Here is a 288358-nt window from a genome sequence, read left to right as displayed (position 1 = left end):
TCATTTGATAAGTACTGGGGTTGTGCCTTGCTAGTGGATGGTGTTCTGTCAGGCCCTGGTGAAGCACTGCCCATCTTCTCAGAGGCTGAGACTTTAGATCTCTTTCGAGGTGTCCAGAGAAACTTGGTCTGGGCTCTGTTTCTTATATAGCTTTAAACTTCCAAGATTCTGGGCAGGAGGTACTATCTCTGCACATTTGGTGCCTCAGGCAAACTTCCATCTTTATCCTCAAATTAGAATGACTGGATGGGTTATAACCCAGGAATTACTGACCAAGGCATAGCCCCTTCCTGTAAGCCACTCACCTAAGGTTTAGGGGAGTCACCATCCTCAAAGGTACCATATTATAACATGCAGTAGCTAAGAGCATAAACATTAGGGTCAAACCTACCTACGCATGAACCCACTCTCTGCCAGTTATGAGCTTTATCACCTTTGTCAGGTTAATTAACCTCCCTGCAAGCTCAGTTTCCTTCTTTGTAAAATAGGCTCACTATGAATTTCCCTCTGAGCACTGCTTCTGCAGCATCCCATAAATTTTGAGTGGTTGTGTCTTCATTATCATTTGTATCAAGGTATTTTTTAAATTTCCTTCTTGATTTCCTCATTGACCCATTGGTTTTTTAGTAGCATGTTGTTTAGTCTCCATGTAGTCAGTTTTCATTATATAAAAAATAAAATAAAAGATTCAGTAATAGCCCAAAGGGCTGTTGAACATTCAATAAGATACAAACATCAGTAGCTTAGCCTCAGTGTCCAGAATATAGTCAGTGCTCAATACATGTTTATTATTAACCACATAATTGTATGTTGAGTCTTTATTTTCCAGTCTCAGAAGAGTGCACAATCAAATGATAGAACCAGGACAAAAAATTCACCTAAGAAATATCCACCACCTGATCTAAATCAAAGATTGTAAGCTGTGGTCCAAGAGCCATTTCTGGAAAATGCAGTACTTTTTAAAATTTCAAATTCAGATCCCTTTAAGGCAAAGGGCCCATGTGCTCCAGTTAACTCCTGTCTTCAGTATTTCCATTGGCTTTTACTTCTCTGCCTGTCCAGCTATGACAGAAGTTTGAATTTGCCACCTCAGGCTGAATGGTTAGTTCTATAAAGTTAAATTGGTTTCCCCTAAGTTTCCTTAAATGTCCTCTCTCTCTCTTTCTCTATTATTTTTTTTGGGGGGCTGTGCCCACAGAATGAGGCCATCTCTGCTCCCAGGTCAGAAATTTCCAGGCCAGGGATCAAACCCTTGTCACAGCAGTGACCCAGGCCACTATAGTGACAATGCTGGATCCTTAACCTACTGAGCCACAGGGGTGTTTTAATTTAACTTGGGGCATCTGATTGCTATCCAGCCATAACAGAGATAGAGAAAAAAAAATTTTTTTGGCCCAACTGAATAATTCTGATAAAATTAAAGGCAAAACAGACCAACAGATAGGCCAGCTGTTTACTTTGTTGTTATTCCAAAGTGATATTTACCTAACACCCATGTAGGCATTATATTGCCCTTCTCACAATTCAGAAACTGATTATCCATATAATTGCATCCATTTATGGTTGATATCTGAAAACACACATGCTTATCATCAAAAGTTCAAGTACAAAACAGTGGTGCACCAGACAGCAGGAAACTGAGGACTCACTGTAGGTATTGAAATCATGGATGCCAATGTGCTGATGCTTCTCCCAGTAGGAGTGGGTCTGTGTGTCCCCTTCCTTTGATTCTGGTGGGGGAAGGGATCATGACTACTTTGACCAAGAGAGTAGGACAGAAGTGACTCCATGAGACTTTCAAGACTAGGTCATAAAAGGCCATACTTCTGCCTTGTTCATTGGGAATGCTTGATTTTGAGCCACCAAGCAGGAAGTCTAGCTAGATGCTGGGAGGCCAGGTGTAAGTGTTGTGGTCAACAGTCTTGGATGAGTCCATCCTTTAGCCTCCCCAGCCTGACATCAGTTATAAATGAAGAAACCATCATGGAAGTGGATTCTCCAGCCCCAGACTTCTAGCCCCCAGTTTATCAGTGATCCCAGCTAAGGCCACAGATGTTATGGAACAGAGAAGAGTTGTCTCCATCATGACCTTTCTGAATTCCTGACCTGCAAAATCCATGAGGATAATGAAATGGTTGTTTCACGAAGCTGAGTTTTGGGCTCATTTGTTACATGGCATTAGATAACTGGAGCACTCATCCAACAAGGTGGCCTGGCTATAGAGCTTGGGTAGTTACCATATCACATCATTGTGTTTGTAAAAATTTGACTGTAAGAAGCACCTGGTCCCATCAAAATATACCATATCATCATAGCTAGGTTTTTTTCCCCATGTAAGATAAACCTGGGAGAGTTAATCAGTTAACAGGTATATATTGAACTGAAACCCAGTAATAGGCAACAAACCAAGCTCTTCTGCAATTTTATGGTTTGTTCGGAAGAGTATATTACTGTTGTTTTTCATTTAGCAGTAAATCCATGTCACCACCTCTAAAGTAGAAATAACAGCTTTCCTCAAAGATGATAAATTAGGCAATGCATTAAAAAAGCACTTAGGGTTTTAAAAAAAAGATAACACTGTAGATACAGATAAACACTTACACCATAATTATTTTAGGTTAATGGATAATACTAATAGTTTGTGCTATTAAGGGAATTTACAAAGCAATCTGAGCAGATACAGGAAAATTAGTCTGTTAGGACCTGAGGTAGCTAGTGCTTCAGGAGCAGCTGAACTGTAATAACAGTCTCAGAAGTTGCATTTGGCATTAGTTTAGTGGTCTTTTTATGAAGCAATAATTCAGTCTGAACTTTGAAAACCAGGCCATGACAGATCACAGGGCAGATCCTTTCTGAGAGGCTGTGTGGAGAAATCTTTATTCTTTCCAATCTACCTTTTCAGCCCAGCCAGCAACAGAGAAAGCTAGCTTCTCGTGGGTCAAAAGTCATATGCCTAGGTCAGGGGTAGCACATCCACAGCACATGTGATACCAGTCAGTTAGGCTGTCTCCGTGCACATATAAGTTTGCCATGATGGCCAGCATGCATGAGCTCTCATGGAAGACACCTGTTTGGCCATTTCTTATTGCCCATCCTTCCGAAGAGAGCCCATGGGCACAAGGAACCACGACAAAGATCACTGGTACAGGTATGACTAAAGATAGATTGGTTGTTTTCTACTTGTCAGAGATTTTTCTGTCTTGTCTGGACACCTTTCTCTCTGTTAAGAATATTGTCAGGAGGTGTCCTGTTTATGTTTAATCCTAGAAAGAAAACTGAAAAGCTAAGGAGATTTCACCCCTTTTGAAAAGAGCTGTCGTGATGGCGTTATGATTCAGTGAAAGTAGAAGGTCCAAGAAGCACTAGTACAGAAGATCGTAGAAGGAAGGACAGAGGGAGTTTCACATCCAGTTTCACCTTAACATCTATAAATTAGTAGGCAGGTTAACTTAGAATCAGCATTTTTTATTTTGAAGTTCTGATTTTTTGTGCACACATGGAGTGGACTCTATGAAACGTGAACTGGACTGTGGATTTGAGAATGAGAGATTCCTCTGTTCTTTGTCGTTGCGAGGCAGTCATCTATCATTCATGCAGTAAACACCTGTGAAGTGCCAGGCCCCTCGCTCGACCGCCCCCCCCCCCCCCCCCGCCCCAACCTGCCCCCACCAACCCACACAGATGGGCTGGTGCGGAGCTGTGTAGCCAATGACTGGTCCAGTGGAGTGAGGGGGTGTGGCTCTGCTGGGAGGGTCTGGAAAGAGGAGGCTGACCCTGAACCAAGGCCAAGGTTGGCATTACAGGAGACAGAACACCTCTCTCTGAAGTGCTTACTGCCCTAAGTGTCAACCTTTACTTCAGAGACATACTGAGAGATGGGAAGTAATTTGTTTTGCTACATATTGTTCCAGATTTTTTTTTTAAGGGATGATAAAGCTGACTGTGTCATTAGCACATCCTCATGTGTTAAGATAGTCACTCACCCCTGGGTGTGTCTACCCACTTCTCCTTTCCTTTAAAAGGACCAATAATGTTCCCGACTTCCTGTCTCCTTTAGAGAGACAAGAAACTGTCACAGGTGCTGGACAACCATCAAAGGGTTCGCTGTTCGTTTTTATTTTTAACCTGTCTCAAATCTTTGCTTCATCAACTCAGCACAAGGAGAACACGAGGGTGGGACTGCCCAGAAGCAATCGTGGTTTATATCTGAGCCTTCGAATCGCCGCAGCAGTTTCTAAGCTACTGTTATCAGGAGAGGAGGAGCCATGTTGAGATGAAGATGTATGTGAAAAGAAAACATAAAGAATAAATAAATGCATAAATAAATTGGAGTGACCCACCAGTTAAGGATTCGGCATTGCTGTGGCACAGGTTTGATGCCTGCCCAGGAACGTCTTCATGTCGTGAGCGCCGCTCAGGGAAATTAGGGTTCACCATGGTGGCTAATGTAGAAATTCCCTCTATTGAGAATTACCCTTCATCACTCTTTCCTTGGTTGAGCTCCCTATGAAGTGGCTGGCTGCCGTTTATGAGCCATTTTCATGTTTTATGTGAAAAATGTGTGTTTTAAAGACTGGCATCACACCACACTGGTGTGGCATGCCGGTGACATCACGGATTCTTGTCTCTCATCTCGGGAGACTCTGGGGTGCACTTACCGTACGGAATGGCGAGTGAGGTGCCTGTCCCTGTGTATATTATTTTCTCTACCTTTCTCCTTCAAGCATAAAGTTGGATTTGTGGAAGTAAAATAGGCCTGTTACGCAACTGCATACATGAGAAACCTAATTCCAAGATGTGTCAATGTGCAGTTAGCACAGTTTGGTTGTAGGTTCCTGTTTTGGTTTTTTTGTTTTGTTTTTTTACATTTGGATAGCAAATTAGGAGGCAAGACAGCTTATCATAAATGACAACCCAGGATGGTGGTGATGTTGCATTGCTTTGTTTGCTTTTGTTTTTGTAACCTTAAATCCTTGCCTTTAGTCAAGCTAGGTGAATTATTTTTAAGTTGAATTTATACATTAAGTTGTATCTGACTTGTTATAACTTCTCTTCCCCCTGCATATTTCTTAATACTTAGGAAGGCTTCATACTTGTAAAGTCTAGTTACTAAAAATTTCAACATATTTTGATGAATATTATAGGTCATGGGGGTAATTTTCCAATAAAAAGAGAAATATAATTTTTTAAAGCAAAAACCGTAATCAGCTCATTGTAATGGTCCCTTAACCCCTATTCTGCCTCCACTTCGATCATTGTCATTAATGACGCACAGGGTCCCTAAAGTTAAAATGCAATTTATATAAAATGTTCAGGGGAGTTCCAATCATGGCTCTGCAGAAATGAATCTGACTAGTATCCATGAGGATGCAGGTTTGATCCTTGGCGTTGCTCAGTGGGTTAAGCATCTGGCATTGCGGTGAGCCATGGTGTAGTTTGCAGATGTGGCTCGGTTCTGGTGTTGCTGTGGCTGTGGGGTAGGCCAATGGCTGCAGCTCCTATTTGACCCCTAGCCTGGGAATCTATACCATGGGTGTGGCCCTAAAAAGAAAAAACAAACAAAATGTTCAGGAACCATATTTCAATAAACACACTTATGTCTAGATGCTGAGATGTTGGATTATTTTTTGTGCATCCTTGGAAGTTAATTGGTGGATGCTATGTTGCTTTCCGTGTAGTAAGTGTAAGAGAGTGTGAGAGACGTGCGGCAGATATTTAGCAAATCACACCCTGTTTTATTTTAGGTACCTCCCAGGGCACCAACTTTATTTCTAGAAGTTACTTGAAAGCAAAGAAAATAATAGGTAATGACATATAAAATGTAGTGTTACTCCTTCAGAATCACTGTAATTAATAAAATCTTGAGAGAGATTTATCTTTTGAAAGTTTACCTCATTTATAGAATCATGTAGCTCAGCCCGTCTGTAGCCACTTTGAAATCAAAGTCGTAATCCAGAAAATATGTGATAAATACATGTGGTTGAGTTTGCTATTGCTCAGCTGAATATGACCCACATTCTAATCGTAACCTGAATAAATCCTGAAACCCCACATGGTCCAGATTCTGCTCAGAGTGTCATTCAAAGAAAACATCAGAAAGCCAGAAAGCCACGAAGAGTAACCTACCTCTCTCATCTAAGTTTTTCTAAAAGGCATGACTTTAAGGCATTACACTTCATGCCACGTAAACAGTTTCTCCAAAATTCTGTGTTGCCATCTGCCCCTCTCCCTGCACTCATGGCCACTGCTACACCTGTCTGTCTTTCTCATCCACATAGTTTTTCACTGGCTGTGAAACTTTAATCTTTTGAAAAAGAATGGAGATATAATTCACAAAGCATTTTCCTCATTTTCTGATCAGACATAAATACATCAACTCTTCCAAATTTAGAAACATAAATACTACATCACTTCCCGGCTTAAAGTATCTGTATGGACTTCCTATTTTATTTCCTGGATGGACTTTGCCCCTCTAGGATGACTGGGGGACCTGTAGCTCCACTGCCCCTGATTTCTGAATATCTTTGATTCCCTGCATGCCCAGCACCCTCAGAAAAAAAGCTCATTGCTTGACTCTGATTACATGTCTTATGATATAATTAAAATTATAATAAAATTTCCACCTACAAACATCAACAGTAGCCACGATTTATGTAGTGCCCTGGCTAAAATCTTTGAATGCAGTGTCATACTCAGTATTCAGAAGATTATCTCCATGTTACAGATGAGTAAACTGGGACCCAAAGAATAAAGTAATTCACTGCAATTAGGAAGTAATGGATCTGGGATTTGAACCCAGGTAGTTTGATTCCAGAATCCTTCCTTTAAGGAGCGACATGGGTTTGTTTACCAGTTCTGCCCTATTTTATATGCTGTTTAATGTAGAAGGGAGGGGTGCATCTGAGTAGGAAGATTGTGCAGATAGGCAATTAATTAGCTGTTCTCTTGGTCCCATGGTATGTATGCGTGTGAGGAAAACACAAATCCTGAATCAGGGCTACAAATCTGCATAATACCCACTCACGACCTCTTCCAACACCAGTGGCTGGCTTTTGAATTGTTTATATTGCCTTGTATTCTTCTTTTCTCTATTCAGCCTAAAAGAAAGGAGCAATAAATATGTGAGAGACTCTTGGTCCTCAATACTCTTTGCTACCTCCTGAGTTCTGTACCTATGAGGCTTCTTAAAACTCATCCTGGGTGAATGGCAAAGCTTTCTGTGTGTCCCTAGGCAGTCTTTGTATGAACAAAGGAATTTGCTCTATCCTTTCAATGTTTTGATTAACCACAAAGATGAATGAGGGCCCTAGTTATTTAGGATTAAACTGCATGGGATTGGAAAGGGCCAGTTTGGTTGTTGGCATCAGGCCCCATAGTATGTTGGGGAAGACTGCCTCTGCGAGGTAGGGCTCTGGCTTTGAAGACGGCTGGCCAGAAGGCTTGGTGATTCTGGCTTAGATTACCTTACAGTGGCATAAACAACTGTACCAGAGTGCGGTGCATCCACAAGAGAACTTTCTTGACCTTTCATCTTCTTTTTAGATGTTCCAAAAGCTCGGGAATGTGGTGCCTGGTATCTTTTTGCATGATTGCTAATGAGGAAGGCCTTTGGCATGACATCATGCTCCAAAAATCTCCCAGGGTCAGTGTAGAAACAATTGCTCTGGGGTCCGGCTGGACTGTTTGACCTACATTGTGAAGGACTGACTGCCAAGGGTGTGTCTCACTGCAGTTCCTCTCTGCATGGCTGCCTGTGCTGTGCATGGGTTTAGCTTTCTCTGATGCAGAAGTTTTAGTGCATATTAGAAATGACAGTGGACTTATAGTCAGAAGCTTTGGGTTTAAATCCCAGTTCTATCACTTATTTACTTGTTGGAAAAATCCCTTTGACTATTGGAATCCCTTAGTCTTACCTTTTGTATTATGAGAATGATTTTTTTTTAATTACATCATAAAACTGTTTATGTGATTAATTTTTAAAATACGTTAAAACAAGCACTCCTTAAGGTATTTTATCCCTTCTTTGTGGTCCAAATTAGGATCTCAGTCTAGGAAATAGTGAGTTAACAGCAGGTTTTCAAACAGTTGCTGTACCTTTATTCCTATTCTTTCCCTCCCACCACCCTGGAATTCTCCATGACAAATTAAACACAGAATTTGGTTAACCTTTATTCAAAGACACACACAGAAACACATACAAACAATACTTCCTCAGGTATTTTATGGCCAGAATTTCTCCTATCACTCCTGCACTGATATCAAAGCTTTAAAAAAGTGGAAACCATCTCATTTTTAGGGGAAAAGAAAAAGAATGGATTCTTGTGAATTACTGTACTTTCTTAACTAGATATTAAGAAATTCAGGGAGTTCCCATCGTGGCACAGTGGTTAACAAATCTGACTAGGAACCATGAAGTTGCAGGTTCGATCCCTGGCTTTGCTCAGTGGGTTAAGGATCCGGTGTTTCTGTAAGCTGTGGTGTAGGTCACAGATGCAGCTCGGATCCCTCGTTGTTGTGGCTGTGGTATAGGCCGGTGGCTACAGCTCTGATTCGACCCCTAGCCTGGGAACCTCCATATGTCTCGGGAGCGGCTCAAGAAAAGGCAAAAAGACCAAAAAAAAAAAAAAAAAAACCCCAAAAAACCCCCAAAAACCCAGAAATTAAGAATTCTAGCCTCTGAGCAGGTCTAAACAACATCATTTTCTCATTTGGATTCCACACGTCTTTAGAGGGTATGTTTACATTCTTGTGATCTTACTGTTGTACTCTTACCTAATTTTAGCTTAGATTTCTCAACTGATGATGACTTCCAGTGACTAGAAGTGAGGTAGCAGGAAATTTACCCTAACAGCCTCCCTTCTACAGATAGCTTCTGCCTATCTCTGAAGTGCCTGCATGTCTTAGAGTCAAAAACTTGCAGAAATATTCTTCAGGATGTTCCTGGCTATACCCCAGCCACTAGGTTCTTGACTGCCGGTCTACACCACACTTAACCCCATGATTTGTGAGAGCTATAGCCAGTCCTCATTGTAGGAAAGAAGTGAATGGAGACCTCGCCACATACTCTTTTAGAAAGGTTTCTAATGTGTACAATGGCATTCCCCCGCAACACACACAATTTATTATTGTTGTTAACGTGAACCTACCATTAAATTTCCCCAAACAGTGGATTGACCTTACTAATTAACAGGGTCCTGCTGTGCAGTCCTCTGATGTACACCAGGAAAGGTCACATGTATTTGATCTTGAGAAAAATGTGTAGGTAGGATTTCTAAACCATTAGATATTAAAACACACACAGAGCTGGGGTAGAGGGTACTGCAGCAATAAAAACCATGATCAACCAGCAAAGGTCAAGAAAAGGGGGAAAAACAGGAATAAAACCTATAACAGAATACATGTGATAAAATAGCAGGAATAAGATAAACATATAACAATAAATGTGATTAGGTTAAATTCCTCTATTAAAACTAGTGACTCTCAGATTAAATAAAAAGATAATATAACCAAAAGCTATCTTTAGGAGTCTTTGTATACCAAAATTACACAGAAAGGAAGAAAATAAAAGAATAGGCTGGTGATAGACTAGTTCTAAAAAGCATAGCATTAAATGTGAAGAGAAATTATGGATGAGACATAAAATAATATATACATAAGCCAAACAAGAAGATTCAATAATGATGAAACTGTATTTACTGAACTTTTAGTGTTGAATTAAAGGAAAATCTGTTAAGAATATAAGAAAAAGAAATCAATTAAAAAATTTAAAAAACAAAATTTTCCATAATTATAGTGGGAGAGATTAACAAAATGCTTTGAGAATTTTATCAAGAAGGTGAAATTAAGTAGGAACAGAAGATTTTGAATAACATCGTTATCATTATTAACCTAACTCAACAAATAAATCTACATTTATTTTTTAAAAAAGACCATGGGTCATTTACAAAAACTGATGAAACACTAGACCACAAAGAAACTTTTAATCTCAAAAGCAGATGCACTGGCTATTGTAAGAACATAGCATTGAAAGTTAGCATGAGAGGGCTCATTCCCCCACCTCCATTCAAGTACTTGGAAACTAAACTGCAATCCTTTTAAATAATTCTTGGATGAAAAAGGAAATCGCTGCTGTAACCATAGATGATTATTATTATTATTATTGTCTTTTTAGGGTCACATTTGTGGCATATGGAAGTTCCCAGCCTAGGGGTTGAATCAGAGCTGCAGCTGCCAGCCTAACATCACAGCTACAGCAAGACCGGATCCTTAACCCACTGAGCAAGGCCAGGGATCGAACCCATGTCCTCATGGATACTAGTTGGGTTCTTAACCTGCTGAGCCACAATAGGAACTCCCCATAAACTGTTTTTAAATGAACAATGAGAATATATTGCATTGAACTGTGTGGGATTGGACCAAAAATATAGTTAGATTTAAAGGACTAAAAAGAAATAAAATAAGTTTGTAATTTAATTTTTATTTTTATTTTTAAAATTTTATTGAAGTGCAGTTGATTTCCAATGTGTTAATTTTTGCTGTACAGCAAAGTGATTCAATTATATATATTTCCTTTTTCATATTCTTTTCCATTACGGTTTATCACAGGATATTTAATATAGTTTCCTGTGCTATACAGTAGGACCATCCTATATATAATGGTTTGCATCTACTAATCTCAAACTCTTAATCCTTCCCAGCTTGGCATCCACAAGTCTATTGATGAGTCTGATTCTATTTCCTAGTTATGCTCATTTGTATTGTATTTTAGATTCCACATATCACATATCATATGATATTTGTTTTTTTCAAACTGACTGACTTCTCATAGTATGATAATTTCCAGGCCCATCTGTTTTGCTGCAAATGGCATTATTTCATTCTTTTTTTTTTTTTTTATGCCTGAGTGGTATTCCTTTATATATATACATACCACATCTTCTTTATCCATTCATTTGTTGGTGGACATTTAGGTTGCTTCCATGTCTTGACTATTGTAAATAGCAGTGTTATGAATGTAGGGCTATATGTATCTTCTCAAATTAAAGTTCTTTTTTTTTCTTTTTAGGGCCACATCTGCGGCACATGGAAGTTCCCAGGCTAGGGGTCAAATTGGAGCTTCAGCTGCCAGCCTCTGCCACAGCCAAAGCAATGCCAAGTATGAGCCGCATCTATGACCTACTCCACAGCTTGCAGCAACGCCAGATCTGTAACCCACTGAGCGTGGCCAGGGATCAAACCCACATCCTCATGGATACTAGTCAGGTTCTTAACCTGCTGAGCCACAGCGGGAGCTCCAATTTATAGTTTTATCTATATATATGCCCAGGAGTGGGATTGCTGAATCATATGGCAACTCTATTTTTGTTTTTTTGAGGAACCTCCATACTGTTTTCCATAGTGGCTGTACCAATTTGCATTCCTACCAACAGTGTAGGAAGGTTCCCTTTTCTTCACACCCTCTCCAGCACTCATTTGTAGACTTTTTAATGACCAGTCTGAGGTTGTATCTCATTGTAGTTTTGATTTACATTTTTCTAATAATTAGCAATGACGAGCATCTTTTCATGTACCTACTGGCTATCCATGTGCTTTCTTTGGAGAAATGTCTAGGTATCTTCTGCCCATTTTTTGATTTGGTTGTTTGTTTTTCTGTTAATGAGCTTTATGAGCTATTTGTATGCTTTGGAAATTATAACCTTGTAATTTAAGAAGCTAATAAGTGAAAAAACAAAATAAAGCATCAAAATAGGGGAGGGAAATTATGAAGTTAAATTATTTACCATTATTAGAAAAATTATGAATTTTTCCTAAGAAGAAAAAAAAAATGGCAGTAAGGCAAGTGCAGAGTTAATAGGAAAGTTGCTGGAATGAGGCTGGAAAACTGAGTCGATGGGATAAAAGACACTGTCCCTGTCCTCATTGTCACTTAGGTTAGGTTGAGGTGAAAAGTATGTGCAAAATATAATTAGGGAATAGGACTGTAGTCCATAAAGTGAGTTATAGATGCTAAACCATCTACAGCAAAGAGTAGCATTAGGCTCTGAGTCTTTGGCTTCAAACTCATCAAGGGGTCCTGGACAGACTATAGTCTTTCCAACCTGGCTACTTACCTGTGAAGTGGGGATCACAGTATCTACCTCACAGCATTTCTGTGAGAATTAAATCGAAGTACACTGGGCCTTCTGTATTCACTGATGCAGAGCCTCAGATATGCAGGGCTGACTGAGCATCTGCAGATTTCAGGGTCTCTGGCGGGGTTGAGGGGGCTGTCCTAGAACCAGTCCCTTGCAGATACCAAGGGACAGCTCAGTGCACACGTAAGGGCTGCCTGAAAAGTCAGTGCGCCATTTCTTGAGGTCTCCTCTGGATGCTTGTGCGATGATTAGGGCTCTATCCATATGTGGGACAGAAAATAGTGTTTAGAGTACCCAAGTTCCACTTGCCTGGATGAAAAGATTGGGCATTTCACCTGTGACTTTTCATGAAATATGCCCATGCTGATTGGGTGAACTTGTCTCTGTCCATTAAAAGAAAAAAATCTATAAAGCATGACACTCCCAAAGCAGCAGCCATTCATGAGTGCCCTGCCACGGAGAAGGGAATGGCCAGTTTGCCATTCTGTCATCAGATGGCTTCCCCAGGTAGGAAAGATGGGGCCAAGGAGTCCTTCCTGATCTGCTTCTGATCCATAAGCACTTTTATTCCTCCTCAGTAAGAGTGAAACATCATTCTTACAACCATGGGGTGTCAGCCTTAGGCTCTTCAGGCATGATGATGGGTTCTGAGATCTTGAAAAACTGGCATGGTTGGAGTTCCCATCGTGGCTCAGTGGTTAACAAATCAGACTAGGAACCATGAGGTGGCGGGTTTGATCCCTGGCGTCGCTCAGTGGTTTAAGGGCGCAGTGCCGTGAGCTGTGGTGTAGGCTGCAGACGAGGCTCGGATCCTGTGTTGTTGTGGCTCTGGCGTAGGCCGGCGGCTACAGCTCTGATTCGACCCCTAGCCTGGGAACCTCCATATGCCTAGGGAATGGCCCAAGAAATGGCAAAAAGACAAAACAAAACAAAACAAAAAAACTGACATGGTAAACATAAAGGGAATCAATTGGTAAACCCATAATAAACTGAAAAGAACTTAACACTTGATGAGAATTTGGGGTTTGAGGTAAAGTTAGAATGTTTCAGGGAGTAGGTGCTGCTCATCAAACCACTTTAATCAAATTATTTCTGTTCAGTGGGGGAAAAATCAGTGAAAATAGTTAAATGATGTCTATGGTCCAAACAAGAACTAACTGACTGCTCTACTTCCTTTGTTCCCAAGACCCCATCCCCTGTAAAGTGTACCATCAAATTTATGACAGGTCAGGAGGTGTGGGAAAGGACATGATAGTAAATGTATGCTTTGGTTCCACAAGTGTTAAAATATCAAGGAAAAAAAGCACTGTGAACACAAACATACATCTTGGAATTAAGGAAATGCAGAATTTCAGTGGTGCTGGTGTTTTGGTGTTTCCTTGCTGGCAGAGGATAGAACTAATTTTATAAAAGCAATTTTTAAAATGTTGATTAATACACAGGGCAGCCTTAATGAAAATTAAAGGCAAATAGAAGTTTTCTTGGGCCCATAGATTTGCTTTCTTTCACTCTCTTGTTAAGACAAAAAAAAAAAAAAGTTTAGGCAGTTGGGGAGGCAGTACACATGATGAGCCTGGAGCATATTGTAGGGCCAGCTAATAATGGAAAGCTCAAAAACCAACACCAAAAAAAAAAGAGGAAAATATCAAAGGAGCACAGGAAGCAACTGAAAGAACTCCCGACAGCCAAAGGGAGAACAATTTGAGCAACAAAATCAGTAAAATAGTGTTGAATTATAACCCAGAGTGTAAAATAAATGAGTCCATACGGATATAAATGATTGAAAAAATTGCTAAATGGGGAGAAGAGACAAATCTTGCATGCAGAAGAATTCAAAAGAATTTATATAGATGCTCCACCCTCAAGCTTTTCCTTCCGAAGTATATGGTGTGGAAGGGACGAGGAGCAGCCTTCCAGTAGAGAAACCTGTCAGACACTGCCTAAGGAGATCAAGGATTAAATTACCTTGAAAGTATATCTGCTTGATAGGATGTGATTAAAATGGCACTTGACCTCTGCAGTCTTCCTCCAAATAACCCATCACCCTGTCTTATCATGAGTAAAACATCAGACAAATCCCAGTTGTGGAACATTCCAGAAAATACCTGACCGGTGGTACTTATAACTGTCAAGGTCATCAAAACCAAGCTAAGTCTGCGAAACTGTCAAAGCCAAGAGCAGCCAAAGGAGGAGACTTGATGACAAAATGTAGTATGGTGTCCTGGATGGAATCCTGGAACAGAAGCAGAACATCAGGGAAAAACTAAGCAAATCTAAATAACCTCTGGTCTTTAGTTAATAATAATGTATCAGTATTGGTTTCTTAATTGTTAAGTGCCTGTAAGCTTTTAATAGCGGGGAGATTGGGTACAGAATGGGTAGGAACCCCACTATCTTCTTGATGTTTCTATAAATCTACAACGGTTCTAAAAGATAAAGTCTATTGAAATTATTTTGGAGTTCCCATTGTGGCACAGAGAAAACAAATCTGACTAGTACCCATGAGGAGGCAGGTTTGATTCCTGGCCTCGCTCAGTGGGTGGGGGATCTGGTGTTGCTGTGAGCTGTGGTGTAGGTTGCAGACGAGGCTCGGATCCTGCATTGCTGTGGCTGTGGTGTAGGCTGGTGGCTACAGCTCCGATTTGACCCCTAGCCTGGGAACTTCCATAACTTCCATATGCTGTGGGTGTGACCCTAAAAAAAAAAAAAGAAGAAGAAGAAGAAATTATTTTAATGCCTAAACAGAAAAAAACATTTCATGGGCAGCAGGCCAAGTTAAGGATTTTAAAGGAAAATTATAAAGCATTTTGTGGAGACCTTTAAAAATTCCACATGGCTGAAGTAGAACATATGTAACTGCTTAGTTGAAAAAAAAATGGAACTGGCAGCTTAGCCCAGAATGTGACACTTCTAAACACATTCAAATGGATTCATTATTTATCATCGATAGAGCATTTTGTTTTTTCAAGAGGGCACAGTTTTACCATTATTCCTATTTTAAAGCAATGCCATGCTTTTAGCCGTCTTGACTCAACTGGCTAATCTAACTGTACAGTTCAGTCAGAAAACCAGGCATCAGCTGTCAAAATGGTAAAACAGTTATGCATGTTTTCAAAGCCAGAAAAGCAATCATGTGGTGAGACTTCAGAGTTTTAGTGTTGTCCAGAGTCCTGACTCCCAGGATTCGTTTCCTTACCCAGTGTTCTCACATGGAAAACTTCTTTGGGGAATTATAGGGTAATATTTTCAAGACTTGGAACCGTGAGCTTGTCTACAGTTACCTTTTTGAAAACAACAACAACCAAAAAATCCCTTTAAAAGCATTTTTTAAAAAAAGAACTATGCGGGCATTGCCAAACAGAAACAACTTTGGGGTTTCTGCTCTGAGGCAAGTGGTGCAAATTGCAGAATGTTCCTCTCTGTCCAGGACATCGTTTTTCTCCCACACACCACTTCCTACATCCACAGATCCCAAAGTGTTGGACCTCCAGAAAGCAAGAGGAATTCTAAGAGGAGAGGGGAGGGCGTTGACCACAGAACTAGCTAGAAATGGCACCCCTGGGCTTCTTGTTTGGTCCTGCCTCAGCTGTTCTCCAGGCCTCCCCTGTGTTGGGGGCACACAGGGGCACTCTCCCTGTGCTCTTGCCAGGCCAGCACCCGCCCCCTGCCAGGCATTCCCCCATCATCCTGCAGGGAAACCAGAAAGCTGGCAGATTTGGGAGAGCAGGAGAGGGAAATTATCTGCTGTTTGTTTGTATCTGCCATTTGGCCTTGGGAGGCAGAGAGCGCTGTGGCTTTGTTTGCTCCAGAGTTAGGGTACACCGTCTGACAGCAGGACGAACCAGACTGGACGTGAACCAGACTGTGCTAGGAAACTCAGGGTGAGGTGCGCAAACGTGCTCGTTGGTGGTGCTGGCGCCCTCCAGAGAGGATCCTGGGGACACCCTGGGTGCAGCGCCATGGCTGCCCTTGCTCTGCAGTCCTCAGGGCGGTAGCACCCTGGCCTGTCTTGGGGACAGGACAGTGCCCAAGCCCCAGGCTCCTCAGTGAGCCATCCACCCTTCTCAGCTGCTGCCCCAACCCCAACCCCAACCCCAAGACGGGTGGCCTGGAGCTCAAGAGTCTCTGTCTTCCTCCCACCACCCCCGCTTCGTGGAATCAAGACCCGGAGCCCAGACATTCCTGCTCCCCCCACCCCACCCCCCACCCATGCTTCTCTCCTCTTTACCTGCGCCCTAAGGATGCCTGAAGCCGGCGGGGGACCTCTGTGGGGACACAGCTATTTCTTCAGGCGCAGGGTTAGCCCAGCGTGAAGCAGGCAGGGAGACGATCTTATCACATGCTTTGACCGCTCCTTGAACGAGTCGGAGAAGGTGCAGTGAGGAAGTATAATGTCACATGCAACGCTCACAGGAAACTGGCTAGAAGACAGCAGGGGAACTTGAGAACTTGGTCCTTTTCAGCGGATTAAAACTACACAGGTTAGTGCTTTTTCTTCCCCCCCCCCCCCCGAAAAATCTTTGATAGCCGCTCTAAATTACCTCCCTGGTGCTCTTTCCTTAAACTATCTTTAACTCTTTTTGTAATGAGAAGAAACTGCTCTGGCTTTGGAGAGCCAGGGCATAGCCGGTAGCCACGCCGCCGTTGTTAGAGGAACAAACATCGAGCCATTATTATGAAAATGAAATTGTCAGAGCCTCTTGCTTCCCTGTTTGGAACTTCTGGGCCCTAAAAGATAGTCATTAAATTGCATATTTCATGAAATTCAGCTAAGCCTGTCCTTCTGTCTACCTGTAGATCCTGACACATCAGCTTGTGTTCGCCGGCAGACGCTGGGTGTTCAAAGGGCGGTAGAAACTGCAGCAGGATTGTGGGGACAAACGTGCTGCAAGGGCGCTTGCAAAAGTTGATTGTTTTTATGCACTTTTTGTCTGGCTCAGTGAATCTTTTGGCTCGTATTTCCTGTTAAAGTAACTGATCGTATCTTTATAAATTCCTAAGTCCCCTTTTTATATTTTTTTGCTGTCCTCTTCCTTCTTCTCTTCTTCTATTTTTTATTTTATTTTATTTTATTTTTCTTTCTTTTACTAACAAAAAAAACCAGGGGTGGATGGGTGTGGGCAGTTTGCCTGTGCAATGAGGAAGTCCCTAGCCCCTGCCCGGGGGGTTAAGAAGGCAGCACTGCCTAGGGCTGTCATGCGCAGGGCAGCCATGAGGTCTGACTGTCACTGGAGCTTTGTGTCTTCAGCCTGTGCTTCCCCTAGAAAGGGAGATTTGAAGAATCTAGAGAAGAGCCCGAAAGATGGTTAGAGTGTGGGAAATTAGAGGCCAGAAACCACTACAGGGCCCAAGATCATTCATCCTGGGGCCCAGAGAGACAAAAGGACTTCAATAAAAGGCTCTTACACAACGACCTGCCGCTCTCAGACCTGTGTGAAAAAGGAAAATGTCTCAAATCGGAGTTAGAAGAAGGAAGTTACTACATCCTTGCACTGTTATTAAATAGCGCTGGAACGGGTTAGGCAGAGAGGTTGCCCAGCTTTTTTCTGGACGATTTGATAACAAACTAGCATTCATCTGTGGCTGTGTTCATGGGTTAATAGAGGCAGGGAGAGAAAGGCAAAGAAGAGCCCAGGTTTGGGAGCTTCTTGTTTCCTCTCTTCATTCCAGCTGAGGGTGTTCTACAAAGGGTCTGTGCTGAGAACCAGGACGACAACAGGGTGATGGGTTAGTGGACTCACATGTTGTTTAAGTCCCAGTCATGCAAAATAATCAAAACTGTGAGGCAAGAGAAAAATCATTGTTGATGATGTCCTCAGATTGCCACATTTTCTTCGTGGTTTTTTTTTTTTTTTTTGCTACCATGTTGTGCAAGAAGATGGTCAGGAAACTGATGGAATATAGGAGGATTCCAAATTGGAGAACTCAGCCCAAGTGGTTTCAGAAATCCTGCACTAACTCTGACCTAGGCAGCCCCCCTTTTCCATCAGGGTGGTGGCTGGAGGGGAAATGGGACTTGATTGGTATTGGGAGTCCTTAGCATAAAGAAAGAGGACACACGAGAGGGGGAGCTGCAGTGGGAAGGTCTCTAGCACATGGCACAGGAGCGCCCCTGAGCACCAGAGAGAGGCTTAGAGCCTGGCAGTGGCTGGATATCCCTAGAAGGAGCTCTTCTTTCAGTTTTGTTTTGATTTTTTAATTGGTCCTAGAGGTTTGTTGTTCAGGGAGTTTTGTATTCTGCTAATCTGTTGCTCAGAGTAGGAAAGGGCTTTTTATTTTGTTAAATACTTTCCAGGAGGACCTGAATGCCTTTTGGGAATGCATCCTTCCAAAAGCTCTTTGCTAGTCTCCCGGGTGCGTCTTTTCTCTTCTGGGGCATTTCTCCAGCTTTCCACTTTCGCCATCTTTGTGTTTGAGATGCAAGAAAAGGTTTATAAGGCAGTGTTGTTATGCAGCGCTTCTGATCCCCATACCTGGAAGTGGTGCTTTAAAAAAAAAAAAAAAAAAAGTACTCAGAATGGCAGAAGGTGGTGTATCGTATTGAATGGTGGGGAACACCTGGGATATTTGTCTCACGTGTAATCCTTTGACTGACTGGAATTGCTGCTAGTTCAGCATGGAAGTCAAAAGTAGAAAGAGGTAACTAGTTACCTTTTATCTGGAGAGAAAATACTGAATTTTATAGGGAGGGGCTGACTGCATGGGCATGTTACTGAATTGTCTAAATAAGAAGAAAAGGGGGCTGACTTCACAAATCCCTCTTCTCTTGGACCCTGACATCTAGGGAGGCCTTTTCCCTGGAATCCCAGATAATACAGGGTAACTCTTCCTGTATTAGAACCAGCACCCACAGATGTGTTGGTGACCTGGCTTTCAGAGGGATGAACTGATGAGATATACAAAATATTCATGCTAGTAGGGAAAAATAAAAAATAAAACTCCAGGGACTGCAGCCTTTGCAGCTGAATTCATCCTTGGCCATCTTTTCGAGTGGGCATCAGCAAGTCTGTAGGCCAGCTCTCTGGGCTTCTCAGAAGGAAGTTCCTGGGCGTGTCGCTATTATCATCACCAGCATACTGGGAAATACTGGGAGCCATAGATTTGTTTCTCTGGTTTTTTTCTTTCCCTTTATCTTTTTGGGCCATGCCTACGGCATGTGGAAGTTCTCCGGCCAGGGATCGAACCTGTGGCACAGCAGTGACAACACTGAGTCCTTAACCCACCCCATCACCAGGGAACTCCTAGATGTGTTTTTTCTTAACTGTGGTAAAATACACATGAAATTTACCATCTTAATAAGTGTGTAGGTTCAGTAGTGTGTAATATATTCATATTACTGTGCATGAGTTGCACAGTAGAACTTTTTCATTTTGCAAAATGGAAACTCTGTAGCCATGAAACAACAACTCTCTGTGTGCCCCACCCCCTCGCAACCACATTCTACTTTCTGTTTCTGTGAGTTTCATTCCTCCAAGTACCTCATGTAAGTGGAATCAAATAGTTTTTGTCTTCTCTCGACTGCTTTATTTCACTTAGCACAATGTCCTCAAGGTTCTCCATGTTGTAGCATGTGTCAGGATTTCCTTCCTTTTTAGGGCTGAATAATAGTCCATTGTATGTATATACTACATTTGCTATCCATTCATCTGTGGATGACATCCAGATTGCTTCCACCTTTGGCTGTTGTCAATAACGCTGCTTGAACATGGGTTACAAGTATCTCTTTGGGATCCTGCTTTCAGTTCTTTTGTATATCTACTCAAAAGTGGTATTGGTGGATCATATGGTACTTGTATTTTTAATTTTTTGAGAAATGGCTATACTATTTTCCACAGCAGCTGCACCATTTTACATTCCCACTAAGTGCCCAGAGTTTTCAGTTTCTCTACAACCTCACTAATACTTGATATTTTCTCCCTGTTTTTTTTGTTTTTTTTTTGTTTTTTTCATAGCAGCCATCCTAATGGATATAAGATGGTATCTCAAGTTTTGATTTGCATTTTTCCAACAATTAGTGATATTGAGCATCTTTTTACATGCATGTTGGTGTTTCTATGTCTTCTTTTGGAGAAATGTCAGTTCAGGTTCCTTATCCATTTTTTAAGCATGTTATTTGGGTTTTGTTGTTGTTGAGTTCTTTATATATTCTAGATGCTTAGGGAACTGTAGATTTTTTTTTTAAGTGTTGTATGTATAATATTCACATCATCTACTAGGACCCAGCTGCCTCTTGTGATCTATACCTTTGGGAAGGAGCATAAGTGTTCATAATGTGTTTTTTGTTCAACAAAGTGATTTTTATCTTGACTCTGAAGTGCTACACAAAATCTGTCATTTTTGGCTTATAAGCAGTTCAGTTTTTGAGAACTGACAGGTGAAGGGAAGGAAAAGAAAAGGAAGAGCTTGGGGGTAATGCTTTGTATTCCTTCCATAGTTTATACTGTTTGGACTGTGTAAACTTCAGGGAAAAGCCTTATCCTCAATTCTGTTGACTAAATCTAGACTCCATGCAGGAATAAACATACTTTCTGAGAATCATCTAGTAATTATGTCTTCTTACAGCACTCTCCCTCCAAACCCACAGACTTGACCATACTTCAGATTACATGAATGAGTCAGACAAAATGTTATAAATATGTATGGGGTACACATATATTTTATGGCCACACTGGTGGCATATGGAAGGGCCTGGGCCAGAGATTGAATCTGGCCACCGCTATGACCTACACTGTAGCTGCAGCAATGCTGGTTCCTTTAACCCACTGCGCCGGGCCGGGGAGCGAACCTGCACCATTGCAGCCACCCAAGCCACTGCAGTTGGATTTTTTTTTTTTTTTTTAGGGCCACACCCTTGGCATATGGAGGTTCCCAGGCTAGGGGTCGAATTGGAGCTGCAGATGCAGGCCTACATCACAGCCACAGCAACACAGAATCCGAGCTGCATCTGCAACCTACACCACAGCTCACAGCAACGCCAGATCCTTAGCCCCCTACGTGAGGCCAGGAATCAAACCTGTGTCCTCATGGATGCAAGTCTGGTTTGTTAACCACTGAGCCACAATGGGAACTCCCTGCAGTCAGATTCTTAACCCACTGCGCCACAGCGGGAACTCCCAAAATGTTGTATTTTGCTTCTGGGTGGTAAGACCCTATAGAGGACTTGGGCTGTTGTCCCAGGAAAAGGAGCAAGAACAGTGGGACTCTTCTGGAGGTATGGCCATGGTGTTTGTTTAGATTTCAGATTTTCAGGAGGTAACTGGTAGCGAAGATGTGACGGGCTGGCTGACACAGTATTATGCAGGGTGACTTTTGCTGGAGGTGCTGCCTTTTTTATTTTTAATTGGGGGATAGTTGATTTACAATGTTGTTTTAGTTTCAGGTGTACAGCTAAGAGATTCAGTTATACATATATATTCATTCTTTTTTCAGATTCTTTTCCCATATAGGTTATTACTGAGTGGAGGTCTCTGTGCTATTCAGTAGGTCTTTGTTGGTTATCTGTTTTATATAGAGAGCAGTGTGTATATGTTGATCCCAAACTCCTCATTTATCCCTCCCCCCAACATGTTTCCCCTTCGGTAACCATAAGTTTGTTTTTGAAAGCTGTAAATCTATTTCTGTTTTGTAAATAAGTTCATTTGTATCACTTTTTTTTTTTCAGACTCACATATAAGTGAGATCCTATGGTATTTGTCTTTCTCTGTCTAACTTTCTTAGTATGATCATTTCTAGGCCCATCCATGCTCCTGTAAATGGCATTATTTCATTCCTTTTTATGGCTAATATTCCATTTGTATATATGTGCCACATCTTCTTTGTCCATTCCTCATGTCTTGGCTGTTGTAAATAGTGCTTCTGTGAACATTGGGGTGCATGGATCTTTTCGAATTATGGTTTTCTCTGGATAGATGCCCAGGAGTGGGATTGTGGAGGTACTGACTTCTCAGTGAAGTATCATTATGATTAGGGAAGGGTTTGCCTGTGTGCCTGGCTGGTTTTTCACTCCATTATTTCAATTTCCCTCTATTTCTTCATCACTTAGAAGCTTGGTGCTGTTCCCCACTCCCAAAAAAGCCCTAGTGTCTCCCCACTGCCCAAAAAAAAAAAAAAAAAGATATCAGCAAATGACAAGAAGAGTTTCATTTATTTGTTGTTTTTGAAAGGGTAGGGAAAGCTTTTCCTTGAAAAGAGTAAAGGAAAAAACTGGGAAAAGATGAGTCCTAGAGATAGAACCCTGTTACGGTGCAAGAAGCCGAGGCACTCCAGGGCCTCCTCTTGCCAGTTTACATGACGTCCTGCCCAATCCCAGGTCTTCATATGGCACCAACATTGTAATTTCTCAGTACGAGTTAGAAGTTACTGCTGTAAGACTGTACCCCTAGCTAGCTACTTACCAGAGTGTCTATTTTGATACTTTCTGGTGTGGGCTAGGCTTGCTTTCTTCTTTTGTTTGGGTCTGGATTTTAATAATATGTCCTATTTTAGATTCGCTCATTGTATTGCTTTGTAATCCTAGCGTGACTTATAAAGCAAAGAGTCTTTTAAATGGGATACGTGTTTGTGCACACACATACCAACAAATGTCTATATTTTAATAGAGGAAAAATTCTTTAGGGCATACCCTTCCTCATTAAAAGTCATTCAATGATATCTTAGAACCTGCAGTTATGCAGACTATGCTGCTAACTTCCGGCTAGGAAGTTATTCAGGTATTAACCTATGGATTCATTTGGAGAGTTTGCTTGTGACTATTTCAATAAATCATCGATTTACTAAATGGTGGTTTGGAGCATCTGCTTTGATTTCCGGCTGGCTATGGAAAGATTTGGTTTGCCTTAAAGGCTTTTTTGAGACCTGTAGAATGATCCTGACTCCTGGAAACTGGGTGTGGGCCCAGGAGAGGGGCTGCCCAACACCTCCCCAACTGGCTACACAGCCGGCTGCACAGAGCGAGCTGTTGAAGGATGGGACCTGTGTTCCAGCCCCACCTTCTCTTTGTGGTGTGACTTCTCAGGAAGGTCCCAGTTCCAGAAGTTGTTGAATTAACTGAACCGTCATGACAAGGTGCCACCAGGGCTTCACCAAAAACCTCCTTCAAGGCACACAGCCTGTGCCTTCACTCCTTGTCTCCTTCCCTCTGCCTTCCCCCTCCTTTCTGCTCTGAGCTCTCACTCCTGCCTGAAGTGCCCAGCACCTCATGAAAATTCAGGTCAGAGCTCACCTGCCAGGGCAGCATGCTTCCTCCCCCAGCCCTGCCCCTAAGCATTATGTGCCACCTCCTCGGAGCGTTAACAACCTTGCCTGCAGAACAGGGACAAAGCAAGGCTGGTGAGCACAGTTGCCAGAATGAAAGCATGTGAGCGGCTCTATCTAGGGAAAATAAGTGGAGGGAAAACCATGTGAGAAGATAGAGTCTGTTGAATCTGGAAGGGTGGACAGTTTACTTTGCAGAAACTTCTTTTAAGGAGGGAGCAGTAGGGGGAAAAGGACCTGAAAAAGCCAGAGGATAATTTGCTCTAGAAGACAAAAATATTAGGTTATTCAAAAACTATTTTTTTTTCTCCTATTTCAGTGCCAGGAACATCTGGCCTTGGGAAAAGTGCAGGAAAGAGGGTTTCAGATGCTGTTGTCATTATTTAAAACTTAAAGAGGTAGGTAAAAAATGGAACCTTGGATTTTTAGAAATAAAAGGGACCTTCGGGGTTCAATCCCTTCATTTTTAGATTTGGAAACAGAGGCTCAGAAAGGTAGGTGTTTTGGAGTTCCCATCGTGGTGCAGTGGTTAACCAATTTGACTAGGAACCATGCGGTTGCGGGTTCGATCCCTGCCCTTGCTCAGTGTGTTAAGGATCCGGCATTGCCGTGAGCTGTGCTGTAGGTTGAAGAAGCGGCTCAGATCCCGTGTTGTTGTGGCTGTGGTGTAGGCCGGCAGCTACAGCTCCGATTCGACCCCTAGCTGGGAACCTCCATATGCCTAGGGAGTGGCCCAAGAAATAGCAAAAAGACAAGAAAAAAAAAAAAAAGAAAGGTAGGTGTTTTGTCTCGGTCAAAAGAGCTAATTAGTGAGATGGTGAATTCCCAGGGCCCTAGAGTCTGGAGGTTGCTGCCCCTCTGGGGTCTACAGAGACCAGCCCCTGCCCCAGGGGAGTGGGTCAGGAGACTGAGGAGTTTATGAACTCACAAAACATCAGTGAAGTGACCCCAATACTTAATTCCTGGAAGGTGGCATAACCATATGGGTGTCATCTTATCAGTAGACACCTAATCCATCCTACCTGGAGAGGGTTTGTGTGCAGTGAATAGGAATGGGCCCCACAGAATAAAGAGGACAGCCCAGAACGGGAAAATTCCTGGTGGTTTCCCAGGATTGGCCAAGAGTGACCCTCAATCTTGTGGACACGAATGTGCGTTGAGAGGGGTTGTCCATTGTCAAGTGTGGATGAAGATCAGGGCTCTCCATGGCTCAGATTAAGTAGTCTTCAAGAGGCTCGCTCATCCTGAGCTCTGATTCCAAGATCCTTGAACCACCTTCTGAACATTCAGTCAGCTTCCTGGGTACCAGTATATTCTAGACAGTGGACAAGGTCAGTGGAAAGAAATGCCATCATTTGTGAATTCTGGTGTGCCCAAGAGCGTCTCATGAATTTATGAGATGGGTCAGTCATTCCGAGTCAGATCTTTCCAGCTTCCAGGTAAAGGGGAGGTTTTAGGACTTCTTTGTCGAAGTCCCAGTGTTTGAAGTGTGGTGATCTCTGCCTCCCTGTGTGGAAAGTAACATAATGTCTTTTCTATCAAAGGAAATCTTGGTGATTCCATTTTGCTCCGGTTTAGGCTGAAATGCCCTCTGCGACCCCCCTTCCTCTTTATCTCTTTTCCCAGCAACAATTTGTTTCAATTAGCCAACCGGGAAGAATGTGCGCCCTGACCGGACCCATGGGAAGGGGACAGGTCCATCACCTGCGTTAGGGATAAATAGGGAGGGTCCTTTGTTTGGTGTGCACGCTTTTTGGAGTACCCTCGCCCTTCTGCAGAAGTAAAGAGCCTTGTGGAGATTGCTCCTTGTCCACGTGTCTCACTTTCTGACACTGGCGACCCGAGCCAGAGTTATCTTAATTTCCAACACCTGCAATGCCACGCTGCAGGTCTTTCCTGGGCAAGGAGCAGCCTCTCTTCAGTGTCAGTCCCGCTTCTCTGGTCACTCCTCTTCAAAACACCACAAGCCTTATAAACAGAAGAGAGTGAAATAGAATATGGGTCCTACAATTGGACATTGCAAGGCTCTTTTTGGACTCCATATGTTTCATGGTTTTGTTTTGGGTTTTTTGGCTTTGGGGGCAGGGTGGATTTTCCCCTTAATTCAGAAATATTTATTGAGCACCTTCCATGTGGATCTTTCATTCTAGGTGGGGGTGTAGACACTAACAAGAAACCTAATAAAAGAGTGTGTACATGACAAGGTTAGAAAGTAACAAGGGGAGATCCTGTCATGGCTCAGTGGTTAACAAACCCCACTAGTATCCATGAGGACGTGGGTTCCATGCCTGGCCTTGCTTGGTGGGTTAAGGATTGGTGTTGCCATGACCTCTGGTGCAGGTTGAAGGCCCAGCTCAGACTGTGCGTTGCTGTGGCTGTGGTGTAGGCCGGCAGCTACAGCTCCAATTCGACCCCTGGCCTAGGAACATCCATATGCTGGGGGTACAGCCCTAAAAAAAAAAGACAAAGGACAAAAAAAAAAAAAAAGGAAGAAAGTAATAAGGAGCTTGGAAGGAGAAGTGCAGGGGTAGGGAGAAGGGGAGGGTGGAGTGGGTGTGTGGACTTGAGTGGGGTGGGAGGGCTGATAGACAGCAAGAAGGTGGCATGTGAGCAAAGACTGGAAGAGGTGAGAAAATTCACCTTGCAGATACCTGGGGGAAAGTGCAGGGGCCTTGGGGCAGGAGTAAGCCTGGGTATTCAAGGATAACAAGGAGCTGGTGTGAAAGGGCAGAGTAAGCCAGGAGGAGGGAAGTGGAGGTGAGATCCTGGAGGGCCTTAGAGGCCTGGCCTTCCTTCAACAGCCAGAGGGAGCTTTGGGAAGATGTTAAAGAGAGGCGATGATCTGGCTTTGCATTTTAGAGGATGCCTCTGGCTAAGGTATGGAGAACACAGTGCATAGTGCAAGAGAACAGGTGTTGAAGAGAGAGACTCCTGAGTATTCAGGTGCAGATGAGGGTGCCTTGGACCAGGGTGGCAGCACTGGAGGTGAGGAGTAATCACAGCCTGGTTTGGTTTGGTTTGGTTTGGTTTTGCTTTTTAGGGGGCCACACCCATGGCATGTGGAGGTTCCCAGGCTAGGGTTTGAATTGGAGCTATAGCTGCTGGCCTACACCACAGCCACAGCAATGTGGGATTCGAGCTACACCTGCAGCCTACACCACAGCTCATGGCAACACCAGATCCTTAACCCACTGAGTGAGGCCAGGGATCAGACCTACAACCTCATGGGTACTAGTTGGATTCGTTTCCGCTGCGCCACAGCAGGAACTCCTGTTTTGTTTAATTGAAGTATATTGATTTACAATGTTGTTTTAGTTTCTGCTGTACAGCAAAGTGATTCAGTCTGTATGTATACAGACTATATATCTGTACAGCAAAGTGATTCAAATATATGGACTTTTTCATATTCTTTTCCATTATGGTTTATTACAGGATTTTGAATATAGTTCCCTATGCTGTACAGTAGGAATTAAGAACTTGTTGTTAATCCATCCTATATATAATAGTTTGCATTTGTTAGTCCCAAACTCCCAATCCAACCCTCCTCCACTGCCTCAACCCCTTTGGCAACCACAAGTCTGTACTATATGTCTATGGGTCTGTTTCTGTTCTATAGATAGGTTCATTTGTGTCTGTTTTAGATTCTGTATATAAGTGATATCATATGATATTTGTCTTTCTCTGTCTGATTTACTTTACTTAGTATGAGAATTTCTAGGTCTGTCCATGTTGCTGCAGATGGCATTATTTCATTCATTTTCATGGCTGAGTAGTATTCCATTCTCTGTATGTGTCTGTGTCTGTGTGTGTGTGTGTGTGTGTCTGTGTGTCACGTCTTCTTTATCCATTCATTTGCCAATGGACATTTAGGGTGTTTCCATGTCTTTGCTATTGTGAATAATACAGAACCTGGTTATTTCAAAGGTAGAACCAACAAGCTTAACTGCTGTAGTGAACAATGACAAGCGGAAGAGAGGAGTCAAGGAAGACTCCAGGGATTTTTGGCCCAAGCAAAGGAAGAATGGAAATGCTATCAACCTGAGATGGGGAAGCTGTAATAGAGCAGGTGGGAGTGGAGAAGAGATTTACGGAGTTTAAGTTTGGGATGTGGTGAGTACGAGAGGCCTGTTAGACAGACATGGCATGGTGATACTGAGTAGGCAATTGGAGGTGTATCTGCACATAGGACTTAGAATCCTAGAAGGAATTAATCTTTCTTAATGCTTTAATATTACTCTAGAAAAGCATCTGTAACTTCTAAAATGCCTATAAAAAACAGAATGGGACTCTGCATAAGGACTTAATTCATTGATTGATTTCTGGGACTGATATCAGAGAGAGTAAGTAAATAAAGCTGAAGTAAACAAACAAGAATGCAAGAGTCAGGATTTTTGTTTTAGGCCTTGCCTTTTCACTGCTTAAGCCTCAGGGATTCCATAATTCTGATTTTAAGGAAAAAACTTTTAGCAAAGTGAGCAAAAGCAAGGTTTATTTTTTTCATGTGCGCAATCCCTAAACAAAGCAAGCTTTTCCTTGCATATGTCAAGGCAGTTGAAGAAAATATTACGAGGTTCTTTTCCTCTGTTAATGTTTATATATATATTGTTTTGATAATTATAATTGCATTTATTGTAATTGAACCAAATATTTGCTAGTTATAGACATATTAATGAATTAACCTAAGCCAGCTATTTTCCTGGAAAAAAAGGATTGATGTTAACTTCATTCAGTAGGGGGAACTCCCACGTTCTCATGGGTTGGATCTGTGTCTGTGCAAACCTATATTTTGACCTCTGAATTCACTCTTTGTCTGCTTTTTAGTCAGCTTGAGTGAACAAAAAGGACCTATTTTATTTTATTTTATTTATTTTGGTCTCTTGTCCTTTTTAGAGCTGCGCCTGGGGCATAGGGAGGTTCCCAGGCTAGGGGTCAAATCGGAGCTGTAGCCACCGGCCTACACCACAGCCATAGCAATGCCAGATCCAAGCTGCATCTGCAAGCTACACCACAGCTCACGGCAATGCCAGATCCTTAACCCACTGAGCGAGGTCAGGGAACGAACCTGCAGCCTCATGGTTCCTAGTCAGATTCGTTTCCGCTGTGCCACAACTGAAACTCCAAAAAGGACCTATTTTAAAACTACCTAAATTGGTATACTGGAATAACACTGGCAGTTCCTACCCCAAACAGAGACTCAATGGCTTTATTCTCAATCTTGTGCTCCGTTTCTAAGAGCGTCTATCAATTTTGTCTGTATCTCATTAGGCCCTTGACCAGGCCATGAAGCAGGCACTGTATGAGTCCCATTTACAGAGGTTTTTACATCGTCCTAGAGGGTGAAGTGACTGAACTGCAGTCTAGATCCAGAACTCAGACCCAGGACTGCATGTATCCAAAGCCTTCCCTACTCTACTTTCTAGAAGCATGAGCAAAGTCAACCAACCAGAGCATTTCAATAAAATAATGATAATGTAGAGCAAGAGGCACTGCAGGATGACCTCTTTTACGGTAAACTAAAACATGGGGCTCCATTCAGAAGTTTCAGGTAGTTGCTAAACCAGTTCTTCAAATGAGAGGGGACATGAAAAAAAGTCTCTCTTTGCATCTCTACCTTGTGCAATATTGGGGTTACTTCAGTGGTTTGATGCTTGGGGACTAAGAACCTGTGCCTCCATCAGACTTACAGGAAACACCCAACCCTCTCTTGCATAGAAGTCCATTGGTGCCTGCTGACAGCAGGTGCCTGGGCTGCTTCTAGAAGGCACCTGGGTGCTGGGAGACTGCAGCCAGCTAGACCTGAGGAGACCTGAGTGGGGAGGCTCTGAGAGCTTGGAAGTGGTCCAAGACCTCAGCTGGAATTGAAGCACTGACCTCAACTCCAGGCCCAGAAAGTAGGGCTGGGCACTGTCCCCACAGTACAAGCCAGACAGCGTGCTGAAGGGCAACGGGTCAGCTCCCACAGTGGGACCTCCATAGTGGCTCTTGGGAGGGGAGGCTCCCGCCTCAGCATTTGATGTTCAGACTGTTCCCCCTGGTGCAGCCATGCTGGTTACTAAAATATTGAGATGCTTTAAACCCTGTTGGTGACTCATCACCAACCCCAGTCATCTGAATACACCCCTCAGACCTCGGCCATAATTCAGCAGCTAAGGATCAGTACCTGGCCCCGCACAGGCTGCACCAGGACCCTGCTCAGCATCAGACATTGTTTGGATTGGTTTGTGTCTGTGCCTTATTGAATATAATTCCTGTCTCACCCTTCATGGGACACTGAAGGCATTTCTGTGAACTGGTGATAACGCATTTTGATTGGGGCCCAGAAGGGCAAAAGTTAAACTATAATCATGTCCCAAGATCACTGGTCCTCTGCTTTCGGCCTGTTGGTAGCATTCCGGGCTGTTCTTCATATGGAAAGAAAATGTCTTCAGTGGCCGTGCCTGGAAGGGTAATAAGTCAAGCAGTGCCCCTAGAAACATAACTGACTCATGTTTGTAGAGGACCCCACATGTAAGAAGATTGGATTTTTAGGAATACAGCATCTCTCCGCTACTTGCTTTCTACCGCAATCCTACCTGTCCTTAGAAAAATGGTTGTTCCTGCGAAACAGGGCTTGTTTGCTCCAGTAGATCAGTTGGTGACCACCTGCCCAGAAGAGGTGAAAGCTTCATTATAAGCTGAGCTCCTCTAATCCTGATTTATTAGTGCCAGACACTTGCAGCTTTTTGCAGCTGTGGGAACAGTGTTCAAAGTTGATTTATTTCCGCGTTGGACTAGCTGCACCACAAGATTTAATAAAAGAAAAGGAATCTTTCAGAGACGCAGTAAATGCCCACACATGGTGGTTCCAGGGGTGTGTGAGGAGGCTTTGTGTCCACCCACAAAACCTCGGGCTGATTTTTGGGTGCAAGATATGCCGAGTCCTTCAGCACAGGACTCGGCATATCTTCGTTTTAACCTGAAGTCTATGGACATAATATATCCTTATTTTCACTAGCCTCGAATTGAAGATTGGCATTTCCTTCAAGTACGAATGTAGCCCACAAACTGCAGTCATTTTAGTGGCGCTAGAGGCGTCATCACCAATGGAAGTCAGTGATATTTTCCACCATTATATGATGGGCCCAATGATCCCCACCTCCTGGAATTCACACCCTGTTTAAATCTCTCCCCATAATGTGAGCTGGGTTTAATGATTCATTTACAGTGATCCCGATGCAGCAGAGACGGGATATCACTTCTGAGATTTAATTATAAAAGACTGGTTTCCATCGTGGGAGCTTCCTGTCACTCTCTTGCTCACTGGGAGGGAAGCCAGCTAGCATGTTCTGACAGAACCGAGACAGGCCTTTGACCAACAGCCAGGGAGAAACTGAATCCTGCCAGCGTGTGAGTGAGCTCAGAAGTCAATTCTCCCCTGGTTAGCATGTGTGCTAGAAAAAATATGTAACAACATATGAAATTCATGTTTTCGTGGACAGGGTCATTTAGGATGACACTAAATAATGTGTTTGGATTTTTTTAAAGGCTAGTTAAATTAAATTAAAAAAAGTAAGTGATGCAGTTTGGGTGGTAAGCAGCCATCCCCATATTAGGAAGTCAGTTTGCAAATGTTTGAAATTTGGGAACCACGGCCTTGGGAAACTTACTGGGAGATCAGATGCAGATACAGATTAAGACATAACCAGTTCAAGTGAGTCTAAGTGCAATCAGATTGCTTCCAGGGAATTGACAACCTAATAAGTAAGGTTGAGAGGGAGAGTCTCTATCTCTCACCCCTCCCAAACTTCCAATAACTTGTAACACTGCCCTTTGCCACTCCCAGAGCATGAGAATAGAGGTTGATAGGTAGGTAGGTAGATAGGTAGGTAGATAGATAGATAGATAGATAAATCTTTTCTAAAACCGGAATATTCAGTGTTGGCCAGAGTATGGTGAATGAGGCCTTCCTTTTTGATGCCAGGAGTCTGAGCCTGCCCAGTGGGCCCTTTGCACTGTGTACTGAGAAAGTTAAGACTGTTCAAACTGTTTGATCCAATACTTGTGTTTCTATAATTTATTGTATCACATACTCCTAGCTGAGCACAAAAATTTACTTATTAGGATATTGATATTGGCACATTTATAAAAGCAAAGTGAGAGATAACTAGATGACCAGTAATAGAAGAATGTTAAATACATTTTGGTGTAGAAATCATGCAGTCAGTAAAAATCAAAGAACACTGAGAATATTTCAAAGAATTTTAGGGTTCGTGAAAGGACAACAAAAACTGGATTAAAAACTTACATACCTTACAATCCTAATTTTAGAACATTTTGTATATAGAGTGACCAGAAGAAGATACTCTAAAAAGTTAATGTAGATTTCTACCCAGTAGTATCATAGGTAATTTATCTTATTTAAACTTATTTGTGTTCACCATTTGCCACAGTAGACTTGTGCTGTTGTCATAATGTGGGGAAAACATTTAAAATGTATTAAATGCCTATCAGTGCAGAGCAGGGCCATGGTGCTGCAGGGCTGGAACAATGAGGTGACATGACGCCCGTGTCTGGGAGCACTGTCTCGCAGGTGCTGCAGACCTACACCGTTTGGTGGTGATGGGGATCCGGACTGGGAACAGGTGGCTGACAGTCAGCTCTAGTGGGCAGAGGAGAGGCTGTGGTTCATACCTCTGAGACGGGCAGAGAAGAGGCCATTGACAGCTCTGATGGGCAGAGAAGAGGCCGTGGTTCATACCTCTGAGATACCAGAGCTCACCGCTGCCCTGCAGTGTCTGAGGAGCGTTGCAGCACCACCTGCAGGCGTGTACTCTGTCCCAGCTACTCCCAGCCAGCGAGCATAAGCTTAGCTTGCTGCCCTCCCCATGGCCTCCCTCTGACCCGGAATCCTAGGAAGGAAGACCTCCAAAACTTGGGAAGTTTGAAATCCTAGGAGGGAAGTCGCCTTCACCACATCTCGTTTTGGTTTTGGTGATTTTTTTTGCGGGGGGGGGGGGTACACCCACAGCAATGTGGAAGTTCCGGGGCCAGGGATAAACCCGGGTCACAGCAGTGACCCGAGCCCCTGCAGTGGCAACGCCAGATCCTTAACCTGCTGCACCACAAAGGAACTCCGTTTTGATGTTTTTCTGAAATGTGCTTTTTAGAGATTATTTTATCAGTGAGGATACAATACATGATTATGCAAAAATAAAACACGGTGTGTACAAAGATAGGATATAACCATATATATCACGCGCAGGGGTTTGGAAGAGTGACCTTACAGTTTAGACACTGGAAGTACATTCTGATGTGGTGGTCTCTGCAGACCATGTCTCTCTCTACCAAGAATAAGGTTCCTGAGAGCGGGAACGGCTTCCAAAGCTCACAGCAGTTCCTGGCACATCGTAAGCGTTAAATGGTTCCTGAATCAGTAGATATATTTTTAAGTTACTGAGAGTCATAATGTGTGCCACCAAGAAAAATGCCAGTTGTCAGACAGTGGGGGAGTAAGAAATAGACCTTCTGTCAGGCCTCTTCAATAGAAAGACCTGACTGTAGGAAGGGCGATAAGGAAGCAGGCCACCCAGGACTGACCCCACCGGGAGGCACATATTTGGTCAGAAGTCTGGACTCCGGGGCCAGGCCATTTGAGTTCAGGTTGTGTCCCTTCCCCTTAAGAGCTGCATAGCCTTGGTCAGGCTACTTAAATGTCTGTGCTCAGTGCCATCATCACATCATCATCACCTCCGTCATAGAACTATTGAGGAAAGTGATTGCATTAATACTTGCAAAAGTGCCTGGAATGCCCCAGAGCACATAGGAAGGGTGCACTGAATCTTCGCTCTTATTACTGTTATTGTTAGTATTACTACTATTAAAATGAATGAAGACCAGGATACAGTTTAGGTACCTCAAACACCATGGTGTGCTAGGAGGTGGATCGTCTCCTCTGTCTCTGTGTCCATCAGTTAACTGGCTCAGCTGCTCCTTTCTACCTCGTCTGGTGCCGTCAGCTGACTGCCCCTCCGGCGCCGTGATCCCCAGTTCATGCTTTGGAGACCGGGAGGAACCTGACAGCCTAGTTGGAGTAGAGTTTCTCATGCCAGGCCAGCAGAGTGTGCAGTGCACCCTGAAGACTGGCCACGCCTGGCCAGGGGCCTGCTCATGTCCAGTTGGCCATGGCTAGGATGGGTCTAACTGCAGCTGATCTCAGAAGGGGAACATGGGCACAAAGGCAATTCTTTTTTTTTTTTTTTGGTCTTTTTGCCTTTTCTAGGGCTGCTCCTGCGGCATGTGGAGGTTCTCAAGCTAGGGGTCTAATCAGAGCTATAGCCGCTGGCCTACACCAGAGCCACAGCAACTCAGGATCCGAGCCGTGTCTGCGACCTGCACCACAGCTCACAGCATTGCTGGATCCTTAACCCACTGAGCAAGGCCAGGGATCGAACCTACAACCTCATGGTTCCTAGTCGGATTTGTTAACCGCTGAGCCACGATGGGAACTCCACAAAGGCAATTCTGATAATTATGAAATTCTAAATTATTCTGAAAAGAGGACCTACAGAATAAAGAAAGGGTTTAAAAAAAATTAATGCTGTGAAAGAGATCTGATGACTTTTGGCCTTTTCCACCTAGCACACTGATTCATTTTCTAAGGCCCGTTAGTCACTGTTAAGGTCCAGAAAGGAAATTCTGTGACTAAGAACTGCGGAAATGAAAGGAAACCTCAGAGACCTTTTTTGAACCCTTGCCTTTCTAGGCCATTCCCTTTCCACCTCTGCATGAGTTCATGCCATAGCTTGTCTACTTTCTCGTGTCTTCTTCAATTCTCTCCATGCCGTGAACCAGCGAAGAAAACAGCGTATGATATGTTGCACTACACATAGAGCTGCCCATGGGCCTTCTGATTATTTTCTACAGCTGAATGATACCTTGGGGAAACCCACAGGGAGGATGCTAACATCACGTGATCACGTGATGTGCACTCCCGTGGACCACACTTCCCTCTCTCACTGTCACAGCCATAGACCCACATCTTTTGGCCGTTCCCTGGGAGCTCAAGGTGATCAGAACAACACTTCACCCTCTAGAAGTTGACCACTGCCCCGTTAGGTCCCTCCTAGCACTCGAGTCAAATCTGATAGAAATGGCTCTTTGCTCCCATGCCTGTAGCTCCAAAGGAAGCAGCCGGCAGGAAACGGGGAGCGGAACCTTTGGGGGTCAGTGCTCACAGACTCTGGAAGACCATTGTTCTTTCTGGGCCATCTCTCTTTTCCAGATGCCTATGATTTGGTATTTCTTCTGGCCAGAGAATAGCCCTGGAAACATTGAGCAGAAAGCACTCTATCCCTTATTACTCAATGTGTTTTTTCCAGAGAAGCCCAAAAGCTTAGGCTGGGTTTTATGAGCTGCAGAGGAGTGCTGACTGGTGTTCCGTCTAGAGGGACAGATGGCAAAAACTGCAGCTTGGAGCTGCCCTTGTGGGTGGGCTCCTGAGTTGAGACAAAATCTCGGCTTCCTGTGCCCAGCCTGAATATTATGAAGGGGAAGGGAAAGCGTCCTTTAAAATATTTCAATTGACCCCACATGTGATCTGGGTACTAAATATTTTAAACTAAAAAGATCTCACTCCCCGGTTGATGGGCAATGGCACATGTTTCTGATATTACAAGTCAATCACTCTTCCCGGTCTTCCTCTCACAAAAATGAAAATCCCATAAAATATATAGGTCTTCAGCTCTGAGATGAATTTCCTCAAACGATCAAAACCAAAGGGCTTTTGGAACTTCCTCAGCCCTATTAGCAACAAAGATGTCAAAAGAGTGACACAAAACCAGGATTGAGGAAGCTATTTAAAGACTCTCGCTGAGAGAGCTAATAATCTTCTCAATGGAAGTTATCAGAAAATAAAAATAGGGATATTTTAAAGATTTTGGTAGCAATTGCCACCTATTCTGTCAGAAAAGAACTGCTTTTACAGAAAATCCCAAATGGTTTTCAAAACCAAATATAACGTGATCTTTGTTGCTGATGAGGCAACAGCAACATTCATTGAAGAATTTTTTTTTTTCTTTTTACAGTCATACCTACGCCATATGGAAGTTCCTGAGCTCGGGGTCAAATTGGAGCTGTAGCTGCCAGGCTATGCCACAGCCACAGCCTGTGCCACAGCCGCAGCTTGCAGCAACTCCGGATCCTTAATCCTCTGAGCGAGGCCAAGGAGCTAACCCGCATCCTCAGAGACACCATGTCAGGTTCTTAACCTGCTGAGCCACAATGGGAACTCCCATTGAAGAATATTTTTAAATGCTTAAAAGTTGTCAATTCAGTATTGGCCATTGGAAAGGCTTCAGGATGGAGAGACCATGTGTTAGAGGCTCAGAATGGCTTCTGATATACTACTGGCTTAGGAGGGGACCTCAGACTCTCAGGCCCTTCAATCTCAAGGAGAGAAAGGTGCGAAGTCCACTTACTTACATGTGCCTTGGTGTGAGAAGCCATATGGGGTGGGGTATCTTCTCTTATTCCATCCTGGCCTCCTTCCCTTTGGCTTGGGACAAAATCACTGGAGAATTGCTGACCCTTAGTTTTCCTGCGTGTATGTGTGGTTATGGCCAAGGTAAACTGGTCTCTTGGGTTTATTTTGAGTTGAAATTAGCTGAACTGTTTGTTTCCTCTGAGCCATATACAGAGATGCTTTTTGAACTATCTTTGTGTTTGAGGGATTTCTTTTTTTCATGATATCAGCATACCACTTCCTCCAAGTCATTACTTTGAAACAGTTTTGCAGAGGGAGATATTCCTGCTGGCACCCAGCCTAGCCAAGCAAGGCCATGATTAAGGGATGGCAGCAGCCCTTTACGGTGTGTTTTATGTGTGTGCCTGACTTCATGAAATGATTCCTCACCCACTAAGTTTGGCAGCTAGGTGGGTTGTCATCTGACCTTACCAGGAGAAAACTGCGTTTTGTTAATATCAGGCATTGGCTCCCCGGTTTGGATGATAGTCAAAGTTTAGGCTCACATGATGTCCTCACATGACCCTTTGTCTGCTCTCTTACAGAGAATTCCACAGAACTCTCTTGAAGGTGGATTTCTACTTAATCTTTGATACTTCCAGGCTCTCTGGTTCTAATAAATTTTTAGAAGCTGCAAGTTTGTGTAACACCATTCTTAACTTTTCTTCTATTATACTTTAAATGTTGTACTACATATTTATTATACTTTAAATATTTTCAAATAAATGATCCTTGAATACTTTTAAATGTTGATGTGCAAACATATACAGTGCTTTTACTAACTTGTATAAATATTATTCCCTTTTGCATAAATTCATAGGTTTCTTTTGTTATGAAGATGGTAATGTTTTACAGGATGTTACAAGTACATACTAAACCTTTCAGTACTTATATAGTTATGCCAAGGAAAACAGAGCTAGAGTTTTAAAACACAGAGCCATAGTAAGTTTACAGTTATTTAATTTTCCCGAATTTATAGATGGAAAAAAACCTGATTGGACTTTCATCCAATTCTGATTTTATATATATATTGTTTTAATTTTTTATTTTATTATTTTTTTTTTTGGTCTTTTCTAGGGCCACACCCACGGCATATGAAGGTTCACAGGCTAGGGGTCCAATTGGAGCTATAGCCGCCAGTCTATGCCATAGCCTTAGCAACGAGGGATCCGAGCCGCATCTGTGACCTACACCACAGCTCACAGAAACACCAGATCCTTGACCCGCTGAGTTGAGGCCAGGGATCAAACCCGCAACCTCATGGTTCTTAGTTGGATTCATTAACCACTGAGCCACAACGGGAACTCCCTGATTTTATATTTTTTTAAATGTGATTACTTTCTTAGGTAGGGGAGGAAGTGGGAGGTGTTACATTTAAGGAAAATCACTGCTGAGTTGACACAATCCTTCTGTGCACTTTATTTTTGTAAACGCCCGAAATCTAGCAAAGAGTAACAGGTCCCAGGTCCTTCCCCGAGTAATATATATTGTACACTGCCTTTTATATTGTTTTTGAGCATTTTAGAGTCGAGTCATATTATAATTTTAAAACTTTGTTAAAAGCTGCATTTTGTTTAGTTTTGTCTTTTTATGGCTGCACCTGCAGCACGTGGAAGTCCCAGGCTAGGGGCTGAATCAGAGCTGTAGCTGCCAGCCTTTGTCACAGCCACTGTCACAGCAACTGGGATCCAAGCTGTGTCTGCAACCTACGCCATAGCTCACAGCAACGCTGGATCTGTAACCCACTGAGTGAGGCCAGGGATGGAACCCTCATCCTCATGGATACTAGTTGGGTTCGTTACCACTAAGCCCCGATGGGAGCTCCAAAAGTTGCATTTTCAAGACATGACATTCACGTCACAGATAGTAATCATTAATGAATCCAGAGGAGAATATGTGTTGTTGCTCTCTATTGCTTAACCTTCTACATCTTGCTTATGCTCATAAAGACTCTGAGATATCTCAACTCTGTGTATCTCTAAGCATTTTTGAGAAACTCTCATCCATATTTATTTACAAGATATGGGGGGCGGGGCAAAGGGAAGAAAACCTTATCTCCACATTTGTGCAGTTAGAGGTTGAAGAGAATTTAGTAGACACCACTAGTGAAGAATATTAGAGGCGTTCCCTCTTGGTGCAGCAGGTTGAGGATCTGGCATTGTCACTGCAGCAGCTTGTGTAGAGGCTGTAGTGTGGGTTCTGTCCCTGCCCTGGGAACTTCCACATGCCAGAGGCGTGCCAAAAAAAAAAAAAAAAAAAGAATATTAGAAATGTGTCTCCACAGTGTATTTCGCATAAGGCAGGAGTCAATCTTGGATGAATAGAAAGTTCTGTGTTCAGAAGCCTTTGTACTTTGGAAAATAACATTTCACATCGGTGATCTTCATATTGGTTTTCCATGAATTCCTTGCCAACGAGACTTGGATCCTCAAAGCGTTTTTCTGTGTGGGATTCAGTTTTGCTGAAGCTTTTCTCGACTCTTGGCACCACTGTCTTTCACGTCAGAGTCCCTCATCTTGCGGTGGCTGAACTTGGGCATGGTGGTGGGAATCATGCGTTTGTTTTCTCACTTGCTCAGAGAAATCAGATCTTGTCTCAGGACCTGTTTTCTTTCAGTGCATTATGTGCCGCCTCTGAAAACACTCACTGACCTTTAGTGTTCTTTCTGTCCTCCTCAACTACTAGAATAAAGCAGCCTTGAAAAGAAGCTCTGCCTTCTACTCTCCAGTTGAGTGAGACAATCCCAAGGGGCTTTTTGGACATTTTCTTAGTGCATAGCCCTCCGTGGTAGAAGATTTGGGTCCTCCTCCTCCTCCTGGAACTTTAGCCCACGGATTGGCAGGGAGCCTGTCCAGGTGAAATGAAAACACCACAGTGAACATTAAGTCAGTGTATGGATCCCTTTTTCTCCTGAACTTTTAGGAGCAACTGTATTTTTAGGAAGTTCCTGGGGCATTTTTTTGTTTTCTGAATTTGTATTCGTTAAGTCTAGGGATATTTGAAATTGAACAGAAATGCAGAGGCATTCATACACGAGACTGGGACCAGTACACATGGTGTAAAATCAATGCCAGGTTTTTGAAATAGGCCTAAGTACATTTTAAAACTGATATAAAATGGAGAGTCTGAAACTGTGGGTGCCAGAATTCCTGTCGTGGTGCAGCGGAAACGAATCCGACTGGGAACCATGAGGTTGTGGTTTCGATCCCTGGCCTTGCTCAGTGGGTTAAGGATCCAGCATTGCCGTGAGCTGTGGTGTCATGGCAGACATGGCTTGGATCTGGCGTTGCCGTGGCTGCGGTGTCGGCCGGCAGCTGTAGCTCCAATTTGATCCCTACCCTGGGAACTTCCATATGCCGCGAGTGTGGCCCTAAAAAGACAAAAAAAAAAAAGGAAAAAAGAAAAAAAGAAACTGCAGGTGCCCAGGTTTTCTCAACTATCACATGGAGTAAATTCTATATTCTTACAGCACATTGAATTAACCCTCTGTGAACAAAAAGGGCCACTTCACCTGCTGTCTTTCCTCTTTTACCAACTAACACTAACTGGGGAGCAGTTTAACTCAATAATTGTAATCATAGCTGATGTTTTGGTTTTCTTTCTTTCTTTCTTTCTTTTTTTCGTTTATTAGGGCTGCACCCACGGCACATGGAGATTCCCGGCTAGGGGTCGAATTGGCACTGCAGCTGCCAGCCTACGCCACAGCCATGACAACATTGGATCTGAACTGCATCTGCAACCTACACTGCAGCTTGCAGCAACACGGGATCCTTCACCCACTGAGTGAGGCCAGGGATCAAATCCATATCCTCATGGATACTAGTTGGGTTCTTAACCCACCAAGCCACAACAGGAACTCCTGATAGCTGACGTTGTTAAATGTTTAGGATGTGCCACTTCACCCCAGAGCATCTACCTTTCTCATTTAGATACGGTGAGCATCTTCTAAGTTCAGGAGCACAAACTGTGGAAAGTGAGGCATAATTCTTGACTTGGGAAGGCATGGGTGGATAGGAGACCAGAGGCTGTCATTCCAGCCCAGATCCTCCACTGAATCAAGTAGATAACTGTGGTGACTTTGAATGACCTAAGCTCAGAAAGGATGTTATTGCCAAGTTTTCAATCAGAAAAATTCTAAATTAGATTTTACTTCTCCCAGAATCTTTGCAGAATGGCTAATGAGGATGGTCAAAGATAAAGGAAGCCAGGATGCTCCTTAGGTCAGCCTAAATTACTCCTTAGTTCCTGGGAACTGTGGTCTTGTGAAGAATGGAATAAAGTGACTCAGGGTCATAATGGCTGTTTCCTGTACTCAGACGTTGAAGCTTCACGCATGTCTGCACGTGCATAACATAAATCAGGGCATTCCTACTTCCGCCTTTGAGGCAGGAGGAACAGTGGTCAGATGGGCCTGGATGCCCAGCTCCTTCCTCCCAATATGGGATGGAAACATTTGCTAGAGGGTGAACATTCTCAGAAGCTGCACACAGCCACAATCTAAGGGGATTCTCTTGTAAGCATATATCTGTTGGGAGTAGAGGCAATTCTGGATTCATGAAATTTTCTTTATAAACACACAGAAGTGATCGCTGCTTTCCACCCAGACCCCCAGTGGTTAGAACATTTTATTTTATCTATGAAAGGTCGTGGAGCTTTTAGGTGATCTTTAAATCCAAATGTGGGAGAAATAAGTGGGTTAAGGATCCGACATTGCCGTGAGCTGTGGTGTAGATCACAGACTCGGCTCGGATCTGATATTGCTGTGTCTGTGGCGTAGGCTGGCAGCTGTAGCTCTGATTCTAGCCTGGGAACCTGCATATACCATGGGCGTGGCCCTAAAAAGCAAAATAATAATAATAAAAATATAAAACAAAAGTGGGAGAAATAAAGGGAAAGATTAAAACCATGCCGTTAAAAAAAAAATCCAGGAGTTCCCGTCGTGGCGCAGTGGTTAACGAATCCAACTAGGAAGCATGAGGTTGCGGGTTCAGTCCCTGCCCTTGCTCAGTGGGTTAACGATCCGGCGTTGCCGTGAGCTGTGGTGGAGGTTGCAGATGCGGCTCGGATCCCACGTTGCTGTGGCTCTGGCATAGGCCGGTGGCCTACAGCTCCGATTCAACCCCTAGCCTGGGAACCTCCATATGCCGTGGGAGTGGCCCAAGAAATAGCAACAACAACAATAACAACAACAACAAAAGACAAAAAAAAAAAAATCCAGGGAGTTCCCATTGTGGCTCAGTGCATTAAGAACCTGACACAGTGTCCTTGAGGATGCAGATTCGACCCCTGGCCTTACTCTGTGGGTTAAGGATCTGGCGTTGCTGCAGGCTTCAGTGTAGGTCTCAGATATGACTCAGATCTGGCATTGCTCTGGCTGTGGTATAAGCTGGCAGCTGTAGCTCCAATTCAACCCTTAGCGCAGGAACTTCCCTCTGCCTCAGGTGCAGCCGTCAAAAGAAAAAAAATCCAGGCAATCCATAACTAATGGAGAAGACAGTAAATATATGAAAACATTGTCAACCTCGCTAATAATCAAAAATTGAACATTGAAATGGCTCATACCTACAATCTTTTGTCTATCAAATCGGTAGATTTTGAAAAGTGATAAAAGCATAAGTTGAAACGAAATGAAATGGAGTGAGAATATGAATGCTAAAGCTGAGAAAACAGCATAGTGATATGTATCAAGATCTTTAAAAGGAAAACCTTCCTATCTTCTAGTCATTGTACTCTAATAAATTTATCCTAAGGAAAAATCTGAAAAGACCACAGACATTTATACAAGTATATTAATAGAATAGGATTTTTAATAATGAAATTGGCTGCAATTTAAATGTCTAGCAACAAAAAATATTTACTTAGCGAACAGAACACCCATAAAATGAAATATGCAACTATTAAAATTGTGTTAGGATAATATTCTATAATATGGGAAAATGTGGAAAAAGAAGAGTATAAAACTGTATATGTGTATAAATAACACACACATACACACATAAACAGATAGATAGGGAGTATGATCCCATTTCAGATACACATACAGAGAGAAAAAAAGACTGGAAGGAAATTCCAAAATGGTAACTGGATTTCTCTGAGTACCAATTGGTCATTTTAAAAATTATATTATTCGTATTTTCAAAACATTTCATTATGACTTTTTAATAAATGTGTATGTATATATTTATTTTAAGTGAAGGAAGAAAACTACACAACGTGGGAAAAACTCAAGGAAGTTTATCCCAGACAGTATGACTGTTCTGTAGGGCATCTCCCTCCAACCAAAATGTCTTCCTTTCTCTCAATAAAATCAAATCGTTTGAGTTGACAACTCCTCTGTCTTTAAAAGTAAAAGGCTGGGGAGTTCCTGTCATGGCTCAGCGGAAACAAATCCGACTAGGAACCATGAGGTTGCGGGTTCGATCCCTGGCCTCGCTCACTGGGCTAAGGATCTGGTGTTGCTGTGGCTGTGGTGTCAGGCTGGCAGCTGTGGCTCCGATTAGACCCCTAGGCTGGGAACCTCCATATGCCGCAGGTGCAGCCCTAAAAAGACAAAAAGACAAAAATAAAAAATAAAATAAAAGGCTACAAGTCGATTTCCTCCTGACATCTTGATGAGCTGATCTTACCCTGTGGAGGGGAGTTATAACCTCTGGGTAGGAAGTATGTGGGGACCGGAGCCCCTTATGCCCTGAATGGGGTCAAGGGAAAGTGTGGGGCTGGTGGGGGGACGGGGTCAGAGGCTGAGGCTGGTGCAGCAGAGAGTGATGCAGCCCTCTTCCCTCCATCACCCTCAGGTCCTCTCCCTGAAGACTTGGAACCAAAGTTTCAATTTGATCACATTGTGAATTAAATAGACTCTCGTGGGCTGGCCTTGGCAGCATGCCCTCAAGTATGTTTGCATGCAGATGGTTCTCAGATTGAAATGATTATGCCAGGACTTTGGTGCCCTGTACGTTTACATGAGAGTCTGCCCGAATTAGCCCTTCCCCTGGCAGTGACCTTGGTGAGGCTGCTCTGTGTTAACACTTGCACTGCACAAAATGGGAGAGAAATTGTTTTCCTTCAGTCGCTTCAGCAGCTCAGCTATGAATGTGAGCTCTGCGAGGGTGGAGAATCTCGTCCGTCTGATCACTGTAGCATCTCCGACCCCCAACACAGCACTTGGCACACAGTAGACACGAAGTCGTTGTTGAGTGACTGCGTGGGAGCTCTCATAGGGTCCCTGCTCCCTAGTCAGCCGCATAGTCAGAGACAGGTACATAGGGTGAGCAGATAAAAGATCAGAGAAGATATTTTTATTTCTAGAAAGTAATCTTTGTTTTTCTTTTTGGTTGGAGAAGATGGGCCAGGAGGTTGAGTGTGGGGCCAGAGGAGAAGCGAATCTGGAAAGAGGCAGCTATGGTGATGGAGAGGGGTGGTGGCCGGGGTGAGGCTTGTGCTTTTATAACAGGTTGTGCTTGACCTTAGCCATGGAACCCAGACAGCTATTTATTTGCCTTGCTAGGACACAGCTGCCACCCCAAAGCCAAGAGTAACTCCTGGGTTGGCTTCTGTTTCATTGCTGTTTAGTCTTAGTTTATTTCTTATTTAATGATGGTGGGTAGGGGTGAGGCAGGGAGAAACTATTTAGATTTTTTGTAATTATGTCCATTTACCTTCCCGAGGGTGTCCTACAAAACACAAACCACATGTGGTTTTTACACATCACGTCTTTGTGGTTTGCTCTTCTGAGACTAGTCAATATTTAAATGTAGTCATGGAGTTGCTTTTTTTACGTAAGCTACCAGCTGATCATTTTGTCCATTCAGTCGGAACGGTTCTGAAACAGAATGAAATGATCCAAGAGTGAATTAAGCAGCTTCCATGCACCAGGAAAAGGAGTCATTTGGTCAGCACCCGGCAAAAGCAAAAACAGAAAACAAAACCCCAAAGAAGCGGGAACCAAACCAAACCCACACACAAAATGGCAGAGCTGATCCCCTTGTGGTTGCCCCTCTTCTGATCCATCGCCCCCGCACCTCTATTCAGAGTTAAGGGAACAATGTCTGTGCGTTTGGTCCAGGACGAGGCTCTTTCCGTTGCCTTCCCCGTGGCCTGGCAGGGCAGCCATCCCATTAGACAACCTGAAAGTGTTTTTCCGACAGTCTGTTTTCCCAGTCAATCATTCGGAGATTCCAGAGCAGCCAAATGGGAGGCGGACAGTCCTTGAAGTGGCAAAATCAGATGGAATCTGGGGTTATTTGAGTAGAACAAATTGTTTCAGCCAAGCCACTGAGAGAAGCAGGGCCTGCTAGGAAACCAGGGAAGAAGCACTGCCCGCAGCTGTGAGCGCTGGGAAGCAAAGTGAGAGATTCCCTCCCAGGACAGCAGGTGAGCCCGTGTCCCCATGGGCTCCTTCCTGACTTTTTGGGGAGCTGGGTCAGGCATGCACAGAAGCAGCGGCTCTCAGCCCCATCTGACCCTGTGCTCACTGTGAATAACTGTACTTTCTCATGCCTCCTTCACAAGCTTCACTGAACCTTCATCAGTGAAACAGTCTGGCCTCACACATCATTTCCCCCCAAATCCCTATAATCTTTGTCCATAATTAAAAAGAGAAATAAGAGGAATGCAATTTATTATAAAATAACTTTAATTTGTAAGTGATCAGGTACAACTCATTAGCAAACAAAATGAAGCGGTCAGGGGCTTGCATATACACTGAACATCACCATGAGCTGGGCTGTTGCAGCCGCAGGCTGGTTTGGGTAAGAGAGACTTAACTACAGCAAGTGGCAATGCCTTTGGGCACATTCTCCACCAGAGGTGAACAACGCTTGGTAAAAAACGTGAGTAAAACAAGTATTTCATTTATATGACAGTTGCATTACTGGAAAACTCGGAGGCTAAAACAATAATGCAATAATTACTTTGAATTACAGGGAAAACAGTTAAGTTCTAGGCTCAGATAACTAAACAGTTTTTCACCTACATCAGTGTCCAGCAGGACCTTTAAAAGGCCGTGTGGGTTAGTTCTTTATTGAGTGGGACCGTCTGGTACAATGCAGGTTGTCTAACATCCTTGGTCTGAATCTCAGGAGGGCCCTCCCCATTTTGACACCCACAAACACCCCCATTTCCTGTCCACATGCAGAGGGGCTGAGGCTGCATCTTCCAGGTAGCAGCTGCATCAGCCAGGCCTGGTGTCTCTGCAGTCAGGGGGCCCCAGGGGAAGTCTCGAGTCACTGAGCCCTTCCTTCAGGGTTCAGATGTAGTATCAGGCCCAGAGGTGCAGAGCTGGATAAACCCTTGCTTCCTGAGAAGCCCACATAAAGGCTTGCTTGCTTTTGAGGGGGTGGGGTCCTTGCCTGCGGCACATGGAATTTCCTGGGTCAGAGATCGAACCTGCACCACAGCAGTCACCCAGGCCGCTGCAGTGACACCAGATCCTTAACCCACTGTGCCACCAGTTAAGTCCAAGAAAGGCTTTCTGGTCCACACGGTTCTGCCCTCCAGCAGGAGACATTGAGTAACCAACCATGTGGCTAGAGAGAGGGCTGAGTAGGGAACAATATGGCTGTTGTTCCCACCCCAGAAATCACTGTAGAGACTCCATCCTGGGCTTCGTACCTAATGATTAGTGGCCATAGTGGCAGCCAGGAAGCACAGCAGCTATCCATATGCCAGCAGCTTCTCCCTGGGTGTGTGCCAGTAGCGGATACATGGCAGGATATGAAAACGGGGCTTTCCACACTTTGGTCCCTTGAGTTGTAAGAAACTTCTCTCTATACCTCATGTGGGTTTTCCCCTGAGGACCACTTGTATTGGATGTTGGTGACCCCCAGGGAAATTTTTTGCCTTTTAATTAAATGATCTAGGATAAGACAGGGTTCCTTCCCACCAGGCTACTTGAATTGTCACCCGTAGTAAAATACACACCTGTTCTTGAAGACTTAATAGGGAAAAAAAAGAGCGCAAAATACCCAATTAAGATGTTTTTTATGATGAGTATGTGTTGTGATGATATTTTTGAAATAGGGTGTTAAATAAAGTATATCACTACCATTTCACTTTTTTCTTTCTAATGTGGCTGGTAGAAAACATAGAACTGCTTCATATGGCTCAAAGTGTCTTTCTCCTGGACAGCCCTAATCCAGAAGGAAGGTTGTTTTCTTTTGTTCTTTGGTTGGCTGGTTGGTTAGAATTCAGAATTTTGCTTTTTGTTGCCATGATTCTGAGAGTTGATTGCTTTTCTAGAGAGAACTACTTGGGTTCTGAAGCAGTACTGGAAAGCCCTCTTGTCCTACTTTATCCATCGACCAAAGAGATCATTTTGAGGAGAAAAAGATAACTTCTATAACTCGCAGGTCTGGGCAAGATTATCACAGAGCGAGCAAACCCCTTCAACAGCCTCTAGTGGCTGAAGAAGGGACTGAGCCACGAGTCATTTTTATTTCACTGTTTAAACTTTTATAACGGAAACATTGCAAATGTGTGAAAAGTAGTCAGAACATTATAATGAGCTGCCACATATGCCTCACCCAACTTCAGGAATGACTCTCTTAGTTCAGTTTTGTTTTCTTTAGACCTCTACCTCTTTCCCCCATTTTCATTTCATGGCAAACCCAGACACCAGGTCTTTCCATCCAAATATTTCGGTATGTGTCTCTAAATAATGTAAGGACTCTTTGTAAAAAACAGCATAACCTGAACAATATTATCACACCTAAAATTAGTAATAATATTATTAAATATCAGTCAGTATTCAGATTTCCAGGGGCCTCATATTTTTATTTATTAAAGTATAGTTGATTTTAATGCTGTGTTAGTTTCAGATGCACAGCAGAGTTTTTCAGTTTTATGTATATATTCTTTTTCATATTCTTTTCCATTATGGTTTATTACAAGATATTGAATACAGTTCCCTGTACTGTACAGTAGGACCTTGTTGTATGTATACTGCTAGTGTGTATCTGTTAATCCCAGACTCCTAATTTATCCCTCCCCTCCCTTCCCCTTTGGTAACCATAAATTTGTTTTCTGTGTCCGTAAGTTTGTTTCTGTTTTGTAAATAAGTTCATTTGTATCTTTTTTTTTTCGGATTCCACATATAAGTGATAGCATGTGATAGCTGTCTTTCTCTAACTTACTTCATTTGGTATGATAACCTCTAGGTCCATCCACATTGCTACAAATGGTATTTCATTCTTCTTTATGGCTGGGTAGTATTCCATTGTGTATATATACCACATCTTCTTTATCTATTCATCTTTGTGTGTATACCACATATTCTTTATGCAAACATTTGCATTGTTTCCATGTCTTGGCTATTGTAAATAATGCTGCTATGAACATAAGGGTGCATGTGTCTTTTCAAATTAGAGTTCTCTCTGGATAAATGCCTAGGAAAGGGACATAGTAGTGTGTTATCTGTTAATCTCAAACACCTAATTTATCCCTTGAATCAATATCCAAATAACATCCACACTTTGTTTCTGATTATGTTTCCGTCAGTCTCAGGCTCCTCTCACAGCTCATTCACTTCACTGCTTCATTCTCAGTCTCCATGTATATACAGCCTGGCATCATACCACCGCTCCCAGCTCCACTTAGAAAAAGTATTGATGCATCTCCTTGGTACAGAGCAGTCACATTCTCATCTCTGATCCAATCTCTACAGCCAGGAAACCATAGGTTCCTACTAGCCAGGGCTGGCCGCTTTCAATTCCTGGAACCTGGATAGAGTTAGCCCCACTGAAGCCAGAAGAGCAGGAGTGGAAGATCAGTGGATCTTTCTCTCCCCAAATTTAAGACTCTGTTGAAATTCAGGGGAATGGATGCTGGGCAGCCCCAAAGCACCAAATGTATCCTCTATTTATATATCCGGCATGCGTGCGTGTGCACACAAACACACACAGTTTCAAGAATGCCCCCCTGGAGTTCCCGTCGTGGCACAGTGGTTAACGAATCCGACTAGGAACCATGAGGTTGCGGGTTCGATCCCTGGCCTTGCTCAATGGGTTGACGATCTGGCGTTGCCGTGAGCTGTGGTGTAGGTCGCAGACGCGGCTCGGATCCCGAGTTGCTGTGGCTGTGGCGTAGGCTGGTGGATACTGTGCTAAATTGTAAGTTTAACACGCAGTACACAATGGTGGAGGGAGGACAGTAGAAGGATTTCTCAATTAAACTTCCACTTGGGAAAGGAGATGAGCCATTGGTCACTGGTCTCTGACATATTTTATAGCTCACTGGACAGATGCTACCTGTGCTGGCAATGGAATGAGAACTTTGTCAGCCAGTGGCTTACCCTCCTTCTGCTCTCTGGAAAGTCTTCCTTATTTGTTGTCTTCCAGAACTGTCTCTAAGAGCAGAGCTGCACCTGTTCCACCACCTATATCCTGTTCTCCCAGCTTCACGGATCTAGTGATTGCCTTAGGGTTGGAGCAATCATAAACTGTTTTCCACCATTCTGGAACTTTATCCTCTAGTACTTAAAAACATGGTAGGATTTTCTGATCCCTGAACTCCATGGACTAGTAGCCAAAACTCAAGATTGTGTTGAACTCTCTTTGAATGTGGAACCAAGACTGGGCACTTCTTTCTCCCAGCAAATGAACTGTCCTCCATGCTCAAATTTTGTGGTCTCTGATCTTCTTCTCTGATGAGGTACAGCTTGAAACAGTGCCCTCAGGTGGTGGAGCCACTGATGATTTACTCCTTGTTTCTTAGAAAGATCCCACTATATCACAAGGAAAGTAACTGGCCTTGGGCTCAGACAAGAGACCACAATGTCTTTGGAGGGACAATGGGGAGTCGGGCTTCTCCTATTTTTCAGACTTCCTTTCTGATATTGTTCTTACCTTCTTACTCTGCTCTATCTAATGTTAGCATAGTATAGAGAATTGGGTTTTTCTCAACCCACAAGCCTCCGGATTATTTGACTCTCAGCAGTCTTGGTTGCAGATCCCAGGAAGAAAAAGGGGGGAGGGCTGTATTAACAAAGCCTTTTCTCCCCTCTCTGTGCTTCCAGTCAGTTTCATCCTAAGCTTATCTCTTTCCTGTGGACCTTACTGAAGGCTGTAAGCAGCCGACATACTCCAACATTCTAAATTTTTTCTCCAAATCTTTTAATGGTACACCCTCAGTAGGCTCAGGGTCTTAGACTCAGGGTTCCATAGGTGGCAGCATAACCAGTAGTGTTGCCATCATGGAAGGCAGGATGGCTGACTTCCAAGCCTGAGCCTGCACTAGCCATCACCCAGCCTTAAATCAGCCAGTTGCACATTTCAGGGTTATTCACATTCTGTATTCACTTCTAGTACTGATTTCTGCATCACTGAAGAGAATTTGTATTGCCAGTAGTAAAAAAACAAAAAAAAAACCTGACCACACTAGCTTAAACAAAATAGAGAATTTATTTGCTATTTATAAGTTAAAAGTCTGGAAGTAGCGCTAGCATCAGGTATAGATGGATTCGGCCAACAATGTCACCAGCTGGGTTTTCTCCACCCCCAGTTCCCCACCTTGTCAGTGTCATTTTTGGACCCCACATGGTCTGAAGATGAGTGGGGCAGTCCCTGCCCTGACCCTGGGGAAGAGCCCTCTCCCCTGGCCACAAGTTCCCTTGGTTCTGATGAGGTCCCCGGCCAGTGCCAAAAAAGTCTCTGGGGCGGAATGAATGCAAGGCCTCTATGAGACAGCCTCAACCATGTGCTCTTCGAGTATCTGGCATGGAAGTGAATTCCCTGAACCCACTGAGTCTGGGAGGGAGGGAGGGAGGGATGTCTCCAAACAAAAACAGAAGAACACGAGTTCCCGTCCTGCTTCAGTGGAAATGAATCTGACTAGGATCCATGAGGACGCAGGTTCAATGCCTGGTCTCGCTCAGTGGGTTAAGGATCCAGCGTTGCCGTAAACTAGTATAGGTCACAGAAGTGGCTTGGATCCGGCATTGCTGTGGCATAGGCTGGTGGCTACAGCTCCGATTCAACCCTTAGCCTGGGAACTTCCATATGCCACGGGAGCGGCCCTAAAAAGACAAAAAACAAAATGAAAAACAAAACAAGCAAACAAACAGAACATCATTGTAAGTAGGGTAAGCAGACACTAGCTGCCATAACACAAAGACATATAATGCAAATGTTTCCCCAAGTAAGATTATACCAGTTTATATTAGCAGGACACAGACTCGTACAAAATGAGTCTTTATGATCTCTGTTTATGAGATTATTTTTAAATGATCAGCCCTCTAGGTAACTACTGGTAAATTTATGGGGAAGAGGGTAATTCCTTTGTTTCTGCTCTTTTAGATCACATAATACCCATATTTTAACACTTCGAAAGTAGAATTCTTCTTACAATAAATGCATACATTTAATCTGGTACAGATTCTTCTTCCCTCTAAAAAGCTCTAAGGGGCGGGGGGTGCGTTTTGCTGTTGAAGAAGGCGGTGTTTGAGAATGGAGGGAATACGCTATTCTGAAACATGCTTCCCATACCAGGGAAATACTACACCATAACAGGTAGTCATGGAAACACAACTTGAAAAGCCAGAATTATAAAAAACAAATGTTCATATATTTTATATATGTCACTGTTACCCTTATTTAGTCTCTGTTGACTTGGGTCACCATAGGAGGGTCATGGGCTGGGATTCTTTACTGCTTTTCTGAGACTGTGGGAACCATGCGGATGTGCTGTCATCTCCGTCTGCTCTGCTTTCTGTTTCTGTAGATTATGTGGAGGAGTCTTTACCTGATGGATGCAGAGACTGTTGATTATTGTTCTATTGTCATTAAGCTGGGACTGATCTATGTGTTGAATGACGTGATGTATGCATTTAAAATTCTCTTTGAAGTCCAGAATCATAACTGTCTTTATTTGCATCAGGTTCTCATTTCCACTTTTTTCGGCCTTTGATTATAATAACATCCCCAACAGCAATATAAATACTAGCCTCAACCGCTCTCCTCTACATCACAGCCCTCTCCCTGCCCCTCTTCCTTCTGCCTTTTCTTAGGCTTATAGAAAGGAATTAAGTGAAATCTCCTCAGAATTTAAAAGAAGCCTTAAGGCCGTCATGACATTGGACCACAGGGAGGGAGACGGGCTTTCTGGCATCAGCCCTGCCACCGCCTGCTCTGTGACACAGGCAGGTCACTTAACCTCTCTGGATCCCTGATTCCTCATCTGTAAATGGTAGTGTGGACTCATCCATTCTTAGAATTCCTTTACTCTAAGAAACTGATGCTGCTCTGGGAACACCTGGGCACAGAGGGAGGGCAGAAAGCACTTTCACGTCCAACCCTACCTGTGGGCATCCCTGGGGAGTGTGGCATCCAAGGCCACCACGTCAGCCACATGATTAGAACCCTCCCCCCGCCACACTGATCTCTCCTTGTCTCCATCGTTTCCTAACTTGTTTCCTTTATCTTGTCACTGCCTTACCTTCTTTTCTGATGGGATTGTTTATGCATGTATTTGTTTGCAACTTCCTCAACCCATTTTTCTCTCCCCACTGCCCAATAACGAGCGCACCATTTGCACAGCTCAAGGGCTTACCTGCTGATCTTTCCCTGGAAGACCGTCAGGTAGGCTTTCCCTGGTGTCCTTTCCCTGGGAGAGTTCCATTAACCTAAGCCTTCCCCAAAGAAGGCTCAAGTCAAGACTTGACATTGCTTAGTCACTGCTTTAGGGGGAACAGTGTTAAACCCTTAAAGGAATGTATGTTACAGTAGATTTTTTTTCTTTTTTTAGGGCCACATTTGTGGCATATGGAGGTTCCCAGGCCAGGGGTCGAATTGGAGCTGCAGCTGCCAGCCTACGCCACAGCCACACCAGATCCGAGCCATGTCTGTGACCCACACCACAGCTCATGGCAACACCACATCCTTAACCCACTGAGCAAGGCCAGGGATTGAGCCCACAACCTCATAGTTCCTAGTCAGATTCATTTCTGCTGCACCATGATGGGAACTCCTGATTTTCTTTTTCATTCAACAAATAATATTTATGGAGCACCTGCCAGGTATCAGACACTGTTCTAGATGCTGAGGAGACAGCAGGAAACAAGGTCCCATGGCGCTCGAATTCTTGTGGGGAGAGGTGAGCAAGTAAATCAACAGTTAAATAAGTGAAAACATGCCAGGTGGTGACATGTGCTGTGCATGAGAGAAAGCAGGAGCAGAGATGGGACATGAGAGAGGGCATTTTTGCTGACAACTGGAGAATAGGAAGGAACCAGGAAGCGAGTGAACCAGGGGAGAGGGCTTGCAAGTGTCATGGCCCAGCATGCACATGAGCTGGTGCATTTAAGAAACAGAAAGAGCTGGAGTTCCCATCGTGGCACAGCAGAGACGAATCTGACTAGGAACCACGAGGTTGTGGGTTCGATCCCTGGTCTCACTCAGTGGGTTAAGGATCCGGTGTTGCCATGAGCTGTGGTGTAGGCTGCAGATATGGCTTGGATCCCCCGTTGCTGTGGCTGTGGTGTAGGCCCGCAGCTGCAGTTCCGATTGGACCCCTCGCCTGGGAACCTCCATATGCCACGTGTGGCCCTAAAAAGCAAAAAAAGAAAAGAAAAGAAACAGAAAGGGTTGGAAGGTAATTAGCAAGAGGGAGTTCACTTGAGATGAGGTCAGAGAGCAGAGGTGGGGCTGAGGGTTCGGATCTTGTGGGCGGAGGCAGAGAGCTTGGATTTTTAAAGCGAAAGAAGAAACCACTGGAGGGCTTTAAGCAGAGGGAGGACCATTGTGTGATTTATGTCCTGTGGTGCCTCACCGACACGTCATAAATGTGTCCAAAGTTGACTGCGCTTACACGTTGTCACTAAAGATGAAATAGACCCAAACTCTGCACAACTGCTCCCTCACGTGTCTCGTGGGCTCCAGACTTCTACGTGACATGCTCTCCTCTCATTGAGTTTCTTCTAATGGATGCGAATAGCCACGAACTGCAGTGTCCTCTGTGTGTGGGGGAGGGGGGAAGGAAGGGCCCCTTACTTAGAGAGCTTCACAATAATTCTATAAATACATAGAGGAATCATCCCATTGCCCACGTACTCTTTTTAGACCCAACCATGGTTAGACTTCCCCAAAGAGCCACTCGGGGACTTCCTTGGCAGTTGATCAAGTTTCCTGCTTTCCTGAGGTTCGTGCAGGGGCAGGGAGATAATAGCTGCAGGCCTGCACCTCTGTCCAGCCCCAGGCCTCCAGGTATTGACTCCTGTATTGAATGTCCCTTGGACTTGAGGCCCTGCGTTAGGTGAAAAGAAGTGAGTCTGTGCCTTCAGGTGGCAGCAGGCAGAGCAGAGGACTCTCGGTATTAATCCTTGGAAGCTCCACTTCCAGGAATTCTGCCATGGCTTGGCATCATGAAACTCCTTGTGCGGCTGGATCCATACCCCAAAGAATTTAAAAGCATATTAGACGCCACCTATCCCAGCACTCCTCAGTGGGAGCACTTCTGGCATTTTGGGTGAGACAGTCCTAAGCATCATGGGAAACTTCACATTTCTGGTTCCACCCATGAATCCCCCGACCTCCCCCCCAGTTCAAACCCAACTGAAATACCTCCACACACTTCCAACAGCTCCCTGAGTGGAGAACTACTGGTCTACGCGGTCCTGTCATTTTACGGGTAAGGGAATATTAGGCACCCTATGGTCTTGTCATGCGTTTTTCCTCTGAACCCAGTAGAATCAGGACCCAACGTTCAAATTTTACAATGATAATAGTTTCTGAAATATGCCCGTTTTTCATTCTCTCAGCGGATACCATTTTCTCAGAGTTAAATGGTGTGTGTCACAAATAATGTCTGAACCTTTCCGTTAGGTCAAAGAAAAATTATGAGCATTTCCAGATGTTTTATACCTTTCTCAAGGTTTTGGTATAATATTTTCTACATAGATTCCATGGCCTACGCAACACTTAAGAGTCCTTTGACAGTGGGGAATCTGATTTTCCTCCTTCCGCACTCATCATCTCTGTGCTTTTTTTCAAGCATCTTCTGGGAGAGTTATTGTTACCCCATTAAGTATGGGGCACAGAAACAAGACATTTCGCCATAGACAGCTCTGACCTGCAGCTGACTTGAGCTATACAGGCATGCCTCAGAGATATCACGGATTCCCTTCCAGGCCACCACAAAAAAAGCACACACCGCGACACAGCGAGTTGTTTTGGTTTCCCACTGCATATAAAGTTATGCCTCAGGAGTTCCCATCATGGCGCAGCGGAAACAAATCCGACTAGGAACCATGAGGTTGTGGGTTCGATCCCTGGCCTCGCTCAGTGGGTTAAGGATCTGGCGTTGCCGTGAGCTGTGGTGTAGGTCGCAGATGCAGTTCAGATCCCATCTTGCTGTGGCAGTGGCTCCGATTCGACCCCTAGCCTGGGAACCTCCATATGCCACAGGGGCAGCTGTAAAAAGCAGAAAAAAAAAAGTCATACTTTAAAAAATTTTTGCTTATACTACACTGTAATCTTTGTATTTTGTCTTTTTAGGGCCGACTCCACGGCCTATGGAGGTTCCCAGACTAGGGGTCCAGTTGGAGCTATAGCTGCCGGCCTACGCCACAGTCAGAGCAACGTGGGATCCAAGCCATGTCTTCGACCTACACTGCAGCTCACGGCAATGCCGGATCCTTAACCCATTGAGCCAGGCCAGGGATTGAACCTGCGTCCTCGTGGATACCAGTCAGGTTCCTTAACCACTGAGCCACTTCGGGAACTCCTACACGCTAATCTATTAAGTGTGCAGTAGCAACATGTCCAAAAACCAATGTGCATACTTTAATTAAAAACTTTTATTACTGTTTTAAATCAAATATACCTTTATTTAAAAAAAAAAAACAACACACTCCATTCAAGTGGAGCCATCCCCAGGTCCCAGTAGCAGTAACATCAAAGATTGGTAATCACAGATCACCATAGCAGATACAATAATAATGAAAAAGTTTGAAATATTGAGAGAATTATCAAAATGTGATACTGAGACACAAGGTGAGCAAATGTGGTTGGAAAAATGGTGCTGATAGACTTGAGGTGGCCACGGACCTTCCATGTGTTAAAAACAAACAAATAGAAACTGACATCTGTGAAGCACCAAAAGGCGAGGTGTGTCTATACATCATTTATCCTGACTTGGGCACCCAAATCAGGTTTCACAACTCATTTGCCTTCCTATACCTGACCAGCTCTCTTCACCTGCATTTGTAACTTACTCCTTACATACTTGGATGCTCTGTAGATGAGGAAGAATCCCTTACCTTACTTATTTGTGTAGTTTAGAGCTTTCAGTTCTTGAGTGATTCTTCCTTAATCCTAAATGTTACCTACCACCAAGACGGAGAATGATGCTCTAAAATGGAATTTTCCTGGGAATTCCCTAAGTGGCTCAGTGGTTAACAAACCGGACTAGTATCCATGAGGACACAGGTTCGATCCCTGGCCTCGCTCAGTGGGTTAAGGATCTGGCGATGCCATGAGCTGTGGTGTAGGTCACACACATGGCTCGGATCCGGCGTTGCTATGGCTGTGGCCTAGGCCCGAGGTTGGAGTTCCGATTGGACCCCTAGCCTGAGAACTTCTATTTGCTGTGGGTGCGGTCCTACAAAGACAAAAATTAATAGTAATAAAAAAATGAAATGGAATTTTCTGGAAGGACTCTCAGGGTCCGTGAACAGTTATTTTGGTGGAGGTGTCTGGAGTGCAGTTGGGCTGTGCACCAGCTGGAGGGGTCAATCTCCTCTTGTCGCTGTACAAAAAGGTATGTTCCACCTGATGGGAAGAAGAAACATTTCAGTGTTCAAATGTAGGGCTTTTTCTTGCTTCTTAAGTAAAGCCCATCTAGCTTCTTTTTCTGCAGAAAAGGAGGAAGAAACGAGCAACAAATTAATCAGACAGGAAGCGAATAACCACAGAAGGACGTCTGCCTCTGACTCAGTATGTCACATTTAACAAGAGGCCAGAGCTGGTCCAAAATGGCTGTCCCCAAACCATCCCACGTTTGCGTTAGAAGATGATGCCTTTCTCGGGGACGGTTTTTCTCTCATGTCTCGCTTGCTCTCTGTCTGCCTGTGTCCCTGATTCATGCCTTCCTGCAGTCTCCTTTAACGGTAAGGAACATTATATTCAAACTAAATGTCTTTCCTTTATCAGCCAGCGGGAAGGACTCAATGGCTTTTAAGCGGCAAGTGTGTTGAGATGAGGTTGTATGATTTTTCAGTAGAGGACCGAGTGGTTGCGTTCTGTTGCACATGGTGCTGGCTGTACTTCTCTGGTGATTGTGGGTGATTTAGAACTTGTGTTTTAAACCGAAATATAAAGCAGGATTTTTTTGGGGGTAGACTTTTTCCTGACCCCTGGACAAGGTTGGATCCACAGGAATTTTTTGCTCCCAGTTAAAATGGGGCTTTAGGTCTGTAGCTGTATCCTTTTGGTGGATGGTGCCGTCGTCCACATGACTGCCTCTGAATTGTCACTTTGGCCAGCATTGCCACTTTGGCCAGCAGCAGTAAATGCTTTTAAAGCAAAAGGAGTCACCGGAAGCTTCAAAGGAAAGTACTGTGAGGCTAAGCTCCTGCTGGTTTGTTGCTATAGACGTATTACCTAAACTCAGATCCCAAACCATTTCTAAGCAGTCTTTTAGGAAAAAGGCAGTTTTGTCTTTTAGAATCATTCTGTTCAACATCCTAACAGTGCTGTGTGCAACTGCTGTTGCTGATCAAATTCTGCAGCACTCATTATAAATATTTACATTTAATGTGATGAATATTTTGACATAAAATATAATTTTCATATTTTAAGCTATGTACCCGGAGATCTAAAAGCAGTATTAAGGAAACGTTTTTGTAACAAAAACATTTTTTTTCTTTAAGGCAACTTGACTTATCTGCCTTTTACCCCATAAAGAAATATAAAATAAAGCTTTAAAAAGTTAAGAGGGTATGTACAATTTTGGTCAATAAGTACAAGTTCTCTTAACTAAATTATTTTAAATTCAATGGCATACCTAGCGTATACAGTAGCAAATGGACAAGTGGTAAAATGAAGAAAAGGCTGCAGGAAGATTCTAATTAAGAGAAGGACAGCTTGGTAAAGAGAAAGAAAGTGGAAAAACAGGAGAAAGAATAAAACAGGATAGTAAGAGAGAAAAATGAGAAGCCTGAAAGATTTTGAGTCCATTAACGTAGAAACCATACCATTAGTCGTCACTTGGATTGTGGGTCTGGTATTAGGCGTTTAGTTCACAAAGTTATCTTGCTTCTGAACTGGAACATCATGTAGTCAACTTCTCCTATGGACTGTACGTTTACAGAGGTGAATGATTTATCTAAAATCACAGTCAGGTTTTCTAATGCTCTTTGAAAAGTTCATTCATTGGGTTATTGTCCACAGCTTTTCAGTGACTTTAATAGCTAAACTTTTAAGGATTATACATCTGGTGGATGAACTGCAATGTTCAGAGAACTCCCCATAGTGAAGAATTTCCCCTGGGGTCCAGCAGCAATTTCACTCTGATCATTGATGAAATCAATTTCTAGATCTGCCCCGTAGGCTGCAAGTTCCCCAAGCCATGCTAAAATGGAAGAGGAAGTAAGCTACCTCATTCCTGGACCTTTCAAGTTTTATGCCCTTTTGAAGTCTGCTTAGCGTTGCAGGAACACGTCATTTTCGTTGGGGGTTTCTGGCTGTTTAAACTGTGATTCGTTCCTGCTTTAAGGTTTTTGACTCATTTTTGTGTTTCCAAATTATCATGCACCTACTTCTTGTCGAAAAGAGTGTTTCCCCTGCCTTGTCCTAAATGCGTCTGTCTTTGCCACCCTCTGGAAAAAAGAATACTAGAATAAGGAATACCTTAATTAGTATTTAGTAAATTCTGAGAAATTTAAAATGCACTTTGCACAGAACGCCCCTCACCATTCTTTTGTAATGCAGGAGTGTTCCGGGTGCACATGTAAGCCAAGGTTTAAATCAGCTTGTGGTTTCTCTTTTCTCATGGTTAAATAGAGGAAAAGGCAATATTGACTGAGCACTTACTGTATGGTGGGCTGTTTACTTTTGCTTGTTTTATTTTATTTTTTTATGGCTAATAGTTAATTTAGTACTAGCCTCGTTTAACTCTTGAATAATCCTACTGAGTAGGTACCATTTTCTGCATTTTACTTTGGGAACTGCTCTTGGGCTAAGTAGTTCGCCCAAGGCACCTAACAACTAAGTGTAATTTCAAGAGCTTTTTGCATAAGTGCAGTGCCATGAGATGTTCTCTGCCAGTTCTGAGACTCTGGTATTGTACAAATGCTTTGTTTTAAATGCCACAGCAACAGTAAATATCTTTAAGCGAATAATCTCAAGTAAGACCGTTTCCTTTCTAAGTCATTTGACCTTTTCAGAAGTAAGTTTGGCGACACTTCTACTTATATTACAAGGCTGTACTTTCAATGATAAAATGAATAAAATATGTTGAGTATGCTGACATATATGCTGTGTGTATGTGTGTGTGTGTGTGAGTGAGTGTGTGAGTGTGTGGTGGGGGACAGGGAGGGGTAGATCTTAATCCTTTGGTAAAACTCAATGTGGTGCTGAGGGCTTAGGGAAACTTTGGCTCTGAGATTTGAGCCCCTTACAGAGAGTATTTGTTAGAGATTGGTAATCGTGAGAGGAAAATCGGTACTTTTTAGTGAAGTGGATAAAGTAGAAAAGATTTCCCTTCTTTTCCCCACAGTTAACCAAGGACAGGTAGGTGGGTCATTGACCTTGCCTTCATTTTCTCACTTTCTAAGAGGGTTTAGCCACCTATGCATTTGTACCAATTTTTCAATTAAACATATATGACAGTGTATTAAAAAATAATGTTACTTCATAGCAACCTTGATTTCTCCAGCAGCTACTTGGTCAGCAAATGGTGAGTTTGTGTCCAAGCTCCCAGCTGATCGTAATGACATTGGAGATGCTCCCAAGTGTCTTCTCTGAAAAATGCTTTACCCAACCCCCCAAATTATCCAACTCTTTTATCTGCAAGAACTCTGTTTCTGAAATAGCCAAGGACCCTCCAAGCACAGCAGAGACACAAGCCCTTACCATTGAGAAGACAACTCATAAGCAGAATTTGCTTAAGCTGTCGCCTTAAATGATGACCACCCGAGAAAAGAGCAAGGACTTTTTGAGAAAGCTGTGCAGCACACCTGTTTTACATGTAGCTCAGACTGAGAGTGACAATGATCACAGACTAGGTGAGGCTGCTGCTTTGCTTATAAAGAAAAGCTTGTTTCTCCTCTCTCTGCTTGGCTTCCTCTTGGGTTGAGCAGCCTTTTCTGTTTCTTCTGTTGATTGCCTCATTGCCTGCAGCTCTCTGAGCTTGGACCAGAGGAGAGAAAGAAGCACAATAATAGAAACAAACTTTATGCAAAGGTATGAAAAGTTTCTAAAATGGACATGCTTGGCTTACAGGGGGGTGGGGCACAGAGATGCTGCGTTGTGCCTCGTATCATAAAATAGAAACTATGGGCAACTGCAGCTGTGAAAAGATTGTGCTAAAGAAACAGGATGGCTGTGGTTTGCTGTGAGCATCAATTTTCCTGTTGAGCATATTTACAGGAAGTTGAAGAACAAAGCCAACTTCATCTTAATTCTAATGGTGTTCAGATCTTAAATACATCCAACGAAGTTTGCCTCTTGGAGGAATCTCTAAAGAACAGAACCCAAAATAAGCATGAGTAGGAACCCCTAGACTACTGATGTTAGCGGCAATTTGAGTTTTTGCTAAATGGTTTTATTTTTAACAGTGTAACTTGCATTAGAGTCACTACCTTTACAATGAATGCCTTTACAATCATTTTTTTATGGTTGCAATAATTCAGTATGAATTTAAGGGTCTTTTCTTATTAAAGCAGTGTTGAATTATACATATTATAAATTTCCTTCCGTTAATATTTATTGGTCAAACACTTGTAAATGCACATGCGTGCGCACGCGCGCACACACACACGTGTGTGTGTGTGTGTGTGTGTGTGTGTGTGTGTGTAAAAGCTGGAAATACCATCAACATGTTAACAAGAGCTATGTCTAGGTATTCTTAACCTCATCCCTTTTTCACCTAAAATTTAATTATTATCAAATGCTTCCTTCAGTGGTAAAATACAGTTATCATGTTTTCTTTTCATCTTCTTCTTCTTCTTTTTTTTTTTTTTTTGTCTTTTTGCCATTTCTTGGGCCACTCTCTTGGCATATGGAGGTTCCCAGGCTAGGGGTCTAATCGGAGCTGTAGCCACTGGCCTTCGCCACAGCCACAACGTGGGATCCGAGCCATGTCTGCGACCCACACCACAGCTTATGGCAATGCCAGATCCTTAACCCACTGAGCAAGGCCAGGGATCGAACCCGCAACCTCATGGTTCCTAGTCGGATTCGTTAACCACTGAGCCACGACGGGAACTCCTCTTTTCATCTTTGTATTTTTATATTGACTATTGTTTTTTAGATGCTACTTTTGGAAGCAGGAAAAAAAAATCTCTAAATAATATAATCTGAAGAAACCAAGAGCACATAAGAAATACGTACACGAAAATGACTTAAGAACATTATATATGAAGTAAAATATCAATGAATGTAAATAAAAAGAAGATAGAAATGAGGGCAAGAGAGTATTTGGATCTTAGGATATTTTCAATTGTATTATTTCTGTTAAACCCACTCCTCATCCCCCCCACACAATACACAGTGAGTGAATTCAACCTTTTTGGAAAAAAGTTTACTATCCTCCCATTTATTTTAATTAGAATAGTATTTAAGGGTGACTTTTGGCAGTATTTATGTAGCAATATGCTTTATATTTTTGAATAGATCAAAGTGGTGATACTACTTAACAGGATAAGCCTGCTTCTTATCTTCTCTACTAGAACTTGCCCGATTCACCCCCACCCCCACTCAGGACTGGGGGCTGGCCTTCTGAGAGTGTCAGATGTTTTCATTGGACAGCGCTGGAAATTTCATCCCTCCCCCTGTCCTTCTGTCGTGTGGGCCTCACACAGCATAATGTAGGATGAATTTTAAATTGGCTGTAAGAAGCTAAGAAACAGTTTACTTAACTCACCAGTTCTTTTGATTGTCTTCCATTCGGAGGTATTTTTGCTTTCTTACACGAGTACATGGAAGAAGAAAGCCTAAGTTTCCCGAGGCCACTCTGGACTGACAGATGAGCTCTGGTTGAGTGTCTAGTTGGCCATGCTATTGGGAAGATATGTCCGCTGCAGGGTGGGGAGCAATTCACTCTCTCACACAAGGTTATCCCTCATAACCAGTATCATACATTTAGCAAATGGCTCCAGGCCACGAGCTGCCCTGCTTGGTCTAATGTGTGGTGCTGCCTACTGTGAATTTAAACCATGATGCTGACCTAGTAAAACAGTGGTAAAACCAACAAAGCCATCCATTTCTCTGGGAAATTCCAGACTTTCTAAATATTGATGTAGTATGTGTGTGTATGTGTGTGTGTGTGTGTGTGTGTGTGTGTGTGTGTGTGTGTTACAAAAAAGAACCAATCAGTGGATTTTTGAAGTCATTTATGCAAAATATTCTACTCTGTTCTCTCAACCTGTAGAGTCAGTTCCTTTATAAAAGGTTGGTTGGTGGATCCTTCACTTCAACAGTTTTCACCTAAACTGTGTTGATTTTTCTAGTAATTCATACAGTTATTAGATAAAATTTTGGCAGTGGCTCACATATCCTAGAGTTCAGAGTGATTTTGAATTTCTTGAATGTAGGACAATCCGGAGAGAGTTTGGGTGAGAAAGCAATTGATGGATTTTATTTGAAAGCCATTATCTTATCATTTCAGCAGTGACTAACAGACTTGATAGATCACATGCTTTATTAGAAATGGGTTTATTCACTTGCTAGGGCTGCCAAGACAAAGGACCACAGGCTGCGTGGCTCAAACTGCAGCATTTTGGTATTTCACAGTCTGGAGGCTGGAGGGCCCAGATCAAGGTGTCGGCCGGCCCCAGGCCTCTCTCCTTGGCTGGCAGGTGGCCGCCTTCTCCCAAGTCCTCAGGTGGCCTTTTCTCTGTGCTCAGCCATCCCTGGTGTCTCTTCCTTGTCTTATAAGGACCCCAGTCATATTGGATCAGGTCTCCACCCTAATGGCCTCAATTCAACTTAATCACCTCTTTAAAGGCCCTCTCTCCAAATTCAGTTACCTTCTGAGGCACTAGGGGTTAAACTTCAACATATAAATTCAACCCCTAACAGTGTGTGTGTGAAAACAGAAGACCCATTTCCATCTGTGGTTTTCTTTGTGCTCATAAAATTCACCACACAAGGTGAACATTTTAGAAAAGTCTGGCTTTCCTCTCCCTATGATGCAAGTTATTTAAACATTGATTCTCCAAAAGGAATTAACACTCAAAAATGTATATTGTTAGAAGGTTGATGCCTGGGGCAGGGGAGGGATCAGTGAATGGGTAGAGCCCTGGTCCTCCACCTTCGGGGGGCCTGAGTCCCTACAAAAGTTGACAGCGCACACCTTGGGAGCCCCTGGTCTGGTCATCCTTCCCCCTATTCTAGGGCCTCTCCAGCCTGGTGCAGAGCTGCCTTTCCTGCCCTGCTGCCTGGAAGGACCAGACGGACGCAGGAGGCCAAGCCTCAGGTTGTCTCATTCACTCAGAAATGAGTCCCCCCCACACAGGACAAAGCCAGGGCCACAGCTCAGCCATCAGGACTGGCCAGGTGCTCGAGCGACACTCACACCAGCAAGACCCGTGCTCGCCTCGAGGATCGCAGTTCTGGACCCATCTGTTGACTGCTTATTCAGTGGCCCTCCCTCACCCCTAATTAACAGACAGGCAGGGGGTGCTCAGAGAGCTTAGTCTCATCCCAGGGTGTTCGGCAGCAGAGCAGAGATTCAAAATCACATTCTTCTGGGAGTTCCCGTCATGGCTCAGTGATTAATAAACCCGACTAGTGTCCATGAGGACACGGGTTCGATCCCTGGCTTCACACATCCCTGGCTAAGGATCCCCTGTTGCTGTGGCTGTGGATAGGTCACAGACGAGACTTGGATCTGGTGTTGCTGTGGCTGTGGTGTAGACCGGCAGCTGTAGCTCTGATTAGACCCCTAGCCTGGGAACCTCCATATGCCGTGGGTGCGGCCCTAAAAAGACCAAAATCAATCAATCAATCAATCAATCAATCATGTTCTCCTGACCCAGGTCTCACCTTCTTACAGGGATTCTAACCCTCTTCACTCACAGACCCCACTAGGGTCTGGTCAAGCCCAAAGGGCTCCATCTCTGACTGTTGTTAAATGCATAAACAAAATACAGCGATTACCAAGGAAACTAGTTATAGTGAAACAGGTACAACCAGATCTAACAGCAGATCTAAACATGGCCACAATTTCAAAAAAGGTCTGTAGCAATTATGATGTGAAAATACCATATGAAAAACTGTTGGTGAAAGGTTTCAGGTGTGGTTTGTGGCCTGCAGTCATAATCTAAGGAAATGCCTAAATTAGAGTTGGGGAAATAAATGTCCTTTTTTTCAGCCAAGCTCATGAAGCTCTGGATTCTGTCCCGAGACCCTGTGGACGTGAAGATCCAGGCTAGGAAGGCCTGGCCTGTTAGGATCTGTGCTGCCATGGAGGCCCTTCTGTCAGGCCCAGTCCCGATTCTGACGTGGGCTGTCAACTCCAGGGGCCAAGGGAAGCCCTGGCCCCCCCCAAGGCTCAGGCCCAGGCCTTCCTTCATGGGCAAAGTCAGGGAAGCAGCCACCCGGCCTTCCCGCTGGCAAGCCCCTCTGCCAGGGACTGGTTCTTTGCCCGGGATGTAGAGCCGAGCTGGGAGCCATTCCAAGGCCGGCACGTGGCTTGTTTGTGTGTCCCCTCCCCCTCTCACCCCCACATATTTAGTGAGAACCCTGCTTGGTACCCAGTATGGGGGAGACTGCATGGAGTTCACAGTGTGGTGGGAAAACAGCCAGGAAGGGGGCCTGGTGGGGGGACATGAGGTTGGTCTTCTTTGACCCACATGCTGAGATGGAGGGTTGGAGCCTGGGGTTCCTCACAAACTTCCCTCAGGGCCCAGCCTGGACAAGTCCAGACCAGCAGCTCTTCAGCTCGCAGGGAGCCAAGAGACCATCGAAGCTTCTGGAATCAACTTCCAGCATGAAGCGGGGAGGGAAGTCCTTTATGTGGAGGAGAGTGGGGACGGGGGGTGTTGGCAGGGGAGCAGCAGCGGTGGAGAGAAAGGAGAACTTGGCCTCAGAAAGGTGAGAGCGCTCACCCGCAGATCCTCCACCCTCCGCCCCCGGCCACCCCTGTTGTTTATCGGAGGTGGCCAGTGGGGGGAGGCCTGGCCTCTGTGGTCCAGAGGTTTATTTATAAGTCAGTTCATGCACAGAGAGAAGTGTAATAGCAGCAACAGAAAATTATAAAACAATGAAAGGGGCTTTGCAGGGTCTCATCCCCCTGAAAGCCTCTCTGTTCCATAGTCTGACCCCTGAGGTGCCCAGGACAGAAGTTCATTTTGATTTTGCAGCCATAGAGTAGCTCATGAGAACCAAACCCCTAGGAGGTTCCTGGTAGCTGATCAGAATCCACTTCTTCCTCAGTATAAGAGGGTGACCGGTTAGGTGGTGGGCGCAGATCTGACACAGTGAATTAGAGTCTTGAGGGGCCTTTCATCATCCACTGAGCTCGTGGGTGATCCAGTCCCTGGAGCTTCTATCCTGGGCTCTCTGGGTGGACCTGGCCACCTCCTTCCTTGATAAGCTGCCTCCTCCAGCTCTGTTCACCCCATTGCTTTGCCTGCAGCACCTTTGATAGTTGGACCTGAACCTTTTCCTTCCTCCTGGTCCTGGGACCTGAGTCTGAGGCGGCTGGAGCAACGCCCCCTTCATAGGGCTCCAAACACAGGCCCCCAAACACAGGCCCCCAACCCTGCCTGCCCAGCCCCACGGGCGACTGACTGGTGCCCCCCCGAAAAGACCAGAGTCAGGAACACATTTGATAAGAATCTCTGTCTGCGACAGGCTCTTTTGGAAAACCCGATTCTGATCTACTTTACAGGTGAGCTGCAGTGCTAGTTAGCTCTTTACTTGCTCAAAAATGCTTATCTAAAAAGAACAGGGTTCAAAAGGACCTGAGGTGAATGACTTCCATGAGTTACTTAGTTTCTCTGAGTCCTAGCATCGTCCTCTGTAAAATGAGCGAATCGTGCTGGTTTGCAGTGTGGTCATAGGCGTTTGAGACAATGGACATAAAACACCCTTTCTTATCCAATATACAGTCACCTGTCAATCAATGAGGGCAGCTGTTCCTGCTCTAATGTTGTTAAAATTTCGTTTTCTCAATGGTCCTTGGAATAGAACTGTCCCAAATTGTCTTAATTCCTGCCTTCCAGCAGCTTTGACAAGTCCAACCGTGTCCTCGCAGCTTTTCCCTTCCATTTCTGTTCACAGAAAGCAAGCCATCCAGCCAGACTTCAGTAGAGAGTGCAGCTGACCCTTGAACAGTGTGGGGACGAGGGATGTGGACCCTCCCTACAGTCAGCAGTGCGTGTCCGTGGTTCCTCTATATCTGGCTTATGCATCCTCAGAATCAACCACCCACTGATGTGCCACACACTGGGATAGTTACTGTTGAAAATAATCCCCATCTCAGAGTTCCCACTGTGGCTCAGTGGTTAACACATCCTACTAGGAACCATGAGGCTGCGGGTTCCATCCCTGGCCTCGCTTAGCGGGTTGAGGATCCGGCATTGCCGTGAGCTGTGGTGTAGGTTGCAGATGTGACTCGGATCCCGCGTTGCTGTGGCTCTGGCCTAGGCCGGTGGCTACAGCTCCGATTCGACCCCTAGCCTGAGAACCTCCATATGCCGCGGGAGTGGCCCAAGAAATCGCAGAGAGACAAAAAAAAAAAAAAAAAAAAATCATCCACATCTGAGTGAACCTGTGCAGTTCAGACTCGTTGTTCAAGGGTCAACTGTGTTTGCTTTGAGGTGTAAGTTTCCCACATTAACTTTTTGTGGTTGAACTAAATGAATAAATTCTGAGAAATTGTTTTCTGCAATTAAGAGACTATTGAAAATAAAAGGTAATTCTGCTGTTTGATAGCCATAGAAACAGTGTGATTCACGTGGTCAGTGTCCCAGGCTGCTCACCGGCTTTAAGGCTCAGACTTTCACCAGGCTTCTCAAATACGAGTGCATAGGGATCTGGTTAAAAGTCTGCAACAAAGTCAGTGCAGGTGGAAGGGCTGAGATTTGATGCTTCTCACAGCTCTGGTTGAGGCCCTCCTGCTCATTCGGGACCCCTGCTGATCCAGGACCAACAAGGTCTGGGTGGAAGAAGCCAGGACACTTAGGGGTGAGAAAGTGGGTACAGGCTAGGGCCTGGGTCTTCTGCTGAGACCCAGATATGGGACCCCAAGGACAGGGGTAAGGAAGATGGGGTTCGTGGCTGGCATAACTCCCAGGGCATGTCCTCTGTCCTCGCCATCACTTCTTCAGTCCCTGACATTTGCCAGGCTGCCCCCTCTGCCACTGCGATGCACCAGGGCTACTCTGCCCTGTCCTGCAGCCTTGGAGTCTGGCCTTCCCTTTGTCCCCAGAGTCAGAGGTTTGACTCCTTGTCTCCCCCGCCCGCCTTTTGTCCACTTGGATCCTGTAAGAAAATGCCGAGTAGCACAGAGGTAGAAATCCAACTTCCTCCTCCATCCTACCGCCTTCCTCACCTTGGCCCTCTCCTCTCCCCAGAGACGGGGAGAGCTTTGAGGGCGAGGGCAGAGGTAGGTTCATCTCTGCATTCCTGCTGTGCGCCCAGAGAAAGGTCAGGGATCCCGGACAGAGAAGTACAGCAGCGGCCGGGAGCAGGAGGGGACTGGAGATGAGGGAGAAAGAGGAGCCACCTGAATGGTTGACGTGGCCGGGATACATTTCTAGCAGCTTCCTGATAACCTCCCAGCTTAATCGGGCCAAGGGCCAGGGTCTTCCCCGCGTCCTGCTTTGGCGGTGGTGGAATTGAGCGGTGCGAGGTGCTGGGTTTTGCTTCCCGTATCTCCAGGCACTTTGGCCGAGAAGCCTCCTCCGCTAGGGTCCATCCAGAACCGTAACATCCTAGCCATGTTATAAAGGACTTCCACCTCTTATAAAAGTTGGCCCACATGAGTAACTGTCACTTGGATGGGAAAGGGAAAGGACGATTAGGACAGAGTGTTACTAATACTGCAAGTCTAATACCATGCTTTCTTTTTTGTCCCTTTTTTTTAAATTACTCAAATGAATTTATCACATCTGTAGTTGTATAATGATCAGCACAATCCAGTTTCACAGGATTTCCATCCCACAGCCCAAGTACATCCCCCCACCCCCCCAAACTGTCTCCTCTAGAGACCATAAGTTTTTCAATGTCTGTGAGTCAGCATCTGTTCTGCAAAGAAGTTCAGTCTGTCCTTTTTTTCAGATTCCACATGTCAGTGAAAGTTGGTGTCCATGCTTTGTTTCTTCTTCTTATTTTATTTTATTTTATTTTTTTTACAGATTCATCAGCCAGACTGTTGAAAGCCTAACTGTCCAGGATGCCCGTCCCACCCCCTCCAGCACCCCCGCCGCCGCCCACGTTTGCTCTGGTGAGTGGCTCTCCCCATCCGTGGTCCCTGCATGAAGCACGTGGAACAAACTCGAAGCCAGCACACATGTATTTGTTTTCAGTGTATTTGCATTCTGGCTTGACCGTGATACTACAGTAAGCTTTCTAGGTGCCAGAGGAAGCCAGACCCTGAGATGCAGCAGAAAGAACACAGAAGCATTTTGTAGTCTAAGGTTTCATGTGATGCAGAGAACACGCATGGAATGTGGATTCGTTAGGTTTCCTCTGCCATGTCCATCAAGGGAGACGCATCCTGTTCATTCGAACACGCTGGCCCAAGACAGATTCACAGGAGTGGTTCTGCCCACCTTGCACTTTTTCCATTCTAATCGACTCAGGTTCTAGCCTTTAACCTCCGGGCAGGATATCCAGAAACCTGGGTCTCTCTGTCTGATGGCGCATCCATCAAAGTGTCCTCCAGACTCACTCCTTTTTCTCTGCCTTTCCCCCCCTTTCTTCTCTCTGTTTTTGACAAATATCCCCCATCTTTCACCCCCACACACTTAAACTCCCCCTTTAAATCTATCTCTGCCTCTCCATGGCTACTTTCCAAAGGCGTATTTTCTCAGGGCTCTCCTGGCCCCTGACAGTCTGTCCTCAGAAGTTAGTGCACCCTCTTCCAGGAAGCCAGCAGCTCTCTGCGTGGTGATCCGGAAAGGCTCCCAGACACAGCCCAGGGCGAAGATGTCCCCCAGCATGTGAAGCCTTCTCTGCTAAAGAGCCTCCCAGTGATAGGCCCTTCACTTTTCACTTGAGGAAACTGATGCTCAGAGGGGAACAGTCTCTTGCCCAGGCTTCCATGGGACACATTGATATAGCCCATCTCAGGTCTAGATGGAGGAACACACCATTAATTAGCTCATTGCTATTCCAAGTGTGATCCTCCAACTCCTGGTTAGAGTCCTCAAAACGCTAAGTACAAACATTCAGAGTAAGCACTAAGAAACACAGCAATCTGGGAGCTCCCGTCGTGGCTCAGGGGTTAACAAACCTGACTAGGGTCCATGAGGACGTGGGTTCAATCCCTGGCCTAGCTCAGTGGGTTAAGGATCCAGCGTTGCTGTGAGCTTTGGGTGTAGGTCGAAGACAGGCTGGGATCTGGCGCTGCTATGGCCATCGCATAGGCTGGCGGCTACAGCTCTGGTTTGACCCCTAGCCTGGGAACCTCCATATGCCACAGGTATGGCCCTAAAAAGAGAAAAAGAAAAAAAAAAAAAAGAAAGAAAGAAAAACACAGCGATCTGATGGTGGGGTTAAGTCTTTTGTTTCTAAGATTTTATTTTGTGTGTCTTTTAACTAATTCATTTTTCCAGTAATTCATTGTTCTTTTACAAAATATTGATCCATGATGGGTTGGAAAATTTTTTTCTTTTTTCTTTCTTTTTTTTTTTGCCTTTTTGCTTTTTCTAGGGCTGCTTCTGCGGCAAATGGAGGTTCCCAGGCTAGGGGTCGAATCAGAGCAGTAGCTGCTGGCCTACACCACAGCTCACAGCAATGCCGGATCCTTAACCCACTTAGCAAGCCCAGGGATCGAACCCACAACCTCATGTTTCCTAGTCAGATTTGTTAACCACAACGGGAACTCCAGAAAATTTTTTTCTTAAAAAATTGGTCCTTCCCTTAAATAAGTTTGAGAAGCTCTGATCTGGCTAACTCAGAAGGATTAGTTTATACTCCCCAGAAGTATAGGTTGTGTAGCACTGCTGGGTTGTAACATGCTTTGATCTTTTTTTAAATGTGCGTGTGTTTAATGTATAGTCTAAAAATTAAGACTAGCACCTCCTGGGTTTAATAGTGAGTTAATTTAAAAGAAAATATCCACTAAAAAATAGTGTAGCAAATAGTATAGTAAATTGACTTAATGAAAAATGTTAAATAGGAACGCAGGTTTCATGAGAAGGTGACAAAAATCATGAAAGTTGTACCAGAATGACTGAACTTTGGGAAACCCTGGCTTGTCCTGTCACCTGGTTTCTATCCATCATTACCTGACTACAAGCAAAGTCCTAGAAAGACGGGATGTAGAGATGAGGAAAAAAGGAGGTTGGAGGCTGTGGTAGGAGAGCATCCAGTGGAACAGTGCAGGCGAGGGTCCTGCCTCCTGAGAGAAGTCAACACCCAAGAGGGTCAGATGTCAAAATAAATTTTGAGACAGAACAGGAGGGCAGGGAGGGTTGCTGACCCAAAACCATGAAGAGAACCAGTGTGAACATGTCACGTAACATCTTGGAGCCTCAGGTTTTTTTCATCCTTAAAAGGAAGACAGTAGGTTAATTCGAAAAGCTTTTTCCCTGATGTCCAAGTCATGTTAGAGACATAAAGGATGATCCCATTAGCCAAAGCAATCTGTCTGTGCAAAGAGCCTTTCTGGAAATGACTGCGAGAAGCTCTTAAGAGGCTTGCTTCAGAGGAGGCGAGGGCAGATGGGCGTTTTATCTATTAATTTTTTCAACCGAGATATAATTGGCATGTAACATTGTACAAGCTTCAGGTGTACACCGTGTTTCTATTTTACAATGTAATTATCACTGTAGTTTTAGCTAAGCCCCTATCACATCATGAAATTAGCATTTCTTTTTTGGTGGTGGGCACAGTTCATTTCTGGTCTCTTGATGACTTTGAAGTGTGTCCCACAGCCTTGTTCATCAGAGTCACTATGCTGTGTGTTAGATCTCCAGAACTTGCTCATCTTGTAGTTGCAGGTTTATATATATATATATTTTTTTTTTGTCTTTTTGCCATTTCTTGAGCCGTTCCCACAGCAAATGGAGGTTCCCAGGCTAGAGGTTGAATCGTAGCTGTAGCCGCCGGCCTTCACCACAGCCACAGCAACTCAGGATCCGAGCCGCATCTGCGACCTACACCACAGCTCACGGCAACGCCGGATCGTTAACCCACTGAGCAAGGCCAGGGATCGAACCTGCAACCTCATGGTTCCTATTTGGATTTGTTAACCACTGAGCCACCACAGGAACTCCGGCAGGTTATATTCTTTACCAGCATCTCCCCAGTCCAGGGAAGGGGCATTCTAGACCCCACATTTTCCATCCATCAGGTTATAGGGAAGGCTCTGGGGTCAGACTGCAAGACTTTGAATCTAAGCTCCTCTTATTAGCTGGAGCCCAGTGTGATGGTTTAACTTGTGCCTTAGTTTCCCTGACTCTAAAATGGAAATCATGACTCCCAGGATTGATGATAATGAATTAATATAAATAAAATGCTTAAAATGGTGCCCGACCCATAGTAAGAGCTATATAAATGTTAGCTATTATTTTTGTGAGCAAGTAATACTTTATAATTTAAGACCCTTTCAGCTTCACACACAGAGATTCTATTTCACCTGCTTCAGGGTTTGTCTTAACTCTTCCTCTGCCTCTAACTATAAGGAATAGCTGGGTCAGGTATCAAGCTAAAACCTGCCCAGGTTTATTCCTTGTGGCTTTCATCGGCACCTCTGAAATCAGAGCCGTTCAGAAGGGCTGGGGCCAACCAGGACTCACATCTGCCAGAAGCACCTCTGGGTTTGGGGAAGGTGGCGGTCCCTGGGGCCAAGCTGGACCAAGCCCGTGTCCAAGAGCGACAGCCACAGGCATGCGCCTACTTCTGAGTTCATTCGCTGGGCTCCTAGTGTCCCCACTCCCAAAAATAACCCTGAGAAAATAAAATCTCAATTTCACAGTAAGCTCTTTCCCAGGAATTCTAAATTCTAAAATTACTGAACATACTCAAAGGCTTTAAAATAGCCCACCGTTGTCTGCTATGCAGTTTCCGTGGGCTAAGCTTTCAAAAGGATTAAACATCAGGAACACCTTAGGCCAGAGGGACGTGAAGAGAGTTTGGGTGGGTAGTGGGAATGCTGTACTTTCTGACTGCGGCGGTGGCTACACAGTTGTACTTGTTTGTCAAAACTCACAGGACTATACACTAAAAGGATGATCTTACTATATGTATATTATACCTCTGGTATGCCTCAAATTAAAAAGGAAAAAAAAATCTCTGACAATGTAAAGAGGGAATTATTTTCTAAAATTTTGATGGATTTAAAAAAATAGAGCTGACCCTTTTTGCTAAAGACAGTTTTCCTCTTGCACCAGTTCCAAAAGACAGGAAAGAGAAGCTGTTCTTCAGAGAACATTCTAGAGAATGAAGCTTCATAGTATCCTTGCAGATTCCTCTCAGACTTAAAATCACCTTCTCAATTCCAGCCATCCAACCCTGGCTCTGTGGGTTACAGCCAATTGTGGTTTGAATTTTCAGAGACTTTTTTTTTTTTTTTAATCAGGGACACACTCTTCCTGCATTAAAAATGAATGTAATTTATTGCTGCATCTGCTCCCAAACGTCTGGGTCTTAAAAAGAATGACATCAGATCTAAAACTTGTGGAGAATTTACAGCCTCTTGCCAAGAACCTTAATGACAAGCTTCCAATACTCTAACTGTCCCCACTGAGTGTTATAGCACATGATTTTAATTCAAAAGATGAATACGCGTTTGCATGGCTTCCTTTCAGGCCAATACAGAAAAGCCTACCTTGAATAAGTCGGAGCAGGCTGGGAGAAATGCTCTTCTCTCTGACATCAGCAAAGGGAAGAAATTAAAGAAGACGGTCACCAATGACAGAAGTGCACCGATACTGGACAGTAAGTGAGAAGAATTCTTTCCATGGAGATAAATGGTTTATGACCTAATAATCAACCCTACCCTTGGTTAACAACAGCTGCAAAGCTAGCAGAATAAGGGACTGTATCTCTCATTGTAGGCCATGGCTCTGGCTTGGGTTCCCTCTAATGCTGCAGGAAGCCAGTATAATAATTCTTTGTCCAAGACACACACAGCAGCGATTCTCTGAATTATTCACACCACTTTACAGCACTTTCTGGAAATTAACTCCTTGCTTGTCTTAGTGCAGAGCAAAAGGCAGCATGAAATATAGCAAGAGCCCTGGTCTTGCAATCAGAGGGTGGGGATTTGAGCCTTGACCGTCTCCAGGCCTTTGTCTTTATTTGTAAAATGGTAGATAATAACCTGATCTACTGCCCTCACAAGTTTGCCGTGCACATCAAATGAGATAATGCTTCTGAAAGTGTTTTGTGGAATATGGAGTAATTCAAGTGTTAGATATGATTATTAGGAATTTGGACTGTACAGTAGAAAATGGACAGAACACTGTAAACCAGCTATAATGGAAAATATAAAAATACAAATGTCATTAAAATAAAAAAAGGAATTTGGAAAGAGAGGAAATGAGATCACAGCTTTGCTTATCTGCTCACTGTAAATCTGAGAGCCTTTCTAGAACAAGGCAGGGTGTATATAAACAAGGACCCACCATACAGGGCTACTTATTATGAAGCATTGTAGATGACTGAATCTACCAGAAGTTAAGCATCAGGCCTCAAGACTATCGGCTGACACTCCTGGACATTTCCACTGGCAGCCAGATGTCCCAGAGTTCATGCTAGACCATAGATCACATGCGGACTCGACAGGAAATAGGCTGACCCTCCAAAATCACCAGAGGGACTTTGCAGACAAGTGAATAATGATGCAGGATTTTAGCTAAGTGGAGGATTAGAAGTGCTTAGGAGGAATTTCTAGGAAGAATGCCTGATGAGTCAAAGAGAAGGAGTTAGGTGAGAACACTGGTGTGGGAGGAAGGTGGAAGAGCGGAAGACCAGGACAAAGACCTTTGACTGTTGCTCTGCACCCCCTTGTTACCCAGGCAAGGGGGTGCAGAGGAGAAAGCACCACACTTCAGTGGAACGAAGGGCTTCACTCTCGACAAAGTCTTACCTCTGGTCGAAATGCCCACAAAACTGACATGGTTATGGTACTATCAATCCCTTAGTCCTGATCTGTGTCACAAGATTCTCCCTGGGGGGAGCCCAGCACAGTTACGTCTATCTGGGGAGTCTTTGTCCAACAACCATGGAGCTGTGGTGCCTGGTATGGGGCCAGAGGAGCTCCACAAACTGCCAGCCTCTAGAACAGAGCCTAGCAGTTCTCTTCCCTATGAGAGGGAGCCTAGGCTCTGGAGAGGTGGATGTGAATTCCCTAGATGTTGAAGGAGAATGGACAGTCTGGGGCCTAATCCTGAATCCACTAGCAGAAATTCATTATGTTGTTCAAGATCCACTCCTCCTCCCATTAAATGGAAATAAGTGTTGGCTCTCCCTTCCAGCTCCTCGGTGATGTTTAAGAATGCACTTTGCTTGGTAGACACAAGATGCAATTCAGTGCATGCCCTTCTTGTCCATGCACTTAATTAGACACCAATGCTATTGTCACAAGCTCTTTGCAAGTGGCCAAGTCCATCCATGGTTTTGTATTTGTTTGCCGGTGAAACCTCCCTGGCTGCTATATTAAAATGTCGACCACGGTTATACATTATAACTCTTGAGGTCAGTTTTGTCCTGCAATTTAATTGCTAACAAAGTGACCTAGAACCAGTTATCTATGCTCCACTACTTTAGCTTCTCTATCTGAAAGATACACAGATGTTCCAAGAACACTAAAGGATGACGTCTGATAGAAGAGTACTTCAATCTCTTTGAATGTTCAATACCATGAAGTATTCAGAATGTATCATTTATCGATGAATAATGTTTGGATGGCAAGGGCATTTTAATATTACTGGCAATAATTAAAATTAGCAACAATTTAATTTTGTATGGAAGCAATTTTGCATAGACTTCCAGAAATTGTTATTCTAATCTGATATATCTTATTAGGTGAGGTAATTCTTGTGAGCTCATTCTCAGATTGTTTCTTCCATCAACAGAGCTCCCATAAGTATCCCAGAAAGTTCCACACCTAGAAAAGAGAGCTGACACAGACTTATCATAAATCTAATCCAGAAAAAAGGAAAGCACAAATGAACAAACTAGATCTCAGAAAGATTGAATAAAAGATCTAAAGCAGATTTTTTAAATTAAGTCTGCTACAATGAAGTTACATGCTAAAACATTTTGAAATCTTAAAGAAATTAAGGACAAATTTACCAAAACTTACTCATGAAGCCTCAATGATCAAGGAAAAAGTTGAAAACTTTATCAAATTACTTTTTATCTAAAGCTTTAAAGCCAGGTAATTTTATCAATAAATTATTTCAAATTTTAAGAAACTGCTAATTCAGGAGTTTCCCTTGTGGCTGAGAGGGTTAAGAACCCAACTATGAGGATGCGGGTTCAGTCCCTGGCCTGGCTCAGTGGTTTAAGGATCCAGCATTGCCACAAGCTGCAGAGTAGGTCGTGGATGTGGCTTGGATCCAGTGTTGCTGTCGATGTGCGATAGGCCAGCAGTTGCAGCTCCAATGCGACCCCTTGCCCAGGAATTTCCTTATGCCACAGTGTGGCCCTAAAAACAAAAAGAGCCAATTCAAATGCTGTATAAATCATTCCTAAATATAGGAACATATGGAAAGCTATCTAATAGGTATAATGAGACTGGCAATGATGCTAATATCAAAACCTGACAAAGGAAAGCACATGTACACAAAGAAAGCTTGACATGTGGCAACACCCAAGGCGTTTTTAACCTATCACTTGGTGACAGAGGGATTCCTACTGACACCTAGTGGGAAGAGGCCAGGGATGCTGTCAGCATTCTACAACAAAGAATTATCTGACCCAGAATAGCAGTATGACCACTTACGATCATAGATGCGAGGATACTAACAAACCAAAAACTCTAATTCAAAAAAATAATGCACCAAGACCAGAGTATATCTCATTTTAATGTTATTTCTGTTTAATGTAAGACATAAATACTTAATAAATAAACATAATAATAAATAATAATAAACATCATAATAAGGAAAACCATATAATGATCTCAGTAGATCCTGAATAGGCATTTGATAAAATCCCATGCTATAAGGTCTTAAAACCCAGAGAATAAGGATCCTGGCTAACCACAGATAATAATAAGAAAAAAAAAAAATGATCTCAAACCAATAGTTGACATGTAACTTTGAAACATTAGAGGTATTCTCATTGAAATCAAAATATAATTTTATTGTTAAATACTGGTAACATTATTAATAATGTACTTAAATATATGTGTATTTTTAAATATTTTAAAATAATCTTCATTAAAACATTAATAACTTACAGCTATGGAAGGTCAATCATCAAAGTAATTTCTTACATAAAATAGAAATAAGGTACACAACCCTTAGAAAAGAGGGAGCAAAACATCGATTTATTGGATATCAAATGAAATTTCCTGATGCCAATAATAACCAAATCCAAAATATAGTAAGAAAAACATTCCTTTCATAATTTCAACAAAAATGTATTGACCCTAAAAGAAGCATAAGTGACCTGTATGATGAAAATTATGAAACTTTACTGGATAAATCAGAAGACATGGGAAAATATAGCATGTTTCTATAAAGTCTAGATATCATAAAATGTCAATTTCCCCAAATTTGTAGATCTCATGTAATATTTATCAAAGACGCAACTAAGTTTTCAGGGATAGAACTTTATAAACAACACTTAACCTCATAAGACATACATAAATTGTTAAGAGACAATTTTTAAAAGAGGGCATAGGAGTTCCCGTCGTGGCACAGTGGTTAACGAATCCGACTAGGAAACATGAGGTTGCGGGTTCGGTCCCTGCCCTTGCTCAGTGGGTTAACGATCCGGCGTTGCCGTGAGCTGTGGTGTGGGTTGCAGACGTGGCTCGGATCGCGCGTTGCTGTGGCTCTGGCGTAGGCCGGCGGCTGCAGCTCCAATTCGACCCCTAGCCTGGGAACCTCCATATGCCGCAGAAGCGGCCCAAAGAAATAGCAAAAAAAAAAAAAAAAAAAAAAAAGAGGGCATAATCATGGCTCTAATACAGATATAAAATGAACATATCAGAGTTCCTGTTGTGGTTCAGTGGAAATGAATCTGACCAGCATCCACGAGGATGCAAGTTCAATCCCTGGCCTCCATCAGTGGGCTAAGGATCCAGTGTTGCCATGAGCTGTGGTGTATGTCGCAGATGCGGCTCAGATCCTGCATTGCTGTGGCTGTGGTGTAGGCCAGCAGCTGCATCTCCGACTCAACTCCTAGCCTGGGATCCTCTATATGCTGTGGGTGCAGCCCTAAAAAGACAAAATTAATTAAACAAACAAACATACTAAGGATTTTATTTAGCTCATTAATGAGGGAACCAATGAGATGTTATCAGAGGAGAATTCAAAGTACCAGACATATGTAGGCAGGTAAGTGTTGAAATGAGCTTGCAAATAGGTATAAAATGGGTCAATTATCAATTGAATGACACTGAACATAACCAGTTTGCATTTCTGTGGACGAATGTCATTTGATTATAAGTTTTCTACAACTTAGAGAGTTGCAAATTAGCTCAAAGGCAATGGGATATACCCCAGAAGGCTAGCCTGGATAGTTAGTAATCTTTTTCTTTCTTCTTCCTTTTTTTGTTTGCTTGTTTCCTCATTTTAAAACCTCCTTTTCACAATTTTTTGGCAACAAATACAAAATAAAACAAGCATTATCTCAAGTTGCACAGAATCTTTTAAATGTTGAAGTCTACTGCTTTATGATATTAAAAAACTGAAATCACCTGAAAGGCCATCAAATAAAATATATTTGTGTTCTGTCAACAATGCAGTCCTTTAAACTCATGTTTTCAAGAATATTTGATGACATGAGAAATGCTAACAATAAAATGTTGAGTGGAAAAAAGCAGGATTATAAACTATGTAGTGAATCTGGGGGTTCCGGAGTTCCCGTTGTGGCACATCAGAAACAAATTCGACTAGGAACCACGACGTTTTGGGTTCCATCCCTGGCCTTGCTCAGGGGGTTAAGGATCTGGTGTTGCCATGAGCTGTGGTGTGGGTCACAGACGTGGCTCAGATCCTGTGTTGCTGTGGCTCTGCCGTGGGCTGGCACCAATTGGACCCCTAATCTGGGAACCTCCATATGCCACGGGTGCAGCCCTAAAAAGCAAAAAAAAAAAAAAAAAAGTTGGGGGGCTCCCATTGTGGCTCAAGAAGTTAAGAGCCTGATGTTGTCTCTGTGAGGGTGCGGGTTCCATCCCTGGCTTCACTCGGTGGGTTAAGGTTCTGGCGTTGCTGCGAGCTGCAGTGAAGGTCACAGTGCTCAGATCTGCTTGTGGCATAGGCCGCACCTGCAGATCCAATTTGACCCCTAGTCTGGGAACTTCCACATGCCACAGTGCAGCCGTAAACAAGCAAACAAAAGTAGGTAGTAAATTTGGTCTGAATTTTAAGAAAAAATATAAAATGAAAAAAACCTACAGGGAAAAAATGTACCAAAACAGTAGGTTTTTCCATGGAGCAAAATTATGGGATATTTTATTTTCTTCTCTTTATGTTGACTCTTTCCTTTCTTCTCACCTTTTATTACATCTCCTCCTCCCTTAAGACTTTCTTTCTTTGAAGATACTTTAATTTGCCAAATCTGCTGATATAGAACAGGTATTACTTCATATGGCAGCTAGCCAAGCGGGGGGGAAAGTCATTACCTGTTACTGATTCTTCTACCACTGGCTTTACCACTGGTCTGGAGTGGACAGACCCTCCTGCTTCTCTGGCTGGGGTCAGAGTGACTCCTTAAAATCCTGCACTTTTAATGAAATCCCGGTTGTCCACCATGGGCCTAGATTCAGCCAGCGCCCCGCTGGACTGCTGTTTCCCTGGACAGGGACCTTCGCTGATGCTGTCTTCACATACGTGAAAGGACTGTGTTTTCTTCCTTCTGCAGAACCTAAAGGAGCTGGTGCTGGTGGTGGCTTTGGCGGAGGTGGCGGAATTGGTGGTGGAGGTGGCAGTGGCGGTGGCGGTGGAAGTTTTGGAGGGGGTGGACCACCCGGTTTGGGAGGACTGTTCCAGGCTGGCATGCCGAAGCTGAGATCCACAGCCAACAGGGAGGGTGGTAAGGAGAGTTTCCTTCTCTCTCAGTAACCAAAGACGAGGCAGAATCTGGTGGTTTTGAGGCTTGGCATCCCTTTGAAGGCACTATGCCCTTGAAAACATTTTAGATTGCTTGACGTGTTAACGCTTTTTTATAAGGGGAACTCTACTTTGCATCTTTAAAAAAAATCAGAATTAGCTCCGTCAAGCTAAAATGTGTCCAGTGTCCTTGGGGACACCTTGCATTTTTTCGTGCTTTTCTAAAGGGTGAGCTAGAATGGGAAGACAAGGAAGGAGCAATGGAACTTGCCACTCCTGGAAACTCTGCCTGGGGACCTGGCAGATTCCGCATTCTTTATGAGGTGGTCTGACCCAGCTGTCTAGTGTCATAAACACTTGTGAGTCTCTTTTCAAACACTTGATGGACCGTGTCATATGGAATAGAATTACATATCTCACAAAGTCTAAAAAGTTATTCTGCATGACAGACATTTGGCATTTCAGACCAGTGACTCTGCAGGAAGCCATAGAAATGAGTCCTACAGGATTGTCTATGACACGATGGCAGAGAGAAAAGTTGAACCTGGTCATGCCTAAAAAAAAACCTTACAGTGTGTGAGGCTCTCCTCTGATTATGATAGAAGTTCAAGAAATTTTACCATGAAACTTTATTTTTTTTAACATTTACTGAGTTAGAAGAATTTTATTTCTAATCCTGTGATCTTTTAAAATGTCCACTGGGAGAGTGTGAAATTCTCACATTCATATGAAGATAAAGCACTGAATCCTCTGGGTTAGCTGACTATTTTACTTTGGGATTGTCAAAATCTAGAAAGAGACTCAATGGTAAAAGTGATTCTCTCTTGCCAGATCTGCATTTAAATTTAAATTTAGGAGTTCCCGTCCTAGCTCAGAGGTTAACAAACCCAACTAGGACCCATGAGGACACAGAATCGATCCCTGGCCTTGCTCAGTGGGTTAAAGATCTGGCATTGCTGTGGCTATGGAGTAGGCTGGCAGCTACAGCTCCAATTAGACCCCTAGCCTGGGAACCTCCATATGCTGCAGGTGTGGCCCTAAAAAGCAAAGAACAAAAAAAACACCTTGGAGTTCCTGTCGTGGCTCAGTGGTTAATGAATCTGACTAGGAACCAAGAGGTTGTGGGTTCGATCCCTGGCCTCGCTCAGTGGGTTAAGGATCTGGTGTTGCCATGAGCTGTGGTGTAGGTCGCAGACATGGCTCGGATCCCATGTTGCTGTGGCTGTGATGAAGGCCGGTGGCTACAGCTCCAGTTAGACCCCTAGCCTGGAAACATCCAGAGGCCATGGGTGTGGCCCTAGAAAAGACGAAAAAGAAAAAAAAAATTAACCAAAAAAATAAACCAATTAAATTTATCTATTTAAAATCCACCAAAAGGATTTGAGGCAGCTGACAAATGCATACATTCTGTACTTTAACAACAGGTGAAGAAGTACAAACAAAAGACAAATGGAAGTAAAACAATAAAATGAAGATGGAATTTAAGTTAGTGCACAAAATGGTACACCAGAAGCATATGCATTCATAGGAAACTATCCACATAATGGATGCCATCCATATAATGGATGTGGATAGAACCTGCACCTTTGATCCAAACTGGGAAGATAAAACTTATCACAAGGGGTGACATAGAAATATAGCACACAGTCAAGGAAAACACAGCTTTTTTTTTTTTTTTTTTTTAGTGCTAAAGTCAAAATAAAAAATTCTCTCTAGAGTTCACATTACTTCACTATATATATCCAGCCAAATGTCTCTCATGGTGCCTTGGATAAAACCTGAACTCCCTCTGGCCTACAAGGCTCTTTATGACCCAGCCCCTGCAGGCCACTCAGGCTACATTCCATAGGGTTCTCCTCCATGCTCACTATGCCCCAGGCATGTCAGCCTTGGTTTTAACTGGAAGCTCATTTCCACCTCAAGACCTTTGTACCTGCTGGCCCTGAGACTGAAGCACCTCTCTCTCCCTTCTCTTTTACATGGCTCAAATCTCCAAAGAGCCATCCCCAGCCACCCCATCTATCCTGGCCTTTCTGGGTACTCTCCATCTCAGCAGCCTATTTTATTTGTGTTTGTGGGAGAGGGCGAGCGTATCCCCCTACTCGTCCACCATCTTGTCTCCCTCTCAGCAGCCTATTTTAGTTTCTTTTTAGTACTTATAATAATTTGAAAACATTTATGTTCACTCGCTGTTTTTCTTTTAATCTCCCCCACAAGAACGTAACCTCAAGGCAGCTGGATCTTTTCTATTTTGTTTACTCCTCAGCCTCTAGCATCTAGAATAATGGCTAGTGTCTAGTATAGCAGGTGCTTAATTAATATCTGGTACATTAACTAACTCATGATTGAACTGGTAGAAGTTTTCAGACTAAGCATTTTTTGAGAATTAGCTTGGGTTCCGAGAGATTCTGGGGCAGTGGTGCCTCTTTAGTTCTTCCCTTTGTTGAACCAAAGCAGCTGAATATTAATTACATAGTAGGACTGTTCTGTCAATATTGAAGTTGACCTAGTGGGGAAAAATTAAACTATAAAAGTATAGCTGACTACTTGTTTACAGATTCACCGTCCACTGCTGTCAACTCTTTCAATTAAACTTTGACAGTTTGTTTTTTCTTTGACAGTTTATTTCAATCATAACTCTTCCATTATATTTTTCCATCCTCTCTTGGAAATTTCTCCTCAAAGGGACTAGGTAAGCCCTCCCATATAGAAACTTGTATTGGGATAATTATTTTTTTCACCTAAGATGGCTACATTATTTTTCAAACCTGAAAGGTACAGGGTGGGAGGACAGAGATAGTGATGGGGGGAAAAAAATCATTAGCAGAAATCCCACCTATCAATCCCACCCACCATCCTGTTCTTGTCTTCTGTTGAATAGGGGTCCCTCCAGAACGCTTACGTACTTCATCCCTGTTCTTGTCCACACATAAATGCCTAGAGATCGCTCCAAAATCCCTTTGAAAGCTTTTAAAAGCCCATGGGTTGTAGAATCTGGGACTAAAAGAGAAACAGAAAGCTGTGATCTAGTCCTCTGCCTCTAGGAAGGACCACACAAAACCCAATTTATGTAAATCATAGTCACCTGTAGATTACAGCATCCAGGAAAGGGCTTCCGATGCCGGCAATATGCCTTAGTTGTCTGATTTCCTTTAAGGTTCCTAGTTTTCTAACTGATTTTTGTGGTGGTTGTTGTTCAGATTCTGGAGGAAGCCGACCCCCAGTTTTGCCACCGGGAGGAAGATCCACATCTGCCAAACCGTTCTCACCCCCAAGTGGCCCAGGGAGGTTCCCTGTGCCTTCTCCAGGCCACAGAAGCGGACCCCCAGAGCCTCAGAGGAGCCGAATGCCGCCCCCGAGGCCCGACGTGGGTGCAAAGCCCGATAACATTCCCCCTCCGGTGCCTAACACGCCGAGACCCGTCCCGTCAAGTCTGCACAACCGGGGGAGCCCCCTCGCGCCCGGGGCCCCCAGGCAGCCCAGCCCGGGGCCGACCCCTCCCCCTTTCCCAGGAAACCGAGGTGCTGCTTTCGGGGGAGGCTCCATCCGCCAGAGCCCCTCTGCCTCCTCCTCGCCTTTCTCCAACAGGCCTCCCCTACCGCCTACTCCGAGCAGGGCCTTGGATGACAAGCCCCCACCGCCGCCGCCCCCGGTGGGCAACAGGCCCTCGCTGCACAGGGAGGCCGTCCCTCCGCCTCCGCCGCAGAACAGCAAGCCCCCCGTGCCTTCAACGCCGCGGCCGTCGGCCTCCTCGCAGGCCCCGCCGCCGCCCCCGCCCAGCAGGCCCGGCCCTCCCCCGCTGCCTCCGGGCTCGGGCTCGGGCTCGGGCGGCGGCAGCGATGAAATCCCGAGGCTCCCGCAACGGAATCTGTCCCTCTCATCATCGTCCTCGGCGGCGCCTCCCTTACCTTCACCGGGACGGTCGGGCCCTCTTCCGCCCCCGCCCACTGAGAGACCCCCTCCTCCGGTGAGGGACCCACCGGGCAGATCAGGTAAGTTAGGACCTGCGGCCAGTGGTCTCTCTGCAGCCCAGCCAGGCCCGGGGTCCCTAATAACCACGCGGAGAGAGCCCAGCAAAAGCTTAGGTACTCTCTCAGGCGGCTCAGACCTTTTAGGTGACACATAAGCCGCCTGTTTCCTCTCGACCTCACCTAAACCTCTGAGGAGACTGGGACCAGTATTTCTGTCCATGTTTCCGAGGTGAGGAGACTGAGAAACCAAGGAAGTTAAACGAGCCCAAGCAGGTGAATGAAGGGGCTAGCACTTGCACCGTCCACCTCGCCCGCTCTGCTCCTCTGTCTCCCTAGAGGGAATTTCTGCTGCCTTAACCGGGGACTAAATTCCCACCTCCTGTAGGAGGGCCTATTATTCCAGGAAGGGAGTTAAGAGTTACTGCATCCTGTATTTCTCAAGCTTTGCGGCCACTTCCCTTTTCATTAAAGACACCTACTAGGGTACATTTTGCTGTCTATTCACATCTCTAGATCCCTAGGAGAATCAGATAAAGGTAGAAGGCCTTCTCTCGATAAAAATGTTCATAAGCATAACCTTAACATTTACCTGCTGTTTCATGGATTGAAGGACCTGCTCAAGCCCATCTGTGTCCCCTCTCAGAGCTGAGAAACCTGAATCTAAGGGCAGAACCTTCAGAGTATGAAATGAAACGTGAGGAGTTTGTACTCTCTCTCCTGCTTATCATAGGTGCCTTTTTGTTTTCTGTTGGTTATTGACGGAGTCAGAACTACTTTTTTTTTTTTTTGGCTTTTTGCCTTTTCTAGGGCCGCTCCCTCGGCATATGGAGCTTCCCAGGCTAGGGGTCAAATCGGCGCTGTAGCCACCGGCCTACGCCAGAGCCACAACAACGTGGGATCCGAGCCGCATCTGCATCCTACACCACAGCTCGAGGCAACGCCGGATCGTTAACCCACTGAGCAAGGCCAGGGATCGAACCCGCAGCCTCACGGTTCCTAGTCGGATTCGTTAACCACTGAGCCACGACGGGAACTCCAGAACTACTTTTTATATTTAAGCTTACCATACATACAAGATGTCTGGAAACAGGTCATTAGTTGGTCTATGAAAAGCTATATGACCTTTGACCCCATGACCTCAGGAACCTAATAAACACCATTTTTTTAAACCAGCAGTCCTCAAACTTGACCACATACTGGAATCACTCGGGGGGTTTTCAAAACCATGATGTCTGGGTCCCTAGCCCAGGGTTTTTGGTTTCATTGGGGCCTGGGCTGCAACCCGGGCATCAGGATATTTGGAAGCTCCCCAGTGACTGTAATGTGTAGCAGAGTTTGAGAACCACTCCTTCAAACCACTCTGCCAGGGAGAGTCAGCTACAAATATAAGAAGTTGCTAGTCTATTCAATTCAATCGCTAGATACTGTGGCATCTCATTAAGTATGCGTCAATGAACAAATGAGAACAAGCAGTCAGATGAAAGAAATGCAGTGTTTTCTTCTTACCCAACAGTTACAGATTTTCCCCCAAAGTGGTTGAGATGCTGTTTGCATGGCTCTTCAAAATGGATGAATCAACAGATTAAATGTTCCCCAAAATAGGATAGGCAGAGATATATAATTATAATGTTTGTTGTTTCTTTCAATTACATAAGTCATACTTGTTTTATAGAAAATACAGAAAAGTATAAAGAAAAAAATCATCTATAAGTCCTGCCTCCACCACCATCCAGATATAACATTGTTTACATACCCTTTCCATCTTTTAAAAATGCATATATGGGGCATTCCTTGGTGGCCTGGTGGTTAGGATTTGATGCTTTCATTGCTGTGGCCCAGTTTCAACCCCTGGTCTGGAACTGAGAGCCCACATGAAGCCACCTCACACAGTGCCCCCCCCCCCAAAAAAAAGTGCATATATATATATATATGTGTGTCTGCAGTATCAGTATCACACTACATATATGGTTTGGTGATTTATTTTTTAATTCAACAATATCTTGCTAACGTTTCCTGATGTGATTGACTATTCTTTTACAACCTGACTTTTTTTGCCACATCTGCAGCACACAGAGGTTCCCAGGCCAGGGATCGAACCAGTACTACAGCAGTGACCCAAGCCACTGTAGTGACGACTCCAGGTCCTTACCCTACTATGCCACAAAGGAACTCCACAACCTGACTTTTAATGGCTACATAATATTAAATCCCCTGTTCTTACGGGCCATCTCTAGCGTTGTGCCATTGCAGATTATGCAGGGGTACATTCTTGTAGCTAATTATTTGTGCACATCTCCATGTATTTCTTTTAGATGAATTCCTAGAAATGTAATTTCTAGGACAGTGGGCGTACATGGTAAATTATGGATTTCATAGGTACTACCAAGTTTGCCTCTAGAAGATTCCCACTAATTTATATTTCCACAAGGAACATATGAGAGGTCATCAGGCACCATCTGTATTTTGAGAGGTGGCTTGGCTTCATTGTTAGGGGAGTGCTTTAGAATTTGACAAAACTGAGTCAGTTCTTCCACTCATTAGCCTCCCGACTTGGACTCTTTAAGCTCCAATACCTCTGAGGCCTCACCTCCTGTCCCTACATTCCTTAGGGTTGTTATAAGAATTAAACGAAACAGGTGTATATGGTGGTTATCTCATGTCCCCACATGTAGTAAGTCACATTCAATAAATGAACATTTTTATTATTATGCTACCAATAGGAAAAAAGAAATCTTTTTTATTATGCTTACCTAGGTTAGGAGCAGAGGGCTGGAAAAGAGAGAGATCAGGTTGATCAGGTCGCAGAGTACCCGGCCCCATCGTACTGGAAGTCTAGTCTGCATTTAGTGCCAGTTATGTGGTGGTTAAACCCATAGCATGTGAGCCACTTCTGCCCCCAATAAATCTACTCGTATTGACTGGGACAGACTCCAGCAATGAGAAGCAGGTGGGGCAATGAATAAACCCTACCGGGTAAAGCACTAAAGACTCCTGAGAGACAAACCAGGGCTGGGTATGCCTCCACCTCCATCAAGGATCTGAACCAAACTTCCAGGCAGGAAGACCTTTGATGGGTGGGTCGTTCAGTTTAAGGTCCTCTAGTTGGATTCTGAATCTGTGGTTAACAAGAGATACTTATATTTATAGCACCGTAAGATGTTGTATTTACATAAAATGTCAGTGTCTTGCTAGTGGCGCACACCACTGAAGGTTAGGAATAATTACTAAGGCCATTTTAATTTGCATCGAAATATTCAAGTTCCTTTTTTTTTTTTGTCTTTTTGCTATTTCTTGGGCCGCCCCTGCGGCATGTGGAGGTTTCCCAGGCTAGGGGTTGAATCGGAGCCATAGCCACCGGCCGACGCCAGAGCCACAGCAACGCGGGATCCAAGCCGTGTCTGCAACCTACACCACAGCTCACGGCAACGCCGGATCGTTAACCCACTGAGCAAGGGCAGGGACCGAACCCGCAACCTCATGGTTCCTAGTCGGATTCGTTAACCACTGTGCCACGACGGGAACTCCTCAAGTTCCTTTTTTTTGTTGTGGTTGTTTGTCTTTTGTTTTTTAGGGCCACACCCAAGACATATGGAAGTACCCAGGCTAGGGGCTGAATCGGAGGTGCAGGTGCCAGCCCACACCATAGCTCACTGCAGTGCCAGATCCTTAATCCAATGAGGGAGGCCAGGGATTGAACCTGCATCCTCATGGATACTAGGTTGGGTTCCTTTCCTCTGAGCCACAACGGGAACTCCAAGTTTGTTTTTGTTTTTTTAGGGCTGCAGGTGCAGCATATGGAAGTTCCCAGGCTAGGGGTGGAATTGCAGCTACCGCTGCCAGCCTACACCACAGCTCACGGCAACGCCGGATTTTTTAACCCAATGAGCAAAGCCAGGATTGAACCCGAATCCTCATGGATCCTAGTTGGGTTTGTCACCCCTGAGCTACAGTGGGAACTCCCCATTTGTTTTTTTTTTAATTTACTCGTGACCCAAATAGCTGCTGGGAGGATGGGAAAAGCAAGACATGTTCCTTTCTGCTGTCAAAAAGAAGAATGTATTTTGAATTATTTCCTAGAAACTTAAACTTGACTGGTTATACCATGGCAATGCAATTTTTAAAAAATGGTTTCAGATAATTAGATAGTACCTTTTACCTGATTTTTGACTAATTATTTTTGGCAACAGTGTTATGAAAAAAGTGCTCTTTTGTAGACAAGAAGTCAAATTCCATAGGATAACCAGCCTGCTCAGGGTCGGGGTCCAGCACCAGCATTTATAGCCATGCACACTGATTAGCACAGAGATTAACTCCCTATGTTAACCTGCCTCCTCAAAGAGAAGAACCAAGAAGGAACTCCCACTATTCTCAGAATGACTGATATTTGGCCTCCTGGTTCTGCTTCTGCCTAGAAACAGTTCATATGCATCACAGAAACATTATTATTAGCAATAATACCATGCATTTAAAGAACTCAGTCCTGGAGTTCCCGTTGTAGCGCAGAGGTTAACAAATCTGACTAGGAACCATGAGGTTGCGGGTTCAATCCCTGACCTTGCTCAGTGGGTTAAGGATCCGGTGTAGCCGTGAGCTGTGGTGTAGACCGCAGATGCGACTCAGATCCCGTGTTGCTGTGGCTGTGGTGTAGGCCGGCATCTACAGTTCTGATTCGACCCCTAGCCTGGGAACCTCCATATACCGCGGGAGTGGCCCAAGAAAAGGCAAAAAAATAAATAAATAGGTAAAGAACTCAGTCCCCCTGGAGCCCTAAAATAACTTCATAATTATCTTATTTTTAAAAATAGCATTTACTGGAGTTCCCTTGTGGTGCAGCAGGTTAAGGATCCAGCATTGTCACTGCAAAGGCTCAGGTCACTGCTATGGCATAGGTTTGATCCCTGGCCTGAGAACTTCCACACGCTGCAGGCATGGCCAAAAAAAGAAGGAAAATAGCATTTACTTAATAAGTAACATGTCACAGTAATTAGTTCAATAGCTATTTAAAAGGTATTTTAGATATTTTTAAAAGTATACAGTTGTCAATGTGAATAGATGACTCCCTGTTCAGCTGTATCATCTCCAATCTCAGTAACAGCTCAACACCAAATAGCCATTTAGCTTTCAGTGTGTACTTGTTACACATATGTGTGTACATTGGTGCATTTCTGTGCCTACTCCTTTCTTGGCTAAATCTCCTAGGAAGTCTTCGCCATTTCTCCATATTCTCTAGTAAAAGGACGTGTATCCAGCAGGCAGAAAGCATAGCACTAAATGTCATGTTTCTTTTGCTCCAAGGCCCTCTCCCACCACCTCCTCCAATGAACAGAAATGGCAGCACATCTCGAGCTCTGCCTGCCACCCCTCAGTTGCCGTCCAGGAGTGGAATAGATAGCCCCAGAAGTGGGCCCAGGCCTCCTCTTCCTCCCGACAGACCTGGCGCAGGGGCACCTCCCCCACCTCCACCATCCACATCAATCAGAAATGGCTTCCAAGACTCTTCATGTGAAGGTGAGGTGTGGTCCCAGCTCCTCGGAAATGTACAAGCGATAAAAGGGAAGCAACAGAATGGCAGGTGTATCTGCTGTGGGGACGTGGCCCAGTGGCCTGCAGATATTAAGCAGCGTACCTCTGCCATCATTATCAGAGGTTTCTAGCTATTCCTTCCACTTGTGGAGGAATGATTAAGTATCCCAAACCTCAGCCCCCAGCTCTTGAGAAGGACTGGTTGGGTCCTAATCACTCTAGTTAAAATCATCTGCATCTGTCTTTGGTTTGATTTGCAGACCAGTATTTTATCAGTGTGCTAGTCAGTGACATTTGCAGCCCTTTTACCTTTTCTCGAAACTTCTAGACACAAAACTAGAAGCAGTCCCTGCCGTTCTATTTCACTCTGTGCCTTTCATTACATAAGTCTTCAGAGCAGATTGTGCACTGAAGATACTGTTTGTTTTTCTCCTTCAGATGAGTGGGAAAGCAGATTCTACTTCCATCCCATTTCTGATTTGCCACCTCCAGAGCCATATGTACCAACAACCAAGAGTTATCCCAGTAAATTGGCAAGAAATGAAAGCCGGAGTGAGTATTTCTACCAGGGCTTTTGGGTGGCTTCACACTTGAGTAGCCTGAATTATACACAACTCAGGGTTGTGCAGGAAATCCAGGCCTCTTGCGTGGAGTGGGGAGATTTCAGAGAAACCACTCCTGGATTGGGAGCCATCTCAATTCTGGTGAACTCCCCTTCTGTACTCATTAAGGAAGATGGAGACATCCAGGGTGCATATAAGAAATGGTTATTTTGGTTTTTGGCCACTCACATGTGGCATGTATAAGTTCCTAGGCCAGGGATCGAACCTGTGCCATAGCAGTGACCAGAGCCACTGCAGTGACCTTAACACATCACACCAAAAGGGAACTCCAGAAATGATTAATGTGTCATTACAAGCTTAAAATACCTTTAGCTGGCTAGTAGGTTACATTTTATTATTTTACTTGTTTGGACAATCTTTCCCCATTTTGATCTTCCTAAGATGGCACATCTTCCATTTCTACTAGTTTTGAGACTGGCAGAATGTCTCATTACTTAAAAACTCCCTATAACTGCTTGGATCTTTTAAACATTAGTGTAGCTTTACAGACCACTACATGAAAATTTTAAGTATACCCATAATCTTTCCACATAATGTAACATATTTTCATCTTACCAGGTTTTTTTCTAGTTTTTATCCATCTAATTCTGATTTATATACTTTTTGGTAGTGAGGTTTATAGAACATTGCTTCGTAAACACTCCCCTATTTTATCATGTGGTTTTTATTTACATGACTCTATCAATCAGCATATAATAATTTAGTTTATTATTGGACATATGGATTATTTTTCTTTAAATAGTTGTAATGCTACCATAAAGAAATGAATCACTTTTTCCTTATTGAAAAAAAAATGTGAACATGAAGAGAAAATAGCAAAACTGATGTTTCCCAACAATAAATGTATAGAAGAAAGAATTAGCATGTCATATACATGTATCACGGATGAGGCTCTGTTTTGTACAACCTTGGCTTTAGAACCAAACTCCCAAGCCAAAAATGTGTGGAGAAGCTGTGTTTTGAGCATGTCAAACAACTGTCACAGTGTCCCAGGCCTTGTCCTCCTTCACATACCCTGAGCCTATTCATCTTTTTTTACATTGTTTTTATTAGAGTTGATTTACAAGGTTCTGTCAATTTCTGCTCTACAGTAAAGTGACCCAGTTATACATGTTATTGACTCTTTCTTAATACGCAATTCTTAATTTGTGGTTGGTTGGTTCCCAGCCTTAGAACAGATTAATATCATCTAAAGTCAAGGTTGGTTAGAAGCTAAATCACTGACTACAGGGAGAAGTGATAGGTGGCAGTCTTGGGTCGAAGGAGGAGCTAGGGACACAGAGTTGTGCTAGGGATTACAGCACAGGATAATACCAGCTATTTCTGTTGGGTTATTAAGAACAGGTCATGGAGTTCCCGTCATGGCTCAGTGATTTAACGAATCCGACTAGGAACCATGAGGTTGTAGGTTCAATCCCTGGCCTCACTCAGTGAGTTAAGGATCCAGCATGGCCGTGAGCTGTGGTGTAGGTTGCAGATGAGGCTCGGATCCCGCATTGCTGTGGCTGTGGTGTAGGCCAGAGGCAACAGCTCCGGTTAGACCCCTAGCCTGGGAACCTCCATATGCTGTGGGTGCGGTCCTAGAAAAGACAAAAAAAAAAAAAAAAAGAACAGTTCAAATTATGCTTTGTGCCTCTGTGAAGAATTCAAAGAATTAGAAAATATTTTAGGAAAATTTCTCTGAAGAAAATGCTGGAAGTAAACAGAATACTGCTGCTTGAAAAGACAAGTTTAGTTCCTAGGTAAACTTACTTATGTGGAATACTGCATTCCTAGATGAGCTTAAGAAAAGAGGCGTAACTATAATAAAATTATCATACAGGAGTTGCTGGTTGGAAATTTTTGGTTAAAAAGTCAGTCTTCACATGGACAGATATCCTTGAGTTCTCTGCCCCCAACCCTGTGCTCTTTGTGTATTTAAGTCAGTAACAGACTTATCCTGCCAGCTCCTCTAGATTTTTAATAGTTGACCACATTACACTGTCCACAGCTTGAGGACTGGAACCATCCTGTTAACTACTGCATCTTAAGTAGCACAGAGCTTGAAATATAGTAGGCATTTAAAAATTTTCTTAAATCAGTAATTTCCACTGCCAATAAAAATATATTTCTAGCATTAGGCATATTTAATATTTTAATGATAATGGATCATCTCATACCAATAAAGTACTATGGAGTGGTTTTATCCTGCTCCTGTACCTGCCTCGGCCTCAAGGCCCAGTGCCTCCTGAACGGTACCACCTCATTGCAGCTTTGCACAAGTGTTTTCCTACCCATGTGTGATGTGTCAAATTCTGGTCAAGGCTCCATGACAGATGGCTGATTTACTTCCAGATGAGACATTCTTTAGGCCTCTGCCCCCAGAAAAGACTTGGTTGGGATGAAAAGAGGAAAAGGCGAGGTAATGGACTGCCAGTGGTTTCCTCTAGCTCCTCCTCTTGCTCAGAGATTTGTTTCACCTCAGAAATCCTAAGTAGGCTACTTCGGTTGCCATCAGTGAAGTGGCTGCCTGCTGAGGAGTCTGTCAGTGCCAGCCCTCCTGAGTCTCAGAGCAGTGGCCGTAGCAGACCCACTCAACTGAGGAGTCCTTCACAGACTGGCACACAGCATCTGAGCACCTGGCTTCCTGCCTAACACCTATTAGATCCTCAAAACAATGTGCGTGGGACAAATGAGTGTTTACACTATGAATGGATTGTACCCCTGGTTATGGTATGCTGATAGCCCACAAATATGCATAGTTTTTAAAAGAACATGTCAGTAGAAGTGAAGTGAAAACCTATGAAATGGGATAAAATAGTTGCAGAGCATATGTCTGATAAAAGGTTAATATCTGCAATATATAAAGAATTCCTACAATTCAACAAAAAAAAAAAACCCAGTTTTTAAAATGGATCGAATATTTCTTGGAATAAGATATACAGATTGTCAGTAAGCACACGAAAAGATGGTCAACATCACTAATAATTAGGAAAATGCAAATAAAACTATGGTGAAATACCGCTTTACTCCCATTAGGATGGCTACTATCAAAAAAGCATTGTTTAGAAATTAGAAGATGTCTGACTACACAACAAAAGGGGGCTGGTTTAAACTGTAGTATACTAACATAATAGAATGCAGTGTGTGATTAATAATATTTGTAAATAGTGACTTTAAAAATACATTCAGGGAGTTCCCGTCATGGCGCAGTGGTTAACGAATCCGACTAGGAACCATGAGGTTGCAGGTTCGATCCCTGCCCTTGTTCAGTGGGTTAATGATCCGGCGTTGCCTCGAGCTGTGGTGTAGGTCGCAGATGCGGCTCAGATCCAGCGTTGCTGTGGCTCTGGCATAGGCTGGCAGCTACAGCTCCCATTAGACCCCTAGCCTGGGAACCTCCCATATGCCTTGGGAGCGGCCCAAGCAATGGCAAAAAAAGACAAAAATATTCAAATGGACTATAAAATCCTATTTTTGGAAGACATAGGGGAACTGTTTTTAGAAAACATACACGTATTATTGGTTATCTCTGGGTGGTACAAGCACTGGTGAAATTTTATTTATTTATTTTGTCTTTTCTAGGGCCGAACCCGCGCGGCATATGGAGGTTCCCAGGCTAGGGGTCCAGTCAGAGCTGTAACTGCCGGCCTATTCCACAGCCACAGCCACACCAGGTCCAAGACACGTCTGTGACCCATACCACAGCTCAAGACAACGCCGGATCCTTAACCCACTGAGCAAGGCCAGGGATTGAATCCGAAACCTTATGGTTCCTAGTCAGATTTGTTTCCACCGCGCCACGACGGGAACTCCTGCAGTGGTGAATTTTTGTTTCTTTTTGCTCATCCATATTTTCTCAATCTAAAATAAACAATACTGTGTTTGTGATGAGGAAAAAAATAATTTTTTAAAAACTCCAACTTTGTGCAGGTGCTCAACGTAGCCAGTGTGGGTCATCTTTGCCCAGTGAAGACAAAGTTTGAGCAAACCCTTACTTGCTTCTTCCCCTCCTTTGTCACAGGCACATGTGCTGGTTATTTACAGCCTCGATTCTGGCTGTGTTGGCGGGGGGGGGGGGGGGGGGGGGGGGGGGGGGGCGAGCGGGTTCGTAGGTACTTGTGCAACCATCCTTGAGTTTTTGCAGAGAGAACGTAAGCTTTCTAACCAAGATGTCTATTTTGTCTATTTTTTCATCAAGGTGGATCCAACCGAAGAGAAAGGGGTGCCCCACCCCTTCCTCCCATCCCGAGGTGATCCTTGCCTGCTCTTCTCCACCCAAGCCCAAGCGCTCCTTCTGTTGTTGCTGTCCAAGAGTCACACACCTCCTCCTCCTTTTTTCCCTTGTCCCCTTCACATCAGCAGTAGGGAAGAAGGGAGATGACACGGAAATCTATGTGTGCAGGGTGGGAATGCAGTAAAGAAACGCACCTCGCTTTTCATATTGTATATATTCTTAAAGCTATTGCTTACTTCAGCTACAACCTGCCAGTGTTGGCTGCTTTAGGGATGCCATAGGCTTTTGTGGCAGGTAGGCAGAAATGAATTCTGTCTGAGCTTTCAACCAGCCAAATTCAAACATTCACTGCTTCTTTGCTACAGACTACAATATTAAAGTCCCTAAGAGCTGTCTGCCCCCATGCCTTTTTTTGCATGCTTGGCCCCCTGTCTGTTTCCATGAACCATAGACCACCTAAGGAAGTTGCTCACATAAAATGTTTGTGATTATAGGATGTTCAGTCTTTGGCAGACTGAGGTAAGCTCTAGGACAGAGCTGTCCAACAGAAATACGAGCCATATATACAATTTAAAATTTTCTAGTAGCCATGTTAAAAAAGGGAAAGAAATAGGTGAAATCAAATTTAATATATTTATTTAACCCCAACATCCAAAACATGATCATTTCAACTTGCAATCACTCTAACAATTTTAATGAGATAATTTTGTATTTTGGGGGGTACTAAGTCTTACACATCTCCATTTGGACTTGTCACATTTCAAGTGTTCAGTAGCCACCCATGGTTGGTGGCTACCATACTGGACAGCACAGGTCCAGCAGGTAGAGACTAGTGTAAAAACCTCTTGTTTAAAAACCAAAAAAAGGTAAGATGAGATTTATCAATTTAAGAGGTAACTAAATATAAATTTAGGACCCAAATACCTTGTTCGGCAGGTAGCTTGACCTTCAATATTGCTCCCTGATTTTCCCTCTTCCCTTGAAATTTATATGCAAATGTTGCTTCACATTATCAAGGTCAGAAGTTGATCTACTAGGGTTTACAGTTACTTGGAATAAAGCCATGGGAAAGAAAATAAAAGCCCTGTCAGGGCTCCAGGGCTCAGAACCAGCTGCCTTGAGCTCACCTGTCGGTTGGCCTCCTGCCTTTGCATCTGAAGTGGCTTCATTCCTCTCCAGCCCAGCTTGCTCATAAGCTCCATAGTTGTGGAGGAAAGTCAAGGAAAGATAGCAAGTCAGAAATGTGGAAGAAGGAACAGATTTGAGTTGAGGGGCAAAACTCTAAAAATGTAAACGTGATGCTTATGGAGTTGAGAGAAAGAGATTGCTGCTGGAAATTGGAGGGAACTTGTTTTGAATCTGTCTGGGAGAATCATTTGCCTTGGATCTATGCAAATAAAGCTCCCCCAAAGGACCATAGGGATGAGCCAGCCTTGCCTTTTTTGTATGGTTTTGTTTATACAACATTACTGGGACTTTTAAATTTAGGTAGAGTTGGGAAAAAAGATTTCCATTTAGATGTTTTATATGGTTGATTATGTTTAAAATTACCATTACTTATTTTTTAAAAGCACACAGCTATATATGTTTATGTATATCTACCTAAACTTTGTATCATGGTTTCAGTGTATTGTTCATGTATTACTGGGACATGCTAACAAGAAATCAATCCAAAGAAAAATTTGAAAGCATTCCTATTTATAGAATAAGTAATTGTTTCATTTATATAAAAGCAAAAGAACTTAGAGTTCTAATAAAATGGGATATCTAATAAATTATGAAGTTACCCATTTGAATATATTATATTTTTATAACTTTCCTTGCCAAAGTCCTGGGCTTATTAGTACATTAGAGAACTTGGCTTTTCCCCCTCTCCTCTACCATCCATTTGTCTCATTCATTCATTTGGGACCTTTCACCTAAAGAGAATCAAGAAATATAAAGGTGCAACAAGATTGGCAAAATGTTCTCCAAAAAATGTTTTAATCACTAACATTTTGCTAATATTGAAGCATCATTTTGTGTTGAATTCTTTGACTAGATGTCAACAGTTGATAAATATCCCTATAATAAAGCCTAATGACCCATTTCAGAAAAGATGGAGCTGGGCCTTCCTAGCAAATACAGCAGAGAAAAATCTGACCCAAAGAAGAGTCTGAATTTTGTATGGGGTAGTAAGAATGGCCAATTCCTTGTATATTCCAGCTTTGCAGGTACCATCCTAAAGTGTGAAACAGGGTTGCAGCTCAAAGTTGCTATTCTTCCAGGATAGAAATGTTTTAGAATAGAATGTATTTTTTAAGTGAATATTCCATTAATTCATGTACACCCTTTCTTTTAAAGTTAGAAACCTAACTGTATCCTAAACCTTGAATAAGCTTTGTGCTAAACTTCAAATATGGAAGATCACAAAAATTAATATTTTCTTCCCTGAAACCAGAGTTTACATGTGTGTTTTTCCCATAAAATGTCCAGATAAATGTATTCAAGATGCAATACAGTATTTTAACATTCACATATCATTTTATATTGAAATATATTACAGTATTAAAATTCAGTGTTCCGTATTTATTTCAGTATGCATTTTATTTAGTAAAAACCGAGAAAAACATTTAATCCAATGGTGCCTTACTTAGTAATTTGAAAGAAATTGACTTTTTATGTCTAAGTAGCAGATGATTTGCATATTTGTAAAAACCGTTAGGCCTTTATATTTTAACTTGTAATACCAATTTTGTTCTTTTAGTAGCAGAAATGTGATGACTGTTAAAGTGCCCCAAATTTTGTGGCATGAAATTAATTTTTCCCTGTTTATAGTCAGAAACTGTAAAGGAAGAAAAATGTTTTCATCCCACTGCATTATGTAAACATGCACATTTCGGTACTTATGTCATCAGGATAGTTTAAATGATGGGGTAGGGTCTACCCTAGACATCTGTGTCTTTGTAAGTTAGTCAGACAATAAATAAAAGCAGAATGGTCAGTGTCATCTGGTGGGTTTTATTTTAAGTACTATGTAAATATAAATGAAAAAGCAAGTATATGTTTTCTGCTTTATACTCTGGTAGAGAAAGACAAACTCAAAAAGCAGCAGCCCATAGAGTCAGTAAACATTCATCACTCTGTAATCTTGTTTTGTCCTGAGAACTTGCATCGTAGTCAAAATCTGTTGTCTATTGCGGCAAATGGTTCTACTCTGAGGTAAAAGATGAACGGTGGCAGCAGTGGAAGGTGTAACTACAAAAATTATCCCTGACAATGAAAAATATAACAAAGGCCAATGGGAATTTAGGAGGCCTGATAGTCTTTTTACATTATCTGCTCGGTATGTGTGTATACATATCTTAATATAATAGTTAAGAAATTAGGAAGACCTGCCTTCATCTCTTTGATGGACTCCACTTAACTGTTCTAAGCCTCAGTTTCCTTATCTAGAAAGTGAGAAACTACCTTATGGTATTAGGTGCATTAAATAAGATAATGCATTAGGCCTGACTGTAAACACTAAGTGGTAGCCACTACTAGTAGAAATAAATATTTACATAATGATCCCAAATTAACTGGAACCAAACAGACCAGAAGAGGGCTGACTAGTGTATATTTACAGTAAAGGGGCAACAGCAGAAAAAAAAAAAAATCTGTGTCAGAAATGCAAAGCAACTCTAGACCAGAGGTATGTTCTGTCAGTTCCTTGTACCTCACAGGCCTGGAAAATGAAAATTCCTGTTGCTTCAATAATCAAATGATTAGATTCAATTTGAAATCACACAAATCAAGACTTGGAAATAACCTCACTTATAGGGCAGCCTTAGAATTTATGATCCACAGTGGAACACTTTGGAAAGTGGAAGAGGGTGCTAATAGTATTTGCTTTGGTACAAGAGATACAAACCGGAGCTGCCCTGGCACACTGGGCCACATGGTCACCCCACTCAGAGGTCGACTCCAACCCTCTGATCTTACAGATGAGTAATTTAAGACCCCAAATCACATTCTAGCGATGGCCAAGCAGTGTGACTGCACCACACCACACTCCCTTTTTGAAATTCCTTCCTGCCTCTAAGTCTCTGTTTCGTGTGTCTTTCACATTTGCTGGAAAGAAAAGGTCAAATGACAAATTACAGAGTCAGAGAATGAAGCCTGGACACACAAACCTCGATCTGAATCCCAGCTCTGCCACTTGCTCCCTTAGAAGGCCACGGACAAGTTATTTAAGCCCTGAGCTCTAGCTCCTCCACTACAAAATGGTTACAAAGCTTAAATAAATATATAAACATCAGCAAAATATCTGCCATACATCAGGCAATCTGTGAAAGTTCCATTCCCTTTCCTGATCCTTTTGCTGTCAAACATAGGCCATTTTCTGTGCATTCAAAAGAGTCTGATAAAACTTAATTACAGAATACTTAGAAATTAAGAAAATGCTCTCAGGCATTCCCGTTGTGGCTCAGCAGTAATGAACCCAACTAGTATCCACGAGGACACGGGTTCAATCCCTGGCTTCGCTCAGTGGGTTAAGGGTCTGATATTGCTGTGAGCTGTGGCTCCAATTCCACCCCAGCCTGGGAACTTCCATATGCCATGGGTGCAACCCTAAAAACACAAAAGGAAAAACGCTCTCAAAACTGGAATCATTCATTTGGTTCATTCATTCATTCAATAAATTTTTATTGAGCACTTAGAGCTTCACCACAATGAAACCACTGTCCCCACCTTGTAATCACATCACCACTCAAGTAATAATCTGAGTGGCAGTTAAGGAGGCCAGCACCCCTGTTCCTACCAAGCCTGAGCGTTATTTCAATCACCCAAGCAACAGAAGGCTTTCTATTAAGGAGGGAAGCGAATACTTTATTATTTCCCCCCTCTAAATAATTACTTGGTTTTGTTTCTCTTCAAACTCAATGGGTCAATTACATTGATTGATTTTAAAAACAATTTTTAAGCCTACAGAAAATAGGAAAGAAGAAAAGGACTGCATTTGGAAAACGTTTTGACGGCTAACAAATGGGGGGCTGTTTTTGATTAATCTGAGAAATTAATTCAAGTATTCCCAGTTTTCTAAGCATTCTAATTAACTGAAGGCTCCCTGGACACATAATTCAAGTGGCCCCTCTAAAGGCTGTCTTCCCTGCAGCCCTGCTTCTGCCACACTGAGCACCTGGCGCTTCGCGTCTATCTCTGGAACTACATTTAGCATATGTATGTTTCTCTTACTGTTAAATGTTTGGAAATGTCCTGCCCATCAACATTCTATCACAAATTCCTTTATCTTAAAGTGCTACTTCTAGTATAACAGAGGCACATCTATAGGAGCTAATGAAACAGCTTTGAGACTTCCACTTGCAAGGACCCCTTCTAATTACTCAGTTTTATATCAAATGTTTAAATTTATGATTTTAAGTTGGTTTTTAAATAAAGCACCCTAAATTGCCTAAAGCTTCGCCCCCACAAAACCTGGTTCTGTCCTTGCATTATGTTCCTCCCCAGCTTCTGATGCAGAACTTGAACAAAGTGGATGTCCTAAGAACATTGTGAAGACATCAGCTTTCCATAAGAGTGACTTGAGAGTTCCCATCATGGCTCAATGGAAATAAATCTGACTATTACCCATGAGGACTAGGGTCCAGTCCCTGGCCTTGCTCTGTGGGTTAAGGATCCGGTGTTGCCTTGAGTTGTGGTATAGGTTGCAGACTTGGCTCAGACCCTGTGTTGCAATGGCAGAGGCCATTGGCTGCAACTCTGATTCGATCCGTAGCCTGGGAACTTCCATATGCCACAGGTTCATCCCTAAAAAGACCAAAAAAAAAGTGACTTGAAAATCCCAGACAAATACAAGACAGCAAAAGTGTTGGCCTCCTCTGTATTTATAGACTGGACTGTAGCTATTTCTAAAAGAATTCAGATTTTCCACAACTGCCCCACCACATGTTTCATCCCAAGCCAAGAAAACAAACACTCCAGCCCTGCTCACACCACACTATAGCAGGGCACTCAATCTGGGGCAGTTAAGACCAGGGGAAAGATGCAACCATGGGCTGCATGTGAGCAGAATTGCAGACTTCTACATAGGCAATGCATTGGACCTCTATAAGTATACAGGCTCCACTTGCTTCAGCAATCTCCTCCTTCTGGGGAAAGCCCCAGTGCATGGAAAAGGAAAACACACACTTAAAGGGAACAGAACCAGCTCAAGCACAACCCTCAGGGCTTCTGCTCCTGCAAACAGGGATCAGACCCCACCCCTAACAGGATGATGCCAGCGACTGAGCAGAGAGAAAATCCCACCTCAAACCCTTCATAGGCTCTAGCTCCTCCACCACCAGCCACACTCCCTCCCAAGGTAATAGCAGCCAGGATGCCCTGAGGAAAGACATGACTGGCATCCACATTAAACCCAGCCCTCTCACTAAAGGCTCTAGGCACATGTAGTCTACATAGGGATGCTCCCCCATAAGAATACCTCTTCAAAGCCCACAATAAGCAACTGTTTCACCTAAATTCATAGAGACAGAGAAAGTTAAGTAAAATGAAAAGACAGAGGCACCACTCTCAATTGAAAGACCAAGAGAAAATCACTAAAAAACAATGAAGCAGAAACAAACAATTTACCAAATAAAGAATTCACAACATTGGTGATAAAAATGCTAACTGAATTAGAGAAGAGAATTGGTCTAAACACCAGTCACTTTAACAAGGAACTAGAAAATATAAAAGATCCAATCAAAAATAGGTAATTCAATATCTGAGACAGAAAACACTCTAGGAGCAATGAATAGCAGACTAAATAACACAGAACACATAGGTGATTTGGATGATAAAAAAAAATGGAAATCACCCAATCAGAACTGCAGACAGAAAGACAAAGGAAAAAAAAATTAAAGCATCATATGAGATCTCTGGGACATTAAATGTGCCAAATTTTGTATTATAAGGTTCCAAAAGGAGAAGGGAGAGAAGGGTATTTGAAGAAATTATGGCTGAAAACTTCTGAAACCTAAAGAAGGAAACATATATCCAGGTATAAGAAGCACGGAAGGTCCCAAACAAGATGATAGCAAACAGACCCACACCAAGACATATCATAATCAAAATGGCAAAACTTAAAGAGAGAATTCTAAAGGCAGCAAGAAAAAAACCAAAAAGTCACAAAAGAGGGAATTCCCACAAAATTATCTGATTTCTCTACAGAAATTTTGCAGGCCAGAAGGGAGTGGCCTGATATATTCAAGGTCCTGAAAGGGGAAAGCCCTGCAAACCCAGGTAGGATACTCTACCCAGTAAGATTATCATTAAGAATAGAAGAGAGATAAATTTCTCAGACAAGCAAAAACTAAAAGAATTCAGCAATACTAAACCTACCCTCTAAAAGAAATTTACCCAATAGGAAAGAGTAAATACCACTAGGAAAGGCAGATATACAGTAAGGATTGAAGATACTTAAATAAGCCAACATGTAGATAAAAAGAAAAAAAATCGAAAAAGCAACTACACCTACAATAAATAGTTAAAGGATAAGCATAAAAATGTAAAACATGGCATCAAAACCACAAAATGTGGGGAAGAAGCGTAAAAAATGTAGATCTTTCAGGATGTGTTTGAATTTTGAACTTAAATGACATCAGTTTAAAACAAGTAAATATAATTATGGATCAATATATATGAACTACATGGTAACCATAAATTAAAAACCTACAAATAGATACACAAAAAAGAGAAAGGAATACAAGCATACTACTAAGGAAAACCATCTAACCACAAGGGAAGAAACAAAAAGAAGAGGAAATGAACAGTGAAGAACTACAAAAACCATTGGAAAACAAGTAATAAAACTACAATAAAAACATATTAATAATTACTTTTGGAGGGAGTTCCCATTGTGGCTCAGTGGTTGACAGATCCAACTAGGAACCATGAGGTTGCAGGTTCGATCCCTGGCCTTGCTCAGTGGGTTAAGGATCCAGCGTTGCCGTGAGCTGTGGTGTGGGTCACAGACGTGGCTTGGATCCTGTGTTGCTGTGGCTCTGGCATAGGCCAGTGGCAACAGCTCTGATTGGACCCCTAGCCTGGGAGCCTCCATGTGCCTTGAGAGCGGCCCTAGAAAAGGCACACACACACAAAAAGACAAAACACATTAATAATTACTTTCAATATCAATGGACTAAATGCTCCAGTCAAAAGACATATGGTGGCTGATTGGGGGAAAAAAACAAAGAACAAGACTCTTTAATATGCTGCCTATGAGAGACTAGCTTCAGTGCTAACTCCAGACTGAAAGTGAGGGGATGGAGGATGGGATCAAATTGGCCAAGGAGTAAGACACCACCTTCTCCCACAAACACATCAAACAAACAAACAAACAAACAAACAAACTACATGTAGAATAGTTCACAGAGAACATCTACTGAATCCTGGCAGGAGACCTCAGACTTCCAAAAAGGGCAAGAAATCCTCCACGTAAGTGGGTAGAACCAAAGGGGGAAAAAGACAGAAGGGAAAAAAAAAAAAAAAAAAAAAAGGAATCAGGACAGGACTAGTACTCCTAAGAGATTCACACCCTGGGAGGCCACCTAACCGAGAGGGAGATCAGCTGGCATGGAGGGGGAGCCTCGTAGTCTGGGAGAAAAGCACAGCAGCTGGTCAGAGGAGGGCAAAGCAGAGCCACACATACCATCGGTACCACAGCCCAGTGCACCACAACCTGAAACACTCTGCACAGGCTGGGCACTGAAACTTGAGCTACAGAGGTCATTTCTGGAAAAAAGACTAGGGTTGGCTATGCAGAAACAGCCTGAGGTGGTTAGGGAGCAGTGAGCCACAGCAGAGGAAACGTGGGAAGAGCCCTAGGCCCACAGGAGAAGCAAGGTGTTACCAATGAGAAGGGCAAGAGGAGAAGGGGCTGGACCACCATAGAAACATCTTTGCCATAGGAACATCTGTGCACATGCAGGATTGCAGGTGGAGGGTTGGGGGCGCTCTTGCATGGGCTATGGAGGTGGGTGCAAACCACTGCAGCCATCTTGGACTCCAGAGGTGGGTGCAGCCCGCCACCACTAAGGGTCCTGTGAAGAGAGAGGTGCCCCTGTCACCACCAGAGGGCCCTGCAACTGAACACAGCCCATTGCCCTCACCCACCCTGGGAATGCACATGCCCTGGCACTGCCACTGCCAAAGGCTCTGGGCACTACCCCCACCTCTCTGAGGGTCACTGCCACTACTCAGGGCCCTGCGACCAGGAGCAACCTGCCCCTCCCACCTCCCCATGATCCTTGCCACTGCCACCTACACGCACTGCCCATTGCCCCCACCTCCAAGGAAGCACATGAAGGTCATACACCTGCACACCCCCTATTAAGGGGATAATGGCCTGCACACACTGAGGAAGGAGACAGCAAGCATCCAAACCAAAAGCAGCCCTCGTGCCAAAAAAATAGTAACCCTTTACAAGCTACCCAGGGGTACTCCCGAATATAAATAGCCCTCCAAGACTACAGTAAAAATTGTTTTCCCTAAACTCAGAGAATAAGAAAAACATAAACAAAATGAAAAAGCATAGGAACGATTCCCAGTTAAAAAAACACTTCCCCTGAAGAAGCCAAAAATGAAACCTCTGCAGTCTAACAGACACCGAGTTCAAAAAGGAGATAATAAAAATACTAAAGGAATTTAAGAACATATATCAACAGTAATGCAGATTACCTTAAAAAGGAACTGGGAAATATAAGGAGGAGCCAATAAAAATTACAAAATTCATTTGCAGAGATGCATGCTGAGTTAAAAGCATTGGACAGCAGAATGAATAAAGCAGAGGAATGAATAAGTACCTAAGAAGAGAGAATAACGGAAATCACCCAATGCGGACAACAGACAGAAAACCAAATGAAGAAAAATGAAAAGCAATATAAGAGCTCTCTGGGATAATACAAAGTGTGCCAATCTATGCATAATAGGGATTCCAGGAGGAAAAGAAAAAGAAAAAGGATTGAAAATATATTTGAAGAAACTATAGCTGAAAATTTTCCAAGTCTAAAGAAGGAAACAGATATCCTGATAGAGGAAGCACAGAGGGCCCCAAACAGACCTACACCAAAGACATATTACAGTAAAAATAGCAAAAGTTAAAAATAAGGAGAGTATTCTGAAGGCAGCGAGAAAAAGAATGTATATATGTACGTGTGACTGGGTCACTTTGCTGTACAGGAGAAAATTGACAAAACGCTATAAACCAGCTATAATGAAAAAAAGAAAAATCATTTAAAATAAATAAATACTCTGTCTACAGAGTATACATGAATTTCCATATGAATTTCATGGAAAAGAAATATGGACCAGACAAAACTACAGGGGTGGAAAACAAATCAGTGGTTGTCAGGGATCACAAGTGGAATGAGGTGTTAACCACAAGAAGAATATATTAGGCAACTAGGGGGGAAATGGAACTGTTCTGTGATAGACATCTGGCTACTTGTGTTTGCCAAAACCCAAAAGACATATCTATCAATTATTACCTTAAATGTCAATGGACTTGATGTTCCCACTGTGGCTCAGCAGATTAAGAATCTGATTAGTATCCATGAGGATGTGGGTTTAATCCCTGGACTCACTCAATGGGTTAAGGATCCAGCATTGCTGCAAGCTGCAGGGTAGGTCACAGATGCAGCTCGGATCCAGTGCTGCTGTGGCATAGGCCAGCAGCTGCAGCTCTGATTCTACCCCTAGCCTAGGAACCTCCATATGCCACAGGAGCAGCCCTAATAAGGAAAAAAAAAAAATGTCAGTGGATTGAATACTCCAACCAAAAGACAAAGAGGGGCAGACTGTATTTTTAAAAAAAGAGCTTACAATATGCTGCCTACAAGAGACCTACCTTAGGGCAAAGGACACATATAAATTAAAAGTAAGGGGATGGAAAAAGAGATTTCATTCAAAGAGAAATGACAGGAAATCAGCAGTTGCAGTACTCATATCAGACAGAATAGACTTTAAAACAAAGGCCATATCAGAATGGCTATCATTAATAGGTCTACGAATAACAAAAACTAGAGAGGGTGTGGAGAAAAGGGAACCCTCCTACACTGTTGTTGGGAATGTAAATTGGTACAACCACTACGGAGAACAGTGTGGAGGTTTCTCAGCTACAGTAACCCAAAAAGTGTGGCACTGGCACAGAAACAGGTATGTGGATCAATGGAACAGAAGAGAGAGTCCAGAAAGAAACCCATGCACCTATGGCCAATCATTCTACAACAAAGGAGGCAAGAATATGTAAGGAAGAAAAGACAACAAGTGGTGCTGGGAAAAGTGGACAGACACCGATGAGATTAAAATAGTAAGATTAGAATATCCCCTCTCATCATACACAAAAATAAACTCAAAAACGGTTTAAAGACCTAAATATAAGAATGGAAACCATACAACTCCCAAAAGAGAACATAGGCAGAACACTCTTTGACATAGATTGCAGCAATGTTTTTTTGAACCGGTCTCCTAAGGCAAAAGAAGTAAAAGCAAAAATAAACAAATGCTAAAAATAAATAAATAAATAAAATTTTAAAATGCTGAAATCTTCAGTTCCTTCCTGGAACATAGCCATAGCCAAATAAGTGTGAGCTTTTTACTCTACTAAGATTATTTCCAATGTCTATCAAAATGATTTCTTCTTTAGAATGCTTCTGACCCATAGTGGTCCTTATCTTTAAGACATGTATTGGGAATAATATTTGGAAAAAGTAGTTTTGCAAAACAACAAAACACAAATGGGACCTAATTAAACTTAAAAGCTTTTGCACAACAAAGGAAACCATAAACAAAATGAAAAAGCAACCTACAGAATAGGAAAAAAATATTTGCAAATCTTATGACCAACAAGGGATTAATATCCAAAAATACATGGGCAGAAGATATACATTTTCTCAAAGAAGACATATGGATAGCTACTAGGCACAGAGAAAGATGTTCGACATCGCTAATTGTCAGAGAAATGCAATTCAAAACCACAATGAGGTATCATTTCACACCTGTCAGAATGTCTAACATCAGGAGTTCCTGTGGTAAGTCAGTGGTTAACAAACCTAACTAGTATCCATGAGGACACGGGTTCAATCCCTGGCCTTGCTCGGTGGGTTAGGGATCCAGCATTGCTGTGGCTGTGGTGTAGGCCAGCAGCTACAGCTCCAATTTGACCCCTAGCCTGGGAACCTCCATATGCCACGGGTGCAGCCCTAAAAATAAATATACACACACAAATAAATAAATAAAAAGAATGTCTAATATCAGAGAGTCTACAAATACCAAATGTTGGAGAAAATGTGGAGAAAAGAGAACTCTTGTAACACTGTTGGTGGGAATGTAAATTGGTCCAACAACTATGGAAAACTGTATGGGGGTTCTTCAAAACACTAAAAATAGAACTACCATACCAATTCTACTCCTGGGTATTTATTCAGAAAAAAACAAAAATACTAATTCAAAAATATACATGCACCCCAATGCTCCTAGCAGTACTATTTACAATAGCCAAGGCAGGGAAGCAACCCAAATGCCCATTAACAAATGACTGGCTTAAGAAGATGTGCTATAGACACACACACACACACAGTGGAATTTTACTCACCCATAAAAAAGAAGAAAATTTTGCCATTTGCAGCAATGTGGATGGACCTAGAGAATATTATACTTTTTTTTTTTTTCAGTCTTTTTCTAGGACCGCTCCCTCGGCATATGGAGGTTCCCAGACTGGGGGTCTAATCGGAGCTGTAGCCACAGGCCTACGCCAGAGCCACAGCAACGCGGGATCCGAGCCACGTCTTCAACCTACACCACAGCTCACGGCAACACCAGATCCTCAACCCACTGAGCGAGGCCAGGGATCGAACCCACAACCTCATGGTTCCTAGTTGGATTTGTTAAACACTGCGCCACGACAGGAACTCCTAGAAAATATTATACTTAGTAAATCAGACAAAGAAAAACAATTACTGTCTGGTATCACTTATATGGAAAGTGGAATCTAAAAATAATACAAGTGAATATATATGCAAAACAGAAACAGACTCACAGACAATTAAAACAAACTTGTGGTTACCAAATGGGAGAGGTAGGAGGGAGGGAAAAAATCAGGAGTATGGGATTAACAGATACAAACTATTTATAAAATAAGTAAGAAGAATTTCCTGTATAACACATGGAATTACAGACATCATCTTGTAATAACCTATAATGGACTATCATCTGCAAAAATAATCACTATGTTGTACACCTGGAACTAATATCGTAAATCAACCATACTTAAATTTTTAAAAATTATTAAAATAATACAGACATGCATAAGACAGGAGGTTCACTTGAATAAATATAGCTTCGTGGAAAACTCATTACATTGCCCTTATTTTCCTCAATGGGCTATGGACTGGCTCTTGTCCTAGACCAGCATTTATCATCCAGGGCACACTACCCTGTGACCTAGTTTCTTCTTCTTTTTAGGGCCACACTGGCACCTTATGGAAGTTCCTGGTCTAGGGGTTGAATTGGAGCTACAGCTGCTGGCCTACACCATAGCCACAGCAACACAGGATAGGAGCCACATCTGCGACCTACACCACAGCTCACAGCGATGCTGGATCCTTAACCCACTGAGCAAGGCCAGAGATCAAACCTATATCCTCATGGATACTACTCAGATTCACTTCCATTGGCCCACAATGAGGACTCCCCTTAAGGTTTATTAAAGGGATGTTATATACGTGTACTTTTCAGCTCATCCTATCAGATACCTGCTACCTTTTAAGGTGATCTTAGGGGAGCCACTAAAATCCAGGCATTTCATTAAACACAGATATCTGAAAGTCCCATCTCTGAGTCACACATCAATGTAAACAGATAATTTGCCCCCTGTGCATTTCCCTTCCTTTGTACTGCCCATTATCTGTGGAGTATTTATTCCATTCGCAGTATAAATTTTTAGTATTGAATTTATTTTTTACTCTCCTTGAAGTTGGCAAAGTCATGTGATTCTTTTAAGTTCCAGATAATAGGATTCACTTTCCCATAATGGCAAGAAATGAATGTTGTGTTTTTCACCTCAGTCATGCAACCTTGCACTCATTCACAGGAAAAATGAAGTTCAGGGTTAAAAAAATTGAAACAAGTGGCTCTATAATTTCAAAGAATTTTCACACACATCACATATTTACCCCACAGCAGCCCTATGAAGGAGGAAGAAACTGATCTCCACATAACAGATGCAGGGCTGAGACAGAGATGAAGTGACTCTAAGCTCTCCCAGCTGGTGGGTGAAAGGGAGCCAAAACAAAACTTTTCGCTGACTGTTTCAATCACCATCTTTGAATTGCATTTGTATTCTTGTTGTCTTCATTCATTTGACAAACATTATCGAGCACCTTCTCAATAAGGAGAAGGCAGAGGAATGAGTCCAGCTGAAGATACAAATGTCGGTACACCACACAATTCCTGTGTTTCAGGGAGCTTAGAATCTTTTGGGGGGTGGAGGCAAGTATGCAAATAACTTGAGAACACATGCTATTCAAAACCTTGATTTAATGCATCATGGGATCCAAAGAAGGTACAGCTCCTATGAAACTGGTTGAGGCTTACTGCCTCACATTCACATATGTCTCTCTCCTTTTCTGAGTGAAATTTGCGGTGTTTCTCAAAATGAAAGTCTCTAAGCCATGCATTCATATATTACACAGTAGTCTGCTTAGGCTTTACTATGTATTAGCCTTTTGTTGGATGTGTATTTTACCATATGGGTTTTAATAATAGCATATAACTGCTTTGCATTTGAGTTCTTATGCATTCAGATGTTAAAAATGAAGTGGAGGAGTTCCCATTGTGGCTCAATGGGTTAAGAACCTGACTAGTATCCACAAGGATGCAGGGTTGATCCCTGGCCTCACTCAGTGGGTTAAGGATCTTGTGTTGCCTCTTGTGGAAGAGATCACAGATGTGGCTCAGATCCAGTGTTGTTGTGGCTGTGGCATAGGCCGGCAGCTGCATCTCCAATTTGACTCCTAGCCTGGGATCAAATGCCAGGGATCATATGCCACAGGAACAGCCCTTAAAAAAAAAGAAAAGAAAAAATTTAAAAATAAAGTGCAATGATCTCTTGAAAAGAAAAAAAAAAGCAATGACCAAAAAAAGGACCATCTGCACCAAAATCACCTGAAGTGGTTATTATATACAGATTCCTGGGATCCACCTCAGATCTATCAAAATAAGTATCTCCTGGGACCCAAGCAAAAAAATTTTAATAGGTAATGTTTCAGGAATTTTCATGACATCCTTGCACAGGAACCATGGTATCAGTCATTCTGATGCACATTCAGTATTCAGAATCACTGTTCTAAGGTTTTGCGTTTGAATTTAAGCCTTTAAAATAATATTTATATGAATATACTTTTATATAGAATATGTGAGGATTAAATCATAAGATGGCATTAACTTTTTGTCATATTCATTAACTCCATTTAATGCTGCCCCACACATGCTGATTTATCAGAATGCTATTTGTCTCAAATACTTTCATTAAAAAGTCTCTCTCAGGAGTTCCCATTGTGGCAAAGCGGAAGTGAATCCAACTACTATCCAAGAGGATGCAGGTTTGACCCCTAGCCTCACTTGGAGGGTTGGGGATCCGGCATTGCCATGAGTTGTGGTGTAGGTCGCAAACGCAGCTCGCTGTGGGTATGGTGTGGGCCAGCAACTGTAGCTCCAATTTGACCTCTAGCCTGGGAACTTTCACATACCAAGGATGCGGCCCTAAAAAGCAAAAAACACAAAACAAAACCAAACCTCTCTCAAGCTCTCTCTCCCTCCCTCCCCCTTCTTCATGTCTTATTACCAAACTCTGTGATTTATTTCCCTCACACCAAGAGCTACCTTAAACTTTCAACCAAAGAAAAATTGTGTTACTGACAGTGCCACACGGTGCTGCCCAGTGAGCATCAAGCATTCGTACTAAGTATGTTCTACAGTGTTTTTCTTTAATTGAGTGTGCTTGCAGTTTGTGGCCTCTACCCATGCCATTTTCTGGTGAGTTCTGGTGAATAACTTTGACACATAGTGCCATCAAGAGATTTTTTTATGGTACGTGCCTGCCATAAGAAACATAAAGAGCTAGAGTTCCCATCATGGCTCAGTGGTTAACGAATCCGACTAGAAACCATGAGGTTGTGGGTTCGATCCCTGGCCTTGCTCAGTGGGTTAAGGATCCGGCGTTGCCGTGAGCTGTGGTGTAGGTCGCAGATGCGGCTGGGATCCCACGTTGCTGTGGCTCTGGTGTAGGCTGACCCCTACAGCTTCGATTAGACCCCTAGCCTGGGAACCTCCATATGCCATGGGAGTGGCCCTAGAAAAGGCAAAAAGATAATCAGTCAATCAATCAATCAACCAATAAAAATATAAAGAGCATGATGTTGGACATTAAAACTTTTTAAGCAATTCAAGATGACTTTAGGGAAATGGTTGTAACAAAGGCAAAGGATCAGCGGAGGTTCAGGGTGGTGGAGATCTGACATTAGAAAGGGTATCACAAACATCCCTTTACCAGGGAGGAGGACCTAACAATTATGAGCGGTAGTGGGAAGAAACTACAGTTTGTAATATCTAGGGATTTAAAGAAAAGAAACCACTTAAGAGGAACCTCTGGAGTCAAGGATTTGACCAAAAGAGTCTGTTCACTTCAGCTCCCCTGGAATGCAGGGGCCTGCAGTGAACACAGAACACCTACAGTGTTGCCGAGATTGCTGCCTCCACACCGAGCAATGTTTCACCGCAGTTAATGGAAATCGATGCTAGAGCAGCAGTTCTTAAGCCTCAGAGAATCACCTGGAGGACGTGTTAAGACAGAGTCCTAGGAGTTCCTGCCATGGTGCAGGGGAAACGAATCTGACTAGGAACCATGAGGTTGCAGGTTCCATCCCTGGCCTCACTCAGTGAGTTAAGGATCCAGCATTGCCATGAGCTATGGTGTACGTCACAGATGCAGCTTGGATCTAATGTGGCTGTGGCTGGCAGCTTTAGCTCCGCTTGGACCCCTAGCCTAGGACCCGCCATATGCTGCAGGTGGGGCCCTAAAAAGCAAAAAAAAAAAAAGAAGAAGATGACGACGACAGAGTCCTATGCCCCACTGCTAGAGATTCTGACTCAGCAAGGCTGGGGGTGGGGCCTGAGAATGTGCATTTCTAACAGGCTTTTTAGTGCTGCTTGATGCTACTGGTTCTCAGAGCATACTTTTCAACTATCTATAATAATGGAGCCATTCTCTTTCCATTAAATTAATATGTATTCACAGCATCAAATCTAAATACTGTGTCCATTATTCACATCATGACTGAAGAAATTTCACCACGTAGAAAGCCAGTTGGCATGACATTGTTGTACCTGAAACATAATTATGTCTTCTAATTACCTAATCTTCTCTCTTTGACCATTAATCACATCTATCAATCTTCTGTAACTGTTGTTGCCTTGCCCCCATATCATGGGGTGGGGGGGGAGTAGGATGGAATCCAAATGTTAATAAGTGTTAATTACGGAGTTTTAAAAAATCAAATCAAAACAGCAAAAATCATGAAAAAAATAATTAATGAAAGCTGACAAGCCTTCACCCTTAATCACAATCTCAAGGTTAAATAATGATCAGAATTCTTTCAGTTGAAGTACTTAAGCTGCATCTTGATGTTTGACTATCATATAACTGAGCTATTAGGCTCTATTTTTCATTGCAGATGAAATTGATGCATCTTTGTGCAGTGTAGTCTGACACAGTAAAATTGTTACTCTCTAGATAGGATATTCATAAAAATGTAATTATCATAATCAGAACAGTCTTTAAGCTCATGAGAGGGGATTGCCAGATTCATGATTGGCAGTTTTCAATCACTTCACATATAATAAAGAAACTTCTGAGAGCAGACCTGGGAATCATTAATATCTTACAGAGGGAAACTATTCTGATCAAACAACAAAGGGTGTTGGGAGATAATGGTGAGAACTCAAGTTGGCCCCCTCTGCCTGGCTTTGGGCAGGACTGGATGGAGCCCTTAATGCGTTTCATTTGATTTACTCACCAACAGGTTTATTAATTAGCAGTGCTATTTGCTGGGTGAGTGCTTTAAAAAGAAAGATCATGGAAAGGCCACTGCCACGTATAGAAAGCATTTATCATTTTCCTTCTTGAGTTTATAACTTTCTGGAGAAGTTATGGAGGGTTGTTATGCATGCCATTGCCACCTGGGGCAAATGCAGCAAATGCCATCAGTGGGATAGGGCCCTTGGTCAGCTGGAGTTTCCAGGGTTCTTAATGCTCCAAATGCTGGTTTAGGCAGCATGCTTAATACATGTAGAACTATCACAAACCACCCCATGTTGATCTGCTAGAGAAATAAAAACCAACAAAATAAGATTGACAGGCTGCTCAATGCGAAGAAGAAACTAATCTACTCAAATCAGAAAGCAACTTTTTGATTCCCACCATCTCTTTTTTTCCCCCAAGGCTGTACCTGTGACACATGGAAGCCCCTAGAGCTAAGGGTCAAACCCAAGGTGCAGCTGAGGCCTATGCCACAGCAACACTGGATCCAAGCCGTGTCTGTGACCTACGCCACATCTTGCAGCAATGCCAGATCCTGAACCCACTGAGCAAGGCCAGGGATCAAACCTGAATCCTCAGAGACAACGCTGGGTGCTTAACCCACTGAGCCATAATGGAACTCCCCACTGTCTCTTTTAAATTATCTGGTGAGGGAATATTCTTTCATCTGCCCCTGGATGAAGACCTCCATAATCCTATGGAGGATTATAACCACTCCTCAGTTATAAAAGGTCCTACAGCCACTTTAAGTCTCCAACAGTCTCAATAAATGAGAAAAAAACAATCTTGTGTAATAATCAACCTCTGGAATTGGACTTAAAGAGGAAAATTTCCCCTTTATCCTCAGGGGCCCTGTGCAGCCAAGAAGCCAGAGAACGAGGCAAGGTCCATCTTTTCCTGTCCTCCCCCTACTGTTTCCAACCATCTGCCATTTCACTCAACATGGTTGTTCCAGGGTCAAAATGGGAAGAGGCAGAAGCAAGCAGGAAAAGAGGGAGAGAAGTTCTTAACTGACTGGCATCTCTCTGGGCTGAGCTAGTATGTTGAAAGCTGCCTCCTCCTGGTGTGGGATGCCCTCACCATTCTCACACACCCACCACCCCCATCGCTGGGAACCTCTCCTTGGATCAGCTGAAACTTCCTAAGCTCTGGGTCAAAACTCCAGCTCCTCCCTTCAAAAGCCTAAGAACCCTTGCAGATGGCCTGCTGGACAGGAATGAAGTGTCTTGTCTCAACCTCTCCCTCTCTCCCCTCCTCCTTTCTCTTCTCTCCCCCCATTTGCTGCCCCCAACTTCTTTTTCCTCTCCCAGCACTACCCACCCCATCCAGACACCTCTTGTTCAGTCTCATTGTTGGAACCCTTTCCTTTTAGTTTTCAAGCATGAGCCACATTCAGTCACCAGCACCCTCCAAGCTGCAGAAGGTGTGTGTGAACCCTTTTCCATGAGAAAGCAACTTTGGGGTAAGAAGGGCTTTCACATTATCTTCCTCCGGGGAGAAACTCTCTTCATAAATCTTGCCTCCCAATCTTCAACTCCCTTTTTGTTATGGGAGTGGCTGTTCCCTGCTCTTGTAGAGAATCCTGCACTAGCTCCAACACTGGAATTTTTTTGCCGTCAGTGGCCGACACTAGTCACTCACTGGGAAAGCTTAGCCTGGTCCCTCTTCTTTCTCTCAGCAGTGGTCCTGCCTTCAGGCATGTTCTACTCAGAAGGTCATGCTAAATTTGGGGTTCAGTTAACAGCCTACTTGGCTGCCATTCTAAGTCCTGCTCTCCACTCAGCCTCTTTCAGTAACGAAGGTGATCTTTTGACCTTCATCTGCTACCTTTTGTGTTGTTTCTCAGTCTTTTCAGAACCTGGGTGGGAAGACAGGTGTTATTTATTGAGCCCTCATCAAGGCCTAATATCTTTTTATCTTGAATGTGTCCAAAGGAATGGAGTCATGTTACCTTTTTTTTTGGATAACCCCTTTGAAGATTTCTCTTTTTATGGCTTTTCTCTTTGGCTTGTCATGGATTTTATCTTGATGTCTCAGTGAGAACTTATTTGACATTCTGAAGTGAGTCAAATGGGAAATAATTAGCTAAAAGCTTTTAGAGTTTCCTTGAGGAGTAACAGATTATAACAAGTATTTGAGGGCATATATATATAGCCACAAAATGAAGGTCTTTCACATTAAACTAAAAAATATTTCACAAAGAAAAATGACTTTCAAGGAGACTTGGATTCGTTCTTGGTTTTGTCAGAGACTATCTATATACAATCTTGGGTAAGTCACTCCATCTCTCCAGACCTAATTTTTTTTTCATTTATAAAATGAAGAGTTTGACTTAAAAGTCTCCCTGGGAGTCCCTTTTGTGGCTCAGTGGGTAAGCCCAACTAGTATCCATGAGGATGCGGGTTCGATCCCTGGCCTCACTCAGGGGGTTAAGGATCCAGCGTTGCCAAGAGCTGAAGCATAGATCTAGATCAAGATGGAGCTCAGATCTGGCATTGCTGTGGCTGTGGCGTGGGCTGGTGGCCACAGCCCTGATTCAGCCCCTAGCCTGGGAACTTCCATAGGCCCCAGATGTGGCCCTAAAAACACTAAAAAAAAAAAAAAAAAAAAAAAAAAAAAGAGTCTCTCTGGTCCCTTCCCACCTGTTACCATGAATCTGTGAGACCTTGAAAGGAAGAGGGAGAACATTCTGCTGCTCAGCAGGCAGCACTGGTGATACTGGGAAAAGTCAACAAAACAGGCTCCCATGGAAATCATGAATGTGGCCCTTGCTCTGCTCACTGAGACACAAACACTGAGTGCCTACATTTGTATACTAAGAAGCACCTGAGTGTGGAAGATTAAAAAATCCTTGACCCAAGGAACTTATGAACATGAAGGAAAAGCCACACTGTTCACCAGCATTGCTAAACAACGCCTGATGTATTATTTACCCAACAAATCTTTACTGAGCACCTACCATTCAGTCTATAAAACTGTAGGATTGTGCTGGGGGTGCAGTGGGTTCAGAGTTTCCTCTCAGCACCCCGTTACATATGAGGGACAAATCTATAGGAAGCCCATGATCAGGATGGGTTGAAAATGGAGTGGGTGCGATGGTCTACACCCGTAGTCCTGGGCTTCCAAAGACAGATTATTTCCATTAGAGGAATGGCGGTAGTACTTCCCCCACCCCTCTTCTCTCTCTCTTTTAAGACATGACTGTCAGAGTTCAGTCTGTTTACAGCTTGACTACTTCATAGAAAAATGTGTCTATAAAACACACGGTAGTTGTTAAAAGGCTTGGGAGGGCCCACAGAACCAAATAAATATATTTACTCAGCTGTCCTAAACCATTACTAATCTCCTTAATACCCCAGGATTGTCTTCCTCTCCTAGGTTTTATTTGTAATATTCTGGCTACCTGAATCAAAGTCCTACATCCATGAAAAACTATCCTTAAGTGCCAACATCCTTGAAGACATTTCAGACCAGCTTTGACACTCTGAACCAGAAAGATGGTTGCAAATGCATTTATCTGGTGAAGCAAACACCATAGATCCAAGTAAAAGTTACTTGTCAATACAGTTCAGCAAGTATCTCCTGAGCACCTTTCCTGTACTAGGCTCACTACATAAAGTGCACAAAAGACAGAGATTCTGGTGTTTTCCAAGCCACAGTGTTAAAGTCAACAGTGAGCCCACTGCCTGACCCACCACTTGGAGACAGTAAGCCTGCCCCCAGGGGGCTCTGAAGTTACTCTTCACTCTCACCTCATCTCCGCAGCTGAACCCTAACTCTGCCGTCTTCCTTTCATTGATTTTTCCAAGATAAACTATGCTCACCTGCTCAAATGCCTCACCTTATGCATTGTTGAAGGCTTTGAATTTTATTGTGATAATGAACATTTAACTCAGGATTCTGATCAGGTAGCTTTTCACAGAGAGGAAGGCTCTGCCTTACCGTGTCTAATACAAGTATTGGCTATGTTGAAATCTCTGCTAGGCAGGATCCATAAAGGAGAATATTTCCACTGAACATGTGGGTAATTTTGCTTATTTAGCAAAGGAGAAAGAGTACCACTTCATGAGGTATCCAAAACAATGACACACATAGGGAAAACCTCCAAGTAGGCAGAGACGCTGGAAAGGGTTGTGCCATATTTAAGGTGACCATATTTTCCTTATCAGACACAAGGGCAGATGGCCTGACACATGGTCTGACAACAGGACAGATTATTTGAAATCTGGGATGTACGACTGCCATGTTCATAGTGAATGAAGCCAGTGAGAGCCAGCAGCTGTTCAGAGTAAAAGTCATTAACAATGAGTCTCTGTATGTGAGGGGATCCAGAGGAGTGGGTGGGAAGCCACTGATGTCATCCATTTACAAGCCAGGGCTTCCTCACACAACACAAAGAAGAGTTATTACAAAGGGTTTCCTGGAACCACTTGCTGTCATCACCTTATCTGCAAGGACAAAGGTGCAATCTATTGATCGAAAAACAATGAAACTTTGCTTGCACATAACACAGTCTGGGAATGCGAAATACAAGCAGGAACGTAATGTTATATGTCAATTATATTTCAAAAAACAAAACAAAACAAAAAACAGAGGCAGGAGCAAGCACAGGACAAATCCTCAGCTACCCTTTACTTTTTCAGTTCCATAGCTGCTGCTTAGATTTCAAACATCATAGTATTTTTTTATGTTAAATCCTCAGCACTCTGCCTATTAATCTTGTGCATTCAATTTGAACCTTGGGAATTGTTTTGCTACAAAGGAGGAGATTTAAAAATTCCAATTCCCCTACTTAATATGAATGTTACGTCCAGCATAATGTAACAGGAGAAAAGTTTCCCTTTGTTGCCAACACTCTAAGTCAACTCTTAGTTATGTGCTTTGAGAATGATCTTTGGGAAATAGTTCAACTCCAATTCCTACCACCAACATGGACGTTTTAGGACTCTAAAACTTTTAAGTGTGCTTTTTCAACTTATATCTTATCAAAAACTGCTTTTATTTAAAACATGGCGTAAAAATAAGTTAATTTGGAGGGGTTGGTTTTTTCATCTTTCTGCTGTTTCTTGGGCTGCTCCCGCAGCATATGGAGGTTCCCAGGCTAGGGGTCTAATTGGAGCTATAGCCGCCAGCCTAAGCCAGAGCCACAGCAACGCGGGATCCGAGCCGCGTCTACAACGTACACCACAGCTCAGGGCAACACCGGATCGTTAACCCACTGAGCAAAGGGCAGGGACCGAACCCGCGACCTCATGGTTCCTAGTCGGATTCGTTAACCACTGCGCCATGACAGGAACTCCAGTTTTTTCATTTTTAAAGTTGTATTGAAGTACAGCTGATTTACAAGGTTGTGATCGTTTCTGCTGTACAACAAAGTGATTCAGTTATACATTACAAATATTCATTCTCTTTTATATTCTTTCCCCACATAGATTATCACAAAATATCTGGATAGAGTTCTCTGTACTATACAGTAGGTCCCCACTGGCCAATCATTCCATATACCTCAGTGTACATATACCAATCCCAAAACCCCAGTTCAAAAATAAGTTAATTTTGATGATTCAATGGCTTATGCCATCTATATCATCATTTTAGTTCTATTAGAGGGATTAAGAAAGATTTGTTTTTTTTCTTTTTAAGGCCGCACATGCAGCATACGGAAGTTCCCAGGCTAGGGGTCGAATCAGAGCTGCAGCTACCAGCCTATACCACAGCCACAGCAACTCGGCATCCAAGCCTTGTCTTCGACCTATGTCACAGCTCACAGCAACACCAGATGCTTAACCCACTGGGCAATGCCAGGGATCGAACATGGATACTAGTCGGGTTTGCTATGGCTGAGCCAGGATGGCAGCTCCGAAAGATTCTGATTAGGTAGGAAACTCAAGGTCAATAGGGTTTCTTCCCCTTTTATCAAGGCTTTAAATAGTGGAAACATAAAAGTGTTTTTGAATGTACCTAGTGTATTGGTTGGGTTGTTTATAACTGCAAATGATCAACTAAAAGTGAGCTAGTGGGTTTTTACAATCACACCTAAGTCCGGGGGCAGGGCATTTGCAAGGTGAGCTACTTCAATGGCTCAGTGACTTACTGAGGATCTAGACTTTTCCCACATTTTCACCCCATCGTCCTAGGCACACTGGTGTTAATCCTCAAGGCTGCTCCCTGTAGTCGGAAGATGGCCACTGCAGCTCCAAATAACAACCTCGAACCTCATGTAAAGAGCCAAGGATGACAGTATCCTCATTAAGAGGTAAAGAAAGGGTTTCCCAGAAACCAGGCACTTTGGAAAGTGAACAGCTGGTCAGCCTCTTAGGTGGGAGGTGGGCTCTGTCAGTACTTAAAAAGGGTGAGAGTAATGGCAGTTGAATAAATAACCAACAATATCACCATAGGTGGGAATGGAGAAAATTTTTATTTACATATATTGAAGGTTAATGGAACCTTCTGATTATTTTCCAAGGAGATTACGTCTGTGAGATGAGCTTACAACCAGGTAATCATTTTCTGGTCAGTTAAAACAGTACAAAAGAGAGGGTATATATGAGGTTTGTCCAAGTGGTGTATAGCTTGATGGGCCAAAAATGAAAAATTTTCTAGATAATGATAATTAATGCCTGCTAACATCATCTGCTTTCCTATGGAATTACACAATACTACTTATGAAGTGTTCTTGCCAAAAAAATATCCAAGCCAAGTCAGATTAAACTTCTAGACCCAACACTCAGTTTACAGGAAGTATAAGGAATAGAGGAACTTGTTAAGCAACATCTCAGTGAAGTAACCAGCAAAATCCAAAATATGATGGAAGGAGTTCCCGTCGTGGCACAGGGGTTAACGAATCCAACTAGGAACCATGAGGTTGCGGGTTCGATCCCTGGCCTTGCTCAGGGGGTTAAGGATCCGGCGTTGCCATGAGCTGTGGTGTAGGTTGCAGACATGGCTTGGATCCCATGTTGCTGTGGCTGTGGTGTAGGCTGGCAGCTACAGCTCCGATTAGACCCCTAGCCTGGGAACCTCCATGTGCCTCGGGAGTAGCCCTAGAAAAGTCAGTAAGACCAAAAAAAAAAAAGGAAGAAATTTAATTCTGACTGGATATTTGATGATATTAAGGAGTTTTTGTCAATATTTTTGGGAGTTATAAAGGTATTATAGTTATGTTTTGAGAATACACCTCTATTATTTTGCTAGTCAATTCAAATACGCGGTTGTGTTTTTTAAAAGAGTCCATATCTTTTAGAGACACATGCTTTAATATCTACAGCAGAAATGATGGGGCATCTGAGATTTACCCCAAAAGCACCAAAATAACCCAGTGGAAATAGGAGCGGAGTTAAGGTGGGAGAAATGACAGGCAATGAAGATTTAGAGTCATTTATTCATTTTTAGTAAAGCCTCTGTTCATTTTGAGAAGGTATAAATCTGGGGCACTTAGAGCCAAGAATCTTAATTTTTAGACTTCATTTGATGCTATAAATTCAGCAAAACCAAAAACCAAACCTCTTAACACCAATAAGCCAGTTTTATAGGATTTCATTACCCCAATCCTCAAAAAAAAAAAAGACCCAAAATCAAAAAAACAAATGCAACACACACATAAACAGCCTAGACAGAGAGTATCCAAATTTTCTCAAATATGAGTGATGAAGAAACACTCCAGGCTCCACATGGCTTGCAAAAAGTTCCACACAGGTCAAAACTGTGGTCTGATACATCTAAGTTTTTCCTGGCTATGTCTGAGCAGCTCCTAGACTTTTCTTTAATCATCTTGAGACTACTCAAGAAGCTAGTTTTGGTCCTCCCTTTTACCAGGATGAAAGAGGTACAAGAGGTAGAGAAAAGTTGGAGTGGGAACTGCCCAATAAGAACCACAAAGCACTGAAAGAAATAACATTTTTAGGTTTTGTTCTAACTCCACGATCTTCTTTCTGGCTCCATCACACTCCATCCACCACCTGGGCTTATACTGTGCTCAGGTCCTTTGATTTCCCTGAGCCTTTCTCATTTCTGCCCTCTAAATTTCCAGTCCTCCCAAATTCATATTCCCAAATTAAAGTTTCAATCACAGCACCATGTAATAAAATGTGACTAGAATTTTAGATTTGTTCAGTCCTCCCAATCCGTATTCCATCAGAATTCTAATTCCCATTCTTTTCATGTGCTGACCTAGTCTAGCAGTGAGGATTCTAACTACTTCTAACAGACATCCTCAGCTACCAGCTCAGTTCTAAGGGCCTGTCATCCTCATATTCTCTCTCTAGTGAGGCAGGTATTAATATGCCTTCAGTAGCAGAAGCTAAGAAGCATTCTAATTTAATAAACATTCCCAATTAAAGGTATAGTCTGGTTAATGTTTGGAAATGAAGGATTGTACTTATTACTTGAACAAGGCACTGGTAGGTTTTGTTCTACCTTGATGAAAACTTTGTCATAGAAATCAAGGCTTAGGCTTTACAATGTGTGTGATAAGGTTTGTGTAATCCAGGCAGTTTTAGAAAGGTTTTTTCCTTCGGAGTGGTCAGGGTGACTCATGACTGCCCCAGGGCTATTTTGTATACCCTCCACTGAGATAACATGGAAAAATTTCAAACGATTGCACTTTCAGGTGAGAATATATTTGAGAAAAAGTCTCAAAACCTTTCTAATCATCAGAATCACTGGGGGATTGCTTCCCCCACCCCCCTACCTCCCAAAGCCCCACTGAATCACCTCCTCAGCCAGAGTGGGAGAAAGTAAGCAGCTGGGGTAGGAGTGTTTTCAAATGCTCCATGAAATTCTAACAACCAGTCAGGTTTGAGCACCATGATGAGAGCACAGGGCCACCTCCCAGCACCTCTTAAGTCATACCACTCACCTGCTCAGAAGAAAAGCCTCTGTGAGGCCCAGCATGCTTCCCACCTACCTGTCAAAGTGCATGGCTTCTCTGTTCTCAGAGTCCTGTAATCCAGGCCACCCAACTCAGATACTCCTACTTCCAATGCAAGGAGATGATTCCTTCTGTAGAAAAAAAAGAAAAGAAAATACACTTATTAGGACTCTAAATATGGAGGTTTATGAATAGCTAATTTCATTTACCAATGACAACGTCTTTGTAAGGCTGGTCATCAGCACCATTTTGTAGTTGAAAAAACTGGGGCTGAGACGATTAGAATGTGATTTTGCCAGGTTTTCCCCATGGTTCGGCGTGGAGGGCAGATTTGGAACCAGTGCTATGAGACGGAGAGATTCCTGAAGCAGTCATTCGTGCCCTAGTCTTAGTTCTGTTGGAGATTTATTTGCTAGAAGGGAAAGGTGATTTTCCCCTTCCTTTCCTCTCTGGAAGGAAACCTGGCTTTTTATTCTGAGGCTCAGGGCCCTCGTACATTCAGGTGTAAGAGTTTTAAGAGCTTCTTAGTGTTGAAGAAGTGGAAAGCGCTCCAAACAGGACTTTGAGAATTCTTAGCTCTTCAAGAAAAGCTGGAATTATCCTTAAAAGGGAGGAAATGGAAGGCAACATTTCACAGAGAACACAGATATGTCCCCACCCAAGTAGATGGGTTCCCAGAGGCTGGAGGGACGTGTGGACATTTCTCAAATCCCAGGTTTCCACTGCACCACAGCTCAAAAGGGCAAAGAATGTCCACCCTCAAACCAAACTCAGTCATCTGTCCTATCTTAACAACTGACTCACGGGGCAGCCCAGACAGAGAAAAGGATCTAACATTCCACACCTGAAGCGTACCTAGAACGGTTACCACCAGGCCCAGGGCCTCCCAAGAGCCTTCAGGTGTGGAGCCGATGATGGCAGCCCTGCCTGGGCAAGTTTTCCTTCTCTTTCCATCCCCCAGAGCTGGCTACTGAGATACACAAAAGGCTGCACATGTGTACAGAGCCCTTGGGGCCATGCTCAGACACCGTAGCTCTCTGCTCATGAAGTGGAATGCTCAGAGATCCACAGCATTCAGCTCTTTATCAAAATAAACAGGAGGAGTGAAAGAAACCAGACACAAGAGAGCACCAACTGTATGTCCATTATATGAAATTCAAAAACAGACTAACATGATGACAGAGGTTAGTACAACAGTTACTTGGGCCCAGGTATTGACTGGGAGGGGACATAAGGGAGCCTTCTAGGGCACTAGAGCTAGAAACATTCTATGGCTTGATCTGGATGGTGATTACACAGGTATAAACACATTGACGGAAATTCACTGAGGAGTTCCCGTTGTGGCGCAGTGGTTAACGAATCTGACTAGGAACCATGAGGTTGTGGGTTCGATCCCTGGCCTTGCTCAGTGGGTTAAGGATCTGGCGTTGCCGTGAACTGTGGTGTTGGTTGCAGACACAGCTCGGATCCCGCGTTGCTGTGGCTCTGGAGTAGGCTGGCGGCTACAGCGCCAATTAGACCCCTAGCCTGGGAACCTCCATATGCCGAGGGAGCGGCCCTAAAGGCAAAAAAAGACCAAAAAAAAAATTTTCATTGAGCTGTGCCTTTAGGGTATGGTCATTTTACTATTACATAAACGTTTCTGCCACAAGATAAATACATAATAAAATCAAATAAGCCAACAAACACAGATACTGAACAATAACCTACAGTCATCTACCAGCTCCAGCTTGCCTATTACTGCGGACACTTAGTCCTCTCTTGTTGACTCAATCCCTTCCCAATTCTTACAATCAGTCTGGCTCCCTCCACCAAAACCACACAGGAAATTTCAAAAGCCAGAAAAGAGCACTCTGCCCTTCTGGAGTAGAGTGGGGTAATCTGTAGCATGATGTGTGTGCAGAGATGACAGCCAGACCGCCAAGGTTCAAATTCTCTCTCCCACTAATAACTTCAGCCTTAAGCCGCTTAAGTTCTCTATTCCTCAGTTTCCTGATCTGTGTAATAGGCTTAAAAATCAGGATTAAACAAGATTAATCCATGCAAAAGCACTCAGTAAATACCCAATATTAATACATGCCAAGCCGATGATAAGCACTTTACCAATATTGTCTCATTTAATCCTTACAGCAACCTTATCTGATAAATGGTAGTTATATCCATTTTAAAGTGAAAAAAACTGAAGATCACAGAGGCTGAACTTGCCTAGTTTACATAGTTGGCAAGGGCAAAACTGGGACTGCCCCCAAACTCAGGTCTGTCCTGTCTTTTCCTCCTAAGGGACTTCCCTGATGCTCACCTGGGTCTCCCAACCCCGGGGTCCCATCTGCTTCCTTCTGAACCTCCCTAGTGCTCACCCACTGTGATCAGCCTGCTACTGAGACCTGACCCCGGGGGCCTACTCTTTAGGAAACTTTGTAGTCCTTCAGATTCTACCTGAGCCCCAGGTTCAGAATAATCAGCTTAAGTAACAGGCAACAGTTGGATCAAGACAGTCAACTGAGCTCAAAAGATCATTGTCCCCTTCCACCCAAATTTTCATACAATGACAAATGGAAGGCATTGTTTTTGAAGAAGAAATCCACATGACACTCATAAACCAGAAAAGGTACTATTATCAGAAAATTCTGAAATATTTGAAAGATAGAAGTTAACCAACATGGACAAGAGTGAAGAAAAAATCACAGCCCCAAACTGGCTGCAGAAAACAAACCAAAGAAATGATTCAAACAGAGCAAATCGAGACAGATGCTACACTCAGAGGAACATTCACAATAATACAGAAGAAGGCTCTGAATACAGTTTATTAAAAACTATATTCAGAACATGGGGTCCATTGGCTTCCCCTACCCCTAAACTAGCAGAAAGAAACCATCCGTAGCCTTTTCAGAGGGACGGAGGAGATGGGAGGTGAGCAGACAGGAGGACGTGTAGGAGAGGACAAGGCAGCTCTGCAGGGAATGAAACATCCACAGCCAGCCGCCCACAGGCAGCCGCCAGAGTGAAGCCCTCCATACTTTAGCACCAGGACAGAGAAAAACTGCAAACTTGTGGTGCACTGGTTTTTCTACCGCTGCCATAACAAACTTCCACAAACGCAGTGGCTTGAAACAGCACGAATTTATTACTTTACCATTCTGTAAGTCGGAAGTGCAGGGCTAAAATCAACGTGTCAGCATTCCTTTCTGAAGACTAGGGGAAATTTTGCTTTTTGCAAGTTTTCCAGTGACCAATGGCCACTACATACCTCAGCTCCCTTCCTCCATCTTCAAAGATAGCGATGGTGCATCTCTGGGATCCTTCTTCGTTAGTCGAGTCTCATTCTGATAACAGCTGGGAACGCTTCTCTACTTTTAAGGAATTGTGTCATTGGGCCCACCTGGGTGATCCAGGATACTCACCCTTTCTCAAATTAACTTAATCATAGTTGCAAGGTCCCTTTTGCCATTTAAGGGAACATGTTCACAGATTGCACAGATTAGGCCATGAACCTTCCTGTGGTTATTGAGTGCCTGGCAGATAACTCTGCTTTCAGGGTTGGCAATTAGAGTATTATGTCGGGTGCTCCACCCCGGAACTTATTCTGGATTGACACCCACAAAGGCTGGCAGCAATGACCTAACCAGACTATTCCTACAGAGTATCCTTGGTTGTGGCCCCTTTGGTTCCTGCTGGTTTTCCAAGCCTTAATTTCAGCTTTCTGCGCAATTCTGTGAGCTACCCAATAGCCTACCAATAGCTTTTTTGTTTGTTTGTTTGGGTTTTTTTTTTTTTTTTTTTTTTGCAGAAATTAGCCAGAGCCAGTTTTTGTTACTTATAATCAAGAATTGTGACTGGGAGTTCCCGTCATGGCTCAGTGGTTAATGAATCCGACTAGGAACCACGAGGTTGCAGGTTCGATCCCTGGCCTCACTCTGGGTTAAGGATCTGGCATTGCCGTGAGCTGTGGTGTAGGTAGCAGACACAGCTAAAGGAACAAAAATCAGATTAGCATCAGACTTCTCATTAGCAATCCTGGGTGCAAAAGACACCAGTTATGTCTTCCAAATTCTGAAAGAAAAGTGATTTTGTACCTAAAGATCTATTCCAAGGCAAACTTACAATCAAGGCTGAGAGAAAACTGGAGACATTTTTAATATACAAGGACTCAGAAGGTTTGCCACAATCACACTAACTCTAAAATAATTACAGTATTCAAAAATTCACTTGAACAGAACAATGGCAAATGGTAACCCAAAGAAAAAGATAATGTGGGATAAAAGAAAAAACCTGAGTCAAAACAAACAGTAGAAACTTAACTAGAAGGAGTTCCCACTGTGACTCAGTGGGTTAAGAATCTGACTGCAGTGGCTGGGTTTGCAGTGGAGGTGCAGGCTGGATCCCTGGCCCAAGGCAGTGGGTTAAAGGATCTGGCATTGCCTCAGCTGTGGCTTGGATTCAATCCCTGGCCTGGGAACTTCCATATGCCTCAGGTGCAGCCACAAAATAAAATGAAAAAAATAAACTTAACTAGAATAAAACTAATTTGATAAAATTGCTTATACTTGTAGAGGTAGCAGTGGCAGAATGAGAAAGAGTAAAAATTTCCTGTTTAATGGGAAAATATAAAGATGGATTAATTCTAGACACTGATAAAAAGCATGTATAACCATGAGAGTTTAAATTTCATGTTAACTATCGAAATAACTGAAACTGAATACATAATTTTGCCAACCCTTGAAGGGAAACAAACAGAATAAAGAAACCATGATCAGTGTAACAAAAGACAGCAAGAAGAAATAGCCAAAAACAACCTGAATAGAAAACACAAGCCAAGGCACTCAGGGGCGGCCACTGCATAGACCGGATTCTTCTCACTCGCACCTCGCTCTGCTTCCTCTGCAACCATGTCTGACAAACCCAATATGGCTGAGATTGAGAAATTCGACAAGTCAAAACTGAAGAAGACAGAAATGCAAGAGAAAAATCCACTGCCTTAAAAGAAACAACTGAACAGGAGAAGCAAGCAGGCGAGTCATAATGAGGCGTGTGCCGCCAATAGGCACTGTACATTGTACAAGGATTGCCTTCTTATTTTACTTCTTTTAGCTGTTTAACTTGGTAACATGAAAAGAGGCTGGATCAAGTTTAAATGACTGTGTTGCCCCTTTTCACATCAAAGAATAGAGAACTACCAACACCAAGGCCGCACCTGCCTCTCCCATCTGCCTATGTGGATGGCGGGGAAGGAAAAGAACTTGCATGTTGGTGAAGGAGAAAGCTGGGTGGAATTTAGAGTAAAAACTGAGCTGGTCCAAGGTGTCCTGTGGGCTGTAAAATGCTGTTTAATCAGAGTGCCATTTTTTTTTTGTTGTTCAAATGATTTTAATTATTGGAATGCACAATTTTTTAAAATATGCAAATAAAAAGTTTTAAAACGTGAAAAAAAAGAAAACACAAGCCAAGATAACATGACTATATTTAAACATATTAACAATCAAAAATGTGAATGAGGGGGTCCCTGTTGTGGCTCAGCGGGTTATGAACCAAACTAGTATCCATGAGGATGTGGGTTTGATCCCTGGCTTTGCTCAGTGTGCTGAGGATCTGGCATTGCTGTGAGCTATGGTATAGGCTGCAGACACAGCTCAGATCTGGCCTTGCTGTGGCTGTAGTGTAGGCCAGCAGCTGCAGTTCCGATTGGGCCCCTAGCCTGGGAACTTCCATATGCTGCAGGTATGGCCCTAAAAAAAAAAAAAAAAAGTGAATGAGTTAAGTGCTCATATTAAAAAAACAAGTTTTGTTTGGAGTAAAAAGAAGTCCAGCTATATGTCATTACAGTTAAAAGGAAAAAACACTATTTCCAAATCATAAAAATCACAGCTTCAAGACATCAGAGTCAAGAACCTTTAATCTCTTCAGGAACAAGACAAAGATGTCCGCTCTCACCACTACCATTCAACATAGTTTTGGAAGTCCTTGCCACAGCAATCAGAGAAGAAAAAGAAATAAAAGAAATCCAAATTGGAAAGGAAGAAGTAAAACTATCACTATTTGCAAATGTCGTGATACTATACCTAGAGAATCCTAAAGACTCTATCAGAAAACTGTTAGAGCTCATCCATGAATTTGGCAAAGTTGCAGGATACAAAATCAATACACAGAAACACTAACAACAAAAGATCAGAAAGAGAAATCAGGGAAGCAATCCTGTTTACCACTGCATCAAAAAGAATAAAGTACTTAGGATTAACCCTACCTAAAGAGACAAAAGACCTGTATTCTGAAAACTATAAGATGCTGATGAAAGAAATCAAAGATGACACAAACAGATGGAAAGACATACCATGCTCTTGGACTGGAAGAGTCAATATTACCAAAATGACTATACTACCCAAGGCAATCTACAGATCCATTGCAATCCCTAGGACCAAGTACATTTTTCACAGAACTAGAAAAAAATATTTTAAAGTTTATTTGGAAGCACAAAAGACCCAGAATAGCCAAAGATATCCTGAAAAAGAAAAACAGAGCTGGAAGAATCAGCTCCCTGAATTCAGACCATACTACAAAGCTACAGTCATCAAAACCATATGGTACTGGCACAAAGACAGAATCAGTGGAACAGGATAGAAAGCCCAGAATTAAACCCACACACCTACAGCCAACTAATCTATGACAAAGGAGGCAAGAATATACAATAAGCAGTGCTGGGAAAACTGGACAACCACATGTAAAAGAATGAAATTAGAACAATTCCTAACACCATACACAGAAATAAACTCAAAATGGATTAAAGACCTAGATATAAGACCAGATACTATACAACTCTTAGAGGAAAACACAGGCCAAACACTCTCTGACATAAATGACAGCAACATCTTCTCAGATCCACCTCTTAAGAGTCATGACAATAAAAACAAAAATAAACAAATGGAACCTAATTAAACTTAGAAGTTTCTGCACAGCAAAGGAAACCCTAGACAAAACGAAAAGACAACCCACAGAATGGGAGGAAATATTTGCAAATGAAGCAACTGACAAGGGATTAATCTCCAAAATTTATAAACACCTTCTGTAGCTCAATACTCAAAAAATGAACAACCCCATCAAAAAATGGGCAGAAGATCTAAACAGACAATTCTCCAAAGAAGACATATGGATGTCCAAAACACACATGAAAAGATGTTCAACATCACTCATTATTGGAGAAATGCAAATCAAAACCACTCTGAGGTACCACCTTACACCAGCCAGAATGGCCATCATCAAAAGGTCTACAAACAATATGTGCTGGAGAGGGTATGGAGAAAAAGGAACCCTACTACACTGTTGGTGGGAATGTAAATTGGTGCAACCACTGTGGAAACAGTATGGAGAATCCTCAGAAAACTAAAAATAGAATTATCATTTGATCCAGCAATCCCACTCCTGGGCATCTATCCAGAGAAAACCATGGCTCACAAAGACACGTGTACTCCAATGTTCATTGCAGCACTCTATACAATAGCCAAGACATGGAAGCAATCTAAATGTCCACTGACAGAGGAGTGGATAAAGAAGATATGGTAGGTATACACAATGGAATATTACTCAGCCATTAAAAGGAAAGAAATAACGGCATTTGCAGCAACATGGATGGACCTAGAAATTATCATGCTAAGTGAAGTCAGTCAGACAATGAGACACCAACTTCAAATGCTATCACTTACATATGGAAACTAAAAAAAGGACACCATGAACTTCTTTGCAGAACAGATACTGACTCATAGACTTTGAAAAACTTATGGTCTCCAAATGAGACAGGTTGTGGAGTGGGGAGATGCACTGAGGGTTTGGGATGGAAATGCTATAAAATTTGGTTGTGATGATCATTGTACAACTATATATGAAATAAAATTCATTGAGTAATTAAAAAAGAACCTTTAATTTCTTAATACGGAACTTAAAATTTCAATAAGCAAAAGGCATTATAAATACAAGAAGAAATAAAAATTATCAATCTATAATGATCATAGAAATTTTTATTTTATTTTTAATTTTTTTGGCTTCTCCTGCAGCATACAGAAGTTCCTAGATGATCAAACACTTGCCAGAGCAGTGACCTGAGCCACAACAGTGACAAGGCCAGATGCTTAATCTGCTTTGCTGAGCCTAATCGAAAATTCCTATGAAAACTTTTCATACATCTATTTAAGAAATCAATAAACCAAAAAAAAAAATTTAAGTATATCTGAATGATGCATTTAACCACTTGGAACTACAAACAGGAACCTCCATCACACAAAATCCAATTGTCTTCATCTTACTCTACCTCTCAACAGTAATTGACACTTCTGGTGCCCCGCCTCCAAAATGTTTCCTACCTGAGCTCCAGAAATGCCATGCTCTCCTAACCTTCCTGCTGCTTTGTGGAGCCAGTGTGCCCACTCTGCTTTGCTGGCTCTTCCTACTATTCCTGACAGGTATCAAGGTAGCCCAAGACTCAGTTTTCCCTTTCTTCTCTCTACACTGCCTTCCTAGATGGTCTCATCCAATTCTCAGTCTCTAAATGCCATCCCTATGCTAATGACTCCCAAATTTATTCCTCCAGTTCTGAACTTTCCCCTGAGCTCCCAATTCCTTTATTCAATTCTACCTGAATACCTAATGGGCATCTCAAATTTAACACGTCCCACACTAAACTCTTGAGTTTCCCTGCATACCTCCTAAAATTGTTGTTGTCTTAGATTTTTTTACTGTTGTAAAATACATATGACATTTACCACTGGAACCATTTTAAAGTATATAATTGCATGGCATTTAGTACATTCACGATGTTATGCACCACCTCTACTGTCTGGCTCCAGAACATTTTCCTCATTCCAAATGAAAACCTTCATTAAGCAGTCACTCTCCATTTCCTCCTCCCCACCCTAAGCCCCTGGAAAACACTAATCTATTTTTCTGACTCTTTAGATTTGCTTATTCTCTATATTTCATATAAATGTAACTATACAACATGCAGCCTGGATTACCACTGTGGCTCAGTGGATTAAGAACTCAACATAGGGTCCGTGAGGATGCAGGTTCGATCCCCGGCCTTGCTCAGTGGGTTAAGGATCCAGCATTGCTGGCTTGGATCTGGTGTAGCTGTGGATCTGGCGTAGGCCTCAGATCCAGCTCTGATTTGACCCCTAGCCTGGGAGCTTCCATATACCACAGATGCAGCCATAAAAAGCAAAAACAAAAACATGTGGCCTTTTGTGTCCAGCTCCTTTTCACTTATCGTAATGTTTTCAAGGCCCAGCCATGCTTAAGCATGCATCAGTATGCCATTTCTTTTCATAGCTGAATAATATTTCATTGTATGGATATGTTTTGTTTACCCATTCATCTACTGAAGGACATTGTGTTGTTCCACTCATATACACCTAAGTTTTTCTTCCAATGCCCCCCGCCGCGGTCTCCCTCCACAATCATCTCTCTTTCAGTTGGCAGTCCTGCCACAGACCCAGTGATTTAGGTCCAAAACCTAGGAGTCATCCATGATTCCTCTTCTCCCCCAGCACCACCCCACCCCTGACATCCAAACCATCAGCAAGTCCTAACTGTTCTAATATCCTAACTGTTAACATCCAGATATGTCCCAGTTTGGGTCACATTTCACCATTCCTCAGCTACCACCTAGTCCAAGCTACAGTTGCTCTGGCCACAACTAAAGGTCTTCTTGCTTCCTTTCTTTCCCCTACAATTCACTGCCCCCTAGCAATCAAAATTATCTTCTACGGAGTTCCCGTTGTGGCTCAGAGGTTAATGAATGTGACTAGGAACCATGAGGTTGCGGGTTCAATTCCTGCCCTTGCTCAGTGGGTTCAGGATCCGGCGTTGCCGTGAGCTGTGGTGTAGGTCGCAGATGCGGCTTGTATACCATGTTGCTGTGGCTCTCGCGTAGGCTGGCAGCTGTAGCTCCGATTAGATCCCTAGCCTAGGAACCCCCATATGCTGTGGGAGCGGCCCTAGAAAAGGCAAAAAAAAAAAAAAATATATATATATATATATATACACACATCTTCTATCTATAGGTATAATCAGATCACACCACATCAGTGCTGAAGACCTTTCAGTGGCTCTCCATTACACTGGAATAAAATCTAAATGTCTTGCTATGGCCAATAAGGTCAGCACAGTCTAGCCGCTGGCTCCCTCTGCGAGCATCTCTCCTATACTCTCTGGCTACAACGGCCTCTCTCGGAGTCTCCCCCACACCAAGCACTTTCCTGATCTAGGGCCTCATACTCCCCAAACTTCTGCCTGGACACACACCTTCCTCTTCAGCTTTGCTTGGCCTCCTCCTTTTTATCATGCAGGCCACCTCTACAGAGAGGCATTCCCTGACTCCATCTCCCTGATAGGAATCTGAACTAGAGCCCTCCAGCCTCTCTAAACCCTTGCCCTGTTGGGTTTTTCCCTCATACAACTTAGAAGCCTATAAAATTATATATATATACACACACATATATTTCTATCAGTTTAGTATCTGTCTGCCCCACACAAGAATGTGAACTCCAAGAAAGTAGGTACTTTGCCTTTAGCTAAATCCCCAGGGCCTAGAGTGGTATCTAGAACATATGAGGCATCCAGTAAATACTTTTGGCTTGAATAATGAATGCACTGCATTATATGCACACATAGAAAGAGTACTTTGTAGTCAATAAACAGAATATCCATTCTTTGCAAACATCCATGAACACTGACACGAACAGGTCATGAAGCAATCTTTAACCGTGTTGGTGAGAGTATAAATTAGTGTTAGCTTTCTGGTGAATAATTTGATTATATATATATTGAATTTTAAAATGCAAATATCCTTTGAACTAGTACCACATATGAAAAAGCTTCTCCTTTCCCCATGTATTTCGCTGGCCCCTCTGTGATCCTCCATGTGTGTGGGCAAATTTCTGGACTCTCTTCTGTTCTGTTTATCTCTATTTGATCACTGTCAGTGATGATATAGAGGTTCACATGGATCTGAGGAAAGTTTATTTTCCACAATATAACTTTTTTCTATCGTTCTAAGTCCTAGAACTTATTTCTCTGTAGAACAATAGATTTAGTAAAAATGTAATACTATGGTAATACAGAAAATACTTTTGGTTTTGGTAGAAGGATTTTTTACCATATTTAGAAGAATATTCTAGGACGTTGTTCTGTTGGACCTTGGTGTATGTCTGGAGGGGGGAGTGAAGTTTTTTTTAATTAAAGGAACTGCCAGGAGTTCCTGTTGTGGCACATTAGGCTAAGAATCCAGGTAGTATCCATGAGGATGTGGGTTCAATCCCTGACCTTGCTCAGTAGGTTGGGGATCTGGCATTGCTGTGAGCTATGGTGTAGGTCACAGATGTGGCTCAGATCTGGCATGGCTGTGGCTGTGATGTTGGCTGGCAGCTATAGCTCCAATTCAATCCCCAGCCTAGGAACTTCCAGATACCACAAGAGCTGCCCTAAAATGAAAACAAAACAAAACAAAACAAAAAACAGGAACTACAACTGCGCCTTTTTATTTTGTTATTCAATATTTCTCTCCCCTCCCAAAGTTCCCGAAGGACACTGAAATGATACAAATATGTTGCAAATAATACTGAAAAGGTGACATTTTGAGTAGTGCTCTGGTATTAGAAGTGAAATATCTTATCTCAACTCTTGGTTTGAGAAACTGTCACTGTGTTCCATGGTGCCAAAGCAACTGAATACATATCCCTGTGGAAATGGAAATGACAAGACTCAAACTCTTTGTCATGCAAAGGACTCTAGCAGAGTAGATGTATTTGGCCATTACACAGATGGGAAGAGGAAAGACTCAAGGATCCTCTTCAGACTTAACACAGAACCTCTGAGAATGTTTATACTTGAGGACATAGGTGTCAGCTACAACATTATTACCAGGGCAACAAATAAGACTGTCTTAACAAGTCTTAACTAGTAAGACTAAATTACAGGTGTCACTGAAAGTTATGTTCACATAACATGGCAATAATTTCTAAAATCTCTAGCATCTACAAGAGTCCTTTGTTCACATAATAATTCTAATGATAGATTTATATTAGAACAGAATGAGCTGGTAGCAGTAACGAATATTTTGTGCAAGACTTCATATCACATAGGAAACAAGACTGGTGTCCTTGTGAGATTCACATGTAACACCAGACCTGGTCAGATCCTTTGACCAAGTTTTAAGATGAGGAAGAATGCCTCTTCCTTTGTAGCTGTAGCAGAGAAGAAACATCTTTTTCATCTCTTTACTAGACTTTCGTTAAATTATGAAGTTCTGTATTTTCAAAGTCAGGCTCTAAAATATCATAAGTTAGCATTAAAAGCAGAACACAGACCTGTGGGGCTCAGGTTTAAAGTGGAAAAAATAGATTGTTAGGATCTGACTTGATAGTAGCAAAATAAGAACAATTCATCTTCCACATTACAGAAGAACAAGGTTCAAAATGACATCAGCCTTCTTGTCAGAACACAGGTACTAACACACAATGAGGAAACAGCTACCAAGCTCTTTGGCAACATGATTACAAACTAGAATACTGTACTCAAACAAACAGGATTAAGTGTGAAGGCAGAATGAAGACAGTTTCAGCCAAGCAAGAACTTGGAACATTTACTTCTGAACACACTCATTTAGGGGAAGTTCCTTGAAAATATTTTGCAGCAAAACAAGGAGGAAAAAAAGGGGAAGACCAATGACTCAAGAAATGGCAAAACAAGTCCAAAGAGCTGATTTGCTGGGGAGCAAGATAAAAGAGCAACCAGGAGAGACTGGAGGAGAAAGAGGGAAGGCACTAGGAGGAACAAAAGGTGTGTGGAGGAGGGGAATGGCAATAAGTGATAGAATAACAATACCGGAAAATAACTGGAAAAGCTGCAGCTATGCAAACGGCACAAGAGGCAAACAAACAAACAAGCAAACAAAAAACAAAAAAAACCCCAAGGAGTTACCATTATGGTACAGCAGTGATGAACCTGATTAGTATCCATGAAGATGGGGGTTCAATCCCTAGCTTTGCTCAGTGGGCTAAGGGTCTGACATTGCCATGAGCTGTGGTGTAGTTCGCTGACACAGCTTGGATCCCATGTTGCTGTGGCTGCAGTGTAGGCTGGCAGCTGCAGCTCCGATTCGACCTCTAGTCTGGGAACTTCCATATGTCGCAAGTGCAGCCCTAAAAAGCAAAAAAACAAAAAAACAAAAAACCAAACCCGCACACCATTTAAAAAAGGAAATGAAAGCATAGTGTGGCCCTCAGTTCCAACTCAAAGAGAGACCTGCCCTCCGGGGATAAAAATTGAGTGTTGGAGCCTATCACATTGAATGGATAAAGTTTGTGTAAATTACAGAAGATCTTCAAAGCTGGACTTAGAGATTTGTGCCCACAGTCTGATAAGCACAGAAAGTCATCCTAGTTCTTGAGGAAGATGGATGAAAAGTTAAAGGCAGTACTGTAGGGATTTAGCCTGGCAGGAGAAGAGCCAGAGCCAAAGGATAAATCTGTTGCAATTTTCCAGGCATGAGATGGAGGAATAAATGAACAATATTAAAGAAAAGAACACAGCAGAAAGGCATTTTACATGAGGACTGCAGGACTCAGGTACCAGAAATGGGTAAGGGTTGGGGTGGTTCCGGTGATTTTGGGTCTGTGAACTCGTATTGTTTTATCAGAATGCACATACTTCTCCCCTCCTCTTCCTTTCTTCTACTCCTCTCCCAGAGTTGACATTAAGCTCCTTGATCTTAGAAACTAAAGCTTATGTTTGTTTCCTTGACACCAGCACTACATTCTATAACAAGAGTCACTTCAGAGTTCCCGTCATGGCTCAGCAGTAACGAATCTGACTAGCATCCATGAGGACACAGGTTCGATCCCGGGCCTTGCTCAGTGGGTTAAGGATCCGGCGTTGCGGTGAGCTGTGGTGTAGGTGGCAGACTCGGCTCGGATTTGACGTTGCTGTGGCTGGCACAGGCCAGAAGCTACAGCTCTGATTCAACCCCTAGCCTGGGAACCTCCATATGCCACCAGATGTGGCCCTAAAAAGACCAAAAAGAAAAAAAGAAAAAAAGTCACTTGGCTGATGCTTGTGATTGTGACTGTAGGTGGTGGTGACAGTGATGACAATGATGGTAATGATGATAATGACATTTCAATGCCTTAAAATAGGAAAACTGAGAAGAAGAGTGAGTGACCTGGGCATAAAATAATGATAGAATTACAGCTTTTGTGAGATAGCAGCTCCTGTTGGGAGATGAAAGAAAATACTTTTTAAACTATTGAAAATATCACCTCTTCTGTAGTGAAACACTTTAACTTTTCATTTTAGTATACTTAACTCCAGCATGGATCCCCTGTTTTTTCAAAGTTTGTTCTATGCCTCCACTTTTACAAAAGTCCTACTTTAGTATTCGTTTTCACTAACTGAAAGAAATCTGAAAACAATGTCCGCTTTTACAAAATAAGGCAAAAAACTGAAAATAGCGTTCAGCCCTTGTTTTGCATGAACTATTCCTGAGGCAACACACACCCTGAGCAGTGGGGTGGCACTACCAACCTCCTCGCCTGGGAACCACACTCAGTGTCAAGCCTCCGTCCAGAATTTGAACTGTGTCTGTGAGCATCTGTGCTTTATCTCAATTTATTCTGTGCATACTTCAGCAAGACGTGTCCTAAGAGGATTGCTCTTTGCTTTAGGTCATTTCCGCTTGGGAAAGGTCTCTTGGGAACGCTTAACTTTAAGCTGGTGGGGAAACATGTATCTATGCAGAAATAAAACCAAGCAGTATTGGAAGATCTGACTATAATCAAACTTACTTCCAAATTCTTCTTTCAGATCCTATTTTGGCTGAAAACAGATTCTTTTCTAAGAAGCAGTGTAATTTAAACAGGCTCTGCCCTGGAAGGATGGAGCTTTCAGATCTTGTTTCCTCCATGTTTCTGAAGATTAAAAAAAAAATGTTATTTTCAAAGAAAGCACTAGGTGGCACTTGTGATGTATTCTATAGTAGCCTCAGATCCTTTCCAGAAAAGGGTTGGTAGAAAAAATTTGCAATAAATATTAAAATGGGAAAATCTTCATTACAATAATGAAGATCAGTATCTTATGATTATGTTTACTATGTTACTACATAGGAGCAATCTCTTTATGCAGTGTTTGCATTTAAAAATCTGGGCTTTGCTTCTTTTATAAAAACTATGAGAAGGGAACTAGCATTTCTGCAGTATGTGAAAATCCCACATTGGTAAAATTATAAGTAAGCGAATAACATTTGATTTCAAAAAGGCTGACTATACATGTACTTTCAGTTTCTCTATTGTTTCAAATGTTTTAATTTAAACAATGATTATAAAATAAGTTTTCTAAGATCCATGTATTGTGTAAATCAAAATAAATTATCATCAATTTAAAATAAGGCACTACAACTATTCTCAATAGCCAAGACACAGAAACAACCAAAATGTCCACTGACAGATGAATGGGTAAAGAAAATGTAGTACATATACAATGGAATACTAGTCAGCCATAAAAAAGAACAAGATGATGCCATTTGCAGCAACAATGGTTGGAACTGGAGATTATCATACTAAGTAGGTCAGAAGAGAAGATTTACAAATACCAGAATCTAAAAAATGACACAAAAGAACCTATTTATGAAATAGAAACACACTCACAGATATAGAGGACAGACTTGTGGTTGCCAAAGGGGAGGGGTTGGGGGAGGGAAGGAATAGGAGGTTAGGGTTAGTAGGTGTAAGCTATTATACATGAAGGGGATAACCAACAAGATCCTACTGTATAGCACAGAGAAATCTATTGAATGTCCTCTGATAAACCAAAATAGAAAAGATTATTTTTAAAGAATGTGTATATATAAATATATAAATGAATCACTTTGCTGTGCAGCAGAAATTAACACAACATTGTAAATCAACTATACTTCAATTAAAAAAAATAGGGCACTACAGCTTAAAGTTTTTTTTGAGTAATATTAACCAAAACTAAATAAATAAACTTAAAGCTGATGTTTTTGGACTTGTTTCTCTTAACTATATTTAAAGGGATAACATAATGACTTTAAGCAAATTCATTGTCTTTTCTGGTATTTGGTTTGGCAGTTCTCTTTGGCAAGTTGCTTAACTGTCTCATGGTCCCACTTTTACTGTAAAGAAATTGTAAGTTCTTTTAACAGAAATGTGGGTTGAGAAGAAATTATTTCAAGCAGAGAGTACTGTTGCCAAATACCATGGCAACAATAGTAGCCTATAGACCCTCTCACGTTATTGCATCTTTTTCTCTACTTATTGTCTAGGCCTTCACCGTAGCCATTTTATAGATTAGGTTCACTTGTGGCTCCATTTCACTTTTATATCCTTATTCTCCCCTTGTCTCATTTTTGTTTCCTATTTTAAATGTACTTTTTCTTGCTGTACCTTTGTAGGATAATTTAACACAATGCAATCCTTTTGGAACAAGATGGGTTATAAATAAATTAATAATAATGCTAATATGCTGTCTTATAATTACACTAATTTGCAGGTCTGAGATGAAATTGACATTTTGAAGGTAGTATCTCATGTGGTAGTAAACTCAGCATGTCAGAACTCAGAGCTAAATATGCAAAACTGCACCAATACTGAACAAATCTCGGATCTCAGTATAAAAGTTGAGTTTCTGTGGTTGCAAATGATAGGAATGGATTGTGGCTTACAAGCAAAAAGGGCCTTTAACAAATACTAGCCAGAAACTCACGAGAGCCAGGCCTGGTCACAACAGGAATGAGAACAGTTCCTGGATTCCAGGTAGCAAGAACAGATTACAAATCTTGTTAATGCACACTTATTCTTTATTTCCCACCCTTGTGTGTCCCTACTTAAGATGAAAAGTTCTGGAGTTCCTATCGTGGGTGGCGCAGCGGAAACAAATCCAACTAGGAACCATGAGGTTGCAGGTTCAATCCCTGGCCTTGCTCAGTGGGTTAAGGATCCAGCGTTGCTGTGAGCTGTGGTGCAGACGCAGCACAGATCTGACGTTACTGTGATTGTGGCTGTGGCTGGCAACTAGAACCCTAGCCTGGGAACCTCCATATGCTGTGGGTGCGGCCCTAAAACACACACACACACATACACACACACGCATTTACTCAGCACCTACTTTCCACGGTGTTACCACTTAGGGCCTTGCGCAAAGAAACTGTTCTTAGGGAGTATGCTAGTTTCTTAGGGATGCCATAGCAAATTACCACAAACAGAATGGCTTGAATTACAGAACTTTATTCTCTTATCATTCAGGAGACCAGAAGTGTTGACAAGGTTGATTCCCTCTAGAAGCTTTGAGGGAGAAACCATCCCATGCCTCTTTCCTAGCTTCTGGTGGTTGCTGGCAATGCTTGGTGTCCTGTGCTTCGTAGGTGCAACACTCCATTCTCTCATTCCATCTTCACATCATCTCTTCTCTGTGTCTCCCAGTATCCTCTTCTGTCTCTTGTAAGGACACTCCCACTGGATTTAGGGCTCATGCTAATCCAGTAAGATTTCATCTTGATCTTTAACTAATTACATCTGCAATAACCCTATTTCCAAATAAGATCCTTAACCCACTGATTGAGGCCAGGGATCGAACCTGTAACCTCACGTTCCTAGTCGAATTCGTTCCACTGCGCCACGATGGGAAGTCCGAGTAAATGCATTTTAATGAAAGTGAATAGAAGTTCTCTTCTCCTATTTCAAAAGAAAATAAATCTGGGGGGAGAGAGTAGGACGGCCGGGAGTTTGAGGGGAATAGATGCAAACATCCTAAATATTACATTTAGACTAGATAAGCAATGAGGCCCTACCATATAGCACAGAAAATTATATGCAATCTCTTGGGATAGAACATGATGGAAGATAATATGAGAAAAAGAATGTATATATATGTATGACTGGGTCACTTTGCTGTACAGCAGAAATTGGCACACACTGTAAACCAACCACACTTTAACTAAAAAAAAAAAATGGATCTTAGAAAAAAGAAATCTATGAATGGTTTTGTTTATTTATTCCACAGGGAGCTACTGAATACCTCTTATGCACCAGGCAGTGTTCTAGGGGCTGGAAATACAGCAGTGAACAGATTAGCAGTGAACAAAAGAGATAAATTCATGGAACTGCAGTTAGAGGGAAACACTTAAAAAGTAAACAAGACATATTTGTCAAGATCAGGGCAATGAAGACAGTGAACTGGATGCTGTGAACCAGAGTGACATTCAGAAAGTGCAGAGTCAGTGCAGATCGGGGTGGGTGGGGGAGGGAGGGGGGGAGCTCAGGTAGGGAGGAGAGAGCTGACACCTGAGTTATGAAAAGCCAGACATTCATGACCTGAAGGAAATATTCCAGGCAGAGGAGATGGAGAGAATCCAGAGTGCCCACTGACAAGTGAAAGGAGATGAGTGGGGAGATTTAGGCAGAGACAGATCTCAACTTCTCCTCTAAGATACGTCATGGAAGTGGATGGTTTGAAGTAGGAGAGTAACATCAGCTGCCTTACATATTAAAGTCCGTCTGTTTGCTGTGTGGGAAGAAGACTGTAGGGGCCAGGAGGAACAGGGGGCACTTGGGAGACTGTAGCATCAGCCCAGATGAGAGGAAGTGAAGCTCAGATTAGGGTGGAAGGGGGGTTATAGAGAAGTGGACTGTCTCGGACATGTGGGAGATAGAGTTTGACACGACCATTACATACTAAGTGTCTTCATGGTCCCATATTGCTTGAACTTCTATAAAAGATGCAAAAATAGTATATTACTGAGACTCTAATACCAGGAGTTTTGCATTTAATTGGGCAGATAAGAATGTTTATTTACATGACGTATTTATAAAACATATACTGATTCAAAATGCCTCCATGGGTAATATAGGGAATAAAGTAAGCAAGAAGGCTCCAGTGTGGGTAAAAGTCACAAGGGGAATTTCATGAACTTGAGATGGGCCTTCAAAGACACATAAGACTGAAGGAGAGCAAGGAGAGCATTCTGCATCCCAAGTTGGACAAGCCAGAAACAAAGAGAAAACTGGAGAATGAACATGCGCTATTTAGGGTGGGTGAATACTAATCTGATTGGATTCGAGAGCTTACATACAGTGAATAATGCCAATTAAATTATATCAGTAAAATGACAATAGATGATGAAAAGGCTCTGAAATCCAGGATGAGTTCAGATTTAATCTTCAAGGCCAAGGGTCAGCATTTTATAAATGCTTTGGATTTTGCAGGTCATAAAGTCTCTGCCATAACTACTCAATTCTCCACTGTGGTATGAATGCTTTGGATTTTGCAGGTCATAAAGTCTCTGCCATAACTACTCAATTCTCCACTGTCATATGAAAACAGCCATAGACAATGGTTTTTAAATGAGCGTAGCTGTGTTTCAAAAAATCTTTATAAAAATAGATAGCAGGCCAGATTGCGTTCTTGGACCAGAGCAACAGAACAATAAAATAAAAGGGGCATTTTATCAATTTTTGAAGTAATCATCTAAGGGTTCAGGACATTTCTTAGTTGCCCAACATCCATTTGCAAACTTTCTGCCTCAGAATTTGCAAACTTCAGTCAGATGTCAACTTCTCTCTCATGTTTAGAGAGAAGCTGACTGAACTCCCAGTTCTAGGAGTGGTCTCAGATTGGTCTAAATGCGCTAGGCTATATCATCCCTTTTCCACAATGGCTGATTCATGTAAACCACACCTAAGCTACACACTGCATGCCAGTTCTCAGGTACAGATGTCAGCATCTGGATTAATTGTGTCCACTAACACACAAAGTATCCTTTACATTGTGGGCTTCTAGGAAAGAAGTTCTCTCACTTCTCTGGAAGAAAAGAGAAGAACTACCATAAGGGACACTCTTTCCCTTTCTGGGCAGAGTGGTATATAGATAGGAAATTTTAATTTCTGGATTCACTTTGCCACTCTGAGAGAAGCCAGGTTTGAAATGATGCTGACAAGACTGAAGAGAGAGGAGAGAAAGGTAAAGAGTCCAGGTCTTTGAGGACATGGTTCAACTATTAAATCAAACCAACTCTGATGCCTAGCCAATCTTGGGCTTTTTTAGTTCTATTACCAAGTGACAGGATGACTCCTGCATCCCCAGACTCCAAGCTTGCCTAGTACCAGCTGGCCCCTTTAGCCCCAGCCTCTAGGCTGACTGCTATGAACGTGGGTTCCCAGACTCTCCCAGTACCTGATCAGCCCTCCACAGATTCAGATGATGGGCCCACCCCACTGGTCCCGGGCACCTGGTTGGCTTGTGGCCCCAAAATCCAGGTATGTCCACAGAGACCCAGGTCCTAGGCCCATTGGTGCAGACTCAAGCATGAGGCCTGCCCTGGCAGCCACGAGGGACCCAGGCACCAAGCTGATCTTTATTGACCCAAACACCAAGCCTTCCTGTCTGCTGACCCAGGCACCAAACCTGCCTGCCCAAGCAAGCCAGCAGCAGGCCTGCACATAGACACACCAGTCAATCCACCTGGAATTTCTGGACAGGCTGACTGGTGAATGGCTCTGCTTGCAAAGGCAGTCTGTAAAAACTGGAAGAGATGACTACTTCCTCAAACGCCCAGGTATCAGCACAAGACTAGAGGGACTGTCTAGTCCCTCTAGAGGGACTGTGAATAATCAAAGAAGCATGACTCCACCAAAGGAAGCTCTTAAAATGCCAATGGTTAACCCTAAATAAATGAAGCTCTATCAACTGACAAAGAATTCATAATAATCCTCTTAAAGAAATTCAGTGCACAACAAGAAAATACAATCAAATGAAATTAGAAATCATATGCATGAAGAAAATGAGAAGTTCAAAAAAGAAAGAGAAACCATTAAAAAAAAAAAAGCATAAATTCCCTTGTGACATAGAGGATTAAGGATCCAACATTGTCACTGCAGCAGCTAGGGTCACTGCTGTGGCACAAATTTTGATCCCTGGCCGGGCAACTTCCACAGGCTGCAAGTGCAGCCAAAAAATAAATAAATAAAATTAAATAAATAAATAGATAAATAAAATAAAAACAAATCTTAGAGTCAAAGACTACACTGTCTGAAGAATTCAACAGTTTCTACTGAGTTGAAACAGACTCAATTAAGCAGAAGAAAGAACTAGTTAACAAAAGGACAGGTCATTTAAAATCATCTAATCAAAGGAGCAAAAAGAAAAAAGCAGTTCCCCTCGTGGCACAGCGGAAACAATCTGACTAGGAACCATGAGGTGGTGGGTTTGATCCCTGGCCTCACTCGGTGAGCTAAGGATCTGGTGTTGCTGTGAGCCGTGGTGTAGGTCAAAGATGCAGCTTGGATCTGGCATTGCTGTGGCTCTGGCATAGGCCGGCAGCCGTAGCTCCGATTAGACCCCTAGCCTGGGAACCTCCATAAGTCTCAGGTGCAGTCCTAAACAGCAAAAAAAAAAAAAAAAAAAAAAAAAATGAAGACAGCCTATGTGAATTATACGATACCATTAAAAGAAACAATCTACACATAATTGGAGTCCCAGAAGGAGAAGGGAGGAAAAAAAAGAACAGAAAGCTTATTTACATAAATAATGATTGAGAAACTTCCCAAAACTGAGGAGAGGTTTGGACATTCAAGTTCATAAAGCTAATAGGTCATGCCAAAATTTCAATCCCAAAGGATTTTCTCCAAGGTACATTATAACTACCTATAATCAAAGACAGAGAGAATTTTAAAAGCAGCAAGAGAAAAAAAATTTCATATATATATATACATTTTTTTTTTTTTTTGTCAGTCAGGTCTGTGGCATGTGAAAGTTTCCAGGCCACGGATTGAACCCAGACCACAACCAGAGTCACTGCAGTGACAACGCCAGATCATTACTGTGCCACAAGAGTACTCTCAACTTTCTCATATATAAAAGGAACTTGTACAAGACCTTCACTATCAGATTTCTCAGTAGAAACCTTGCAGGCCAGTAAAGAATGGGATGATATATTCAGAGCACAGGAACTAAAAATTCTGCCAACCAAGAATCCTTTACCTGGCAAAGTTGTCTTTTAGGAATGAAGGAGAAAAAGAAAATGAAAAAAAAAAAAAAAAAAAGAAAAAAGAAAGAGGAATGAAGGAGAGAGAAAGATTTTCCCCAAACAAAAACTGACAGCGTTTACCACCATTAGATCTGTGTCATGAGAAATGCTGAAAGGAGTTCTTCAAAGCTAAAATGAAAGGATGCTAATTAGTCACATGAAAACATATAAAAATAAAATATAGTAAAGGTAAATTTGTAACTGAAAGACACTCAGTGGAAAGAACTTACTATAGGAAAACTATAACAATAGTAGCAAATATTTATTGACCACTTACTAGTGCAAAGGTACTATTCAAAGGCAATAATATGTTTAATTCTCACAGAAATTTTATGAGGTGGTTACTGTAATTACCCTGATTTTATAGATGAGAAAACTGAAGCACAGAAAAGTTAAGTCATGTATCCAAAGTCAGAAAGCTTTCAAGTGGCAGAACCGAGGGTCTGATCCCAGCAGTCTGGCTTTGGAGCCTGTGCACCATACCTGCTACCTCCAGAGCCTAGGTGGGGAAGAATCAGATTCAGGAAAGACTAGAGAATACAGAAATTAGTACTAATGTATGGGTAATATGTTTTCTAAATTTGAATGAATTGAATTATTCTATGTTTTTTCAAAGAGGCAAAGTTAAAATTCTAGGCAAAACTAACAAGGGAGGTGAGGTGGTAGGGTGACAGGTGAAGGTGAGCCATGTTCAATAGTAAACTGTTTTAAATTTCTTTTCTTGTCCAGGAAGGGATCTGAGGTTAATTTTAAACTCTGGGGGCCTCTGGGGGGTTGTTCGCTTACTTAAACATAGCTTACTTAAACATATAAACTGATAATTTAATGGTTAACTACTAAAAAAAATAAAGAAAAATAGGAGTTTCCATTTTGGCTCAGCAGTAACAAACACAACTAGTATCCATGAGGATGCGGGTTCAATCCCTGGCCTTGCCCAGAGGGCTAAGGATCCAGCATTGCCGTGAGCTGTGCTATAGGTCACAGCCCGAGTTGCTATGGCTGTGACGTAGGTGGGCAGCTACAGCCCTGATCGCCCCCAGCCTGGGAACTTCCACATGCCATGGGTGCGACCCTAAAAAAGCCAAAAAAAAAAAAGGGAAAGAGAAAGAAAATATTATGATTTGGTATTTGGGGTGGGGGTGGAGGGAGAAAATGTCATGTTTTGCTCTGTCTGGCCATTCTATTTTATCTCGATTGACCTCAAACAGCAGTTTATATGAAATAATCTTTGTAGATCAGGATTCTCTGTGTTACTAACACTTACAGCCCTAAACATCACTAAAAGGAAATAAATAAAAGCACAGTTGAGGGAGGAGAAATAAGACAAAAATGCACGCACATCCTGCCATGCAGTCCACCCCCGGTGCCTGGATCAAGAGGAGGCGGGACCGAAGCCCCACGCACACAGGCTGAGATCCTGCTCCCGCAAGGAGGGCTCCATTTTTTCCTCAAATGACAACACCAATGGTCATGGCTGGGAAGGAAAACTACTTTCTTTGAGGACAACTCCCTAGGACTAGAAGTTTGACCAGTGTGGCAGTCTCACTCAACAAGCTGGCCTTAATGGCACAATTGCTCTCACTGAGCGTGTTAGCCAAATCTTCAGCTTTCCTTCATACTCCATTTGTTTGCTGACTTGAGCACACTGGCTCATTATATCCTCTACCAGATGCCATGTCCAATCAGGCCAGCTTACCCAACGATAACTCTGAGAACTGACACAGCCTGTACTATCATGTCTGTTACCAGAGAGGGAACCCTGAGACTGGCCATTCACACCAGAGACTGTGAGGAAATGCAAGAGAACTCCAGGCCTCCAGTTCTTAAAACAGAGCTAAGCAGGGCCACAGGCTGCCACAGGGAACTTGGTAACAGATGAGATCTGTGGCCTGCTTCTGTGTAGAGTGCTAACCAGTGGGGATGTCACCGCACAAAGGAGAGCCCAAAGGCAATGACGGTAGGACAGAAGGGTATTTGGGGGAATCCAAGATGACAAGGCCTCAGATTTTTGGGCTCTCCAGGGAAGAGAGAATTTTGAAGTGGCAGAAACGAAAAGATGTCAGGTTGTGCCTTTTTACCGAGAAGACAGACTGGGAAAAAGTACACAAAGTAGTGAGGAAGGAAAGAGCCATCTGCCTAGCCAGCTGAGGCAGCTGAACCAACCCTGTCAGTTCTCTCTCACATCCAGAGGCCCATCCTGTCCTAGGCAAGGTCATGGTGACAGCAGCAACGCTTCCTACATGGACAGTAGGGAACCCTGATGCTGGTGAGAAGCAGGATCATCCCTTGCCGCCCCCCCCCCCCCATCTATCCAATTCCCTTGTTAAGAGGGGAACAGTTTGGAGTTCCTGTCTTGGCTCAGCAGGTTACAGACCCAACTAGTATCCATGAGGATGCAGGTTTGATCCCTAGCCTCACTCAGTGGGTTAAGGATCCAGTGTTGCCGTGAGCTGCCGTGAAGGTCTCAGATGTGGCTAGAATCTGGCATTGTTGTGGCTGTGGCGTAGGCTGGCAGTTGCAGCTCTGATTCAACCCCTAGCCTGGGAACTTCCACATGAGGCACATGCCGCCCTGAAAAGAAAAAAAAGAAGAGGGAAATAGGTCCTCCCACAAAGGGTGGTGCTATGCTGCACAGGGAAGCCTAATACATGTCATGCCTTTGAAAAGACTATTTTTTTTATCAGTACAGATGCCTCCAAAGGACGACTGTCGATTAGGCCATCTGAGTACATGGCTTTGCTGATGCAGGTCATAGTCCCCACCAGGTAACAGCTGGAAAGTTGGGGCCGGAAGCTTATTCTCATCGGCTTGACGTGGTATTAAGGATCCTCACGGTGGCCCTATGATTCTGGTTTGAAGGGCAGAGCATAAGAGTAAGCCAAGTCAATCAAAGGGGGGCAAGACTGGGTGTCACAGCTGTTAATAGACATCCAGAAAGCAGTGCAAGAGCTGGAGCCTCAAATCCAGCAGCCAGTTCCAAAGTTAAGCCAAGAACCTGAGGGAGGAGGTGGGTATGGGATTTCAGAGCAGGGGTTCAGATGTGGGATGCCTTCTAGGAACTTTATCAAAAGATTACTTTCTTCGAGGTAGTTGGCTTTTTACTAGAGCTGACATGGAGCTGTACAGTGACTTTTACTCAAGGACATCCTTAAAGGCCCTGCCAGACATTTAACAAACATATGACAAGTATATCTATGCCAGACATTCGACAAACACATAATAAGTATAATACTGCTGCTAGACATTAGATAAACATGTAATAAGCATAACCACAGCATGATTACCAGCCATTAGTCCACGTGCCCTGCATTTGCTCACTCTTATCAAGGCGTAAGGTCTCATCTCTTCGGTATCTCTGGGGGAAATACACATTGACTTTAAGATAATTTATATTGCCATTAGCTGATACTACTCTGCTATCTTCCCTTAGCACATTAAAAAATTTTTATCTCTGTATATTCCTATTTCATTTTACTCTGCATTGAGGAGTTCTGGATTTCAACTCTGTAGCAGGAGCTACAGAACTATTCTCTGCATTGGGCAGGAACTTTGTGCACTTTGAACCTAGGGTGGAGCTCTAATAAAATAAACGAACGAATTTGGAAAACGGTACAAAGAATAACAACTTTAAAAGACATTTAACTTTCAGAAGAAAATACAGGGGAATAGCATTATGACCTTGATGCATGTGAGGATTTCTTAAAAAAGGCACCAAAGGCACAAACTATAAAAGATTAGTAAAAAGTCATATTTTAGAAAATAACATCTCTGAGGAAAGATAAGAGGAATTATGATTGTTTCTCTAAAACTGAAGCTTTAAGAAGAGAAGGTGAAGTGACTGCACTGGGGTTTTGCTACAGGATCCACAATACAGTAAATGTGTATCAGCTTTAATTATTGAACGTGCTATAAAATTATTTCACCCGCTGTACCCATAACATGAACTTTCTGATAGGAATTTGATAATGGCACTATAGTGAGGACATAATGTACATATACAAAAAGTGAAGACAGTGATCAGTTTTATTTTGCTTTGCTTTTGTCCACAAACCAAAAAGAAATGGGTTTCAATGGAGGAGATATGTCGTGATAGGAAAAAAGCTATTGAGGAGGATTTCCAAAGGAAATTCATCAGACTCAATGTGTCTTTTTTCCTATAATAAAAATACATTTCCCCATAGAATACTGAGACTCTGGAAAGGTTTTCTGCCCTCCTCTAAAACAAATATTCCTATTGACCTTGAAACAGATTTATAATTTCTAGCTTATTCCCTAAATGAGTGGCTCTCAATTAGGAATTTGCATTAGAATCAACTGCAGACTCTGGAAAAAAATATGGACCGTGAACCCCATCCCAGTGATGTTGATTTAATAAGTCTGACTGAGGCCCTGGCATCTAGATTTTCAAAATTTTTATTCCTCAAGTGATCATTTTACAATGAGTACAAATGGTGAATCATTATGTTATACATCTGAAATTAATATAATGTGTATGTCAATTACACCTAAAAAACAAAACAAAACAAAACATCTGGTGAGAAGCTGATTGAGCACTGAGTCAGACCTTTGGACTCCTGACTATGATTAGGCATTCTGCTTTTTACCCCTCTGTACCTCAGTCCCTATGAAGGATCCTCCCCCTATGTTCTTGCACCAATTTGCCTACATGACCCTCCTAGGTCCTTGATGAGTAACCTATGCGTGCAAATCATACTGAACAAATAATGTATGGAAAGAGCTGGCAGACTGTTAGCACCAAATCTCTAGCATGTACACACATACCTTGTTTTATTGCACTTAGCTTTATTGAACTTCACAGATAAACTGAAGGTTTGTGGCAACCCTGTGTTGTCAGTAGATGGTTGGCATCTTTTAGCAGTAAAGTATGTTTTATTTAAACATGTACATTGTTTTTTAGACATACCATTATTGCACACTTAACAGACTACCTGCAATGTTAAACATCACTTTTATAGGCACGAGGAAATTCAAAAATTCACGTGACTCACTTTATTGCAAGATTTGCTCTATTGTGGTGGCCTGGAACCGAACCTACAATATCTCCAAAGTGTGCCTGTAATAATCATGAAATGAGAAGATGACAATGGGCTGAGGAGAAAGAATGATAGAAAAGCTTGAAAGCACATCAAGATTGAAGCCTAAAAGAGAAAACAATGAAACAGCTCTTGTCAAACTGGAAGAAATGCCTAAACTCGAACCCTCCTCCCTCTCTCCTTTTATAGAACGTCACCTACAGCATAATCCCTGCACCACCTGGCTCCTTAGCAACAGCTTCTCATTGGTGGCCTCCGCTCAGAAGGACTAATACAAAGCTTCTCTTACTTCCCTTCCCAAGAGTGGAGGAGACAAATTTCTCTTCTTTAGGTTACTCTGTAATTACTTCCATGAACCCTTTACATTTTTTGAACCAGCTACTAGGAAAAGCCTTTAGGGCTTTTTCCTGTCCAACTTCTTCACACAGGTTAAACTCTCTGTAATAGAGGCTATGCACCTTTCTTACTTACCACCTTCCACAATTAGCAAAGGAATTTTGAACAAACAAGAAAAATAGTCATTTCCATCCTACTCTAATTTTTGACATACATGGTTGGATGAGTGAGATTAAAGGGGTTGAGAAGAAAGATTCAGTACAGTAGGAAAAAATATACACATAAATAAAAGATAAAAAAAGAAAAAATAGAAAGATTCAGGAAGATACTTCTGAATTTCACTGGGGTCACTGTCTGGGTTTGAAGAGTCCTAAAAACTGTTTCAGATGCCCTCAGGGATAATTTCCTTTTGAAATAAACAATTGCATTCACTATGGCAAATACTGGGTTCAAACTTTTTAAAAATTTTTTAAATTTTTTTTATTTAGGTGATTTACAATGTTAGGGCTTTAACTTTTAATACTAGTTCTTGGTTTGACAAAGACTATTACATTAAAAAAAATCTCTGACCAGTTACTGAGGCAATATATGAAATGAAATTTTTAAGGATCTTCTAGGAATTTGATCAAATGTTAGCATTACTTTAGCATTACCATAAACATTTTCTCTCCAAAATATTTATACACACCCATGTGAGAGGGCTTGAATTAGGCCATTAGAAATAATAATAAAGCAGACAAGGATATAGGATGTACATTGCATAGAAGTTAAGGAAAAAGGAAAGTCTAAATAACTTTTGGAATTCTGGGGACATCTAAACATTTGTAGAATTGACTCTTGGGACATTATTTTATTACATTTAGTCTATGTCATGACGAATGATAATTCCTATGATTTTGCTTGTCCCGTTACTGCCAGTCACAAAATGATCTGGTTCCTCTGCAGCCACACAGAGACAAATTCTGATACTTTTCCTCCTTCAGTTACTTTTGTTGATAGTTGAAAGAAGTAGCATAAGAGCAGGTGTTTCCATTCTAAGTTCTCTATATACAGAAACTTCATAAATGCATTTAGCTAGCATTCCAAGAGTTACTAGGTCAACAAATATTTATCAAGTGTCTCCTATGTGCCAAGCGCTGTTCCAGGTACTGAGGACACTACGGAAGTCAACACAGAGTGCCTGCCCTTCAAGGAGGGAAGGGGAGTGAAACTCCTGAAATACATACTCTACTGGAAGAATGCTTCTGAGGTCTGTGCTTAAATGTTGTGCTGAGAATATGATAGATAACCTTTTTTTTTTTTGAACTAGCTATTTACTCAAAAGTTCAACCCAGGTTTTAACTAGAATCAGTTAAAGACCTTATTCCAAAGTCAAAATTGCATCTGAGGTTTTTGCCACTTCCTCTTTATATTATACAAAGTTGGTTAGTTTTAGTTTTTCATCTTAGAGATTATTCAAATTACAAAATGTTCCACACATTTATAAGACTCTTTGTTGAATAACTGCCTATTACATAAATTTGTCTGTAAAAACATTTTTAAGTGAAAAAACCAGTAGCAAAAAAATTTCCATTTTCCTGATCTCTAACCCCTTTCCAAAAAAAGACCAAAAAAAAAAAGTCGAAACAAAACCACAAGTCTCAAGAAGCTAAATCCTGAGACAAAGTGGATGGGCTCCAAAGTCACCACACTGCTGCTGTATGGTTTCTGCACCCGACCTTATCTAAACCATTGATTTAACTTTCAGTTTCATAATCTAATTCTGGTTTATCTTATTTTTCTGCTTAAAATTGCCTAAGTGCTGGCCCAGACACAAGCCCTTGCCTATTTAATTATATTTGAGCCTTACCTAAGGTCAATAAGATAAACAACAAGGTGAGATGTTTAGATTCTACTTTCCTTCATTGCTTTTGTAAGACCATATACATATACACACACTGGTTTATTACAAAAGGATATGATAAAGGATATAGATGAACATCCAGATGGAAGAGATACGTAGGACAGAGTATGTAGGAAGGGGCCCAGAGCTTCCATGCTCCTCTGGACGAGCCACTCTCCAGGCACCTCCATGTGCCCACCAACCCAGAAGTCCTGTAAGAATATTTTAATAGCAAATTTAAAAGGGGAAAAAAAGGCTATCAGTTTTTTGGGGTTTTTTGTTTTTTTTTTTCTTTTTAGGGCCAAATCTGTGGCATATGGAAGTTCCTGAGCCAGGGGTTGAATTGGAGCTGCAGCTGCAGGTCTACGCCACAGCCACGGCAATACCAGATCCGAATCTCATCTGCAACCTACACCGTGACTCACGGCAATGCCAGATCCCTAACCCACTTGGTGAGGCCAGCGTTCAAACCTGTGTCCTCACAGACACTATGTCAGGTTCTTTACCTGCTGAGCCACAACAGGAACTCCTATCAAGTATTTATGATAACATACTATTAAATTAAAAGATAATTTTCAGGGTTTTATCTTGACAGATCAGAAATTTATTTATAGTATTTAAAATAACAAAAAGAAGCCATAATTTGGAAGAATGTTTATATACAGCTATAAACCTGGGTCCAGTAAAAAGCTGGAAAAAATAAGAAACCCAGCTACTATAAAAGAACTATTCCATAGTTGCTTGTATCAATAGCTCCTTATGAGGAAAGAAAAATTTTCCCTCATCCTTCTAGGTTCCTTTGGTTGGTCTAATAATCAAATTAACATAAAACATACTAACAAGAGACAAATTTAACTTCATACATACCTGAGACCAAAGCAAGCTGTTTATATACCTTTTTAAACAAAGAATCATTTGTGAAGATTTGACAAAACAAAGGCGTTTTTGCTGGGGGTAGCAAATGAATGAAAAAGTAGCAAAGTTTGTTTATACAGTTTTCTCAGCTTCAAATTCCCTATCTCAATAGTCTCTATCCTCATGGCATAGGGAAGACACCTTCCTATGAGAGCTTTGTTTCCCGCTTTGTTCAGGGGAACAAAGGAGGGTCAGAGTGTTCTCATATCACCTGTTTCTCAAGTCACTTTAAATCTAAATAATCAATATGCCACCTTGGCATATTTGGGAAGGGCCTGCCCCAAGTCCCATCATTCCCATTGAAGAGAAAGAAGTATACATTATTGTCTTGGATAGCTGGTAGGTAATTATGTTTTTATTCAATCATTCAAAAGCCATTTTTATGAAACACCTACCATACGTTAAGGAAAGCACTACTATAAATGCCAGGCATACAGAGATGAACAAAAACAAGGGTTTAGCTTTGTATAAATTCATATATTGCACTGTAACAGTGCTCTCAAACTGTTCTATTTTATAGGTGGATTTTTGTGTACCTCCTTGGTTTGAACTTAGTGGTGAATTTTAAATTTGTTTTAGAAAAATGTTTACTATTATATATTTGTTCACCATTTCCATATAGCCAAAATATACACTTTATGACTTATTTCAGACTTTTTCCTATAAAATTATTGCACATTTTTGGTAGAAATTATGGGAACTTTCCTACATGGGAAAAAATTAATATTATGTGCATTTTATCACTCAAAGATAATTATTGTTGTCATTTTCTTCCAGAATTTTTTTCTATACATTTGATTTCAAGTAACAGAAAACCCAATGCAAACTTGTTTAAACAATAGAGAAAATTGGTTGGCTCACATAAATAAGTCCACAGGCTGACTGGCTTGAGCTGAGGCTTAATTCTACAACTCAATATGTCCTCAAGGACTCACTTATTTCATTTTTTTCTGCTGTGCTTTCCTTGGTGTCTGCATCCTTCTAAGACTGATTCCTGTTATGGTCCCTAGATGACTGCCAGCATCCTCCTCTTGTCCAGCAGGAAAGAGAATGTCAGCATTCTCAGCAAATGTTCTAAGAGTCATTCTATCAAACCATCTTAATGCCAATGCCCATCCTGACTCTATCATTGAGTCCAAAGGGATAGAACATACTGATTGAATAGCATGGGTCAGTTACATCACCTTTAAAGGTGGAGTGAGATCAGCTTCTCTGGAATCATATGATTCTCTAAGGGGTGCTCCCACAACGGGGGTTTTAAAGAAACTAAATATTTTTAAAGAAATTTGAAATCATATTAGACATATTCAAACAACACAATTTAAGTCACTCTAAACACTTGTACTACATTGTCTTCCTTTTTTTAACTCATCTTTAATTAGACTCTATGGATGTCCCAGAGTCCAAATTTTTCAAGGGAGATCATCCTCAAAATTTCAATAGGGAACATTAAGTAGGTTTGAAAATTATGATATAGATCTATATTTATCAATCAAAATGTTATATATTAAATGAAGTGTTTCTAAAAATCATGTGTATAAAAAATAATGTGTATTGTATGCACCTATTTTTCTTAACTGACTTACACATGCATGGGAAAAAATGACATATAGTAAAATGTTAACAGAAGTTAATATCTCAGGTATTGTGCTTTTTACTTCCTTTTTTCAGTTAATAGTATATATAGGTCAGCATCTCACAGAATGATTAGCAGACATGATGAGTGGGATTAAATTATTACCTTATGACATTAATCAATAATTGCTTATCTAAGAAAGACCTTTTTTTGTTCATCTTTTTAGGGTTGCACCATCGGCATATGGAAATTCCCAGGCTAGGGGTCAAATCGGAGCTGCTCCAGCTGGCCTACATCACAGCCACAGCAACAAGGGATCTGAGCCAACACCAGATCCTTAACCCACTGAGCAAGGCAAGGGATTGAACCCATGTCCTCATGGATCCTCAGGTTCATTACTGCTGAGCCTGATGGGAACCCCTGAGGATGACTTTTTAATGAAGTTCTTCATCTTTGCATACACTCTGTCCCTAGAGTGCTCCCCACCACCCCAAGCTGTTCTTACCAGAAAACTCATCCACTCCATTCAGATATCTCCAAACCACAACTTTGGCTCTGTTCTTTCTCTTCTTGAGCTTCTGTTTTCCCTCTAGGTGTCTACCAGAAATCTCTCCTTGCACATGCTGATACCTTCATGAGCAGTTAGTTCACAGGACAGCGAGGACTTAGACTCACATTCTCTTGCTGGCTGTTCTTAGACCAATGACAATCTTCCCCAGTTAAAATGTTTCTTCCTTTCATCTTCAAATAATAGAATGAAAGGAAAGAGTAGAACTTTAGAACTAGTAAGGATGTTAAGAATCTCGCTAGCTCAATTCCTTTTCTTTACTGTAATGGATGAGCAAATACACAGGTTCATTATTTCCTTCCCCTTCTTAGCCCTATCAGTATTCCGGGCCCGTCAGTTCTCCTTTTGCAATGCCTCTCAGGCCTCTTCCATTCTTTCCATTATCATCACCCCAGAGTATATCTTTATTTCCTCTTGTCTTGGTTTTTCCCAAAGTTATGTTTTTCTTGCTTTCAGTCTTTCAACTAATCCTGGGAAAGCTTCCAGACTGCATATCCAAAAATAATGTGATCACTAAGACATGTTCTCATGAAAAAAATATTCAATGGTTTTACTGTGGTCAGAGGATAAAGTCCAAACTCTAAGGCTAACCTAAAGAACCTTCTGGAGGTTCACCCTAACTTACCTTTCCAGGCCTATCTTCCAGTATTCTGCCAAGAGTCAAAGCTCAATAAATATTTATTGAATTAATCTCCAAACTTTCTAAACACAAATTCTTTTAGCTTTGAGATAACAGTCGGGAGGGGAAAAAAAAAAAAAAAAAAGGAGCCAGGTTCAAGGGAAACTAGGAAGGCTGTTAAAAATTAAGAAGATAGAGAACCAGAGTGAAGTGAGAACAGGGTAATTCACAACTTTTCTATAGTTTCAGTTTCTGCTCATTTTTCCACTAATACATTTTCCTCTCAGTATCCTGAGGGATATGCATGTAGTTTCTACCACAAGAGAAAGACAAGCAGTCAGAGGCTGGGTGCTTATTCTAAAACAAGCACAGCGCTAAAGCTTTACAGATATTTTAATCTCTGATTTAGGAAGGTCAAGGTCACACAGCCTAGAGAAAGGCAGGATTCTGATCCACTATTCCGACTCTAAGACGCTGCTTTTCAACTGCGCTATAAAAACTACTGGGCTAATCCAGGCAGGAACTGGCGGACCACATGAGCCTGGGATCAGGCGGAGAGACAAGAGGCTTCTGCATCTGATTTTAGGATGAGGAAAATGAAACCGCAAATGCCCCACGGCGGCCGCCATTTTGCGGGAGTAGAGCAACCGGAAATCCCGCCGCGGGTGTCTAGCTAGTGGGCTGCCCGCAGATGGCGGGGCGGGGCTGCGGACTGTGGGCCTTCGCAGCTCTGCGATCGGGGCGGAGCCTGCGGGCGGGGCCAAGGCCTCGCCGCTCGGAGTCTTGCGGCGGGAGGCGGAGTCTGAAGGTGGGGCAGCGGGAGCGCGGCTCAAGGGGTTCCCCGAACGGGGCGGGGCCTGAAGGCGGGGCGGGGCGGCGCGGGGCGGCGCGGGGAGGAGCTGACCGAGTCCCAGCTTACCAGCACCCCGCTAGCTCCGAACGTGACTGAGCTGCTGCAGCCGGCAGCCAGCAGCTGGCAACTCTCGGCTAGGAAGACTGGGGGTGGGAGATGACGGTGATTTCCTCCCTGCTTGGCCCACCTCGAGCATCGACTCCCTTCTCCCGCGGCCCCGGGGCTGCAGACGTAGCAGGTGAGATGGGCCCCCGGGTCGCTGACCTGCCTGGTCCTGGCTCGGCCTTACAGGCCCCTCATGCCCCCGCCTTCGCCCCTCAAGTCTGGGCAGGAGGGCAGCGCCCCGCCCTTGGCGCCCAGGCCCGCCATCCGCTGCCTGCGCCTGCCCTCCTCTGCCCCACGGCACTCGCCTTTAGGACATGCGGGGGAGAGGCTTGTCTCCTTTGGTGACAGAGCTGCCATCCCCCAGTTTGAGGAGCACCTCACTGTACGTGCGTCCACCTTGTCATTCTCAGACTCTTCTCTTTATCCCGAGAGGTGGCCTTAGTGAATGCCATCCAGAGAGGTTCTCCCGAGGTACCTGGAGCCTTGCACCAAATTTTCTCCCTCACCCCTTTTTGGAACATTTCACTCACCATGCGTTGTGACTCCTGTCCTCTTGGGAAGCGGAGCAACCAACTTTTTTTTTAATCCCAGGCACAGAACCCAGGTTGCCTTCTCACTTCCACTGTTGCCTGCCTAGGCATTGGGTGGCAGCTGTTCTCTCGGCGGCCTGTTTGGTTAAGGACTCTCCACATCCTTATCTTAGAGGGCCAAAGTCTGTCCCTAGCGACCAGGGAAGAGACAGTGATCACTTCTCACCCCGGGTCTCTGGAGAGGACATTTGGTCCGCTGCAGCTAGATGGGAGTGGGTGGATGGTGAGCCCGGCGATGCTGAAGAGTGCTTTCACAGTACCTACCATATGCGCTATTACGCTTTTCCCACGGGTTGGAGGATATTGGGTGTCAGAGAAATAGCCTGAGTTTAAAGCTTTCTCTTTGAAACCAACCAAAACCCTCCTCTGCATTTTCACCTAACAGCTGTTGTTTGCAGATTCAGTGGTTCTTCCATGTTATCTAAACCAAATATGTGTGGCCAGAAGTGGCCAGTGTAGAGCATTTCTCCGCTCCTGCCCCAGTGAGTAGTTTTTTACTGTGACATGCCAACTTTTTTGTTCTTTAACAAGCCTTGTTTTGAATGAGGTGAAAAGGTTGAGTGCACTTTTTTTTAAAAAAAACTTACCTTGCTGTGGCTCCTGTTTATTATAAAAGAATGCTCTAGGAAGTATATTCTCTTCTCAGTGGAAACAAAATTAGGATGAGATAAAACATTGTAAGTGCTTTTTGGCTATTCTGTCCCTTAATTAGCAGGTATTGCTTTTATAACATCAAGGAACTTCATGGAAAGGGGCAGATTACTTCCCTAAGTTTTTCTCAGTTTTCAACTAACTGAAAGTTAAACCTGGGCATTGCTGTAGCTATTTGACCATCACTTTGAGGGAAATAAAGAGCTCTCCCTTTCCTGCTAACAACTAAAATCAAAATAAATTAAACTGGGGAGTTCCGGTCGTGGCACAGCAGAAACAAATCCGACTGGGAACCAAGAGGTTGAAGGTTCGATCCCTGGCCTCGCTCAGTGGGTTAAGGATCCAGTGTTGCCGTGAGCTGTGGTATAGGTCGCAGACGCGGCTTGGATCGGGTGTTGCTATGGCTCTGGCATAGGCCAGCAGCGGTAGCTCTCATAAGACCCCCTACCCTAGGAACCTCTATATGCTCCAGGTGTGGCCCTAAAAAGACAAAAAAAAGAACATCAACAAAAAAAAGTAAATTAAATGAATTCCTTAGTTTTTTGGTATAAAACAAAAACTGATAACCTTACAACCTATCCCATCCCTCTGTTTTAGTTGGAGGCTCTTTACTACCAAGTATGTTTGAAGAATGGCAAAGGACAATGGATTATATTTAATTTACTACCATTCTTTTATTATTGCTACCATGTCTTAAAGGCCTACTTTGTGATAAGCTACTGTGATATGTTGTACATAAAATCTCCAGTCCTGACAATATCTCTCTAAGGAGGTTTTAACTCTAATTTTACAGGTGAAGAAGCTAAGGTGCAGAGAGGCTAAGTAAATTGCCCAAAGAGTTGATAAGTCCAAAGTTGGGTTCAGGTCCATTTGACTCTTCACTGACCAACTCCAAATTTAGTTAAAACTGTTGGTTTAAAAATTATTGGAATACATTTATATGCTGGTGTAGTACAAATAAGGGGTAGTGAGCAGTGTAAGTTATAATACTCTAGGCAAAGAAATATAGGAACTTTAAAAGAATAAGAGAAGACTGGACTAGTTTATCACCTTAATCTTTAGCACGGCCTTTTCAAGTCCACATCTCTTTGGATCTCCAAATGTTTCACACCTTTGTTCACTTGTTTACCAGCTCCTTACTTCAATTATCGGTACCTGTACCAACCAGCAGCTTTCCCAGGATATAATTTGATACTTACTTGGTAAACTTCAAGTGTGTGAGTGTTACAGGTTTTGTGTATATTGACCACTCCTGTCTAATCCTAATAGGAAAATACTTGTCCTGATCCAGATTAAATGTAATGTTTTTTAAAGGTTCAGTTTATTCCAGGGCAGCACAGAGAAAATTATCTCATCCACACACATACCCTCCCCCCACATATCAGTTGTTGTTGGTCTCTGGCTGGCCTTAATGTGATGTGAGTATGTGAGAACTTAACCTGGGCATTGTACATTTCAGGAAGCACAAGCTTTTTTACTTTCTACCTTATATAAGGCCACTTTAGATGGTTAACCCAGAATAATCACTTAGGAATTGGCAATTGTCACCATGTTAATTTCCAGTTACTAATACAAGCTGATTAGTTGCAGAGTTGCTCAAACCTAATGTTCATTGTGTCCCTGGCAGCAAGAAAGTCTGATAATTATTGTCATAGTCACATAAACTTTTCCTTGCTTTAGCATTTTCTAAACATCTTTAGAACTTTTTACAAGACATTTTGTCTTTAACATTTTATGAACAGCTTTAGAATCTTTTAGAACATTTTGTGGTCTTGGGCCTGTTGTTAGAGTGAAAAGCTTAGAATACTTAACATTTGGAAAAAAAAATTCTATCCATGAAGTAGATAGTTCCTAAAAGAGAACATCGATCTGCTTAAAGGGTAAAGGTTCTATTTAAGAGCAGGTAATTATTTTAATCTCCTAAATCTTCTGTGTGCCCTAGGCATTACAGACACAAAAGTGAGCAAAAACATGCACAGTTCTGGCTTCTGTGGCACTTAAAGTCTAGTGAGGGAGACAGACATAAATCACATAGTCACGCTAATGCATAGTATAATTATACACTGAGAAAAATGACCTAAAGCTAAGGAGTATGACTCCTGGCCTGGCTGTGGTATTAAAGAAGCTTTTCCTCATAAAATGACTCCTGAATTGATTTAGATATGATTTGGTGGTTGGGTAGGGAAGAGAACATTTTAGGGTTTTTTTTATTTTTTTATTTTTTTGTCTTTTTTCCCTTTTCTAGGGCCGCTCCCGCGGCATATGGAGGTTCCCAGGGTAGGGGTCTAATCAGAGCTATAACCACCGGCCTACACCACAGCCACAACAACATGGGATCTGAGCCTCGTCTGCGACCTACACCATAGCTCACGGCAATGCCAGATCCTTAACCCACTGAACAAAAGGAAGAAAAAGAAAAAGATATCCAACATGTGTAGCTGGTATATAAAAGGAACCAAGTAGATTGGTGGAAGGCCATCACCAATCTTTCTTTCATTCTCTTTCTTATATGACACCAAAGCTATATTTAACTTCTGTTCAGTGATTTATTTGTGCCGGATGTACTTATAAGGACTTTACTTGAATAATCTCAGGTTCCTTTGACAGCTACTATTATTGCCATTTCACAGGTGAGGAAAGTAAGACACAGAAAAATGACTGGTTCAAGGTTGATCAGTGATATACTCTTCTTTATACCCCATAGTCAAATCTGACCACAGGCTGGAAAGGACCCTCCTGTCCTGTGTGACTCTATGTAGCACTGAGAACTTCTGAAATTTCCAGAGAACTTGGACGCAGCTGGACATTCAGCAGAGACTCTGTGTGGGCCCCATGCTCTCATCCACTAGGTGGAGCTTGAGTGTGGATCACTAGAGAGGACCACAGGGCATCACTGCAGCTATAATATTGGTGGATCTTATTTTACTCATTTCTGATATTGAATACAGGACAGCAACATAAATATTTTGAGCTGACCCACCTTTGAGAATAAAGTGGTTACCGTTAACAGACACTCCCAACCCTTTTTTTTTCCATTGTATTTTTCTCTGATGGTAGTTGAAGAGGGTTTATATATTTATTTGGCCATTTAATAAATCTAGCTTTGCCAATGTATACTTTCAGCTAGAATTCATAGTGATTTCACACTGAATCTTTCTTTCTTTCTTTCCAGAGATCTGGTTGGAGTTGGAGGGTGAAAGAAAATGAATTCTTTTTCTGATTTATCTGCCAAGAACTTAACCATTGCAGTCAATATGACCAAGACTTTGCCCTCAACAGTAGCTCATGGATTTAATTCCACTAATGACCCACCCTCAATGTCAATAACAAGGCTTTTTCCAGCCTTACTAGAATGCTTTGGCATAGTCCTCTGTGGCTACATAGCAGGAAGGGCCAATGTTATAACATCAACACAGGCCAAAGGACTGGGAAATTTTGTCTCCAGATTTGCACTTCCAGCTTTATTGTTCAAAAACATGGTTGTACTTAATTTTTCCAATGTGGATTGGTCTTTTCTGTATAGTATCTTAATTGCCAAAGCTTCTGTATTTTTCATTGTATGTGTGTTAACCTTATTGGTTGCCAGTCCTGACAGTCGATTTAGCAAAGCCGGACTATTCCCTATTTTTGCTACTCAAAGTAATGACTTTGCATTGGGATATCCTATAGGTAAGTTATTTTTTATTTTTTAAGTTTCAAAAATGTCAACTGTTTTAGGATCTAACAAAATTTAAAGCCTCTAATTTTAATGTTTTAACTAAGCATCTGTCAGTGATTTATACTTACTTTTAATACCCAAGAAATCTTTTCATATTTTTCTTAAATATGTCTCAAGTTAGGATGAATTATATCTTTCCTCAACTTCAGAGTTTGAGATGTCTTCAAACATCTACCAAAAATCGATGATCATATCCAAATAAATTTTGTGAATCATCTTTCTAATAGTATTCTCTTTCTTCTCAATGATCACATATATGAAAGAAGTCTAATTTCCAGAGGAGATCAGATTCTGATTTAAATTATGTAAAAAAGATAGGTATATATCTGTTTCAAAACAGTCATTATTAAATGTTAGCAATGAAAATTTATGAGTGACTTTTTCCTTCCCTTATTTTTCTTACCATCTAGAATATATGTTATTTTACATTAGTGCTTGTTTTTAAGCTTGTTATTCAAAATGTCAGGGGTTTTTTTGTCCCCTTTTTTTTTTCTCAGGGCCACACTTGTGGCATATGGAAGTTCCCAGGCTAGGAGTTGAATCAGAGCCATAGCCGCTGGTATACACTACAGCCATATCAATCCCAGATCTGAGCCATGTTCACAACCCACACCATAGGTCACAGCAACACTGGATCCTTAACCCACTGAGTGAGGCCCAGGATCAAACCTGTGATCCATGAGACCAGGTTCAATCCCTGGCCTTGCTCAGTGGGTTAAGGATCTGGTGTTGCCGTGAGCTGTGGTGTAGGTCCCAGATGCAGCTCGGATCCTTCATTGCTGTGACTGTGGCGTAGGCTGGCAGCAACAGCTCCAATTCTACCCCTAGCCTGGGAACCTCCACATGCTGTGGGTGCAGCCCTAAAAAGAAAAAACAAAAAACAAAAAAAAAACCCTGTGTCCTTCATTTCCACTGAGCCATGACAACAACTCCAGAAAGTCAGTATATTTTCATTGCAGTTAATTTCTTGTTTTGAGAACAAAAATGGTGAGGCTTTTTTTTTCTTTTTTTACCTTTCCAATTTCTCCTTCTTTAACTTTCTAACTCTTTAAACAGCCTAATTTTATGTTTCTATGTGTGTATGTTTTCCTGATGAAACAGTAAACATACCAATTGAGGATGTTGAGATATCTTGGAAACATATTTCTATTTTCCAGAACACTCTGCCACTAAGAAAATGTATACCTGGTAACTACTTTTTAATATTTCTAGACTAAAGTTTATGCTATGCTTTGATCATGTTATCATAGTGAATATTATGGATCTAGTCATTCGTTTATTCCTTCATTCATTCATAGGAGCCTGTTAGTACCAGTGACTGCTGCTGCTGACAATACACCTGTGAAAAAGTTCCATACATATTGAATTTATATTTCAATGAGAAAATAAAATAAAAATAAAACTAATATCAAGCAATGGAAATGGCCATAAAGTTCTAGTGTTATTTTATGAGGAAGTGCTATGTGAGGTGAGAAGGTGTGAGGCCTCTCTGATGATGATGAGCTGAGACTGAATGAAACTTAATGAAATTGACAAATGAAATCTGCAGTTAACTTCCAAATTTCTGGAGCTCCTGCTCTGGTGCTAAGAATCCGACTGCAGCAGTTCAGGTTGCCACGAAGGCACAGGTTCAGTCCCCAGCCAGCACAGTAGGTTAAAGGATCTGGCATTGCTGCAGCTGTGGCTCAGATTCAATTCCTGGCCCAGGAACTTCCATATGCTCCAGATGTGGCCATAAACCTAAAAGAAAAAACTTTCAAATTTCTTCTCTTTTTAACTACCCTATCCCAAAAATTATTTTGCCACTGGCACCAAAAGGATTCTAGTGGACTATAATTTTCATCATTCTTCTCCTTTTACCCTCCTCCATTTGCTTATCATAAGTAGAGATATACCTAAGAAATTAAATAACTATGAATGATGCAGGAGGTTTTTGAGAGAGGAAAAACTAGGCTCTTAGATAACTGAGCTGTAAATATTCAAAAACTAGACTATTCTAGTCTAGAATAATCCTCTAGCATAAGCTTCCTTTAAGGTTACTGAACTTTAAAATTAAGGATGAACCAAGCATTTAAATAAAGACTTTGGAAATAAAAGAGCAAGGAGTTCGTGTGTTTGTCCATCTCCTTGGGAGAATTAATGCACATTTGTCAAGGTATTTATGGTTTGGAGTTCCTGTCGTGGCTCAGTGGTTAACGAATCCAACTAGGAATTTGGGTTCGATCCCTGGCCTCGCTCAGTGGGTAAGGATCCGGCGTTGCCGTGAGCTGTGGTGTAGGTCGCAGACGCGGCTCGGATCTGGCGTTGCTGTGGCTGTGGCATAGGCCAGCAGCTACAGCTCCAATTCAACCCCTAGCCTGGGAACCTCCATGTGCCTCTGGAGCAGCCCTAGAAAAGGCAAAAAGACAAAAAATTAAAAAATTTTAAAAAAAGGTGTTTATGATTTAAGAACCTTAGGAGTGGTTCAGTATCATAGTATTAAATATTTGATAAATAATGCTATGTCTTAATTTAGACATGAACTATGTTTCATGATCTCATAGATTAGTAAGTCCATAACTAATTAGAACTAACATTTATAACTTTATAGCATATAGAGTACCTTCTTATTTACTTATCTCAGGTGAGGTAGGGTAGATATTATTTATTCTCATTTTCAAATAAAAAGACAGATTTACAAGACTTAATTGTTTATCCAAGGTCATATAAGCTAACAGGTAACTGAGACTCAAACCTAAATTTAAATCCTGGGCATTCTTTTATGTCACACAGTTATATAACATGCCCATTTACTCATGAAAAGAACCAGCTAGCCCTTGCAAAACATTATTTTCAGAGAGAATCAAAGTTTTCCTTAATCTTTACATCATTGAAAAAAAATATAAAATAAGCAATGGAAAAAGACGTATTAGATGAGTTTATCCATTTTCATATTAAGGCAGAATCTCCAAATAAAAAACCTAGCCATTTTCATTGTTGCCTTTCTCATGTCCCACATTAAATTGGTGAATCAATCTGGTAATGATCATGTTCCCAGCAGTGTGCTAGCCCAATTTCCCTGATGATTATGACTGCAGATTTTGAGTTGTGATTTTTGCTTTTAACTCACAAATAATAAGAGCTCTTGTAATATTACATTGTAAACAATAACTTTACCAGAAACCATTAGTATAGCAGAAGTGCTTTCTCTTCTATCTATGAATTGGAAGGTGTGGTACAGAATTGTAGAGCCATGTATCTGCTCTGCTCCAATGAGATTATTTATCACTGCTGTCCATGCCCATCTGCCTTCTGGCCTTGCTCAGGGTAAACAGGGAAGACAGTGTCTCTAGAGAGAAGACCCATTCTTTCTGTTTGTTATGTGGACTTTCCTAGGAATTCCTACTCTCTTGTTTACACATAAGCATTGTGGCTTAAAGGAAATATCCTTTTTTTTTTTTTTTTTTTGCTTTTTAGGGCCACAAGTGTGGTTTATGGAAGTTCCCAGGCTAGGGGTCAAATTGGAGCTATAGCTACTGGCCACAACCACAGCAACGCCAGATCTGAGCCACATCTGTGACCTACACCACAGCTCACGGCAAAACTGGATCCTTAACCCACTGAGAGAGACCAGGGATTGAACTCGCATCCTCATAGATACTAATCGGGCTTGTTACCACTAAGCCATGACAGGAACATCCAAGGAAATGACCTTTTTAAGACTGTATTTGTTCTACAACATTGGTCCAATTTACAGGTGACTCAGAAGGCAGATAAGTTAATGACTAAAGAAAGAGGAAGTTTTCTTTCTTCATACTATGACAATTATAATGGTCTATGAAATTGCATTAATTTATCTATACTCAAGTGACAGAATACTACAGTACATTTCTGCAGACTGAAAAAAAGAAACTTGCTATTTTTAAAAACAAGTCTTCTCAAAGGTAGTTTAAGAAATCCAAATATGAGAAGAAACCAAGAATCTACCAAGGTGAAATGTTGATTTCAGCAAATCAGAATGGTTCCCTGCCTCTGTCATTAAAAGATAGTAATGGGGCATAGTTAAGTCCTATAATTTATTCTTCAAACAATGCTGATAGTGTAAGTACCCTGACTAATCATAATTATGCTCTAGTGCTTGAGCTGTAAACAGAAAGGAAATGAAGCATTTAACTGTATGCCATTAAATAATGGAATGATCTAGTCTGGGTCTTTGTGTTATTTGCTAGGATTGAAACCCTGCAGGAATCAAAATAGGAGCAACAGTGGGTGGCTAATTTTGTCTCTTAGTTCTTCAAAGCTATATAATAATGCCTCATAGTGGGACTTTCCCCTCCCCCAAGAGCCTTATTTACAAGTATTAATTAGAACTTAATAGTTGATATAATGATATAAATCTAATTTGTTAATATAGGTGACTGCTTTCATTTTTTTTCAGATTTGAAAAACTATATTCAGATTGGTAACAAAAGAATAGTGCTGCCTATTTATAAAGTCATAATGTTAAGTAATTACACAAATGAATGGCAGAATGGACTGAAATTCCCGTATTGAAACCTAAGTCTAATAATTTTATAAGCATTTATTCCCAATTTTTTTCTTTCCCACTAGACCATACTTCTCTTGCCTTTGTGTACCTGTTCAACTGACTTAAAATACCCCAATAGTTACCTGCTTTATAAATATTCAGAACATGGAAAAAGAAAAAATTGGATATAAAAAGAAATGGGCTCATGGGTAACAATTAGTTATAAATTGCTATGTTACAAAATACATTTTTAGTCTGTCTGAAACCTTTGACATTCATTGATGTGTTAATTCCATTCAGCAAGTATTATCAGAGTTGCTCAGCACTCTGCTGGGATTGGGGGTTATAAAGTGATGCTTTCAAGGAACTTAGAATTTGCTGAGGTGACACTAATATGAAACAAAGTACCAGAGCCATCCAAAGAAGGAGAGAGCCATGCTGTAGATGGAAGCCTTGGAAGAAGTGGTGCCTGAGACAGGCCTTAAATACTAGGCAAGATTTAGATAAGAAAGGAGAGATTTCAAGAAAGTTGGGAGGTAATGATCAGCATGTAGAACTAGTAATTATGAACGTGGTGTTTGTCCAGTATAACCATGATATAAACTGACTGATAAAGACTTTGCAGGAAGGAATAGTGACATGAGCTGGAGAAAGAAGGAACCATTGTGGCGGTGGGAGCTGTGGAAAAATCTTAGGCTTTTTTTTTTTTTTTTTCTTTTTATGGCTGCACCTACAGCATATGGAAGTTCCCAGGCCAGGAATTGAATTGCAGCTGCAGCTGAGGACTACACCACAGCCACTGCAGCATCAGATCTGAGCTGCATCTGGGACCTATACCACAGCCTGTGGCAATGCCAGATCCTTAACCCACACTGAGCGAGGCCAGGGATCAAACTCACATCCTCATGGATACTGGCCGGGTTCATTACTACTGAGCCATGAAGGGAACTCCCCCCAAAATCTTAGTTTTTGAAAGTTAAGATTTAGATTATATTGTCGGTAGTGAATAAAATGGATGAAGGGAATGGTCAGGAAAAACCAGAATATAGGTTGATAGACACTGTAGGTAATGCAACCTTGAGATTTTTGACTAGTGGGAGTAGTAGGCATCGAGATTCCAAGTAGGAATCAAATACAGAAGATTATGCAAAAGGAGAAAGTACTTGGTGATTGGCTAGACCTAGATAATGAAGACTGTTGCTCAAATTTGCATTGAGCTTTTAAAACAGTCTGAGGTCCATTATGTGATGGTGAAGTGCTACTGTGCCAGGAAAGTACATTTCTGGAAAAAAGCATTAACTTAAGGGACTTTGTGTGCTATAAGCTATCAAAGGAAATACCTTATGCATTTTATTTTGGCAACTTAGGAAAACTCTTGGGCTCAGATTGAAAACACTAGGCTTTTCCAAAATATGCTATCTTAAAAATTGAGGGGTCAGCCGGTATGGACACCTTTCTCTTAGAGCTAGATATATCTAATCAAAAGAAGTGCAGCTATCTAGAAGTGTTATCAAAAGTACTGCTTTATTTTTTTTTAACTTAAAAGATGAAACTTTATGAAACATGAAAGAAAACCACTGAGTTACAAGTGGGTATGTCTAATTTGGAAATCAGTGGAAAGTATTTGTGAAATTTTATGTAATCAAATGTGTTTTGTTTAACTACTGCATTTCAGAGATATTAGAGACCTCCGTAAGCGCTTAGCTGAAAAAAGGGGAATTGAATCTTATAAAAAGTAGGTTTTAGCTAATAAGAACAAGATGAACTAAAGGTTATATAATCTAGTTACATAACTTTAACAGGACACGTGCATGAAGTTATGTATCCTGGACTTATGTAAGTAAACAAATATATTTTCCTACCTGTGTCACTTTATCTTAATGTAAATTGAGAGATCTAATCTTTTTACATTTTTTCACATGATTGCCCCTCTTGTGCAGCAAGTGATTGTGAGTGATTGTAGCTGTTCTTTTTTTATCTTTCTCTCTCAACTTGAAATCATTTACGAATCAGCCTTTGTATATATTAGGTTGAAAAATTTCAGAACTCATTGCCAAAAATGAGCCTTGCTGCAAGGCTCTGAGTTGCTCTGATCCACACAAGATCAGGCTACCAACACTCATACCAAGAAATTATTAGAAGTTTGATCCAACCCACCCCCCTGCCAAGAAGACTCATGCAGTGGTTAGATTCTAAGTCATCATGTTCACTTGAACCCTTGAAAAATACCTCAAATCACCCACAAAATAAAGCACATGTACTTTTTTTTTTTTTTTGGCCACCGGCAGCACATGGAGCTCCTGGGCCAAGGATCAAATCTGAGCCACAGTCTCAACTTAAGCTTCAGCTGCAGCAACACTGGATCCTTTAACCCACTGAGCTGGGCTGGGGATCAAACCCGAGTCCCAGTGCTCTCAAGATGCCGCCGATGCCATTTCATCACAGCAGGAGCTCCAAGCCCATGTACTTTGTGCCTATTGGACCATTTCTTAAAAGTCTTAACAGCTAGATCTTTTTTTTCTCAAGCATTGTTATTCTTTAATGAACAATGAGTAAAGTAATTAGTTTGTACGTGGGTACATGCTTTATAAAAGAGAGAGAGAGAAGCTTTTGTTTTCCTAGGAGAGTGTAGTTGAATTTGCATTAGTTAAATGTGCATTGACATGACTTCATTGTATTCCCCTGGAAACATTTCTTAGATCCATCTTTCCATCCCTAATTCCTTGGCATCTTCGCTGGTCTTCCTTCACGAAGTCATTCATTCTTTTCAAATAGAGGCTGCTCATTTTCTCATCTGCACACCACATGAAGAGTGGGTAGGCAGGAATAGCGTCCAGACAGCCCATGTACTGCTGCTAGACCATTCTTCTCTGCTCTTTTGTAAAAACTGCTTCTTTGAGGTTCATTCTGCCTGGCTAAACACCACATCCTCACTGCTGTCATCTGCTGAGCTCATTCTCTTCACCGCTCCTCATTCATTGAAGACTAGTGTCTGGCTCACTGTCATCTTCCCTCCTACCAAGTTTTGCCATCATCTTGTTTGACTTCAGCATCCATGTGAACTACCCACCAAATTCCCAGCTCTCTTGGTTCCTTGACGTCCTCATCTCTAGGACTCTACTTCATTTCAGCCACCAACTCCACATCCTAGTCGTGACCTAGTCATCCAGGAAATATTAAATTCAATAGCTCACTTTCTGACTTACTCTGAACTTCAAAACCTCCAACTAGACGTACTTCTTGAACTTCACAGCACATTCCTTGCCCCTGCCCCTGTCTCTGACCCCTCTGCTTTCTCTGTTAGCCACCTCCCATCTTCACTTCTTTTCCTGTATAGCTTGTAATCCATCACTTCAGTGCTCAGTTTTTAGTCTGCTGTCTCCTGTCTCCTCCATCCTCTTGTGCTCTGATTTCTGCCTTACCACTCCAGTGAAACTCCTCACTAAAGGAACCAACAACCACCATGACCACTTAAACATTTTGTTAGTAGATTTTTACTTTGAATTGTTTACGAATTCTACAATTATTCCTTTCAAAATTATAGTTGATTTACAATGTTCCTTTCTGCTGTGCAGCAACATGACCCAGCCACCCATACACACACATTTTTTTTTGTCTTTTTTTTTGTGATTTTTTGGGCCACTCCCACGGCCTATGGAGATTCCCAGGCTAGGGGTCAAATTGGAGCTGTAGCCACTGGCCTACTCCAGAGCCACTGCAACTCTGGAACTGAGCCGCATCTGCAGTCTACACCACAGCTCATGGCAATGCCAGATCCTTAACCCACTGAGCAAGGCCAGGGATCGAACCCACAACCTCATGGTTCCTACTCGGATTTGCTAACCACTGAGCCATGACAGGAACTCCCATTCTTTTTTTTTTTTTCCCGTTTTCCGTCATGTTCTAACCCAAGACACTGGACACATTCCCTGTGCTGTACAGCAGGACCCCATCACCCAAATTCTGCCCTTTTGAGACTAGTTTTAGCCTCTCCATAGTAAAAACTAGTGGGTTTTACTAAAAATAATTTTTTCAGTTGATTATCATTTTATAAGCTAAATATCATTTAATAAAGTGTGTTTTTCTTCTTTTTCACCTTATTACTAAAACATACCTCTCCAAAACTAGGCTAATGAGGTCCTTCTATACTATTTAGGTTAATTTATAATTTGTTATAATTAGGTGTGGAAAACATTATCTATGTAATTTATTAATATATTTCTGTGGTAATCATTTCAAATCAATTTTAATTCATATTTTGCAGTTGAAGCTTTATATCAAACAACATACCCAGAATATCTCCAGTATATTTACTTGGTGGCACCAATATCTCTTATGATGTTAAACCCTGTAGGGTTTATCTTCTGTGAAATCCAGAAATGGAGAGACACTCCAAATGCTTCTCAAAACAAAGTAAAAATTGTGGGACTTGGACTTCTGCGTGTATTACAGAACCCAATAGTATTTATGGTCTTCATTGGCATTGCCTTCAATTTTATTCTTGATCAAAAGGTTCCTGTTTACATGGAAAATTTTCTTGACGGACTTGCAAATTCTTTTTCTGGATCAGCTCTATTTTATCTTGGTCTTACAATGGTAGGAAAAATAAAGAAACTGAAGAAATCGGCATTTGTTGTACTGATTCTTCTCATCACAGCTAAACTGTAAGTCTCACCTATTTAACTTGAGGGTTGTACTTTGTGAAAGCCTTTTTTAGCCAGTTTGTTGGGATATGTCTGTAACTATTTTCTCCTTTAAATAGTTTGAAAGTAGTAATCCCTCGTAATTTAGTTATAATTTTAAAGATGTGATGTTTTGGTATACTGTGGAAAGTCATTTCTCTGTAAATCATTCTTTCCATTTTACTGTCAGAGGATAAAGACAATGGTTTCCCTTCAGCTTTTATATAATTTGACTTAATATCTTCCAATGTCCCATATTTGACCATATTTTTAAAGGATTTTTGCAGGCTAAGTTTTCTAAATTATTAAAATCCTATTAGCCATGGTGAAAACAATAATTTTGAATGTAAACTTTTATGTCATGAATTTGGGGAAAATATTCTATAATTCCGAGGATGGTTGAATTTTCTAAACATGGGTAAGTCAATATGAAGGATTATTACGAAGCATCTGATCCTAGCCTGCACATGAAAAGTCCTTAGCTCCTTAGCCATGGGGTTACAGACACTTCCTGGTACAGGTGATATAATTTTACTACAAGATTATTCCAAGGCACTTGGGGCATACTTAACTGTTGAATTTAGCTCTTGTATAGGCAGTTAATTTCTTGCGACCAGTGCAATATGAAATAGTATCTATATTTTCAAAATAATAAAAATGAATATAAATTCTGAAAATTATTTATAGTGGTGTTATGTTCTTGGAAATAAAGTATTAATTAATTTTGCCACAGTAATTAATCTGGTACTAACAATAATATAGTAATTATCAGCCATTACTTAGTAAATATTCTCATTTTTAAAATCCTTTCTTTTGCTTCTTTAATCCCTATTATTCTCTTCTTTGTCTTTTAATTAAAAAAAATACATATAAGAGCATTTCTTTACTCCATCTGTGAGCATTTCTAGGTGCTCCTGGGACAATACTGACTTTGGTTTTGTTCTTTCTAAAGGAAATCTCCATTAACTTACTACTTTTTTTTTTGTCTTTTTGCCTTTTCTAGGGCCACTCCTGTGGCATATGGAGATTCCCAGACTAGGGGTCTAATTAGAGCCGTAGCCAAGGGTCTACGCCACAGCCACAGCCACGTCTGCGACCTACACCCCAGCTCACGGCAACAACGGATCCTCAACCCACTGAGTGAGGCCAAGGATCGAAACCGCAACCTCATGGTTCCTAGTCGGATTCGTTAACCACTGCGCCAAAGTGGAAACTTCTCCATTAACTTACTACTGTTGATATGCTCTTTCTATGGAATCTGAGGATTTGTTTAATAATTGACTCCTCACCAGATCTGAATTTCACTAGTTTTTTTGCTCTACCTCATTTATGTCAGCTCCCTTCACTAAACCTTTTTTTCTTTACAAAGATAAAGGGCTACTTGTAAGATACCTATTTTTTTCTACTGGTTTTTAGAGCCTGAGTAGCATTGTTATCATTACCTGAACAATTTAAAGCCCTAATCGTAATAAAGGTCAGGTGTTTTTTTTTTTTTTAATGAGTTAAGTAATTTTCTTGAAAATTTTACTCAGCTTGTCAGTCTTTTTTTCTTTTAACATTTCAGTGAACTAATATGGAAAGCAAAAACAGAAGTTATAATTGCAACTTTTTTTTTGTCTTTTGTCTTTTGTCTTCTTAGGGTCGCATCCACAGCATATGGAGGTTCCCAGGCTAGGGGTCGAATCAGAGCTGTTGCTGCCGGCCTACACCACAGCCACAGCAACGCCAGAGCTGAGCCACATCTGTGACCTGCACCACAGCTCATGGCAATGCTGGATCCTTAACCCACTGAGCGAGGCCAGGGATCAAACCCACAACCTCATGGTTCCTAGTCAGATTTGTTGCCACTGCGCCAAGATGGGAGCTCCATAACTGCAATTTTTATAAATTTTTTTGTGAGAAAATTACTCATAGGACAAAAAAAAAATCAGAGTTTTTTCCCTACTAATTCCTGATGTTTGAAGTATTTCTAGAATATTGTTTCACTTCAAGTAATTCCAAGTTGAATTTTTGATTCTTTCAATAACATGCCCATAAGTAGTCATGCAGAGAATATGTACATGCAAATGGATACACCTGGCAGGAGAAGAATAACCTAATGACAAGCTCACTAGAGCAGTTTACTACTTGGGGATCAGCATGCTTTGACATCAAGTGAATGATGCATTTTTTTGTTTCTTCAGCTTGGTGCTGCCACTTCTGTGCAGAGAAATGGTGGAACTCTTGGACAAGGGCGACAATGTAGTGAACCATACAAGTTTATCAAATTATGCATTTCTGTATGGTGTCTTTCCTGTAGCACCAGGAGTGGCTATCTTTGCAACACAGTTCAACATGGAAGTAGAGATTGTATGTATATACTACTTTCTAAGTTTGTGTGGTTAGTAGAAAAATGAAATTTTGAAGCAGAAATCTACATTCCCTTATGAGAATTTGAGATCTGCAAACTGCCTTGTTGTAAATAAGGAGGTGTTGGGTAACATCACCTAACAATAGAGTTATTTAATCTGGGGGTCTTTATTCCAGCCATGACTTTTTTCATTAGTCTTTTTTAGTTTCAAGTATTTTAATGCTTTTATTATAGTTAAGCCTAAAGGTTATTTACAGAAGAGTAATTTTTGAAATTTGAGGGAAAAAAAATCTGTATTATTCATTGATAATCCAACTGTTGGATGCAAAACACTACAGAATCAACTGCAGTAAATAGCTACATCAGTTAACACCAAAGAGTGTCTGAGCATATTGTACATGTTATCCACAGCATTAGAGAGATGTTTTGGAAATGTAATAAGAAGGAACTAAACTGTTTACTGAAGATTATTTCACTAAATGCCTTAGTGTGCTGTGACTCAAGTTTAAGGAAATTGTTTGAGTCTATGACTCTTAATTTGATTTCATTTTTGCAGATAACCTCAGGGATGGTAATAAGCACCTTTGTGTCTGCACCTATCATGTATGTTTCTGCCTGGTTACTGACTTTTCCCACCATGGACCCTAAGCCATTGGCATACGCCATCCAGAATGTTAGTTTTGATATAAGTATTATCAGCCTGGTCTCCTTGGTAAGTATATTTTCTGTGTAAAAATGAATGAAAATCACAGAGTGAATTTGAGAATAGCTTGGTAACAGAAAGTTAGGGAGTAGAAATCTAATTTCTTATGCAATAGAGAAAGCTAAAGCCTGCCCATAAAATTTAATATCAGCCTTCTGAGTTTCGTCTTTCCAATTGGGAGTTAAGAGTTGTATAACAGACAAGGCGTGAACTTTAATCAGACCTGGATTTGACTCCTGGCCTTTGCACAAACTAGCTGTATTTCTCTGTAGAGTTACTTAAACTTCTCTAACCTTCAGTTTTCTCAACTGTAAAATAGAGGTCACCCATTTCCATGGTTTGTTTTTAAGGATTACGTGAGACAATGTATGTGAAAAGCATTCTGCAAGTGGTGAATCACTATACAAATACTAGCTATCGTAAAATCACATTGCTGGAAAGGATCTTTGGGATCAAGGCAAAAGGTGCATTTAATGTTAGTGAAACTTTGGATATATCTAGCTCAAATTAAATACACTTGGCAACTAGAGTATCTTATAGGTTGAGTTGCCTATTGAATTCAAACTGTATTCTGGCTGAAAAAAAAAAAGACAACTTTTGTTGTTAAGGGAAGGGAGGTAAGGATGAATATGTATACTGGCAACAAATAAATGCATGATTCATGTAATTTTTAAGAAATTTCACTTCTGTTACATATTCTTAAAATCTATGGCCATCGATAAGAGGGCAGGTTGAGGGGGAGAGACAGTATAAGTAAGTTTTGATTGACAATGAGGTGACAGAAAAGAAGGAAATCAAACCAGCGTACTTAGCTGACCACTGTGTATCCTTTTAAATATGAAGAATGCAGAAAATTAATCTTAAGGTGGTTGATGTATGTTTGAAATAAGACAGCCTGGAATTTAGATACCTCATGAGCCAATATGGTAGAATCAAAAAGGGAAAATTTAGGCTGGTGCTTTATAACTGCATTTCCCACTAAAGTTCTTTTTCTGAATAGCTGGCTGAGAACCTATGCCCCAGCCCTGCCACCAAAGGTAGGGAAAGTTAGACCGTGGCCCTAGTCAAGGCATCAGTTCTTAAAAACCCTGTCATTTTTGCAGTTAATTTACCATAAGATCTCTCCATGCTTTTTATTTTACTTTGGATGTGGATTTACCTTAATTCTCTTTGGGGGAACTAGACATATTAAAGTAAATCAAATGTTTTGATTCCTTCCCAAATTAGAATAAAAAAATTCTTTGATTGAAAGAGTCTAATCAATGAGTTAGTTAATAAGTAATTATAAAGATTAAGAAACCTGAATAACTTTTGAATCTTTGTTTTTAAGATCTGGTCTTTGGCTATTCTTCTTTTGAGCAAGAAATATAAACAGCTTCCTCATATGCTTACAATTAATTTACTCATCGCTCAGGTTAGTAAACTTACAGATAATTAGAGCTATGTTTTTCTCATTGATTATATTACTGGTAGGGAATTCCCTTCGTGGCTCAGCAGTTAACGAATCCTACTAGGATCCATGAGGATGCGGGTTTGATCCCTGGCCTTGCTCAGTAGGTTAAAGGATCCGGCATTGCATGAGCTGTGGTGTAGGTCACAGATGCGGCTCGGATCCAGTGTTGCTGTGGCTGTGGCATAGGCCAGCAGCTGTAGCTCTAATTCTACCCCTAGCCTGGGAACCTCCATATGCCGCGGGTGCAGGCCTAAAAAGCAACACACACACACACACACACACACAGAGTACTGGTAGAGAAGAAGATTGCTTTGTACAATTAAAGTCAAAAGTTTTTTTTTTTTTACCGAAACCAATTACAGTTTGATTATAATTAATTTATGCCTAATTTAATAAATCTTGCAATGGGTCTTGAGCTATATAAAGTTGAGGCTAATAAAGTCAATCTTCCATATCCATAGGTTCCAAATCCTCAGATTCAATCAACCATGGATCAAAAATATTAGAAAAAAAATTCCAGAAAGTTACAAAAAGCAAAACTTGAATTTGCCAAAAGCTGACCACTGTTTATGTAACATTTACATTGCATTTGATATTATAAGTAATCTGGAGTTGAGTTAAAGTATATGGAAATTGTACATAGATTATATGCAAACACTACAGAATTTTATATAAGGAACTTGAGCACCTTCAGATTTTGGTTTCCTTTGAGAGGTGGTTCCTGGAACCAGTTCCCCCCCAACACCCCCATGGACAACTGTAATGACATTTGATGATAATTTTGCATTTTTTAATAGAAATAATTGAGTCACTAAAACTTGAACTCTCTTATAATCTTATTTTTCTAGTTAAATCTTTGCATGCATGTCTCAAATTATAATGGAAAGAAGTTTAGTATTTTCTATGTAAACCTTAACTAAATACAAGGTTAACATTTAGAATGTTGTCATTATCTGTTCCAATTAAATATGTGTATTGTTAAAGCTCTATAGAAAGTTTTTTAATCACAAAATTTGAAGCTTTAGTATAACTAGAACGCAATAATTAGCTACTCAACAATAATTTAAAATGAATAATTATAATACAGTTGCTGGGAATAAAACATATGAGTATGACTGACTTTTTTTTTATCATTTTTCCTTCAGTCTATTGTCTGTGCTGGAATGATGATATGGAATTTTGTTAAAGAAAAAAATTTTGTTGGACAAATTTTGGTGTTTGTTTTATTGTACAGCTCCCTCTATAGCACTTACCTATGGACAGGTAAGTGGGATCATGAAGAGAAATTTAAGTTCCCCTCTTCTCCATCAATGGCCCCAGCATCTTGTGATCTGTTTGAGGTCTAGTAGTTCAGGCTTAGGATATTTGCTTGGGCAGTGACACCCACCAACACAGAGAGCCTGCAAAGTTGTGTTCTGTTTCCTGATCACTCTGTTTCTACCTTGGCTCAGGTAGTTTCCAGTCACATAGCCTTTTCCTTGGGGCCTTGGGATCTAGGCCACAGTCAGCACAGCTTCCCTTTGGAGATACCAAGGGGGCAGGCACTGAAGGCAGGGAGGGCAAGGAAGGAATGCGCAGAGGAGGAAGAGGCATGTAAGGTGTGTCCCAGAGCTCACTATTAGAATCCAACTGAACTGAATGAAAAATTCTGGCAGTGCCTTAACCAAATGACTTAACTTTTGCAGTCTTAAGTTTCCCTGTCTATAAGCCTGGATTATCACTTTACAGAGTTGTTTTGAGAATTAAATGAAATACGAGTGTTTATGCTTGGTACTCAGTAGGAATAATACAAATGGAACTGTATTATTAAATAGAGGGAAAAGTGGTAATATGAAAACAAGAAAAATAAGGGAATAAAAGGCTACCCAGTAAGAAGACATTTTTTCCATTGTGGCTCAGCAGGTTAAGTACCTGACATAGTATGCATGAGGATGCAGTTTTGGTCCCTGGCCTCACTCAGTGGGTTAAGGATCCAGCATTGCCACAAACTGCGGAGTAGGTCACAGATGAAGCTCAGTTCCAGTGTTGCTGTGGCTGTGGCATAGGTCAGCAGCTGCAGCTCCAATTTGATCCCTAGCCCGGGAACTTCCATATGCTGCAGGTACAGGTGTAAAAAGAGAGAGAGAAAAAAAAAAAGGATATGTTAATAGGAGACTACCCAGTAAGAAGACATTTTTTTTTTTTTCTTTTTTAGGGCCACACCTGCGGCATATGGAGGTTCCCAGGCTAGGGGTCAAATTGGAGCTGTAGCTGCTGGCCTGCACCACAGCCACAGCAACTCAGGATCTGAGCCACATCTGCAACCTATACCACAGCTCACAGCAACACCGGATCCTTAACCCACTAAGCAGGGCCAGGGATCGAACCCTCGTCCTCGTGGATACTAGTCGGGTTCGTTAACCACTGAGCCATGACAGGAATTCCAAGAAAACATTTTTCATTTCAATTGGCTCCAAAAAGTATGTTCAAAATGTTTTAGCAAACTGCTTTTTTGAAGAAACACAATCATTTATTTGGATGTGTACACTCTAGTATGTTTGTGAAACATTAAGTCTGGTTGATTTGTATTTATACCACAAATGCAAACCTATAAAAATGGCACATAAAAGGAAATTGTAGAATGGTAGCACTAGTTGTAGCCACTATTAGGACGCAGGTGTCAGGAAGTGGCTGAGAGAGAGAGGCCTTTGATTTCATGCCTTCAGGATCAAAAGCAGGACCCATCTAAGGCAACAACCTTTTGAAGTGAAGCAACAGTGTGATGAAGGAGGAATTAGAGAATGAATTCAGTGCAAATAGGAGAAGATGTGTGCTTTTTAAAAACAAGGACACCTTGCATAGCATGAGTTTTCATGAGATGTCCAGTTAAAAGAGCCTAAAGACTTTATTCCTAAATACAGATCAACCAACTTGATCTCTAATACTTAGGTTAGTTAAAGCTAAACTGGTAATGAGAATAAGACAGCAGTAAGTAGATCAATGTCAGAAAGCCCCAAGTTTCTCTAAATCCTACCAAGCATGCATACTAAAAGCCTTCCAAAGAAGCTGTTCCAAATTCCCTGACCCCGGTGAAGGTGCCCCTTAACCTTGAGATTATTGATATAACAGAAATGTAGACCTAAAATGTCATTTTAAGTCATCCTTTCAGCCATCTGCAATTTTACTCATTTGCAAACTATCTTCATAAATTCTGCCATAGCTGCATACCACTTGTTCTTTTTTTTTCCACTTAAAATTGACTCACTTTTTTTTTACTTTAATAAATTTAGCCTTATCTCAGTAAAATCCCAGGTTTCATGTATTAGTTAAAAAATTTTCAAGCACAGGTTTTTGGGTTTTTTTTTTTTTTTTCCTTTTTAGGGCCACGGGTGTGGCATATGGACATCCCCAGGCTAGGGGTCAAATCAGAGCGACAGCTGCTACCTACACCACAGCCACAGCAATGTCAGATCCGAGCTGCATCTTCGACCTATACCACTTATCGCAAGGCTGGATTCTTAACCCACTGAGCGAGGCCAGGGATTGAACCCGAATCCTCATGGATACTAGTCAGGTTCTTAACCCGCTGAGCCACAACTGGAATTCCTCAAGCACCTGTTAAGATAAACACATAATTGGTGGGAAAATGGTCACCCTTATGCCACCTATAGTCTTCACACTTTTGGAAACACTAGTCTAATTTAAGACTTTTATTTTGTGAAGAGTTTTAACTGATTCAGGCAAGAGCTCTCACAGCTTCATCAGTGAGAGGTGCAGGCTTAGATTGGGCCTGTTCTTCTATGTCACTATTTTCATAAGGCAGGAATGGAATGATAAACATTATAAGGAGTACCCTCACTTCTGTAACACAGTTGGCATTCTTTTGTGATTGGTTACTTGTTTCCTTGGACTCTGAAAACCTGAACTTAAGTAATGTGTGGGTCCCTCATAAAGAAAAACAAGTCTAAAGGATCTCTGTTGATTTGTATTATTTTTAGCACAGTGTAACAATCTGTATATATAATCTTAAATCTAGGTATGAATGCCTTAAATACTGTTAATATATAATTTTAAAAGGAAAGCAAATCCACCAATTAACAAAACTACAAATTTAGTAATTAGCACCATTAATTGACATGACAGAGAATCTTATTTTGCTAATCTGAATCACAGCTTGAAATGTAAAATGGAACTCAAAACTCACTTCTCCAGGTAGGGTTTTTTAGGTTGGCCTGCCTTTACTCTGATGCATGGGTTTATGACCTGGTTATCTTACTGCTTTTCTCTCTTCAAACTACCACAGTACATTCATTTGGACTGTGTGTTGTGATGTCATTTGGCCTTCACTTAACTCAAGTTTCATATAAAACCAGATATAAGCCCTGAAATAATGAGACTGTACTCTGGTTATATAAGATGGCCATTGAGATGATTCTTATTGCAAATATACCAAAAAGACTTAACATTTCTCCTTAAAATTCCAGACGCCTAGGTGTGCACAGATCTGAGTTTCAGAAACAGAGCTGAAGGACTTACCGTCTGTCAGAAGGCTGGGTTTCTAGTTTTGCTCTGCCCTCTGCTGGCTGTGCGGCTTGTGCCACTCCTTTTTGTTTACAAATCTATAAAATGAAAGCGTTCATTTAAAACAGGGGTTCCTTCCAACCCTAAAGTTCTGTTTCTACAGCTACGTAGAATTTATTACATAAGATGTTATTTCTATAAATAACTGGGTATAATGCACAAGAAAAGCTCAAGAATTCTGAAACATTTGTTTTTGTATTAAGCTTATATTTTTGCTAAGGTACATCATTGAGATTTGGAGAAGTTTCTAAAAAGAAAACCTGTTAAGAACTGCCTATACTTTCTTACATCAGCAGAGTGGGGTGTTCTATTTTTGGAATTGTTCTGTATCTAGTTTAAAAAATTCTTTTCCCAAATATACTTTGATTACAAACACATCAGTCAAAAGAACAAAGTGATGTGGGCTTTAAAAAAAAATCCTCACGTATAAAACAAGAAGATTGAATAAAGAAACAATATAGGAGAGAAAACATAAATTGCTCTGAATTAAGAAAACTTGCTTCAAAATATTGGGGAAAGTATTTATTTAGAAGAATAAATTCTAGGGCAAGAAAAATAAGACTACTATTGAAAAAGGCTTGTTAAAGTTTCATGAAGTCTGAGCAACATCAGGAGTAATTACCTATCTTTCAATCTCTATTTCTTATTCTTAGGCCTTCTAGCAATTTCTTTGTTTCTTTTGAAAAAGAGAGAAGGGGTACAAATTCCTGTTGGAATCATCATAATATCTGGCTGGGGGTAAGTTGGTGGTTTTCTTTTTTTTTTTGTCTTTTTGCTCGCGGCATGTGGAGATTCCCAGGCTAGGGGTCCAATCGGAGCTATAGCCCCCGGCCTACACCAGAGCCACAGCAACGCAGGATCCAAGCTGCGTCTGCAACCTACACCACAGCTTACCCACTGAGCAAGGCCAGGGACCGAACCCGCCACCTCATGTTTCCTAGTTGGATTCGTTAACCACTGTGCCACAACAGAAACTCCCGGTTTTCTGTTTGCTTATATGTTCCCACATACACAGTTACTATCCATCCTCTTTTTTTTCCCTCCTCTCTCTCTAAACCCTTGTTATTACAGAATTCCTGCTCTCCTTGTTGGTGTTCTTTTGATAACTGGAAAACATAATGGAGAAAGCATTGACTCAGCCTTCTTTTATGGAAAAGAGCAGGTGAGAAGAGTTTATTGATGGTTCTGTTCTTGAGAACATCTCTTTCTAGCTTTTGAATGTGTTTTGCTCTACGCACATTAAAACTAATTTGGAAAATCTGTTCCAGCTTATCACACTGGTGATCCTATGTCACTTTAAGTCGCACCTCAAAATGTGGTAAAGGTTTACATGTCTATAAAAAAAGGAAAATGAAATCACAAAATAAGAGATTACATGTCTCAGTCTGTTTTCAGCTGAGGACTTCCAAATGTTTGAAACTTATGGGGTTTCTTAAACATACTTTTGAACTATTAGAGGAAAAAGTGATTAATTGAAAGCCACTTAATAATTTAGCAGTAATAATCAAAGCCAAGTTCTTGACTTACAGTTTTAGAAAACTTTCTTCTAAAGTTTTTGTTTAGAAAAAAAGCTTCTAGGGAAAGAGTATGATTGAAAAGTTATTTAGTAGGAGGCTTGTGGGATCTGCTGAATTAGAATTTCCCAAGGATGTGTATGTGTTGTTTTTTTTTTTTTTAAGAATTGTAGTTGACTTACAAATTACAGTAATTTCAGGTGTACAACATAGTGATTCTATATTTTTATAGATTATATTCCATTTAAAATTATTAAAAAATAATGGCCGTATTTCCCTATGCTGTACAATATATCCTTATTGTTTCTCTATTTTATACAGAGCAGCTGTGTCCCTTCAGCCCATCTCCCTGCCTTGCCCCTCTCAAAAATGTAGTTTTTTAAACTTCCTAGAATTGGTTTTGATTTCTCACCCTTTTTCTTCTGTTTTGTAATTTTGAATTTTATTGGATTATTTTGAGAATAAATAAGATTACACATAAATTTAGACTAGTGCTGGCATATAGTTAGTACTCAGTAAGTATTAGCTATCATTATTTATTTTTAGTATTATCATGATAACAGAGTCTTTAGTTGAAGTACACTCGAACTATGTATTAAAGCAAGCAAAGTTTTTGACATAAAGAAAAAGTTTAAAGGCAATCATTTAGATTACTTGTGGAGGAAAGCAGTGACATGATGTATAATGAAAGAAGCATCTAGAAATGTCATTTGATTATAAGCAAACCCTAATTTCTTTGCAAGTAATTTATATTTCTTCCAAACCTTCCTTTTTGTTTGTTTGTTTTGTTTTTTTGTTTTGTTTTTTAAAAGAACCACTGTTGTAAAGCATTTATAGCTACGGAGATAATGTATTTTCCACCAAAAAAGTGCCCTTAACCTAGCATACTAAGATTATCAAGCTGAGACTGTGAAAAGTGGCCTAAAATCTCTTTGCAACATTGGCAGATGATCATCACAGCAGTCACCCTATTCTGCAGCATTGTCATAGCCGGCATATCACTCATGTGTATGAACCGCACCTCGCAAGCAGGACGCTATGAAGGTTTTGGCCAGTCTCAAGACCACAAAGCACCAGAGCCTGGGAACACTGCTTTTGAGGAGAGTCCAGCGCCGATAGATGAACCCAAACCTTTTACAAGTTCTATCCCAGAAACAAGTATGATTCTTAAATATAACAAAATTCTTACATGCCTGTATAGCATGTATCCTAAATGTTTTGTTTAAGGGAACTTCCTTGAACTCTCTTGAATATCACAGGTATTTGTGAAATGAAGAACGAATCATAATAATAGAAAGAGCTTGCAAGTTCATTCATTAGATAATTTATAAATCTTTTGTGAGGATAAACTTTTGTTAAACCCTAAAACTTTCTCTGACCTGACAGTTTAGAAAAAAGTAACAACTGAAGGAAGGCCCTTTCTAGGAAACTAAGCACCTCCCATTTGTCAATTTAACAATGTTGCATCAGGCAAAAACCATCATAAAATGAAGTGAAGAGGCTTGATGAAGCAGGGTCAGTGGTGTAGGTTAGGAGTTAGCAATCCACAGTCAGCAGGCTAAATCTGGTCCACTACCAGTTTTTGTATGGCCCAAGAGACAAGAATAGCCTTTATATTTTTGAAGTGTTGAAGAAAAAAATTTTAAAGATTTAAAATGTTTTGAATACTAAAAAAAACATTTTGTGATATTTGAAAGTCATGTGAAATTTAAATTTCAGTGTCCATCACATGTTATTGGAACATAGCCATGCTCATTTCTTTATGTATTGTTTATGGCTGCTTCCATGCTATATTATAGGTAGACTTGAGCTATTCAACAAAGACCCAGTTGATTGCAAAGCCTAAAATATTTATCATCTGGCCCTTTATAGAAAATGTTTGGCAATCCTTGGTATAAGTGAAAATATGACCCTAACCAGTGACTTTATTAATAAGTGTTAACAGTTGTTACAAGGTTTGCTTTGGTCCATGAAGGGGACTCAGCAATAGAGTATGCATTTTGGAGTCGTTGGTGCATGCAGATTTCATAAACATAAACCATTGGGCCAGGAGGTGTAAATGATGGCACATATTTTGTTTATAGAGTTTATGGAGGAGAGAGATAGATGACTAATCTTAAAACTATTCGTTGTAAACATCAGTGAGTAAAGAATGAGCAAAAAGAAAGATTTAAAAAACATTTACACTATCTTTATCTTAAAAGGATGAAAATCCCACATATCTTACCATCTTACATTTCTTTCCTTCTTTTCTCCCTTCCTTTGTCCCAAACTGGAAATAGGTAGCAGGGGGGTTAAAAACAGGGATCTGGAGCCAGACTGCCTGGGTTCAAACCCTGACCGCACAATTTACTATTACTGGATCTTGGACAGGTTCCCTGTGCCTTGGTTTCCATATCTGATGCTGGTAATACCTACAGTGTAGGACTGTAGGGATCTCACTACCTAAGACTGTAGTGCAGGTTGCCAACTAATGATTTACATTAACTCTGCTTCAATCAGGCCTCTTTCATTCATTTTATTGAAGGAATTTTATTTATGGTGCTTGCTAATTTCTTTGTTAGATCCTTTGTGACTATATCATCAGAATTTCATTCTTGTGAATCCTCTCGACCATTTTCTCTTTTAAAATGGAAGCTTGGGAGTTTCCGTTGTGGCTCAGTGGTAATGAACCTGACTAGTACCTGTGAGGATGTAGGTCTGATCCCTGGCCTCACCCAGTCGGTTAAGGATTCAGTGTTGCCATGTGCTGTGGTGTAGGTTGCAGACGCGGCTGAGATCTGGCATTGCTATGGCTGTGGCGTAGGCTGGCAAATGCAGCTGGGAACTTCCGTATGCCTCAGGTGTGGCCCTAAAAAGCAAAAGAATAAAAAAATAAAATAAAGTGGAAGGTCATGGATTATGTGTATGTTTTCACTAAAACTTTAAAAGCCACTTTTCACTAAAACTTTAAAAGCCACTTTTCCTAAGAACAGAGTACTTTCTGATCATGCCCAGCATCCTTTGCTTCCTCACTTTCTTTGTGGACTCCTATATTTAACCTATAAACCCATCTACTGTATATCTTTGGACAGGGCTCAAAGACTACCACTTCAGGCTGGCTCTCTATGTCTTCTGCAAATGTTTTACAACCGGCCACAAAAGGCCCACAATGTGTGTGGGTTGTCCTAAACTAAGTGTCAAGCCCAGAGACTTTTGCTGCTCTGTCTTTACCTGTCCTTTAAAAATAGCAAATAAACAGTGTCCTAGATGTTCTGTAATCCTGTCACAGTCATCACCAGCAGGAAAACTAGCCATCTTTAGTATAAATGAATGGAGAGCCAGAAGACAGCTATTGTTTATCTCCATAGGAAACCTTCTGCAATGTTTTTACTTCCTTCTCTTATCTCACTGCTTTATAATTGTTTTTTAAGTTATCAGTATAACCTACTAGATGGTAAGTGCTGAGTGAGTTACCCATCATTATCATTATATAGCTCAGCACCTAGCATGGTGTCAGGCATCCTATATATGTTTAGTAATATTTAAGTGGATGGATGGGTTGATAAGATACACCCTGATTTTCTGAAGCTACCCTGAAAATTGCCGTGGTAAAGTACTTGTTTATTTGCCTTATCATCCATGTTCCTAGGAAGAAGGTTTTTAAACCTGTTTGGTTATTTTCCTCCTCCAAAGCTTGCTCTCTTCTGTTTTGATAGTAGTATTAACACATAAGACGTCTAGCCTGGCCTCCCCAAATCTCAGTAATCCAAAATAGTTCACTCACCTCTGCCTCTCAATATATATTTGTCAGAGACACATGATTTACACATAAATGTGTAATTATAATTGAAAGGAAAATTAACCTATTTTAATATGAGATCAAAGGTTCAGTTAATAAAAGAAAAGGCCGTATGATCTCTCTTATATGTGGAATATTAAAAACAAAACAAAAAAGAAGCTCATAGATACTAATAACAAGACTGGAAGATTGGTGATTGCCAGAGGTGGGAAGTAGAGGGTAGGAGAAATGGGTGAAGGAGTTCAAAGGGTAAAATGAAAAAAAAAACAATAAATAATAATAAATAAGCATAGTGTATTACTGAGCTACATACATACATAAATGAGAAGGCTAATGGGTTACTTACATATACTTACATGTGAAGGGGAAAACTGCCATGTCAAGGGACACCATGTTCATATACATGTAAAATGTTTTAAAGGACACTACATGCAGTTCTGTGACTATACAGAGGTAAAGTTACAGCTCCATAGCAGGTGTCTCAGTGTGACTTCTATAAACCAATCCACTTATAAAGCAGCAAGAGATTTTTAGCAGTATATATTTAAAAATAAAAAAGAATACAACTGCCTTTACTGCATCCTCTAAACTAGTAGGAGACATGTTCTTGAAAGAAGTGAGTTTTGAGCTAAACTTACAGGAGAGGGTTTGGATGAATTCCATGTCGGACTTGGCCTAAGCACCTAAATAAGCATGGGGTTTGCAGAGGACACTAAAAAATTGTCCTGAAAGAAGGGCCTTTATTAAATAGTGGGAGTGGCTGGATAGGGAGAGAGGAGCCAAGTTCTAGAGAGCTTTCAAATTCAGGCTAAGGAGTTTGAATGAACTGCAGTAAGCAACAGAGCATTTTGCATGTTTTTTAGGAGTGATGAAATCAAGTCTGTATTTTAGGAAAATGTTCAAATTCTTTTTTCCCAAAGCATAGTGGAAACTAATGAAACAGCATGGATAAAAATATTTTCCTTAAGAAGAAACAAACGAATGAAAAACAAACAAAAACATTTTCCTTGTCTCTTGCAAAGAAAAGACAATATGTAAAGGATCTGATTCTTTGCCGCCCTTTAAATGTTAACATCTGTATATAAGTACATCTGAATCACTTTTGATAGATAGTGAAAATATGAAAATATTTTCATTGAGGCTGTATGGAAAATGAGTTTAGGGTTTGGGGGCCTTTTTGGTTTGGGTTTGTTTTATTTGGCATCTCTTTGTCCTTCTGTTGTGGTTGGACTCTACCCTCACGTGTTATTTTATTTATATAGGTTGCTGCTCCTGCTCCATGGGCAATGGTGAGTTATGCTGCCCATCTACAGAGCCAGTAGCAAACATAAGCACCAGTGGGCCTGTGACTCCTTCATTTGAGAAAAGTAAGTGCCTCTGGGCTCTGAGGATGGGCATTAGGAATGAAAGATTCTTTATGCTTATACCTTCAAAGAGCTCTACACAGAATTTCTATAGAAGCTGGAACACATTCTCAAATAAGATGGAGGAAAGTACAGAGTACAGTAAGCATGCAGAGAAAGGATACTTATTTTGTTAATTAAAGTTTTTATGAAATAGTAATCAGCAGTATCTCTCTCTCTGTCTCTCTGTCTCTCTGTCTCTCTGTCTCTCTCTCTCTCTCTCTCTCTCTCACACACACACACACACACAAATATGCATGTGTAGAGATTTTCCAATAAATTTAACCTGAGTGATAATTCTAAGAAATTTGCCTTAGGGCCATTTTTTAGAGGGAGGGCTCTTTTTGTTTTAGAAGCTGAGACTTTACCCCTACTCCATTCCACCAGGACCAGGACTAAATAATTAGTGCTTAAATACATCTTGAACCTGTATTTTTTTTTTTTTTTTGCTTTTTAGGGCCACACCCATGGCATATGGAGGTTCCTGGGCTAGGGGTGTAATCGGAGCTACAGCTGCCAGACTACGCCAGAGCCACAGCAACTTATGCCGAGTCACGTCTGCAATTTACTCCACAGCACACGGCAACGCCGGATCCTTAACCCACTGAGTGAGGCCAGGGATCGAACCTGCAACCTCATGGTTCCTAATTGGATTCGTTTCTACAACAGGAACTCCAGAACCTATATACTTTAAATATGCCCTTTCTTATAAAATAATATTTTAAAATAATAACCTTTTGGCATATAAAGAGACTGAAGCACATTTGTGGTCTGAAAGTTATTTAAAACAACTGACCACATTTATGTGTAATTGCAGTATTCCTTTATTATGTTGATTATGCTTATTTTTAATCAAAAGTAGAATGTGAAACCCTAAAAAGTCCTCTTTACGATGGACCATTTGTCAACTGTATTGTACTGTTGTTGATGTTTTTATATAAGAAATGTGAGGATTATAAGAAATGATATATGCAAATCACTTAGCACAGTTAGTGGTGTAGAAACTAGATACTTATTAAATATAAAACTTTACAAAATGGAAAAAAATAAAATAAAATGTGGTGTATCCATCCAGTGGATTCTGCCATAAGAAGTACTGATACACCCTACAACGCAGATAAATGTGAAACATTATATGAAACATTATGCTAAGTCAAAGAAGCCAGTCACAAAAGGCTACATATTACATGATTCCATTTATAAAAACAGAAATCTATAAAGAGAGAAAATAGATTAGTGATTGACTTGGGCCAGCAGAGAGGAGATGGGAGCTAATGAATACAGCTTTCTTTGGGGAATGATTAAAAATATTCTAAAATCAATTATGGTGATGGTTGTACAATTCTATCAATGTACAAAAATTTCAAATTGTACACTATAAATTGGTGATTTGTTATGTGAATCATACCTCAATAAAGCTACTATATTTAAAAAAATAGTAGTAGCAGTAGTAGTAGTTTTTATTATTCAGTGGGGTTTATACTTGGCTGCTATTTGCTGCCTAAGAATGAAACTTAAATGGTAGAATCCACGTTTCCTTAGAAACAAGTAAAAATACATCAGATGTTGGGCCTTCACTGACTTTCAATAGGAAACCCCTCTTGGCTTTCAGTTACATGTGTTTTGAGTTTCATTTGTGTGCCCCTTTTCTAAAGCTAATATTTCTTTACATCAGAATTCCCAAAGCTTCCCTGCTTACTTTTTTCTCCCTACACAATAGACCTAAAAATAAAGTCCATTAACAAATTCAAAGTGCTTTGATTCAACAACTTTTTTTGCCTCCCCAAATAACGTTACAATTTGCTTATATGCCGTTTCTCCATTAATAAGGATGATTCCTGGAAAATCTTCAAATTATAAGGGCTTCTTAGATTTTCTGATAGTATTTTACAAAAATTATATAGAATGAGAGCCATCATCTATGGACTTCATCTGCTCACATCATTTAGTATCATTCCTAAGCTTGAAATAAAGTTTAGAGGAAATCAAACCATGGACAAATGAGGATTTTTAGAGTTTAACAATATAAAATTCCTTATCCCCAAAACACTGCCACAGCACAAAGGCAAAATAAATATTGCAATGTGTAAAAAAGGCAAATTAAATATAATAAAATTTTTATCATTTTTATAATATTTGTATATAATATTTTAAGACCAGATTTATTATATGTACAGCTAGAATTTTTCTACACCAAGATATGTACAAATAATTGTTATAAAACAGGATCCTGCTACAGAGACAGTCTGGTGGCCTGCTTTCTTTTTGCTTTTTATCTCCTTTTATTGTGAACTTTCACCCATGCCATAAGCTATTATGCAGACCATGTCTAATGGTTGTATATGTTCTTTGTTAGCTTGAGGGTAGAGCTGTAAAGTGTTTTTTAATCCCTTTTTGTAATAAAAATGTATGTTAGACTAGCATCTATTTTGTAAAAAAGTTTTCCCCTGCTTTTGATGCCGCAGGTACAATGGAGCTGAAGTGGGAGAGTAAAGATTTCTTGTGAAAGCCCCCTCACCCTCTTTTAGGCCAGAGAAGAGTCACACTTGTGATTTGGACTTAGTTTCATATGTGAACAGAACAAAGTGTGTAAATGTTTTTTATGTGGTTACTTAAAAATCTTTTCTAAGGCAAATATTAAACTATTTAATGAAAGGCAAGTCGTAGTAGGAAATCTGTTTAGCTATTAGCCAAAATAGGGTATTTGTGACCCAAGGTGTAGCCTTGAAATTTGAGTTAACTAATTTAGCTTTAAAAAACTGTGTGTGTGTGTTACATTGTTGAATAGTGTAGACAGGAACTATTGTATGCTACTTGATTTTTGTTTTGTTTTTTGGATAAAAACACTCTACAAGCAGAACTCTTCGAAAACAACATGAAGGAGCCTTCCTCAGACTTCATCTAAAATAATATACTGATTCTGGGCTGAATGTGCATATGCAGTGGTTTGTTTAGGAAGTCATTATGAATTTAAAATGCATTCAAATAAAAAGCTCTGATTACAAATTGTTGTACTTACTGTTTTATAGATGAACATTGTGTGAGTCGCTGTAACTCCCAGAGCTGCATATTAGCCCAGGAAGAAGAGCTGTATCTACAGACTGGAGACCAGCAACTGACACGACATGTGTTGCTGTGTTTACTTCTCATCATTGGCCTGTTTGCTGTAAATGTTTCTTCTGATTTTGTTTGGGGGCCATTTCTTTAAATGTTTGGCAAAGGGTTTTTTTTGTCAGCATCTTGGAGAAACTTAGTTGCTATTTCCCAGGGGGTGGCAGCTAGGCCATCTGAATTCTAATCTTGAGCTAAACGATTTAGGGGGAAAAAAGAATGAATAATTCACATTACTTTGTTGCCTAAGTGTTCTAATACCTTATTTTGCTTAGAATATTTACTTATCCTACACTTTGAACTTAGAATTTGGTAAAACCTGGTATCTCCATGATGTGTACGATCTCTTACTCCTAGCATATTTCTTGACTGACTATAGTGGGTAAATCCCTACATGGTCTCTCAGAAGATAGTCCTCAGGTAAATTTGTAAAAATAATTTTACCTTAGGAAAATAACATAACCACTTCAGATAATGGATACTTACAAAGTAGAGAAAAGAGAAAAATATGCATCATACTCCTGCCTTTTTAATACATTTTTCATGGCTCTAATGATACATACAGATCTATATCCTGCTTTGTGACTAGTGTCAAACATTTTCATGTTGCTACAAAGTGTTTATAAATGTTACTTTAAATGCCTCCTCAATAAACCAAAGATATGCGTTATAATTTACTCAACCACTTCTTATGAATTGTTTCTAATGCATTAGAACAATTTATTAGAACACTCTAATAAACATCTCCATGAAGTATATTTCCTTATAATAGGTTCTAAAGTTGGGAAACCTGAATCAAGGAGTATGAATGTTTTTGTGTCTTGGGATGCAGTCTACTAAGTTGTTTTCCAAAGGAGCAGTATAGATTTGTAAAGTACTCTCACCAACAATATTCAAATATTATAAATTTTTTAATTTGATAATTTTATAAGTGAAATATAGCACTTCAGTTTTAAATGCATTTATTTGATTACTAAAGGGTTTTTTAAATTAGTCCTATGTCCTCTTTCATGAATTACTAGTTACTATATAATTCTTTGCAATAGTTCAAACATAACTTGTCTAGTGATGAGAGATGGACCATATAACCTATGAAGAAACCGTCTTATCCTTTTCACACTGGAATGCTCATTATATAGAATCAGATCAGCCAGCACCATTTTAACTGCTGTTTAAGAACAAAAATCAAAAAGAAATGCTGCCAAGAATTGCTGCATGGTGATGTGATTGTTTTCACTGTGTAGAACTAATTTTAAAATCAGACCTGTCTCAGGCTATTCGAAATTCTGATGTATTATGTAAGCTTCTTGTATTATGGCTCATGTCTTCTTGCTTCAAATCTGATCAGAATAGATGCTATTTGAATGACATCTGTCAAGAAGAGAGGTTGAAACCTCTTGTTTGAAAGACAAAGCCTCTATATTCTCTCAGTGTTTTTCCCTTTAGTCCTTTTCTTCCTAATTATTAAGTAGATAAGTTATTGTACTGTGTTCTGGATGGGGAGAAATGATTAGCTTGCTTCATTTTAAAATACTGTTTTCTCCTTCCTTTATAGAATCTTTCCAGTTGTTTATGGTGGCTATTCAACCAAGAGCCTGGAAGACTATATGTAGAGTTACAGTTTTTCTGTGCTGTGTTTAACTTTGGCCAGGTATTTATTTATTGAGAACTTTGAGGGGTTTTGGTTTTCCTAGATGGTTTGATTTGGGGGGGGGGGAGGGGTGGCAGATGTTTTTGTTTTCCTTTAAATCGAAAAGGTTGAGTTTGTTTGCCAGCTGCTGGTATGTGTGACAGCTGACAGCTGCTGCCTATCTCCTCGTAGAAATGAATTACTATATTGGTTAAAGTCATCAGAATGCACACTGAGTGTTTCAGTCAGAAATACCAAATAGTTTTTTGCTTTGGTTTTGAGATAAAGAGTGATAATTTAAGCAGGAACAAGATGTTCTAAGTTCTTTTTAAACTTTGTTGTGGCCTTAATAAGTTACTTTGGAAAAAGTCTTAACTTCTCTGAGCCTTTAGTTTAGCACTTATTTTAATGCACATCACCTCATTTACATTTTGATGTTTCTTCAACTATAGGTATGCAAATTTTTTTAAAAAATCATGTGGTATATAAATAGGAGTTCCCGTCTTGGCTCAGTAGAAATGAATCTGACTAGTATCCTTGAGGATGAGGGTTCGATCCCTGGCCTCACTCAGTGGGTTAAGGATCCAGCATTGCCCTGAGTTGTGGTGTAGGTCGCAGACATGGCTTGGATCCCACATTGCTGTGACTGTGGCATAGGCTAGCAGCTGCAGCTCCAACACTACCCCTAGCCTGGGAACCTCCATATGCTGTGGGTGCAGCCCTAAAAAAGACCAAAAAAAAAAAAATCATGTGATATACAATAAAATCTGACCAAGGATAGTAGTTACCATTTCTTGAGAGACTACTATATGCCAAACATTTTAAAGCATTTTATATTAATTATTTAAATATCACAGTAATATCTGCAGGGCAGACATATCACATCCAATTTAAAATTTAGAAACTAAAATTCCATGAAGAATATAATAGGTGCTGTTGTCTTTATCACTATTAAAATGGATATTTAAGGATAAATGATATTTTACATACTGAGAAAATATTTTATGTGAAAATATTTTATTTCAATCCCTTACTTTGTAATTAGAGAATATTAGTCCCCAGATTAAGTACTGTATTGAAAAAAAATACAGTACTTGAAATCACTGGGTTTGCCTATTAAACCTGAAATAATTGGCCATATGAGTTAGTTAACATTCATCAGTAGACATTCCTACAAGTTTTTCTCTAATATTAATTTCTCAAAATATTTCCAGTTTTGCCATTTTTATGGGAGCAAAATTGGCTATATTTAGACAGACAAGTGACCTATCAGGTTTATTATAGACAGACATGAGCATTGAAAGGCTTTGATGCCCACCTCATTTTGTGATACTGTTCAAGATTTGATTTTGCACCCAAGAACTATAAACTACTAAACGAAAGAATCATGGTCTCAGTAAGCATTTTGCATTCAGAAAGCCCACTCCAAGCTTAGCCATCCCAGGACTGGAACTGATGAAGCTTCACAAACAGAAGCTAATGCCAGGAATATTGCATTTGAAATGCTGCCCCCACAGCTTATGGCTAAAGTGATTCAAAGGAGGGAGACAGATACAAAACCTGCTCCCATTCCGTGTGTCTCTTGGGGAGCTGTGGTAGTAAGGTCATTCCCTTCTGTTGGTTTGTAATTTGAGGTGAAGACAGCTAGGTCCTTCATGTTATTGCATTCTCTGCCCCATCCACGTCAACCTGCACTAAGCTCCTTACCCCTCTGTGCCTGACAAATGGCGTTCCCAGCCTCCCTTCTCCTCAGGCAGTCATGATTGTCCTGATATGTGGCTAATATCTGGTGCCAGTTTGTCTTATTGCCTCCAAATTCTTCAAAGCCTTTTCCTAAGCACTAACCAATTTCATTTTAGATAAATTTTGTTCTGTTACTTCATTATAATCAGATATTGCGGTACTTGTTAATTCTATAATTTCTCAAGTTTTAACAGAAAAATAATAAAGTACTTAAGCATAATGGGAGATATTTTATTTTATTTTTAGAAAGGGGAAAAGACATAGCCCTTAAATGTTTTCATTTTTCTTCAGTAAGCCAGCTTGCAAGTGTGGTTGCTCAGCACTCACTTATATCACCCACCATAATTACTAGGAAAATGATTGGAGAGAGGCAGCCAAATACCATCCGGGATGCCTCTCAGATACCAAAATACATGGATGCTCAAGTCCCTTATTAAGTGGCATAGTATTTGCATATAACCCATGTACATCCTCTTGGGTCCTTTAAATCATCTCTAGATTACTTATAACACCTAAAACAATGTAAATGCTACCTAAATAATTGCCGGTATGTAGAAAATTGAAGATTTGCATTTTAGCAAGTTCCCTGGTGGTCTAGTAGCTAGTACTCAGCGTTTTCACTGCCGTAGCCTAGATGCAATCCTTAGTCTGGAAACATCAAGCCACTGCACACCACAGCAAAACAAACAAACAAAAAAGGTGACCGACTTTACCTGCCTTCAGACACTGTACTTTAGAGGGCCTGCCTGTATGTTCCACTTAAAATGTTGCTCTAATCACTAGAGGTTTACTTCCCTAACCACCAAGTTATTTGGCTTCTATTATTTCTGTCTTAAAATTTTATTGTAGAACTAATAAAATATAACTTTTTTTTCTTCCATAGGGATTTATTTCCTTTGGCATCTTTGGATTGGACAAACATTTAATCATCCTACCTTTCAAAAGAAGGTAAATTTAGTTTTGAAATAAATCTGTAACTGTAAAGGTGATGACAAAGCCATTCTATTAAGATACCGATATTTTTAAACCTTCAATAATTGCAAGGAGACCAAAGAAAGGTTAAACTAAACGCCACAGAAAGGTTATCTGTTGATCCACATATTTGTTGTAAATAATTGCACATATATATTGGAAGAACTATCATTAATCCAACATTGTAATTTGCATTTTAATAAGAATTGATGGACACTGACTTCTATCTATGCCATTAACTACATAAAGTAAAATGAAACTTGAAAATGTATTTTAAAATGGAAGTATTAGGTGATATGCCCCCAAAGGTCTATATCTGATTGTCTTTCTCCTTGGACAACAGGATTTCTCTATCAAACTGACAATTTATAGAAAACTCAAGTTTTCTTCTTTCTAAATTTCAAATTTTTTAATTAGCTTGGTGAAGATTTTCTTTGAATTCAGGTCATGAATTTCTTAGTGAAAAATAATTAATTCGTAAAAAATTTTTTAAGAAAATAAAGTTGGAGTTCCCTGGTGGTCTAGTGGGTTAAGTGTCTGGCATTGTCACTGCCGTGGCATGGGTTGGATCCCAGGCCCAGGAACTTCCACATGATACAAGTGTGGCCAAAAAAAAGGAAAAAGAAAAATAATGAAGTGGAAACACTCCAAACTGAGAATGGGAGGAAGAGGTAGCAGATGGAGGGACAATTCATTGTACTTCCTCATTTGTTTTCAAAGTCAAAATTAGTAGACTCTAGTTAAGTGCTAATGGAGTTTATTCTATTAGCTATATAAAAAGTGCCCGGAGTTCCCGTTGTAGCTCAGTAGAAATGAATCCGACTAGTATCCATGAGGACATGGGTTTGCTCCCTGGCCTCAAGCAGTAGGTTAAGGATCTGGCATTGCCATGAGCTGTGGTATAGGTCAAAATGCAGCTCAGATCTGGCATAGCTGTGGCTGTGGCGTCGGCCAGTGGCTACAGCTCCAATTTGACCCCTAGCCTGAGAACCTCCATATGGTGCAGGTATGGCCCTAAAAGACAAAAAGTAAAATAAAATAAAATTTTTAAAAGTGCCCAGTAAATGGTCACTGTTCTTTCTCCTCCTTTTCTTTCATCATCATTATTAAAATGTAGTTGCTATGGTCATAATCCTTTCATGAAGGAAGAAAAGTATAATAGAAAAGTCACTAAACTTAGTTATCAGCTTCATGACGTTGATCAGTTTAAAAAGTCAACAGATCTACTGTCTGGGCTGGCACAACAGAATTGTTCTATACTTCAAATCCCAGTATTTGTCTCTCTGGTACCAAAACTGGAAAATGATTAAATAAAATACTTGTATGTTATTTTTGCATTTTAAAACAGTATGATGTAGAAATAAGGAACTTCATTTTTTAGTAGAAACTGAAAAGAGTCAAACATGTCTAGACGGTTTAGAAAATGTTCAAGAACCCAACCCCAGCCTAGTCTGAACAGGAAACTGAATGCAGGTTGAATGTGTTTCTGCTCCAGAGACTAAGGATGCCTGGGTGTTGCAGATGACAGCTGAGGTGAATGACAGCTCTGGAACAGCCATGTTGATAGAGTAATAAGCAAGAAAGGGTTCTCTCTGAAGGCTTTTCTTTCCTTAAAAGTGGCCTCCTTAAATTTTGGTTTTCAGACTTGAATTCCTATGGAACAATAAGGAAACAGCAGAAAACAGGGGTTCTCCTGTTCCTGAGGAAATAAAAATGACCTGTCAACAATTTATCCATTATCACCGTGATCTCTGTATCCAAAACATTGTCAGGGAAAGAAGGTAAGAACAGGTTCCAGATAATTATATTTTAGATCATTAAGTTTGGCTTGTAATAGGCGAATTAATGTGCTTGTGACTAACTTCATGACTGTTATTTTGAATAACACATATACACATAAAAGTTAAAATAGCTATGGGTCAGTTAATAGTTTAAGAAAGAGCATGTATAAGAGCCATACACTTTGATTTTTACATTTTTTAATGTCCTATAAATTCTGATTAAAATATAAAATATGAAAACTTTAGAATGAATCAAAATATATCAGAATTTTAACATTTACTTCATGTTGGCCATTAGTCTCTCTCACAAAATTTTGAGATGCATATGTATTTAGAAGTGATCTTATATTCCCCATCTCCTAGGGGTATGCTATTTCATATTGGCTAATGATAATGCCAAGAAAATGAAATGAAATTTCTGTCTCAATTAATTCTGCTGCTTATTTTTCACCCCAAGTCCTAATCTTCAGTCTGTGACATCATATTTATGCTTCTAAGCTTCAGGTATGGATTATACAGCAGGAAAAGAATAAATAAATGTTACAGTGCTAGTATTTTTGGATGTCATAAAAGAGAAAAAAATCAAAACATAATATGAAGAACTAAGTACATTTATGTCTATAACTGTAAAACTGAAAATTACCATTCAGGATTATTTATTTACATATATTATGCCACTATATTTCATATAACCAGAAGGTATCCTGGTATAGCTAATGGAAAGGGACTCACTAGGTGGGGACTAATACTAGAAGAACTAAATTCCTGGATGTTCCACTTATTAGCTTTGTGACACTGGGCAAGTTTAACTCTCCAAACCTTAGTTTTCCTCATCTTTAAAATATCTGGTTCTCCTGGTTGTTTGCAATAGATGGTAAAATCTATACGATGGGTCTAGCCCAGTTTCTGCAAATGGTAAGCTATGAAGAAAAATTAGCTTGCCACCCTCAAAGAGCCAAACACAATTATTTCGAAGTGCCATCTGTGGATCATTTCAACAATTTAAAACTGTTTTTTAAAATTAAAAAGAAGGATCTCTGTGTTAGTTCTGCCAGGCCTACTGTGATTGCCAGTTGTCAGAAAGCAGAGCTCTTGCCATTTGCAGTGCTGCCGAGCTGCCTCCATCCCAGATAGTAAATGGGCATGGGCTGGTAGTGGCACTGCTCTGAACCCTGCACAGTGGCATATCCTTTGCCACTCTGCACAACTCCGTGGTTGTAGCTGCCTGATCAGTCATTTGGAAGCAAATATTAATCAGTTGGTATCAGGATAGAAGGTGTTGGGCTATAAATTTAAAAATTAATCAGCAGAAGGCGGCTCAGACTCAGGGTGTAACATTCAGGCTTTTGTTCAAAGTGATGTTTGTAATTACAAAGCATAAATTAATTAAGATATCTTATTACTAAGTAAAATACTAATCTTACAATATTGTGATTTTACATACTTGAGAAATTTTTTCTTGTATATTAACCTCTTTTCTAATTTTTATATGAAACATATATTCATTTGTGGTTAAATGTTTAAATTTTTTTTCACCTATTTCTCATTTCATCTTGATTTTCATCCATTGTTTCCTATTGTCAAGCACTTTAGGTTTTACAGCTTGACTAATGCTTGTGGACAGATTCATGTTGTCTATTGCATATTTGTATAAAAATGAACAGAGTTCACTTTTTTTTTTTGGCTGTGCCCGAGGCATACAAAAGTTCCCAGACTAGGAGTTCCCATTGTGGCTCAGTGGGTTAAGAACATGACATAGTCTCTGTGAGGATGTGGGTTCAATCCCTGGCCTCACTCAATGGGTTAAGGATCTGGCATTGCTGCAAGCTGCAGTGTAGATCGCAGATGTAGCTTGGATCTAGTGTTGCTGTAGAACTGCAGCTGCAACTCTGATTTGACCTCTAGCCCAGGAACTTCCATATGCTGCAGATGTGGCTGTAAAAAGAAAAAAAAATTCCCAGGCTAGGGATCAAACCTGAGCCACAGCTGTAACCATAGCCCAGCAGTGACAATCCCAGATCCTTAACCTACTGATCTACAAGGGAACTCCTTAATTTTTTTTAAATTTCTCTTTCCCTTGCTTACTTGTTCATACTTGAGGCACCCCATATTTGCATTAGGAAGACAAGTTTTCAATAATTAAGTAAATTTGTAATAAAAATTTTTAATAATTGAGGAATCTTATAGACATTCCTCAAAAAATTAAAAACAGAACCATATAATCTAGCAATTCCCTTCCTGGGTATTTACCCAAAGAGAATAAATGCACTAATTAGAAAAGATATGTATACCCCTTTGTTCATTGCAGTATTATTTACAGTAGCCAAGATAAAGAAAAAAACCTAAGTGTCCCTCAGTAGATGAATGGATAAAGATGTGGTATATTTATACAATGGAATATCACCCAGCCATAAAAAAGAATGAAATCTTGCCATTTGCAACAACATGGATGGACCTAGAGGGCATTATGCTAAGTGAAGTAAGACAGAGAAAGATATATTCTATATGGTTTCACTTATATATGAAATCTAAAAAAAAAAAATGAACAGACATAATAAAACAGAAATAGAGTCATAGAGAACAAACAAGTGGTTGACAGAGGGGAAGGGTATGAGGGGAAGAAAGAAACAGATGCAGGAGATTAAGAGGTTCCAGCTGCAAAATAAATGAATCACTGGGATGAAATATACACTGTGGGGAACATAATCAACAACTATGGAAAAAAACCTTACTTTTATAGCAAGACAGATCTCAATATCCTTGCCCCTGCTTCTTAATGCAGCAAATTCCTAACAAACATCAATAAGATTATCTTGCTCAGGACAAGAAGAAAGGCTATTTGTGGGAATTGTGATAAGCAGAAAATACTGTTTGATCTGAATAATTTAATAAAAATTGCCACTTAAGAGCTCGCAAAAAATATTATTTAATGCTCCTGAGACAATTATATTTTAAATAAGAATACAACTTATAAAAATACATAACAGTCAGCTGTCTACAGAATATATCTGATGGTAAAAGACCATCTGCTCTAAAAAGAATATTTCTTTGTTGATGCATTTACATTATCTAAGTCATTTTTGTTAAGTGTTTCTGTTTTCACAAGCATTATTGGCATATTTTGTTTTTCTCTGGTGGGTCTTTCTAGAGTCAGGTGATTTAATAAACCCTTTATATTCAGAATAGTTTCATTCCTGCCACCTTTTAACTATCATGCTGTCTTTCCCTGTCTCCTATTTTTCCTTGCTTGTCCTCCATTATGCAGTGCTGATACCAGATTTACAGAACATGTGGGTGAATCATTCCTTTGACATACAGGTGTGGTCCAAAGACTTCTGCTGGGACCTTCTGTGGCTGTGACTTGGTGAACTGGCTAATTGAAGTTGGCCTTGCCTCTGACCGTGGTGAAGCTGTGATATATGGAGACAGACTGGTGCAAGGGGGAGTGATCCAACATATCACCAATGAATATGAATTTCGGGATGAGTACTTGTTTTACAGATTTCTTCAAAAGAGTCCTGAACACAGTCCTCTTGCCACTAATACACACACTCCCCAACAAGAAAGATATAAAGAAATTGAGCATTCATCCCCACCCACCAAGACCTAAGTTATGAAGGAGACAACCCCATATGGAGTCACATTCTGGCCCCAAATCTGTTACTTATTAGCTACGGGACCTTGGGTAAATCACAAGTTCTCTGAGCCTCATTTGCCTCTTCTGTAAAATTTGACATGTTCTCACCCCATGCTATGATTCTGTGATTTCATGTGTATGGAAAACACACAGGAAACTGACTTAGGAAAAAGAGAACTAATCAAAATTTAAAGTTCTCATAATGAATATATAATAATTACTATAAAAATTATGCCAACATTTTAAAACATTGCTTCCTGCAATTGTGTGCTATAACTTCAAAATCAACATCCAATTTACTATTCTTTTAAATTGCCAAATTTGGCAGGTGTGCTGCTGGCAGAAAATGGACCTTAAATTATGACAACTTTGCACTTACTGATAGCACCTCCTAAACAAGTATTTTAATGATTCTAATGAGAGGCCTTCTTATTCTATTTTCCCATTTCCTTCACAAATAGTATTCATTAAAAACTACAAGCACTACTTTTTTAAGGTTTATCGTCCCTTGCTTTTCTATCCAAAATACTAATCTGTGCCATTAGGAGGGAAATAAGAACCTTCATAAGTAATATTATCTCTAAAGTCCAATAGAAGTGTAGTCTGATCTTTAACTTTTGTAGTAAAAATAATAATTTGGGTAAATCCAATTAAATTTATCAACAGAATTATTGCCATTTTATATATCACTTCTGGTGTTTGCACAAAGCATCTCAGTACAGAAGGATAGCCCTATTACCTATTCCCTAAAAAGAAGAAAAAAAGCCTGTATAATTCAAGCCAAGATTTTTAAAATTCTATGCCTAACATCCTACTTTTACATTTACAATTTAGTTTTTTTAAGTATCCATGTGTAAAATTTTATAAATTTGAAAATTACTAAGTGTTGCCCTCAGAAAAGCTTTATCTTGAGTCCATTAAGGAGACGTCTATTCATATGACCTTTGAACCTCTACTTAATGTCAGTACTAGTTTAACTTATTTAAAACTGTTTCAAATATTTATTTGTCTCATACTTTTAGTGTCTTATATATAGAAGCCATTTAGAAAATAACTTATAGGGTTAAATCATTGCCCTTTTAAAGCAACAAAAATGTAATTTTTAAAAAAACCTGCATGGAAGCCTAGTGTATTTAACAAGTAAAATATACATCAATGTGTAGCATTAACCTATACCAATTTTAAGTTATAATTAGGGAATGGGGTTTTTCAGCAGAACTATCTTGCTGTGTAACTTTAAAAATATATATATATATGACCACATTATAATTCTCAGAATGCTCAGGAGTAATCATAAAGCTTCATTGCTGTACCAGAAGACTTTTACATAGTTAGAGCAATAACGATATTAATTCATATGCATGCAGGCAATTCAGACTCAAGTGGGGAATTTGTTTTGCTTGTGAACAAATCATACCATATGTGTTCTATTATTTGCATGAAGGAAATTGGCAGTATCTTTTTCCATAAGAAACACTAAAAGAAAACCCTGACTTGAGAATGATCTGCAGTTTTAGATAATGAAGGCTTTTAAGAGATGTTTTTAGAATTAAGGATATGCTAATTTTATTAAATTAAAATATTTGTAACTTTTACTCCCTCACTAACAAAGCAAGTTTCTCAATAAAATACCTATTTTAACTTGCATTGCCAGCATCTTTTTTTTTTTTTTGAGTAATCTCAAAAATAATGCAGAAGCCATCAGAGAAGTCTTTTCCATGGGTTTTCATTGTTTCCTTAAATGGGTCTCCTGAGATTGTTGTGTTCCTCATGACCCTATAGGATCTGTGCACCAGGCCTTGCCCAGTAATTCACTCAGCAAAAACCTTTTATTAATGAGTCAATATGACATTAGAGTCCTTCTCACATATTCCATAATTTGTAATATTCAGGGTCACTGGATTCCCTTGTGGTACAGCAGGTTAAGGATCCAGTGTTAATCCCTGTAGTAGCTCAGGTCACTGCTATGGCTTGGGTTCGAGTGGTGGCCCAGGAACTGCTGCATTTTTTTTGGGTGGCCAAAAAAAAAAAAATGCAAGGTCACAGCTGGGAAAATTACCTAATGGAATTTTGATTAAAACCTACCCCTTTTATACTAATTTTCAGCATTGTCAAATATTCTTTTCTTTGTTCTCAATGAGGGATTCCACACCTAACTTGTGTTTAAACTTCAATATTTTTAGAATAAAGTGTGCTTGGCATTTAAAGAATAAGGATTGATGATCAGTACATTTCTAAAGCAAAAAATATATATATAACTATTATTTTACATGTATGCAATAGAATACAGCTCCTAGTTTTTGCCCCATCATATCTCATATCATGTAAAAAATTACTTTAAACCACTAAGCATATTAATCAAGAGATGAGTAATGGTTAGAAACAGTTTAGAATCAGAAATGCTATCATCATTCTTCAGGAAAAGATGAGACAGTAACTTTTAACAATTGTCATGATAAAAGCCTAAAGTAATTAATAAAAAAGAAAAAATATTCACTCAGTAGAACCTATTTTGGGGCAAATTTTACAAATAGGAACTAGATTTCCAAAATTCTAGCCTGCCTAATTATTTCTAAATTTTTTATTGAAAAATTAATGTATAAATTGATGTTTTCATCAAAGATCAAACTAGCCTTCTCTACAATAATCACTTTATTAGATTATTCACTTGGTTTATTACGTAAATAATAAACCATTATCATTTAAGGATTGACCAAAAAAAAGCTTAATTTCAGTTCCTGGATTTTTTTACTCTTAAAAAACACATGAAATTTAAGGAAACCTTAAATTTTCTATAGTATACATCAAGGAATAAATTACTCACACAAGCACCAAAGCCCCAATACCATACTGAATTTAAACAGTGAAAGTCTCCAAAAATGTTTTATAAATTAACTAGCTGTGTTATAAAATAATTCTTTTATTTAGGGAATTATTATTTCTATTTTGAATATGGAAAAGGGAACAGGTTGACCTCAGCCTTACAAAAGGATACCACTGTACAGACATACTGTCTAGCTAATTTTATCAACTTTATAGGCAGAGAGGAGGACTATGTAAATTCTTTCCATCAGTACTTGAATATTATTTTAAAAAATGTTTATTAAGCATCAAGCTTGTGCCAGACAATGCTGAATACTGAACACACAACAGCGGGGGGGAAAATGTGATTCCCATCATCATAAAGCTTCTATTCTGCTGCGAGAGACAGATGTTAAACATTTAATTACACTTGTGATCAGGATCACATGTGGCTCTGAGAGTATAAAACATCAAGGAATAAATTACTTGATCGTGTGTGTGGGGAAAACTTCCCTGAGGAAGTCATGGTTCAGCAGAACTCTAAAGCATGGAAAGAACTACTTATATAAAAAACACATGAAATGAATGGGACAAGCAGAGGGTACAGCCATGATGAAGGAACCAGGCACATTCAAGGAATTGAAAGGGCAGAAGAGAAACTTACAAACAAAATGACAAAAGCATAATTAGATATAGCTGGGGGTAGATCAGCAGGATTGGATTGGGATTTAATCTCAATGACTTTTTTTGCCACACCCCAAGCACGGGGAAGTTCCTGGAGCAGGGATCAAAACCCACACCGCAGTAGCAACTCGAACCACAGCAATGATAACACCAGGTCCTTAGCCCGCTAGGCCATCAGCAAACTCCTCAATGACTCTTTGAAGAGTCTGACTCAATAATAAAATGAACAACTTGATTTTTAAAAATGAGCAAAAGATCTGAGTATCTCACTGAAGAAGACATACAGATGGCATATTAAAAGATGCTCTGTATCTTATATCATTAGGAAAATGCAAATGAAAACAATGTGATACCAATACATACCTATTAGAATGGCCAAAATCCAGAACACTGACAATACCCAAGGATGTGGAGCAATAGGAATTTTTATTCCCTGCTGGTAGGGATGCAAAATGGTACAGTAGTCACTTGAGAAGATAGTTTTGGCAGTTTCTTAAAAAACTAAACATACTATTAGCATTCCAACACTCATGCTCCTAGGTATTTGCCCAAATGAGTTAAAAACGTATGTCTACACAAAACTCTGTATACGGATGTTTATAGTAGCTTTATTCATATAATTGCCAAAACATGGAAGCAACCAAGATGTCCTTCAGCAACCACGACATCCAGACAACGGAATCTTATTCAGCACTAAAAAGAAATGAGCTATCAAGCTACAAAAAGACATAGGGAAAACTTAAATGCATATTACATAAGTTAAAGAGCCAATCTGAAAGGGCCACATACTGTGTGATTCCAACTATATAATATTCTGGAAAAGGCAAAACTCTGGAGACTATAAAAAGATGAGTGGTTGCCGGGGGTTAGGAAAGGTGGGATGAATAGGTGGAGCACAGAGGCTACTTAGAGCAGTGAAACTGTTCTGTATGATACTCTAATTGTGGATACACGTCATTATACGTTTGTCCCAACTCAGAATGTACAATGAGTGAACCCTAATGTAAACTATGGATTTGGGTGATAATGATTTATCAATGTGGGTCCGTCAGTTATAATTAATGTACCATTCTGGTGTGGGATATTGATGGGGGGAGAATAGAGGAACAGGAGATATATGGAAACTGTACTTTCTGCTCAGTTTTGCTTTAAACCAAAAACAGCTCTAAAAATTAGTCTTCTTTTTTCCCCCTAAAGTTTTAGAAGGGAAACTCATGACTAGATTTAAAATTTTAGTAAATCGCTCTGGCTGCAGTGACCCACATGGATGAAGATAAAAAGCAAAAATAGGTGTAGAAGAACTTAACTGCAGTGGTCCAGGTGAAAGCCTGGTGCTAGTTTGGTCTAGTGTGCTATCAAAGGAGAAAGTGAAAACATGTGGGCCCTAGAGAGAGAAATAAGACTCACGTTTCTGTGCCTAAACAAATAAATGAACTGCTTACCCTTAGTTTGCTCACATATTTAAAAAGAGAGCAATCAATGAACTACTTACCCTTAGGTTGCTCACGTATTAAAAAGGAGAGCCACTTGGGGGTTGGCCAAGTGGCTTCATGATTTAGGAAGAACCTATCACTGAACTATATGTAAGGCAAACCAGAATTAACTGAATACTTGAAACAGGTATCTTTTCTTTTGTAATAGCGGCCCTGCACTGGACAAGAGGAATCAATTTCAGGCAGATTATGATTTTTATGAGAGAACTTTAAAAAAATTCCTGAATACTCTTTAAATATAATGATTCACTACTTTAATGATAGTTCTAATTGCAACGATAACTACCAATAAATACGATAGTGTATTCAAATAAAATGGAAATTTCTAGAAACCAATACATACATAGCATTATTTTGAGTTGGATCTTTCATTTGTTTATATCTTGAATCCTACTTTGGTAAACTCTATGTAATTTTAACAAAGTTTTATACTCTCTGGGTAGATACTATTATGATACTATTATGATATTCATAATACATTGTACATTATAACATTTCTTAATGTTCATAACACACTATTTTTTGTCTTTTTTTTTTTAGGGCCACACCTGCAGCATATGGAAATTCCCAGGCTAAGGGTCTAGTCAGAGCTGTAGCTGCAGGCCTACAGCACAGCCATAGCAATACGGGATCTGAGCCATGTCTGAGACCTATGCCACAGCTCACAGCAACACCAGATCCTTAACTCACTTAGCGAGGCCAGGGATCAAACCCATGTCCTCATGGATACTAACCACAGTGGGAACTCCGTAATACACTAATATTTCTATTTCATCACCACTATCTCATCCCTATTCCTGTTTGCACTGAATGAACAGAGGTAAAAGATGAGAGAGATTTAGACAACAAAACAGTATCTCCTAAGGCCTAGGTTTATTCCATTACCTAGTCTCCTAGGAAAGCTCTTCTAAAAATATTAACCAAAAGCCCATTAAGGAGCATGGTCAGCTAAGCCTTGACATATGAGTATGTTTGAGTTTAATAAAACATTTGCGTAGTTAAAACCTGGTAATAAGACAATGTGTAAATCTATAAAGTTTTGTTAGAACTGGTTAATACTTGTCTAAAGCACAAAAAAATTCATTGGTTAAGACAATATTTTCCATTACTAAAGAAAAATCTGTTTTCTCATTGTAACTAAGAAAATTATTTGAGGACAATTCATAATCATAATAAATACTTGCATTATTTGAATGTTTCATGCTTTATGCAGAACTAGATATTTATTATGATTTTTTAAAAGGTGTTATGGCTAAAAAAATTAATACAAGTTGGTACCTGAAGTATCATCTGGCAATCCATGATATATGTGTCCAGTTTCAATGTTATTTCTCAATATTTCAACAAGGTTGTATATAGTTTTAATAGCCAAGCATCACTTGAATGCTATTAAAGAATAATCAAATATTCTCAAACTAAATTTACATTATTTACCAAGGTAATAGATTCTAACTTTGAGGAAGATTGCCAACCATTTATGTGATCACTAAGAACTAAAATTTGACTTATAAATTCTAATTTCATCTTTTGTACACTGAGGAAAAAGATTAACAATTTTATCCACATCAAGATGCTTATTTTGAAGGATCGATTCCATCTCTTTGAATAGTTCTTTCTCCAGTTTCCTCATGCTGTCCAACATTGTTTTGGCTTTTTCCTGAATGATGAAAAAATAAAAATAAATATATACACAGACACACATGTGCACATACACACACACACACACACACACACACACACACACACACACACACAGACACACATGTCTAAGAAAATTCCAAAGCACCTCTACAGACAAGGTTTGTTCATCCTGGTTTCTATTTCTGGTTTTGTTTCCCTTCTCCTATTCTTCAGCTAAAGAAGGAATGAAATTCTTTGGTAAAAATCATTGTTTTAAATTGAGTTATGTATTAACCCCAAATTATTAGCTATTTTTAGTAGAAAAGACAATAGTAATTAAGTAAAATTAGTCTATAAGCATTAAACTTAAAAGATAAATAATAGGCCACTTGAATATATGGTATTAATTGTGTATGAGGAAGGCTGCTCAAAACTGAGGCTGAGATATTTTTGTGAATTTGGATCTTCTATATTTAAAACCAGTATTATCAAATTAAACAAAGGAAACAGAATATTAACGTTCAAGAGAAAGGGCAACTAAAAGAAATGACTTTCTCTATAATTCCTCCTTGTTTCAACAAAGAGGGAGAAAAGGTCATAATTCTTATAGATAGGAGCAATTTTTAAGTTATTAATGAGTTACCATGATCACTTAGAGGGTAGGTTCTGATGGAAAAAGTATGTAAGGAGTTCCCGTCCTGGCGCAGTGGTTAACGAATCCGACTAGGAACCATGAGGTTGCGGGTTCCCTGGCCTTGCTCAGTAGATTAAGGATCCGGCGTTGCCGTGAGCTGTGGTGTGGGTTGCAGACGTGGCTCGGATCCCGCGTTGCTGTGGCTGTGGCACAGGCTGGTGGCTACAGCTCCGATTCGACCCCTAGCCTGGGAACCTCCATATGCCGCGGGAGCGGCTCAAGAAAAAAGGCAAAAAGGCAAAAGAAAAAAAAAAAAAGAAAAGAGAAAGTATGTAAGAAGAGAATTACTAGAAACTGAACATAATATAAAAATCTGAACCATTATTGGGCAGACGGGGCAGAACTCTGCAAAACAAGGATACTTAACCTTGACATGTACTTCGGTATGAAATTGTACATAATTTTTTCTGAAGAAAGACTGCATTTCATATTAGTGGAAAAAACATATTTTGTCTATAAATGGTCACCTCTTTGTAAAACAAAGTTATATCCCTATTTCATAACATCCCCCAAAATAAATTCCAGATAAAAAAGAACTAAACTTTTTTCAAACACACACATACACACTGGAAGAAAATACAGAAATTATATTTATTTTGAAGTCAGGCAGAGCTTTTGAAAAATGAAATCAAGCTCCCTTAAAGTAAAAAAACTAACAAATGTAATTAATTAAATTTTAAACCTTTGACAAAAATTTAAATAAACAGGGAGCTCCCATTGTGGCTCAGCATGTTAAGAACCTAACTAGTATCCATGAGGATGTGGGTTCAATCCCTCGCCTGGGGCAGTGGGTTAAGGATCTGGTGTTGCCACAGCTGTGGCATGAGTCACAGTTCTGGCTCAGATTCGATCCCTGGCCTGGGAACTCCATATGCTTTTAGGTGGCCAAAAAATAAATAATAATAATAATAACATAGCTCTATTATAATCTGTATTTGTATAAAGAAAGGTGGAATTCCAAAGTTTAAAATTTGGAATGGATCATATTTTAGGTTATTCTTAACGACAAACACAGACAATAATCTAATCATACCTCCTTACTATCGAGTATTTCCAGTGCCTCTTGATGTTTTTGGTAGAGTGGGTGTCTTCTGTCAGGCTTAATATTAAAATGTGGCTTCTTTTTAACTGAATCCTCAGGTTCAAATGTAGGTGAACTGGTGTCTGATAGTTGTGAAATATTTGGTACAAATACGAAAGGCTTAAAAACAGATCTAGAAGAAAAAGTCTTTATTAGATTGGTATGTAGGGATAAAATATTCAGCATTATTCTAAATCTTCTAAGATTCACTCTAGTTTCTATTAATTTATAACATATTAATTGTTCCTGTCTTACTAGTTAATACCCATGCCTGTCTTCCCTGATACACTGGGATCTCCTTTTGGATCAGGGGGACCATACTTTATTTAGCCTTGTATTCTCATGAACCTAACAAAGGGCCTGGCATATAAACAGTGTCAACTGAAATTACAGTTCACCATTTTCTACTGCAAACTCCACAGCTGGAGAGTAAGAACAATCTTCAATGTAGTAGACTGAGGATTAGGATTTGGGAAGAAATTCAGCTGCAGTATTAAGAAAGGGTTCATAAGTTTCATTTCATTCTCTTCACAATCTAATATTATGAAAGATTGTAACACTCAGGATACTGAATATAAGATCATTTCTGGAATTCCCATTGTGGTTCAGCAGTAACGAACCAGATGAGGATCCATGAGGACACGGGTTCAATCCACGGTCTCGCTCAGTGAATTAAGAATCTGGCGTTGCCATGAGCTGTGGGTAGGTCACAGACACAGCTCGGATCTGGCGTTGCTGTGGCTGTGATTAGGCCTGTGGCTACACCTCTGATTTGACCTCTAGGCCTGGGATCTTCCATATGCCATGGTGTGGCCCTAAAAGAAAAAGAAAGATCATTTCTAAATGCAATATGTGTTAAGTTTTATAAGAGATACTGATGATTAAATCAATGTAGTCTGTATATATGTTACTTAAGATATAACTTGAACTACTGATTTTAAGCTTTACATGTATTTTCTAGATTGTTTAATCTTTTCACTTTTACTAATCATTTAACATTGTAATACTGAAATCTGCATAGGAAAACCAATCTACTTTCATTTCTTGACAATTTTAAATAAATTTGGGGAAAGAGGGAGTGGGATAACTTCGTACCAGAAACTATAAACATTTTTGTCTCATAAGAATGAGAATAGTTATGGCAGTTATACACACATAGAAATGGCAGACTAAAATCAGAACAGAAAATGCATTCAAAAACTATTGTTGTATTTGTGCAACAACAATGTAGCCTGACAAAATCATCAACAGACTAATGACCCTACCGTACTCACTGACCACCTCCCCCCACCCCACCCCCCGCCTAGTTTATAGCATTTTGTAACTCTACCTCTCAGGATGAGGAGTCCCTGTAAAGAAATGAATGCAAGGAAGGTTGGAGTCCTGAGGTAAAATAGAAACCATGCTTGCTGTAGTCAGGAATTCTCCCTCCATATTAATGCCACTTGGTTTATCTCGGAGAATTTCCATCATTGTTTTGAAAGTTATGTTTCCTAGGGAAATAAATTTTAAGACCATCAAATGCATATGCATTTAAAGGCTGGTATCCTGCAATTATGAATGCCTTTCTCTATTGATAATACATAATATGACATAGTGGTCTAGGTATAAATTTAAAAGATTGACTACAAACAACCCTTGTATCATAACTATTAGACTCACTCCACTGTTTCAAGGAAGATATTTTTTTAAGTATAAAATTTACAAAGCCTCAAAAGAGTATAACAGGTAAAATCTGTTATTTTCTAAGAAGAAGGAAATAATACTGAGAACACTCAACCTCACGCCCTTCCAAAATTTTTTAAGATTTTTTATTATAATTGATTTATAATATGCTGTCAATTCCTGCTGTACAGCAAAGTGACACACACACACACACACACACATTCTTTTTCTTACATTATCCTCCATCATGTTCCATCACAAATGACTAGATATAGTTTCCTGTGCTATACAGCAGGATCTCATTGCTTATCCATTCCAAATGCAATAGTTTGCATCTACTAACTCCAAACTCCCAGTCCATCCCACTGCCTCCCCTTCCCCCTTAGCAGCCACAAGTCTGTTCTCCATGTCCATGAGTTTGTTTCTTTTCTATAGATAGGTTCATTTTGTGCCATATATTAGATTCCCAATACAAGCAATATCATATGATATTTGTCTTTTTCTTTCTGACTTACTTCACTTAGTATGATAATTTCGACTTTCATCCATATTGCTGCATATGGCATTATTTTGTTCTTTTTATGGCTGAGTAGTATTCCATTTTGTATATGTTACTACATCTGCTTAATCCATTCATCTGTCATTGGACATTCATCTGTCATTGTTTCCATGTCTTGGCTATTATGAACAGTGCTGCAATGAACTTAAGGGTGCATGTATCCATTTCAGCAAACATTTTGTCTGGATAAATGCCCAGGAGTAGGATTGATTGGTCACATGGTAGTTTTATATTTAGTTTCCTGAGGAATCTCCATACTGTTCTCCATAGTGGTTGTACCAATTTACATTCCCACCAACAGTGAAGGAGGGTTTCCTTTTCTCCACATCCTCTCCAGCATTTGTTATTTGTTGACTTGTTAATGGCAGTCATTCTGACCACTGTGACATGGTACCTCACTGCAGTTTTGATTTGCATTTCTCTAGTAATTAGTGATGTTGAGCATTTTGTCATGCACCCATTGGCCATCTGTATATCTTCTTTGAAGAAATATCTATTCAGGTCTTCTGCTCATTTTTCAATTTTTTTATTTTTATTTTATTTTTTTTTTTTGCTGTTAAGTTGTATAAGTTGGTTGTATATTTTAGAGATAAAGCCCTTGCCAGTTGCATTATTTTAAACTATTTTCTCTCATTCTGTAAGTTGTCTTTTTGGGGTTTTTTTATGGTTTCTTTTGCTGTGCAAAAGCTTGTAAGCTTGATTAGGTCCCAACAGTTTATTTTTGCTTTTATTTCTGCTGCTTTGGGAGACCGACCTAAGAAAACATTTGTACAATTGATGTCAGAAAATTTTTGCCTATGTTCTCTTCTAGGAGTTTGATGGTGTTCTGTCTTATGCTTAAGTCTCTAAGCCATTTTGAGTTTATTTTTGTGCACAGCATGAAAGTGTGCTCTAGTTTCATTGATTTATATGCAGCTGTCCAGTTTTCCCAGCACCACTTGCTGAAGGGACTGTCTTTTTCCCATTTTATATTCTCGCCTCCTTTGTCAAAGATTAATTGACTGTAGGTGTCTGGTTTATTTCTGGGCTCTTTATTCTGTTCCATTCGTCTGTATGTCTGTTTTGGTACCAGTACCACACTGTCTTGATCACTGTAGCTTTGTAATATTGTCTAAAGTCTGGGAGGGTTATGCCTCCTGCTTGGTTTTTCCCCCCTCAGGATTGCTTTGGCAATTCTGAGTCATTTATGGTTCCATGTAAATTTTTGGATTGTTTGTTCTAGTTCTATAAGAAATGTCATAGGTTATTCGATAGGGACTGTACTGAACCTGTAGATTGATTTGGGTAGTATACTGGCCATTTTAACAATATCAATTCATCCAATACAGGAGCATGAAATATCTTTCCATTTCTTTGAATCCTCTTTAATTTCCTTTATTAATGTTTTACAGTTCTCAGCATATAAGTCTTTCATCTCCTTAGGTTTATTCCTAGGTATTTAATTTTTGGGGTTGTGATTTTACAAAATATTGTTTTTCTATATTCCTTTTTAAATATTTCATTGTTAGTATACAAAAATGCAACTTATTTCTGAACATTAATCTTATATCCTGATACTTTGCTGAATTCATTAATCAGTTTGAGTGGTTTTTGTGTGGAGTCTTTAGGGTTTTCTATATATAGTATCATGTCATCTGCATAGAGTGACAGTTTTACCCCTTCTCATCCAATTTTGTCTGATTGCTGTGGCTAGGACTTCCAATATTACACTGAATGAAAGTGGTGAGAGTGGGCATCCTTGTCTTGTTCAGATTTTCGTGGAAAGGCTTTCAGTTTTTCTCCACTGAGAATTATATTTGCTGTGGGTTTGTCATAAATGGATTTTATTATGTTAAGGTATGTTCCCTCTATACCCACTTGGGTAAGAGTTTTTATCATGAATAGATATTGGATTTTGTCAAACGCTTTTTCTGTATCTATTGAGAATATCATGTGATTTTTGACTTTTCTTCTGTTAATGTGGTGTATGACTTGCTTATGCTGAACCATCCTTGTGAATCTGGGATGAATCCCACTTAGTTGTGGTATATGATATTTTTTATATGTTGTTGGATTCAGCTGGCTAAAATTTTGTTGAGACCAAAGTTTTTTAAGATGTATGTAGTTAACAATTAATTAACAACATCACTAACTATTATTTGAGTCAATCCATTCTGGAAACCAAATATTAAGAGAATATTGTGCTTAGTTTTCAATATTATACAAGATGTTTTTCACAAAATAGCAAATTATTTTTCTATAACAACCCTCTATACCTGACATTAATGCTCTTATATAAAAGTGTGAATTGTAACCTGAGTGGGAATGAAGGAGACAAAAGAGATTATTGGCTAATGTAATTTGTAGGTACATAGTTCTGCTGTGCTAATTTTAAAATGTAAATGTCTATTCAGCAAGCATTGCTGGGAAACCTGGACAGCTGCATGCAAAGCAATGAAACTAGAACACACCCTCACACCATGCACACAAATAAATTCAAAATGGCTGAAAGACTTAAATATATGACAGGACACCATCAAACTCCTAGAAGAAAACATAGGCAAAACACTCTCTGACATCAACATCATGAATATGTTCTCAGGTCAGTCTCCCAAAGCAATAGAAACTAGAGCAAAAATAAACCCAGGGGACCTCATCAAACTGAAACGCTTTTGCACAGCAAAGGAAACCCAAAAGAAAACAAAAAGACAACTTACAGAATGGGAGAAAGCAGTTTCAAATGATGCAACTGACAAGGGCTTAATCTCTAGAATATATAAACAACTTATACAACCCAACAGCAAAAAAGCCAATCAATCAATGGAAAAATGGGCAAAAGTCCTGAATAGACATTTCTCCAAAGAAGATATACAGATGGCCAACAAACACATGAAAAAATGCTCAACATCGCTGATTAGAAGAGAAATGCAAATCCAAACTACCATGAGATATCACCTCACACCAGTCAGAATGGCCATCATTAAGAAGTCCACAAATAACAAGTGCTGGAGGGGGTGTGGAGAAAAGGGAACCCTCCTGCACTGTTGGTGGGAATGGAAACTGGTACAGCCACTATGGAGAACAGTTTGGAGATACCTTAGAAATCTATACATAGAACTTCCACATGACCCCACAATCCCACTCTTGGGCATCTATCCGGACAAAACTCTACTTAAAAGAGACACGTGCACCCGCATGTTCATTGCAGCACTATTCACAATAGCCAAGACATGGAAACAACCCAAATGTCCATCGACAGATGATTGGATTTGGAAGACATGGTATATATACACAATGGAATACTACTCAGCCATCAAAAAGAATGACATAATGCCATTTGCAGCAACATGGATGGAACTAGAGAATCTCATACTGAGTGAAATGAGCCAGAAAGACAAAGACAAATACCATATGATATCAGTCATAACTGGAATCTAATATCCAGCACAAATGAACATCTCCACAGAAAAGAAAATCATGGACTTGGAGAAGAGACTTGTGGCTGCCTGATGGGAGGGGGAGGGGGAGGGAGTGGGAGGGATCGGGAGCTTGGGCTTATCAGACACAACTTAGAATAGATTTACAAGGAGATCCTGCTGAATAGCATTGAGAACTTTGTCTAGATACTCCTGTTGCAGCAGAAGAAAGGGTGGGGGAAAAATGTAATTGTAATGTATACATGTAAGGATAACCTGACCCCCTTGCTGTACAGTGGGAAAATAAAAAAAAATTATAAAAATAAAAAAAATAAAAATAAAGCCAATCCTCCCAAAAAAAATAAATAAAATAAAATAAAATAAAATGTAAATGTCCATTGTGCATGATGAAAAGAAATGTCATTATATTCTATTTTCTGCTTTCATATGTAAAGTTTGGTATTTTTAAGGTTTTTTTTTAAGAAAAATAGAAAAAAACATCTATCTTTGTCTCTTTAGCAAACACAATAAAGCCACAGTTAGAGAAGCTCAGAATTTGGAAGGCATTTCCCATCCCCTCCAAATTTTAAAAGCCAAATATACCATCAGACAGTTCTGTTCCTTTCTATACACATTCATGTCAAAGATGAGGTTTAGGATTTATCTCCTGATTGCTTCAAATTAAAATTTACTGCGCTAAGCTTAACTAAAATAACCTTTTACTTTCCATCCATCTTCTGTCCATTTTAGTCCTATCTTTTGTTTTACACTGGTCCTAACTCTGCCATTAGATTATAAATTTTCTAAAGACAAAAATGGGATAGTCTCTGTTTAGTTCTCATTCAGTCAACACATGTTAATCAAACACCTACTAAATTCCAGGCACTGTCCTAGGCAATGGAGATATAGATACACAGAAAGACAGAAAGATAGATACTGATAGATTTAGACATAGATATATAGCTCTAAGAATATAAAGAGGTGAAAGCCCTCTGATCCAACTTCAATTGAGGTAACCACAGTTAACAATTCAAAAAAGATTTTTCCTAAAGAGTTTCGGAACAGGTTTAAAACCTTCTCTTTGAATAAATACAAGAAATTCTCATTATCAGAAGAAAGGTGGTACCAGAAAATAGCTACTTAAAGCAACATTTTTTTTTTTTTTTTTAGGGCCACACTCTTGGCATATGGAGATTCCCAGGCTAGGAGTTTACGCCACAGCCACAGCAACATAGGATCTGAGCCAAGTCTGCAACCTACACCACAGCTCACAGCAATGCCGCAGGATCCTTAACCCACTGAGCGAGGCTAGGGATTGAACCTGAAACCTCATGGTTCTTAGTCAGATTCATATCTGCTGCACCACGATGGGAACTCCCCGCAACATTTAAAATAAGAATTGAAACTTTATTGGGAAAAGGACAGATTGGGTCTTTAAAATGAGACTTAAAAGCAAAAATTAAATTTATATAGGCTTATATAGTTAACAAAATTTAGATTACAATTTTAGTATGCTGGAGTTCCCATCATAGCTTAGTGGTTAATGAACCCAACTAGCATCTATATTTGATCCCTGGCCTTGCTCAGTGGGTTAAGGATCTGGCGTTGCCGTGAGCTGTGGTGTAGGTTGCAGATGAGCCTCAGATCCTGTGTTGCTGTGGCTCTGGCATAGGCTGGCAGCTACAGCTCAGATTTGACCCCTAGCCTGGGAATCTCCATGTGCCGCCAGTGCGGCCCTAAAGGACAAAAAAAAAAAAAGAGAAAAAATAAAAATAAAAAATAAAATTTTAGTATGCTGATTCTTAGAGCAAAGTATAAATCCAGTGTAATTTTTACAACATAATGATAAGAGAATTCGACTTCGGCTATTGCAGCATGATCATAAAGGTAATGTTTGCAAAAATATATGAGGACTTCATCAAATTTCTCAAGTCTTCCCTTAATTCTTTAATATTCAAATTATTTTCTTTTGAAGCACTTTTGCTGGGTTATTGTCCTAAGTTTTTTTTCAGTTTTCAATAGGTCTAATTCTCTGGGCATTTTTGATTTGTTAGTGGCTTTGTATGTGACTTAATCAGTTGTCCAATGTTAATTTCATAGACTTCTTGAAATCTTCAGTTTGTATTTTATTTGTATTGTGTTGTTGAATATTTAATAATCATTAAGAGACATCAACAAAAATACTGACAGCAAAGAAGAAGAAAGACTGTTAATTTGGAAAAGATATTTGAATGAGGAGTAATTTTATAAATAGTTCATCAGTGATTATGTTTAATACTGCTTTTGCTTTTCTTGTAACTTTGGGGCATCAGACTGAAAATTCAGATAAAATGGACACCCCTCCTACCATCCATCACAGCTTTCTGCAATCTTTGCTTCATTAACTAGCTGATATGTGACTAAATGAGGTCATTTTTTTAAGTCCTACATCTCCCCAATTTTCTTATATGACCTCCTAATTTTATATGCTTGCACAAAGCTTATAGTTCCAAAAGTATAATTCTACTAGAAAATTAAAATAGGATCACTAGCATATAATTCCCTACCTGAAAAAACCAAGAGCATAGATTTTAAAACTACAAACACAATAGAGTTATCAGTGAGGTGTCCCAGTATATAAATAAAAACACTCTATTGTTTTCTTATAGATCAAAAACAACCAATTAAAAAACATAATAGGAAAATATTTCATTCACATAACCAGCAAAAAAAATAAAATATCCAGAAAAAAAAAAACCCTTAAAAGTCAATTGGAAATCAATAATCTGTTTCCACCTAACAAACTGGAAAAAGAAGAGCAAAATAAGCCCAAAACAAGCAGAAGAAAGAATATAATAAAGAGCAGAAATTAATTAAATTGAAAACAGAAAAACAACAGAGAGGAGTTCCCATCGTGGCTCAGTGGTTAACGAATCCGACTAGGAACCATGAGGTTGCGGGTTTGATCCCTGGCCTTAATCAGTGGGTTAATGATCTGGCATTGCCGTGAGCTGTGGTGTAGGTTGCAGACGTGGCTCGGATCCCATGTTGCTGTGGCTGTGGTGTAGTCCAGTGGCTACAGCTCTGATTTGACCCCTAGCCTGGGAACCTCCATATGCCGTGGGAGCCGCCCAAGAAATAGCAAAAAGACAAAAAAAAAAAAAGAAAAACACAACAGAGAAAAGTCAATGAAACAAAAAGAGTTTTTTTGAAAAAAATTAATGAAATTGACAAACCTCTAATTAGGCTGACAGAAAAAGAGAGAAAACACAAATTACAAAATTACCAATATCAGAAATGAAACAGGGGTATCATGACAAACCTTGCAGATAGTAAAAGTATAATAAGGGAACACTGAACAACTACAAACAACTCTATACACATAAATTAACAACTTAGAAGAAATGGACTAATTATTTGAAAAGCACATATTTAAAAAACTCACTTAATATGAAATAGAAAATATGAATAGCCCTGTATCTCTTAAAGAAATTGATCTTAAAGTTCCCAGAAAAGAAATCTCCAGGCCCAAATGTTTTCACTGGAGAATTCTACTAAACATTTAAGGAAGTATTAACTCTAAATCTACACAATCTCTTTCATAAAATTAAAAAGGAGGGAATACTTCCTGACTCATTTAATGAGGCAAATATCACCCTAATACCAAAACCAAAGATAGTACAAACAAAACAATACAGACCAATAGCTCTCACGAATACAAAGGCAAAAACCCTCAACAAAATATTAGCAAATAGAACCCAGTAATATATACAAATAATTACATACCATGACCAAGCTGGGCTTATTCCAAGGATAAAAGGCTGGTTCAGTATTAAAAGATCAATGTAATCTATCATGTCAACAAGCTAAAGAAAAAGAGTCATATCAATTGACACAGAAAAAGCACCTGACAAACCTCAATATCTATTCATGATAAAAAAAGAAAAACTTCTTGGAGTTCCCATCGTGGCTCAGTGGTTAACGAATCCAACTAGGAACCATGAGGTTTCGGGTTCAATCCCTGGCCTTGCTCAGTGGGTTAAGGATCCGGTGTTGCCGTGATTTGTGGTGTAGGTTGCAGACTCAGCTCGGATCCAGCGTTTCAGTGGCTCTGGTGTAGGCTGGCAACTACAGCTCCAATTAGACCCCTAGCCTGGGAACCTCCATATGCTGTGGGAACGGCCCTAGAAATGGCAAAAAAAAGAAAAAAGAAAAAGAAAAAAGAAAAACTTCTTAGCAAACAAAGAATAGAGAAAAACTACCTTAACTTGATAAAGTGGACAAAGCACTTCTACAAAAAGCCACAGGTAATACTATGGTAAATGACTAGATGTCTTCCCCCTAGGACTGGGAACGAAGCAAGGATGTCTCCTCACAGCATTCTGTTTTGTTTTTTTGTTTTGTTTTGTTTTGTTTTGTTTTGTTTGGCCACCCAGCAGCACTTGGAATTCTCAGACCAGGGTTCAGATTCTGAGCCACAGTTGCAACCTAAGCCATGGCTGCAGCAATGCTGGGCCCTTAACCCACTGTACTGGGCCCTTAACCCACTGTGCTGGGCCCTTAACCCACTGTGCTGGGCCAGGGATTGAACCTACATCACAGCACTCCCAAGATGCTGCCAATCCCATTGCACCATAACAGGAATTCCTACTTTCACCATTCTTATTCAATATAATACTTGAAGTCCTAGCCAGCACAATAAGGCAAGAAAAGGAAATAAAAAGCACCTCCTTCAAGAAAGGAAGAACTAAACTGTCCATGTTTGCAGATGACATGATATTCTACACACAAAATCCCAGGAAGTCCAGCCACCCCCCCCCCCATCTCCTAGAACTAATAAGTTAATGTAGCAAAGTCACAGAGTACAAAATAAATATATTAAAAGGTAATTAAAACAATTTGAAATTTTGGAAAAAAAAGTTCCATTAAGGAACAATTTGTTTGGGCTCTATAGAAGAGAACTAGAAACAATTGTTTTCTTGTTTGGGTTGAAACTGCAAATTTCATAGGTCTGATTTTCCTTATAGAATCAGTTTGACAGAAATAATTCTGTTTTTTGTTTTTTAGGGCCACACCCTCGGCATATGGAAGTTGCCAGGTTAGGGGTCAAATAGGAGCTACAGCTGCTGGCCTATGCCACAGCCACGGCAACTCAGAATCTGAGCTACATCTGTGACCTACACCATAGCTCATGGCAACACCAGATCCTTAACCCACTGAGTGAAGCCAGGGATCAAACCTGCATCCTCATGGATACCAGTCAGATTCATTTATGCTGCATGACAATAGGAACTCCAAAAGAAATGATTTTGAAATGCCAGATATAACTTAATGAATAAGATGTTCACTGCAACATGATTTACAGTGGTAAAAAATTGGAAAACAATCAAATAGTGAACAATATCATTTGTTACTTGCCTGTGTTCTCTCCTCCACCAGTTACTATGATCCAGAAAGTTACAGACTATATCATGTCTGCTGCTTTGTGGCCCCATGCCTAGCAAGGAGCAAATGTTCACAAAAGATTTCTTAAGTAACAACAACAAAAAATGTCAATATGGAAAACTTATATAAATACAAAAGTCTACTTAGGAACACCAGAGAAAAATTCAATACATGGACAACCCTATCTTGTTCTTAAATAGGAAGGCAATATTATTAGATGTCAACTCTCCCCTAAAATAATCTATAGTTTTTAACTCAATTCCAATCAAACCTCAAAAAGATTCTTTTGGGGGAAGCTCGAAAAAAATGGTTGTAAAATTTACCTTGAAAAATGAACAGTCAAGGACTGTCAGGAAATTATGAAAAGGCAGAATAATGAGGAGGTACTTGTCCGACCACATTAAAAAATATATATTGTACATAGAACTTCCACATGTCCCCGCAATCCCACTCTTGGGCATCTATCCGGACAAAACTCTACTTAAAAGAGACACGTGCACCCGCATGTTCATTGCAGCACTATTCACAATAGCCAAGACATGGAAACAACCCAAATGTCCATCGACAGATGATTGGATTTGGAAGACATGGTATATATACACAATGGAATACTACTCAGCCATCAAAAAGAATGACATAATGCCATTTGCAGCAACATGGATGGAACTAGAGAATCTCATACTGAGTGAAATGAGCCAGAAAGACAAAGACAAATACCATATGATATCAGTCATAACTGGAATCTAATATCCAGCACAAATGAACATCTCCACAGAAAAGAAAATCATGGACTTGGAGAAGAGACTTGTGGCTGCCTGATGGGAGGGGGAGGGGGAGGGAGTGGGAGGGATCGGGAGCTTGGGCTTATCAGACACAACTTAGAATAGATTTACAAGGAGATCCTGCTGAATAGCATTGAGAACTTTGTCTAGATACTCCTGTTGCAGCAGAAGAAAGGGTGGGGGAAAAATGTAATTGTAATGTATACATGTAATGATAACCTGACTCCCTTGCTGTACAGTGGGAAAATAAAAAAAAAAATATATATATATATATATATATAGTCAATTCGTTCATATTGTCCTCTGGCTCAAAAAGCAAGTATTGAGCACCTATCTGTATACTTACACTGTTCTAAACAAAACTGGACAAATACAGTAGTCTACTTTACACTGGATTTACTTAGGAAGTGAATATTTGATAAAGTTGGTTGGTATTTCCAATCAGTTCAGAAAAGATAATTCATTTTAAAAGTGAGGCTAGAGGGAGATCCTGTCGTGGCTCAGCAGAAATGAAAACTGACTAGTATTCATGAAGACAAAGGTTCAATCCCTGGCCTTGCTCAGTGCATTAAGGATCTGGTGTTGCCGTGAGCTGTGGTGCAGGTTGCAGATGTGGCTCAGATCTGGTGTTGCTGTGGCTGTGGCGTAGGCCAGCAGCTGCAGCTCCAATCTGACACCTAGCCTAACCTCCATATGCCATGGGTTTAGCCCTAAAAAGATGAAAAAAAAAAGTGGGGCTGGGATCATTGAGTAATCATTTGAGAAACTGAAATCCTAATTCATACTCTATTTTAGAAAAATTCCAGAAGAGTTATAATTTAAATTTAAAAAATGAAACTATACATATAAGATATAGGTAACAATTTCTGGTACAGTGAAAATGGCCTTTCTAAAAGCATTACTGTAATACTAGAGATCTTATAGGAAAAATTCCACATGGGACAAAGTCAACCATTTTATTATTAGTTTTCTATTTATGCCAGCTATTCTTTTTCACTTTTTTTCCTTTCTTGCCCTCTTTTGAATTTTTCAAGTACTTATATTCTATTTCTCCCTGAGTTTATTCATACATTCTTTTATTATTAGTTTCACTTGATTTATTACAATCTGCCTTAAATTAGTTCTTCCCCACTTCTTAGTTAAAGCAAAGACTTGTAACACTTTAATTACTGCCCCCTGTCTTTTGTGCTACTCTCATACCTTTCATTCTACTATGTTCATCTGGGTCCTTCTGAGATGCACTTGCCACATGGGCTTAAATGTACAAAGATTTTATGAAGGAAAATGCCTGTGAGAGAAAAATGGGGAGGAAGCCAAATTGTGACATACATTTGAACCTGGGTTTCATAGAGAGGGAATAAATGTTGGGTGAAAGTGACCTAGACTCCTATACCATCTAAGAAAAGCTTTGCAAGCCTGTCAGGGAGTCCTTGACCCAAAGTCAGCCACCAGAGGAATCCAGTGACCCCAAGAATGGGCCTGCCTTGGACTCCCTGCCACTTTCAGTCACTGGCCAGGAGCAGCCTGTGGGAAGCAGAGCCTTGGTACTATGTGAAATCAAAGCACAGGAGAACTTGAGCATGGCAGCCATGACCATTCATCATAAAATTATTATTATTTTAAACAGACAAGATTCATTTAGTTTTACCCACATGTATTTATTGTTTCTGTTGCTCTTCATTCTATCTTAGATCATTTTTATGACTGAAGAATGACCCTTAGTATTTCTTTCAGTGCCAACTCTCTAGTGACAAATTCTCTCAATTTTATTTCAGTTTCATTTTTGGAGCATATTTTCACTAGGTATAGAATCCTAAATTGGTAGTAATTATTTTTCTCCATCACTTTCAAGGTGTCATTTTAGAGTCTTCTAAATTACCTCCTGTTGAAAAGTTACCTGTCAGTCTTATATTTGCTTCTTTAAAGATAATATATATTTTCTCTCTGACAGATTTTAAGATTTTCTGTTTATTTCCCCCTTCAGCAACCTTATTATGATGTGCCCAAGTGTTGGTTCCTTTTATGTAATCTTGGGATTCAGGAAGCTGTGGCTTGATGACTTCTATTAGTTTGGAAAAATTCTTGGCAAGTATCTCTTCAAATCTTGCTTTTGTCTCTCCATATTCTGTCTCCTTTACTACTAGGATTCCAACTACATTTATATGAGACCTTTTCAATGAGTCCTATATGGCTCTCATATTCTTGTCTATATTTTCCAAACTCTTTTCTGTTTCAATCAGGAAATTTTATACTCATCTCCCAATTCACTGATTTTTTTTCTTCTGTTATGTCTGATCCACTGTTAAACTAATCTATTGAATTCTTCAGTTATTATAAATTTACACTTACATTATTTCCATTTGGTTCGCTTTTATAGATTTCAGTTCTCTGATGAAAGTCTCCATCTTTTTGTTTAATTTCCTTGCACACATAAAACATAACAATTTTTTTTCTATTTTTTTATGGCCGCACCTATGGCATATGGAAATTCCCAGGCTAGGGGTTGAATCAGAGCTACAGATGCTGGCCTACACCACAGCCACAGCAATGTCAGATCTGAGTTGCATCTGCCACCTATGCCGCAGCGGCAACGCCAGATCCTTAACCCACTAACAAGGCCAGGGATTGAACCTGCATCCTCATGGACACTAGTCGGTTCTTAACCCACTGAGCCACAATAGAAACTCCAAAACCAAACCCAATTTTAATGTTTGTATCCCAAAAAGCTAATTTATGGATAACAAATGGGTCAGTTTCTAATGTCTACTTTCTCTTGATTTTCAGTCATTTGGTCCTATTTCTTGGCAAGTCTGATCATTTTTTATTGACTGTTGGACACTACAGACAAATAACTTGTAGAGGTTCTGCATGATATTTTCCTACACAAAGGTTTTCATTTTCTTCTGGCAAACAGAGAGAATGTAGGTAGATTACCTACTGATTTAACCGATATTGGTCTATTCTTTGTTCTTACTCCTAAGCTATAGCCTTTCTGGGGGTTCAACTGATAGCTTAGGGTATTTCCCAGGTCCCTTTTTCTTGGTTGGTCTTCAAGTCCAATTTCTGTCCCTAAGCCTTTATGAGACTGTTACAATCTCTACTTTGCTTTTTAAGTTCTTAGCAACTACTCATCCTACAGTGTCTCATTCTATATATGTGCTGCTTAGAAATCAGTAATTGCTTTAAGGAGAAATTGTGACATAGAAGGTCAGGCTCTTCTCCAAGTGCAGCTAGTCTTTTCTCATTCTCCTGGATCTAGGCCCCTCATGTCCTGTTTTGGGTATTCACCATGCCTTCAAACAGTGAGTTGTATTCTTCCAGCTTTATAGTGATTCTGGAGGGAGAGGTGAGCCTAACACTAGCTACTCCTTGTTAACCAGAAGCAAGTCCAGCTCTGTGCTTATAACCACTCTACTTTTATGCCTCACATTTATAAAACATACCAGTCTGTTTCTACCCTCAAATAGTATCAATTTCTTAATAACATTATATGAATGTGGTAGACCCATACTGTAACAAGCACAGTGTAAAAAATAACATAAAACATAATTCCTGCCACCTAATTTTTCCAGATATTTTATAGGGAAATGTTTAATTACTGCATTAAAATTAGTTCTAAAGAAACAAATAACTTTCATTTAAGCACAGGTATTTGTTTCCTCTCTCCCCAAATCCTACAATGACAGCAAAGGAATAAAAAAATGAAACTACACACAAAGACAAAGAAAGCATGAAAAGCAAGAATGTCCCCTCATTCCCATGATATATGAGAATAATTAGAAGAAAAAAGCTTACATCAAGATGCACACAAATTGTGATTTTGTAATATTTTGAATTAAAATAAAGTGATTTCCATATAAAACAATCTAATGTTCCACTACTGTTTTATGTTAATAGCATGTTTTCAGTTTCTTCCTAATATAACTATGACTTCAAATTCAAGAAAAAGAATGTGTAGATAACTTGTTACAGGAGCAATATCTTTCAGTTAATTTTGGAAAAATGAAGGAAGAAAAAAAAAAAGTATACCTAAAAACAACCCTTAATATTGGAACTAAACAATAAGGCAAAAGCCATCCACACCTACCTATCAGACACATAGTTTCTGCACCTAGTGGGATTTTAGAATGATTCAAATATAAATTCCTATAAATGGCAAGTTTTAATGAAAACAGTGTCAGAACCATAACACTGCAATAACACAGGTATTATGAAAATGTTTTCTATATTCAAAACCTACAATTCTCAAAATGAAAAAAGGATTTACATGATCACTTGAGTAGGACAGCTATAAGTAATCCACTAGCATGCACTGAATAAGTACTGAGACTGCAGTGGCAGGGTTCACTAAAATGAATGCAAAACACAGGGTACAATTTCATTGCAATTTAAACTAGTTATTTAAAATACATGAGTGAATATATATACAATTTGGATACACATGCAGCACAGTTAATAGCTGTGAGGTACGACTAGTCGGAAAGAAGAGAGGTAGGCTCTTCCATCCAGAAAAATCATAGAAAAAATTAGCCGCAATGTACTAGCAGACAATTTTCTATAAAAGTACTGGAAAGACATTTATTCTTTTGGCAAAGCACAGAAAGCTGGATGGACTGTACTTCATGCTCCAGAAAAAAAATAAGTTTCATGTCAGATGCATCTATTACTATAATATGTATGTATTTCAAATCTATAATTCAGTTATTTTATAGTTAAATATAACAGAATTAATTATTATAATGCAGTGGCTGATTACATATAATTATTTCTACCTATTTTTTTCCTCCCTTTTCTCCAATCACCCTAAACTTTATGAGTTTTGACATTTTCTTCTCCATCTTCATTATCTGTTGTTATTCCTCATTTTTTTTAAAGAGTACCTGCTAATTTTATTTCTGAGCTTTTGGGTTTATTGTCAGAATAAAAAAACCAACAATGATCTTGGTTAAACTATTTCCAAATTACAATTTAATTCAACTAACAATTTTTGTTAATTTAATTTTAAAAACTTAATAACACACACGTACTAGTACAAAACAGTGAACTAAATGCTGAGAAAAATATAAAAACAAATAAAAGTCCATTTTTTTCAACTTCATATGGGAGACAACTGAAAAGCACAAACACAGTTTCCATCTGTAAAATGAAGATAATACATGCCTCTCATGGTTGCTTAAAATAATGCAATTACTTAGGAAAATGTCTAAACGTTTTTTTTTTTCTTTTTAGGGCCACACCCACAGCACATGGAGGTTCCCAGGCTAGGGGTCTAATCAGAGCTACAGCTGCTGGCCTACGCCACAGCCACAGCAACACTAGATCCAAGCCGCCATCTGCAACCTACACCACAGCTTATGGCAACACCAGATCCTTAACCTACTGAGCGAGGCCAGGGATCAAACCCGCAACCTCATGGTTCCTAGTTGGATTCATTTCCACTGTGCCACAATGGGAACTCCACACAATGTCTAAACTTCTAAATACTTTTTAAATAAATGGGAGTAGATGTTGCTATAGCCATTACTTTATCTCTTCTTTTACAATAATAATAAGCCTAAAATCAAAGTCCTTAGAATAATATACTTTAAAAAATAATATACTTTAGCATTTTCTTTTTTTTTTTTTTTTGGCCATGCCCATAGCATACGGATGTTCCCAGGCCAGGGATCAAATCTACCCCACAGCAGCAATCCAAGCTAATGCAGTGGGAACACCAGATCTTAAACCTACTGGGCCACAAGGGAACTCCTTTCTATATGTTTACTCCATAAATATTTTCTACATATCTATCACATGATAAAAAGAGACAGTTTAAATAACCTATTTATTAAATAACAGACTAACATAAGAAATTTTATAAGAAACTTTTCAAATAAGACATTCTTCTGGAAATTAAAATATAAAATATCAAATGCTTTGAAAACAATGATGTTAAGGCATTCTGAAAACATTCTGTCACCAACTTTTTTCTGCCATAATTATATTAGTTTGCTAAATGAATACCTGAAAGGCAAGTATTAATCAATGACTGATCTATCTTTGAATAGTTACTTTCTGATTGATTTATAGGCCATTTTATCATTCAAGTGAAGGAGGATATTATCAGTCACATATTTTTGTTAGTGGAATGACCATTTTAGATGTTATCTGCCACCCAATAATCTTCTAAAAGTTATTTTTCTGGAATTATCTGGAGCCAAGTGGACAAAGGTACAAGTTATTTTTTAACTTAGTAGTAGTTGAATATAAAATTGGGGAAAGATATGTTAAAAAAAAAAGGCAATTGGAATTCCCATTGTGGCTCAGTGGAAACAAATCTGATTAGTATCCATTAGGACTCAGGCTCAATCCCTGGCCTTGCTCAGTGGGTTAAAGATCTGGCATTGGCATGAGCTGTGGTGTAGGTCGCAGACACAGCTCGGATCCTGTGTCGCAGCGGCTGTGGCGTAGGCTGGCAGTTACAGCTCTGATTCTACCCCTAGCCTGGGAACCTCCATATGCCACAGGTATGGCCCTAAAAAGGCAAATAATAATAATAATAATAAACAGGCAATTTATTTATTTTTTTGTCTTTTTTTATCTTTTGAGGGCCACATCCGTGGCATATGGATGTTCCCAGGCTAGGGGTCTAATTGGAGCTGCTACTGCAAGCCTACGCCACAACCACAGCTCACGCAACGCTGGATCCTTAACCCGCTGAGCGAGGCCAGGGATCGAACCTGCAAACTCATGGTTCCTAGTTGGATTCGTTTCCACTGAGCCATGACAGGAACTCCAAAAACATGCAGTGTATTTAAAAGTTATAAATTTTCAATAAATATAAGAACATGTCTAATCTCACTAATGAGAGAATCATATTTTAAAATAGTAACATACCATTTTTGTTCACAAAATTTATCAAAGTGAACAAAAATAATATCCTATATTAGTAAATATATTAGAAAATGGGCCACATATTGCTGGTGGAAATTTAAATTGATGCAATTTTTCTGATGGTCATTTTGACAAAGTGTTTCAAAAGCCTTAAAATGTGCACATGTTTAGACCCCCACATGCTACTTCTAGGAAATAATTCTAGGAAAAGAATCATGATGTAAAAATAAATAAGCTACAAGCATGTTGTATACTTTTCATTAATGAAAAACTAAAAACAACCTAAATAACAGGAAATTTGTTACTGAAAGTATGATTCATACAATCGATCTTTATAATGATAAAATATAATATATGGAAATTAATAAGATACCAAAATAATAGAATACTATGCACTTGACAAAAATATGAGACGGTTCTGTAGACATAAAAATTGGATGATCTACATTATATGTTGCTAACTAAAAAAGTTATGTGCAGAAAAATGTACATGGCATGCTACAATTTCTGTAAAAAAAGAGAACGAAGAATATATATACATATTTTTTTATTAGGCATACATCATCTCTGAAAAAATATATAAAGAATTGCCTATAAGAAAAAGAACTGAACATCTAGGGACAGGGTAGAAGGGAGCTACTTTATTGCATACTCTTGTGTACCTCTGAACTATGAATCATGTGAATATATTTATTTTCATATGTAAAATAATATCATGGAATATTAAATGACATGGGAAGGAGTTCTGTTTTCATTTAGGCTATCAGACCAACCTTCCCTCAGGTAACTATAAACTTGGACAAAATACACTGAAGGCTCTTTACAATGAACAAAAGCAGGAAAATTCTGGAAGGGAGGTGACACCTAGAAGACAGGATGAAGGATAGGGTAAATTCCCCATTTTTGATACAGTTTTAGTCTGAGGAAAAGCCATGGTCAATGCTGTGGAACAAGGTGCAAGTAGTTAGAGAAAACTTTGGTCTGTCCTGATGCACCGTAGGTACTAGAAAATGAAGAATCCCAGAAAGGAGAGAATTACAGAGAGGAACCCCTCAAATTCCCTGTAAGAAAACGCGACCCAAATCTCCATCAGATTCATGAATCAGCATGTGTTGGGCAGAATGATAGCGGCTCAGCTAAAAGAAAAGAAAGGAACTGAAATCTGAGCTGCCAACCAAGAGACAGACTGCAGATTTAATGTAACCAATTAAATTGCTGAATCAAGGGTTATTTCTTCTTAGGTGAGTTTTCGTGATTTGTGGCTTTTAAGGAACTCGTTCATTTCCTCTAAGTTATTGAACACAGAGCTGTTTATAGTGCTCTGCTATTATCCTCCAAATGTGTGTGGGGTCTATAATGATACCTTTTTTCTTGATATGTACCTTGTGTCTTTATTTTTTTCTAGACACTCTAGCTGTCTAGAGTATATCAAGTTATTCATCTTTCCAAAGAACCAGCTTTCAGTTTGATACATTTTCTCCATTGTTTTGTTTTCAATTTTGTTGATTTCTGCATTTTATTTATTTTTTATTTACTTTTGCTTCGGATTTTCTTTCTTTTTTTGGGGGGGGGGGCACACCTGTGGTATTTGGAAGTTCCAGTCTAGGGGTCGAATAGGAGCTGCAGCTGCCAAAGCAATACCAGATCTGAGCCTTGCCTGCGACCTACACTACAGCTCACTGCAATGCTCGATCCTTAACCCACTGAGCAAGACCAGGTACCGAACGTGCATTCTTGTGGCTACTAATCAGGTTCTTAATGTGCTGAGCCATGACAGGAACCCCTATATTTTTTTTCTTTGTCTTTTTTTAAGGGCTGCACATGAGGCATATGAAGGTTCCCAGACTAGGGATCAAATTGGAGCTACAGCTACGGGCCTACCCCACAGCCATAGGAACATGGGATCTGAGCCACATCTGTGACCTACACCACAGCTCACAGCGATGCCAGATCCTTAACCCACTGAGTGAGGCCAGGGATCGAACCTGTGTCCTCATGGATGCTAGTCAGGTTTGTTTCCACTGAGCCACAACGGGAACTTCAGAACTCCTATTTTGTTCTTTTTTTAAGAATTTATTAAGGTGAAAGTTTACATTGTTGAGTCCTTTCTTATTGTCTAATACAAGCAGGTGATGCTACAAAATTCCCTGTAAGCACAACTTTTGCTGCATCTCATAAATTTTGGTACACTGATTTTCATTTTACTCCACTAAAATATCTTCTCATTTCCTTGAGACTTCTTTTTTGATCCATAGATTTAAAGTATGTTGTACAATTTCCAAGTATTTCAGGATTTTTCCAGATATCCTCCTGTAATTGATTCCAAATTTAATTTCATTATTGTCAGAGACCATACTTTGTTATAGCTTTTTAAGTATTTGTTTTATATCCCACTATATAATCAACCTGAGTGTAAATTCCATGAACACTTGAAAAGAATGTACATTTCCACTGTTGTTGGGTGGAAGAGTCTATAAATATCAATTAGATACAGTGGCTGATAGTACTGTCCAATTCTTTTATGTCCTTTCTGATTTTTTTGTCCCCTGGTTCTTCTGACGACTGAAAGAGAAGTACTGAAGTCCTCAACTACAATTGTGGAACTGTCTACTTCTCCCTTCAGTTCTATTAGTTCTTACTTCATTTATTATGAAATTTGTTGTTAGGTTCACATATTATTTACCCCAGAGACATAATAATCCCCAAATGACCCTTTTTTGATTATGTAGTATCTTTTTCCCTGGTACTGCACCTTGCTCTAAAGTCTACTTCATCTAATACTTATATAACCAACTCAACTGTCTTTTGATCATTATTTACATGCTATATCTTCTCCCATTCTTTTATTCCTCATTTATTTAAAGTGAGTCACTCATTGACAGCATATAGCTGAGTCTTTAGTTGTTTAAGTATAGTTAATTGCTCCAATTTCTGCTGTACAGCAAAAATACACACATACACATATTACCCTTCTTATATTATCTTCCATCACGATCTATCCCAAGAAACTGGACATAGTTCCCAATGCTATGCAGTAGGTCCTCATTCCTTATCCATCCTAAATGTAATAGTTTGCATCTACTAACCCCAAACTCCCAGTCTCTCCCACTCCCTCATCATCCCCCTTGGCAACCACAAGTCTGTTCTCTATATCTGTGAGTCTATTTGTTTTGCAGGTAGGTTCCTTTGTGCCATATTTCAGCTCCCACATATAAGTGACATTATATGATATTTGTCTTCTCTTTCAGACTTACTTCACTTAGTATGAGAATCTCTAGTTTCATCCATGTTGCTGCAAATGGTATTATTTTGTTCTTTTTATGGCTGAGTAGTATTCCATTATATATATATAATGGAATGGATTAATATATACACCACATCTTCTTAATCCATTCATCTGTCAATAGACATTTAGGTTGTTTCTATGTCTTGGCTATTGTGAATACTGCTGCTATGAACACACAGGTGCATGTATCTTTTTCCATTGTAGTTCTGTCTGGATATATGCCCAGGAATGGGATTGCTACATAATATGGTAGTTCTATATTTAGTTTTCTGAGGAATCTCCATACTGTTCTCCATAAAGGTTGTACCAATTTACATTCCCACCAACAGGGTAGGAGGGTTCCCTTTTCTCCACACCCTCTCCAGCAGTCTCCAGTGAGTCACTCATTGACAGCAGATAGCTGAGTCTTTGGTTATGAGACTTTGGGTCCATTTTCTATCCATACTCAGTACATATCCAGGATTCATACTTTTTGAAAGCAGGCAGGGAGATATGGAAGGAAAACAACATGAAACTCACTGCTAGATGAATTCATACTTTTAGTTGTAGTCTTTCTCCTACTGCCTACTCCCTTTTACATTTAAGAGTTCCATTCAGTATTTCCAGGTTTTTGGTTACATTCAGAAAGACAGAGCGTACTTACACCATCTAATCTGGAACCAGAACCAGACTATATTAAATGTTAATAAGCTGTAGATTTTAATTAAAAGGCAGAACTTATCAAAATGGTTTTTAAAAAGATGAAACTATATGCTTTTTACAAACAATGTGCTTTAAATATAAAGATATAAATAGTTTAAAAGCAAATGGATAGGTGACTATGTCATGTAAATAGTAACCAGAAGAAGGCCAGACTAAACTTGACTTCAAGACAAAGAATATTAAGTGAGAAATATTTCATGAAGGTAAAAGGACCAATTAACCAGAAATACAAAATAATTATAAATGTGTACATAGCTAATAACAAAGCCTTAAAATATATTAAGCAAAAAGTGACAGAATTAAAGGCTGAAATTCCCATTGTGGCACAATGGAAACAAATCCGACTAGTAACCATGAGGTTGTGGGTTCAATCCCTGGCCTCGCTCAGTGGGTTAAGGATCTGGCATTGCTGTAAGCTGTGGTGAAGGCTGCAGATGCAGTTCGGATCCCATGTTGCTGTGGCAAGGGGTGGCAGCTGTAGCTCCGATTCAACCCCTAGCCTGGGAACCTCCATATGCCATAGGTAAGGCCCTAAAAAGCAATAAATAAATAAATAAATAAATAAATAAAGGCTAAACAGATAATTCCATAAATATAATTGGAGGTTTTCACACTTCTCTCTCAAATGATATATACAGCAAGAAAAAATTAGTAAAGACATAGATGATCACAATAACTATTTTGACCTGATATTTACAAAACACTATACCCAACACCTGCAAGATGTATGTATTTTGTACACCAAAACAGACCACATGCTAGGGCATAAAATTAGTCTCAGTAAATTTTAAAGGACTGAAATCATACAGAGTATGTTCTCTGAGTTCAATGGAATTAAATTAGAAATTAATTATAATATGATATCTAGAAAACCTCCATATATTTGGGAAATAATAACACACTTCTAAATAATCCATGAATCAGAAAAGAAATCACAAAGGAAATTTTAAAACATTTCCAACGAATGCTGACAAAAGATAGGAAATGATATTCCCAATATATCATCAACTAAAAAGTGGATTAAAACAGAGTATATTCAGTACTGACCTATTTTTATTAAAAAAAAAACTGTGTATGTATACAGGGAAATATGACTACAAAGAATACATGCTAGCAATAATACATTTTATTTTTACAATTAAAAAATTTAAATGTTGAGTCCTAAGTACTCATTCTGAGTAATTTTTTCCCTCTTTGCTCATCTGCATTTTTCAAATGCTTGACTTTGAACAATTGTTACATATTTGTTACAATGTTCCATTTTCAGACCATAGTACAGAGAGCAGGAACCCAGACATAGCCCAAAGATCACTCTAAGTTGAGGAAACAGAGATTGAAGGTCAGGGAGGCCAGGGTGGTAAAATTTTCAGAGCAGAGTACCAGAGAGGAAGGAGCTACTCAAAGAAAAAGTTCTAGAAACGTGTATAATGATTCCCTTGAGACTTTGGCCGAATACCAATTTGCATACACGCCTAAGGTGAAACACCACAAGACCAAACAAAGAACAAATTTTATGGAAAGAGCAACCACTAGAAACTATGAGTTTAAAAGCAAGTTCATTAAGCTAACATAGGGTTGGGAATCTTTTGAGTTCCCACTAGCTGGGGTAGGGAGACTTCATTTAGTACACAAGGCATTCAGTGGAGATCCCAGGAGGATCACATCCCTTTTTTTTTTTTTTTTTTTTGTCTTTTTGCCATTTTCTTGGGCCACTCCTGCAGCATATGGAGGTTCCCAGGCTGGGGGCCAAATCAGAGCTGTAGCCACCGGCCTACTCCAGAGCCACAGCAACGCAGGATCCAAGCCTCGTCTGCAACCTACACCACAGTTCATGGCAACGCCAGATCCTTAACCCACTGAGCAATGCCAGGGATTGAACCTGCAACCTCATGGTTCCTAGTTGGATTCGTTAACCACTGAGCCATGACGGGAACTCCCAAGGATCACATCTCTTAACAGTGGAACTAAACTAGCCTTGGTACTCTAGAACTACCATAGAAAAGCAAATAGGCTTAGAAGAGGTGAAAGTGTTATATAAGTAACTTAATTAACTGATGAAACAAAGTCCAACACTCTTTAAAGGAATAAAACAAAATCCAGAACGCAATGATTAAAATCTGTGACATCCACCATCCAATCAAAGATTACCAGACACATGAATAAGCAGGAAAATGTGACCCTAAACCAGAATAAAATCAAATAAACAGAAGCAGACCCAGAAATTAAAGAAATAATGGAGTTATAAGACAAGAATACTAAAACAGCTATTATAAAACATATTTATGCTGAATATGCTCAAAGATTTAAAGAAAAATATAATGAATAGAGAAATGAGAAATATACAAAAAGAACCAAATGGAACACATAGAAATGAAAAATAAAATATATGAAATGAAAATATTACCAGATGAAAATATCACCAGATTATAGCATATTAGATAATGCAGAAGAAAAGATCAGTGAACTTGAGGACATAATAACAGAAACTGTCCACAGTAAATATAGAAACCATATCCTTTCATCTGAATGTTCATGTAACTTCAGTATTTTTATTGACAGTTATCTGTAGATCCATTATACCAGATTTCTCATCTGAATGGGAAATTTGATTAAAATCCAAATATTTATCATATCAAATATTCACGAAGTGAGTGCAGAGACACAGGTAAGCTGGAATTTTGTGTGGTTTACTGGTTTTCCAAAACAGTTTGTTTCTCAGCACAGCACTAGTAGCTCCACCTGAGCCTACACAATATGTATATCTCAGAGTTCAACCTCTCACAAGAGACTGTACTGACTCATACCCTGGGACAGCAGACAGCTCAATTCCAGGCTGGGACTAGGCAGAGAGTAGAGCAGTAATCTTAGTAAGTAGTCCCACTCTTGCTCCCCACTAGATATTTCACCTTGGCACCTACATTCTCTTGGGTGTTAAAACTAGCTCCTAAGGTTTATATCTGGTCCACAATCCCCCCTTTGACACACAGAGAAGGACGGTATGGGGAAGAGACACCTCAAATCTTGCTAACACCATAGGTTCTCTCATCATTTGGTACCTAGTGATGAAAGAATCTATAGTGTTTTGTTCCTCTTCTAGTGTTTGAACCTAGCTATGAATATCCTTAATGCTTAAATATTTTATTCAACATTTCTAGAGTTTAGGAGTAGAAAGGGGAAATTCTTGTATCTGCTCAGTTTGCTTTCTCGACCAGTTTTGGACATAACTTTTATAGTTAGAAGATAACTAATAAGATGGAGTTCTTCTGGTGGTGCAGTAGGTTAAGGATCTAGCATTGTCACTGCTGTGGCAGGGGTTTTATCCCTGGCCCAGGAACTTCCACATGCTATGGGTGTAGCCAAAAGGAAAAAATAAAATAAAATAAAATAAAAAAAACAGAAAATAACCAGTAAGGGTACTATCCAAAGATAAATGAAAGAAGCAACAAAGAAAACTATCTCCATGTTCAAATGAACTCTGAGAAGAAAAGTAATTACAATTTGGCCTTAAGAATATTAACAAGAACTGAAAAAGGGTCTGAAGATTGCAAAATTGAACTTGTCCCACAAAAAGAATTATTACCTTCTTAAAATTCTATAGCACTTTACCCATTTTAAAGAATAGTTTACAATATCACATTTTCAGTTTTAATAAAGCTGTATCTTTACTTAGAATAATTCCTCATAAAACATATTTTTATCATACCTATATCTACACAAAATAAAATTTTTCATTCTGATATTATTTAAAATTACCTTTATGTTTATTCAGAAGCTTGTAGCCTTCACAATATCTGCCTGATGAAGTCATCATCTTGGCTGTGTCGAGATAAGAGTATGTTGCAGCAAAATCAAACTCCTTTTTACCATCCCACCAGCCTTTCTGCTTAGCATAGTTTCTCATGTCTGGGTGCTCCCGATCAATCTTGGTTGTTATAGAAAGCTGATTAGAAATATTACGAACTCCCTCTATTTTCAAAGAGGAGGAAAAGGGAGAAGAAAAGTCATATTTAATGAAATGTATCTATCTCTGTACGTCATGATCCTTAATCACTATTTCAATGTAAATACAGACTTCTAAATATTGTACCATGTGCATACTCAAAAAGATAAATGAATTATTTTTTAAAAGTAAACTTTTTATTTTGAAGTAATTGTAGATTCACATGCAGTTGTAAGAAATAATAGGGAGATCCTATGTAACTTCACGGTCTTCCCAAATGATAACATCTTGTACAATATCACAAACAAAATATTGGTATTCATACAGTCAGGATACTGAATATCACAAAGATCATTCATGTTGCCCTTTGATAGCCACACCCACTTATCTCCCATGCCTACCCATTCATTAACCCCAGCAACCACCTGTTATCTATTTACATAATTGTCATTTAAAGAATATCATATAAATGGAATCATACAATATACATCCTTTTGGATTTTCTTACTTCATTTAATTCTCTAAAGATTATTCCAAGTTACTTTATATATCAACAGTTCATTCTTTTTTATGGCTGAATAGTATTCCATGGTATGGATATACCACAGTTTGTTTAAATATTTACAAGATAAAGGACAACTGGGTTGTTTCTAGTTTTTGGCTATCATGGAAAAAAGCTGCCATAAATGCTCAGGTACAGGTTTTTGCATGAATTTAAGTCTTTTTGTTTTTGGGGATTTTTTGTTTGTTTGTTTTTTACAGCCTCAACTGCAGCATATGGAAGTTCCCAGGCCAAGGATCAAACTGGAACTGCAGATGAGGCCTATGCCACAGCCATGGCAACACTGGATCAGAGCTGCATCTACAACCTATGCTACAGCTTAACTCACTGAGCAATGCCAGTGTTTGAACCTGAACCCTCACAGAGACAAGTTGGGTTCTTAACCTGTTGAGCTACTATGGGAATGCCTGAATTTAAGTTTTACTTCTCTGGGATAAATGTGCAAAATTGCGATTGCTGGGTTGTATAGTAGCTGCAGGTTAATTTTTTTTAACTGGCAAATTGTTTGCGAGATCAACTGTACATTCTTACTAGCAATGTATCAGTGATCTATTCTCCATATTCTTGTCAGCATTTGGTAGTGGTCTTTAAAATTTTTTAGCCATTCTGATAGAGGTATAGTGATATCTCACTGTGATTTTAATTTCGTTTCCCTAATGGCTAATGATGTTGAAGATCATTTCATGTGCTTTTTTGGCATCTCTATATGCCTTTAGGTGAAATGCATCTTCATGTCTTTTGTCCATTTTTCTAGTTAGATTGTCTTTTTACTGTTGAGTTTTAACAGTTATTTATATATTCTAGATATTAGTCTTTTATATGAATTACTTTTTTAAAAACAGTCATAAGTAGATTTAGGATGGAAATATAAGGCTTCTAAAAATATGTTACTAATTTATAACAAAATTTTCAACTAAAATAAAACAGCAGAAACAATAAAAGCCTGTTCTAAACAGATCATAATAAATGAATTAAATTATGATAAATGAAAATTGATAACATTTAAAAACAGGTTTAGAATGACAGTCTTCCAAGTAGAAATCAATTAAATTACTCTAATGAAGTCATACTTGGGATGTTTTTACTACAAAAACTAGACTTAAGTCATGATAGAATCAAAGAGAGAGAAGAGGAATTTTCCATCTAATAGATCATTCCCTAAACTATTTAGTTCTTGGGCTAATTTAGAATTAGGAAGAGAAACCAGTTGGCAAAGTTAATCTACAACTGGATAATCAAACTTAATGAAGGTGTTCATTTTGGATGGTTCCATGGGGCTATCTTTTTCAATAGCATACATTTATTCATTTTTCTCTTATATATAGCACACTTGATAAAATAAAAAAGTGCTTAATGGTACTAAGCAGGCTAATTATCACAATAAGAAAAATATTCTCAGGAGTTCCCATTGTGGCTCTGTGGGTTAAGAACCCCACAAGAATCCATGAGGATGTGGGTTCAATCCCTGGCCTTGTGCAGTGGGTTAAGGATCTGGCACTGCTGCAAGCTCCAGCATAGGCCGGCAGCTGCAGCTATGATTCGACCCCTAGACTTGGTACCTGCATAGATAAAAAGGAAAAGAAAAAGAAAAACAGCCTGAATTCAATTTTATGTATTAATAAACATACATGCAAAATATAAAATGTCCATCAAAACAACTGTCAGTCACCTGTTTTGCAAAATCATATTTAAATCATCCAATGCTCAAGGCTACCTTCATGAAGACTTTCTAAACTTCTCCAAACCATAATGACTTTTCCTTTCTTTAAATGTTTATAGCATAAATGTGTATGTATCATTCATGCATCATTTACTATTTTCACACATGTATCTTACTATCTATCTCCCCTGTAAAACTATGAGATCCAGGAGTTAAGAATACAAGAAATACATGATCATGCTTGACCACAACACTGTACTCTAATGAAAGAATATTGAACTGAGAGCTGGGATAGAAAGATTTAAATTCTAAGTCTCTCATTCACTGCCCCCTTTGGTTTCCCCCTTGGTTGTACCCACGGCACATGGACGTTCCCATGCGCCAGGGAATCTGACCTGTAGCTGAAACCTACACCACAGATGTGGCCACACCAGATCCTTAAGCCACTGCATCACAGTGGGAACTCCTCTTATTCGCTGCCACTTCATATCTCTGGGTCTCATTTGAAAAATGAGGGGAATATATGATGACAAAGAAATCAAGAAAGAAAAAAGCATTCTAAAACTATTCTCAATGACATCAATTTTCTACACTTTACTATTGTACCAATATATTCTTTCTAACCACTAACCCATAGTCACCAATCCCCAACAACACTCCCATTTTCCCACCTCCACACCCACAGATGATAAAATTTTGGAATTCAGTCCAAAGCTAAAACAAGAAGAAACTGTAAAGAAATGGTTTCACTTTATTAAAAAGTGAAAAAATACTATAAAACAGCCAAGAGCTTCTGCACAGAAAATGTAAACAGGCTATATGAAATTAATACCATATATATGAAAAAGACATAATGACACTTCTTTTTCAAGAAAGCTCTTTATAGTGCTTTTTCACTGTATTTTTTTTTTTTTTTTTTAGGGCTGTACCTGCGGCATACGGAAGTTCCTAGGCTAGGGGTTGAATCAGAGCTGCAGCTGCTGGCCTACACCACAGCCACAGCAACACCAGATTCAAGTCGTGTCTGCGGCCTACACCACAGCTCAAGGCAATCCAGATTCTTAACCCACTGAGGAAGGCCAGGGATTGAACCTGAGTCCATGGATACTAGTCAGGTTCGTTACTGCTGAGCCACAAGGGGAACTCCCTGGATTATAAATCTTAAAAAACAAAGAAATGCAGTGTCTGCAATTAAGAAGTATTTTATTAATTGTAAAACAAATTAAATCATGAAAAGTTGTTCATACCTTGTACTTTTTCTGCTGCCCAGTACTTCCCTGCAGTCTCCAGAATCCAGGCTTCATTCCTATCAGCTATCAGGAAACTGTTGTGATAGCTAAATACCATCCTACCCTCTGAACAATTTCCACCCTGGCCATATTTTTCTAATAAATCAACAATGACATTGAGGGCTTTTTCAGCTGTATCAGCTCTTTCAAGGCCAAGTCTAAAATAAAAATATTAAAGTTCTCAAATTAAAACAAATTTTCATTATATTTCTTAAGTAATTTCATGCACCTGAGATTTTGTGTTTATATTCAAAGTAAAAATTCTTTCAAATTAACAGATACACTGGAATCTAACTTACAAACTATTCCTCTGAAGTCATATAATTGTGGAATCATAAAAACAAACTTGGTAATTTTTTGGCAAGTTGCTTTATCTCTGAACCTCAGGTATCTCATCTTGAAATTAGGATAATAATAATAATACCCCATAAAGTGACTGTGAAAATTAGTTGCAGTCTGATAAAGTATGTTAGGTACGTCCAAAGAATCATAATTTTCAACTCCTTCCCTTCTTCCAATTAATATTAATGATATTTGAGAGTCTTGAAATTGCATGTCTGTATTCTGAAGCATTTTTTTTTAGGGCAGCACTTGGGGCATATGGAAGTTCCCAGGCTAGGGGTCAAATTGGAGCTGCAGCTGCTGGCCTACACCAAGCCACAGCAACAAGTGATCCAAGCTTTGTCTGGGACCTACACCACAGCTCACAGTGCTGAGTGAGGCCAGGGATTAAACCTGCATCCTCATGGATACTAGTCAGGTTCATAACCCACTGAGCCACAGCAGGAACTCCCCTGAAGCATTTTTAACACAAACTATAAAGTATCAAAGTCCAAATTAAAAAATAGGAAGATAAAACATATGAGTTGCACCAAAATTCAAAATTTAGAAAAGCTCTATAGTGTAAAAATATAACAAAAAAATAACCTGACAAGGTCCATGCCCAGTAGTGCCTCTTCATCACAAACTTCTTCTCTTCCCCATACAGCTTCATTCCCAATGCAAACTCCATGCTCATTGGCTCCCATTTCTGCTCCCCATAACCAAGCTGGACGACTAAGAACAACAGCATATGTTTCAGGAACTTGATCAATTTCTATGTAAGTACACTGTAATGAAAGTCACAACAACAATAAAACCAAAAAAGAAAGTTATCAAAGTCCAGAATCTTTTTTTTTTTTTTTTTGTCTTTTTGCCATTTCTTGGGCCACTCCTGCAGCATATGGAGGTTCCCAGGCTAGGGGTCTAATCGGAGCCGTAGCCACCAGCCTATACCAGAGCCACAGCAACGCGGGATCCGAGCCGCATCTGCAACCTACAGCACAGCTCACGGCAATGACGGATCCTTAACCCACCAAGCAAGGCCAGGGACTGAACCCGCAACCTCATGGTTCCTAGTCGGATTTGTTAACCACTGCGCCACGACGGGAACTCCCAAAGTCCAGAATCTTGAAATCAATCAGAAGACATGACCGTTATGAAAGAGATAAACAATTATAACTAAATTGAAATTTTCAATAACATTAATAAGGTCATTATCCTTAAAACAAATTCAGAATTTCCCCAAGGGCATTTATTCATTCAGATATTTGCTATTATAAAGCACTCTGCTAAGAGATATGTTGGTTACAAATATGAATCAGATACAGATCTTGCTTTCAAGAAACTAAGACTTGTACATTACTTAAGATACAATGAAATATAAAGTATAAGGGCCATGAATAAAAGTGAAGATGAGGTGCTAACTGAAGCTCAGGATATGAATAGTTTCTAGTAGTGAAATCTTAATACATTTCGTAGAGGAAGATGTGAGTTGAAGTGTAAGGAAACAGATCTCAAACTCAATGTCCAGTGTTTCTTGGTTAGTGACTTAAGTTTCATATGGCAGCCCTTTAATAAAAGTGATTGCTATAGAAGCCCACGCCACATGTGGAAATCACGCATTGGGTGTGTCCAGAGCAGTGAAAAGAATGAGAACTACGGGTTTACAGGATAGGTAAGACCTAAATACGAAGAAACAAAGTAAAAATGGATCCAAAATGGATAATCACAGCAAAAGAAAAAAAAAAAAGTGGCTTAGTACAGTTGGCCCTCCATATCTACAGATTCCACATCCACAGATTCAACCAAACACAGATTGAAAATAGCTGGGAAAAAACACATTCTAGAAAGTTCCAAAAAGCAAAATTTGTATTTACACTTGTGGCAACTAGTTACATACCATTCACATTATACTCTAAGTAATCTAGAGACAATTTAAAGTATATGGGAGGATGTGCATAAGCTACATGCATTTACATGACATTTAAATTTTTTTTTTTATTTTTGGCCACATCTGCAGCATATGGAAGCACCCAGGCCAGAGATCAAATCCATGCTACAGCTGCAACCTACTCCACAGCTGTGGCAACGCCAGGTCCTTAACCCACTGTGCCACATCAGGAACTCCTATATGCTATTTTATATAAGGGACGCAAGCAGCAAAAGATCTTGGTATCCAAGGGGGTCCTGGAACCAATCTCCACAGATATGGATGAACAGCTGTATACATAAAACATCTAATATTTAATATATTTTGGTCTTAGAATATCAACAAAGGGAGTTCCTATTGTGGCTCAGCAGTTAAGAATCCAACTAATAGCCATGAGGATGTGGGTTTGATCCCTGACCTCACTCAGTGGGTTAAAGGATCCAGCGTTGCTGTGAGCTGTGGTGTAGGTTGCATTTGCATCTCAGATCCCATGTTGCTGTGGCTGTGGTGTAGGTCCACAGCTGCAGCTCCAATTGGCCCCCTAGCCTGGGAACTTCCATATGCCACAGATGCAGCTGTAAAAAGGCAAAGAGAAAAAAAAAAAGAATATCAATAAAATGAAGTCTAAAATATGTAACCTCGCAGTAAAAGCATAATGTGAAATTTTTACTTTAAGTTCCATGTAAATGTATTTTTAATAAAAATTTTAAAAATCCTTTAATTAACATGTACATTATCAAATTACTTCATAAAGTACACAGTGTTTTCACTTTTATCACTGGACCAAAAAAACCTTTTTTGATGATAAAACTGTTATTTAAAGAGTCTGGAAAGACTTTTCCCATTCTACACCAAACAGAATTTTTTTGCCCATCAAATGCCAGCTGAAACCCCAACTCCCAGTGAAGCCTTCCTTGATTTCTAGTCTGAATTAATTGCTTCTTCTCCACTGCTGTCACAACTTGCTGCTCTCACTTAAATTTAGCATTTAAACCATCCTTCTTTATAATGGGGTTAGTTACCTGTACAGTCTATTCCTCTACAAGACTCCTATAAGACAGAACTAGTCTTCACAGCAGGCTTGAAATCCTTTTGCCCTATTCAACATGCTTGTATATGGTAAGAATTCACATATTTGATTAAAAAATTAGCAGTAATTATTGTTATTTCAGCCTCTTCCAAATCATTGGGGAAAAAAAAGACCAGAAGTCTATTCTGATTCAAAATTTTTCAAATTTAAATTCTTGAATTGTTAACTTCTATAGCCTCTGCCAAATAGCTAGCTAATGATTTTTTTAAATGTTTGTGATATTTTTAAGGAAAAATATTGCTAACAAAACACATATTTTACCTACCTTAAGATGTTCTTTCAGGTTGTCATGAACTGCTGCAGGAAAATAAACTACTTCTTGTACTTCATCACAAGGTCTATCAGAATTTTTTCCAAAAATAATCCTATTATCAACTGTTGTTGGAGGTAATGCCACAAAAGTGTCACAGGAACAAGGTTCCATTTTTTTTAAACTAAAAAATATGGAAGATTCAGAATAAAAAGGGGAAAACATTTTTACAATATATATAAAACAGAGTAATTTTACTTGGTGACCAGGGGCTATCACTGCCATATCTAACAAAGAATGCTCATTGAAGTTTTAAATTTCATATGCTATACTACAAAAATTAGTAAGAAAAATGAATTTTTTTTTTTAATTTAGGGACACACCTTGAAGCATATGGAAGTTCCCAGGCTAAGGGTTGAATCCGACCTGCAGCTGCTCGTCTACACCACAGCCACACCAACACAGGATCTGATTCACGTCTTCAACCTATACTGCAGCTCACAGCAATGCAGGATCCTTTAACCTACTGAGCAAGGCCAGGGATCAAACTGGCATCCTCATGGATGCTAGTTGGGCTCCTAACTCACTGAGCCACAATGAGAACTCCCAAGAAAATGACTTGGGAATGAACCCAATACAAGAATTAATAAGAAAATAAGAATGCCAAGTACTTTCTTCTAGTCTATAGGTCACATTTACCCTCTAAGCTCTTTCTCTCCTGAAGTCTTCCCTGAATCTCACTATTTCCATAATTGGGAACCCTTGTACCTACCTCTGCTGTTATAAAGACCATATCTGTGCATTTATATGAGTCTTCTTACTGGAGTAAGATCCTTGAGGAGTTCCCCTCATGGCTCAGTGGTTAACAAACCCAACTAGTATCCATGGGGAGGTGGGTTTGATCCCTGGCCTTGCTCAGTGGGTTAAGGATCCAGCATTGCCATGAGCTATGGTGTAAGTCACAGATCCCGAGTTGCTGTGGCTGTGGTACAACTACCTAGCCTGGGAACTTCAAAAGACAAAAGATCTTTGAGTGCTGAGAATATGTCTTACTAATCTTTTGTATTCTCATCCATGGAACTATGAAAAAGTCCCAGTATTATATACCTAGTATTTCCTCAAAGGAAGGAAGATAGGGTCTCTTTTGAACTGGAGAATACACACAGATTACAATACTGATAAGGCTGAAATTTTGAAACAGACTCACTGAATCAGACAGACAGAAAAACAAGTCAATGAAATTCCAAATCGTTATTTCCAGGAAGATGTTCACATTCATAACTTATAAACCCTGATTGCATAATTTAATATCAGGATAGTGTCATCATTTGGAAAATCTTCAATCTTCAAATTTAGTAGAAATTGTTTGCTTCTAGAATGGCTCATTGAGTTTCCTTCATTCCTTTGTTTTTATAATATCCAAAGCTTAAAATGACTTTACTCTAACAGATACTAGCAATTTAAAAACAAAAATTACGTGAAATAAATGTTTCATTCAGAAGAAAACAAAATGACTCAAGTAAGAAACAATTTCACCCTGAAATTCATGAGTGATGGAAAAAGAGAGGTCACCACTGCTTCTGTTCTTTTCTGTAAATTTCAACCTTTTTGTCCTAGATCTGCACCTTTTTGTGTTCCAAAGTTAGTTCCACCATACCTAACCTTGGCAGGCTATTTAATCTCTATCTAAGCCTCCTGTCTCATAGGTAAATAGCTCAGGGGGCTGTTATGAGAATTTAATAAGACAATATCTAAAACATTTTGCACAACGCATAGAACATATTAGATACGTAAATGAAAGCTGTTACTATTATTTGTCGGAAGAGTAAATGTCTCACAAAAGGCTTATTCTTTTTTTTTTTTTTTTTTGCTTATTCTTGACATTACCTACCCCCATCCCAGGAGAGGCCTTAGTTGGCGGATCCCCCACAGCAGTAGCAGCTAGGTCCACTCAAAACCCTAGTCTCAAGGGCCACCAAGCTGCACTAGGTGATCTGAGCTAAGTGTGGTCGTGAGGAAACCTAAGGAAACATGCAACCTAGTTCGGAAAACACCTACCCCATTTAAGAGGGAATGCTCTGAGAGCCTTTACTAACTCCTAGGGCGTATTCATCATTTTTCCCCCTATTTTTTTTTTCTCCTTTTTTAGCCACTCCGCAGCATATAGAATTTCCCGGCGAAGATCAAATCCGAGCCACAGTTGCTACGCTGCAGCACTGGATCCTTAACCCACTGTGCTGGTTGAGGCGCTCCAAAGATGCTGCCGATCCCATTGCGCCACAGCGGGAATCCTATCAGTTAAGAACTTTCTGCCTCAGGCGCCGCACAACTAGTAACCAAATAGAGTTCTCGCCTTGTGGAGTTGGTATTCTATTTTATATGCTTTTTAGTTCACCAAGCGCCTTCAGAAACATCACATCGCTTGATCCTCACAAACGTACTACGGTTAGAGCAATAATTACTACTTTAGTAACACAGATGAGAAAAGTTGGTGCAGAAAAGTTTTGCGTAACTCGAGTCAGTTCACAAAGATCTCTGACTTCAAGCGCCTCCAGCAGAAGAGCCGCCACCCAGCGCCCACTCTGCCGCCCAGCCCGAGGCGCTCAAATTGCAAGCCGCGCAGCTGCGGCCAGGCCCCTCCCCGGAGCCTCTCCAAGAAGCCCCTCAGTCTGTCCTGCAGTTCCCAACTTCCTACTTCCTAGTGTTGACTATGCTAGCCCCTCCCCCGTGGACGCCCCTCACCAGGTCTCGGAGCTACCCAGCGTGAAAGGAAGGAGAGGCGACGAGAGGCAGGCCATCGAGCCAGCTGCCGGAAGCTGCCCCCTTTGACCCCGGAAGTTCACGCTGCTACGGGAAGCGCAGTTCCGGCTAGGCGGCAGAGTTTGTTTACATTGCTCAAAGATATAGCTGCTGCCTTCCCCAGCTCAGGCTCCAAAATGGGGAAATCCTTCGCCAATTTCATGTGCAAGAAGGACTTTCATCCTGCCTCCAAATCCAACATCAAAAAAGTGAGTACGGGGAACAGGCCCTTGGCGCCTTCGTTCCCAGGAGTTTCTGGAGGTGAGAGTGGAAGTGTCTGTGGGATCCCTCTTCTCCTTGTCTAAAGCCTTGGCATTTCTCATCCCTTCTCCGCTGAGAAACTCACTGACAAAGCTGCCCTCAACATTTATTCTTCATCAGCCAAGAGACTAGTGGCTCTGTCAGGTCTTTCAGTTCTGTCAGTTAGGATGTAAATCCTTAAGATACGAAGACTGATGTTAGGATTCCCCATCAATTCCCTCAGCAGATTCTGATTTTTTTTTTTCTTTTCGGATCCCAGAGATCACGGTTTCTGAGCTTTGCTATCCTGTACTTTATTTAAGATAGATTTTTATCCTCTTTATCTCATCCGATAATGCAGTGTCTGTCTGATGACCTCATTGAACTTTGGTTTTTTAAATAACCACTTGCAGGTCTACTAAGTCCAGTACAAAAAAGTGCTGAATATTATGGCAGGGGAAAGCAGAATTGTGAAATAGAAAGAGTGAACATTGAAACTAGCCCTAGATTCTGTTATTCCAGTACAGTTGCCTTTAGCCCCGAGACCTTGCGCTAAATATTTAACATCCTGATTCTTCATCTCCTAATCTATAAATTAAGAATGATCAATACGAAGTTCCCTTGTGGCTCAGCAGGTTAAGGATTCAGCGTTGTCACTGCTGTGACACAGATTCAGTCCCTGGCCCAGGAACTTCTGCCTGCCTCTGGTGTGGCCAAAATGGAAAGAAAGAAGAAGAATCAGTATCAGTTGCCTTTAGAAATTATGATGAGGACTAAATAAGATGGTGTAGGCAAAGGCTTTGAAACAAGTACCACTCTGCCCATCACCTAGAGGGAGTACTCAGTAAAATGTTAATTGCTGCTGCACACGTCCTTATTCTTAGCCTGCTCATAAAATACAGGTGGTAGCTAGAGTTTCATCCTTGGCCCATGTCTTGCTTACTCCATATGCTTTCCCAAGCAATCACAGCCAATTTCATGAATAAACCTTTTCTTTATTCCTCCCTTTCAAGGCTGCAGTGCAACATCTTTCCACCTAGCTGGAGGCACCTGAAGACAACTATATACTAGACAGTTTTATCTTGATATCCTACTGGCATCTCAAACTCAACATACTTGAAATGGAACTTTTATCCTAAATGTGCTGTTCTTGTTATACTTCCATTTCTCATATCAGTATGAAACAGAGTTAGTAACACAAGCCAGAAATTCAAGATTCATCATTTCCTATCACCCTTTATCTAGTCAGCTAATTGTCACTGCAGCGGTTGGGTTCATTGTTGTGGTGTGGGTTTAGTCCCTGGCCCAGGAACTTCCACATGCCATGGGCATGGCAAAACGATACACCAAAAAACCAAAAATTTAGCATGTTTATAGAGAAAGTTTTGACTTGATATTTATGTTGAATGGTTATCAGACACTTTGTCCTTTACTTTAAAGGAGGTAGGAAGGCATTGATACCTTATAAACCTGCAAATAACATGATTAAATATCCTTGCATGGGCTGTGGGCTTTCTACCATCACCATTTTTATGACTCAGAATTTTACATAGGGACGCATTCAACCTGTGGTGGGTGGTGGTGCCCTTGAGCAGCTAGCTGCAGGACATCAGATACATCTGTCTTATCTCTTTGTTTTCCCACTTGTCGCCTCCCTTTTTTCTACATCTGCCTTTCCTCTCCTTTCCTTTCTTTCTCCTCCTTGTCTTCCATTTCTCTTCTCTTGGGATGTCAGTGATAGCCACTGGCACCTGTGGGCATTGTTTAACCTTACTAAACTAGACATATTCCATGTAGAGAGATGGCCAGTCCCTTCTCTGAAACAACACAGGACTGAGTGCAGGAAGCTATTGTATTCCAAGTGCTCAGAGTGGTTCTCAAGTTTGACATTCTTGCCTGAAAGTTTAGTTATTTTTAATGATCATATTTGTGTATTTCTATCGTCACAAATCAGATTTTTCAGCTGTTATTTTGTGATGTTGATATTATGACCAAAGTAGATTATTTTATAAACTATACACAATAGCATTTTATATTTTATTATAAAAGAGAGCAAACTTCCTATTTAAGTTTTTTACTTTACTAATTTAGGTATGGATGGCAGAACAGAAAATATCATATGATAAGAAGAAACAAGAAGAATTAATGCAGCAGTATCTTAAAGAGCAAGAATCATATGATAACAGGTAAGAAATCCACCCTGCTGGTGTTTTTAGAATAATCAGTTCCATGAGACTATCCCTTACTGAGTCATACCACAGCCGCAGCAACATGGGATCCTAGCCACATCTGAGACCAATACCAGATCCTGCGTTGCTGTGACTAAGGTGTAGGCTGGCAGTTGTAGCTCTGATTCAGCCTAGGCTGGGAACCTCCATATGCCATGGGTGTGGCCCTAAAAAGCCAAAAAAGAATAAAAGAAAGAAAGAGAAAGAATCTGTATAGATTTTTAGTTAAGTTAAAACAAAATTGCTAATATCATAACTTTATCTTTCATTTTGTATACGTGTTGAATTTTACACGAAATGGAAATGGATCTTCCAGTTGATTTTCTGTTATTTTTGTTTCAATATAAATGGAATGCTTTTTTTGGGGGGGTAGATAGATAAGTAGATAGATACACATACATATATATATATATAGAACATAAAGTTTACCATTTTTAAACATGCTTGATTCAGTGGCATTAATTACATTCACTGTGTTGTGTACCATCACCACTATTTCCAAAATTGTTTTCATTATCCCAAAAAGGAACTCTATACCCATTAAACAGTAACTCTCTATTCTCCTTCCCTCTAGCTCCTGTGAAAATACTCTTCTTTCTGTCTCTATGAATTTGCCTATTCTAGGTACATCATGTAGGTAGAATCATACACCACTTGTCCTTTTGTGTCTGGCTTATTTCATTTAGCATAACAAGTTCAAGAGTCATCCATGTTGTAGCATGTATCAAAACTTACTCTTTTTTATGGCCAAATAATATTCCATTGTGTGTATATAGCACAGCTGGATCTATCCATTCATCCATCTTTTTGAATTCAACCTTATGGCTCTTTTGAATATGCTGCTGTAAACACTGGCATACAAAAGTCTGTTCAGCTCCCTGTTTTCAGTTCCTTTTGGATATACCTAGCAGTAGAATTGCTGGATCATATAGTTATTCTATGTTTGGCTATTGAAAATCCACCAAACTGTTTTCCATAGTGGCTGCACCATTTTACATTCCCATCAGTAATGCATAAGGGTTCCAGTTTCTCCACATACTCACCAACGTTTATTATCCCCCCCTTTTTTTTCCAGATAATAGCCATCCTAATGAGTAGGAAATGGTATCTCATGGGGTTTTTTGTTTTTTGGAGTTTTTTTTGGTATCTCATGGTTTTGATTTACATTTCCCTAAAACCTAGTGATGTTGAGCTTTTCATGTGCTTGATTTTATTTTATTTGTTTGTATTTTAAGGCTGCACCTGTGGCATATGGAAGTTCCTTGGCTAGGGGCTAAATCGGAGCTACGGCTGCCGGCCTACACCCCAGCCACAGCAACGCTGGATCCTTAACCCACTGAGCAATGCCAGGGATCAGACCCGCAACCTCATGGTTCCAAATCAGATTCGTTTCCACTGCACCGTGATGGAAACTCTCAAAAAAGAAATCTTGTACCCATTACCAGTCACTCCCCATTCCCACACCCTGAGCCCCCTTCTACCTCTGAACCCAAAGCAACCACTAATTTACTTTCTGTCTCTATAGATATACCTATTCTGGAAATGTCATATAAATGGAATCATACAATATGTAGTTGTGACTGGCTTCTTTATTTGGTAGTGTTTTTGAAGTTCATTTATGTTATATCATGTATCAGTAGTTTTTTCTCTTTTTATTGCTGAATAATATTCTGTTGTATAGATGTAGATCCTGTCATCCTTTTACTCTCTTTTCCTTTATAATTCTTTATAAACTCCCATGGAAATAAGAAGAGAGGAATTATAATCATGTAGTATATTTTTTGTGATTGCCATTTCCAAATATAAGAGGAAATTCTGTTCACTCTTTAGCCTTCTTCATTACCAGTAATTTACTTGGATCTTATGAATTAAAACTTTAACTTATTCATCAATTTGTAACAGCTTTTTTTTCTAAAAAGCATAGCGTATCTCTCTAAACAGAACCCAAACAGAAAACTTTCAGTGTTAAATGGTGAAAAAAAGAAAATGGTTTTTAAGATGCAACAGGTATTGATTTCATCATGGTAATTAACCTGATGTAGATTATCTTTAAACTATTCTATCTTCGTTGGCCTCGCTAAAGAATTTGATTCTCTTATTAATTTTGACTCTAACAAGCATTAATTGGATCTGACTTCCTAAAGCTTAGGAAAGACTCATTTTCCCAAAACAGTTTGATTCCTCACAATTAAGAAAAAAAGTTGGCATTATTTAACTTAATTGCAAATTTTGCTCCCATATAGGATCTCAAGGCTGTCTCTATTTTCACAGCACTTCAAAGTTTGAGAAAAGCTTGTTAGGATGATCATGGCATTTTTCCTCATTTTGGTTGAGAGGGCGCAAGTTGCTCAGGTAATGAGAAAGTCTCAGAACTTACAACCAGTTACTAAACAGGCAAAAGTGTTGGAATTTCCATTCAGATATTTAAGATGTCATCTAATTGGTGGAGTACAGTTTTGGAATTTATCTATAATAAAAGTATTTTATCCTGAGTCCCTTAGGATTTAGGGGTATGGAGGGACAGTAATTTTTTTCCTCCTAACATAAATTGCTAACTTTATGTCTTGTTTTACTTAGATTGCTTATGGGAGATGAACGTGTAAAGAATGGCCTTAATTTCATGTATGAGGCTCCACCAGGGGCTAAGAAAGGTACTTGATTCATTTCCTTTTATTTAAGTTTTTGCAACTAAAGATTGAGAAATTTCATGACAGACATTTTTGAAAAGTTGCTCTCCATTCTGTAAAATAATTTTTAAATACTGTAATAAATACAGTAGAATAAATACTAAAAATATTTGTCTAATCTAGTAATAATTTTATGACTTGTTCTTTGGGGAGGAAAAACTCAACATCACCAGAAATACATTTATTCTTCTATAATTTGTGTCTTTAGTCCTTCTTACTGACTATACTTATAAATAGAAAGCATAATATTCACTGTCGATGAAAAATATGGAAGTTTAAAAATTAGAAATTAATGTGCTGGAGTTCCCGTCGTGGCGCAGTGGTTAACGAATCCGACTAGGAACCATGAGGTTTCGGGTTCGGTCCCTGCCCTTGCTCAGTGGGTCAAGGTTCCAGCATTGCCGTGAGCTGTGGTGTAGGTCGCAGACGCGGCTCAGATCCTGCGTTGCTGTGGCTCTGGCGTAGGCCGGTGGCTACGGCTCCGATTCGACCCCTAGCCTGGGAACTTCCATATGCCGCAGGAGCGGCCCAAGAAATGGCAAAAAGACAAAAACAAAAAACAAAAAAAAACAACAACAACAAAAAAGAAATTAATGTACTTATTAAATACTGTCATTTAATACTGTTTTTTATCCTTTTTTTTTCCTCCTACATTTTTGATATGCAATCAAGAAAACAAAGAGGTAAAGTGCTATTTTCTGTGTTTGGATTTACTTGCAGTAGTTTGTAATTTTATGGAAAAATTGAAAGACTTTAATGAATGTTTTTAGAAAGAAGAAACAGAAGGAGAGACCGAATACAAATTTGAATGGCAGAAAGGAGCCCCACGAGAAAAGTAAGAACTAGTTTTCTTTTTTTTTTTAATGTTTAATTTTTATACAGTTTTAAAAGTTACTTTCCATTTACAGTTATTACAAAATACTGATTATATTCCACATGTTTTACAATATGTCCTTGAGCCTGTTTTACACCCAGTAGTTTGTCTCTCACAGTTCCCCACCCCTATATTGCCCCTCCCCTACTCCCCACTGGTAACCACTAGTTTTTTCTCTATGAGTCTGCTTCTATGTTTATTTACCAGTTTGTTGTATTTTTTAGATCCCACGCATAAGTGGAATATATAAATACAGTATTTATCTTTCTCTGTATGACTTATTTCACTTAGCATAATGCCCTCCCAAGTCCAAGCATGCTATTGCAATCAGCCATTATTTCTTCAAATATTTTTTTCTAGAACTAGTTTTCTTTTAAGATAAAATATGTATCATTAAATTTATCTGATATCTTGTCTTATTTTGCCTTTTTATTTACTAGAAGAAGCAACTAATGTAAAAAATTATTATTTATATATATATATATATATATTTGGTCTTTTGTCTTTTTAGGGCCACACTGGTGGCATACGGAGGTTCCCAGGCTAGGGGTCTAATCGGAGCTACAGCTGCTGGCCCATGCCACAGCCATAGCCACGCAGGATCTGAGCCACGTCTGCGACCTATACCATGGCTCATGGCAGCGCCAGATCCTTAACCCACTGAGTGAAGCCAGGCCCACAACCACATGGTTCCTAGTCGGATTCTTTCCTTTGCGCCACAATGGGAACGCCTAAAAAATGATTTTTAACGATTTGTTTTATGCAACTAATTTGCTTGATCATAGTCTTCCCCCCCCCCCCGCCCCCCCGCTATACAGCATGGGGACCAAGTTACTCTTACATGTATACATTTTTTTTTCCACCCTTTGTTCTGTTGCAATATGAGTATCAAGACATAGTTCTCAATGCTACTCAGCAGGATCTCCTTGTAAATCTAACATAGTCTTTTGTTTTGTTTTTTTTCCATTTGTTTAAATCACAAATCATCAGACAAGATACTTAACGATGAAGTGGTATTTGGAAATATTAAATAGATGGTGTGGTCCTATATATTTTTTGAAGTACATTTCATAATTTACTTAGAACTATAAAGCTGATTTTAGTTTAATTTGTTAAATTATTCTGAATACTGTATCTGCATTTTCTGTACGTAATAGATATGCCAAAGATGACATGAACATCAGAGATCAGCCCTTTGGTATTCAGGCAAGTGACACATATTTATTCTGTAAGAATCATTTTTTTATATACATTTCTTTATATTGTTGTCCAAAAGGTTTTTAAGCCTAAGGGGGCTTTATGTTTTCTATTTCTATCCTATAGTAAGGACTAGGAGAGAAAACATTAAATGTAGTAGACTGATACCAGATAGGATTCAGAGTTTTGTAAGTGAGGGTTATGAGGATAATGGTCTCTGCAATTTTCAAGAAATTTGGAGAATTAGCTCAAAGTCAAGAAGAAATATAAAACTATTTGTTTAGAACCAGGACAAACTATCACCAGTGGGCCAGGTCTTGTTATAAATAACATTTTTTTGAACACTGCCTTGCTTATTCATTTATATATTGTCTCCAGCTGCTTTCCTGTTACATTGGCAGAGTTGAGTAGTTGCAACAGAGACCTCTGGCCCATAAAGCCTAAAATATGTACTACCTGGCCCTTTACAGAAAACGTTTGCTAGCCCCTGGTTTAGGAAATTGAAACCTCAGAGGTTAACTTTGAAAGTTAGAGAATTTAAGATTAAGCCATGACATAATTCTTGTTTTGGTATTTTACCATTTCTTTTTGGATGACATGGTTTTATTGCCACCAAGTCAAACTCAAAAAGAAATAGGATTCAGCTTAGTTTTTAGGTACAATTTATAGTAAAAGATTTCAGTGTTCAAATTACCTTATCAAGTATGGTTTTGGGAGTTCCCTTCGTGGCTCAGTGGTTAACAAACCCGACTAGGGTACATGAGGATGAGTTCTTAATCCCTGGCCTCGCTCAATGGGTCGGTGATCCGGCGTTGCCATGAGCTGTGGTATAGGTCACAGACACAGCTCGGATCTGGCGTTACTGTGACTGTGGTATAGGCCAGTGACTACAGCTCTAATTTGACCCCTGGCCAGGGAACCTACAAAAAAAAAAAAAAAAAAGTGTAGTTATGGAGTGTCTTTCCCTGGAGATCTTTTAGAAACAATATTAATTTAACTTAAACTTGACTAAGGAGAAGGGATTTGAACATTGGTTAGATTCTTAGTAATTTGGTAACCAAAAGAATTAATGTTCATTATTTCTCAGGTTCGAAATGTGAGGTGCATTAAATGTCACAAATGGGGTCATGTCAACACAGATCGAGAATGTCCTTTGTTTGGTCTTTCTGGAATTAATGCAAGTTCAGTTCCCACTGATGGCTCAGGTAAGCACTAGACATAATTAATTTATTTGTTTTAGAATTTATATCAAGTACAAACAAGGAAAGCTGACATAACATTTTTATTTAGTCTCTCTCTGGGTATTGGTTTGATTTGGTTTTTGGGGGTTAGGTCACATTCCCAGAATATGATGGTCAATGGGGAACTCTGATCATGTATTTTCAATTTGTTTTTTGTCTTTTTTTTTTTTTTTTTTTTTTTTTTTAGGGCCTCACCCGAGGCAAGGTGAGGTTCCCAGGCTAGGGGTCTAGTGGAAGCTGTTGCTGTCGGCCTACACCACAATCACAGCAATCCCAGATCCTTAACCTGATGAGCAAGGCCAAGGATCGAACCTGCAACCTCATGGTTCCTAGTCAGATTCGTTTCCACTGCGCCACTATAGGAACTCCATGTTTTCAACTTGAAATGCTGTGTATTAGAATTTGATTTAATTTTTCTATCCATGGGCCCTATGAAATTGATTTTATTAAGCATAGTTTGTCAGGTTAGTAACCTAAAAAGAGAAGGAAGAAATGGTTATTTCTCATATTCATGTCCTCCTGAGTTGTAGAACTGTGCTGGACCGGAAGCCTCAGCAATCACTCTTTATTTGTTCAGAGATGAGTTTTAATGGATAAACAACAGGGTCCTACTGTATAGCACAGGGAACTATATTCAGTATCCTAAGATAAGCCATAATGGAAAAGAATATTTTAAAATGTATGTATATGTATAACTGAATCACTTTGCTGTATAGCAAAAACTAACACAGCATTGTAAATGAACTAATACTTCAATTTAAAAAACTTAACTTTTAAAAGATGTTAAATATATTAAAATTAATTTTTACTTGAAAGTTATTTACCCTCCTGCACATTGTTGTCTACTTAAGAAAAATTGGTCTAATTTGCTTTGGATTACTTGGGTTCTTTTTATAAAGAGATATTAACACTGAGAAGTTTTAGGTTTATCTGTGCCTTGTTAATATGCCACACTAATCCAACAATAGGATCATAATGGATCCTAATAGAAATATCCTGCTTAACCCTATAACAAGTCATTTTACTTTTATGATATTCAATTCCTCATTTAAAAATAAAGATGAGGGAGTTGGCATCGTGGCTTAGTGGTTAACGCACCCAACTAGTATCCATGAGGACGTGGGTTTGATCCCTGCCCTTGCTCAGTGGGTTAAGGATCTGGTGTTGCCATGAGCTGTGGTGTAGGTTGCAGACATGGCTCCAATCCCATGTTGCTGTAGCTGTGGCATAGGCTGGCATCTGTAGCTCCAATTTGACTCCTAGCCTGGGAAGCTCTGTATGCTACAGGTGCAGCCCTAAAAAGACAAAAAAAGTAAAATAAAAATGATAGTATAAATCAGGATATTTTCAGCATTTTTTAAACAGCTATAGGACCTTTTTTGTAATTTTTTAAATAAAATCTTACATGTAACCCCAGCGTGTAGAACATATAAAGGCAGAACTAATGTTCTGAGCACAAAGCCCCATCCTCCTAGCTAATCTATGCCTCTGGTGCACCTCTTTAGACTCCCTAAGTTTCCATGGCCACCTCTGAGCCCAGGGTTCTCCCTCAGTTATATCAAAGACATATGACCTTTAGCCTCTCTTCTGTAGCCAGAAATTAGGCTTCCTGGAGGTCCTGTCGTGGCTCAGTGGTTAACAAACCTGACTAGTATCCATGAGGATGCAGGTTCGATCCCTGGCCTTGCTCAAGGGGTTAAAGATCTGGTGAGCTATGGTGTAGGTTGCAGACGTGGCTCGGACCCGAGTTGCTATGGCTGTGGTGTAGGCCAGCAGCTCCAGCTCCAATTCGACTCCTAGCCTGGGAACCTCCATATGTCGCAGGTGCGGCCCTAAAAAGATAAAAAGACCAAAAAAAAAAGAGAAAGAAAGAAATAAGGCTTCCTTCTCGCAAGCCAGATGCAGGTCATAGGACTCAAGATGCCAGTTCTCATATTAGGAGTTTAGGAATTTGACCCATCATTAGATTTGAAACTATTTCATTAATGGTGCCAGGTTTTAGAGGCAAGTATGCAGATAGAATATTACAACTACAGAACATTGTAAATCAACTATAATTAAAAAGAATTTTTAAGAATATTACAACTGATTTTTTCTTAAAAATCCTTTTGCTCTAAAGAAAGTTTTTTTAGACCACATTTTAAGTAGAAGGAAAACTGCTCAGTGGTGAGAGACTATCAGCAGAAAACTGCTCAGTGGTGAGAGACCTTGGTCTGGCAATCTCTGGTAAAAGAACATTCTGCTGATGCCACAGGGCAGGTCCTCTTCAAACCCACATACTGTACTCTCTCTCCCCTGCTTTCACTCAACTGGTGAAAGAAGGGAGGGAAGCCTCCAAAGAGATAAAGCCCCAAAGAAAATGATGGTGGAGTAGAATGAAGACTTCATTGGCACAAATATCTCTGACCACTAATTTTGGTAGTCGTGGAGATCTCTCGTTATATAGGAAAAGTATATTCTGTTTTCTGGAAGGGATTGCTTCTTTCTCATCTTTTCCTTTACTCCATCCTCATGTTGCCCTTACAGCTAGCTGCACAACTCCTGTGTTGGCTACAGGCAGGCGGTGGTAGTTGCTGTCTTTGTTCCTCAGCCTTGACTTACTTTGATCCTGCTTTGAGAGAATGAGTAAGATAGACTCCAGGATACTAGGAGACTAGAATATGGACCATAGACTAGGATGGCCCTTTCTTTAGTAATCGATAGACTTGCTTTCTCTTCAATCTGTGTTGGAAAGTCTACTGACAACAACCAAAAGAACTTGTGCTAAAGGTTTATAAGAATGACACATCCATTTTGGAACAAGAATGGTAAAATGAATATTTTAATCCACTGTTGTTAGAATTGGAGCAGCCTTTCTGAAGAGTCATTTGATGATATGTATCAAAGACCTTAAAGACATGCATTTTTTTTTTTTTACTAGAAGTTCACCTTTCAGGAATTTATAAGAAAGTATATGCAAGGGTTTATAGTAGTAAAAGATTGGAAATAACCCTAAATGTCTACCAGTAAGGGGTTGGTAAAATAAACCCACTGATTTATTCAACAGTCATATATGGAGTACTTACTCTGTGCTAGGCATTTTACTAGACTCTAGGAATGCAGTAGCAAGACAGAAAAGCTTCCTTAATTCTATTGGAAATGACAGAAAATAAATAATAAACAAGAAAATACTAGGTATGTATGAGTTCTATGATAAAAATTACATTGGATACTGTGATAAGAACTAAGTGGGGAGAACTAGATGCAATGGTCCAGAAGGGCCCCTCTGAAGAAGTGATGTCAGGCTGAGACCTAGATGAAAGGGAAAATCCAACCATGCAGGATCGAGAAGAGCATGTGGCACCTAGGCTAAAGAAACAACCTTCCACACAGAGGGAACCATAAATTCTGAGAGTTAGGTGGTTAAGAGTGCAGACTGTGGAGGCATGAAGGTACACAGATGCCTGATTTGGAGCCCCTGCTCTCTTGGTAGCCATGTGACTCTAAGCAAGCTGCTTAACTGCTCTGTGCCTCAGTCCGCAATATCTGTAAAATAGATATTATACTAGTACCTACCTTATAAGGTTGTTATGAAAATTAAATGAATTAATGCATGAGTAATGCTCAGACTAGTGCTTGGCACGTAGTAAGCACTTTATTAGTATGTTTTAAAGGAGTGGAGTTCCTATTGTGGCTTGGCGGTAATGAACCAACTAGTATCCAGAAGGATGCAGGTTTGATCCCTGGCCTCACTCAGTGGGTTAAGGATCCAGTGTTGCCCTGAGCTGTGGTGTAGATTGAAGATCCTGCGTTGGTGTAGCGGTGGCATAGGCTGGCAGCTGCAGCTCCAGCTCCAATTCGACCCCTAGCCTGGGAACTTCATATGCTGCACATGCAGCCCTGAAAAGCAAAAAAAAACCCAAAAAACAAACAAACAAAAAACCAGATACATTATGGTACATCCCCCAAAATGGAATACCATATAGCCGTTAGATATAGAGATATGAATAGAGCTATACATCTATATGTTGACATGCAAGGATATACCAGGATATATCAAGTAAAAGAAAATTAAGAAACAGTATTGTTTTAAAACTATGTAAAGCATTCAGTAGTTAAAAAAATCTTCTAGAATCAAGTTGTTTTTTAACTCTGTAAGATTTTAGAGGCTCTGTCTTTAGTAAAAGAATGGCTTGCTGAATTAAAAGCCTTATATGAAAATTAATTCTTAAAACTAAAGTTTCGTTTTTACTCTATGAGATAATTGTTCTTGGCAACTATGTATTTGACATCGTGCATATCAGCCAGAAGTTTTATTTTTTGAATTTCTATGTTCCGGGCCGGAGATATGGGCTCTACTCTTAATTCACAATCCAATAAGAAACAGAATAACTCTTCCTTATCTACTCAGGAAGAGAAAACTAGAGCATTAAATTAGAATCTATTTAATAGAGAATACCTGTGTATTAAATTATGAACTGAATAGTGGGATTATAATGACCTGTGAAGAGTTATTAAGATTTAGACAGATAGAAAGGTTGACCTAAAAGGAAAAACAAACATAGAAGGTTTATCTTAAATGACTTTGAATGAGTAAAACCAGATCTGAATGACTCTCAAAAAAGTAGGATGTGCTGTTAAGAGTATGTTCATGCTGAGAAATAACTATCAGACTAAATTAATTCTTTCTTCAGTGTTTATAGAAAGAGGTGTTAGGGAAATTTCAATTTCCAGTTTTTCCTTTCAAATTGACAAAGTATAAGTGTGAGAACAGATACTGATAAATACAGAGAATGTTTTTAATTTCTTAAATCCATGTCTTACTTTTCTAAGAATACCCCAAAGCACTGAACTCTGTGATACAATTATAGTAAAAATAGATCAGTAACTTTTACCATCTGTGATACCATATAAGATGACAAAAGTTGCTGATCTATTTCTGATACACTGTCAAAACTGGGAAACATCAGCTTTAGCTGTATGTAAGAATAACTGAAGATTTGGGAAATACTCCCTTTGTTGTTTATTTGCTTATTTAAATTATGTTTTACTAATATTACACAGTCATGAATTTATCCTAAGATATAATTATGTATATGTCTGATCATTTTGTTGCAAAGCATTGTATATAATAATAATAAGGCAGGTAGAGAACCTAAATATCTAATAAAAGGGTATTAAGTGAATAATTAAGGGATATTGTCATAAGGCGTACTGTACTATGTAACCATTAAAAAATGATAGGAAGATTTCTTAACGAATGGTTGTTGTTTACAACATTTGGTCAGATAAAAAGCAGATCATAGGAGTTCCCTGGTAGCTCAGCAGATTAAGGATCTGGCATTCTTAACTGCTGTGGTTCGTGTCACTGCTGTGGCTCAGGCTCAGTCCCTGGTCCAGGAATTTCTCTATGCCATAGGTGCAGGAAAAAAAAAAAAAAGCAGATTATAAAACAAAGTGGTTACGTGGATTCTATTCATATTTCTCTTTACATCTTTAGGTAGACATATAGAGATATTTTTCTTTCTTTTTTTAAAAAATTTTTATTGAAGTGTAGTTAATTTTCAATATTGTTTTAGTTTCAAGGAATACACCAAAGTAATTCAGTTATACATACACATGTGTGTGTATATGTATGTGTGTGTATGTATGTATGTACATATATATACTTTTTCAGATTCTTTTCCATTTTAGGTTATTATAAGATATTGAGTATAGTTCCCTATGCTATATGGTAGGTTCTTATTGGTTTATCTATTTTATAAAATAGTAATCTATATCTGTTAACCCTGAGCTCCTAATTTATCCTCCCCCCCACCCTTCTCCTTTGATAACCATGAGTTTGTTTCCTATATCTGTGAGTCTGTTTCTGTTTTGTAAATAAGTTAATTTGTATCATCTTTTTAGACTCCACATATAAGCAAAATCATGCATTTGTCTTTGTCTGACTTCACTTAATATGATAATCTCTAGGTCCATCCATGTTGGTGTAAATGGCATTATTTCATTATTTTTATGGCTGAGTAATATTCCATTATATATATATACCACATCTTTTTTATCCATTTCTCTGTCAATGGACACTTAGGTTGCTTGCATCTTGGCTGTTGTAGTACCACCTTGAAAATCGAGGTACAGGTATCTTTTCAAATTAGAGTATTCTCCAGATATATGCCTAGGAGTGGGATCACTGAATCATATGTGATTTTTATTTTTAGGTTTTTAAGGAGCTTCCATACTGTTCTCCATAGTGGCTGTACCAATTTACATTCCCACCAACAGTGTAGGAGGGTTCCTTTCTCTCCATACCCTGTATGGAAATACTTTTAGAAAAATTAAAATGCTGGGAAAGAGACTAAAACATTAAGAGTGGCTGTATATTTTTAATTTTTAAATGAATATTTTTAGAAGAATTAAAAATTATACATAGGAGTTTCCATCGTGGCTCAGCAGAAACGAATCTGACTAGCATCTATGAGGATGCAGTTTCGACCGCTGGCCTCACTCAGTGGGTTAAGGATCTTGTGTTGCTGTGGCTGTGATGTAGGCCAGCGGTTATAGCTCTGATTCCACCCCCAGCCTGGGTGTGGCCCTAAAAGACCAAAAAAAAAAAAAATTATACATAGAAACAAGTTATTTAAAATTGTATTGCTGATTGTTAAGGCAATGGACTGTTAAAATTGTATTGCTCACTTAATACCTTTAAAGTTTGACCTGAATTTAGTAGTACCACTTAACTAACACTAATAGTTAGTGTTAGTTAAAGGTTTCTCTAAAACAAAATAAAAAATACTCTGCTATATCAAATAGGAAAGCAAATAATGATGTTATATTCTGAATTTGAATGCAATGAAAAGTAAACTGGCCAATTTCCTAATCCACTTGCTGATTCAAGCTAAAAAATCTTTTCATTTAAAAAAATCACCTATTGAATAATGTCTCACCAGTGAATAGAGATTATTTTTGCAATAAGGCAATTTCCGTGGATGTGGTTATCATGGGATAATCACACCCCTGGGGTACAGCCTTGTGCCTGTAATCTCCCAGGAGTGTAATTATTTCATGATAACTGCACCCCCTGGTGTTACATTATTTCTATTATGAAATTCTTAGTTTAGTATATAAAGTAACTTACTTTGATCACTGGAAACTGCAAGGTGCTGTTAGAATGTTCCAGCTGTGAGGTTTACAGAGACCAGCTATAAGATTTCCTTCTCCTTTACAAAGTTAAATTAAGCAATCAAAATGCTTCTTTTGGCTAAGCTGGTTTAGAATATCTTTTCTACTGATAAGATCATCTTAACTTTATAAGTTTTTGTCCACTCTAGATATATCAAAATTATGTATAAAATTTACAAGCCTCAGTGGTGACTGAATTTTTATGAAGTATTTTTATATTAAAACATAACTGAATAGCCAGTCCACCTGCCTTTTGTGTATACTCTATAACTCTCATTCTTATCATTGCCTCTTAGCCTTCTGTTACTTTCTCATGTTTTTCATATATATTTAAATTAAATATCATTTTCAAAATCCACAGTGGCAGTCTTCAACAAAGCAAGTAGGGTTTTTTGGTTTTTTGGTGGGTTTTTTGGGCTTTCTTAATAGAGTTAATAGTCACGTATATATGTATGCCTCCTGCTTAATCTTTTTGTTTATTTTGTTTCAGTTTTATTTCTTTTAATAGACTTATCTTGTAGAGCAGTTTTAGGTTCATAGCAAAATGGAGAGAAAAGCCTAGAGAATTCCCACATACCACCTGCCTCTACAAATGTGTAACCTCCTGTTTTATCAATGTCCTCCAACAGAGAGGTACATTTGTCACAGTTGATGAACCTACATCGACACATCATTATCACTCAGAGTCCATGGTTTACCTTAGGGCTCACTCTTGGTGTTGTACATTTCATGGGTTTGGACAAATGTACAATGGCATCTATCCACCATTATAGTATCAAACAGAGTAGTTTCACTGCCCTAAAGAACCATCTGTGCTCTGAGTGTTCATCCCTCCCTCTCCTCTCACCCCTGTTAACCACTTGTCTTTTTATTGTCTCCATAGTTTCACCTTGTCCTGAAGGTCATAGAATTGGAATCTATAGTGTGTAGCCTTTTCAGATTGGCTTCTTTCACTTAGTAATATGCATTTAAGTCTCCTCCATTTTCACGACTTGATAGCTCGTTTCTTTTTAGTGCTGCATAATAGCCTAATGTCTGGTTATACCACAGTTTATTGGTCCATTCACCTGCTGAAGGACATCTTGTCTGTTTCCATGTTTTGGCAGTTACACATAAAGCTGCTATAAATATCTGTGTGCACATTTTTGTGTGGTCATGTTTTCAACTCATTTGAGTAAATACGAAGAAACATGATTGCTGGATTATATGTTGAGTATATTTAGTTTTATAAGAAATGGCCAAACTGTCTTCCAAAGTAGCTGTACCATTATACATTCCTACCAACAATGAATGAGAGTTCCTGTTGATCCACATTCTCACCAGCATTTGGCATCGTTAGTGTTACGGCTTTTGGCCATTCTGATAAGTGTGTAGAGGTATCTCATTGTTCTGCATTTCCCTGATGACATATTATGCAGCACATATTTTCATATACTTACTTCCCATCTGTATACCTTCTTAATGAGGTATCTGTTAAGGCCTTTGGCCTTTTTTTTTTTTTTTTTAACAGCCACACTTGCAGCATATGGAGGTTTCCAGGCTAGGGGTTGAATTGGAGCTGTAGCTGCTGGCCACAGCCCTGCAACTCCAGATCCAAGTCGCATCTTCAACCTACACCACAGCTCACAGCAACGCTAGATCCTTGGTCCACTGAGCAAGGACAGGGATTGAACCTGTGTCCTCATGGATACCAGTCAGACTTGTTTCCACTGAGCCATGATGGGAACTCCTGGCCTTTTTTTTTTTAAATTGGGTTGTTTTCTTATTGTTGAGTTTAAAGAGTTCTTTATATATTTTGGATAACAGTCCTTTATCAGATGTGTCTTCTGCAGATATCTTTTCCAAGTCTGTGGCTTGTCTTTTCATTTTCTGAGCAAGTGGGGATTTTTTTTTTTTTTTTTCCCGTAAACAGCCACACTTGCAGCTTATGGAAGTTTCCAGACTAGGGGTCAAATCAGAGCTGCAGCTGCAGGCCTGTGCCACAGCCAGATCAACAACAGATCCAAGGCACATCTGCAACCTACACTGCAGCCTGAGGCAACACTGGATCCTTAACCCACTGAGTGAGGCCAGGGATTGAACTGGCATCCTCATGAAGACTATGTCAGTTTTTAACCCACTGAACCACAATGGGAACTCCAAGAAAGTGTTTTTTAAATAGCTTTACTGGAGTTCCCATTGTGGCTCAGCAGAAACAAATCTGACTAGGATCCATGAGGCCGCAGGTTTGATCCCTGGCCTCGCTCAGTGGGTTGAGGATCCGGCATTGTCTTGAGCTGTGGTGCAGCTTCATCTCTAATTTGACCCCTAGCCTGGGAACCTCCATATGCCATGGGTGTAGCCCTAAAAAGACAAAAAAAAACAAAACAAACAAACAAAACATAAATATATAGCCTTACTGAATTATAATTTACATGCTATATAGTTTACTCATTTAAAGTATTTAGTTCCATGCCTTTGAATTTGTATATTCACACAGTTGCACATCCATTACCATGGTCAATTTTAAAACGTTTTAATTTCACAAAATGAAACCCTATATTCTTTAATTCTCATCCCCAGTGCCTGATTTCCCCAGTCCTAAGCAACCACTAATCTACTTTCTACTTTTTTATGATTGTCTGTTCTAGACATTTCATATAAATGGAATCATTCAATATGTAGTAAAGAAAGTGGTTTTCATATCACTTTCTTTGCCTTTAAATTTCATACTCTAACACAAAATTGCCTTGCTCCTCCCTACCCCAAACATGTAGCTTCTCGTGTCCTCTCTCCATGGAGTCTGGACATGTTGTCTTCCTTATACATCAGTGTACACCAATATGCACAGAGTATTGTTAACCAGGGTAGCTCACCCAGGCTGTCCAGAGTTTTTATTAGGGTTTAATTACATAGGCATGATTCATTGAATCATTGGCCTTGTGGTTGAACTCAGTCTCTAGTCTTTACTTCTCCCAGAGGTCAGGCTAACATCATGTGGCTGAAAAACTCTAACCTTCTGATCACATGGTTGGCCTTTCTGGTGTAGCCAGCCCCATCCTGAGTCATCTCCTTAGGAGACTGTATCTAGGGGCTCACCATAAGTAGCAAAAACACTCCTATTACTCAGGAAATCTTGACAATTTAGAGGCTTTCACAAACTGGGAACAAAGGCCCCCATGTTCTTTGTTATAAAGCAGTTGTATTTGCATTTGCATTTTGTTGATTCTCTTGAGACTTCTATCAGTGTGTTATTTAGAAGTGTGGGTTTTGCTTTTGGGGAGGGAGGATTCTTTTTAGGGCTGCACCCACAGCATATGGAAGTTCCTGTGCTAGGGGTCAAATCAAACTGTAGCTGCCAGCCTATGCCACAGCCATAGCAATGCAGGATCTGAGCCATGTCTTCAGCCTACACCACAGCTCACGGCAATGTCGGATCTTTAACCCACCAAGCAAGGCCAGGGATTGAACCGTGTCCTCATGGATACTAGTTGGGTTCATTACTGCTGAGCCTCCATAGGAACTCCCTAGAAGTATTTTTAATATCCAATTTTTTTTTAATTTTATGGCTATCATTCTATTATTGGTTTCTAGTTTAATTCCGTTTTGGTTGAAAGCATTCTTTGTATGATATCTGTTCTTTTACATATATTAACATGTATGTTAAAGTTATGACTCAGAATGTGGTCTTGGTGAATGTTCCATATGAGCTTAATTAAGAAGAATGTGGGAAGAGTTCCCATTGTAGTGCAGTGGAAATGAATCTGACTAGAAACCATGAGGTTGCGGGTTCGATCCCTGGTCTCTCTCAGTGGGTTAAGGATCCGGCATTGCCATGAGCTGTGGTGTAGGTGGCAGATGAGGCTTGAATCTGGCATTGCTGTGGCTGTGGCTGTGCCTACAGCTGTAGCTGATTAGACCCCTAGCCTGGGAATCTCCATGTTCGAGTGTGGCCCTAAAAGAAAAAAAGAAAAAGAATATGTATTCTGCTGTTGTTGGATGAAGTATTCAATAAATAACAATTAGATCCAGTTGATAGATGGTGCTGTTCAACTATATCCTGCTAATTTTCTGCTGCTAGATGTGTCCATTTCTGATTGAGGAACATTGAAGTCTCCAACTATAATAGTGGATTTGTCTTTTTCTAAAAGTATTTGTCTATTAGTTTTGGCCTCACATGTTTTAATGATGTTGTTAGGTGCATACACATTTGAGATTGTTATGTCTTGGAGAAGGAACCCCTTTTTCATTATGTAATTGTCTCTTTTTATCCTGATAAATTTCCTTGGTCTGAAATCTGCTTTATCTGAAATCAGCTTTTTTTGTTGTTGTTGGCCACACCCACAACATTTGGATTTTGGCCGCACCCATGACATTTGGAAATTCCTGGGCCAGGGATTGAACCTGCACCCCAATGCTGCACCAGATCCTTAACCTACTCTGCCACAGTGAACTTCAAAGAAATCCTACTTTTAATCTCTGTCTTTATTTTTAAATTGGGTTTTCTTGTAGACAACATAATTAGGTCTATCATTGATAGAATTAACATTAAGATCTACCATATATGTAATTGTTTCTATTGGTTGCTCTTGTTCATGGTTTTTGTCTTCCACTCTCCTGTTTTCTCTAGTTTTAATTGAGTATTTCTCTCCTCTCTTAACTTATAGGTTATACTGCATTATTTTTCAATTTTAGTAGTCACCCTAGAATTTGCAGTATGGTGTGGGGTTGGTTTTTGTTTTTTTTTGGGGGGGGGGTTCTTTTTTTGTCTTTTTAGGGCTGAACCCGTGGCATATGGAGGTTCCTAGGCTAAGGGTCTAATTGGAGCTGTTGCTGCTGGCCTACGCCAGAGCCACAGCAATGTAGGATCTGAGCTTCATCTGCAACACCGGATCTTTAACCCACTGAGCGAAGCTGGGGATCAAACCTGCAACCTCATGGTTCCTAGTTGGATTCATTTCCACTGTGCCACAGTGGGAACTCCTGCAATATGTTTTTATAACTAATCTAAGTCCACTTAAAAATAAAGCTATACCACTTTACAGGTAGTGCCAGTACCTTATAACAGAGTAAACCAGTTTCTGTTATGTAACACATTTCCTTCTTCCTGTCTCCTATAACATTGCTGTTATATATTTCATTTATCCGTAAGTTATAATGCATCCAATGTATTGTTGCAGTTATCATTTTGAATAAAATGTTATCTGTTAGATCAGTTAAAAATAGGAAAAATAGGGGTTCCCATTGTGCTGCACTGGAAACAAACCCGACTAGTATCTATGAAGATGTGGTTTCTATCCCTGACCTCACTCACTGGGCCAAGGATCCAGTGTTGCCATGAGCTATGGTGTAGGCTAGCAACTGTAGCTCTGATTCGACCCCTAGCCTGGGAACGTCCATATGCCACGAGGGCGGCCCTAAAAAGAAAAGAAAAAAAGTAAAGAAAAAGAAAATACTTCATCATTTTATTTATTTCTTCTCAAATGTTCTTCCTTTCTTTATGTATAATGGATGATTGCTGTGTTGGTAGGATTTTCCTTTTAACCTTTAAATATTTCACCCCACTCTCCTCTTGTTTGCATAGTTTCTTAAGAGAAAGCTGATATAATTTTTATCCTTGTTCCTTTTTCAGTAAGGTTTTTTCCCCCCTCTGGCATCTTTCAAGCTTTTCTCTTCATCTTTGATTTTCTGCAGTTTGAATATCATATACCTAGGTATAGATTTTTTGGTATTTATTCTGCTTGGTGTTCTCTGAGCTTCTTTGATTTGTGGTTTGGTTATTTACTATTAGTCCTGAGACATCTCAGCATTATTATTTCAAATACTTTTTCTGTTCTTTTCTCTCTTCTCTCTTCTGGTGTTCCTATTGTACATATGTTATACCTTTTGTAGTTTCCTACAGTTTTTGGATATTTTGGTTTCTTTCTTTTTTTTTTTTTTTTTTGAATTTTCAGTTTGGGAAGTTTCTATTGATCTGTCTAAAAAATTTACCACTTCTTTCCTCAGTTATGCCTAGTCTACTGATAAGCTCATCAAAGGCAGTCTTCATTTATATTAGTGGTTTGTGTTTGTTTGTTTTTTGTCTTTTTGTCCTTTTAGGGCCACACCCACAGCATATGGAGGTTCCCAGGCTACGGGTCTAATTGGAACTGTAGCTGCCAGCCTACACCAGAGCCACAGCAATGCCAGATCCGAGCCGTGTCTGTGACCTACACCACAGTTCACGGCAACACTGGATCCTTAACCCACTGAGCAAGGACAGGGATCAAACCTGAAACCTGGTTCCTGGTCGGATTCATTTCTACTGCGCCACAATGGGAACTCCATATATTAGTGTTTTTTATTTCTAGCATTTCCGTTAGATTCTTTCTCAGACTCCATTTCTCAGCTTATTACATTAACTCATGTCTTGCATTTTGTCCACCTTTTCATTAGCATGAATCTTAGTTATTTTAGATTCCCAATCTGATAATTCCAGGATCTCTATCATAGCAGAGTTTGATTCCAATGCTTTCTTTGTCTCTCCAAACTGTATTTTTGCCTATTAGCATACTTGTATTTTTTGGTGAAAGCCAGACATGATGTATCAGGTAGACAGAACTGAGCCTTTAGTGTGGAATTTTATGTTTAGGAATTATATTGTGTTTATTCTTTGCTGTAACTGTAGATTTTAGAGGATAAATTTCCTCTAGTGTCCTTGTTTTTGTCTCCTCTGTTATCTTTGGGTTTCCTTAGAGTCTTTTAGTAGAAGCTGCGCCTGGCTTCAGTTGTAATCTTCTGTTATTTTACAGGATCCCTACTGATGTGGTGGTAAGATCTTGGGGGACGGGAAGCATTCTATAATCCTATGACTAGGTCTCACTCTTAGTGGGCCCCTGCCCCTGGACTGTAACCATGACAAGAGCTTCTCAGCTTTTTTCCACCCACTTGTCATCTTTTTTCTTCCCTCCCCATGGGTTAAGCTCTGGTGAAATAGCTTCCTTTGAGGATGAACATTTGTTCAGGACAACAGAATGCTCTGGGCATATTTCAAGATGGTTACTTTTCCTTTCCCACTGTTGGGAGGGAAGTACAAGGGGATTATCCTTTGATGGTCACAGTGAGAACCTTGTGGGGCTCCTGGAAGTAAAACTCACAAAAGTGTGGAGGTCCCTTTAAAGTTGAGCTCCCAGGAGTTTTCATCTCTCAAACTAGTCCTTGCTCATCAGTCTCCAGCAATAGTCACTTATCGTTAAAGGATATTTAGAACTGGTATTTCTACCAGTTGCTGGCTCTGTGGGCTCTGTTGGTGGTTTCTGGTCCTGATAAACTGAATTTCTGTATTGCCTGTCTCTCTGTTCTGGGGGGCAGTGATTTGCCCTGTGACCTCAGTTCTCTAATAGATCTAAGATTTGTTCATTTTTAATTTTTTCAGTTTTTTTCTTCTTATGAGAATGAGAGAGATTTCAAGCTCTTTATATAATGGACTGACACGTAAAAGTTATAAAAGCAGTGTAAAAGTGAAGAAACATTGAGTCCAAATTTGTTAACATGTTTCATATTGTACTAATTATTTGAGGGTTCTTTTTTTAGATTTAAGTTGCTATGTATTTAAAGTTACTTTGCCATTTTTTAAACTTAGCTCCAATTTTAAGGATATTTGGAAGTTCTCGCAGTGGTGCAGTGGATTAATAACTTGGCATTGTCTTGGCTCAGTGGCTCAGGTTACTGCTGGTGTGCATGTTCAGTCCCTGGCCAAGGAAGTTCCACGTGCAGCAGATGCAGCTGAAAAAGAAAAAAAAAAAAAAAGATTATTTGGAACTGACTATATGATAACATAGTAAATTTCACATTTTTAATAAAAGTACATTTTTATTTTATTTTTCAAAATGATTTTTATTTTTTCCACTATAGTTGGTTTACAGTAAAAGTACGTTTTTAAATTCAAAATGGTATCACTAGATATTCTTGACATATACAAAAATTTGTTTTTCTTTGTAATGCTAAGTATGAGATCCAGCCATACCACTAATGACTAAAATGATGATTGGTACTTAATGTTTCAAGTCTTATTTAGCCAAAGCTTTTGTATGTTTAAATAATGTGAAAATGAATAAATACCGTAAATTGAGGAAAGTATTACTTTATACTTGTTTCAAACATTTGTTTGTCTATCAGCACTCTTTTCCTTGTCTGATTTCCCCTAACTCTTGACCTAATTTTTCTTGAAGAATGTTACATGAAGCCGTAGCAGCAATAGCAGTTTTCTGCAACAGAGCTCCCATATGCTGCTCCTCCATCTTTTCCTTCAGTGTTTCATGTTGGAGGAATTTTTGTTACTTGAGAATGTGTTTGGAAAGCTTAACACAATAATTGTCTGATCATTAACTTGTAATAGAAAGACACCAAGGAAAATGCTGGAGGGACTTTCTTTAGAAAGAAAGATGATAAACTCGGTTGCCCTTCTGTTGCAGTATCTGTTAACAGAGTTCTTTTATGTAACTCCTTGAAGAAGTTGAATCTTCTCAGCATAGCTACTGAAATAGCCCTACATCTGATGGCAGAATTTTTTTTGATCCTTCAACATAATTTTACAGTATTTGTGTTACCAGAATCCAGTTAAACTTCTCAAATAGTCAGATATTAAAACTAATAAATAAATAAAGGATTGACCTCAAAATAAAGAAGTAAAGTTAGGTACCACTTCTTCTTTAATATGTAGTTGATCGGGTTATTTGTTTTTTTGTTATTGAGTTATATGAGCTATTTGTATATTTTGGGAATTAAGCCCTTGTCAGTCATCACTCAGCCATAAAAAAGAATGAAATAATGCCATTTGCAGTAACATGGATGGACCTAGAGATCATTATACTGAGTGAAATAAGTCAAACAGAGAAACAGATATTATATGATGTCACTTATATGTGGAATCTAAAAAGTAGTATAAATGAACTTATTTACAAAACAAAAGCAGACTCACAGACATAGAAAACAATCTTATAGTTACCAAAGGAAAGGGGGGGCAGGGTAGATTGGGAGTAGAGGATTAACAGATGCACATACTGTGTATAAAGTAGATAAACAATAAGGATTTACTGTATAGCACAGGAAATAATATTTAATGTCTTATAATAAACTATAATGGAAAAGAATATAGGTATGTACATGATATCTGAATAACCAAATCACTTTGCTATATACCTGAAACTAACACAATATGGTAAATCAATTATACCTGTTAAAAAATATATATATAGTTGATCAGTCAGAAACATATTTTTTTTAAATGTAGGAGTAAGCTAAATAGCACCAAAGAAATATTAGCCTGTTAAAGAGATTATTCAGTAAAACTTGTCAATTCATAGTGTTTCAAAGGTCACATTGAGCTCTTGATTAGTACTTTAAATTTTGGCTATTCTAAGTGATTACCAGTGGTTACTCATTTTGAACTATTTATAAGCACTATTATAATTCAACGATTAAATTTTTTTAAAGTGGCAGTGTGTTGAAATTCCATTGATATTAACAAATTAATCACAGTCCTGTTTTGTCAGTAAATGGCTCTGCTCTGTGTTAAAGATATGTGTGAGGCCAGTGGAGGCTCTCTCCTCTAATCTCAAAGGGGTATTATGATTCTCAGATCACAGTCATAACTCTCTTTTACATGACTCTTCCTATTAATATCATTCCATTTACTCAAGGTCTGCTAGCTTCAAGTAAATTAAGTTAGCTAGTGATTACCTGGGAAAAAAAGAATGAATGAAATGTAGTCTACCTAGTAAATATTAATTCTTCTACCCAAATCAAACTTAACATGAACCTTCATCATGTCCCACTCATTTAGAGTGCCATATTTTTTACCTTTTTCTAAACCTATGAGAGTTTGAAAGTCAAACTCCGTTTCTAGTTCTTTCCTAGAAAGGATAAGCTTTCCTGAAATAGGGACTGTATATTATTTATCTTTTGTTCCCAGTGTCTTGTGTAATGTACATGCTTAGTAAATAATAGTTTAGTGAGTAACTGAATGTAAAGGTCTTGCTACCTATTCTAAACATCACTGTCTATCATATTATTCTCTGTATATATCTTATAACACAAAATTTACAATTTATATTTTTCCTGTTCTCTTATATGAACTAACTTTCCCAAAATGATTATAACCTTGAAGGTTAAAACCAAGTTCTCTGGTTTTTTTTTTGTTTTGTTTTTTGTTTTTAAGATCGTCATCAGGCTTACTTAAGCAGACCCTCATCAGGAGTGAGGAATGTTTCAGACCCCTAGCAAACCAGGAGAACCACACTGCCCCTTCCCCCACTCTCTGGCTATAAAAAGAAGCCAACTTCGTTTGGCTTTCCCTGACCATTAGGAAGCCATCCTGCTGTGCTAGCAGAATTTATCTCACACTCTTCTTTCTCTTCAATAAATGAATGGATAAAGACAGTCATCAGACTTGCGTGGGAAAATAATTTCTATTTTATTTTGCTACTTAGGTCTGCGTGGGTTTTTTTGGGGGGGTGGGGGTGCCATGCCCACAGTATGCAGAAGTTCCCAGGCCAGGGATCAAACCCACGCCACAGCAGTGACAACACCAGATCCTTAACCCGATGAGCCACCAGGGGCCTCCCCAAGTTCTCTATTCTTTATTTCTTTTTTCTTTCTTTTTGGTCTTTTTTAGGGCCACACCCGAGGCAATGGAAGTTCCCGGGCTAGGGGTCAAATCAGAGCTGTAGCTGCTGGACTGTGCCACAGCCACAGTAACGCCAGATCCAGGCCATGTCTGCAACCTACACCACAGCTTATGGCAACGCCAAATCCTTTAACTCACTGGGCAAAGCCAGGGAGCAAACCTATATCCTCATGGATACCAGTAGGACTCTTAACCCACTGAACCACAACAGGAATTCCCTCTATTCTTTATTTCTTAAGTACCTACTGAGATAAAATAATAAGCCCTTGGTACTACATATTGATTTGTAAAATCACTTTATGTTATATACCAGGAATAAGAAAGTTGAAATTCCCTATGCAGAGCTCACTCCGTAATTTGAGAGAGACCTAGTATAGAAGTCTAGTGAGAGTCTACAGTAACTTAGTCATTCAGTAATTACTGCCGATTGATTTAAAATATCCAGTGTAACTTTTTTTTAAAAGTTGAATGCGCTGATGTTAAGTGTAGAATTTGAGTTTGACAAATGATGCACACATGTAACCAATGTCTCTGACAAGATGTAGAGCATAGAGCATTGCCATCTCCCTAGTAAATACCTTACTGTCCCTTTCCAGTTGGCCTTCTACACCTATAGCCACTCCTCTAATTTCTAACCTCATATATTACCTTCACCTATTAATGAACTTCGTGTAAGTGGACTCATACAGTATATATTCTCCTATGTCTGACTTCTTTGATTCAGTTTTTTGAGGTTTATGGATGCATAACTTTTCAAGAACATCCATAGTCTCATAACTTCTTTAACACATAGGGCCGACTTGTAATACTTCGTGTTCATCACAACGCAAATGATTTTTCTTAGTCCTCTAGGACTATGAATTCACTTTATTCTCTTTACTATTGAGTGATGGAGGTATCATCACTAAAGTACCTGCATGTAAATTAAGTTGAAAATGTAAGTTTAAAGACAGAATCCAATATAACTCAAATATCTTTAATGTTATTGATTCTGAAAGGCAGGGTTATTTTTAATGCTAGTGTTTTTCACTGGCATACAGTAAGGGCAGTTTCTTTGTGCCTTTTACTTTTTTGTATTTTCCAGACACAGACAAAAATAAAATGTTTAATTTTTCCTTTACATTGTATGTCTTAATAGAGATCAAATCAGCTGTCTTCAGTATGAACTCAGGATAAGGGCAATAAGAAACCCTATTGTTTCGAGCCTCCACCAAGATGAACTGGCAGTGTGTCAGGAAAATTCCCAGTATGGAGCAGTTTTATTACAATTCAGCACAATTGGTTCTTGCATAACCTTTAGAAAATCATACATAAAACATTCTCATCTATATAAATAAAAATCACCCACGCACTTTATTAATAGCTTTGTTCACTTTTTCCCTGGGACTTGTGTTACATGCTCCTACTGTGCCCCCCTTTTCAGTCTTTTTTAAAGATAACTCTCCATAAGCTTTCTTTTAAGCAAAAAGGTTAGGTAATGTTCGGAATCAAATGTAAGTCTAAGGTAATTCTTCATAATTCTCCCTCTTGATCAGGTAACTAGTAACTAGCGTCTCTGAGTGTCCTTTTTACATTTAGTGACAGGGAGTGGCTTTTTCACTATATATAGTTAATTTAACTTTAGGAAAGAAAGAATAAATGTACTTTTCATGGAAGTAAGAATCATAATTTATTTTGATGTGTTTGGGATTTTCTTTTTTAATGGCCACACCCATTAAAGGGCCAAGCTACAGCTGCGACCTATGCCACAGTTGCAGCAACTCCATCTCCTTTAACCCAGTGCACCCAGCCAGGAATCAAACCCGCACCTCTGCAGCGACTCAAGCCACTGCAGTTGGTTTCTTAACCCACTGCACCTCGGTGGGAACTCCTTTTTTTTAAAACACACACATCTTAAAGGTTATATCACTGTTACTATGACTACAATAAATACATGGTGAAAGCAGGAACATACCAGGTTGAAGTCTTAGCCTTTCTTGCTTAGTCTAGTTAATTAGCAAAAATGCATTTATTTTCAGGTGTCATTTTCCTGAATCTGAACTTTAGAGAATTTTCCATATATTCCTCCAAAGTATATGGTATAAAATACCAAAATAATTTAATAAAAAGCCTCTAGATCTAACTACTAGTTTACAGGAAATACAGAGGCTAAGAGAACATATTAAATGACATCAGTCACTATCCAGAATTGGAGAAATTCTATAGGACAAATGACCCAGTTTCTTCAGCAAATGAATAGCAGTGGGGGGGGGGAGGGGTGGAGGGAAAAATGGCTAAATTTTTTTAGATTAAAAGAGGTTTAAGGTATGTGTCATTTATACCCCAGAGAGAGAGAGACTTAAGAGCTAAATGAACCAAATGTAATGTGTGGACCTTGTTTGGATCCTGATCTGAACAAGGCAACTGTAAAAATACTTTGAGACAATTGGGACAATGTGAATGTTGACTGGATATTAGATGATATTCTAAAACTGTCAGTATTAATAAATGTAACAAAGGTGTTAGGGTTTTATTTTTAAGAAATAGCCCATAATATTTATTAGTGATTTATATATCGAAATGATGTCTGAAATTTTATTTAAAATACTCTATTAAAAAAGAAACAAAAAATGTTGCAGGTAATCGATAAAACAAAAAAAAAGACAAAATATTGATAATTCTTGAAGCTGTGTGGTAAGTATGTAGGGCTCTTTACATTTTCTCTAGGTTTGAAATTTTTCATTGTATAAAGTTTGGGGACACACACACAACTAGAAGGGAAAAATAGATCACCTCTGTCACAGCACACAAGATGATATTTACTCCAGAACATTTTATTTTTAGCAAACAGTAGCAGTTTATAAGTTAAATTGTGTTAGATTTGGCAGGAGGAGGGGAGAAGTGTTTCTAAAACAGCCTTACCTAACATACAACTCATGGTCCTCTCTTCTCCTTCTGAAAACGATAAAATTATAGAAGGTAGTGCTTCGTTTGAAAGGAATGATGAACTTTGAATGAAAGTGTGTCCTTGGGAAGAGCAGATGGACCTAAGCTAGCAGTGAAACACCAGAAGTACCTCTCCCTTCAGTGTTCATCTTCTTCCTGTGCAGTTGGTGGCAGTCACCTGGGGCTGTGTCCTCTAACTGTGGCATCAGTGATAGGGCCTTCCTCCTAGCCAGCACTTTTAACTCCTGTATTGTTCTCTGATAAAATACCAATTTTACTACGGAACATTTTTTACCTTCTCTTGCTTTTGTTTATTAGTTCTATAAAAATGAATGCTCTTAATGAATAGATTAAACCCTTTTCATACGTAATTTTGTACAACATTGTTTGCCTTCTGAGAATTTTTCTTTTCTGTGCCACTGACTTCATGGTATTTTTCTAGTAGAAAATAGTCTGGGTCCAATCAGGACCTGAGTACTACAGTCACAATCAATCAGAATTTTGATGCTTGTCCACATATCACAGCAAAGAAAGTTTGCAAAATTAATGAATGTTAAAAACAGTTTCTTCAGGAGTTCCCGTAGTGGCTCAGTGGTTAACGAATTTGAGTAGGGACCATGTGGTTGCGGGTTCGATCTCTGGCCTTGCTCAGTGGGTTAAGGATCCGGTGTTGCTGTGAGCTGTGGTGTAGGTCACAGACGTGGCTCGGATCCCGCATTGCTGTGGCTGTGGCAAGGCCGGCAGCTATGGCTCCGATTGGACCCTTAGCCTGGGAACCTCCATATGCTGCAGGAGTGGCCCAAGAAATGGCAAAAAGACAATAAATAAATAAATAAATAAATAGATAAATAAATAAATAAAATAGAAAATAAAAAGTTTCTTCAGTGGACCTGCTTTTCTAGGTTGAAACACTGGTTTTCATGCTATGGGGGCTTAACCCAGCCCAGCTAAAGTGATATAGAAAGGAGCCCTTATGAGATACCAACATCAAATGCTTTCACTGACATGTGGAATCTGAAAAAAGGACAGAATGAACTTCTTTGCAGAACAGATACTGACTCACAGACTTTGAAAAACTTGGGGTCTCCGGAGGAGACAGTTCGGGGGGTGGGGGGATGCCCTGGGGTTGTGGGATGGAAATCCTATAAAATTGGATTGTGATGATCATTGTACAATTACAAATGTAATAAATTCATTGAGTAATAAGAAAAAGACAGGAAAAAAATGCCCCTTTTCTGAATTCTCTAGAATTATCCTACCATAGCAAATTTAAGAACAAACCAAACATTCTTGAGCCCCAACTCCACCTGTAATTTAAATTATCAAGGCATCAACAAAAAGTAGTCATTTGCTTTTGAACATGTTTCTAAAAAACTGTTTTTTTCAACATATCTATATAATCTACTATAGCAATTAAATTTTGAGTTCTCAGAGAGCTAGAGTCATTTCTGTCAATTTAACTGTACGTAGCCACTGTCACAATAACATGAAAGTATGAAAATCTTGCTAAATATATCTTAATTCAACCTGTCATATATTCAAAACCTAGAACTTTTGATAATGGAAGGAGAAGGTTTAAGTACAAAAAGAAGTGAAGACAACTGGATTTTTGAAAAAATGTTACTGTTAAGGGCATTTTTTTTGTGAAAACATAAAAGTTTTATAGCTACTGATCAAAGTAATAATTGTTAGTACTTATTGAGTACTGTTTGTCGACTACTTCACTAAACCCTGTATTTAGAATCTTATGGTTAGGAAGTATATGCTAAGCATATGTACTACAGAATCTTAGTTGAGGTTTTGGAGAAATATAAATGATCAAAGAGTAATATTTGTTTCACAATCTGTATAATTTATGTCAGCCTCAGCAAAGAGAGATCATTTTCTTGAAGTAGTTGGAAGTACTGTAATGAAAATTTTTAAAGCATGTTTTCTAAAACATCTTATTAAAATTACCCATCTGTTGATGAAAATTGATTAAATCAGTAACCTCTCATCATAATGGCCAAGCTCTTTGGCCCTTTACTGGAGTGGTTTTTATCCTAATTCTTAGCATGTTTGCTTTGAATTCATTTAACATCTAAAAAAGTTGTTGACAAGGAAACGTAGTTTTGACACTTCAGAAAAGACATTTTCTACTTTATAAAATTATGTTCCTACATGTGAAATTTCAGAAGCCACTAAAGTGAACACTCTATAATTAATTTAAAGCTATTAATTATATTAGCACTTCTGTGCCATTTAGAGGCAATCCATACTAATAGTTAAAATTCCGTTTTCTACTTAACATATTATCAGTATTATCAGCCCAGTTGAGTAATTTTTCAAAAAGTCAATGAAGGAATCCACAGAAGTTAAATTAATCATATAAAAGAAAAATCAGGGAGTTCCCGTCATGGCGCAGTGGTTAACAAATCCGACTAGGAACCATGAGGTTGCAGGTTCGGCCCCTGCCCTTGCTCAGTGGGTTAACAATCCGCGTTGGCGTTGCCGTGAGCTGTTGGGTAGGTTGCAGACGCGGCTCGGATCCCGCATTGCTGTGGCTCTGGCGTAGGCCGGGGGCTACAGCTCTGATTCGACTCCTAGCCTGGGAATCTCCATATGCCGCGGGAGCGGCTCAAAGAAATAGCAAAAAAAAAAAAAAGTCAGGAGTTCCCATTGTGGCTCAGCAGGTTAAGAACCCAATGTTGTCTTTGAGGATGCAGGTTCGATCCCTGGAATCACTCAGTGGGTTAAGGATCTGCCATTGCCACAAGCTGCAGTGTAGGTCACAGATGCAGCTCGGATCCCGTGTTTCTGTAGCTGTGGCATAGGCCTGCAGCTATAGCTCCAATCGGACCCCTAGCTCAGGAATCTCCACATGCTGCATGTGTGGCGATAAAAAGAAAAAAGAAAAGAAAAGAATAAAAATCCAATGTTGTTTTAAAATAAAATGTTAATATCAGTGAAATAAAGGTACAACTTTATGATGATTTTGTTTTCAATTAAATAAGTCTTTTTATTCGCCAGTAAATTAAATAAGCACATTATTAACTTCCCATACTCCAAAAATAGGCAGGGTTTTTCTTATTCTCTCTCCCTAATACCTAGAGCCAACTTTCAGTTGTTCTTGGTAACATGACTACTCATGTTTGTAAAGCCCAGATTCCAATAAAAGTTATTAACCTACACCTGAATTTATCTGACCAAACCTTTTACCATAGATGATATTGACAAGAGAACAAATTTGGATTTTATTGCCTTTTGTCTTTTGTTTTTTATGAACATGTAAATAAGTAGTAAAAGACCAATAAAGCAGAAAAAAGGTAAAGAAATTAGATGACCTATTTAGGGAGTTCCCTTTGTGGTTCAGGGGTTAACGAACCCAACGAGGATCCATGAGGTTTCGGGTTTGATCCTGGCCTCTCTCAGTGGGTTAAGGATCTGGTGTTGCCGTGAGCTGTAGTGTAGGTCGCAGACTCAGCTTGGATCCTGCGTTGATGTGGCTGTGGCATAGGCCAGCAGCTGTAGCTCCAGTATGACCCCTAGCCTGGGAATTTCTGTATGCCAAGTGTATGGCCCTAAAAAGCAAAAAAAAAAAAGTTTTTTCCTTAGATGACATATTTAATCAACAAACAAAAGAATCAGTTTCTGAATGTTTCTATATCCCCCACCTTCCCTTATGAACTCCTTGTTGGCAGAAACAGCCTTAATCTTCCTTGTATTCCAGATGTATCACTCTGTGTAGTTCATTTAAGCCAGTGTAATGATTTGAGCCAGAAACTTTAAAAAGCTTTCATGAAATGTTGGCATTATTTGCTACCTGCAGGGAAAACAAAATGAAGCTGGAACATATGAAAGAAGGAGGAAAGAGTCTCCTATCTTGTGTAAACCTAATAATGTTTGAGGAAAGAGTGCAAATGTTTTAAAAAATTGTTTTTAATTATATCAATCTTATCAATCTTTAGTCCATATCTTTTTTTTTTTTGTCTTTTGTCTTTTTAGGGCTGCACCCCACTGCATATGGAGGTTCCCAGGCTAGGGATCGAATCAGATCTATGGCTGCCAGCCTACACCAGAGCCACAACAATGCCAGATCCAAGCCACATCTGCGACCTACACCACAGCTCACAGCAATGCTAGATCTTTAACCCACTGAGCAAAGCCAGGGATCGAACCCGCAACCTCATGGTTCCTAGCCACAATGGGAACTCCTAGTCCATATCTTAAAAGCATATTATGTGACCAAAACAAGCTGCCTTTTCAAAAAGTTCGGGATTTTGCAAAAGTGGAAACAGTAGCTTGTAGAAAATATAACACAGACACATCTATAGCCAGCCTAAAATTGCTTACACCAACCCCAAACTAATGACTAGAAGTTTCAAATTCTGGGTATGTATATGTGTCGGATTAACTGGAATACACACATTTGTGCATGTGTGGTGGGTGGTGGTGTGTCTATGTATGTTGAAAATTAGCAACCACATGGCAATGTGTTCAGTATTGATACTTGATAAATAAGGGTAGGAATTTTGAATTTAGAAACTAGAATAATAAATTGCTCATGCACCTTTAAAAGTATCTTTTAAATTGAATTCTTGCTGAGAGAATAACTATTAAAAGTTTAATTGCAGTCTTTTATCATTTTGCTTTGATTTTATACTAAAAACTGCCAAGCAGATAACACTTAAATGTATCTTTTTCAATATGACAAAGTTACATAAGAAGAGAATCCCCTAGCACGTAAAGAAAAATGCAATTATTTTCTATTCTGAATCTCCAGACTGCTGTTTTAGAAAATCATATCTGATTATTTGCTCAGCAGAAGATTATTGAGTTGATTTAGCTGTGATTTTACTTAACAAAGCTTCAACTGCATTCCTACTGTGGAGTCCGAAAAAGGTAGAGAGACATAAATGATACATTCAAACTGTGATTTTTGTGAACAGGGCCATCGATGCACCCCTCGGAGCTAATAGCGGAGATGAGAAACAGTGGGTTTGCACTGAAACGAAATGTACTGGGGAGAAACTTGACCGCAAATGATCCATCACAGGTAATGATCTTTTTATCAGTAAGCTGAAAATGTCTATAAATCTAAATGTGATTGCTTGTGAATTGCTACTTAATGTTTTCCAATATGCATATATCCATAGGAAAGCAAGATAGAGCAAAGAAAATGCCTAAAATGTATTTTGATTTTGCTTCTTTATTATTTTAACCTAAGTAAGAAATTGTTTTTAAACCTATATTTTAATAAATGAAACTGCTCCTCTTGAGTTTATGTGGATAAAATATCTAACTGAACTGGTGATAAGGTTACTTTTTCCCTCCTGCTAACTTTCCCCTGAAGTAACATTAAATAGAACCAATGGGGAGAAGTGTATAAAAAAAAAAAACCCAAAATTGTGGGAAATATTTTAAAGTTACTCGACTAAACTATGTAGACCCAGAAAATGGTTGAGTTTACAGGGTTGTAGACGTCCTAATATAAACCATTTATTTCATTTGATGCGGAACCTGGAGCCCAGAGAACTAAAGTGATTTCCCTAAGGTCACGTGGCTGTTTAGAGACAGAGCTGAGACTAAAATGCAGACTACCACGGGCACAAACTTGCGCTGCTCTGAAAAGAGCCATGTTCCTTCTCAAACATTGCTAGGGATTGTACATGTAACCTATATAATTGTATATTTGTACTGTCTGATATACTGGATAATCATATATTTGATAATTACTGTTGAAATTATAAAGCCAGAAATTGTGGATGTTTTGACCTTCCCATAAAGTTCATGATCTTCCTGGTTTTAATGTTTCATTAAGTTAGAAGTAAGTATTTAAGTCCTCAAGTGTTTAGGACTCAAGAGAGAGAATAGACGCTATGCTATAAACATCCTGTGTTTCTCTGTCATCCTCTCCTGATAAAGTCTGTTAAGGGTGGCAAAACAGTCATTTAACTTCTTAGTGCATCATGATCCTCTTTGGCAGGAAGGCAACAAACATTTTTTCTGCTTTTTTAGGGCCACACCCATGGCATATGGAGGGTCCCAAGCTAGAGGTCGAATTGGAGCTGTAGCCACCGGCCTATGCCACAGCCACAGCAACACCAGATCCTTAACCCACTGAGTGAGGCCAGGGATCAAACCTGTGTCCTCACAGATACTAGTCACATTTGTTTCTGCTGAGCCATTGTGAGAACTCCTACAAACATTTTTTAATTCCACTTTCCAATCCAAAATGTCGTACTCAGCTGTAGCATGTCCCTAATACAGAATTTCTTATTTGTAAATGTTCCCTGTCTGATAACTTGTCTTATAATCTATCAGTTTAATGATGTGTTTGTTGATTCAGGAATATGTTGCAAGCGAGGGTGAAGAAGATCCAGAAGTTGAATTTTTAAAGTCACTGACAACAAAACAAAAACAGAAACTTCTCAGGTAATTAAAAAGTATCTATTTAATGATTTCAACTACATTTTGTTCTTATGTTTCATCTTAGTGCCATATTCACCTCTGACCCTAAGTTTAAGGTACTTAAGCCATGTATCATGATTTATTTTACAGCTATAGTAATACAGTTTTGCCTTTCTTTCAGTAATATGAAAGTTAAAATAAGATTACATACTCAGTTTATACCACAGGGTCACTGCATTTTTCAGAGCATTTAATTTGGAAATAGATTTACTTGTAGGTTTACTTTTCATGATAGATTTGTATATGTCTTTGCATGCAGTTTGTAGAAAATACTGTGGGCCATGTGTTACTCTTTTTACATTCTTATGATTTTATGAGGAATGTTGGAAATGCCTCAATTTAAGATAAATATGAATCTTGTTAAACAGACTACCTCTGGATTAAAAAATCCAAAAAATGTCTGCTGAGTCCAATAGAGGGAGCTCATGATGTCTCAATAACTGGAGTTTTGAGAATGGCTAGACAGAAGCCAGTGAAGACATTTTTATTTCAAATGATATAAACAAGTTACTCTTCTGAGACAATAAAGTACTTTATAGAAATTTATAATGCCTTAATAAAATTTCCTAATTATTTTTATATCTAAATGATTGTTGAAAACTAGTCTGATTATTTTGTTACTAAAAAAGAGTATTAAAAAATGTAAAGTGGATAATAATTCAGAATTTCTGGAGAATATGCTCTTGAATTTTGATAGCATAATGTTGATTAATATTTCCATATTTTAAAATAGTAAATACATAAAATTAATGTTTCATCTGATTAGAGCTTTATATTTGAGCTTTCAACGAGTCCAGCTAATGTCACAAACCTTTTTTATGCCAAGATGACTATTTATTTTATTTAGAGTACTTTTATAATTTCAAATTCTGCTTCAGTATGAATTTTTTTATTAGTCATTACTATTGAAGGAAGTATAGTAAGACAACTAATGCATTTTTTAATTTAAACTTATTATATATGTGACGAATAATTTAAAAGGAGGAATATGATTTGTCATTTAATAAAAGTAAAGAATGTGTTTATATGTGAATTCCACTTTTAATAGCTTCTAAGAAACTATATTGTCTATTCAGAATTTTACATTTGCCAATGAAAGGACTATTTTTACATAATCTATTACTATTTTTTCCCAATAAAAGGAAGCTGGATCGACTTGAGAAGAAAAAAAAGAAAAAGAAAAAAGATAGAAAAAAGAAAAAGCTTCAGAAGAGCAGAAGTAAACACAAAAAACATAAAAACAAATCCTCTTCCTCTTCCTCCTCCTCTTCCTCCTCTAGTGAGACTTCAGAAAGCAGCAGTGAGAGTGACAACAAAGAAAAAAACATACAAAAGAAGAAAAGAAAGAAAAACAAGCATTCAGGGCATAACAGCAGTGATTCTGACGAAGAGATCGACAAGTCTAAGAAGAGAAAACTTGATGAAGAGTGTTCTGGCAGTCACAGTAACAAGGAAAAGCCCAGATCTTTCAAACAAGAGAATTCCGGGGAGAATGGCAAATGGAGTCATTCTGATTCTGACCGAAAGCCCAGAAGCCATAACCAGAGTCCAGAGAAGAGAGGATCGGGAAGAGACGAGAGGAGAAACAGGAGCCAGAGCAGGGATGAGAGGAATAGGAGAAGCCGAAGCAGAAGTCACGGTAGCTACAAGCCAAGAGAAATAAGAAAACGGTCACGGCGAAGTCCCAGTGAAGAGCGGAAGAGAGGAAACGACACCAGAAGCCATGGCACAGATATATACAGAGGGGAGAAAACGCCCAGAGAGCACTAGGGAGATAAGCATACTAGAGTGACGCCAAGAGAACGAAGCAGAAATAGAGAATAAGGAGAGAATTGTATATGACAATTCCCTGGAAAGAAAAATATCTCCACTTTCTTCTTGAATACCTTTAGTAAGGGCTAAATTATGTACTATTTTCTTTCTAATAAAAAAAACCTCTATTTTAATTTTCCATCTCTATAAGCTGTCATATCAAGTACAAAACTACATGAATCCTATAAGAATGAAATTGCAAATATTTGTAAGTGATCTTTGAAAATATGAGCTGTAAAAATATTTTCTGTTGATAAATATATCTTGTGCCCTATACTAAGATAAAAAACCCCATATAAGTGTGACATTTTCTTTGTTCCAAAACATCATTAAAAGAATGAGAGTATATTGATTTGGTATAATTTAATTATTGATTTTTTTTCAATTAAATTTATTACTTTTAAGATTTGAATTTACTTGAAGCCAAGTATAATCATTGTAGAAGTTCACTAGTATGAATCAAATGATGAATTGGTCAGTATTTCTTAAAGTCTTTAAACTCCCTTCACGTGTTTTGCTCTACAGGGTAAGAAGCTATTTACATTTGGATGATACATTAATTTTCTATGCTGCCATAACAGATTACCTCAATTTTAACACAAATACAGTTCTGGAAATCAGAAATCTGAAATGGGCCTCACTGGGCTAAAATCAAGATGTCAGCAGGGTTGCTTCTCTCTGGATACTCTATGGAAAATCTGTTTGCTTGCCTATTCCAGCTTCTGGAGGCCACCTGCATTCCTTGGCTTCTGGCTCCTTCTTCCATCTTCAAAGATACAGTTGAATCAAGTCCTCATATCTAATTACTTTGACACTGACATTCTGCATTGTTTTTCACTCTTCAGGACTCTCATGATTACACTGAGCTCAGGAGAATCTGGGAAAATCTCCCTATTTCAAAATCTTAATTCTATCTGCAACCTTAATTCCCCTTTGCTGTGTATCCTAACATCTTTACAGGTTCCAGGGATTAGGATGTGTGTGTCATTAAGGGACTGTTGTTCTACCTACCACAGATGGCCTTTCTACTGCTGATATTCAGCTATTACAGATTTTACTTCGAAAAGTTAAGCATTTATATGTCATAAATGAACCAGTGTAAACTATTTAGACATATTTCATGAGCATAGATATATAAGGTATATTTAAATTTAGCTGCAGGAGTTCCTGTTGTGGCACAGCAGAAATGAATCTGACTAGTATCCATGAGGATGTGGGTTCAACCCCTGGCCTCACTCAGTGGGTCAGGGATCCAGCGTTGCCATGAGCTGTGGTGTAGGTTGCAAATGCTGCTCAGATCCCGTGTGGCTGTGGCTGTGGTGTAGGCCAGCAGCGGTAGTTCCGATTCCACCCCTAGCATGGGAACTTCCATATGCCACTGGTGTGGCCCTAAAAAGCAAAAATTAATTAATTAATTAATTAATTAAGCTGCAAACTCTCCCTTGCATTTCAAGGGATATGGTAAAGGAAAACCATAGGAAAATTATTTAGTTCAGATTACAAGTTAACATGCAATGCCAAAAAACATATTCTAAGAATCATGGACACAAGTATTTTTATCAGGGTTCCACATTTTTAAAACACCTCTTATTTGATACAATACAACTATTGATTAGTTTGGATGGTTTTGAGGATTGGTCGTCATAATTTCATAAAGTGTATAAGAAGTAAGTTGAAAAGGAGAGAAGTAAAACCTCTTCATGTTGTCTGATACATACATCTGTCTTGGATATGCACACACTCAAATGTCCTTTGATTTACAAGCAACAAACTAAAGGCATAAGCAACTCTTTCATTGTTTACATTTTTAAGAGAACTGGGAGGGGACAACTTGAATTCCTTCTGCAGTCTTCCTCAATAACTTACAGTACACTTCAAAGATTCCTTTGCTTCTTCATTTAAAAAAAGCATGCATTTGAAATTGATAAAGACTGCTAATTTACACCTTGAGTTCATCAGGGTTGCACTGATTATTTTCTATCTTACGCCTTTTTAGACTTTATAATTTTTATAATGCCAAAACCTATGCAATACTTTCTGCCTTAAAGAGTTTCTGAGCCAATACAGTGTTCATGATGTCGAAATGCATCCTATAATTGAAAATGTGTTAAAGAAATACATAATCATTTCTTACACTTTGACTTTCACGAAAGTGTGGTCCACTTTTAACTTTATAAGTGGCTGCAAGAATTTTTTAAATCTCTGGCTTAATTATCCTTCACTGTTAAGACTGAGAAACTATAAAATGCTACCAATAACCCCAGTATTATTACCCATCCAATGGTGAGAAAAATTCCCACACATTTATAGAAAATGTTGGTTTGCTGTTTGGCTTTCAGTCTTGGTCACCCAGGGATGCTAGACACCCCTCAAGGGACTAGTATTCCAACTTGGCAAACTCAAAAACTGAAGGGAGGTATTTTCAGGTACAAGCATTGTACCAAATAGCTTTAAGGAGGCTCACCTTACTTGTTCTGCATATTCTAATGATAAGGGTAAAAGGAAAGTGATTTTTAAAATGTCAAGCACCTAATAATACTTTTGCTTTTGAAATACAAGGTAAAAACGAAAGAGAGAACTTTCCCTATAAAAAGGATGTCTAGTTGTATGTGTAGAGATTCCCCAAAGAACTGAAAGCCAAAAAAGAATCCTTCAAGTTTAATGAATATCATTTCAAGGACAAAAGTCCTCAACAGTGACATTTTTTAGAAAACCATAGGAAAAGTCTGGTGACACTTGTCATTCTTCTTATCCTTATTAGAGAAGTTATTTTAAAGAAATCTCAGTAGGCCTAGTGGCATTTTTATTTATTCAAGCAGTCTGGCACTGCATGGGCCAACTTAGACATTATTGGGGTACCCTCCCTCCTCTTTTCCCTGGCCTAACATTTAACATAATTTAACACTAGCAAATTAATTCCTGTAGGAGGTGCTGTCGATTTACAAATAGGCAGGATCAGGTTACTAGGTTAGGACTTGTTTATTTATCTGAATGTCTATGTGGTAAATTAGATGTAATTTCATTTAATAAATGTGCCAAAATAGGCAGAGGTTGCTGCAGCATAACGGCAGGTCTGCTTACCTTGCAACAAGAAATGGAGATCTCGCTGTGTATCATGCAGTTTTAATGTGAAGAAAGCTTTCTATCTGAAAGGCTTGGAGAAACCTTTCTTGGTGTTCTTCCATGAGATGGCTTGCTGATAGTGAATCACATCAGTCCATGCTGTTGGGAGCTTGGTATTTCCCAGTTTTAGTCACCAAATATTTACTAGGTTTTAGCATTGAATCGCAAAGATTTACAAATCTACCCGAACCATTGCACTCACCTCCTTACCTAAGGACTGTTGGGCCAAGATGCTGGTGAAGGCTGCTCAGCAAGGCTGCATCCTCCACACTTTCAGCTTAAGATCAGGGAGAAAGCTGCATTTTAGCTTCAGTAGCTGAAGGATATTAAGAAATCTTATTTTGGTTTTCTGAAAAGAAAATCTTGATAGTTACCACTTCTTGAAAAGAGATAAAGTCACGCAATAGCTGCAGGCCTTGGGAGCAGTTTTTTTGTTCTCGTTTTGTTTGTTTGTTTGTTTGTTTTGTTTTGCTTTTTGGATCAAAAAGGAGACATGCTTTTTAAAAGTTGTGAGGAACAACTCAGACCGAGGGAATTCTAAGATTCGGGAAATGGCAACTGAGAGCTGATGAGGCTCCTCTAACCCAGTTCCTGCTGACAGAAAAGCAGACCCTCATCACCTGCCCCCTTTCTCCTTCCTTCACGCCACACTTAACCTCACTCTCGGAATGTAACTAATAAGGAAGCGAGGTGAGAGATGAAACCCGGGAGCGGCTTGTGATAGAAAAAAACTCACACTCCGGCCCAAACTGCCCATGAGTCGTCCTCCCCGACTCGTAGACACGGAAAAATAACCCCAGTCCTTTTGGCGTGGAGGTCCTCGCGAGGGGGTGGGCAGAGGTGCTGGTACCGCCTGGGTGCAGACCAGAGGGGGGCTTCCCAGGACTTCATTCTGGACTCAAAGAAAACCGGAAGCCGGCAAGAGGCAGACGGTGGAGTGAGTCCCCGGCCGGCCGGCCGGGTCCCAGCCCCAGAGGCCACTCCACCCCTGCGTACCGTGGTGCTCTTCTTCTAGACACGCGTCTGGCAGCCTTCTGAACGCACCTCAAACCCAGATGAAAGCCTGCGAGGTAGGGAGCGGATCTCCCTCCCAGAAGATGCGCCTCTTGCGCCAGGAGGCCGCTGGACTCCCCACTGACAAAGCCCACTCAGAAGAAATTCCAGGCTGCGGGCCACAGGAGATGCGCCCTGAGGACCAGCACGCCGGGGCCGCCGCGCGCCCTCGCCCGCCAGTTCCCGCCTAAGCTCGCCGGGCCTCTGGCGCGATATGCCTGATCAGGTGGGAGGGCGGACTCGCCTTCAGTCGTAAGGAAAGCAAGTGAATGTCTCCCGTCTCTCGGGCTCTACAGGTGAAGAGGGCGCTTTAGGACGCCAGTGCTAATCTCTCTTCCTGAGGCAAAAATGAAAACGTCGACTCTCTCTAGCAATCTGCAAGCAGAGAACAGACTGGGGGTGGGGTGGGGTAGGGGGAGACACTTTACGCTTCGCATTTCTTTTATAAGTCAACCACCCAGAAATGGTTAGATATTTGCAAAACAATGCAAAATCCCTAGTAAGAATTCCAAAGGACGAGCATTCCAGGGTCTTGGAAAACCTTAAAAACTTGCTTTTCTTTCCCGGATCCCTGAGTACAGGCCACGGAGGAATGTGTTTCCACGGACAGGCTGAAAAATTTCCCGTAACTGGAGTTGCAAAAACACTGTATATATTTATATCAATAACGTATAGCGTAGGCATGTCTCTATGTATTTACCTCATACATATTTCTATAAACTCCAGCGTCTGGAAAGGGTGAGGGTAAATAACGCTGAACGGTTAAAATTATGGAGAAGGGATAATAACTGATTACTAATTTGAAAGTAAATAAACAGGTGACTTTTTCAGATCAAATTCCTCCTTGGATCGTTACAATAAATATCTCTGAAGGAAGCTCTCTATTTATGTTGTCATTGATTAATTCTTCACTACCTCATTTGATTTCGATTTAGAACGATTTGATTCTAATTTAATTAGCATGTAATTTGGATGTACATAATTACTGTAATTATGACATTCAGGTAAGGCAGCTTTAGGCTGAAAGGCAATTTCAAATTTTCTAGCAACCTACTTTGTACTGGGAAATGGACAAGGACTTTGCGCCCTGCTATCCAAGTAGTAATTAGCACATCTTTGAAATAGCAGTGCGGCGGGGTTTGTATTAAAACAGCAAATACAAACCCAGCCGAGTTACCCGCTGCAAAGGTGGCTGCGAGTTCCGGGAAACGCACGGCGTTTCCCTGGCGCGAGATCTGGGAGCCCCGCGCCCCGGCGCCTCGGCTGGTTCTAGCTACTGCGGGATCCGGCGGGCCGCGGGAGCGGGAATTGGAGGTGTAGCTTTTAAGATTAAAATACAATAAACGTGCGGGGGGAGGGGGTGACAAGAAAGGAGGGGAAGCCACTGCACGACGTCTGAAGACCAGGGGTGGAGTAGTGGACTAGGAAGAGGAGGGAAAGGGGCGGCGTGGGGAGGGCGAGGCACACAGTGGAGAGAAAATTGGTCAACGCCCCCAACTGTTATCCGATTTTAGATTTGGATTTCCAAGGGGAAAGGTGGGGGCAAAAAGGGTACTGTGCAGGCAAGAAGTGTGGACCTTTTGGGAGGGGCTGGGGCGAGGGGTTTCGGGGCTTGTAGCTGCCCCCGGGGCCCTGCGCGCCCCGCGGGGTCCCAGCCTGGGCAGGACGGCCCCTGGAGGACGAAGGCGAGGCAGGAGGCTCTTTCGGCCACCCCCAGGTCTGGGCTGAAGGAAGCTGCGGGTCTCTCGCTTCCCTCCCCCTACACAGGGGGCTGCCTAGGGATGTAGGACAGTCCAGTTGCCTAGTTTAATCAGCTTGGTTCCGTCAGTCCAGGATAGTCCACTTTGGCCCCGCCGACCTGGAACCCCCGGGTCCTGGGTCACTGCGCGAAGAGCAAGGCAGGCTGTGCCCCAGGCCCTGTCTCTATGCCCGGGTCGACGTCGCCTCCGACAGCGCCAGCGTACTCTAATCCGAGTTAGAAGACCCTGAAGTTGTCTTGAAAGGATGTTAAATGAGCCAATTCTAAGACTAGGACCAAGCAGGGCGTTATTTTGTTAATTTTGTCTGGAATTTCAGATAGCACGTTCCAGAAAAGACTTTCTTCCCTGGAAGCAATAATACTGGCCATTACTAAGTAGTATCCCGGCCCCCCAGTAGCGGGTCTCGTTCCCCCCGGAACACAGAAACTCGCTTTTCTTTGCTGGAGTCGGAGGGTTCTTGGCAGCTCTTGGCAAATGCCGTTTCCCCGCGCTCGTAGGGGCGAGCAGGGCGGACAGCGCGGCCTTCCCCTCCCGGAGCTCTAGATGGCGCCAGCGAGCCGCACTCGCCGAGCTCCTCTTAAGAGAATCAAGAGCGACTGTCAAACATAAAAGCAAATCAGAGTTTTCAGTTTTTTTAATGTGTTAAGAATGTTATTCCTTAAGAAAATTTGTAGCTAAATTATTCTCACTTAAAATAAACACTTAGTATACCAATTACACAAATGGGCGGGATTTATGTAAGATTTACTTCATCTGCATTTTTGTAGTGGGAGAGAGCCTTGGTGAATACAGATAATAGATGCAAATAAGATTAGAGTTAAAATAAATAAAGTTTCCATCTGAATAAAAAGAAATTCAATTTTACACGACTTGTAATGATTTGACAGGATGGCCAGACTGGCCGCTCAGGTGCACCATCTAATCTCGTCAAAATAATGTTTTCCCTCTTTGAGGAGAGAAAAGCTTTCTTTTCTTTCTTTTTCTTTTCCTCATCAGGTAGAATCTAATTCACTCCAAGGAGAAAAATTTAAAGCCAGAAAAGGAAACCCCCGGGGTGTTTCGATGTGGAGTGGATTCGGGCTGAGTAGGCGCAGGACCGAGGAAAATTTGGTTTTCGATCCTCTACTGTGCACGAAACCGGCTGAAACGAAATCGAATTTTCTCTCACCCGGGCCTGAGCAGACTCAGGGCCCCCGTCTGCTCCTCTCGCCCCACACCAGCCCCTAGGCAGCAGCCCTTGTCTGCGCCTCGACCCCTGGCCACGACCTCCAGTTTCTCCAGGGCCCGGAGCCACAGCAGCCCAGGCCTCTGGAACCCCCCAAGTGGCTCTGGGGAGACGCGACCCCACCTCAGGTGGACTCCAGACTCGTCTCCTGATTCGTGGGCTCTCTCTTCCCACGCACGCTCTCTCCAATTTGCTCTGCCCCAGCGGGTCGCCGCCCGCGGCAGTCTAGGTATCCTTGCTCCCCCAGGGCCCCCTGGGGCTGTGGGGTGGGTAGGAGGGCGGGGGCCTGCCTTGCAGGCCCGTTTCCGCTGGGGGCAGGGGCCCGCTCCCTCCGGGTCTAGGTTCCGCGAGCTCTGCTCTCTCCGCTGGACGCTCAGGCCCGGCCGCCGCCCGCAGTTCTCGGGAGCTGCGTGATGGACGTCGGCTGACCCGCGGGGCAGAGGCAGCGACCAGAGGCCTTGATCACTGGGCTGCGGAGGGAGCTGCACGGCGAGCGGGACCTGCACCGCCAGGCCCTTTGATCTGCCTTTATTATCCACGAGAAACAAAGCTGCCTGGGACAGACGCCGGGGCGCCCTCATTCCTCGGGAGACCCCACCACACCCTGACCTCCGCGCCGCCTACCCGCAGCCCCCAAACGCGCCGGGCACCCTCCCGGCCTCCAGCGCCCCCGCCTCAAGCCCCCAGGGTGGACGATGCCCTTGCCATCTTTTCCAGGCCAGACCCGGACCAGAAAGCGCGCGGGGCGTGGGCTGGGGGGCGGTTGATGAACTGTTTGAGCAGGGAGAGAAAATGGCCAAAGAAAGGAAACACTCCAAAAAGAGCGGGGGCAGCCGAGGCTGCGGGGACCTTCAGAACGAGGAGCTGGGAAGAAGCCACCCAACTTCACGCTGCAAACGCCCCTCTAAGGACCTTCGCTCTACGTTTTCACGCTACTTTGCTACTTGGCTTTTCACTGCAGAGTTTGTGAAAAAAACATTTTGTAGACTGTTAATGACAACAATTTTTTTCTTCCCTAAAAATCAAAACATTCATTCAAGTTCCCAAGACACAGTAATCAAAAAAAAAATTTTTTTTTTTCCCACAGCACTGGGGCTTACTTTGCTTGGATTTCCTATTGTGTGGGGAACCTTTTAGAAATATTTTTATTCTGTAAATATGTACTTTATTTTCTGAATTAACATTTTTCGAATTGCGAAATTATCTCATTTATTAATTTTCTTTTCGTCTCTCCCTCTCTTCTCCCTCTCTTTTAAACTGGGGCTGTTAAGTTGGTGGTCAGAAGACAAAGAGAGTGAAAATAATTTTCATTTCAATAATTGCCTTCTGGTCAATTTAACTGTGCCTTATTTTGAAAGAGACTGTCTAAATGAGATTCCTGTCCCAAATGTGTTCCCAGGCCTGATCCCAGCCTTTAATTATTCCTGAGTTTTTTTTCTTCAGAATAAGACGCCGCACTGAGTAATCACAAAGAAGTCAGAGAGCATCCTTGAACCTTTTCAGAAGCAGCGCCACTGATATTCAAATAACCTGCGAGGGCCATTTGACGGCGCGGGGACCTAGGCATTTCCAATTCACTATTTGCATAGATCAGCCGTCTTTGAAAAGGAAAGGAGCAGTTGTCTTCCATAACATTAAAAAGCCTAGTTATCAAATCAAGTGCTTAGTTTGGGGGCTTTTAAAACGTTTACATTTTATCTCAGGTTGCCCTTTACCGTTTGACATGCAAATTTGGTGCAGTTAATTTAGACAATTAAAAAGATTTTCAAGGGAGCTTTGTCACGGAGAATATTTGGAGTTTTCCCCGTGGACCAGCTGAGATAAAGTTGGCCAGAACAAATGATGTCTAGGAGATTAATTAGATATTTGATAAGACATGAATCCCTAATAAGGGAATACAAGGCACAGGGGGCTGCTGTGTGCTCTAAGTCAAAATTAATAACATTTAACAAGATTTTCATTTAGGCATGAAATGTCTTTTCCGGGGTATTGACTCTAGCGATTTATTCCCCTGAGTCGCCTCCCTACGTAGAGGGTCTTGGGAGCTAAAAGACTTCTTTTTAAAAGCTCTCTCCTTTCACAGATTGTTTTTAAATCGCTTTTTAAAAACAAACAAACCCACTGGAGTTTTGTCTGACCCCTCCCAGAGGAGGAGGCACCTCCCCAGTTAAAGCTGCCAAGGACTTTTGCTTTTTCGCCGGCGCCCCAGAGTTTTAAAATGTCACCTTTTGAGGGTTCTCATTAAGTAACACAACTACCAGCTCTTATAACCCAATTTAATTTATGCTATTGATATACAAATAAATAATTT

General features: G+C 40.1%; 4 protein-coding genes and 1 pseudogene across 14 annotated transcripts in view; 4 read left to right on the top strand and 1 right to left on the bottom strand.

Moving 5' to 3' along the window:
• Window positions 1-95764, top strand: part of WIPF1 (WAS/WASL interacting protein family member 1) — a 128775-nt gene extending 33011 nt beyond the window's left edge. The window contains exons 1-8 of one of the 4 annotated variants that reach the window (XM_047772921.1): window positions 16495-16615; window positions 67400-67488; window positions 72020-72149; window positions 78255-78425; window positions 81643-82434; window positions 87709-87921; window positions 88375-88488; window positions 92740-95764. In XM_047772921.1, the coding sequence (XP_047628877.1) occupies window positions 67438-67488; window positions 72020-72149; window positions 78255-78425; window positions 81643-82434; window positions 87709-87921; window positions 88375-88488; window positions 92740-92795 (1527 nt within the window). In that variant the 5' untranslated portion in view covers window positions 16495-16615; window positions 67400-67437 and the 3' untranslated portion in view covers window positions 92796-95764. Of the gene's footprint in view, window positions 1-16494; window positions 16616-55709; window positions 55982-67399; window positions 67489-72019; window positions 72150-78254; window positions 78426-81642; window positions 82435-87708; window positions 87922-88374; window positions 88489-92739 lie in introns of those variants that run through there. The other 3 variants (XM_047772919.1, XM_047772920.1, XM_047772922.1) reach the window with 3 other exon arrangements.
• A 28794-nt stretch (window positions 95765-124558) lies between these two features.
• On the top strand, window positions 124559-125143 carry LOC125122226 (thymosin beta-4-like; annotated as a pseudogene).
• Window positions 125144-153684: 28541 nt separating this feature from the next.
• GPR155 (G protein-coupled receptor 155) lies at window positions 153685-198173 on the top strand. 4 transcript variants are annotated; one of them, XM_047772915.1, is made up of 17 exons: window positions 153685-153875; window positions 157688-157893; window positions 158156-158652; window positions 167473-167872; window positions 170074-170239; window positions 170797-170952; window positions 172274-172357; window positions 173542-173659; window positions 177610-177694; window positions 178028-178118; window positions 179418-179628; window positions 183514-183618; window positions 186684-186820; window positions 188321-188416; window positions 191022-191086; window positions 192754-192891; window positions 196210-198173. In XM_047772915.1, the coding sequence occupies exons 3-17, from the start codon at window positions 158187-158189 to the stop codon at window positions 196499-196501; spliced, it is 2610 nt and encodes an 869-aa protein (XP_047628871.1). In that variant the 5' UTR covers window positions 153685-153875; window positions 157688-157893; window positions 158156-158186; the 3' UTR covers window positions 196502-198173. The 4 variants fall into 4 exon arrangements, with proteins under 4 accessions (XP_047628871.1, XP_047628870.1, XP_047628872.1 ...); XM_047772914.1 differs by lacking the exon at window positions 157688-157893; XM_047772916.1 differs by lacking the exon at window positions 157688-157893 and having other exon boundaries at window positions 196157-196341.
• A 4024-nt stretch (window positions 198174-202197) lies between these two features.
• Window positions 202198-241452, bottom strand: SCRN3 (secernin 3). 5 transcript variants are annotated; one of them, XM_047772908.1, is made up of 8 exons: window positions 241373-241452; window positions 238646-238814; window positions 235967-236148; window positions 234998-235197; window positions 231342-231554; window positions 206233-206395; window positions 204855-205035; window positions 202198-203164 (listed from the first exon to the last, which is right to left on the bottom strand). In XM_047772908.1, exons 1-8 carry the CDS (start codon window positions 241426-241428, stop codon window positions 202994-202996), a joined length of 1335 nt encoding a protein of 444 aa, XP_047628864.1. In that variant the 5' UTR covers window positions 241429-241452; the 3' UTR covers window positions 202198-202993. The 5 variants fall into 5 exon arrangements, with proteins under 5 accessions (XP_047628864.1, XP_047628865.1, XP_047628866.1 ...); XM_047772909.1 differs by lacking the exon at window positions 241373-241452 and adding an exon at window positions 240689-240773; XM_047772910.1 differs by lacking the exon at window positions 241373-241452 and adding an exon at window positions 240522-240682.
• A 4-nt stretch (window positions 241453-241456) lies between these two features.
• On the top strand, window positions 241457-279248 carry CIR1 (corepressor interacting with RBPJ, CIR1). Its single transcript, XM_047772913.1, has 10 exons — window positions 241457-241638; window positions 243761-243855; window positions 246475-246548; window positions 247257-247267; window positions 247355-247419; window positions 248616-248664; window positions 249743-249860; window positions 275553-275659; window positions 276953-277038; window positions 278217-279248. The coding sequence occupies exons 1-10, from the start codon at window positions 241567-241569 to the stop codon at window positions 278842-278844; spliced, it is 1305 nt and encodes a 434-aa protein (XP_047628869.1). The 5' UTR covers window positions 241457-241566; the 3' UTR covers window positions 278845-279248.
• Window positions 279249-288358: the final 9110 nt, after the last annotated feature.

Source organism: Phacochoerus africanus, chromosome 3 (genome assembly GCF_016906955.1).
Source record: "Phacochoerus africanus isolate WHEZ1 chromosome 3, ROS_Pafr_v1, whole genome shotgun sequence".
Taxonomy (NCBI): Eukaryota; Metazoa; Chordata; class Mammalia; order Artiodactyla; family Suidae; genus Phacochoerus; species Phacochoerus africanus.
The sequence above is the reverse complement of the archived record's forward strand: the minus strand, read 5'-3'. Positions and strand labels throughout refer to the sequence as shown.

Coding starts and splice junctions, on each gene's coding strand:
- GPR155 (XM_047772914.1), top strand. CDS start 158,187: ATGAATTCTTTTTCTGATTTATCTGCCAAGAACTTAACCATTGCAGTC. Junction 158,653..167,472: donor TGCATTGGGATATCCTATAG/GTAAGTTATTTT, acceptor CATATTTTGCAG/TTGAAGCTTTATATCAAACA. Junction 192,892..196,209: donor AACATTGTCAGGGAAAGAAG/GTAAGAACAGGT, acceptor TTTGACATACAG/GTGTGGTCCAAAGACTTCTG.
- SCRN3 (XM_047772908.1), bottom strand. CDS start 241,428: ATGGCCTGCCTCTCGTCGCCTCTCCTTCCTTTCACGCTGGGTAGCTCC. Junction 235,198..235,966: donor CTGGGCATGGACCTTGTCAG/GTTATTTTTTTG, acceptor TTTTTATTTTAG/ACTTGGCCTTGAAAGAGCTG. Junction 231,555..234,997: donor GGCAGCAGAAAAAGTACAAG/GTATGAACAACT, acceptor CTTTGAAAATAG/AGGGAGTTCGTAATATTTCT.
- CIR1 (XM_047772913.1), top strand. CDS start 241,567: ATGGGGAAATCCTTCGCCAATTTCATGTGCAAGAAGGACTTTCATCCT. Junction 243,856..246,474: donor CAAGAATCATATGATAACAG/GTAAGAAATCCA, acceptor TGTTTTACTTAG/ATTGCTTATGGGAGATGAAC. Junction 248,665..249,742: donor ATCAGCCCTTTGGTATTCAG/GCAAGTGACACA, acceptor ATTATTTCTCAG/GTTCGAAATGTGAGGTGCAT.